This window comes from Gavia stellata, chromosome 3, assembly GCF_030936135.1.
Source record: "Gavia stellata isolate bGavSte3 chromosome 3, bGavSte3.hap2, whole genome shotgun sequence".
NCBI classification, from domain to species: domain Eukaryota; kingdom Metazoa; phylum Chordata; class Aves; order Gaviiformes; family Gaviidae; genus Gavia; species Gavia stellata.
In genome coordinates, this window is record NC_082596.1 from 99533399 (window position 1) to 99821756 (window position 288358).

The 288358-nt window shown below is 40.2% G+C and overlaps 2 protein-coding genes across 2 annotated transcripts; both read left to right on the forward strand.

Moving 5' to 3' along the window:
• Positions 1-1464: 1464 nt before the first annotated feature.
• Positions 1465-149214, forward strand: LOC104261486 (uncharacterized; the record flags this gene model as incomplete). Its single annotated transcript, XM_059815665.1, has 16 exons — positions 1465-1537; positions 1837-2013; positions 13917-14003; positions 17268-17351; positions 22978-23166; positions 39205-39356; positions 41496-41735; positions 54342-54605; positions 55927-56065; positions 68308-68393; positions 73072-73211; positions 104799-105017; positions 106857-107109; positions 111681-111844; positions 116990-117149; positions 148981-149214. Coding segments are annotated over 16 exons (2661 nt in total), but the record flags the coding sequence as incomplete, so codon positions are not given.
• Positions 149215-210498: 61284 nt separating this feature from the next.
• On the forward strand, positions 210499-211302 carry LOC132322052 (reticulon-4 receptor-like). Its single transcript, XM_059835947.1, has one exon. It carries the CDS (start codon positions 210499-210501, stop codon positions 211300-211302), a length of 804 nt encoding a protein of 267 aa, XP_059691930.1.
• Positions 211303-288358: the final 77056 nt, after the last annotated feature.

Sequence of the window (288358 nt, forward strand, 5' to 3'; positions counted from 1 at the left end):
CTGAACCTATTGAACTCCTGTTAAAATTATCTTTTACTTCAGTTGTGCTGCATATGGTTTGTAGGAATTTCTTCTGTTACAGTATTTACTTATTGTAGTTTCTAGAATGTGTCTAGTCATTTTTACACATATTTGCTTTTTAGTAGGGTAGTAGTCTTCATTTAGAGGAAGTCCACTGTTTTCAGTTTAACGTGTGTGTGCATATATATGTATGTACATGAAGATATTAATATCTATATTAATCTGTCAGTGCTATGGTTCAGTTATTTTTGACAGATTTATTGATTGTGTCTGCTGCAAGCGTTGTTTTTTTTACTGGAAATTGACACCCACAATCAAACGGGAAAGATGTATGCTGTAAAAATTGCAATTTTTCAATGATTCTTGTAATTAATCCTTTTGTATTGACAGTTTCCAGGAGCTATGTTGCCAGGAGTGGTCTTTATCACTGGACAATTAAGCAACTGGCTTGAAAAAATAATGCTGTTTTTGGAAACTGCCATGTGACGTTTGAAAATAAATGGGTCTGAACAGTTTTCTTACTTTGGTTTTGGCTTTGATTAATACTCCCAGATGTGCTTTGTTTTAGGTAATTTCTGCCTGTTTTGACTGTTAGCATCTATTATAGGGGTCTATAGCCACGCATAAGTCCACATGTGAGACTCTTGCTAGCGCCGCTCAAGGTATTATACAAAGACGGTGTTCAGCGCTTGGGCCTTCCTCATGGTAGTAATGTGACCACATTTTTTTTTTTTTCCTTTGAGCCTTGCTTCCCCACGGGAATTAATGTGGAACTTGTCAGAGTTTAGGTCCTCCAAGAGCTCCTGCTATTTGTTTTCATTGTAACTGTTGTTGGCATATCTCTAATATTAAAGGAACTTTTCATCGTCATAATGAGTCCTGCTTCCTCTCTCCCCTGACCGTGATCTCTCTTTTGTGACATCTCGTCATAAATTGCTTTGGAGTTCTTTTTATTGCCTCGTACGAAATGGTAGAGCTCATTCATTTTTAGCTGCTCTGTGACAAACAAATACACTGGTTATGTAAGTGGACCTGGAAAATAAGAGAATGGGGGACGTCAAGGAAGTCTGTCTATAAATATGCTGTATAACCAAACTTTTCTAAATGAAGCACTGCAGTTCTGCAAGTGAAATAAAGCAGTTGCTGCTGAATGCATACTGTAAAGATAACGTTCTTCATTTGTTGAGCTTTCTTTGCATTAATTAAAATTAGGAAAAAACAAAGTATTTTAATGTGACCTTCATTTGGCATTTGTTTTAACTTTTCCTCTCCTGTTTTATTTAATTCTTCCACTTCTGTTGTTCAATTAGTGTTTGACCCCTTTAGCAGAGATGTAAATTAAATGACATTTCAATGCCATCCCATATTTAAAATACTGTGTTAGTTGTGGATCATAAAGGATGATCTTCGTTCTTTAGCTAATTTATTCATTTAACAATTTCCCTCCAGAAGTTCCAGCAGAAGGCTCTGAAGCAAACTAAGCAGAAGAAATCCAAGTCGGCTGAATTTCTGATGGGTGAGCCTTGCTTGATGAGTTATTGCTCATAATTTGTGTAAGGATTAATTAACTAATTACAGACAAATGGCTGTGGGCGAAATTTTGCTCTTGCTTGTCAGGGTGCAATTTGTAATTATTTTAATCATTTATTCTTTTTTTTTTTTTTAGAGTTAATTTTAACCTAATTCTGTTTTGGCGACATTTGAGGACGATACACTTGAGTCTTTCAGCAAAGGAATTACTAGAAGGAATTTTCTGCTTGTCATTGAAATACACTTTGCTATAATGTGCTCTTCTGACCTCCTTGTTTTCTGTAGTAAAAGAAGAGAGAGCAGCAACAGAAGGCATTGAAAATCCAGCTTTTAACATCAGCAGCACAGATCTTTCAGCATATCAGCCTTCAGAAGAGAAAGTTATTAGACATGACAAGCCAGATAGCACCCTTGCAGCTCACCAACAAAAACTCGGGCTGCAAGCCCATGCCGAACCAAGAGGTGAGACATCAAACCCGATTAGCTTCAAACGCAGCAACAGTGGTTGTGGTCCCCATCCAACCTGCATTCTCCATGGCCTGTGCCGGGCGTTCCCATCCTGACCTGTCCAAACAGACGCCCCTGCACACCCTGGATGAGAAACCCAAAATACTGAAAATATTTAGAGACCCGGCCTCCGTCTCCATGCTCCCCGTAACGGGGGATGCGGGTTGCGCCGGTGCTGCCCGCCAGCGGAGGGGAGCGCAGGGAGCAGGGTCTCATGGCAGCACTTCCCCGTAATTTGTGTCGGCTTGGTTTTCGGAGGCACCGCAGCTGGTCCGAGCGCACAGATGCTGCTCCCTCGCTGGCTCCCAAGCATTGAGTAGTTTTAAACAGCTTACAGATCCATGATTGATTGTTGTCCTTAGGTCTCCCATATGCCCTCAGTCAATCAGCATCTTGCTTCTGCTTCATGTTTCATTATTTTTTTTCAGCCAGCGTTGCTCAGATACTTGGAGCAAAGTCCTGTTCGCTCAGCTTGTCCAGGAGGAGCAATCCTGGCTTTTAAGCTCAGCTTTGATGCAGCACCCAAAAGAGACACTGCCTCAGGACGCGATCTCTGTTTATTACTTAGGTTCATTCAAACAGACTATAAGGATCTTTACCGATGTCAGTTTTCCTTTTGCAGAGGTTTGGTATCTTTTAACCTATTGTTTGATTACTCCATTTTGAATTATTATTACTGCTGAATGTTACAATGAATGGTTATTTTTACTTAGTAATCCAGTGAGGAAGAAGGTGAGGAAAAGAATTTAAAGGCATCTTGTGAGCTATACGAGGAAAATCTTGGGCCAAGATTTAATGTAAAAGCAAAAATGCCTGAAGTCAGACTCAAAATCTTCCCTAAATACACATCAAAAAAAAAAAAAAAAAAAAATTACCTTATTGGATTGTGTGTAAACGTGCATCCAAGGCCGGAGACCTCCCAAGGTACCAAAGGAACCGGTATGACTTTGCAAAGTCCTGATCACCCAGCGTTTCCCGTTAACTCACAAGCCGCGATGCTGCTTGCTAAGTACCCTTGCATGCCAGCCCAGGCATTTAAATGGGTAAGTGCAGGCTGGTGAGCAGAACTTCAGGCATTTGCTTTTAAAACTCTGGACCTTGTTGTGTTAAGATTTTTATCCTTGCAGGACTGGAGAGCCCACGGCTCCTAACAGCCCCTTGCAAAATTAGGTTTGGCTTTCCATTTAGCCTTCATGTGACTCTGTGTAGTGCTGCACGGAGCAGGAATTCTTCGTCTTTCCTTTGCAGCCTGTCAGAACAGTGATTAAGCAGACAAAGGGATTGATTGTTTTTTAATGAAATAGTCTATCTGGCAAAAAATGAAGTCGGGCTCGCTGGAGACTATCCATGCTTTCAGTCGCCTCTTCAGAAATTCATGAATAGTTCCCTCAAGAAAACAACACATTTTTTTAAAAGCCTGAAATGCGTTTTTAAACATTTTGATTTTTCATCCTAAGTAGCATTTTGTTCAAAAAACCCTAACTGAATATAATCTTTGTGAAAGGAGTAGAAATTGTTACATTTCGCCTGGAATGCAATGCCTTGATACACTGCTAAGTGTTTCTGTAATGGGAGAGGAAAGCTTGCTGAGAGTTAGAAAATGTTGTTTCCCAACGCTGTGTCTCCCTCCTTGAACTTCTGTTCATCCAGTTAACCAAAAAATCAGTTATTCACATAGCTCTGCCTCTAAGTCACGCAGCTATTAAAAAAAAACCACATCCATTTATGCCATCATAAAAAAAAGTCTAGATTGGAAGAGACCTCTAGAGAATCATCTGGTCCAACCTTGCATTAAATTATTCTTAGTCTAACTTATGTCAGGACTTGTTTGGCAGTCACAGGGGCCATTTCAAATTTATCAAGGTCTGCTAATAAAACAACAGCTTCAAGCCTGTCCAGAAACCTGGGAAAAAAGTTGAACTAAACCTTCTGGTACCTTACAAGCTAATTTTCCCCATTCCCAAGTGTAACAATACTTCATTAAAGAGGGAAAGGGAAAAGCTAACTGCATAGGTAAGCGCAGTATCCCATGAATGTAGTAATGTATAAATGGTTGTATTTCACAGCCCTCAGTGAAGACTAGGTCTACAGGTAGCTTGCCCTTCTTGTGGCAATCTGTTGTGGTTTGGGACCGCCAGAGCCCACGGGATCGGTTCCTCAAGCCTGCCTTCCTTTGCTTTGCTCCATGTCCATAGCTCCTTTGCATAGCTGCTGTCATTTCAGCTCTTAGCAAAAACACGCGCGGTGTTGAAAACTACCACCATCCTATAGCATAGGGGAAACTCTTCCACAGCTTCTTCTCCTGCCCCTCAGCTCTCAGGAGCCACTGTGCAGTTCACAAGAGAGATTTTTAGCACAGAATTCTCCTTTTTTTTTCCCCTAGGAGGCAAGACTTGTGCCCCATGCCAGAAGCTGTTTCTCTAGGAGGGTGTGCCCACACACCTCGGCATGGCTTGTTGCCCCAAACTTTGCTATGCCAGTAAGATGACAGTCCTTTTGCCACTTCACGCCAGACTTCCTTACCTTAAGGGAAATGCCTGGCAAGTGCAACAGCACAGCCTGTGTAAAATAAACATGTTTTAGGCCCCTCCACTTCTCCCTTCCGCTTTTCTCCCCTTTTTTCCCCCAGGTGCCAATAAAATACTCTTCCTTTTGGGGTTTCCTCCCCTCCACAACCATTGGGTGCTCTTCCAGCTCTCAGCCCCCAGGCTTAGGTTCAGTTACTTACTCAATGGGGAATGGCGTTTGTCAATTCTAAAGCTCGGTGTTAAACTGTACAATTTAAAAACAGTTATAACCGTAAGCACAATTATTTAATTGCAGCATTTAGCAGATTACAGGTTGAAAACACTATATAAACATCAGGCTGGATTTTCAGGCTATGCACTTGAAGGCAGGGCATGGAGATGGCATTGCCTTTCCATTATCTTTCCACCCATTGCCCATGTCGTTAATGGCAGCAAATAATAGCTACAGGGGTTGCTATCATTTCCTCCATCTTGCAACAGTGTCACAGCATGTTCCTCTGTCAGCAATTGCTGGAGGGGAGTGTTCTCGAGAAAAACCTCCACCTACTTTTGAGATGCCTTCTCGCACACCTCCATGCTAAGGATACTGGGAAGGAGCGTGAATAGTCAACTGTGTGTTTAAGACAGCCTTAAAACCTGTTCCTGGAATTTGGCTATGTCTGCACAGGAGGCTGCTCTACAGAACACGTATCACTTGGGGATTAACTGGCCACTGCAGAGGTTCGTGATATTGCAATTTGCCTGCCTCTGCCCCCAAACAGCTTAATTCACAGGTATGTTTGTGCTATATTGACATTTCCATTCCCTTTCCTCAGGCAACAGAACATCTTCTGAAAAGGAGAGTTTGTGAACTGATTCCTGTTTTCATGAAATCTTTCCAGTATTTTTTTTCCAGAGGCTTTTTCACTTCGCAGACCAGATTGGTGGGGACTATTCTGGTGACTCAAATTGCAAGGTTCTTACGTGCTTTGCTTGTGGGGAAATTAAGGCAGAGCATGAGGCCTTATCTTCAGTCACCCTCCAGGCCTGTGATGGAAATAGAAATAAAATCTCTGTTGCCTAGTCCATTGCTCTGTTCGTTAGGCCATTCGGTGTCTCACACTGTCGTATTTCCCGTGATGGACAATATTCCAAATTTTATCATCTTCATCAGTAGACTGTTGTTCAGGAATAGGCCACTGAGTAACTCCTTCTGCTGTATGCTTCCCATCATTGCTCTTATATGGTGAAGACCTGGTACTACTGTTAAATGTTATAATGACCCAGAGGAAATGGCTGACTATTTACTCAGATTAATCTCCTGATTTCCAACCAGCTGATTGGTTGCAGCAGCTTCTACCCTATTTTCTCTTTGTGATTCTATGCTGACTTTTTGCTGATCGCTCTCACCACCTTCATTTCTTTCATACATCGCTTGTAAAATTAAGGTCGTCTAGCAGTGGCCTTGTCTTTGCCAAACTGTGCAATTTATTTGTTTCTGAAAGTACTCAGAGTTTCCTTGTGACTAAAGCTGACCAACTCTTCTGTCTTTTCTCCCCTCAGCAAATGCTGAATTTGCCAGAAATCTTCATGTTTGCCATTGCAATGGGAGGTCTAATAAACAAGTTTCTCTGGGAAAAATATTTGGGGTTAGATCACCCAAATCCAGAGTGACAGGAACATATGTCCACCTGTTTCTCAATTGCCAGGTGCCTGATCTCAAGGTGGGCCAATATTGGCTTTTCTCTTTTCTCGAGAGGTGTTTAAACCCAAGACACTTTGTAGAGTGCCCTAATGTTCAGGCTGGCTTGGTAAAGTCTCTGCCCAGGAAAGGGCTTCCAGCAAACTGTCGTGATGGAAGCGTCAAACCTCCAGGAATATGCCGTCTTTGGCTGATGACAGAGTATGAGGGCAGTTGCTCAACCTCAGATGGATGAAGTATGTCACAAGCAATCCCTTAACACAGGACTACTGTACTTACCATTTTATCATAGGCCTGTAAAGCAAATATTAATCTATTTTAGCATTCGATACATTTTGTCCTCAGGTGCTGTGATCAGAAAATGTGCAAGTGGCTTATACCAGTTTTGTACAGCTTAGCGTTCACCACAGCCACAGAGCTACGCAGATTTGGCCCAACTAATCCTGAGAAGAGCCCTGTGGGATGGCACTGTTCACATTTCTACAAGATAGGTAAAATTTCCAGCCCAAGCGTACAGAGGGAATATACGTCAGTAGAAATTAGACTGATCTGTCTGGGGTGCCGACCGTGCATGTGAGCTGCAGAATCCAGGCATGGGGCTTTTTGAGCGTCCTCCCTGCCTTGTGCCTGGTGGTTGCATAGACACCTTTGGAGACTGGGGTACTCTGGCTTTTGCATGGAAGATGAAAGAAAGGCTAATTGTGTTCTCCTGTATCCTGCACAATTGTACAAAGGCTAGAGACAGTCTGACCCTAAATGTTCATGATTCAAGTTAAAATTGTCTCCAGATGACAAGAAGCATTCATTTTTTTTCCCCTATCATCCCCAATACACAAATCTTTTTTTAAAACTAGATTATCTTCTGAAATCAAAAGCTCTAATTAATTCTACCATTTTATCTGCAACAGGCGCCATTAACATCTCATATCATGCTCCAATAAATTTGCCCACAGAGATTAACAACGTTTGAGGGGGGGATAAAAAAAAGAGGAAAAAAAAAAAAAAAGGAGGGAAAGAAAACTCTTTTGACTGAAGACCAGAAACTATTCTTCTAATTAGCCCGAGTACAACATGGCATTAACATGGCTATACTGCTTCTGGGAGCAAATTAGTGTCTCGATGTGGCATGCTGCTGCACCACCTCCTAGCTGGGGAGCTACGCTGGATGTACCTAACGCTGTGCTGCATGCATCCTATGGGAAAATCCCACTGTAAAATAGAGCAGTTCTGCTCCTTATCAAAAGCCAAACTAGAGAGAAGCCTTTGCTAAGGAACAGTTACTGCTGAAGGTAGTTCAATTGCGGCAGGGTAGTATCAGCCCTTTCTTGCTCAAGTGCGTGACTGGGCGAGGACCTTGACCCAGGAATATGCAGAAGGAACCATGGGGGATATCAATTTGATGATAAAAACATCAGCAAGTGCATCAAATTCAGTCTGCTTACAGAGAACTAGAGGCTGAAGCTTTTTCAACAGGATCTAATTTAATTCTAAAGATATGCTAGTTCCCCACTGGAGAGACAAGTGCAGATGAAAAAACCAGGCATCTGCTGGAAACTCACGTTTGTGCTGCATGTGAAGGAAATGGGAGCTTGCAACACTGGCTATTTGTGTTGGACAAAATGATTTGCATAAAAGATGGGACCAGAAGTATGAATCCTAACCATACCCTTTTTTTCTTAAACAACGGCAAAGTTTGTATCTAATAATTCAAGTTCTGTGTATGTGGTTCTATGCTTTCTGATTCCAACAGGGACTTGAAATAGAAATGCCAAACCCAGTATGCAGGGCATGATGGATCACCATGTATGCATAGGAATAAAAAGGGTTGTCATTGGAAGTAATTTTGCGTTGAATTACACAATGTGTAATCCAATTGAAATCAGCAGAACGGCACAAGGTGTAATGTAGTGTGCAAAACGTGATCCATTGCATGCAATTTCAACAACAAGGATACTGTACCACTCATCTAAGTAATGTGCTAAAATTGAATTTGTGAAAGGTAGGGGGAGAAGAATTGTGAAGAATGGATGCATTTTATAATTGGGAAATACTGTTTCAGAAGGTGACTGAATATATATTTTTAAGGCTAATTTATTACACTTGGAAATTGTTTGCTTCATAATAGTGCTGCCAGACCTTCGAAATTCAGCAAGTTCCCTCACTGCAATAGTGTGGGACCAGCCGAGCCTACCAGCCAGGGAGCTCTCGGTATCCATTTTCTCCATTGACATGTGTCACGTTATCTAATAGTGTTCCTAAATGAACTCCGTCATCATCAGTAAATCTTTTTCTCACGCCTTCGACCAACAGCGTTTCCCCAGGAAAAGCAGCAGGTCTCACACTGGCGTCCCTTGGCACAGTGCCCTCTGTTGCCTGCAGGGGGAAAAAAAAAAAAAAAAGAAAAAAAAAAATAATTCCCGTGCTGTACCTTTGCTTAAACAGCAGCAAATGTGGTAAGTCTTCGAGGAGCGGTGTAGGGGAAAAAAAAAAAGTGGGTGCCGTGAGTGCAGTGCGGTGTTTTTCAAGTGTCGGGGAAGGCGCAACACGGTCTGCACTGCTCAGGCTCATGGCCGGCCTCTTTGCCAGCGTCCTGTCAAAGCTGACAAGGGAGTTTATTCAAGGCTTGCAATATAAACATAAGACACAGTTATGTGGTTAACTCATTACCTATGGTTTCCACTGAGGATAAGGAAAATGACATGCGATACTTCTAAAAAATCAAGAAGTCACCCGGTGATGGTAGTATTTAACAAGATGTGTCTTCAAGATATAATCTGCTGTCCAGTCACTTGCTTAATGCTCTTCAGTTCGAGGATGCTGTTAATGTGTAATTTTTCACTGAATTCTGCTTGGTACTCATGAAAACTTGAAGCTCTATGTAAAACACTCTAGTCCCCACCCTCCCATGTATTTGGTGATAAACTGGAACAACTTTGTGCTTCCCAGGAATCTTATTTTAGATCTACGTCTAAAATAACATAGATAATATTTGTCTATACTTATAATACAGATGATAATGTTAGATGTAAATCTACAATAGTAATAATATGTCTTAATTAAGGCATTCAGATTCTATATGTAACCTAGATTGGCCTGTATAAATTTAATTAAAGGCATTTGTAATGGCCACGAGCTGAGGTAAACGTAACAGATATCATGGTTCGGTAATGACAATCAAAAATCCAAACTAAAAGTATAACTTCTGGTTAACTCATAATAGTTCCCTATTTTTTTTTCTTGCCAAAGTAAGAATGCAGAGTTAACATTGTTTTGTGGATTACATATCAATTCACTATGTTCTTCAAAACTAAAGTTTTATATTTAACATCTTCATTTAGATGTGAGTAAATCTAGCAACACAAAATTTTGGAATAAAAGGTCAAAATGTTTTCTTTTGAAAATTTTACACTTTCCTAAATTATTTTCCAGTTTAAAATCATTGTTTAAATCAACTAAGAACCTATAAGGTCACCGGAAATCCAGTCAGTTTTTCACTATCCAGGACCTCTCACTGTTAATGCAGTTTTGGTTGATGATTTTTTATTTTTCTTCACCTCTGCATTCTGTGAGATTTTTTTTTAAGGTTGCAGGTTTTCTTCTCCTCTCTTATGCTTTAATTGTTTTGAATTATTTTTTTATAATTCTTTATAGTTTTTTTCCAAAGTGCAGATTAGAAGCAAAGGCCTGTATCTACAAAGAAGCAATTTGCAGGTATCAAGCTTTGTCAATGTAGGTGCTGAATCATGAAAACAGGTGAGCGGAGTGCTAATCACAAGACCCGCCATGCCTTGGGGAAGGGCAAATAAGTGAAACAGTTGGGATCGGGAGGAAGGGGAGAAAAGGTTCCCACCTCCTGCGTTTCCAGATCTTAGCTGTTGTTGGCCAAGTTGAGGTGGGTACCTCTCTTAGAGGGGATTCAGGTCTGACCCCAGGATGCTGCTTTGGCTCATGTGGTCGCATACCCTTCTCATAAAGAAACCAAGAAATATGCTAGCACAGAACCTTATGTTTGGGCTGCCTAAAGGGCCCATATCTGTAAAGTAAAATTAAAAGTGTCCCTAGGGAAATAAGTTCAATTCTGTTGGATGGAGACAGTGAGTATTTACCATGATGTTCTCCAACAGGAACTGCTGCTGAAATCAATGCTTTAAGACAGCTGTGTGGAAAGCGGGACTACTCTTTTCCATTCCTGGCTGCATCACTGTGTTTCAAAAGCACTTTGGGTCAAATCGCTGTCTCAGACTGGAATTTCATCTCTCCAAGATGCTTCTGTCTTATTCTATCTTATGCAAAAGGCTTTTATGAGTTGCTGTAGTAATGTCCAGTGATGTCTTACCAAGTCATTGGTAGAGACACGTATTGACCACACTGCTGCCTGAAACGGGAGAGCTGTAACTTAATAAGGCGAGTTTGCTTAGACCATAAGCTGCATTCTGTCTTCTAATGAAAGCTGGCTCGTGCCAAAATTTTTGCTTTTATTCCTAAGGTCCGGCATCACTCTGAAAACAAGTACCAGTAAATCCTTATTCAAGCTCTTAGTAATCGGTCAGCTGGCTATTAATAATTCCTTCATTTTTACACTGGTCAGGAGGCACTTAACAAATCTAACAGTTTTGTTTATTCTTTCATTAAACTAAAAACCTAGATCAATAGTACAATATGAATGGAATAATTTCCTGTCATCCAAATTCCATGCTGTACCCTTGATGTGATATTGATATGCGCTACCTGATCTCTTTGAAGTGTAGAAGACATTGTAGAAATGCAGCTTAGTCATGCCATTTCTGTGGTATTCTCAGGACATAGACTGTATAATTGACTACAGATATCTTAGCTTAAAAGCCATCTTAGAGTTTCATCCAGTCCTAGTAATACGTGTGCAGTCCCATGGGCTGCATCCAAGGATTATGCTAATTTTATTAGCAACTCCTCTTGCTTTAATTAAACTGTATAAATTCCCACCTGGTCACTGTTGTGCCAACACCCTTCTTTCCATTTTTATATGAATTTATCGATAATCTGTGGTTTTGCACTTCAATTCTGATTTCCTGAATTATCCATTGTGTTTTCCACATGAAATAACAAAATTTTGAGGGGTGAATAGGGTTTCAAATTGAGTTAATGGGTTTGAGCAAACCTCTGGATCAAAGTAAAGAACTAAGTTCCTAAAGTTGGCCAAGTCTTTGAAGGAGCAGGTATTCAAAGTAACTTGCTATGTGGAAGCGCCAAGCTATACATTGCTGTTCAAAATACCTGCAAGCAAGCTCTGTATTAACATTTACTTTACTGTGTTTATACCGCAAAGCAGAGCGATGTGAATTCCTTAGCGGACTGTTAATTTACATGTTACACACTTTCAAATATTTCCAAAAGCCAATGTGAAATGATCAGTAATCTGTTCACATTCTCACAAAATATTATTAGCAAAATGCCTTGGGCAGTATGTTATGTTGACTAAAATTGATAATTTTATATTTTAAAACTAAAGCAACTCCCCCTGCCCCCAATAAATTTCAGGACCTGCCCAGAGCCCAGACATCCTGGTCACATGAGTTCTCAAGGTGTGTGTTGAGCTGATGGGGGAAAAAACCAAAAAAACCCACAACCCCCTACAAGAGCAGTGGTCTAAGGTTTGCAATGATTTCGATTCTTTAGCAAACCTCACTGGAAGTTTTCTGTGGAGTCTTGCAGTGTAAAATGGCTTTTATCTATAAAATCACCATAAGGAGGTGATTCTGGCATTTACCACTCATTCTACCTACGTAGGTTTTAAAGTGTGTACGTTGCTCTGGAGAAATCAAACCTGGTTCTTCTTTTTACTTCTGCATAACTTTCTGTCTCAAGCTGTGTGCGGTTCTGACAGAGTCAAAGCCCTGGATAAAGTATCTCATACTCCTCAAAGAAGGGTTGAGGTTGTTCTTTTTTTAGAGGACCAAAATGCAAGGTGTTTAAGGGTTATTTGTCAATGTATCTCTTTTTTGAATAATGGTTTCTGTGCCTTGCAGACTCAAATATAACATGACACTTCCTCCTAAATGCCAATTATTCTGTCCAGAAGAGTTGCCCAAAAGTCTGCTCCTCAGAGTTTCACACCAGACCCACAGGATGGGTATTAAATTCAATAAAAGCTGTTTTGATATTAAGACTGTGTAAAAAGCCCATACACTAGCTGAGTATTGCTTGTATGGTTGCAACATACTTTCCAGCAATTTACATTTACAGCTATGAAGTAATCGAATAAAGAAATGCATCATCATTTTCTTTTTTAGCACATGGGTGAATTATTTTACCAGCACGTGAAGGGGTGTTCATATAACATCACGGTGCTTTGTGCTAGAGAAAAACAATTACAGTGAATAAGGTAGAATGGCTCTGTTATTGCAGTACATAAGACTTTGATTACATACTGCCAAGATTCATACCAGCCTAGTAGTTGTTGACAGATAAAGTAACAAAAATGAAACTCATTTATTTTTTCTTTATTGAGACCTCAAGGTAAAGCAAATTTTCAGTTCTTGTACTTACTACATTGAAGGAACAGAGACTGACAGTCAAAATGTGCCAGTCCAGAAATATAAATTAAACCTAGTTTCATACCAAAGTTTCATTTAGTCTCTGAAAAGGAGCTGCTGCTTGGATTATTTTTGATCCTAAAACAAATACATTGTAGACTACTATAGTATATCTTGGATGAATTAACCCCCTCGTATATTTAGCTCTTCTGTATTTTCCAGGATATAGACCTATGTCTTTCCAAGCAATTTTAAAATTTGTTATGGACTTAATTATTTTACTTTCTCTCTGTTTAGTAATAATTTACTGTGTTTGCAAACCCAATGAACGTAAGCATGGTTTTAATAGAGTGTAGCACTTTTGCTGAAGGAAGGACGTATTTTGAGGAAAAAGCCCTCCCTCCCCCCTTGTGTAGAGCAAATTCTTCTGCCTTTTACGAGGAGTTCCTCCAGGCAGCTAGATGCTGCATTATTCCTTGATAAGTCTAACAAATGACTATTTTTTGTAAACTTGATTAGTTTCTAAAGGGCAGATAAAACTAGCTGTTGAAATGGAAAGTGCTAAAATGAGTGGTTTTATCCCATCAAAATCTTGGATTAGTTACCTAGCCCAACTGAATATAATTGCTGTTCAGATTAATGAGGCAGTATTCTAGTATCTCCTCTGTAATTAAACACTTCTCTGGTTGAATACAGTATTAAAGATGCACCAGACGTTGAAACCTCAGTGGTGAAATTTAAAACTGTTGAAATTGGAGGGGTCAGCTGTGAAAAAGAAATTCCTCTGCAGCATGGGTAATTCACTTGTAAAATGTGTTTCAAGAACAAATTGACTTGTGTTGGGGATGCTGGATTTTAAAAATTTTTCTTATCTTTCCATCATCTAAATTTGAGAATTTTTCTCATTAGTTCCTGAGCAAAAGTAACATAAAGTGCACTTGTTTTCAGAATTACCTTTTCTGACCTTTCACAAGACGATAATTGCAGTACTAGTAGGCTTAGAGGACTTGTTAAAAAAATTAAGCTTATAAAGAAGCAAAAAATGCCCCTTTGCTTGCTGGTGTCGATTTCAAAATTAACATTTTGGTTCATGTGCTTCTAATAATCGCTGACCCTTACTTCATGTGCTTTCCACAGGAAATGAATACAGCAGAAATTACTTTGACCCGTTGATGGATGAGGAAATAAACCCAAGGCAGTGTGGGATGGAGGTCAGTGAAGAAGGTGAGGTAGAATTAAGTATGTAATTTTGGTGTCAGAATATTCTTTTCCATTCATGAAAATGAGGTGACAAAGATCACATATGCAGTTCTATTTAAATATTGAGGTTTACAATTCAAATTATAAACCTTAACTGCTCTGAACACGATAGGCAGTATACATAGTCTTTGATCAAGGACAGTGAGTTAATGGATGGGTAAAAGTGAGGCTGTGCTGTATTCACTCCGCTGCCGCAGAATATTGTCTGCGCTATGTTCTCTCTAATTAATGAAATTAGTGCAGAACTGAGTACTAAGCTGTAGCTTTTTTGCAACCCTGCTCCCAAAGTCCTTCTTGGAGAGCAATTTTATTGCTGAGCTGAACGTGTGTTTGCCAAACAGAAGGAAATCCCAGAATCCATAAAAGTTCCCAGCACATGATGAGGCTTTTTTGGTTTTCTTCTTGCCAGTTTAGCCGAGGTGTTTAGCTTTGCTGTCTGTGGGTAATAGCAAGGAGTGGGAGGGTGTGATTCTGCAGATCTGGGAGAACAGAAGTTATGCATAGGTATGAGAGAGATTAACCAGAAGGTATTGTCTAGCGGAAGAAATTCTCCTTCGCTGTCATGGCTTTTAGATAAAAAAGGGTGGGAATGGGCCTGCCTGAATTTGCATGGACTTAAGTAAGAACATCATCATGGTAATGAAGTGCTTAGCTATGCGCTGGCCTCACTCCTGTTGTTAAGCACTAACAACCCGATAGCACGCAAGACCCAGTTCTCTTGTGTTACCTTCCTAGCCCTTCACATTTTTAAACCTTGTGGTTATTTGTGAGATTCTCTAGACACGCAGCTGTAGCCAAATCTAAAAAGATTTGTCTCCTATAAAGGGTCTCAAAATACACCACTTCTGAAATTCATGAGAAACTTTTACTTTGAGTAGATAGGGAGTTTTAAACTTTTAAGACAAAAACTTGTGTGACTGAGAAAAGCAGGCTCTAATGCATATCAATATCTTGAATTTCTGTGTAATGATGAAGAAAATCAAGGTTTATTAAGGGTGAATTACAGCTAACTCTTGTAATTTCCCCATCCATTTTATACGACAGCAATTTAATACCTTGGAAGTCAACTTCTGGCTCAGAGTTTTTTAAATGAAGTATTTTTTCTCTGTTGGTACTCCCTTGGTTCATCTTATGAATAGGCTTCATGAGTCATGACCTGCTTCATAACCAGAGAATGAAAAGTGGATTAGATTTCTGTACATATGTGCCTAGACGCATGTATGGTTGCAGTGATGACATAAGGGATACATGGAAGTACAGTTTTCGTTGGGATAAAACGTTCTTTTGCCTGTGTTGAAGAGGCTGAGTGATACATACTTAATCTTAAATGTGGATTTTTTTGTTTGTTAGTTTTTTTTAATTTGGAACAGATGAAAGCTCTGAGAAAGTCTATCCAGTTCTGGGGGTTGGAGTGGAGAGGTGGTTTTAGGCACTTGCATATCAGGCTAGACCTGAGATCCATGTGTGAACAGCTGTCCTTTGGCGTTCCTCCTTTTTCTCCCCAGCAAAAATGTCACTCAAAGGTTGGAGTAACACTTGTTTATTAAAGGTCTGTTAGCAACGGTGCTGGCCTCAGGTTGGTTGTGTTGACATCTGCAGAACAGTTATAATACTGTATTTACTAACACCTCTGCCAAGAGCAAGTCTTCCACCTTAGAGATACTGAAAAGCCAACTGGACATGGTCCTGGGCAACTTGGCTCTAGCTGGCCCTGTTTGAGCAGGTGGTCTGGACCAGATGACCTCCAGACGTCCCTTCCCACCTCAACCAGTCTGATTCGGTGATACTCACAAACCAGGCTCATTGTCTGGTTTCCTTTTCCTTGCAGAAGCGTTAAATAAGTGGAACTACATTTGTGTGTAGTGGACGGAGTTAAAAGGACAGTCAGAACCGAAGTCTGGCCTTGCACAGTCATCCCTCGATTGGAAACCATATTCGTTTACCACCTCGTTCGAACTAGCAGCTTGTCACTAACAAGAGACAAAAGCAGAACAAGATGAAGAAATCAGGGCACACTTTGAAGTTATACTCTTCTTATGACTTAAGCAAGTCAGGCCCAACGCCCAAAGAGAATAGCTGCTGAAAAGCAAATCTTCAGCCACTAACTCTATTATACAAAGTTAAATATCATTTTAATGTGTTCATCATATGGGATTCTTTAATGGGTTATTCTGTGAAAATGAAGATATTAGCAATTATCTTTTCTATATTTGATAAATTAAATTTGTTCTGGAAATTTGTCTGGGTTGATAATGCCCTGAGAACAAACAACACCCCACTATGGATTTGCTTCCCCCCCTCGCCAAGGGAACATTTCAATGTTATATGCTAAAAGAAATGTAAAAATTCTGTACTTGCAGAAGAGATTTGTAGAAACCTCCCTCTTTGAATGCTCAGTGTAACTGAAAAACTTGGCTCTGAAATTTCATGATAAACAAAATTTATTTTTTGAGATTCTATTGGGCACTTAAAAAAAGCCACCCAGTCGCTTGTAGCTGTACTTCAATTCACCTACCTTGTATGAATTTCTTTGACCTTCTACCTGCCTGTCTTCACTGACAACTTAGAGAAGCCAGGGTCTGGGAGATCTGGAGAGAAGACAGTCTCAACTGGTCGTTTCTCCCTTGAACATAGACACTTGAAGTGGTTGGGGTTTTTTTTTTGTCTCATGGAAAAAGGTGTGCGTGGGTGTGTGTCCCTTGCTCCTTTTTAAAATCTACAAATGTTACTGGGAGTTTGAATGACTGACTAGCCACAAAATAAAAATTTATCGTGTGCTGTAATGACTGCTCATACTAGATAACGTGTTAGTATTATGGACAGCAAGGTAAAATTTCTAATAAAGATCCAAAATCATGTTAGAAAAGAAATTGCATACTTCTATCTGACTCTTAATAAAAATCAAATTCATCTCACAATTTGAATACAAATAATAATTTCAACTAGTCTATTAGCAGAATTAGTAAACCAGTTTCAGCCCAGATCAAGATATAATATTACTAACAATTTAAAAGTATATGATTATGTTTTTTTATTTTAAACTGTCTTTCATAACTCAGAAGAAAATGACAGTCACCTCTGCTATGAAACTAGCACTGTGAAAACTATTTTAAATGTCAAATGGTTTCTTAACTTTTGTGTTTTTATAACTTTATTTATAGTTTAAAATAGTGTTTCCTGAAATACTGCTGGAAGAAACAATAGATGTTTCACCTTTGTTTTTTTAAGATCCTGTGAAATTTGATGAGCAAATCCTGTATGGTAAACTGATGAAGCTTCTAGATGAAGAAAACAAGATGCTGGACTTCCAAGGTAAATAACAAAATCATTTGCATAAAGAAAAATAAAACTTTTTTGAGTCTGGATGTGGGGAGGAGAGTGGGTAATCCATCCCCTTGAACTCGGAAGCAAAGGGGACATTGATTTTAACGCGAGCCTGTAAGATCTTTTTCCCCCAAATGTTTTTGTTTTGAGTCATGTTTATGTGGTTTTAAGTGTAACTTAAGCGGTGTGTTTTCTCTAGGCTGCTTCTTTACATGTTGAATTCCATCCTTATGAAAGAAGGCTGGAAGTATCTTTGCTTATGTGCTCAAAGCTAGAAATCTAAATCTTTATTTAAGCTCATAAATGGGTGGGCCATTTGTCAGATGCACGAGCCACGTCACATAGCGTTTGAGGTTATCTACGTAAGGATTCACACTAAGAGGTGAATAAGACAATGTTTTCTGTGGCTTTGTTAGAAAATACAAATTGATGTTCCATCTACAGTAAAAACAACGAAAAAAAGATTTCTTCGCCTCAAGCCAACAGCCTTACTTTGGCTTCACTTATTTTTACAGGCATTATTTAACACCCAGTTGATTCACAAGACCATTATCACCACAGCCTTTACACAAGGTGTATGTCTGCTGCTCTCCTCTGGCTCATCCTAGGAGAAGTGAGATATGAAAAAGTCCTGGCTCAGGGCTGCCCTCATATTTTTGGGTATCCCCCTCTCCTTTTTCAGCAGAGGTCTTTTGTGCAAAAGTATTTTCTGTTCTTTATATTTGTATGAGGTTTCCTGTTATATTTCAGTTATACACAGGACCTACTCCAAGAGACAGAGCAGGTGGTTGCCTACAGCACTGGCGCTCCAGGAGCTGTAACATGTTTTATGACTATTTAGTTTGGGAGCAACTTTGTTCTAAAAGAGGCAAACATTTTCATTTGCCTAGGGTTGCCATATCCCTTGAACTGGCACTGGTCATACCAGTAACATCTTTGAAACTCATTTTGTCTCATTTTAAATGCAAGGAAAAGAAAGTACAGCCATCACAGCTAAATTCATGCAGATAGTTTAAGCAAAAACTTTTAACAAATTATTAGCAAGCTCTCTATTGTTGCATGTTAATGTAGAGCTCCACATTGCTGAGAAAGATTATAGCAGTGTTGCTGGTTGATTATTGCTTTTATCCTGCAACAACACAAATTAAAATGAAACGTGTTTGGCTGTGAAGTCAACATTATTTCTATAGGAAAGATTGACATGGGGTGTCTATCTGTGCTGCTTATGTAGTCCCCATGTACCAATATTCACAGCATTTCATGTTCTTCAATAGCTTTATCATCAAAATAACCCTGTATGATTAAGGAAAGTGTCCTGATGTCATTTTACAGGCTGCCCCAGGGTAGGGTCTAGTACCCTTTCCATTAGCTTTATGAAAGTTAGCTTCTGGGGCTCCCTCAAAGTCGTGGGAGAGCAACAGAGAAGCACCTCTGGACAGTGGTTCAGCCCACCTCATGCAGGCAATACTTAGCTGATGAGACAAATTGCACCCTGGAAGCAGTTCTTCTCTTTCCTTTGGCTCTAGAAAGGTCTTGGACAGCTAACTTGGACTTGACCATTGCTTTTTGCATGGCTAAAGGTACGTGAGCCAAATTGCACTATGTGTATTTGTCCACTTTTAAGCAAGGGAAACAGGGAGTGAAGGGGAAGCCTTCCCCATCCATCAGTGGTTACTCTCTGCTTCAGCTAGGTGCCCTAAAACTTTACATTGTATTACAAAGAATATTGATGAGTATTGTTAAGGTGAACAGATGCTTTACAAAAGGTAATAGCGAATAGCATATTTAGAGAGAAATAAGGTTTCACTGATCTCCTCAAATGTTTCTAATTTAAACTCACCAGGTATGTTTGAACTAAAAATGCCTTTTTCTCCAACCAGTTTTATCAAACCACCATGAGAGGTAAAATGCTCTTACTACTGTTTGGCTACATGGGGTGTGAGACCTGTTCAAATCTCTCATCCATTCAAAGCCATTTGAACATATGCGGTGTGCTCTGCAGACGGTGATCTCGCGCTGAGGCTGCCGAGGTTGCTGAGCTGCCAGCTCACCGATTCAATTCAAGGGCAAGCAAATGCATTAACATGCGTGTCTCGCACTCCAGGTGCACGTCAGAGCCCCCGTGTAGGCATGAAGGCAGCGAGTTGGGGAGATACAGCACCCGCTACTGTCTTGTGTCTCGAGCGGTGCCTAGTGCTTTTATTTCTTAAAAGTGCCATAATAGGTATGGGAGCTAGTCCTGGGGGTGAATGTTGTGCCCTGTCCTAGCTGAATTTTTTACTTTTCTTGGCTTGGGTGAATAAAACCCAGAAAAGAGTGAGATTTTCCTGAGGAAGAGAGGCTTGTGCAGTCTCCTCCTCTGTGTGGGTTTATCAGGCTGTATTTATTTCTGGCTGTCCGTGTTCCTCCCTCACAATCTTTGAACCTGTTTTTCACTTCCAAACCCTTTTTTTTATCAGAGAGCAAGTCTCGCAGGTCTGACTTCCCTACCAGTTTTATGGAAGTGGGCAGCTGAGCAGAGCAGACAAGCATTATTAATGTCTCCACTGAGGGGAAAAGCTAATATGGGAGTTTGACCCTTATTAGACATCAGAAAATCCATAGAAAGCTAGGATTCATTTGATTCCATTCTTACAGAACTGCTTCTTTTCTTCATTTGACCACTGAGCTGAAAAATCACATAGTCATACAGTCATAATTAATAGATGATCCCCAAAGGAAAGGAAAGGAACATGGCTCAGAATTTATATAATTGTATATTTAAAACATTTTGTCGCTGGGTAACCTGTTGGTCGCTCCTGTGGTATGTGTTAGTTCAAATTGTAAGGCAACTTAAAAGGCGACATTGGTTGGTTGTTTTTTAGAGAAAGATATAGACTGTATGTTTTTTACCTAGGGAGAAAATCTCTCAAACAATGTACGATCATAATCCATGCACATTTAAAATGATGCTAGGTGAATACCATGAAAAATATTTTCTATTATGTTACTCTTTGGCAACAATCAAAAAATTGAAGTGCAATGTTCTGCAGCATTTTAGTTGTTTGAAACTGATGCATAAGCATTTGGTGATGCACTCTTTTAGCTACAATTTATATACAGAGTCTTCTAGAACCAGGCAGCCGAAATGAATTTTACATGTGGAGTTTATAGCTGCTTTATACATTCAAACCCATGCTGAGGGGTAGTCTGCTGGTGCACCTACCCTTTAAATTCTCATCTCGGTATATAAACCACTGCTATCCGATGGACGAATGTGGGAGTAAATGAAGTTACAAGCAGCCAAGCTAATACCAGAGAGATTGTTTTAATTGCAGCACAGCATCCGCAAATACAGCCTGTGCTAAGGAGAGGTGATTTAAGCTACGTGGAAAGTATGACCTGCAGTGCTAAGTACAGCCGAGGCAATGAAAAGTTTGACACAGATGCTAACAACCTGAAGCAGCCAGTTTTTAATTAGTTTATCAATCTATCAATGGACTTCCTCGTAAATTTTCAGCCACGACGCCCCATGTGTACGGCATAGTAACATTTTTAACACCGTGGCTGCTTCTGTACAGCAAGGAGGTGGAGGTTTTGTTTTGGTCAAGTGCTGCTCCAGGGCAGCAGCTCAAGCCTGTAACCTGTGGGTCAGTTCAGACAAGGAGCAACCTGATGGTGACCAATTTTCAGCGGTCTCTTTGGAAAGGCAGCGGGGAAGGACTAGACCAGCTGAAAAACCCTGTTCTCTCCCTGTCTCCAGCTCAGGCAAACGAACAGTTTTTCCAACTGTGCTTAAATGAGCATACGTATCTTTTCATCGAATATTTTTCAAATCCGAATCCGTAATTTATCTCTGTATTTTCAGCAATTATTTCTCTTGAAAAGGCTTTTGAAAATGTTCTCTCTCTTCTTTTGCTCTTTTTCCACAAAACGTGCTAATGAGCCCAGTGTCTTCCACCAAAACTGAGTTCACTTGGTACGATTCCTCACAAAAATAATGAACACAAAAAAGAAAAAGGATATTTTGATGAATCACTGCATGGTCGTCTTTGTGAACTGAATGTTTTTATTCCTTTTTTTGATATATAAGGACTATCTCTCTACACCCAGAGGATCCTGAGATAGGAATGTACAGTCTCCCCAGGATGTAAACTTGCGCTGTTCCTGTGGAAGCAGTAAAGCAGCTGATTTATACCAGCTGAGCATATGGCCCGTTGTGTACAACACAGCATCGAGGGGAAAAAGCGATGCTGCATCTTCTGCTGTTGGCAACGTTTCCTTTTCCAGCACTTCTTGGATTTTCTCTCTCTTAGCCAAACCCTTAATGTTACAGTAAATTTAAATGTAAATATTGTTTTGTTTTTGCCGTTAATAGTTGTAGGTCAAATCACTTTTCATTAGGCTTGTAAGATGCTACATGAAGAGATTGTGTACCCTAAGGTAATGGTTTGGGTTGTTTATATCTACTGTACACTTCCCCCAACATGATTTTGAATTGTATCCTGTTGTAATTAAATAAAAAAAACCCACCATACTTCCTGTGTGTTGGTGGCACCGAGGTGATTTAAGTTCTCGGGAGGCTAAACAATTAAAGTCATTAAACAATGAGTAGTGAGCGAAACTGAAAATTTTAATAGCCTTAGTTTTATCTTTCCTTTTCTGGTCTTCATTAGAGAATGAGAGACTTCAAAGGGGAGTGAGAAAAAAATAAAATCTTTTAACTGCTTTCATGTCAGAGGATGGACAAAGAGCAAAACAAATAACTAGATATGGCAGTTTCTTGCAGAGAAAGGCACAGAGAACTATAAAAACATGCACTTACACACAGAAATATGAGGCAAGAAAGTCAAAGTCAGATGTGGACAACCTGATATCTGTCATTTCTTAGTGATCCTAATGCAGAGAAATGAGCAAAAATAGTCGTCTTTATTTATGACCCAAACTAGTATTAGTACTGTAGCAGATATAAATGAGAAGATTTATTTTTTACATAGCATGATGAGTTAAACCGAAAAAAGGACACAGCTTCTCTTTAAGGTTGACTTTATGAATGGAATTTATTTTTATTTCTGTGCAGCATGTACTCTTTGGTTCTGCATACATCACCACAGTGAAATCAGGGGAATGATGTGGATGAGAGCAGAACTGGACCCAATTAATTAGGCAGGAGGTGCATGCACACACCTGGGGAGGAATCAGATCCTCTGGGGTGAGTGGGAGGAAGATGAAATGCTAGGTGTGGCTCCTTGTAAAACTTCCTTTCAATTGCAGTTATTTCTCCTCTTCCTCAGGAGTGAAAGCCAAAGTCGTTCCAAGTCCCTAACCCTTTAAGATTTACAGGGGAGCGAAGTGACTGTGAAAACGCAGAGCGCACCTTTTAAAAATTATTTAAGGAACAAGCTGCGTGTGCTAAATTTGTCCCTGTATGCAGATGTTACTCTTGAGCAGAGTTTTCCTGGTAATGGCACTTGGAACCCACCAGTTGTTCTGCTGTTGTTATTTATTACTGTTCATTTTATGGCTTGAATTGTTGTCTTAAAATGTTGGTGGGCCAAACATGTTAACTGAGAAGGTACTAACCGGTGAATGAACTCCCGTTTGCTAAGAGATAATCTGCCACTTTTGTTTCAAGCAGCCCGTGTCGCCAGTGAAGATTTTCCAGATTCCGTGATGCCTGTCAGCTCCAGTAAGGCACGTGACCTTCACAGGGAGCTTGAAGATGAAGTGATTCCTTCATATATCGAACAGTTTGAGAGAGATGTTCGGGATAACATAATTCTGCTTGGCAGCTTTTCACTGGAACAGGTCAGAGTTAAGAACTGTAAGACAATTTTATTGCTTGCTTCATAACATGATGCTGGCTTGTTAACCTTGTACACCCCAATTCTATTTCACTGCCCAGCAATACATATATTGAAAGGGGAAAAGAGGACCCATTTCATTGGCTTGCTTTATATGACTGGTACTTTGCTAAGCTAACAGCAGGACCTTTATCTTTGTCTCCATTTCAATGGAAATAAAAACAGATTGCCTTCGTTGCTTCTTTCCTTAAATAGTGGAGTGTCTCTGACTGCTCTGTAGTAAGTATTGCAATTGAGTTTCAATCAAAAGCCTAAACTTAGGACATCTCTCTCTGCCAAATTTAACAGAGGCTTATTCATCTATCAATGTGCGAGTTCAGATTGGAGCCCAGGAAGGATTTATGTAGCAATATTCATTGTACAGAGGATAAGATTAATCCCAAATTATAAATCTGTTGTGTTTTTCAGAGTAGCAAAATTTTCTGTGGTTTTCTTTTTGTCATTTCATAGTCTAAAGAGACAAGGTTGGGTTCATGTTGACAAAGGCACGAGTTCTCAGGGCTGAAATGATACTTGTGGGCGCCTAACTACCATTTGTCCCTTTGAAAAATCTTGTACCGAGACTAGGGGACAGGAAGAGAGATTAATTGATGAATCTATCATTTTTAATTAGCAACATGAGAACAGCACACTGGCTCTGATGGGCTTAAAATAGGTTATCCAGTGACTGATGGTGATCTAAGCTTTCTTTTATTTTCAGAGGAAGTTTTTAGAATTTTTTCGTTGTAGGACTAAACCTTATCATTGCCTTCTGCGTGTTGGTGAGGAGCCCAATTCCCTTCCTTGCTGCTTCCCTCTAAATCCTTGTGTAGCTGTATTTCCTTCCTGATGACTTTTTTGTGGCTGTATGCATCATGCATAGAAGATGGTTTGGGGAATATTGTTCAAAGAACATTAAATGGGAGGGAAACATGAGGGAAAAGGACTCAGATGGTACTACGACCATCTCCTACCTCAGGGGACTGATGGAGTAGGAACCTGGAAACAAGTGAACAGAGTGCACTGCACCTTTCCAGAGGACTTCATAATATGTTGAGACTTTACACTTAACTAAGTTTGGGATATTCAGATGCCCCCAAAGATTCATGAGGCTTTGTGACACCTTGAAGAAACACAATAAATTTGCCAATCCTTCGCCTACCTTCCCTCTAAACCATGGTCACTGGGAGACTGATTGTATTAGACGCTTTTTGGAGGCGTTCAGCAAAGCTTGTTTCCTAGCCAGGAGCAAGCTATCCGGTCATCCCAAAACAACATTCTGCTTTTTAACTGACAACTGCATGTGTGAATCCACTTGTAATACAATATAATATTGCATTTCTTCCTTATTTTCTTCCAAAAGAAAGAAAATCCGCAGTGATTGATTGAGCTGGTCTATCACGAACTTACAGACAGGGACTCAATACTTTATACTGCACAGAAGAGGTCTTGAATGCCTGTGTTTTATGTCCTTTCCTCCCACACATCTCTAACTTCAGTTGTCCATGCCCTGTTTAGGAATTCAATCATACTGACATGGTATCAGCTGTCACATCTGTATCCTGCAAAGCAGAAGGTAACAGGAGGATTACTGTAAAATCCATATTGGTTTCTAAATCAGGGACATGTATGTCCGCCCTTTCCTTGGAAGTACGTAGAAATGGCGCATTCAGCCACTTTGAACAGAAAATGGAAGGTGACATTGGAAGTAGGGGCTGCAAACGTGTACCTTTTACATCATGCTGGTATTCAAAGACATCTAACAATAATGCAAGCATGCTTATTCTTCTTTAATTGACCTTCTTTATTCTTTAATGGACTGTCTTTACTCTTTGATCCATGGATATACTCCTGCAGCACTGTAGTGTTGATGCCTTTCCGCAGCAGCTACAGGTTCAGTGTTAGACTTGCTGCCATGGTCTTCAGAATCTGTCTCTGCCATCTTTGGGATACTTCCAGCTTTTGTTGTTTGAGCGTATGTTTATTGATTTGGAAAAGTCTTTAATTTGCCACATGGCATTTACTACTTATTTAGAAGAAAAAAACCCCTTCCCTTCCTTCTGCAGGTTTAGTGAGTAGCAGATGTACTTTAGCCAGCATAATTTATGATTAGTTAATTTAATCTGCCATAATGATATAAAGTAAGCCTGAAACAAGCTTCTATCAATTTTGCCGTTAGAGGTAACATAATATTTTCAAATGTCTACCAAACTGAGTAATTAACCCTAGGGCTACGTGAAGGAGTCTAATAGACATCTCTCTCGCATTCCTTTGCTTTGACAAAATGAAAACAAAACATGGGAGCCCAAGGGTTAAAAATAGCAAGTGGGACTTTACAGTAGATGAGACTGGTATTATAAGTGAGGTTCAGAAACACACTTGAGTTGCTGCTCTTTCTTTTTAGGCTGCCAAAAATTCTGTCCAATGAGGCATCTGATTTGCACTAGAGCTTTGCAGGCAGTGCTGGCACGAAGAGGACAGCTACGTATTAACTATCTATCCCTTAGTTCATTGCTTTTCTTCTCTGCTTTGTAGCTTTACAGTAAATGGGTGGGTTTTGTTTAAACAGCAGCTCAGTGCATGAGATCACCATGATTAAAAGTTTTTGAAAGAGCAGATGCACTTTCCAAAATAATAATTAAAAAAAAAAGGTTTATGGAAGATTTTAGCTCTGGAACTTTAAGCTGCATCGTTACTTACTTCATGTTCTGTTTTGTAAATGTAAAAGCTGATAGTTGAGGTTGGCAAGAAATACGTAAGGGGAGATCTGGTAGATTCTTGTAAAGAAAGCATTAAGCAGATGTCAATGTTCTGTTAACAAACACATTAAAGAATATTAAATTTGGAAAGCAGTAGTGTTTCCTGTGGCCTGCCATGTAGGCCTGCAGATTTCAAAAGCCCCACTGACATTTGCTTTTAATAAGGAAAGATAAACTCTATTGAGAGAAAATCATAACTTAGGGACTGTGTTGTGGTAGAAGCTGAGCAGGTATAACCAAGGCAGGGTATGCAGAATGCCGCAGAAAACCATCTGTCATGAGACAATGCAGGGACACATGCTTATGGGCAGAACTTGATCTTACAGAGCAGAGACACGCGCAAGGAAAGACCTGACATAATGCTGGCTTTAACATGTTTGATTAAAGGCAAGATGCTTTCAAAACATGAGAGACTGTGCCAAGCATGAAGCAAACACTGGTGATTGGGGTGAGATTGCACTTGATCGGCCTTTGGCAACATAATCTTGCCAGTCGTTAATTCAAATGCCATGGAAAAGTACCAGCTCTAGGATTTTCAGCTGTTTCTGAACTGAGACAATAGAAGTAATTACTCAGCTTTATGTGGGTTCTTTCAGCAGAAATTAATAGTGGGGCAATTGTAAGGATCAATACTGCCCCAGAAGTCAAGAACATCTTTCCTGCTTGGCCATCTTCTTCCTGCAACTTGGTTGGTATTCTTAACTAGATGTAATTTGTTCACAACCTCCGTCTCTCTCTCTACAGGATTCAGCCCTCTGTGCTGGGTGTAACACCTTGCAGGACTTGGTCATTACAATTATAATAATCAGTTTTGATCTATGACCTCAATGTGAATTACTCAAGAGCCTCTGAAAGTAAAGTGCAAGTTTTGCTCTTCTGTACCAGCAGTTGAGTTATAGTAGTAAGAAATGAGCTATTTGTTGCAGGTGGATAGTAATAAAATGTTGCCTTTCATCAAGAGATTTACCTTTTGGTTAAACCAAAGGTTAATGCCTCTGGGCACTAGACCTGCTATTCTTACAGGGTCAATATCATCACTGCTTTGACTCCTTGTCAAGTCACAGAGAGATCAATTTATATGATGATGGAATGATCAGTTTTTCTTTGGTTAATGGTGGATAACACATGAGTAAAATTTGGTACTATGTAAGATGATGACAAATCTACCCTCCAACCAGGAATTTAATTAGTGGGATCAGGCCTTGGTCATACAAAACACCAATGTGCATTTGCTTGCATGTTCTATCCTGTTAGATAATACTATTGTTTATATCCTGATGGTACCTGCAGACCTCCCCTCGTCAAAGCTATAGCCTACTAAGCATTGTACAATCCTGTGTGATCATTCGTCATGAATATGATACTTGTGTGAATAGGTGCACCTAAAAGCAATGCAGAATTGAAGGTGACCTTTTCTCAGCCGAAATCTGGTTACTCCTTTTTGACATTTGCCAAGATTCGAAATGACTGTGATGTTCAAATGAGTAATTTTTTTGTTTTACTGAGAACTGCAGGTCAAGAATATAAAAGCTGGTTATGTTTCTTTTACACCATGTCTTAAAAGTAGGTGACTTCATTCTAGGTAAGCTACCTATATGCTATACTCATGATTTGAGTGTCAAAACATCTCTACAGTCTGTTAGTATAATGGTTTCCATTTAATTTATGTGATATAGTAGGAATTATGGGTATCTCCATTTTACAGAGGAAGAGCAAGGGCACAGGTAGGCTGAAATCTATACCAGTCAGAAGTGCTTAGCACCTAATTTCCTTTTGAAATCTGTCATTAGGCCAAGCTTATCGAATTCGTTATAGTCCTGCCAGGTAGACTGCTCCTGGACTGGTGAAAAAGCAGTTCACCCAAACCTATGTTTGAGGGGAAAAAACACAAGGTGAACTTCTCAAAGCCAGGGGTATTGGGCTTCTGGCCCTTGGACTTCTGATGTCCTGCCTAGCGAGTGTCCATGGTTCTCAGACGTGCATCAGCACCTACTCAGCAGACCTAAAGCCTGGCTGAGATGCCAGAATGTGTAGCTAGGGGACTTCTCTACCCTGTAGGCTGGCAACCTGAGATCTCTAAGTATCTTTGTTCTATCAGGCTTGCTCCTGCTTCCTCAGTGGGAAGCCTGGGAACCCTCCCAGTTTCTAAGGTTCCTCCTCATTTCTTCTGGACACTCAGATATACACACTTTATTTTTTTAGAGGTGGGAGGAATGGAAGGTGGAACATGGAAATAAATGTCAACATAAGCAGAACTGTGGAAAAGGTGTTTTATAAGTTTATAAAGGGCCTGTCACTGTGCTGTCACAATACTCTGAATGTTGATATAGCTGCTCTTTTTAATTGTAATTGTCTTTTAATTGCTTTGTTCAGGAGTTATGTGGATTTTAAGTGAAGTAAATATTTAGGTGGAAGTAATGAAAATCTTCCGTATTTCTTATATTTTTCACTAAAAAGGAGCTCACTTAGTTTTTACTGTGTTCTTTCATTCTTTAAGATCAGAAGGGCAATTAAACTACTAAAGCAATTCTTGATATTCTATTGAGCTGGAGCAATGAATTCTACAGCTACTGTAAATGATGATACTGCATTTGCTGCTGCTTAAGGTAATCTGACTGGTCAGCTCTCTGGCTCATTATCCTAATATAAACTCCAGTAAGGAAGTCTATTTCTATGGTTCAATAAACAGAGGCAATTGGAAAGATTCTTCAAAGAGAATCAGTGATTGCCAAGTCCTGTTGAAGTTTAAGTGACTTCATCAAGTACTGGCCACCTGTTAAAAGAAGCAGAACTCAGATGGGGATTGTAAGCAAAGAGTGAGCATTACTGATGTAAGGAGGCACAAACCTGCAAAAATAAATACAATGAAAACAAATGTTTAGTTGCTCATGTATTCTCCAGAATCACTTTTTTTTTCCAAGGGAATTTTTATTTGTATTTTTAATACAAATTACAAATACAAATTTGGAGCCAAACTGCAGTCACAGGTGTAGCTAAGTCTACTGTTGGTTAGCTTTTATGATAGGAGTTTCCTTAGCAACATTAACGGATTACACAGGTTTTGTAAGCGACGGATAAATGAATTGGTCTGAATGTTGTAACTTTTTTGCTTCTGCAGTCTTTACAGTAGAGCTGAATTTGTTGAGTGGAACCTATGCTGGATGGTACTTTTGACCTCTATTTCATAGAACAGATTAATTCAGGTGGGGAAGGACTGGACCTCTGGATGATGTCTAGTCCAACCTCCTGCTCAAAGCAGGGCTAACTTTGAGGTATATTGGGCTTTTCATGTGTAATCTGAGTTTTTAAGGGCCTTGGAGTTGTTCACACCAGCTTGTTAGTGTGAAACATAACCAGGTCATCTATAAGTTGAGAGATGTAGAAATACTGGGAAAAACAATCCGGTTGCATTACATGCATGCTTGCTTGCTTAGTACAAAGGTGGGAAATCGTCACTGTTGCTCAACCTCCTGGCAATCTGTTAGCACAGTTGGTTTCTCTCGCTACTATGCTAGACCCTCAGACAAGACGCAGCTTTCAGGACTAGGTGGTTACAATGAGAACGTATACTAAAGTGCATACGTTCGCTCAAAGATGTGTCAGCATAGTATGATGTTATAATACAATTGCTCATGTCAGTATTCAAATCAGAGAAGGAGGGCTTACATATCAGCTGAAAATGTGAAACGATTTCCACCTATAAGTTTCAGCAGAGAGATGGAGAAGGATGTAGTCTTGCAGGAGGAGATCTGTTCTCTACAGAGAAAAATCATTAGGCACAGCAACTTGTCATTTCCACTGTTGTATTTACGACAATCATAGAGTAAACTGTACTTAAAACGTTGTTTCCCTCTCTGTAGTTTTCATATACTAATTGTAAGTGAATGTCTCTTTTAATTATAAAGTGTTCAAGTGCATGTCTGCACACTTGAAACAGAAGATTATGTGAAAGCCACTACAAATAGAAGTTACTGGATAAAGCCAAAGCCTGTGCTTTTAGATTACAATTATGGAGACAAATTTGTGAAGCAATCCTTTATTGACAGTCAGCAAAAAAGAACGGGGACTCAAAGATGGGGATAGACTGTAATCTCAGACCTAAACAATCAGTTTTTATAGGACTGTAGCAAGCAAATTAGTTATTATGACTCAGTTTTCCCTATCAACAGAACAGACCTAAAATTAGATACCTGCTTTAGGGAAGAGTAAGAGGATTAAAAGAGTAAAGTTTCATGAGGAACTTTGAAAAGGCTACAGAAATAATAAAAACATTCTGTGCCGAAATTAACAAACATTTTTAAATTGAGGAAGAATGGGGAAAAAACCACAAAAAAAGTCTCAGTATTTCAGATCGGTATTTCCTTTCAGTTTCTCTTCAGTTGTTTGTGCCATGATTTGCTGTCAGTATCCAGAAAGTAGAAAAGACTGTAAAACCCTGAATTTCATTACACAGCTTATGAACATTTTGTCTTTTTAATTTTTAATGTAAACGATTAATTTTAGATCTATAGATTGGCATCGTTCACTTGGTTTCCACTGGCATTGCTCATGCTACACGAGTTTATACTGGAGGGAATGTGTTCCCTAATAAATGTGTGGGTAACATCTTCCATTATATCTTGTTATTTAGGCTTAAATTACCTGAAGCTTCTTAGTAGCTCGTGATTTCTGGGCTAATCTGGAGACATCTGAGCTTTGACAGGCTAGCACATTCCTGCTTAAAGGCTCTTCATCAATGGCAAATGCCATTTCAGCGTTGCGTATTTTCAGTGCTCGGCTATGGTTGTCAGACACTCTGATAAATGGCCTTGCATACAATTACAACAGCCTGTAGATTCTGATGAGGACATCGGAGTTTTATGACCTTGAAGCTACATCTTCTCAACTGTGAAATAAGAAACATTGGAAGGAGTACCTGGTAGTTCTGAAGAAACTACAGGTGGTCTTTCTGTGAACGGCAAGACAGAAACGAGAAGGGGGAGTCCTCTGTTTTGAGGCTGGAGAGGCAAAATCTTTGTTTTGCAGACGCTGGGTAGCTCTGCTACAGACACCCCTTCAGAGTTTCCTTAGGGCATCTTAAGAAAAGTGATTAAAGTTCTTTAATTTGTTAGTACTACCATCTTGGATCAAAATCCTGAAGGAAAACAGCTCTGAGTTTTTGGGGAAGTTCAGGTCCTCGTTTATCACACCTACTTTACAGCCAGGTCTAGTTTCCATAACTTTTCAAAATTAATGTCTTTAATATATATGCCTTATAAAAGTGTCTACCTTGGTAGCAGGATACTGCCTTCCCGGGTTGGTTGGTAGCTCAGTCTTCACTGCATCGTAGAGATAATGCAATGCTTTACAAATTTATCAAAATGATCAGCCTATAATGCCGTCACTAAGTGTATCTGTATTACTCAGTGTAATAAGGCTGTAGCATGACTAAAGTAAATCTCACTTTGTGTTCTGCAGTATCAATTTTAAGAGAGAATATGAGTTCTTTTTTTTTCCTAGCTGCTACAAATGGCTCAATTGTCGAAGTTTTTCCTTTTATGCTCATGAACAGTAAATTGGTTTAATTTTCTACTTGGAAGGAAAAGTCGCGGGGGGGGGTTGCTTTGTTGCTTTTTCTCTTTCCCTTTTAAAAACATGTCTGAGAGTTTGTGGCACATTTTGGGCAGAGCACACCGTGAATAATACTACCATGTGTCCAGGATTTTGACACAACTTTGCCTCCTGGTTTGCAGCCATCTCTGAGACAAGGTCGCCCAAATTCCAGAACGCGAAGGGCAGTGCAATTTTCAGAACAGGCATTATGGAGCTACCAGACTCTACTTTGAATGAAGGGCACTCATCCCACTTACCTCTCGATGCCTCATTTCCCTGTCATCTCTCTGTAGTTAACATGGAGAGGGTAAGCCTCTCAAAATCTCACTTTGCCTGAAAGGAATGTTAACTTTTCTTGCAATGTTTTATTTTTTTCTTCATCTCAAATGGTTCTTTATGTTAAAAATCACTGGGAGTGAATCTCTACGCAGCAGCCAGAGTGTGAAGGAGGTGGACTAGCTGACACCGGTGGGACTGGAGACATGGTTTGGTTTCTAGTCCTGCTGACACTTTGCTCGGTGAGCTCAGGCAGGTCACTTCTCACTGGCATCTCACTTTTGCCATCTGTAAAAATGAGGTGGACAGGATTTCCATCGCTAGAGAAAGTTTTGGGATGCAGAGAATGAAAATTCTAGGGTAAAAGCTTTTATTTAGGCATTTGTTTATGGCTGGAAAGACAGCACTACCTGCACTGTGATGTACCAATGTGGTTTCTCAAGGAGTGGAACAAAGGGAAGCACCAGGATCCTCTGCATGTGGGATCCCTGTGGGCAGTGGGAGGCTGCTGGAGCCCCCACCGGTGGGGTCTTCACACTGCTTCTGCTGTGCCCTGACCTGGTGAGAAGGGCTTGTTGGGAAGGTGGGATCCCCACAGCACTCCTCTCAGGGAGTACAGTTTCATCAGGGCCAGGGCTCAACGGGCTGTTTTAAATCGCAATGGGGCGACTACCTCACCAGAAGGTTGTAATACCAGTGCTAGGGCTGACCAAAAGGGGAAAGTAAATATTTTCCCTAAATGCTCCATTTTTACTAAATGATAAAAAAACAATCCTGTTTTGCTTCAAAGTTTTGCTGAATTTTATGGGCTTTCTCCTAAGAGGAAAGGATGTGTTTGGGCAGGGTTTTGTTTAATTTTTTCCAAATTGAAAATTGCTATAGGAATCAAGCCCTACTGTTTGTGAAGTAGTTTCACAGTGAAAATAGCCAGTCAGCACTGATTAATAGTATTGAGTCAGGTTCTTGTTTTTGCCTGCGGTAGAAACAATGCTTACCATCGTGTGTCTCTAGGCTGAGCCCAGACTGAAAGACCTTTTTCAAATACTGGTCTTGATCATGCTCTCTGAAATCAGTAGATGGGCCATTTGTGTAATTAGACCCCAAGACAGCCGATGAAGAAACTGAGAGAGACGTGTGAAGCAGTTGGTTCACAGCTAAGGCAGCACCCCGTATCAGGATGGGGAATAGGACAGACTGCTGCTGTGATAGAGCCCTTCTGCCTTAAAACAATGCCCTGCTTTCTCCAGTACATCCCAGGAGAGCTCTGAAGGATATCCAGTGGTTCCCACATTTTAGTCACTTTTTTTTCTGAAGGACTCAACGTCTGTATCGACTTGAAGCTAAACCCCATTTCATGCCTTCTTGTTGGGAACGCCCGTTGTCAACAATGGGTCATTCTTACAGTCTAGACAATGCTGGTGTCATGATGAGAAACAAGTGCTTAGCTATATGTGTGATGGTATATACCATTGAGTAAAAGCACTTGGGTTTATTCCAGTAAATCTATGATTCAAGGGATATTGCAGCAATGAGTATTCCACATTTAAAAAAAAATTATATGGGCTGCTCTGTTTTTGAAAACTTATACATTTTTTCCTCTGTTAAATTGCTTCCTGGTGATGGAAATGTCTGAGATATTTTTTTTTTTTTCCTACTACATCTACTTTCCTTTAGCTTGCACACCCCTGAGGTAATTAGTGTAGGTTAAAATTTACATAACTGACTTTGGGGTTTTGCAAATAGGAAAGATGGAAATTTATTCAAGGTGGTGAATAATTCATTTTAAAGCAAGTTTCCTGGTTTTTTTTTTTAATCATGTAGAAGATGTATTACAGACTCATAGAGGTTTTCTGAATAGGACCCTAAGCATTGAATTTTTGATATATTTTATTTCTTAGTGTAGGTAAAGAAATATTAACCATGACTCATTGCACTTTTCCTGTTCAATAAGATTTGAATAAACTTAACAAATTTATTAGGTAGATGATAGAGCTTTTAAAAAATTATCATGACACACTGTGACAAATATTTTATTAGGATCCAGAAGAAATAGTTTTAAATCATATTCCCATCACCACTTCAGAGGAAGAGAGATGGAAAACAGTGCAGTTCATACAGAGAACCCCGATTCATATTTTCTTTTGAATATTCATTATTTAATTAAGATGAGGAAGATAAACAAAGGGATTGGATAGCTATGGGAGTCTGGTAATATAATCAACTTCCTAAAAAAAAAAAAAAATTCTCTACTTCTGGCTCAGCGTAAGCCTGGACTGGTAATGTCTGAATGTTGTGATATTATGGCTACTTGAGATTTTACATAAAGTGAGCTTTCTATTTCACATTATTTCTTAATCTAAGTGCCCACCTCAGAAAAATTGCTATCCCAGGCATCACCAAGAGTTGGATCCAGGAGACAAATTATGAACCAAGCCTCTCTCCTGCCTTCTGAACTTTCGCTTTAACTGCTTCAGCCCAACTTTAAACCCTTTCCCACCTCCCACCAAACTCTGGAAATGTCTGATGTCTTTTTTGTCAGTAGTTTTTGTCATTAGACTTTTTGAGGAACTTCGAGCTCTGTTGCTGGGCACCCTCCCAGACCATGGGAGACTGGCTCCTGCGCCTCACAGGGGTGATGAATGTTGCTGCTTGGTCCTGGCTGCTGCTGGGACAGGTCCCCTACACCTGCCGAGAGCACGTCCCCGCGGGGCAGGGGAAGCGGTGGTGATTCACTGGGCTGGGGAAAGAAAATCAGTGCCAGCGTTTGTGGGAGCAGGAGAGAAATGAGTCCCGGTCTGTGCTCCAGGGACTCCTAGTGAACTTCAGCCCAAAGCTGTCCAGGAGCAGGAGGGTTGGATCCTATCAACCGAGGAGCAGTGGTGGAGGAGCCTTGCCCATGACACAGCTGCCACGTGGAGATCTGGATGGTCTTGCTTTGAGCTAGTTCGGTCACATCATCTTTGTAATCGTGTATGTGTGATGCTTGACCAGGGCCTGGAGGATTTACTGCATCATCTGAGGCTCCCTGCTGGGACTACCAACAAATCGTACTGTATTTTAAGGCAACCATGTTGTCTCTGTTTAAACCCTGTAAAATTAAAGCAAGTTATGTTAAAAGCTACTCATGCAGGCTTTTGTAATATGTTTTTGTAGTCTGTTTTTATACTCTGATAATTTTCATTTTGGAAATAAGCAGGATGTTTTGCAAATAATTTTCCCAATGTCTTAGTCTTCAACAGAGATTCCTAAGCTTCCTTGAAAACAGCCAAATATTTGCGAAAAAATTTAGAGATTTGGAAGAAAGGAGAGACTTTAACAGCCTCTGATATGGATATATCTGATATGGAGCCTCTGATGGGGAATTTTTCTCCTTTGGCTATTACATTGTTTCCCTACCAAAATGTTTTTTGGCTTTGAGGCTTGATGAGAGTGGAAGGGGAACATAATTTTACACTGTTTAGATGACAGTATATGGGTATACAGTAGGAAGCTTCCCTGTATATTGGTAGTGTTGCATGTATGTTTTATGATGATCTCGGGGACACCAGTCGGAAGCACGAGATATGCCCTTGAATATTCAGCGAGATCTCTGAACAGTGTAGGTCAGCGAGAAGAATTTTGTTTTCCTGAGTCTGCAACCTTCAGCAGGGTTATTGTTTCCAGGTTTTGCACAGAGAACACAGTCCAAAAAGATGTGGGTGCTGGCTTCTTGATGGACTGACTTATTCAGCTAGCTGTGCAAGAGTAAAATAACTTGAGACCCTCCCGCTTTATGATGGAGAGCTGCAGAACCGCGGGGGGAGAGGACTGCTCATGGGAGTTAGCCTCCTATGTGTTGCAACATCCAAAAATGCCAGTCCCTCTAACCAAACGTTTAAAAACAGCTGTGGTGATACAAGGCGTCGAGATCTGGAGCAGATTTAAAGCTGGGAAGTTGTGGGCTCTCTGGTAGTCTATGACTGTTTTGCATGCTATGTTTTGTTGTGTGTGTATAAACATACTTATATATGCCTATACATATGTATGCATATATATGACTGTGTTAGGTATAGTAAAAATAAGGACTGTAGGGCACCACCATGTGCAAATATACGTTGTAACAATCAAGCTTTTAAAACAAGATTAGAGCTCAGTTTTCCTCGGAAACAATAGAGTAAACATGGAAAAAAGCTATGGAAAAAATAATGGTGGCTGAAATTCCTAATTGCTTCTGAAAACCTTCGACCAGAAGACCTAGGACAAAGCTGTGGAAAATTGCACATTTATGACTTTTATTTTGATCTTTCTGTACATTGGGAAACAAAATGTAGGTGTTTTTCTTTTTTGTCCTTTTTTTTTTTTTTTTTTTTGGCATATGGGACTCAAAGGACCACAAGGAAGTCTCTCACCACAAGAAACAAAATTTGCGAGCCAGGATTCATGAACTCTTTCAAAGGTATGTCAGATAAGGGCTACTTTGTACTTCTATCTAACATGCTTTCCTTCCAAAGGTCTTTCAGTGCTTTACAGATATTAGTGAGTGGAACTTCTCCCAAACAAAGAACCTCAGGCTTAGAAAAATTAAGCCTGTGCTTCTGAAAGAGGCTTCTGTTTTGGATACCTCCATTTTAAGATACCTGGCTCAGGCTGTAATTTTTAAGTGCTACACACAGTGCACTTCAAAAGGTGACCAAATGGCTTCTCCCAGCACCCTTCATCCCTGCCTCTGAATTACCCTTAGAGAGTGAAGGAAATATGAATTGGAGCGATGTTTTTGTGATCAAGCTATAGGTGACCTTCAGATAAATACATGCATCAAATTACCTGTAAAGAAATGAATGGAGGAAATAAATAACCCTTGTGGATAAAGCCAAGGAAGCTATGTTCTGCTGTGACAGCTGATGAACATGCTGGTGAGAACAAAAGAAGCCTAACTTCACTGAATAAATTATTTTCTTGAATCTAATACCCAGCAAAAGGAGGGAAAGGAGAAAAATGATGCAACCTGAAAACAGATCAAATGTGGTTATTTAAATGTTTGATGTTCAGTAATGAAAACTGTTTACCTTCATAATTGTGTATTAGCAGCTAATAAAGGCAATAGATACAGTAGTTTAAAAGTAATAAAATCAACAACAAAGTGTATTTAATTTTAAATTGAATTGCAAGAAAATGAGTGTCCTAATGAACCCCTGTGTCAATGCAGCTCTAACCAAATTAAGTGAAATAATTTCCATCATGAGAAACTAAATAAGTACAAAGTTCCAAACAGACCATTCTTCTTGAAGGAGAGAAGTTAACGTCTCAGATGTTTCAGCTCTACAAATTAGCTAGAGACATTAAAGAAGCATCTTCTGTTACTTCCATTTAGGACAACTGGACCCAAGTTGACTTGACTGTAGCTCAAGGATAAAACCTCAAAGGTGGTTGACCCTGTGCTGCTTGTATTCAGTCCTTAGCACTAAAATTTTGTCCTTAGTCTCATCGGGCAAAATTCCCATGTATGTCTTTGGGATTAGCATCTACACAGACCTTCCAACTGATTCAGCTATTGCCTGGGTATTTACACGATGCAATTCTGCTGGTAGAGGAATCTGGAAAACAGCTTAGCTATGCACCAGTGGTAATTTTACTGCTGTAAATGTGTATATATGTTTCTTTAAAAAAAAAAGAAAAGTAAGTATAGGCAAGGTCTGAGTAGAAACTGAATTGTAGCAATGAGCCAGGAACTTGGAGACAGACTGGGATGTTTAGCGTGATTTGCAGAGTCTCTGTAAATAGTTTTCTTGATAAAGAACTATGTTAATTGTACAAATGTGGAGGCTTCTCACATTATCACCTAGAATGCAAAAGAGGAAAAAGGAATAAAGACACTGGAATTGAATTTTCCAAAAGCAAGTTAGAAAATACTTGAAGGAATTCTTCAGAAGTGCAGTCCAGGGAAATGTTGGTTTTTGGTTATTCTTTTTTTTTTTTGTTTTGTTTTGTTGTTGAATGAACGCCAAATTTTAGCATTTTCCTTTGTGACTAAAAACTTAACTGAATACATGGCTTGGCAACCTAAGAGAGCCTGTCCTCTGATTGCCGGTGTTGTAGATGCCCAAGCTAATCCTGAATTGCAACTGTACCTGATGCTGGTCCATATGACTCATCTCAGTACATTGCAGGCAGCTCCCTTGACCCCCAGGGTGGCGCATGGCTGGCCCTTGGCCATGACCAGCCTGCTCAGCCTCCAGCTCCTGAGAGCTGCCATGTCTTTCTCTGTGCTCTGCTACCTGCCCCAGCACCACTTGCAAGTGTGGCTGACCGACCCTCCCCAGCCTTTTTAGCGGATTGTGGAAGCAAGAGCTGAAGTGTTTTGAAGCCAGCAGAGCATCTACAGATGTTTTTACTTAGGGCCATTTCTGTTTAGATACTTGTGCCGAGTAGGGATAGAGGAATTGCTCACGGTTTTGTGTCTGTTGAAAGATGGGATGGGATTGCCAAAGCATACAGCTTTATAGTGCTTATTGTAAACGACTTAGTTTTGCGTTTGCTCCTGCTGTGCTCTAGAAACAAGACTTTCTCCATAGGGTACCGTGCCTTTTGTGTATCCTGTGCACTAAGCAGGGCACCGCTGGGGTATCTAGTGTAGGGCTGTTCTTATGCTATTTGCTGGAGTTCTGTGTTGCTACAGGGACCTCTCTTTAAAAAAAAAAAAAAAATCTTTGAGTTGATATAATTACCCCCGAAATTACTTAATTACACAAGTAGTTAACATGTGAATGCCAAGGAAGGTTTAATGGTTCACATGCAGCTGAAAATTTGTGTATGTGCATGTATGTGTGTATGTATATATATGCATATATGACTTATAGAATTTACAGATACAGTGTTTTGGTATATATAAAATAAGATCTTTTAGAAGATTTATAAATTATATAAGACTTATATATAAATTATATGATTTTTTGAAAGAAAATGGTAAGATTTATATCTATAATAAGATTTTTTTCAGTGGTTTTAAACCAACCCAATCCCCAAGGAACCAACGGTTTCCAAAAACCTGTCCCAGTTTATTGAAGCTGTCAATTGGTCCTGAAAGTATCGACAGAGGCAATGGCTTCCTACTTTAATATTCTTAACCTAGAACCTGAGCCCCAACACCAGACAGAGCCGATTGTACACGGGCAGTGAAACTTTAGGTTCCTTAGTGTCGATCTGTGGCACAGACTAACCAATATTGGTCATGTTACTGGGGCTGTGACTGTATTTTTCGTGTGCTGCTTTTTGAAGCCTCATCATTTCTCTGCTTAGTACACCTGTTTCTCCTGGGTGCTTTGCTTATGATATATTCAAGGAAAATATCAAACTGCAGTGTATTTCTAATGGCAAATGCTTTCCATATCTGTGTTGTAGTTAATTTCTTTTCAGTTCTTCCCTCTTCCCTTTCTAACTGCTGCAGAGTGGGACGTCAGCAGTTGAAAGCAGAGGAGAATGAATGTGAAGAAGAGATGGTAGCCAGCTTTGGTAACCTTGCAGGTGTGAATACTGGCTTAAATGGAGCAGCAGCACCTTGTGGGAAGGTGAGGTTCTCCGTGAATGCTCTTTTTGCTGATGTGAACTGCTAAATGACTAGATCAATTGCATTGCATTATTATTTTTTTTCTTTTCATAGTTTAAAAGGATAGAATTCAGTAGATTTCAAAATATGCTTTGCAGCAGAAGTAACCATACGCTTAAAGAGAATGTCTAAAGCTATTAATGATGAATCATTTGGGCATGGCAAGAGTTCTTCAAAACAGTTTGTCAGCGCTGGCCAAGCAAAGTCTTTCAGCGGGAGATGAGACAGCTATGCCACCATGCAAATGAGACAGGCTTGAAATATGATGAATCTTCTATCTCCTTTTCCTACTCAACTGACACTCGCTTTGAGGAAGGTTGTAAATGCAAGAGAGATTGTGGTATAATTCCTCAGACTGGCGTTTCTGCCCCCCAGTCACTATTCGATTATCTTCCAAATTGCTGTGTTTCAGAGAGATAAAGATTTTTTATGGCTTGCTGACTTGAAACAACCAGAAGAGCCAGAAAAGAGATGGCTAACCGGCCATGCATAGTAATTCCATTGGTAAATGACAAAATCTTTGTTTGTATGACATTTCCAAAATTACTACAGAAGATGAATCTAAAATACAAAATGTCACATTTGGCATGCAAAACTATCACAATATATTTCAGTATAAAATTCATAGAGGCGTTTAATTTAGAATGTGTTTAATAACGAAGTCTGCCTGCATCAGTAATCCTGCCTTGAGGTTTAAAAAGATTGTCTTATTTATTCACATAATGTTAATTTTTTTATATATGATTCAGAAACCAAAAATATTAAGGTTAAATCTTCATTGTTAATTAAGATTTTCTAATTAAGCTGAAAATAATTGTTATTCAGATTAGTTGTTAAGTATGGTTTGTGTTGAGAAACAAAAGAAGTTTAACAAATTCAACTGTTTATTTAACTGCTTAATTTAATTCCAGAAGCTTTCTATCTATATGGAAATATGCTATCTCTTCCAAAATAAATCCAAGACAGGATTAAAGAAGAGATTATTAGCTACTGTAGGCTTAAACTGTGAGACTACTAAACCTAGTAGTCAAGGTAGCCATTTGATTCTGAAGTGTGGCATGGGTTCTTGTATCAAATTGCATTAAAAGGAGACCTAGCACTAGTGTTTTCTCAAAATAATGGAAGAAACTGATTTCTTGGGGGGGTGAGGGGGGGTGGAAATCATTGCTGATTTGAAGCACTAAATAATTAGTTATTGCAGAAGCAATTTTATCCATTGAAGTCATCACTGGAGCCAAACAGGGACTCCCCCTTATGTGCCTGGCCCTGCAGGTTGCATTTGGGCGGCACTGAAGTATCCACTGGCATAGTGGGATGGACCCTACGCCTTTACTCAGGCAAGACTTGTAAGGATTGTACTGCTGTCTGTTCCCCTCTGTCAACCTCCGCGCTATAAGCTGAGCGTACAAGGAAAGCACCAGGAAGGCATTTCTGATACGCAGCACAGCATTTATTCCATACTAAACATTCTGTAACTCAGACAACATCTTGTCAACAGCAAGCAGCAGATGTTTCCTTTTGTCTGGACTTGGAATAAAGGTGCCTGTAGGGAGTTGTTATTAAACTCTACACGTGTTGCACTTTGATTACTATTTTTAAGAGAATCTGATTATATGATAATCAGAAGGTGAAAGGATAGTTTGCATATTACACAGCACTAATAGCTTTGGCAAGGCTAATAATTAGTATAAAAACATGGCCTGCCCTATCTTTTACTCTGTGCCTGCAGCCTGCTCATCACATCACGTATTGTGCCTGTCTTGCAAAGCATGCTATATTTTTGAAGGTGTTTTTTTCCAGTTAATTCTGCCTTATTATTGCAGACTAATGGCATCTGGTGTCATACTTCAACAGCTCCACCTTCCCCCCAAGGATGCCAAACATTTTATTAGCAGTATTTGTATTATTTTTTTATCTGTCATCTCTATGACTTTTGACCTCCCTAATTGCAGATCCTCGGTTAGCAATAGGTAATTGCAGGTTGAACAAGAAGCATGTTGTCTGCTTTTCGGTAGTTATTTTCTTGAAGAAATTTGTTCTTGCTAATTGTATGGTTAAAGTCAGCTCAACCCAGGTCAGTAACTCAGAGCCTTCTCCCTAGGTTGACTGCTCCAAGACACCGCAGCCAATAGAAATTCACATCAAATGCCTGAGAGGAGTCAAAGATAAGGTCCCTAAAGGCCACTACACCCTCAAAGTTTCTGTTCTCAGCCGCTTAGGTGGTAGCTTGCTGGAGCGGCCCAAACTGAAGGAGCAGCCTCCGGCCAGGACAACGCTGCCTGTTAGTCATGATGGAAACTTCTACAACACCGAAATCTACTTCGGACAAAGTATCCAGACAGTAAGCAACACTTCTTAAATATGCTGTCTTTGCTTTGAAAGTTGAAACACATCCGCTCTTTCTCCTTCAGGCTTATATATTTAAAGCATTCCATCATGTTCATAATTTATTTAATAATTTAAGGTGCAATTTAGGAAGGTGCGATTTTTTTTTTTTTTTTTTCCCCTGGGTTAACCCTCATCACTCACTCTAAAAGTGCCAAATATACACTACATCATATAGTGTTGTCAGCTAATTTTAAATTTTACTTTTATTCTCTCTTATCTATGCAGCTTGTCAGCTATGTAATTTGATTTCTGTAAAGTAGCTTTAGAATAATAAATGAATGAGTGGGTGTATATAAACACATGAATGCCCAAATCCTTCTGTGAGTTTTTAGCTCCATTGACCCCCATTTGCCAAAAAAGCAGCATTTGGATTATTTTGGAAGGAGCCCAAACACTTGAGGCTCTATTCTGTCTTTTGCAACTGAGGCACACATATTTTCCTGCCTAAGCATGCTGTGCGTGGCAGGATTGTTGTGTGTCAGTTGCTCACTGTTGTAGCTAATGCCTAGTGCTGGTTGAAACATTGGTCTCAGATAAAACTCTCTGGCACATGAAAGCTTCTTTACGGTTTGAAAAACAACCCCCATCTCTCTCAGTATGGTTTTTTGCATGTTATGAGGCATTGGTAGAATGAGAAGGAGAGTTTTTTCTGTTTTCAATTGTTTATTTTGTAGTATGACCTGAGCAGTAGATTTCCTCCTCCACCCCTTCTATTGTGCAGAGTGTTGTGTAGATACAGAACAGACAGTCCCTATCCCAAACAGCTTTCAGATAAAGCAACTTTTATGTATGGCACTGATGCTTTCGGTCACTTGAGGATAGGTCATTCCAGCTATTGGGTTTGTGATAGATAAAGTGCTGCTAAGTCACATTTTCTGCTTTTTAATTTTTTATCATCTGTAATGGATCATGAACAGTGTCTGTAAATACAACTGTTGGTATAAAAAGAATCATGCATATAGAGAGGGAAACTGTGAATGTGACTGTCACCTTACGTTAAAACAAATACATGTATCCATCAGAGAAATCACTGAGCTGGGATTCCTTCCTAGGCAGGATGCACGCATCCTGCTTCTGCCTCGAAGGCCAAGTGCTGTCTTCTCAGGCTTCACTGAAAGGAGAAGACTACGGGCAGTATGACTGAACAATTCTGGCATGCCCTGCCTCTTGCTTTCAGCATCGTGTTTCTCCTGGGTCTTGCCTGCTGCTTTTGCTCCTACCTGGGGAGTGTCCCTTGTTCAAAACTGCATATCTCTGTTCACAGTGCTAAGCAAGAGCTAGTTCAGATTGACCCGTCTCTCGTCCAGCTGTTCCTAAACACAAAGGAACTCCTGACGTGGATTTGTGAGGAGTATGTGCAAAGTCCACGTACTTATCTTTCTGTTAGTCTCTACTGGGTTGTGTGGATGCCTCAGTAACTGCTTAGAGGTGGCTATTATGCTTCATCCAAAGGTCTGAGAGAAATGCTTGGTAGTTTTACCATTTTTCCAGAATTTGCTTTGAAGTCCTTTTTGAGTCTCACAGAGGACATTTAATTAGCATCTTCACCAAGCTTCATTTTTAGTCTAGTGAACCAGGGTGCAGGTCTTGGGCAAGTCCACTTAAAATGCAGGACCAGGAGGAAAAGTTGGATTAAATGACCTTCTGATGATTCCCTGTCTTCATTACTGTATAATGGACAACAAAACTTAATGTCATAATTCTAGAGAACCTCCTCCACCAGCTCGTTTTGAAGATGTAGGTGTTGTACCCTGAACGATTCTAACTTTCTGTTCTTCCACCTTAGTATTGGCCCATAACCTTAAGGTCTGTTTCAAAAGAAACCCTTGAGATCTTTGCTGAGATGAGGCAAATTTTAGGCTTCAGATGGTTAACGTCTACTGCAAAACTTAGCGTAAGTAGTGAGGTCTTAGTGGTGAGCTCCAGATGAGCATCTGGGTTTAAACGTGATCTTATATACAGCACTACTGCCCTGGGATATATTTCAGGGGGGAAAATACAACGGTTACAAATGAAGAATAAGCTTTTGTTTTCATTGGCCAGAATAATGATAGGCGTGCAGTGTAAACATGGTGAAAACTAAGACGTGCATGCTTGATAGTGAAGGAAAGCTTAGTTTTAACTAATATATTAGAGAAATTGTTCCAGAACGCTACATCCTTCCAAAAATAATAACCCTGTCATACCGGCAAAGTTGGTGTCAGCATGGGTTACCTGCTGCGTACAGAAAGTGCTGGTCATGTAAGTTGGATCTGCCTCAGGGCTAGTCTGACTTGCACACCCGACATTTCAAAAATGTTTTTTGTTCATTAATCAATGTTCTTTGCTCCAGCTTGCCAGCTTCCCTTCTTTCCCCTCCTTCACTGTCCTCCTTTTTAGTTTGTCAACCTACCTCCCCCAATAACCTCTGTCTACACATTAGACAGTGGCTCCTAATAGCTCCAGTTGAATTATATTTGGCTTTCAGTCAGGCCAGACAGTCACATGAGTAATTTTTTTTCCTTAAATTATGCTGGACAAAACACATATTAAGGCTTTGTATTGGGATAGAATGCAACTGATGTTTCAAATGACTCTTCACAATTTTAGGAATAGCAACTAACAGCATGATCTGAAGGGGACTTGTTTTAGAGACAGCATTTCAAGGACGTTTGCATAGATTTAGTTTATGCAAGGGGACTTTAGACTTAAATGGCTAATGCTGTCTGGTTTAGGTGAAGCAAGAGCTATTTTGAAGCTTCACCTACGTTATAACACAAACTGAACGTGAACTCAAGCTGAGATTCAAAAAATGCAGTAGGTTAACTCTGGTGGTAAAGAAGCTTTGTTCTTAAACTTTCAATATACTCTTGTACTGCCTGATTTTTCTTGGGTCTGGAATGAAGGTTGAGTAAGGAGAAGATAGGAAAGGAGATGAGATGTTTACTGTGCATCTAGTAAGGCAGTTACTGCAATTAGACTTTCCTTGGCAGTGCCTGCACAGATGTGACCACATCATTTTTACACTAGACCAAGGGTTTTACTCGTACAATTTCCTTATTGCTGTCTCATGGTGGCTAAGATCCTACTACACATAAGACCTAAGCAGTCAGTAAAGATTTTTTGTTCACAGTGTATTTAAAGCCGTATCCTATTAATCGATGGGATCCATGTCCCAGTGTTAGCAATTCCGGATTACATTTTTCAGCTTAATGATGACTTGAAGAGCACAAATGAGTTGCGGTCTGCAAAAGTTTAACTTTGCTCAGAAAAAGAAAAAATGGGTGTTTTTTTATTTTTTAGTCAGTTTTTCTTAAGTTAGTTCAGTAAACGTTAAAATAGTTGTATGAAACAATTACAACAATAAGAACAAATCCTCACTTTTTAGAGTCAAAAGATTCACTGGCTTCAACAGAATAAAAATTGGCATGTGGCTAAAATACCTCTCTTCTTTTAAAAAAAAAAAATGTTTTCAGCTATAATTTCAATTATCAGGACAAAGATATTTTGTTGTACATCGCAAGTTTCGCATAACATAAATTATAAACATTTCTGGACCGCTTTTCCAGAAAAAATATTGCCTGTTAGGAAGCGAGTTTTTGTTCAGAAGGGAAAGTTCAGATAGGAAATTTTCAGCTATTGCGAAGAGCACTATATAAGCCAATGAGACTGCCCGCAAGTGACATTTAAAAAATGTTCATTAAGCCATCCAGTCACCTGGGATGTCAGTCCAGCACTGCTGAGGCAGAAGCAGGGACAACCAAGTCAGTGTTGGGCTCCCCAGGCTGCTTTCTAATCGCGGTCCCACTGCACCCGTTCGGCATCGGTCCTTATTCTGTGCCAGCCTTCCAAAACTGGCACTTCAGCAAAAAAAATGTGAGCTCCAGAAGTATGTGAGCACTGGCGCTACGCGTTTTCCCCAGCGTACCTGGAACTTGGGATAGCACTAAATCACTTCATATGCATATAAAGCCACAGTTACTGACAGAACAGTTCACAGATCTGTAGATTTTTAAAGAGTATATCAACTGCTTAATATTTATGTATCAGTGTGGCAAGGTACTAGCAATATTATAACAGTAGCTGGGTACCATTTTGTTTTACTTGAGGGAAATTCAATATGAATAAAACAGCAACTTTTCAAACATGACATTTAATCCACGCGTGTAAATCATACCAGGAGATCTATTATTCATTATTAAAAGGGCACCATATTTTTATTACACTGAAAATGAAACACAAATGCTGTGAAAAATTTAGTGCCTTTTCTTGAAGTTTCAGGACACTTATCATGCAGTCATCTAGCAGGGGCTGACACTCATTTTAAAATATAGCTACAAAATTAATAAATTTGAACTCTTTTGCTTGGAAAAAAAGGATGTTCTATTTCACTGAATGAGGTGGATTTATTTTTTATTTAAGGCTTCCTAAATACTTAAGATGGCAAAGTACTTCGGTAATGTTCACATTCAGAGTTAGATATATAACGAATAAAGTTCATATCTTTGTTGTTATTAGTCATTTCCAGCATTTTCTTCCCTGAAGTGCATTTTGAAAACTACATATATCAGAAACTGATTAACATGACCTAAGGTATTAATTCTTAAAATATGATGAAACAAACAGTTTCAAGGCCCTTATTTTCTGTATGTCAGCAGCTGTCTAAGGACTGTGACGCTTTTAGTAATTACAAAACAAGGTATCATTAGGAAAAGTAGAGCACAAACTTTTTCCCTACCCCCCTTATTTTATTCTTAAGTGAAACGCTGGCACAGATGAAGAACATTTAGCTCTAGGATACTTTATAGGACATAACATAAGAGTTTGATACACTATGAAAAAAGATAGGAAGTAATAAAGCTTGGCAGTGCCAGAGGACTTTCAAAATGAGAGCCACTTAAATTTTCCCTGGATGCAATTATTTGTAGTTGGGATGATAAGGTGCTACGTGACCCTTTTGGTAAATGCAAGAACTAAGCTTAGACAGACGCTTGCATTTATTTGAAGACTGCAGGTTTGAACACTTTCCCCCCCGCCCCCCCCCCAGCAGGAACACATACTTATTACTGCTTCTGTTTTGCTTATCTGAGTTTGTTTGGGGTTTCGGTCTTCGATTGCTGTTTGCTAAATGTCTTTTTGCAACAGCTCCTCAAAGCGCATGTTTTCAGAGCAGTTCTGTTCCGGCTGTGTCATACCCCTGAGCCATCCTGGGGACGGACCCCTGTGCCGTGCTGCGAGCAGCCCTTGGGCTGGGTGCTGCTTACACCATGGGGCCAAGGGCCCCACGCTGCTCTGCCTGGCTGCTAGGACCTTCAATAGTGCTCTTCTCCCCAAAGGGCCGGGAGTCTTTCTCCTTGCTGTGGGCTCAGCAGAAAGTGTCACGGGGACCACCTTTGGCCCAGTGTTGTGCTTTGCTCAGATCCTCTTCCAGCCACGAGCTGCAAGCTGGGTATTTTCTCTGGAGACCTTTGCTACCTGTGGATGGACTTTCCCAACACTGAAAGCTCCATTTCCAGCACTGTGTGAAGAATTGAAGGGATTCATGAAGTCTGGTGTGTTGACATTACAAAACCATTGCATGTTAGAATCTATTGCATCTGCTGTATTTAGTGTTATGCAATTGATTTACATATGCAAAAGGTTACTACTTATCCCAGGTTTTGTTTTTGGTAATTAATTGGAGTAACATTTCATATGTTGTCTAGTCAATGTGCTCTGGTGGTGGTGGAGTTCTTGAAAATGCTCGCTGGGCTGTACTGTGCGTCCTTAGACCAACATGTACTGCCCAAAGACCTCAGAAGTGTCGCTTACATTATAATGCATCATATCTAACTAGGGTAAAGTATGTGGTCTGCATTGGAAAATCTAGCAGACATGTTAAAAATTAGGAGTGTCTAGGGACAGGCTTTTATTTTGGACCACTCCATGGCCTATTCCCTACCTAATTATATCTGTAAGAGAGCTTGACATGAGCCATTGGATACAACAGTTGTACAACAGTCATATATTTTCTGGGCAGATCAGCAGGCAGGCAGAATGCGGCAGCCCCTGCCTGTATCCTTAGCTCCACGTAAACTCCAAACAACAGAGGATACTAAGGGCAAAGTAAATGCCTGCCTCAACAAAAAATGCTGTGAGTGATAAAATAGAGCAATTCCATGACCCACCAGAGCTGACAGCCTGGAACTGTGAAAAGGGGTTCGTATCTACAAGTCGTGGGAGCCAGAAGAATGTCCTCAGAAGACACTTTTTTCCCTTAAAATATCTGGGTTTGAAGCATTTAATGTCTTAAATAATTATTTGCGAACTCAGGATGAGCAGGTTAGTTGCAAAGCTGTACAACAGAAATGGCAAGAGTACTTCATGCCACAAAATTAAAAAAAGTGATCCTATTGAACCATGCAATTTTTAATCAGAGCACAGAAGGAAAAGGGGATTTGTTATCAGGAGCCAGTCTTCCTGTTTCTTTGCTGGAGGGGTGTTAGCTGAGCCCCTGGAAAGAGAGCAGAGCCTGACAAGGTCTGGACCATCTGGAAAATACTGCAGGAGTGTGAACTCCACATTGGCTCAGCTTTCCTGGTGAAGGGGAGCGTTGCTGTGTCCCAGGCTGGACCGAAGCTTAAGGAGGAAGGGGATGCTGTGCGCTACGTGAGGCATGACTGGGAATCTGGAACAGCATCAGGAAAGAGACCTGAGATGGAGCAGCTGGTGGAGCAAAAAGGAGGGGAAAGCTGCCTGCTCCTGCACCAGAGCCCAGGGCAGGCAGAGCGGTGCTGCTGTGTGACTCAGCCCTGCGTGCCGAACGAGTCACGTCTTCATGAGACTCCTTCGCTCCGAGTGGTTTCTGAGCAAAGTACGTGTCCTCTTGACACAAAAGAAATAAACTCTGCTGTTTTGTGTCGGTCGCCTACGTTATCCCGGGAAACTCATTCTCTGACCGTGCTGGAATCAATCTCAGGAATAAATAAGTGAGACGGGAGTGGCAGGAGAAGGAACTGGGGTTCCTGCCTTCCTCTTACAAGGACAATTTCTCCCCTTGCAAGATGAGGTCAGAATCTGCCTAGGCCAGCGGTCTATCACCAGAAATGCTTGGGGAGGCTAGTGCTGGCTGTACCATACATTACTACTCCCTGCTGGTCAAAGAACAGAAAAGAATTAGCAGCAGATGTGCTAGGACAATTAGCAACAGATGCAGAGGCTAAAGCTCACAGAATGCAAACATTATTCCCCCTGTATTTAGGAAGATAAAAGGCCAGATTCTGGTCCTCTGGTGTAAGGTAGCTGTGCTGCATGCAATGCTGCTGGAGTGAACTACGCCCCGAGTTATCTCTCCTAGAAGAAAGGGAGGCGGTGGGGAATTGTCGCTGCTCTGGTAGCATGGGAGAGAGGGCAGGAGGTGTTTCCATGGAGGCACTCAGTGTGGCTCTGGGAAGGCACAGGGGTGCTTTGGCACAGTGTGTCAGGAGAAATTCTGAGAACAGTGAATAAATTGCCTGCTTACAGATACCGCTGCCCTGCGCTCTGTGTGGCTCCTCCGCGATCCTGAGCTCGCGTGCTGCGCCGCAACCGATTCTGGTCCAGGCTCCCCCGCAATCGGGAAGGTTGGGATGCTGGGTCATAGGAAAGATGGTGGTACTGCATAAAAGTTTAAGAAGATCTGCAAGCTGTAGGGAGACGAGTCAGGGAGTTGTTTGACCTATGTCAGGCTTGAAAGGTCTGTTTTCTTTTTCAGAAAATAGAAAAAAAAATATATATATATGGGGAAATGAATGATAGTGCATTGCACGGTCCTCCTTTGATTTGTGTGTTATTTTGTATTCAGATACCTGTCCAAAGACAGGCAGTGATGGAAAGCTGGGGAAGTAGGTTTCCAGCTACTCCAGGACATTCTGATGATAGATAGGACTTTTGGAAAACCCTAATAACGTGATATTTTATTTTTACTTCTGTCTGTGTTTCTATTCCCTCCCCTCTGGCCTTTTATAAATTTCAGACTCACACAAACACTTCCCAAGAATGCCCTTCCCTTTGCCTGTTTGTTGGCCTTGCACGTAAATAGGGAGGGCTTGAAATCTGGTCATGAAAGCTCCACCTTATTTTGGCAATAACAGCCTCATCTCTAGCACTATTCATTTTACATAGTGAAGTAATTTTTTATTTGTTAATGAAATAGTTTGATGGGATCTGCTTCCTATTTAAAAGGTTTTCTACCTATGTTTTACACCAGTGAGGTTCATTTGCTGCAGTTAGAAATGATGAGCCTTTAATTTATATGGTGTTTTGCAAGATTCTTCCATATAATAGGTAAATATTGAATTGCCTTTGTATATTCCAATTCACTTTAATCTATTTGAGTTGTACATGTTTAGTGGTCAAATTTTTGTGTTATGTGAATTAAGTAATGTAATTTTGGTCCTTTTTCTTCTAAATTGAAAGCATTCGAAGGTGCAGAGGATAGAAACAAAGTTTATTTCTTCTCTGACAAGGTTAAAGCCCAAGAGTAAGTCAGACAAAAACCCCCAAATCCTCACACTGGATCTGTTTATTGAAATATTCAAATAGGATTCGTTCTCACTCTAGAGTAAATTATTTCTTTGCTGAAATTATGGTGGCATATGGGGAAGTAAGATATATTACAATAAAACTGATATAAAACAGTTGAATTCAGAAATAGTGGCAAGAGATAATTTTAGTTCACTATGATTTAATTCAATTAAATGCAACACTGTTAACTGCAGAGTAAGAATTACTTGTGCCTGCGCAGGCACACGCAAGCATTATTTATTCTCTGCTGCATCTCTCTTTGCAGAAGAAATTACACCGGTAAAAAGTGGGCACAGGATGCTTTCATAGCATTGTAAAAGGCTATATACCTCACCGACCTCAATGAAAATTTTACCTGAGCAAGGAGAAACAGTGAGCTAAGGCGTTAGAGAGTAGACCCATTAAAACCGAGGAAGCTGTATTTACATAGAATGCTCTCCTTGAACATCAGTAGTGTTGGTGCGGGCTGGTGGACTATCATCAAATAGTGCCTCAGAAGAGCTTGGTGCCAGCAGGGAAAATATAACTGCTGATTTTTTTTTTTTTCTTCAGAAGAAAATAGTCCATCAAAACAAACTGGTCAGTGTGAGCTGCCTGTGCCTTGCCCATCCCAGGCACTGCCCAGAGTCTCTTATGAGAGAGAGCAATTACTGATTTCCTTCCTTCTCTAAACACCTGAGCCGTTCCCTGCCCTGTACCTGCGCATGGCAGCCCAAACCCACAGTGGCATGCAGGCACTCAAGGAGTGCGGATTTCAATTGGAGCTACGTGCCTAAATGCCTTTGTGCATCTATGCCTAGGGGTTGTGCTGGCCGTGCCCCAAATCCCCGCTCTCAGGCTCGCTGCCTAGGAGGAGACTAATGAAGGGCAGGTGGCACAACACCGAGCTCCCTCCCAGGGCTGTCTGACCCTGCGGCTGTGGGACAGTGGGCTGTGACAGAGCTGCGCGTTCAGTGTGGTGATGGGAATGGTGTTAGCATGGGTTGTTGAGGGGACCTGCCTCCTTTTTGAAACTCTTCTGCTTCAGCCTGGCTGTCCCTTCCTAAACAGCAGTTCCCCTGTATAAATCACGATCCTGGAGGCTGTCAGGATGGAAATGAAAGCCCACAGGCACCTGCGTGAATGCTTGGTGCACTGGCATAGAATAACAGGCAGAGATTTGGCCAGGAGTTTTGTACGGATTCAACAGAAAGAAATTTCTTACTTGGTAGGTATGTTTTATTTGTCTATGTACGCTGAGATGTGTGACACTGTCCTACCTGGGTCAGACACCCAGTGTTCATGCATGAGGACTCCCAGAGTGAATCTTACAGCCTCAGCCTTCATAGCACACAGGTGTGTGAGAAAATCCTTATTTTTATTATTACATGTTTGTCATTATGTGTTTGGATCATGCCATGGCTTAAACATTCAGCTCCTGTAACTGTAAGCAAAAGGATGCTTCAAGTCCCACAGAGTGAGTTTGCAATCTAGGTCCAGGATGGGAGCTTAAAGCAAACGAAGAATAACTGAACAGGAAAAAAATGAATTGTTAATAGTTACAAATGCCCTTACACCAACTGCGTGACCACTGTCTATAAGCAGGCTGGCAGAAGATGCGTATTGTTGAGTTATTCTAAAGAAAAGAGTAAGTCTGGGAAACAAGGGAGAAACGGAAAGGGATGTTGTGATACGGCAGTGATTTCAGCTGCTTATGCTTTGGGATTGTTCAATAATGCAGGTAATTGTCTTTGATCATAGCCTTGTAACCACCACCTTTAATTTGTAGCACAGAGGTTACTATCTAGCACCCAGCTAGCCAAATGAAATGTATGGCTTGATTAAGGATCTCTTTTGTCAGTAATTTGTGCCTAATGTTTTTAGCTTTCCCACGGGCTGTTATAGAAAATGGTAAATCTGGTTTAAATAAAACCTGATACTGTTAATGGTTTAATAGCAGCTGCCACAGGGTTATGGCATTTTTCAACAGATGCTTCTGTTTCATTTTAAGCCTACACTAAGTCTTAGAATATATTTACATAATTAATATAAAGTACACCTACATAATAATGACAATATTTATAGTTTTAAGAGATTTCCTTAAATTATTTCCTCTCTCTTACTGTTATCTAATCACAATATATAACTTGAAACAGGAAGGCATATTATTAAAATAATAATTTATATTCACCTCTTCAAAAAAATTATAGAATGCAGCCCAACTATGAACATGTATCATCTCTTAACATAGCAGTTATAGGTATGGGTAAATCCCTTAGCTGCTTTAGAAAAAGAAAAAAAGCTTTGTTGTACCTGAGTTGTGCTTATTATCTTGCCTACTGTTTCAGTAGGAGTAGAAAAATGTGATGTTTGTATTCAAAAATATCAGTCGAGAAAGAGCTGCGTTAAGGTGTCTACTTATTTGCAGAAATATTTGAAGCAGTAAAGACTTGTAGCTGGTTATCAGCTGCAGAATGTTGTCTGGTTGAGGAAATCCCTGCTAATTTAAGAAGACTTTGGCATTTTAGGTTTTTAATGGTGGGTGATCAGTTTGGATGGATGTCTTCTATTTGGAGGTCTTATTCTGAGTTTCAAAAAGTATTGAGGGTATATCCTACAGGACACTTGGAGTCAGAGGATACCCTTGAATATTGCGGCTTTCTACAAGTACATGCTAATTCACAGGGAGGAGAGAAGGAAAAAAGGCTCCTCCTTATCTACCTTGGCTGGAAGGCAAGGTAAAGTTGAGCAGGAGTCTCTGCAAGGCAAATGTACCAAGGTATTTGCTGCTATGAACTTTGAGGACTGAAGTGGAAACAATAAAAGGTGGAAAACATTCAAACAACAGAACAATGTCCCTATTAGAGAAGAATGCAAGATAGTTTATTTAAGAGATGAGCCAGTCCCGGTTCTCTATAATCCAGGAGAATGTGTAGGAGCAGTTGTGAAGCACATGTTTGGCTGTGTGAGGGGTGTAGCTGATGTATTTGCTCCCCTTATCCCCAGGTGACTACCCTTCAGAGCTGTTAGCCCAGGGTATGATAGCAGTCACCTTCTATGTTCTAGCTTTTGTATGGTTTTTGTTTTATTTGCCCTTTTGAATGTATTAGAGCTGTTCAACAGGACCTGGGCCAACCCTCACATTAATTAAAGAAAACAGTTAAAATTGTGGCGTAGGACCAGATTTCTTTTTCTTTGTCTTTACCCTGCTTCTTTCTCTACCCTCTTCTTCATGACCTTGCATTGTTTCACACAGCAAACCTTACAGAGGGATTTACATAAATTCATTACTTCAGGGAGTTTCTTCACCCCTGATTTTCAAGTCTTTGCTATGGGAACACAATTGCTCCAGGGCCTTAAGGCATTGGTAACCCTCGTCCACACCTCCAAGCTGCTCAGAAGATGATCTCTCGCTATCTTATGAAAAGTATAAACAGTATTTGCCAGTCTTTGGTATGCTGAGAGTTTACCACCTCAAAATCCTTTCTGACCCTACCTTGAAGTTCATGTACTTTGCAAGAAAGGGTTTCCCTACTTTAATTTGAAGGAGGAAGGCTATTGTGTACCAATACCATTCCCAGAACTGGGTGGAGAAGAATTTATGACTCAGTGAGGAGCAAGCCTGCAAGTGCTCTCAATGGGTATTTGGATGAACTTTCCAAAGTTGTTGCAAGAAGAACCCAGTGGTGAATCTCAGTAAGCCCTCACAGGGACACCTCAGATTCCCAAGTTGGTTTGTTACTCTGTCTTAAAGTTTTCCAGTGGCAATATTTTTCCACCACTGGTAAATAAAGACAGAACATGAACACTTTCAGAAAGCCAAGGGAAAAAAAGAAATCACAAAATCAGCATGAAAAAAAAAGCGCAGCGTTTTCTGTTGGAGTGGAAAATTGTTCAAATACATGGTTTGGTGGAAAGAGAAGAGTTGTTAATTGCTTTAGCATGCAAAATTGGTTCAAAGGTATGAAGTTTTGTATAGCTTTATATGATAAAAGAAAGCTGGTTCCCTTGTGATGTTTTTATAACTAATAAATCTTCTCTTTTGCTCCTTTGCTAGGTTCTACCACCTAGAAAAGCTGTGAAGCCAGGCATGGTCCTCCTCTTTGAACTCTTCCTTCTTCGTGGGACCCGTACTTGGATTGATCGAGAAGTGGGATGGGGAGCTTTTCCCTTGTGTGACAACAATTTTAATGCTTTGGAGGGAAAATTTAAATGTCCCTTCCTCAGAGGCCATTACAACTCCAAAATTGACCGATTCAAGAAAATTGAAAATTTTATTTCTCAAGACTTGGATCATTGGTTATGCAATCTCTACTTTCAGGTTTGTATTTAAAAAAATTAGGCCTGTTGGTTTACTCACTGTTCCTCAGAACAGATTCCACTTTCCTTCTGTTAGCCTTAAAACTAATACCATCTTTCCAAAAAGCAGTTTATCAGCCTACCCAGTAGGCATATAAGGAAAATGAAAATCACATGCATCTCCAACTTTTATGTGAAATTAGTGGGTTTTTTACAGCCAAATTTTAGGATTATTTCAAATATCAAAATATTGTTTGGGGTGCTGAGTAATTGGATCAAAAATTGAAATTCTGAATTTGAGCCTGCTGCCAGTACATGTTAACTTCCTCCACAGTTTTAGTGAGTCTCAGAGGTGCTTTCACATGGTTACAAAATAAAATAATGTTGTTTATGATATTCCATTTGTATGTCTGGGATCCCCAGCTAGCGAGCAAAGCTTTGTTGTGGTAGGAACCTTACTTTTGAATAGTTTTTGGACATAATTCAGATGTGACACTTTTGTGTCAGATTTGGACATAATTCAGATGTGACATGTATCTCTTTGGTGAAAATAGGCCTGAGTTAAGAACTCTTCTTCAGTGAAAGCTTTGTTTCTGGACTGGCAAATTAAGGGTGTTACTGTAACTGAGATACTTTCCCTCATTCAGAATCTTAACAAGACCTCAACCTTATACCTCTTTTAATAGTCATATCTGGCTCAGGAAAAAACACTTACCAAAAGAGACAAATTCTGAAAGCACCTTAATTTTAACACGTGAGTTTACTTAATAGAAAATGTAGTTATTAATTTTCTTGTAGTGATGGCTTTCAGGCAATTTTCTTTCTTGCATCTACTAAGAGTAAAAAAAATTGTAGATAACTTCAGAATCGTGTAGAGATATAAGAATTTATAACAAAAATATACCTAAGATATGCTAAGAAAGAGAATGTCAGAAAACATTAGTAGAGCTATGGTAAAAAAATAACGGAAGAGTCAAAATTGGATGAAGTGGGGTGGGGAAGACTCCAAAACTGCAAAATTAGTCTTTCAACTCAACGTACAACGTGGGATGATTTAATGATCCGGGGAATATATATTTTCCCAGGTGATTCTGAATCTGGATTGTGAGTCACCCTCATTTACTGGGATGTCTGCTTTAGTCTGTCAGCATGGGGAAGACATACCTGGGAAACTGATAGGAGAGAAAACTGTCGTAAATGGAGTACAGAGGAACAAGAACTTCCTAAAAGCCTCATAGCAGCATCTTGGACTTCTAGGGTTCACAAATAGTGTACAAATAAGTGTGTTCTGGCTTTGTGGAATACTGAACTGCTAATGTGCATGTATTTTTTTTTCTTAATAGATAATTAAACTACCACAGGATTCAGATAAGCAAAATAAGTGTGATATGCACCTTCATCTCCCACCTGAACTTCTCATGTATTCAAGCGTTGCTGAAAAGAATGGTGTCTCAGAGAAGGTTGAACAGTCTGGACCACAAGGTGATGGATTCAAGCTTTCATGTTTATATTCAGGCTTTCGTTGGAGTAACCCCTATTTTCATTTCAATGTTGGCTAGTCATTATTGTTCTTGTTAAGCTAGATTTTCCTCATTCAGATATTGGTCCAACATGTGTTATAGCAGGAATACTGTGATTCTTTTTATTAATATTGCTTAACTTTGTTTTCAACTGTGAGCAATTTAAACCAGCCTCATTGCTGAGGATGAAATTTTCCATGCTGGCCTGTCCTTGAGGCTGAATAATGCTTGGAAAGTCGCAGCAATAACAGTTCAGCTGCTTATGACACCAAGCTTACAGGTAGAAATAAAAAAGAAAAGATACTTTTTTGTCTAGTTATTTCTGGAAGGACTCTAGCATGTCCCTAGGCTAGAACAGGGACTTCAAATTTGGCAGGGAGATAGTTCTGGCATCAAAGGCATGCCTTATGCTACTCCTATGAAATTCCATTAAGATTCAATCAAGTGGTAACGCACAGGAAAGACAAATTATCATTTGCTTATGCACAGCAGACCTCCCCAGAAGCTTTCTTAAAAAATTGCTGAATGTTGCTTTTAGACTGAGCATCCTCCCTGGCTTCTGTGAGTCTCCCGATGCAGCTACATTGAATGCATAATTGACCGTATTGCAATGGACTCAGAAATTGCTCCTCTTCTGTTAGAAATCCAGGAATGAGAGGAATGGTAGGATACTGTCCGTTGGATTTTCTTTTTCAGCATGTGGGATCTGACTGCCATGAACAAGAAGAATTCTTGTTTGGTATACAGACATTCCTATATTCACTCTTGTTTAACAAACTGGAGGATGCAGCCAACCCACAGGTTGTAGTGTCTGTGTGAATATTATGTGCAGATCTAAAACAGAGATTTAGTTCTTCAGGACTGAGGTTCCTTGAGCATTTGGGAATAGCAGCAGGGATGCACGGTGGAAGACGTGGGAGGAGAAAGAGGAGGATATTGGAAGGAAAGAAAGAGAGCAGATAAGCAATAATTATTTATCGTGGCAAATGGGCAGCTCAGGTTGGAAGTATAACATGAAAAGAGGCTAGTAGAAGTATTTTTCAGATAGTGGGTGATAGTTTAGGAGATAAAGAAAATGAGGTTTGCCCTGTGACACTTTTAGGCTAAGCAGCAACTGCACTGTGCTCAAAAGGCTTTTATATAACCACCCTGATACCAGAAGCATGGAGGTGTAAACATACATTGTACGGAGAAGTAAGGTCTTTTTTGTTGCCATATATCTTCTACATATCTGCTAAGGTGCTTCTAGATGCAGCACAAAACCATGAATAGCAGATCCAAAAGGTGGAGTTGCAGCCAATTTTTTTCAACAGTGAAGAGTTATGGACAAGCTCTTAATAAATCAAACTTGTCCTTACCTTTGTTTGGTCCTACCATCAGTCTTCACATGCACACCGACACATAGAGGCTGCAACTAAATAGGTCACACTTCTGGAAACACACAGGAAAACTTGTGATACTCAGTTCGAGAAGTCCAGAAAGATGTATTTATAAGAACTGAGAAAGAGCATTAGTGTATGTCCTATTTTGCGTGCAGACCTCTGAAATAGGCTGATAAGCTGATCATGGAAGATCTGCAATTTCCATGCCAAGCAGATTTGCACTAACAAAATTTCTGGGAGTAATTTTTGATATTGTTTATATTTATTTATTTTTCTTGGAGCCTTCTTTAAAGATATTATTAGCTGCTAATATCCCCCATGGGTTTGTTTTTTAATGTATCTATGCAGTGCTACAGTATGCTGTTTCTGCTGGTGATATGTTGCTAAGAGATTTAATAATGGGTAAACAAACACAACATGTGGTAATCCATTTCAAATTAAAAGTTTATTAAACACTAGCTTGATGACTTTCTGGCTATTTACAATTAAAGGAGCAAACCTTAGGGAACTGGAGATCACGTGGTGAAAATCACGATTTCAACATTTCCAACAGAAAAATGTGTTTATGATCTGTGGCAAGCTGTCGCACATTGATATGCTCTATAAATACTATATTATATCTGTTAAACCACCAAAAGCAGGGGGGAAAAAAAGGCTGTGTTAAAGTGACGTTAAGGTTGAGACACAAACCAGAGAAAGCAAGAACAGTCTAAATGAAGACTGGTGCTCTGTAACTCACTCTACTGCAGTAGTCTAAATAGTGAGTGATCTTACATATCAATACCATATGTGGTGCTGCAACATATAAGCAAAATAGAGCAGGTTAGGAGATGGTGTTTTAACCTTCGCTTCAAATTTGTCTTGGTTTTAGAAGTTTAAGACAGAACCTTCATATTATTTCCATTAACTCCAGGCTACACTATTCTTTTAAACCACAGCTCTGTGTTGGGCTGGGCTCTTCCCTGCTGCACAGGATCTCTTTTCCAGAGTACAATGCAGGGGATGCAACCTAATACCTCCCATTTTACTTCCTTTGTAGGTCACAGATGCACATTATCAGATCTAGTGTGTCTTTTAGTCCAAATCATATCTTCTTTCCATTCTTTTGAAGTGGTATTCCATAAGAGGTTCATGGAAGAAGAACCACAACCAGCATGCTTTGCTTTTTTTAAGAAAAGCCTCTGTTGTTGATCTGTTGCCCCATTAAGGGATGCACACTGCCTGTCAGTAAATAAATGACAATTTCTCCATGGAATTTATTAGCCATTGTTGTGTGGAAGGTGGTAACAACTCTAATAGAAGTAGTATAGGTAGGAAAATTTGATGCAACTACCAGAAACATTGCCTTGATAGGCTTGGATCTAAGTAACCCAGTGTTCTAAATGGATGAAAACTTCAGAAATATGAATCTCCATATAAAACACTAAATATATAAATTCTTGAAGAGAACACTCTTTCTCACTGTGAAATCCACAGCAAGATCCCCTTTGACTTTATAGAAGAAGGGATTCACATGTGCAAAATGTCAGTGTAACTCAGTCTTTCTTGAAAGTGGCAGCTCTTTCATCCTCAGAAAAGTAGCTGGACAGCACTTGTATATTTGTTCTCCAGTTCAAACACTTTTAGGTCAGACTCAGGCTCATTTGGGAAGTGTTACTCTGCACTTGTTGGGAACGTTCTTCCAAATGCTTTCTCTTCTGTCTGTGCTGTTCCTCTGACTTGACACCTATTTGTTCCCATTAGAAATGGTGATCAAATAAAATAGGCAAGTAGAAAACCCAGGGATGATTTTATCCTCCATAGTTTGTAGAACCAAAGGAAAACCTTTTTCATTCTAGTGACTTACTCACACCTCTTTAATATTGGCCAGTTTAAAGTCCTGAAGTTATGGTCAGCACTGTTGTAGCGTATAATGATGAGCACTCAAGACCTAAAAAGGGTGCTTACAAGAAAGAAGGTGGAAGAGTGGCTGAGGAGGATTAAGATACTGAAAGAGTCATTTTTTATTAGTGCCAAGTTGTGTGCAGTTTTTGGTCAAATTACAGCAGAAATCACTACCTGTACCTAAACAGTTACAGGCAACTGTACATTTTTTTAAGCAGAAGTTAGTCCAAGCACTACAGTGTGATATCAAGACAGGAGTTTTGCTTAGCCTGGCTGTGTTGGAGGAGAGGTGTTATCAGCCAGGATTTTCAAGGAAAGCGTTCGAAGGTAGCCAGGCTAGTTTGGTCCCAGCAGCAGGACGATTTTGCTATAGTAGAGCTGTGACACAGGTTATATTAGCCTGGGTATGGTGTTGTGTTAATGTGACTACACTGCTCCTTGTATGTGGGCTAGCAGAGATGTTTGTTGCCACTCCTTTGCTGGGGTAGATTTGTCACGTAGAAAGACTCCCACTACTTCAGCTGTCTTTGGGCTAAACATCTACATGCAGATTTTCTATGTGTCTGTAACATTTTCTTTCCGTAAAGTTTGCTTGTCCCTCATTCCCCCCTGCTCTACTATGGGAGTGTAAAGAAAAAAGCAACTCAGCTGTTTGAGTGTGGTTTTAAGGACGCTTATTTTCTTACAATGAACAAATAGCTCATTTATTTTCCTAAGCTTTATTCCGCTCCCAGGTTTGCTGTCTAACAGCAGCGCATGTGGTTCATGAGCCCCACGCATCAACCAGAAGAAAAGTTAGAGCAGCTGAAATTTTTTCAGTTCTAAAACTATGAGCTTACAATGGAAGTAAATATTATATAGAAGGAACATTATCAGGTATGCAATTTATCTGGTTACTGTAGAATTTAGGGCAATTTTTCGTCTGCCTGCGTGGCTGTTGGTTTGTGCCACTTGGCTTCATCTGTCCTTGAAACTCAGTGGAGTTGTAAAGCTTTAAACAGTTGTGCAGGTCTTTAATTGTAAATTAGTTTTGACAGGACTGCTAGGCAAAGGCCTGGCCCATCCCGTCGTGATGCTAGCCGACAACCCCTTACTGCTCCTGGAGCAAGGAAACATGTGGAAGGAATTGTTCTTTTACATTTCACAGCTTGTCATTTCCTCTGCAGGGCAACCTCTGACCTCCCCGAAAGATCCTGACACCCATAAGGGAAGTATTCCCACTGTTGTAAAGGAAGTGGAAAAGCAGTTTAATGCTGCAAAAGGAGGAGAAGCGTGTGTGTCAGAAGAAGTTGGGAGGAAAAGAGAAGAGCTTAAAATGCTTCCAGCAGGTTAGGACTTTTATTGCGTTATTTAATTTACTGAAAGTTTGCAAACAGATCTGCTTGGCATGTGTGTAAATACCCTCATCTCCCTTCCCCCTTGCCCTGTGATAGCATCTCATCATTATTTCACTAGGCAGAGGAAGCGATGGAAGAGTTTAAATCAATCGTGAGGGATCAAAAGCAGCTTAGGCGAAAAAAGTACAGAAGTGGTGGGCTTCTCTGCCTAAAAAGTATTAGCGGGCCAAATGTGTTAGTAATTACAAGGTGTGTGTGGAGTGCACTGACAACATTAGATTACGGCTGGTGTTTCCGTGACATTTTTACATCCTTTCATTTTATTTGGTCATTTATATCCATGGATCACAACATGTTGCTGTTAGGTGCTTGGGAAGTATTTTTTCTTCCTGAAGCATGTTAATAGCAATATCCTTTGTTAATTACGCCGAGCTAAATTACGTGAGAGTGCCTGTCTGTATTAACATCAGGTAGCATTTGCTTCTGTGATGTGAGGTTTCTTTTGAAGGCAAAGCCTTGCAATTTTCACTGTTTTGGTTTTGTTTTGGTTGTTTTTTTGGGGGTTTCTTTGGGGGTTTTTTGTGTTGTGTTTTGTTTTTAGAAAAAACCCAGGTAAAATGTACATGTCTGAGAACTGAGTAACACAACCCCGAGGTTCCATTCTAAACTCAGATACCACCATGATGGCCAGAGGCAGATTTACCACAGGACAGGGATCTCACGGTACCAAGGTTACAGACAACCATCTCCACTTAATAACCTGGGTAGTGATAAATAGGTAGATTGAGTAGCTGAGGTAGAGGAGAGGGCATCAGGAACTGACCTGAGACTCCCAGCACTCATGACTCTCCCACCCATCACAAACAAGGTGAGGGTCAGCTTTCATTTTAGGGAAAGGACGATTCTCATGCCCTTGGTGTGTAGAGAGAGCTGAAAGTGCAAGTGAAAATAAATTAATCCCTCCTTTTGAAGGGAAAGAGTACCTCCTCTGTACCAGGAGGTCATGTTTAGACATTGAATTGAAAAATATTGGGTTAGAGATAGGTAAGACCTACCTGAGGTCTGATAGCTACCACTTATCTGTGTAAACAGTAGTTTGTAGTCACCTTCAAGTCTGTGGGCTCCCTGAAATTATGCAGTAGAATTTTGGAAGCTGATTTGAAGCCAACTGACATGCCAGCTTTCCTTTTACAGCAACCCATGAAATGTAGTTCAAAAAACATTTATTCGGAGCTGTTCTTCTCTGTTGACTGCCCAGGAAGGCTGGGACTATGTATCTGCTATTATAGGTATATTGAATATCTCATGTTAAGCAGGCACAAATAGAGGTAGGAGCTAGTATGGCATTGCTTGGTAAGGATTCATAAACACTGAGTATCAATGTTGACCATCATAGATGCATAAGAAGTAGAATACGGAGCTGGTGTCAGTTTTTTTTAAATGGTGTTGGTGACAAAAGGTTAAGTATGTTAGAGAAAAAAGGTAATAAAAATTTCCAATGTTTGAAGGGTTCTCAATACACCTCCTCCTAATAAGACCAACACTTCATTAACATGTCTTTTCTAGATGTTGGTCCTTCCAAGAAGGTAATCACAGCCCCAGCTTAGAAATTTTTTTACAACTTATATGTTAGTGGAATCTACTTTGAAGTGCATTTAATTCGTTTGTCCAAAATTAGTTGTGCAAAGCAGCTTAGAATACTCACACTATTTAAAACATGATTAACCTGCATGAACAAAATTGTTTTAAATAAAGTTTAATGGTATTTGACATTTGCTTTTGGCTGCTTTTTAATTTTTTTGCTGATTTCTTTTCCTTGCCGACATTTGGATGTTTCCATCTTTAGAATATATGTCTCAAAACCCAGTTATTAGTTGTGCAGGTACACAGCGATTCCTTCTCCCCTCTTCCCTTTACCCCCATCAATAATGCTTATCTAGGTCTGAAAATACCATGTTGAATTTTTATTCAAATTAGTTATGTGGAGTTTGGCAGAGATCCAATGCCAAATAAAGCATTTTAGAATCCATATTTTCAATTCAAGAGGGTCTCTTACAAATACTCTGAAACAATACAGCTAGAGAAGTGGCCTGATTTTGAAAGGTACTGAATTACTACAACTTTTATCAAAGCACGGTTAGATTTAAAGGGCAGTGTTTTGCATCATCAGAGGATCTGACTCAGTATACTGTAAGAGATAATACTGTCATCTACTGAGGATTTTAGAAACAGAACTAGTATAACAGGGAGTCTACCTGAACTACAAGCAGATGTCGAAAAGCATTGATGGATTTGAATTAGGTGAAAAACATTTTTGCTTATCTTTATTCACAAGACAACAGAAGTTTGTCTTGATGAGCTCAATTTCTGGTACTTGCTAAATCTATTACATGTTAATTTAATGCAAAACTTTGGTTTCAAAAGGCCTGATATTAAAGCAGATTTTCTGTGATAGAACATTGTCAGTAATGTAACCACTAAACTTAATATCTGCACTCGCAATCAGAGAGGGGGAAAAAAGCTTCATTTTGAATTCCCCAGATAATTTCTGCAGAACCACCTATAAACTAGGATTTATACTGTAACTGATGTTTAATTTGGAGCTTCAGCAGTGCCTGCATTTTCCTCCCCACCAACGCTCATCCCAGCAGGCAGCTGTTCTCCAGCCTTCCTCTCATATGAAGCCTGATTTCTTTTTTTCAAAGCCCCCAGTTATGCATGCACTGCAGTAAAAACCCTGGAAACACATAAAATATTCTCATAAATATTGTTAGTCAGCCTGTTACAAGCAGCTTGCCTTCTGCCCATTTTGGGGGTTTGACACCACTTCTGTTGTTTCTTCAACCCTCTGCTCTATCACCTTTCTATGGCACACCCAGGACAAAATTTTAGCCCCTGATTGTCAAACCTGCCAGCTCAGAAGAATTCTTTCACTCAATGTCTGTCTTCTAGAATAAACTGAATATTGAAAATTGAATATTAAATATAGATCATATTAAAGATCTTAAATTCAAAACCCTCTCTGCATCTCTGGAAAAACATTGGGAGTGAATTGTGTCATTTTGTGACATCAAAAATAATTTCTGTCTGAAAAAAGTTTCAGAATAATACCTAAGCAAAGATGGCAGCAGGCTAACCGAGGAGATAGGGCACCAGCAGGTAACACTCAGAAATATATTCAGAACACATTAAGATGTCCCCTCCATATCAAAAAACCAAACACAGAGACAACTTCATCCTGAGTTTATCACTACCTTTGGAGACAAAGTTTTTCCTTTGTGTGGGTGAGAAATGGTTTTGTTGAGAGGATTGTATTTATGCTCACAGCCACTTCTGAAACAATTTCATGCAAACCAGTGAGCCTACCTTGCAATATCTCTTATTATACTGCAATGAGGTTCTTCTCCTTCTGACATGCTGTTTGCTTCTACATAACAGTCATATGCAAAAATAATTACCTAAACCAAAAATCCTAAAGCTGTTCTCATTGCTAGTTCCTCATTGGTGCCACTTTAAAGGGAACAAAGTGATGCTTTAAATTGAAGATTGCTTGCCCTTCATTTTTTCATTTTGCAGCCTCAGACGGCTGAACCTTCTCTTTCTCTGCGGGCCTTTTCCTCTTCCGAGTGGGACTGTGTAAATGACTGGGTTGATTCTTGCAGATAGGATCAAATTCAGCTCCCACTTACAGTTGTGCAATCCACGTAACCCAAACTCTTCTCTTTTCTGACTCTTACCACACTGTTTGATTTCCCACAGGCCACGGTATTACTAGGGAGGGAGTCCAGATAGGATTTTCATGTTATTTGCAGTTTTCCTGCTGTAATTTAACCAGGCTGGTGATTTCTTTGTCTGCTGCCCCACCTCTGGATGGCACAACTCTAAAATCCTTTCCTCCTGAAAGAGAGGTTGCAGCCATCAGAAGGGAGTTCACTTCATCCTTATCTACTTTGTCTCCATATAAGTCAGAAGTATTTCCCACCAAACCAATGTAATTTCCTAGCTGTCCTGTTACATTTTGTCCATATTTAAAAAAAAATTTTTAACATTTCTCTTCCTGCCCACCCATCAAAATTTCACGATATCAGCTCTATCTGCCGCCTCTGAAAGTTTCACATCGCAGAGAATCTGTTTCCCACCCCTCTCTAATTCCAGCTCACAAAGGGTATATCTACAGTAGCATTTAGGTTTTTAGGGCACTTTTGAAGTGAATGCTCTGCCCCAGTTGCTGCTCTCTGGTTTGCATTGCAGAGGGATCTCGGTAGGACAAGCACTGGACTCCTTTAGGGTGAAGCTAAGAAACAGGATGGCTTTAGGTGTGTGTATCAGGTATTAATGGGCCATCAATTCCCATGACCAGAGCTAGCCTGGCATAAACTCTTCAACACACAGTGGGGTCCCCAGTGTTCGGTGGTGGCCTCCAAATTGCTGGTTTCATTCTACAGATCCACTCCTGTTGCACCACAGTGCTTGTTACAGAAGACATAACTAAAGAGGATAACTTCCAGACTGAATGTAGAGGATAAAAAGGTTACCTTATACTCTACAAGGGTTAAGAAACAATAAGACACCCTCCATTATTAAAGGTCATGCTACTACTCTCAGCTGTTGCCCCAAGAAGGCTGATGGTGAGAAAGATAACGGAGTAGCACTAACATTTTTAGTTTCCAACCTTTTTCCACCCTGTTTTAAAAATGTAGGTCCCAGCTAAACTCAGGGACATGGTACAGGTAAATCTTTGTATCCCATATCAGGTGTGAGCTGTGTAGCATCTGAACTGTTTTGTTTGGACTTAATATCACCAAGAAATGAGACTGCTCTCAGCATTTTCAAGGGTGGAAACAAACTTCATCTCACTATACTTTCCCAAATCCAGGCATTACTGTTATCCTGCCCATTCCACAACAGTGGGAAAAAATGCCACCCATTTTTTCCTATTTGTCTTATACAAATGTACAGCACTAAAACTATTCTGCTGGACTTCTTATTAATACCTGATCACAGATTTATAGCATTGGATTAAGAATTTTGTTGTCTTTTCCAGGCCCTGGTGTAATCATATTTTCCTGCTCTTATGTATATGTTTGTTGACTTCCAAATAAACCTATTAAGAGAGAGTTTACCCCTTTATCATAGCTATGATACCTGTCTTCAATCATTCTTACTTGGTGCTATTTTTTCCTCCTCAAATTGTTCATTTTTATCATGGATGGTATTATGTTCCCCTGTCAGGGAACAAAATGTATTTTGCGTCAATTTGCTAAAATAGTCACTGCTAAGTGCTATATCTGGACGAAGTTGACACCTTTGACATTTTCTAAAATGGCAAAAATAACTGTATTTAAGGTATGATTTATAGGTACTGTATGTCAAAGGAATTTCTATGTTATTACAGTTTCTGATGCAGCTATCCCAACTCCTTCAATGAACAAATTGCTGATAGCACAGCTAATTAATTCTTTATTAGTTTTCTGTGGTCAATTATAACAAGTTATAAAAAAGTAAAATGTAATTTAATAATAAAGAACTGTGTGATTCTTGTTTCATTCTCAGAACTGCTTTGTTTTGTGCATGTGGAAGAAACAATTTCTACATAGCTCAATTTTATAAGACACGTTTCCCCCCACTAACTAAGAGCAACTCCTATGATTAAAAAGTAGACTGGAGTCTTTAAATGTCTTTCTGATTGCTGGCCTCTATTAAAAACTTCTTAAAATAATAGATAGGTTTAATTCCTCAAGCCAAAGAAAAATTATATCATCTTAAGTATTTTCCATATTTATTATATTGATGAGACTTGGCTGCAGAGAAAAAAAAGGAAGCAAAATCTCTTGTATTGCAAGTTTTAAATGTACCAGGCTAAGGTTTACTTAATTAGAACCTCCAGGCAATAAAGGAGCCCTTTTTTAAATTCTGTGAATCTTAATATGCTAAATAATGCAAAGCTTCAACTCTTCAAGCATGAGACGCACATCTGGCAGCTTAACATTTAAATTACAGAAAAAAAACCCACTTCAGTAGTAATTTTCATGAAGAAAAGAATGGGAAATGCATTACAACTAAATTTAATTTCTTTTTAGATTTTTCATCCTGTCTAATTGCAAGCATTTGCCATCTTTGCCTTTATTTATTTATTTTCATACAGATTTTTTTCTGTACTTTTTATTGATCTTTAATTTGAGCAGCTTCTTACTGTTACAGCCATTGAAGAATTACATTGTGTTTTTACTTAGCAAAAATTGTTCAGAGAAATCTATGAGGAATTAAAGTAATGAGCTCACTGGTATAGAAAGAAAAGAGCATTCAGAGCCTTACAAATAAAATATAAAAAGAGCATGTCATGACTAAATAACAAACTTGAGTTCCTTCTCCCTTCCATTTCTTAAATGTAGAATATTATTGTTCATTCTTTTTATTGTGCTGTTTTTTTTGGCCAAGGTAATTACTGTTTTATTCATCTCCAAAAACAATGTCCAAGTCTTCATTATTTCAGCAAAGCTATTTGGAAACCCATTTCAGTGAGCCAAAATTAAAAAAAAATTGAACAACAAAGAAAACCACAGTAACCATCTTTAGAGGTATGTTTTTATTTTAATATGTTTATGGGCTCATACATGTGTCACATATATGGAATATGTGGAGACAATTTGAACTGTTTATACTGCATGTGTGCACACACGTGACATACCCAGCAGTTGTATTTTATGCAGTTTCACTATGACGTAAATACCTGTAAATATCTCACCCACTACAAATGCTCAGCATATATACACCTATGCGTGTGTGTATATACAGAAAGTAAAAAATAGAACGATATCCCTAGGTATATACACAAACACACAGGCTGAAAGCTGTGACAGTGTATATGTGTATATTGTAGATCTACAACTATAACACCTAAGAGCAGATCCTGCCTGTACTGTGATTTTAAGTACATTTGACTGCCTTTTGCTGAGGGGAAGTGGAAGTAACTGAAAAAAAAAAAGTGCAATAATCATTAAGTGTATTTTTGGCTTATCCTCCATGTGTTGTACATTAAGAAGTGTGATACAGACCTTTATTTCCATCGCATCACTGCTTCCTATGATGCGGGAGTACGTTTTTGTTCACTCCACAGGTCACTGCTTTTTGAAGTCTGAGGGACACGCTACTTGAGTAAACACTGCTTAGAAAACATGAGTACTTTGGATCCCTGGGCCTCATTCTCAATCCACAACCATGCCCATGCAAGAAAACGAACTTCCTTGTCTTTTCCAATGAACATATCCTGGGGTGTTTAAAATACCTTTCACTGTCATTCTTCTTGTGTCCGTTATTTCTTTATTTCTACTTTTTTCCTCCCGCTTCGTATCTATACAATTTTTATTTCCAGCACCACAGTATCTGAAGTTTTATCTGCCTTTATTATCCTAACACTTCTGGAAGATAGGAGAGAATTAACCACCTATTTATAACTAGGATGGAGGGGAAAAAATGACCTGCCTGGAGTCATGCAGGATCCCAGTGGGAGCAGGAACAAAACCCAGCTCCTTCCCTTCCAGAGCTTTGACTTATGCACTGATATAAAAATACGTTTTGGTTTTGTTTTTTTTTTCTTACAGAGGATTTTTATCGAGACTGCTGTGGCACCACAGGTGAGCACTGTGGCTCGTTTCGGCCGAAGGAAAGCCAAGGAGGACATCACACGGTACTGGCCTTGGTCTGAACGTCACCATCTCCTTTAAAGCGCACGGTGAAGCCATTGGAGCTTCTACCTGTGCCATTTAGGAATGATTTGTGGGCTTGCTTCTTGTTGTTGTGTTTCCTTAATCTATCACCGTGAATTTTGTTATACTTAACCATAGGGCTTCACATGGCCAGGAGTATTGCTGTCTCCTGCATAGATCTATAGGGAGCTAATCTCTCCAGCAAAGGAATTTCAAAGGAGTAGGAAAGACCATCCAGTAATCAGACAACAGCAGCTTGATCAAGGCTGTGCTGCAGGATGATATTATTTCAGTAATGTTTAAACACAAGATAGATTTCCTATGCATCTATAACTGTTAAGCTCTCATGTCCTTGTGCAGAAGACCCCTACCATCAGATACTTTTAGTATCCTTATCTGCAGTATCTTGGTTAAGGACATAATTCATTTGTTCACAAATATTGTGTCATCAGTACAAGTTACCAAGTTACATCTGCATCATGACCACGCTTCCTAGGTGAGATACTACTTGAATTTTCCTATTTTATGTAAATCCTGAGAACTAAGACACAAAGAAGACTCTGTATTCCTGAGAATTGCTTCTACCTGCATTATCTGTTCTAAATTAGATGTTTTCCAATGAAGGATGCGATTTTTCTCTAAGTGTTGTTCCACTTCCCTCCTTAGATCAGCATGGCTGCAGTGAACTATAGCTGTGAACATGAATATTCAAATTAATCATTCTGGTGATTTGTCTCACCCTGTTCTAGACATACTCTGAAACATTTTTAATGCTTTTAATTGCCCATGGAAAAAAGTCATCACAGTACTCGGAGTACTCACAAACTTGTGTAGTATGTGTTTAGACCTGTATGCGTACTGTGGCTCAAATACTCAATAGCTGGGAATTATCGCAACTTTGACTTTAGTAGTGTGATGATCCACATGTAAATATCTATGAGCAAAACCAGATTGGCCAACTGGAAATTCCCTCCATTTTAAATGCCTAAGTTTTCAAGTGATTTATTTCTTTAGGGAGGTAAGGATAACTTGGAGAAACCAGAGCTATATATAAACGTAACTGCAGACTGATGTGTGCATGCATGTGTGTGGGTAGCCTGATATCTATAGGAAGACTTATTTAAGGACTGGTGGAATGGGTGTAATGGGCAAAGCAACCCAACCCATGGGAGTGGCAGAGTGAAATTAATTTCCTACAATCCCATAATAGCACATTGCCTTTGAAGAAAGTGCCACGCTCTTATAGGAACCTCAGTTGTGGGTGGCTCTCAAAGCCACATTAAAGTGACCTGGTTTCAGTAAGGTGCGTAAGCCCATGGGTAATTCAGCACTGTCTGGTCCCTTTGGACTCAGTGAAATGACTCACAAGCTTACAGTTATTGACATGTTTAAATAGATTTCTGAACTGAGCCTCTTATGAGAATACTTCTGCACAAAAGAAATGTGAGCATGTGAAATCTCCTTTCAAAGGTTGTAAGAGCCCCTCTTTTTTAATGGGAAGAGCGAACCCTAATGTTCAGAGAGATCCTTGTTTGAGCATGTTCAAGATTTAGATGCTTGGTCTGAATTATGTCATTTGGGCCTACTTGTATCTCTGGAAATGAAACCATCTTCTAAAATAAATTTATGCAACAATCATATATTGGAAACAATTACAAACTAATGTAAAAAATAGGCTTAAGGCAGAATATAGAAGTTCATGTAGTGGATTATTCTCCTCAGCTGTCCCTTTTCTTTTTGTAAATAGATTTTTTTTTTTTTTTTTTTTTTTTGTAGCAAAAGCAAACAGAAAGACTTTTGGGTCTGACCTCACCTTTTTGGGTAATATAGGATATATCAGAAAAAAACAACGATGTTATTTCTTTGCCCCCACTGCCCCCAAATTCATCTATGCTAAGGAGTTGCAAATAGTCTCCCACTGAGTATCTTTTGAGTGATGGGCATTAGTGACAACTTAGTTTTTGTTGCCATGAGTGTGCAATACTATTGCGTGTATTCAAGATATTGAATGGTGGCTATGAAGGACACAGTGCTCCCAGTCAGTGACTTGTGAGAGAAGTAAAATATATTCCGTGGCCGTAATCCCATCCTCATGCAGATGACTGAGCTTCTGCTTTCGTACTTCAGACAATATCAAACGCAGTCTCAGAGAAATTCACTCATCATACTCTTTAACACCTTTGGGATTTATGTCTTAAATAATGTTTTTATATCTACTTTGCACAGGGATAGTTTCATGGAGACAATGTCAGTGCAAGCAAGGTACTTTGCACACACTACCTACTCTGAAACTTTGACTTTTACTAGGGAATTAAGTTGGGCAGTCATGTGGCTATCTGAAATGCAATGCTATCTGTAGCTGCCTCGTCTTGGTATTTGAAAACAGCTTTGAGCATGCTACCCACTTCTACTCTGCCTTAGCTGTTCATGTTTACATAGAAACACTTTTTGACAATATATTCCGTTGCTTGTGGCAACTTTACCAATGACCGCTGAAAATACGATTGTTGTATCGTGTTTACTGATAACCATATTTAGCATTATGTAGGTATGGATATGAACCTCCATCTGCTATGTCCATAAGCCTTAAATTAAAATTCAAAATGTGGATGAGGTCTATGTAATTCAAGCTTCAGAATACAAATTTGCCTTTTAGAGCAAAATGGTTTACCGAGTTAAAAAAAAAAAAATTTTTTTTTTGTAGTTTTCATAATTAGCAAAGTATACAGTGATGTGACTACATCTAATGCCAATATTGTGTTCCTTGGAAACTCTGAGATTTTTCCGAGATCTACAGAATAATCTTGGATTTTTGTTCATTACAGCTTTCATAAATGCAAAAGTCAAAAAGGATCTTAAATCATTTATGTTACCTTCTAGTATAGGCTAGAAAACTTCAACTGCTTGCTTCGTAAAATTGACATCAAGGGATGGAGAACCAAAATTTCCCTTTGTGGTTACCTCTAAACAGTATACTTTCTATCTCCCCATCTAAAGTAATGGATAAAAAGGGAGTCCTGTCTCTAGTTTGAAGGGTAGATTTAGATTAGATATTAGGAAGAAATTCCTCACTGTGAGGGTTGTGAGGCACTGGCACAGGTTGCCCAGAGAAGTTGTGGATGTCCCAACCCTGGAAGTGTTCAAGGCCAGGTTGGATGGGGCTTGGAGCAACCTGGTCTAGGGGAAGGTGTCCCTGCCCATGGCAGGGGGGTTGGAACTAGATGATCTTTAAGGTCCCTTCCAACCCAAACCATTCTACGATGATAATTGGTTTTAACTTCCATCCCTTTGTTGTCTCTGGGCTTCTTCACTAAATGTTAACAAACCCTTTACAGAGTTTGGTATTGTGCCTAGGAAGGTATTAATAGATAGCTTCATGAAGTCACCTGTGGATGTTTGTTTGGCAAGTTATGACCTCATTGTGTCTCTTGGTGGAAGTGATGTTCGGTTCTCTGTCCAGGGGAGATAATGCTGAGGATGAGAGGAACCTGCCCGTCACTCCAGAGAGAGGTGATATCAGTGCCAAATCGGGCCCCGTGCATGCAAAAATGTTATTCCAGAGATGAGCACAGATTAGGATTCTGTACTTTGTAGCTCAAGGAGTAGTTTAAATCAGCATAAACTGACACCAGCACTGAAAGATGCAGTACTGTCCCCCTTCTCCCTTGTGCTGGCACCAGTGCAGGGTGGCCTGGATCAGAATGGATCCAGCTGAGAGCTAACCCAGTTAATAAAAGGAAAAGAAAAGAAAAAGGTCAAACAGCATTAATTCTCTTCCCAGATCAGTTCCCTCCATATGTTTTACTATGTGGATGTCCAAATTTTTGTGCTGACAGAGTGCAGCGTGCAACACAGGAAAAAGCGAGCAGGTAGAGGAAGGCTGGATGTCTTCTGATGTTAGCACAAGCTTACGCCTCCTTGAGAGGGTTTGTAAAACCACAGCATTATAGGAACATAAATCAATTCACTGAATAATACTCTGGTACCATTCTGGGTCTCGTGATTTAAGAAGGAGATGAAGGTCCTTGAATGCGTCCAGAGGAGGGCAACAAAGCTGATGACAGGGCTGGAAGGGATGTTCTCTAAGGAGCAGCTAAGGACACTGGGCTTCTCTAGCCTGGAGAGAAGGAGGCTGAGGGGCGACCTCACTGCTCTCGAGAGCTTCCTGAGGAGGGGAAGTGCGGAGGGAGGTGCTGGGCTCTTCTCCCTGGGATCCAGTGATAGAACGTGTGGGAATGGTTCAAAGCTGCACCAGGGGAGGTTTAGACTGGACATTAGGAAGCATTTCTTCACAGAGAGGGTGGCGAAACCCTGGAACAGGCTCCCTAGAGAGGCGGTCGATGCCCCAAGCCTGTCAGTGTTTAAGAGGCATTTGGACAACGCCCTTAACAATACGTTTTAACTTCTGGTCAGCCCTGAGTTGGTCAGGCAGTTGGACTAGATGATCGTTGCAGGTCCCTTCCAACTGAAATAGTCTATTATATTCCTACGGGTTTTTGAGCCAGCTTTGCCACTGCTGTTTTCCAGGTTTGTTTTCGAGTGAGGAGTAAAACAGAGCTAGAAGTTCAAAACAGGGTGAAACTGGCAGCTCTTACTTTGCTAGCTATGCCCAGCTAATTACCTTAGTTTTCTAACTTGTTTTTTACTTTTCATTTAAAGATTAACTGGAATAACCCACCTGACCAATGTTATCAAGAAAAATCAAGTCCTGGGAACAATGCGAGCCCAGAAGACGGGAAAACATCTGCAGAGAGCAATTTTTACTTGGAGGAGTTAGAGAAATACACTTTTTCTGTGTGGTAGGTAATCTCAGCATCAAATAGTTTCACAACCCAAAAGTATGCCTTGTTATTCTTGTACTATAGAGGTATCTACATTCAGGTGAATGTTATTAGGCTGCAAAATCCAACACGTAGGTTGACAATTATCTAAGTAACATCAGTTTGTCCCCTTTGTGTATGCATGTTATGGTTATGATATCATATGCTATTTTTCCACCAAGCTAATTTTTCTCTGTGTGTTCTATTTATTTGTGTAAATAGTAAGTATTTTATTTTCTGCTTTTTGGTCACGGTGGCCCCTGGCCTTATTTACAACATGCAGACCCTGCCCGGAACTGAGAATTACTGATTTCCTCGTACTTTCCTTCCCAATAGAACTTTACAAGTAAGAGTTACTTTTTCTTCGCAAAATCATTGTGAAGTAAGGAAGGGGTGTTATTTCACCTTCACAGATAGGGATATGAGGTAAGATATTTCTAGCACTTGTAAGTAACCAAAGACTTGGATTTTCTTTGATTCCTTAGTATTATTTATGATTGAAGTTGGTTAGAAAAAGTTTGGAAGCCTTTTTTGTCTGAGAATGCAATTTTGACTTTGCTGTGTTGCTTTGAGAAGGTGTGTCAGGGGAAGAAATGAAAGAGGATTTCTAGCAAAACCTTTTCAGCATTTTAGGAGCATTACACTACCTTTTTTGGATGTTACTTTAAATATTATTACTTTTCTCTGTTATAAAATACATATATGGAGAATGACTTAAAATGAAAAGATAAATTAAAATCAAATTAAAAAGACTGCATCAAAATGAAATCTTTTCATTTACTTATAATTATTTTTCCTGGGAGTTCATCTTCAAGGTAATTGCAAAAGTTGGACAGTTATTTGAAATCAGTAGAAAACAATGAAAATCCAATCCTTCACTAAATGAAACGATGTGATAGTCTTTCACATATCTCTGTATTGTGTTTTGAATGTTCAAAACCCATCTGTAATGTACATCTCTGGCACCTATGGTCTTCCGCAAATCAGCCCCTAGAATTTCAAATAAAGTATCCAGAAAATGAGCATCAGAATAGTGTGGATGTCTGTGAAAATTTAGTTTTAAATGACTTCCCAATCAAAATATGTGAAAGTAGTATTATCTAATCAGGCAAGCCAAGCACCCTTCAGCATCACTACTCCTGCAGTTCCATGCTCTCACTTGCCACATTTACTCGGTACCTTTAAAGTTTGGCAGAAAGTTAGGTAAAGACCCTACAGACATAAAGTGCATTTTCACCATAGAAATGCAGGTGGTCAGACCTGAGTATTGCAGGAGGCAGCAATCAAATCGAAAAATAACACACAATCATATAACTAGACAGACATAATTCTGCTGAATGAATCGTGGTTATTTTGGACAATTAAGGACTCCCCCATCCTGGCCATAATTTAAGAGTAGATTTTAGGGTAGCAGTGTTCATCCAAATATCCTTGCTGGCTCCCACTGTTTTATTTTACCTACCTCAATTTTCAAATTAAATTAACCAAATTATCATCAACCCTTTCTTTCTCAAGGTGCTTGTTTTCTGTGTCAGTGAACTTCACTGTCCCTCTTCCATGTCTTACAGAGTTACAGTGATACAATTAATGTTCGAAGTCAGCAGCATTGATCCTTTACTCTTTTCAGAGTTGTTCAGCTTGAAAGCGTTGGGAAAAGGGGCCCAAGTCCCTCCTTCCTTAGCACTGAAGCACTTCTGCAGCACGTACTGGTTTCTGGTCGCTGTCCCTGCAGCAGCCTGGCCCCAAGCTTTGAAGCCCACAGCTTCTGCAATGCACAAGGTGCCCAGAGGAGCAGAGGACACAGGCATTTGTCTAAGTTGGCATGCACCTCGCTGTCTGATTTGGGGACCAAGAAAAAATGATGGTTCTTTCTTCCTTTTCCTTTCTTTGTCCTTTCTTAGGACGCCCAATTAACTTTGGAGCTCCATGCTTGCAGGGATACTGGCTTCACTAGGGTTCCCTGGGGGGGGCAGAGGTATGTCTGAGCACAGTAAGTTATAGGGCATGAACTTTCCTGGTACAAAACAAAGGCTACAAGGCATGCTTCCTGGTGACTGTGCTGCCCGTCCTTCTGTGGAGACAGCTGAGGCTAGTATTTTATTATTTCAATATGCCATTCTATTTACTGTCTCTGTCATCGTGTTTGAAATAAGAACTAGTGCTTGCTTTATTTACTTATTTATTACATGAGAGTCCCATGAAGTTAGAACAAAACAGAATTTGGAGAGCATTTCTTTGCTTTCTGCTTTGCTTGTGGTAAAACATCATCTTTATCAGAAAGAAAAAAATAGGAAACCAAATTACTCCACTCTTGGTCAAGTAATATAGATATTACACTTAGCATGCCATGTAAAGAATGTGTCCTTAATAATACCTTTTTTTTAAACTTGGTGTTAATTCAGTTTCCCTGTGTGAATGAAGGAGTATCCAATACTTTGAGTTGTTAGTTCCATTTGTTACCATACCAGCATGATGTTTCAGTAGTTACTCACTTCTGTCTGTCTCCTCTTCTTTCCTCCTCTCCTACTTTCTCTATCAAAGGGCATCAACTCCATTTTGTCTGTTTCCAGACCTTCCTCTCTGCTAGGACTGCTACCTTTTAAAAAATGCAATGCAAGATAATTAGCTACTACAAAAATTTTTAATAGGACTGTAGATCTGGGGGCAGCTTAGATCTCTATAAACTTCAGAGTTTTAGATGCTCCAAGATGCAATCTGAGCAATTTCCTTGATCTTTTATTGCAGCTGGTAAATCATTTATTGGGCTAGCTTATTTTACAAAAAATCCTCTTTAAAAACAAAATCCCATAAAATGTATTTATCATAAAATACTGCATGACCAACAGTCTTCAAAGTTGTACATACCCTGTATTAATTAAAAGCTAGTGTTGTACTGTGACAAGTTAAAAGTATTCACTCTGTCTTAGTCTCTCCCTTTTTTCCCCTCTCTCTCTCCCTGCCTCTCCCTGTATTTTTTTCTCTCTTCTTTCCTCTCTCTCATCTTCTCTTTTCTTGTAGGGCTTGCCAAAGGGGAGATTGGCGAGTACGAGCGAAATATTCTTTTGTGATCTCAAATATTTTTCTGATAATTGTGATATTTTTTTGTTTCCATTGCTATAGCATGCTTGTCCTTTTCCATTCATATTAGTTTGACAGTGGTGTCTCACGTCCGTAGGCCATAGTCAAACCTCCTTACAGTGGGCATTATACACATATGTAATAAAAAGATCATTCTGGCTGCAGAAGCCCGCAGCCTTCAGCTTCGATCTCGCAGCCTACACGAGTGACTTTTCCCCTGTGCCCACATACTGCCCTGCTGAAAGCAGCAGGCTTTTGCTTAGGTCCAGCGAATTGGGGGTGAGGGGGATGAGTCCAAAACATAAGAGGAGAGAGAAGAGGTTAAGAGAACAGTGGTCACATGTTGCAGGGAGGTGCGTGCCGTTGATGTGGTCAGCCGCGGTCTCAGCCACCGAGCGCTCTGCAGACCATCCTGGAGAGCAGACCCCAGGACCTTGCCTCCCACCCCAGGACCTTGCCTTCCATCACAGCATCTCTGAACCTCCCTTCTCTCAGAAATTTGTGTTTCTGGAACTAAAAGCCTGTGTAACCTGCAGCAGAACGTGAATATTTTCAGTGGCTATTGTCTGAATAAGACAGGTAGAATCTATAACCTTGAGAGAGAAAGTGTTTGGAGGAATTTGGACCCTTGTAGCCCAAAATCTGCTGTCAAAAGCTTTCTAGCTCTCTTCTGTTCCCTCAAACAAGTAAAATTTGAGGAAAAAATGTTCTTCATGGCTATTTGTCACTATAAAGCCAGATTTCCTGAAAGTGCATAATAAATACAGATCTGAGAAATAATTTCAGTACTTCAGCACTTTAACACTGCTTTTCATGCACAGTTTTAGAAGAGATAGGAAAAAGATCCCAGATTTCAAAAACTTTTATCTGTCTTAATACAAAAAAAAAGACATAAACACTTTCTGTGACTCTAGAAATCTTCAAGCTTGAGTTTAAATATAAATAATGAACTAGCAGCTTCAATCGCCAACAACTTATCATCAAACACAGCTCTTAAGGGTTAATATTACACACTAATATAAAAGTAACGATCATCCTTTGTCTCCATGCAATTAGCTTTTTAACAACGTGCCTGTAGCTCGTACCCAGGCTAAATGCTGCTTTGAAATATTTTTTCCTGAACTCCAAATGTGTTAAGCTGACTCTGGCCAGCTTCTGTAAAAATAATTTATTGTAGGGCGCTGCCTTTTGTGGGGGAATACCCAGCGCCCCATGCAGCAATGCCAGGCGGTGCCCATGGGAGATTGGCTGCAGGCTGGTCGGTGCAGCATCAGTGCAGGATCAGGTGGCATCTTGAGATATCGAGATCAGTAAGAAATAAATCCTACCTAGATTTATACTCTCGCACCTCTGAACTCCAGGGGGGCTGGGCCAGGCTTTGGTTCTCACTTGCAGCCGTCGGGAGCAGATGCAGCCCCAGTCCAAGAGGAGTAGCAAGGGGAGGGTGGGGAAGAAACAGGCTCTTGGCAGCGTACGCCAGCCTGGGCAGGGCGGAGGGGGTTGAAGACCCCTTTGCCACCCTGCCTCTGCACCTGTAGCCTTTATAGTTTTACCTGCTGGGCTTTTTTTTTTTTTTGGCCAAATCGATGAGGACACTGAGGGGCAGGAAGAGTTAACTGTAAAAAGCACAGTGTAGTAAAGTTGTTTTTTAATAAAAACAATAAACTTTCCCTTTATAATGCACATGTGATTTGACATTGAAATAAATGCAGATGCTTCTTTGCTTGGTGTATTCCCTGTTGTGCTTTCTAAAACACCTTCACATATGGTTTGCCTCATTCCTGTGAAACTGCTTGTTGTTTATGTCATACAAACAGAACAGATTGAATTTACACCGAGTAAGGAGGGTGATGAATTATACGTCGGAGGAAAATTCTTCTCTGAGTGTTTAAAATTTTTTCAAAATTAGTGTTGCCTATTTAAAAAGATCCCTGGATTCTCCCTTGAGCTCTTCTAAAGATTTCATTAAAATAAAAAAAGAATTCTCTGGCTGCCTATAAATGCAACCTTTTATTCAAATATGTAACATTTACCTAAAATCAAAGGTCAAATTTTACCAGATTTTTATAGCTGTCCTAGTAGGATCTGCTTCATGCACTATATATAAAATATTGCTATTAGGGGTAGGCATTCAACTTTCTTTGTGAAAAGGAGACTAGCTCTTTATTGCTTGCTTTAAAAAGTGCTAATAATTTAAAAATTACTTCAAGAAACAGTTTCTCAGTAACTTCTGATAGTCCACCTAAACCCTGTTTCATTGTTTCTAATTCCATTTTGAAGTGGAATCTAGCTAATATTTTTCAGGATGGAGATTTAAAAGCAGGTCAAGCTTTACCTCTTAGGAGAAATCAGAAGTCCCACTGTTTTCTTTGAACGCCTTCAAATCTTTCACATGTCATTCCTAAAAATACTTAAGTTTCGTCTGTGTGAGCACAGAGCATCAGCAGGATTGGTCCCGATTCTGTACGCTTTGTGGGAGTTTTGTTCTGCAGGCAAGTCATAGCAGGACACAGGTCATGGATTTTTTTTTTTTCCTCCCATGTATTCTAATGTCAGATTGGTGTTTATGTTGGTGCATGTCCTCACATTTTGCAGATCAAATTCTTACTGCAGACCAGTACATATTTCTGTGGAGTTTTTGCTTTAGTCTTAGTTTTGTTGGGGATTTTTCTGTTGCAGTAGAAGTTTACTTTGTGGAAACTTATCCTACGGACAAATCATTAAATATAGCTATGGTATCTTTCCTGGACAAATCATTAAATATAGCTATGGTATCTTTCCTGTAATTTTTCTGAAGATGTCTGTTGCTTTTTTACGTAATGGAATTCATAAATGGGCAAAGTCCAATGAACTACATACATTTAGAGAGACTGTATTTCTTTACTGTCTTGTGCAATTGCAGTATTATATCTCTGTATCAGTGCATTGTGGTAAAATGGTGCAAGTGAAAGGTGAATGAGAAATCAGGTGTATCTCCTGCTGATGATTCAGATGTAGAGGTGAAGACAGAGGAGACCAAATCTGAAATCAAAAAAAAGGTGCAGACGTTTGGAGTGTGCTCCCTCTCTTTCCAAATTCAGGCTATGTAACTTAAGTGTCATAAGAACATAGATTTGGTTATTCAGAGTTAATAAGGAGTTTGTAAATCCCAGGAGGTCACTAGCAATCAAAGGCATGATTGCCTTCATGTCCTAGCAGTGCTAGAGAGAAAGCTGAGTGTCTGCATTTATAATCTATAAATTCTGTCTTTGGTTCTTATAGTAGCCTGCTTAAATATTGTTAGCTATGCTCACCTTCAGCAAGTTACGGACATTAGGGATCCATTCTAGCTACAGCCCACACAATTCCATGGATTATGCAATATTTAGTATTGCCTAAATTGCCTTCAGTTTTACCTCAATATTAGGATGTCTTAAATTATGTCAAAATTTATCTAAACTGCTGGAAAAATAGGAAATAAAAATATAAGGATTGAAAATACATGCTAAGGAAACATGAGTCTGTGTTCAGAACTGTCTTTTACAGGGGTCTTTTGCAAAGCCCTCCAATGTCTATGCACACATTTGATTTTGCTGGAATTTGATGTTGTTATGGTGACAGGGGAACATTTACTATTGGGAATACCTATGGACTTCAGTGCAATTATGCTCGACAATAATTTTATTTATATGTTCAAGATGATGAAAAGAGTTGGCAGCCGCTGCCCTTCTTCCTGCAGGTTCCAGACCTGCAGAACTCCACTAGCTGAGAGCTGGTCTTGAGCAATGGAGAGGAGAAATCAGTGATACAAATCACTCAGCTGAGAGTGTGAGTTGGGGTTTTTTTTCTGGTGTTTTGTGTGGTGTTTTTTTTTTTTTTCTTTCTACTGTCTTTAATGTTCTTGAGCGGAAAAGAGCAGTGAGATCAATTGTTGAGCAACTTGAGTATGAAAACCAAGTTTTCCTACAGATCCTGGCAAGAGACTTGTGTGGTTGCTATATGATTATGCGTGATGGAGCTGGAAGAGCAGGCAAATGGTCCCCGATGCTGGAGCGATTCACAGTTCAACCTAGCTCCTCTCCAGGAGAGCAGGTGTATAATTCCCTGCCAGAATGCTTTTTTCCCCACTCTCCTTCTCCCCCTTAGAGAATTCCTATTCAGTAAAAGTCAAAGAAGATGGTTCAAGTTTGGCAACAGGGGAAAGCTGGGTATGATGACAGAATATGGTTATCATGAAGGTTTTTGACAGAAATCACTAGTTTCTCTCTTTAAATACGGGGAATGTTGACTCTCCAGTCAACGAGCAGCCTGGGCTCCCAAAGTTGTTGGAGCCTTTGCCACGAGGGCAGTCAAAGTGCCTCTGAGAGAGTACTGCCAGCATTTCTCCCTCACAAGCATTTCACACCATGCAGCCTTGAATCCTGCTCAGCACAAAAGCACTTTTTGACATAGCTGAGTTGCTCTTTAGTTTATTCAGAGTCATAGGAAGGTAGAAGACCTGGCAAGCTGGCTGTGAAGCATCGGGTAGAGAGAGATGTGGTGGTTGTTTGTCATTTAATATACATTTTGTTTTCATGAGCTAGAAAAGATGACATTACTGATGACTAGTGGAGAAAAGCAAAGCTATAAGTGCGCCATACACGGTCATCTCTAATGAATAGAATGAATAAAAATAATAAGTGCATTACATAGCTAACTGTCACATCTTCAGGGCACTACAGTAAATAAGTGGGAGTTATACACGTGCATTAGTAGCAAAATGGGTAGCACACTTTGGATCCTATTGAGTACAATGTGGAGAGAAAAATATGATAGATTGCTGCTTTTTATCTGTCACTGCTGTGGTACAGAAGCATAGACCATATGTATGTAAAATGACTTTGTTATTTCAGTAAATTCTCTAACTCTTTCTGTTGTAGCCTGTAGCAAAATGAATAAGTAGCTGAAGAAAGATCCTGGTGGGATAGTTCTGAATCTATCAGAATAAGATACCTCTGCAGAGGCATAATTATTATTAAATATACAGTGATGTGTGACAAAACAGCCCGATAAATTAGGAGGGGTCTCTGCCCTTACAGGTTTACAGTATAAACTGATGCACTTTGCAAAGGGTGGGAACAAGAAGCTGAGATGGTAAGCTGAAAAGAGCAACAGCAGGAAAGTTTGGGCAAATATGGGCCTTTTAACCGGTGACTCTTTTTTTCTTATTTCAGAGGTGATGATAAAAGTGTGGATGACCATCAAAATCCTCCTCCTCAATCACCTGGAGGGACCAATATTTCACCCCACATATTTTGTCCTTGCTTTAGGTGGAATGCAGTATCTCCCTCCCTGGCAATATCAAATTGGGACAGGGCGGAGACCAGAAAGGTGAATAGGAAAGGACAGAGGGGATCTGCCATTTGTCTGGCCTTGGATCCAAAAATCCAACCCAACCCTCTAGGTTTGGGAGTCTGGTTACGAAATTCTGAATAAACGATGATCTTGTCTGCCTTTTGACTTAAGAGGAAGCCCAGCCAACGGGGAATTTGCAGTAGTCATGTTATGAAGCTATGAATCACTGTCTTGAGCTTAGTTTTGAACAGGCTAGGTAGTTCTCTGGTGTCCTTATAAGCTTCTCGGGCTGGTACCTGGGTCTATCCCAGTTTTTGTTTTAGGTCTCCGCTAGAGATAATGACTGAAAACATGCCAGATGGTTTGTTTTATGGGGGTTCACAGTGATGATGCTCCTGGTTCAGCCATTCTTGCAGCTGTACTGAACACTGCGTCTTTCTCACAATGTGCAGAGATGCCCTTTCTGATGTTAATGCTCCAGTCTAAACAATTGCAGAGGAAGAGAGCTGGGGATGGAAAAAAAAAATGCTGTTCCTTGATCAGTCCCATTACTCAGAAAGAGGACAAGCTATTTTACAGAGCTTTCAACTAACTACTGATGTAATTTGTTCTGCGTTGTTTGCCCATTAATCCAAAAATTACTATTCCCTTTGAAGATTGCTTTACATAGAGGAAACAATGCCACCCTTAACCATCATGTGTATCATTTTATGCAGGGTAACTGTCTGTTTGTATTTGCCTTGCATTTCAGTTAAATGTAGTACAGGGGCCTTCTAGCATCTTTGGTTGTTTGGTAAGTTATAGTATTTCAAAGTTGGAATCATTTCCATTTCAAAACATTGCATCATGATCCTCAGCTTCTAAAAGACACTCGGAAGTATTTTCATGCCACAAGTATTCAATTTAGCCTTAGACATGGCAGGAATTTTGAGGAAAGAAAAGATTCTCTCGTCTCCGAGTATCTGCCTTTCTCTCTCTGGCTTTAACATACGTACATCGTATTTAGAGTTTGAGCTACAGAATGGTAGGGTGAAAGATGCATATTGAGTCCAGTTCATCATGTGACAAAGCATTCACTATCCCACACAGTGTATGTGGAGAAATACTCCCCTGTCTGTATATGCGTTACATACCTAAGTATATGAACCATTTGAAACCAGTCCCCAGCTTTCCTGGAGACAGCTGTAAGAACCAGCATCTCCGCTGTAGTAGTGTCTCTCTTATTCCTCAGCTTTCAGGAAAAATATGATAAATGAAACGTTTGGCAACCATATGCCTATATTTTTTCCTCAAGTCTGAAACGGAACAAAAACTGGATTTCCAGATTTGAGGTCCCAAAAGAAGGTCAATATCTAGTCCTGGAAACAAACGATCTTTTAGTGGCTTTAGGTTGAAATATGCTTCCTTGACATTTTTAATCAGTCATTAATAAATGAGCAGCCCAGATGTTAAGATCATAGCAGGACCCTCCAAATGGTGGCCCAAGGAATGGCTCCATCCAGCATCTCAGTGGCTTCCAGCAATTCCTTGTGATTGCATATACCCAAAAGCTTAATGCCAGCTGTGTTGCAGTCACAGAGATGTGACTCTGTAGTGTGCTGCCACCGATCTGCAGAGTCATGGGAGATTAAAAATTCTACTCTAGTTCATTGGTAAATTGGCTATTATTTTTAGTTACTTCCCCAGGTGAACACATCCATGCTATGCTAATAATCAGTCTGAATTAATTCTGGGAGAGAGTTTTCAAAGCAGCGTACAGCAGGCTGGTGTCCCCATGGTGGGTTGTCTCCTGTGTATTAGTGTGGAAATGTATTACACTAAAAGCTCTGTTTGTTGGACTGTCCTGTTTCTCTAAAGCACTGAGTCCATTTAACATACTGTGCTCGTTATTTTCCTAAAGATTTCCAGTCCTGTACTTTTTAAAAAAAAAAAAAAAAAATAGTGGGAGAAAAGATGGGTGGATGGGAAATTCAGTAAAATCTGACCTGGGCAATATAGGAAATTCTCAATTAGGGAATCAAGTGACAAGAGAAATAATATTTTAGGCCTGGCCCATACAAAACTGCATCCACGTAGAATCTTCCCATTTGCCTCCACCGGGCTTTGGATCATTTGCCTTTGCTGGGCTTTGGATCAGGCCCTGGAGATACCAGCCATATTTCAAGGTTTTATGATTGTTGCTAACTTTGGAAACACTGCCAGGCTTCAGCATAGGGGCTGCATTCCACATGCACCAGGAGCAGCCTTTTCCCTAATTTGAGTAACGTTACAGGAAGAATAAAAAATTCTTCCTACTGGGAACGCGAAGCTCCGCGGGACTTAGATGGGACCTGACATTTATACAGTTCATTACTACTGTAGATCAAGGAACGCTACTTTTAGCAAAGAATGCATATTCATTCTTTTTTGTTAACCTTTGCTTCAGTGCATTCATGACAAGATTGTATGGGTATGTAGCTGTGTTTTAACAGTTTTTTAATTTCAGTTGTTGCTTGAAGCACTATGCTGGAAATTAGACACTTTTAGTAGTTCAATTATTGTTGATTTATTCATCCCTCTTGTAGATACAGTGAATATAGTTACTATAGTAAGGTTATCTAGTTCTGAATGCCAAATGCCAAGTTTCAGAGCTTATATCTTGGCAACTGCAAGACTTATTGGCTTGGAATTTGTCATGCCAGCAGTACTGCCTTGTAACATTTATTTCACAGATTTTCATTAAATGGGGGAAGACAAGAGAGAATAGTGCGACTAGTGACATCGTGCATCAAACTGTTTACTAACATTACAGGGAATTCAGCCTCAAATAATGTATTCCAGGCTTCATTCTGCCTTTTTCCTAGACTTCATGGGAAGAATGGCAGTACTGCACTAAATATAAAGATGTAAAAATGCTAATGGGGAAAAATGTTTTATTTAATATCACCCTTTTTGAAAAAAATGGGAAGCTTAGAGCAGCAAAATAAACTAAAAATTCTGTATAATGCTTGAACATTCATTAACTTTGTTCTAATTTCTCTTTTGGGGCAATGAGTCAGCAGAAACTTGCTGAAGTCCCACCAGCTTTAACATCTGCTCCGAGTATTTTGCTAAAGACAGTAAATGCTGCAATAATACAAAGAGCAGATCCTCAGCTGAGGTAAGTTGTTAAAGTGCCATTTCCAGTGGAGTGATGACAATTCACTCTGACTGAAGCATAAACTTTCATGCTAACCTACTGTAATACTTTCCATCACACTGTAGACTGTCTACACGTGAAATATAATGCACCTAATGGCATTTAAATTAGCTATCAGTGGAGGCATCTGTCATACTATAGTCTTTCCCAGTCATTTGTAAGATCCTCTACCACTTAGCCTCCCTCTACTTTTCAATAGCATGTCTTGTGGTGAAGTTACTCTACATCCAAAGTTATCAGCTCTCATCTCCCCTTGTCATTAATTCCACCTGCAGCTTTAACATATCCTTTTTACTTGGGGAGAACTCCTCATGATTTTTGTGAAGTCTTTCCTCTAATCCCATCCTCTGCAAAAAGACAACTACAAATCACTAACATCTAGCTCTGCTTAGAGTGATGATAACCTGAGACTGCCAAGACTAGCGTGATGTCGAATGAAAACACAGCCCCATACATGGCTTTCAACTTAGGTTTGTGTTTAACTCTCCATCGTGCAGTTTCAATGCCTACATTACAATCTCTCTGAAGCATGAACTGGCAATTTTATTAGTCCATCCAGTATCTTGGATGCTTCTAGAATGATAAAAAAGTAATGCTAATTAACCATTTGCATTTATCATTTAACAACTACAGAACTTCAGCTGAAGGTCAATGTCACTGCTGTCATTTCAATAGTTATACACATGTAAGAAGCTGATTTTAATAGTTTAGGCAAAAACTGTAGCAGTCATGTGAGAATAGCTGATCCACTCAGTGGAGTGATCCATAATCAGCTGATAAGTAACATGATGTACTTAATTCATGGCTCATAGCTCCTCTCCAAAATAACTAAAGTAAAAATTTCAACAGGAAAAAGAAGGAGCATAAACTTTTTTCTACTGTGATTATTTCTTCCTGGAGGTTGAGGACAGTATTCTACACTTTAAATGGAGAGTCTGCATTGAAGTTTTCTTTATCTGGTATTCACCAAAACGTGAAGATTTTGACTTCACAAAAATGATGCCTTTTGCACTGACACTGCTTTGTTCTCTGGATTTAAAAAAGCCAGCAATATTTTTAGAGAAACAGCGAACCTAAAAAGATATCGTAGTCTAATATTCTTTTGATCCGTATTTGCATTTCTCATTGTCTTTGAATCCTTGCTTCAGACCCACTGATTTATTAACTCTATCTTCTTTACTTGGCTAATTTGTGTACGTGAAATATTTCTGGTTTCATTGCTGTCCCCTTTTCCTCATTAGTGGTTCACAGGTTTTCTCAGGCAGTTGAAAAACACGCGCTGTTGCAGGATACTTTCTAATCCATGTTTGCCAGTAACTGAATTATACATGGGTGGCATAGCACATATTCAGTCTTTCATCCTTATCTGTTACCTCATCATTACTTTCAATCTGCAGTGAAAAATGTGACTAACATGTTGTGTGGTATAAATAGACACTGCAGGTTGAGATCATTTATGCATGGTTTGAATTTTGATGAAATTTTATACTGCCCTCTGGGCTAAACACTTAACCTAAGTGATTGTCCCAATAATTTTGTTGAATCAAACCTTCTCAGATGGAAGTTTTACCTTTCATTATCTTCTAAATTGTTTACTATAAAGCTTTCCAGGAGTGTTAGGAAGCAAATAAAAAGGACACAGTTGCTGTTTATCAGTGATTCTGTGAATCATTATCTTGTCATTATAAATGACTAGAAATAGGAATATAAAATACTTTCACTGAAAAGACTGTTTTTAAATTGTTGCAGGCCATCCTTAACATGTTTTTTCTTTTACACCCACAAGTTTGGGTGTCATACAAAATGTGAAAGTATAAATGTAGATCTATTTATTTACAGGTATTTGTGTATAAATATATTTGCATTTGGTACAGTTCAATATACCAATTAATGTAATTCTTAATTTTAATTTCTTAATTGCCACTGTTGTGTGATCTTCCCATATTTATTTATTTGCTATTAAAATGACTTCAGCAGTATTTCTGTTATTTTTAAAAATGATGCTTCGGGTCTGTATTTGGGATAATTTTTTTTTCAATGACAAACATTGTCTCCATGTAGCTTTATCAGTTTTGATGTTTAAAAGTCTAGAATTTATTATTATGAGCTGAAGGCAATCATTGAACACTGACATTTTAAGTACGACAATAATGCAAGTAATTGTCATTCACTCAGTTAAGATATTTCTATTTCTTGCAAGAACCAATTACAATATAGTGCTCCTGCCTTTTAACGGGAAAAGTGTCTCCTTCATTTTTCAGCTGAGTATTCTGTAGACATTTTCACTGTTCATAACCACGGTGAGTTGCTGTTCAAACATGACCCACTACTTTCCCTTAGCCATTCTTAAGTTAACAGCCCTAATTTGTTAATGAAATGTAGGTAAAGGATTTTTTTTTCCCCCTCCAGAAAACAACAGTTTTTTAACAAGGTTGAAACATCCAGTCCAGATGAATTAAGCATCTCAGTTCAGAAAGGTTGTCACTTGGTTGCATGCCTGCCGTGGCATAGGCAAGGCCCTGTGGTACCCTCCATGGTCCCTGTCTTCTGGTCCTCTTGATGGAGGTAGGTCATGGGATGGTCTCCGACCCTGCCTGTCCTCCTGGGTTTCTTTGATGGAAACCTGGGTACATGGGGTGAGGGTGGAGGGGATGGCACTTGGCTCTTGCTCAGTGAGAAGATGATCAGGGGGTGCATCTGGGGACCACGAGGTCAGCGTTTACCCCTGAAAGCATTTGCCTAGTAGATTGGCTGTGGCACTGTGTCTCATCTCCCTGTGTTCCTCCAAAGCCAAGGCTCCCCAGGCTGGCTGCACGCATGTCCCCAGTGCAGCGTGGTCTCTCAGCCTTTGCGTTGCACGTTGGGACGTTTGACTCTGGCATATCCAAGTGAGGTGATCTGGCAAGAGTGCCTCACACAGCACGTGGGCTGCGCAAATGAAGAGCTGGTTAGCGATTCTGATGAGAGGGTCTGCTGAAACAAAAGAGTTTTATTTTTTCAGCACCAAAATCTGAACATTTTATCGAGGAAAAAAGTTCCCACGGAAAGGCAGTTTTCTGGCAACCGCTGCTAGTCAGAAGTCTCAGTTCCCCTTCACATGACAGGCTCAATGGAAAATTTTATGGCTAGCCCTAGCACAGACTCTTTCAGAGGTGTTGAGCACCCACTGTGCCCATTAATTTAAATAAGCCCATAATGTGGTTTACATTTAATAAAGTTGCAGCCTCCACATGAACCAGGTTTACTGAGTGTTGCCTTCTTTCCTGCTGGGTCTGAGCCTGCTGGTCTGGACAGTGTAAGAGTCTTGGACTCAGAGCACGCCTTCACCTCTTGTGTTCATTAGAAATCTCCACGCAAAGACTACAGAGAGTGTGTTTGCACCCGGTAGAGATGACTTTTATTCAGGGATAAGCTTGCACACAAGTAAAGCGGAAAATGAATGGGTTTGTACTTGGAAAGAGCTCTTTTGTTGGTTGCCCTACTACCAACTTATCAGAATTGAACTCTGATAGTTCTGATATATAAAAGCAATGTATTGCTTTAGTGCTTCCACAGCACTAGAATGATAGCTTACTATTAATTTTAAAATCTCTAGATATAGTGGCAATATAAAAAACATCGGATGCATATTAAGAAAAGAAGCAAAATGAAAACAGATCAAATACTCCACCAGTGTGAATTAGCTTGCAAGTCTGGTGGCTTCAGCAGGGCAGTTATGTCAGCTGAAAAACTGAAGTTTAGTTGCACTTTTTACAAGAGGAAGTTTACAGAAAGGAAGTGTGAAAAGCAATGTATGTGTGATTGTGTGCTGATTTGTTTGTATTTACAGTGAGAGAGCCCAAGTAACTGTAGCTCACAGCAAACATTCCTCATCTTTGGCATTCTGAATTTAGACTGGTGGTGGATGCTTTGGTAACCAAGCCTAGTCTCGTAGGCTGGCTGCATATGTTTCTAACATTGTGTCATCCAACTCTGCTCGTAATAAATCTAACCAGTTTATTGTTCAAGACTCTGTACCAAGCCCTTGTCTACAATTGAGTCCCAGTTTATTTGTTACTAAGGAGGAAAAGAAGATTTGTGGGAAAAACATTTTTAAAGTCCAGTGCAGACAACTGTCCAGGGTTTTCAGTACTTTAACTGGTTAAACGGCTCCACAGTCACCTTTTAGCTGGTTGATTGGTTGTGGCGAAAACTTGGTTTTGCCTTTCAGTGGCATCCCAGGGGGTGACTTGCTCAGTACAGAGTTCTCCCCTTCTCTTTCTTTCTTTCCCAGAACTTGCCAAGCATTCCCCAGTCCTCCCACGCAGCCTCCGGCAGCCCTCTGGCCAAGTCAGAGCACAGTCTCTCAGCATAAGGACAGTCCCCAGATCGCTTGGATCACACAATAGAAGACACATTTTCAATTTGCACTCCTCCTTCTCACTATGAGTGCAATCTCAGCACTCTTCATGTCTGCCACAATGCTTGCCAGAGCAGTGCTGGGATGGGTGACAGACCAGTATTTTACAATCTGTCTCAAGCTACCCACTGAAATGAAGGAAGCATATGACCGCATCAGAATCAAGGATGTGTGGTATTACTGCTGTGGTTGAGGAGGTTTTTTTTTTTTTTGACAAAACACTTTTCACTGGAAAACAAAGATTAAAAAAAAAAAAGAAATTGTGGGAAAGAGCTAGTATTAATGCTTCTTCCAATTCAGGAAAAGATAATTGGAACAGAGTTTGGAGACTCTTGAAATATTCCATCTTGATATTTTGAAAAGAACATTTGTTTTGAAATTACTTTTTTTTTCACGTGTTTTAATGTATACAGAAGGGTTTGTTTTCTATGGAAAATGTCAAAATAATTTCAAAGCACTTTAAATGATTAAAACAGGTCCTTTCATTAACCATAAATATCAGTACACGAACATTTTTGTTTTCAACATTTTCATCCCAATTTGGGATCAGAATTGTCTTTTGAAAGTCTTCACATGAAGGGAAAGCTAATTCTCATCCATCTTTATACTGCAGTTAAAAACTTCTAAGACATCTTCATGTATCAGTTAAAGTGAGATCCCATGCAGCATGAAATAAGTAATACAGGTTCTCTTTGCCTGCGTTAGGAGTTACACAAGGTAATTACCACATTCCAGCAACACAGAATTAGATCCAGCATGAAAGAAGAACAAATGGACAGTATGGACAGTTCCCCAGCCTGCTACTGGCTTACTTTATCTTGGAGAATATTCTTGCTGTCTGTGCCTCAGCATCCTTATTGTGTTCTTATTTTGATATGTATCATGGAAAAATGTTAGAGACGCAGACCTTCACGCTCATTCTGCTTCCTGTGCATGGTTTTTACACGCCTTCGTTCTTGCTCACAAACTCCCTCTCTGCCATTTCTCTGCCCATTCTCTTATATTTTCCCTGCTTTCTTGTTTCACTTTCTGTCAAAATCAAGAGAGTTCAGGCCAATGATAGCTATGGTATTTGCTGATTTCTTTAGTACTGATTGGTTGGAGTGTTCAAAAAGTATCAGATAGTATAAAGGTATCCACAGAGAAATGTTACCGAAGTTTATGTTTCTTTCTCACCCAACTTCATAGAGCCTAGCTTTTCTCAGATTCTTTCTTTTGGGCCTGGGTGGAAGCTGAAGACTTTCCACATTTGTTCAAGATGTCTGGAGCTTTGACAGCCCATGTGGCAAATCCAGATGCATCCACTGGGCTGTACAGACTTGCTCTACAGCACATGAGAAAGGACTTCTCTGTGCTGAGACGTGTTAGATCTATTGTGTGTGGACTAATAGCCTTCAAATATGCAAGAAATTTGGTGCTCTCTAGGTGCCTTGGACTGCCTTGCACACATGTAGCTCTATGCACAGTACTTCTGTAGTACTTCCTTGACTCTTGGTCTGAGTGTGTTTATGCTTTGCAGTGCATGTGGATCTGTTTCTTATGGGAAAGCCCAGACATATAAGTACCCTTAAGTATAATAAAATGATAAATATCTTAATTTTTTTTTTTAACAAAATCATAGAGGTCTGACATACTGTTATGCAGTGATTTTAATTCTGCACAAAGAGCTGTATTTTCCAGTACGGCTCTGTATTAGGAGATTTATTACTATGATCTGTTAGGGGCTGATTTCCAAATCACACCACTTAATCTACATATGAAAAAACAGTCCCCAAAAAATCACATTGTAAGCAGGATTTCTTCAACTTCTGGAATTATGGCTTAAAGAATCTGCCAGTGTGAAGTTCTCAAATGCTGTTTAATGTTGGGAATCCCATGGACTTTTGTGCCAGCCTACAAACTGCAGTTGCAGTATGCAACCCATCTGCCTTCTCTGTGTTTCCTTTTCTTCCTAACTTCATGTAGGACAGAAATACCAACTGATGAAATATCAGGAGCAATTATAAAGAGACATTAAATAAGCTTAGATGAGCCTATATACACAGTATAACCATCCTGATCAAAGGATTTGCTGTCAGGCAAAGAGTTGACTAACAGGCAAATGATTGGAAACAGCTTTTTTCCAGCCTGGATTGGGTGATAATAATGTGAAAAGAATGGAAGCGCTAAGAGGAATGCTCTTTCACTGGCTATGTTGGAGAAAGCATGAAAGACTATCGCAGTGTGGAAGAGGCAGTCTCTTCCAGAGGAGAGATCATTGCAGGGAAAGAAGAGGCAGAGAAGATCCTGACGTGCTGAGAGGAACTCTGACCTCAGTCAAAGGAGTGCTCAAGAGCAATGCGGACATGCAGAAAGGATGACACAATTAGGCTTTTTTAAGCTTGTATTTTTACCACCACATGCCTCGGGAAAGGTGCATCATTAACACAGAGCAGTCACAAAGCTGGAGTACTGCAGTCTGGGAGGTTAGACCTGACCTGGAGAGAGGCTAAGGCATCTCATTTTTCTGGAGGTCTAATGCCCTTGCCCAGAAAGTATGCTGAGAGAGGCCAAGGAAAGAAATGTTATTTCTCTCTCCTAGCAAAGCGATGCAAGATCACCGAGAGAAAGAAAGAACGTCAGGGGTAATTTAAGAATTGACACATCAAGGCTTAGAGGCTATAGTAAGAGAACTATTAGACATGTCAATTAATTTTCCTTTGCCTCATTAATGAGCATCTTAGCTATGCATCTTCTGTTTGAAGCAGCAAGCAATCTTTTTTCCAGGTTCCTTCATGCTATGACAAGTCACAGCCCTCCCGAGACGTAAATGAGACAGGGTATAATATAGTATGATTATTGTTTCTAATTTCATGAATGACTCTTAACTTTCGAATTGAAGGGAAATTTAATACTTATTTTGAATGTTAAATGGCGTCTCTGAAAAAAAGAATCCTATGCAAGTCAACATTTTTCAAAGCACCAGCTTGTTCCATACTTTTAATTTGATTCTCTTGCAGTAACTGAGTTTATACACTAACTCCAGTCTCAGAGTCCAATCAAAGCCCCAAAAGAAGGAAGGGAAAAAAAAACCACCCATACCCCAAAACCAAAGCCAGAGCACACTCTTTCTTTTGCTATGGGAACTATGAAGTTGCTGATGACCTTCATTAAATGCCACAGCCAACTTCTGACATGCTCAGCAGTCAGTCTCATGACCCACAAACAGAAAGCCAATCTAAATCATGGAGTGTTTGTATTTGTCTTTTGTGTCTAGAAACACACTGCTGGAATTTGCTGAGTGCCTCTAAAAATGTAGCAGAAGGTTCACTGACAAAAGGCATTGTCTTTGTAAATTTTACCTTCAAACCTTGAGCCCAGCAAGAAAAAACTATTTAATAAGCAGAAAAAAAGAGAAAAACCCAAACCTAAACCACCAAAACCTTCTCTCTTTCTTTTTTGTAACGATTTGAAGTCTTTAAGCTGAAAGAATAACATCAAATACGACCTGTGAACCAATTTGCCTTCAGGTTAAAACAGAAGCAAAATAAAAAACAACACAGTGTGTTAACACAATTTTAAGGTTACACAACTAAAATATCACCAAGAGACTAGGAGATGTGAAAACTAACGTTTTAACGTAAGGGTAAGTTCTGATGCGTTGTGGATCAAGTAAGTTTTAGGTTGATCCGTAAGGAAATAAAGATTTTTAAAGCTACATATTAAGCAAGAAAAAGAGGCTACAAAATACTGAGAGAACATTATTGTCTGAACTGAGGCAGACTTTTTCAAAGTAGTCTGTATCCTGTAACCACAGTGCTCTTTCTAGTTGCATTTCAGCGGCTGAATTCTTTCAGTATCTTTGGAAACCTCACCCTGACTGCCCTGACTGACTTCTTGAGGTTTTTGCATCTGTACACTGCTACCAAATTTATGGGAACCCATAGCAGGCTACTTAACTAAATTGAATTAATACTGTGTAAGCGTATCTGATTATTAGGCTTTGCAATTAAACAAAAAGCTCTAGGAAGGAAGGGGCAATAAGGATTCTGCTGCGTCAGAGGCTGTTGGAGGGGAAAGGAGCACCAGACTCAGTAGTGCTGTTAGCCCATCACACTGAGTTTTGACAAGGGACAGTTTGACCAGCTAGGGAAGGTATGACTGCTCTGTAGGTGCTTCTGTGTGAATGAATTATCAGTTGTGTTGAGTCAAAGGAGCACAGTCTATGTAAGTCAGCGATATCTTGTCTGAATTCAGACCAGTAGTGAAAAACCCTATGGGTCTATGATAATGGGATTTTGTCCTCTAGGATTGTGTGGATGTCTTTATCGTAAATAGAAAATTAGTAAGTGTTAAGGCTGATTGGCAAACTGACACTCCCCCCCCCCCCCCCCCCATAATCCAGCCTTTCAGCAGAATAAGGGAACCCTAAATCTTAAATTTAGAACCACCTCTGTGGTGCCTCTTGAAGGTTATTTAAGTGTTTCTTACTTTTATTGTCTGGGTGAACCTGGCTCTTTGAAAGACTGCGATTGTGTCTGTCAGGTATTTGGAGTTCTTTGATGAAAAATCTAAAGCTTCCAAGAAAAAGCAGAATTGTACCTTTATAAAAAGTCAGTCAAAAAAATATTTTCTGAGAGTTTTTACAAAAATTTTTCAACAAATTGTATTGTTTATAAATACACTTGCAGACAAATATACCCAGGAGAAAAAACCCTCCCAAACAAACAGAGAAGTTATTTGCATGGTAAGTTCAATACCTGCCAACTACTGTTTATCAGAGATAGCAAAATAACAAGGCTTTTGTTCTGCCCAAATGCATTATTCGTCTGCTTTGGAAGCTTTACTCTAACGGCTCGTGAACATCGGGGTTTATATCTTAGCCAGGTTTTTTAGGAGGGCAAGGTGTATGCAGTAAGGCTGCCTGTCACACTACCTGTAGTAGCTTCTGAACCTGCTGGCCAATTTTAGCAAGAGGGGTAAAGTAGAGAGGAAGTACCTCTGTTACTGCCCCTGGGGAGAGAAATGCTGAGGTGCGACCTAATACAAAGTCAATTCCCCTGTTCCTGGAAACCTTTATTGTATGGGTGAAGTCTCACAATAGAGTCTCTTTTAGACAGTCACTTTTTTAGAAATTGTGTGTGTGGTGGGTAAGTAGTGTAATACTTTATATTTGAACCGAAGGAACAAGTTTACTGCCATGTTTAAAGAGTATTCATCTCTTTACTCTTGAGCAAAGCTTTCTTTTGGTTAAGGGTGCCAAGTGCAAAATATTCTACTGCTATTGAAACATTTGATTTTTTTTTTAACAAATATTTCTCTCTGTTCTTTTTTAATCTGATGAAATTACAGTTACCTAGGAGCCATACAAAAAGGTCTTTGAAACTGCAAAGATTCATATAGATGTTGATTAGCTATGTATTTTAAAAGTCAATTTTTATTTTTGAAGGAATGTGTCTTTTCTACATCCTCACTTTCTGCTCTCTTGGTAGGTAAAGCTTCCTGTGAGAGTGCTGATGCCTTAGGCCAGCATACTACATAGACAGGTGAGACAAGACAGGCAGTGTAGATACACAAATGAATGTGTTTTTTGCAGGGACTTGTTTGTAGGCAGAGTCGTCTTTTTGTACCCCCAAAATCCTTTTACCTACCTCTCTACTTCTCATTATTCTCTGATACTGGTGTTTCTCATGGTGACACTGTTTTGTGTTTTGGCTCATACTGGAGGTCATTTAGTCACACCTGGGATAGCAGTTTTGAATGTGTCTGAGAGGAAATGCCCCCAAAGAAAAACACAGACCCAGACCATGTTTTTATCTAGAGCACACAGAAAACATAAAATGAGTCTATTGTATTAGACTTTCAGTATTGCAAAGCAACATTTCTACCAGGAAAAGGATGGCCCCTGCCTCATTCGAGCATATTTTTTTACACTGTTAGAGCTATGTCTTACCATGGTGCTGTGCAGTAATTAGCAGGAAGTTTCAGGATTTCTTTGCATCAGGCAAAAGGTTTGCTTCTCATAGAAAATGTCCCCTTTGGGAAGGAAATTTCAGATGAAGAGCATTTCACTGGATCAATAGACGACACCAACAGAAAAGGAAGCCTGCATTTGTCTTGCTGTGTCTTACATGCAGCTATGGGCAATAGAGGAAAGTATGTTATCTAGAGATTGTCTCTGATAAGGGGATATCCCTCAAACTCCCAGTGCAGCTAGCAATCACACATTGATTTTTTGAGAAACAAGCTGTGGCAATTTTTTAATTTCTGTTTTACACTGTGGAACCAGAGGAATAAAGCCATATCTTCAAGTTGAAAGAAAATTTGTGAAATTTCATTCCAAAGGTAGTCAGGCAGCCTGTTCTGACACTACTTGAACACCTTAAACACAGCTAGTATCCGTTATGTCATATAGTATAACAAATGGAAAGGAAAGCACTGTACAAGAAATTACACAGGTTTCTTTTTTCTCGCTTTCTCTCTTTCTCTTTCTCTCTTTTTCTCTTTCTCTCTTTCTTCCTCTCTTTATTTTCTTTAAAGGCGGGAGACCTGATTTCTGTAAACAACCCCCTAAAGGTACTCCCCTACCAATTGCAGTCCACTGTAAAATGGATAAGGTTCTCATTATGTATCCTCCATGTCTTGATCATAATTTCTATCATGGTTGACATTCTGGTCCAGTTGTATCAGGTACATTCTGTCTAAGTCCTTTAGAAGACCGGGATAAAACCCTGCTGAATGCAGGATCATTTTGCCTTGGGGAGAGAGTTAGTCAAAGTGCACACAGTTCAAGGTGGATTTCTAGTCAGATTCTGCAGTACTGGGACATTCTAAAAGAAATATTTTTGAATCGAACATAGCTCAGAAGGAATTAAATTAGTTCTTTAATGCTTGGTTTTTCTGCAGAGCCATCAACACAAATTACTTTCTAAAATAGGCAACTAAATAAAATAATGCAGCATTAAACTGAAAAGAAAAAGTTAATACTGTTACTGTGCGATGCATTTTGTTTGACTAAATTGTATGGATAATTTCTACCATGATTTCAGTGATGTTTATAAAGATATTTTTAAAAGATTTCAGTTTAACATTTCCTATAGCTGTGTTTTTTCATAATGTGATTGATTTTAAGATATCTGTACAGTATCTAAGTTTTCTCATCTTGATAACTGCTTAATGATGTTTTAAGTAGAAGAGTTTCCTAGAGTATTCTGCATATGCACCTAACTTTTTTCCCTTCCCTTCCCTTCCCTTTTTTTCTTCCTAAGGATCTTAAAGGTTTAATTAAGCTGGCCTAACATAGACATCTTTTCTTTCAGAAAACAGGTTTTATTAAAGCAAAAATGTGTTTTAAAATGCAGTGTTACAATGTCAGTCATCTGCTCAAACTTGAGATTGTTGTCTTTCATCAAAATATTGAGGGAAGAGTTCTTCCAAAATAGTTTGTTATAGCTACATTTGGACAAAGTACGCCTTGTAAATGCTCTAAATATTGCAGGGAATTTTCTGTTTGCGGGATTTCTTTTTCGGTGTATTACGTTTTCATTGTAGTTTCATGAATTGCCTTATCTGGCCATGTTTAAATGTGCAAGGATTTACGTTTAACTGCGTTCTAATCGGTGTTACCTGGGTCACATCGTACTTCACTTTCTTCACAGATTGCTATTCCTGTGTCAAACTTTTCTGTGCATGGACATGTTGGTGCACAGAATAATATTAACTGAAAAAAGGTAATCGACATAGAGTAAAAAATTAATTCCTAATGTCAAAATTGCTCTAAATGCATGTCCCATTGTTCCCCCAGACTCCATCTCTTTTGCCTGCTTAGTTCTTCCCTGTAAAATTCGCTATGAAAGAGGAAAGATCATTTTTGTCAGGTCAGTACCGAAGCTTCTAGAGGTCTGACTGGAATAATGCTAATGGTCTTTTAGAAGCGTTTTTATGTGCAAGCTACAGCTGTAGATTCACTTTTTTCCTTTCATTTTCACACCCATCTATTCCAATGGTGCATGAGTATTTTAAAACCACCCATGAAGCGAACTGTGCATCCAGTTTAACAGTCGACATCCTAACTCCAGCACCTTCACACACGTACAGTTTAACTGTGGCAAGGGAAACAATGCAAGCGTGCAGGAATTCAATTTCTGTTTCAGCCTGTTGCTGTGAAAAACAGATATAACTGCAGAAGTCAAGGGGCTCTGACTTGCGGCTTGTCTGTGTTTGTGTATGACAAAGTTTTATCGCTGTTCGGCCAGCCAGAAAAAGGTCTTTCTGAAATGTAGGATCATCCTGTGCAACGCGTCTCCTGCCCACAGCCGCGAGTCGGTCGGCTCCCGCTGAAGGAAGGTGGCTGTTTGACTCCGGTTGTACGCTCCTAGTGTGATACAGTTGCTAATTAAGTCCAGGATGGAAAAGATCAAAGCTGTGCCTTTTTTTTTTTTTTCTTTTTTTCTTCTCCCCCCCCTCCCCTCCCCTACAAGGCTGTTTTTGAAGCTTCATTGCTCTCTGCTACGGCGTTCACTGGAGACCTCACCGGTTTGCTTGGTAGAGTTTCGGCTGGTGCTGGATTGCCATTTTAACTTGGCAACTTCAGAGTCTTGTTTCCCAGTGGCCTGCCAGCTAAATTGGTGTGTTACAGATGAATGCACAGCTCACAGATGGTGTTTGAGTGTTTAGTGGCTCTCAGAATTAGATATATATTTGGTCAGGAGGAGGATTACGTTTTTCCTCCAGACAGAGCAAATGTCCTTGGGGATGTTTTCTGTGTCAAGGTAGAAACGGTTCCACACATCAGGTACAGGGGACTCTCTTAGCTTAAGCAGGAGTACTACCTACATATATATATGTATTCCTTTTCTTCTGGGTAGGGTACACTGTTACTATTAACATGAATGTAAAGGTTTTTATCTTGATTCTCCTGAACTTCTATAGATCTTTTAGGCCTAACATCTCTCCTCCTTTAGTTTTTATTTTCTTTGTAACTGAGATGAGCTTGAAGGTGTATTTATTACTCTGGTTGCCCTGTAGGGTTCTTCTCCAGGCCCTAAACTCTTTGTTTTATTGCTCATGCACAAGGTTGAGCATTTGTGCTTGCTTACTGGTAGAACAGCTTTACAGATTGTGCTGTGTTTGTGAGATCGATACCTCTTGCATCCTCCCCGCTATGGGTTGTGTCTTTTCCTCATTCATTCATTGTCGTCTTATTTACTTAAAGCAGTCAGAGGGCAAGGAGTAGGGGAGGAGTTACATGCTTTCTTTTGCTTCTTGACTGGCCTAGTCATGTCATGAGGATGAATAACAGAGACTGTCTGCTGCCTTTTGTTCCTTTCTAGAATGAAATATAAACCAGAGCTTCTTAAAAGTTCTGAAAGCTACACTCGAATTTCCTCGTTTTATGTTTGTTCCAGTCCAGAGCTGGAACCAGACAGACTGGAATATTTTAACAAAGTCTGTTCTTGTAAGATTTCCAGACTCTTTTGCCAAGCCGATAGGCTCTTGAAAATGCAGTTAAGCATGAAATAGGCAAAGTTTTAGTTGCCTACCTAAACTGCAGCCGTGACGATAATAACTTGTTTTTTGTCATTTTTGCTTTGTCATTGTCAGATGCTGCTCAAAGCTGAAATGTGCAAAGCTCTGCCAGCTCTCTGCAAAGAACCTCACTGTCTTCCAGCACTATTGCCACTCTGCTTAAATTTTGTGATTCCTCCTTCCTCCTATGCTTCCTTCCCCAGCTTGGTAAGAAATCTCGTCTTGTGAATTTCTTGGTTAATTCCCTCAGGAAATTCTTAGCTAGATAAAGGCAGAAGGTAGGCTCGCCTGCCAGCCTTACACTGTTGGGTAAAGGGACTGATGAGGACAGGAATCTGCTGTTGTTTGCCACTTTTCTGTTGTCATAAACTCTCTTATAGTGAGAGCTGAGCGTCCACCATTTTGGGGCTAGCACAGATGTATCCAGAGGAATATCAAGCTGTCAGCATGTCCTTCCCTTCCTCTTTAACGAACGTCTCTTGGCCCACTGACCCACAGTGTCCATCCCCCAGTATGGAAGAACACAGCGGTCCCTCCAAGGCAATAGCTGTGCCAGTGTATATCCCCGTGAGCTTCTTGGCGTGAGTGGATTGTGGGAAAAGTTCAACTGATGTGTTTGTTCTGGCTCCTGGCTATGCACGTGATGCAAACGCACCTGGGCTGTTGCTGAGCCAGGGCTTGCTGCCTGCTGGCCATCTCCTTGTGAGCTGGCACAACCTGGACCTTGGGAGGAACTTGACCGCCATCGCCTTCCTCCTCCCCAGCTTGGTGAGGCAGCATGGGTGTTGCCAGGTGCACTCACATACCTGTGTCATGTTCTTTGCAGCAACCCAAAACAATTATTGCAGTTATTGGCTGACTATTTTTCCTGCTTTGCAAGGGTGTTTAATTCCTAAAGCCTTCCTTCAGAGTTTTTGGATTTTGCATGCCTCTGGCAGTTTCTTTTTTCCGCCACAGGTGCACCTGGAAAATAAACCTGTTGTGATTTCCAGCATTTCTTCTGTACCGTGATTTTGGATTTTTCAGCAAGCTGTAGAACAAATTCTCCTATGAGCATTTGTATCTTAAGGAATTGCCTAATGTCCCCTCAGGTCTTTTGCCACCACTCTTACAGCAGACAGCCCCTGGAACTCTTTGTGGTACCCGGTTTCTTGGTGCTTGCAAACTGAAGAATATGAAGCATATGTGTGTCCTAGAAAGAGATGAGAAAAAGCAGTGTCTTCATCCTTAGCAAATGTTCTCCGTGGTTATATTTATTTTGCATACAAATAAACAAAAAAGTAATATATTATTAGGAATCCAGTGGATAGAATAATGGACTGTAACTCAGCAGAGCTCAGTTCACAGCTCTGCCGTTGGCTTATTGGGCAAAGTCATTTATATCATCACCATACAGCCTGGGATAAAGACAATCTCTTTGCAATGCAATGTGAGTTCTATAAAGGAAAAATATTATGCAGAAGGAATAATAATAAAATCCTCCTAATGATAATAAAATTAAATGTTTTATATATATTTTTGTTGTGCACAGTGGAATGAATCAGATTCCATTCTGCCTCATGCTTCATCAGTGGTACTGTTAACTGGTTTCCATTTTAAGGGCTACATGTATTAGCGTATTATTTTTAGCTGTACCTTCAGATACAGGTGTGCTTTTCCACTGGAAGTGATAGCATTTCATTGTAGTAACACTGGGCAGCATTTCCTGCATCTTCGTTACTGTTGATAAGCCATAAAGGACTTTATGGCTAAGTTTAAATTTATGTTTATGGTGATGATGGAGAGGGGGTCTTGTTTATTTGTGAACTGAGTAAATACGTTGCACAGATTCTTGGGCTGTGAGGACTTTGATTCCCTGAAAGTAATTTGCATAAAGTCATTCATGTCTGCATTTGCTCTTTAAATCTTCTCTGGCTGTATGGGTAGCATAAAATATTTATTTTGCCTTGTTTTATGCAATGTAAATAATAGATACATTCAGGACTAGATCCTGAATACCTCAGCTAGTATACACCAGTGTAGCTCTGGAACAAGCAAGGTTGCATCGGCTGAGAATCTACCCAGCTACATCAGCTGTAAGTGCCAGTCTTGGAGTGCATTATACAAATGTTCGCCATAGTTTGTCAGCAGCAAAGCTGTCACCCAACAGTACACACTGCCTTCTATCAGCCATTACTTTTCTGTCATCATCATCAAGTGTAGCTTAAGAGAATCTGTGCATCGTTTCTTTCCTTCTGAACAATTTCCATTGAAATAATTGACCTGCTTTTATGGTAATTCAGTCTCTGCTATTTGTTACTGCAGCATTTTGCAAAGAAAAATGCAAAACTAATGCCCTAGAACAGAAACATTCAGCCAAATTACTTACCAGTAATCCAAGGAATCATGGATAAATCCATTGCTCAAGTGGCTTCTCATTTGGAGCTTTATATAGTTTTCACCCAAGGGTTGAGATTTGGGGGTTTTGTGGGTGGAGGGGTTGATTTGTTTTTGAAAGGTAATACTCATGCTCTCTGCCCTAGAGCAACTTTATATAAATCTCTTTTGAAAACTGTATCTGCCAGCACTGTCACTCCACCCACGAGCTTTCACTAGTAACACCAGTTAAAAATATTTAAAGGGGCTGTTTCCACTTGTTTGGTGCATTTCATTTCGTGTTTCTGCCTCCTCCCTTCTTCATTCTTCAAAAAAGTCAATAAGAGATATCATTTAAGCCCAGCGTTTTGAAGTGACAACCAGTAAACAGCCTTGTACCATGATTAATGAGTACTCAGGAACAGTTTGCTGTAACTTACAAGTAGTAAGTTGGGGCCCACTGAATTTCTTTTAAAGTAAATGAAGAGATTCCAGTTGTGGGTTGGGACCTTCACTGAGTCACTGGTTATGCTATATCTTCCATCAATTTCTACCACTGGTTGATGATGTTTGTGTCAAGGTGTTACACAATCACAGGGAAGTACAAGCTAGCACAGAAATGACACTCAGAATCTGGACTGTCTGACAAGTTAAACAGTAAGGAGGACTTTAATTTCCATTTAAAAGCTGGAAATGATGGTCAAAGGTGTGTGATGAAAATCACAAAGTCTTTTAAAGAAAAAAATGGTTCTTCAAAAGCTAAATTGAACATTGTTTGGTTTTACCTAATGGATATATTTATCTTGATTTCTTTGACTTCCAGCAAGGTTGGCTTTCTGTGGTGTTTCTGGGCTGCTATTGCTTTTTTCAGGGGAAAGGTGCACCAAAGTAAAGAGATCACAGACGTTGCCCTGCTGTTTTAAGTGGGGTCATTGCCAGTGGAAGGTGTCTAGGGTTTGATAATAGCAAACGTGCTCTGAATTTCTCTACTTTACTTTGTAAGTTTGTTGAGTAGGTGGATCCCCGTGGCTGAGAGAGCCAGCGTCTCAGCAGGGATGACAATGCACAGACCTCCGTTCCTCTCTTTTTCATCTTCACGTCCTAAAAATTGCGACTTTCTTGTTAGCTCACAGGTGGGGGCATTAGCTCTATTTTGACCTCCTGAAAGTGGGAGTAGACTGAGGAGCAATGAAGGCACAGGTTGAATATTTTCATTGCTGCATAAATCTTAGGGAAGTTCAATAGCCCCACTTTGTGCTCACTGTGCTTATGCAAGCAGCTTCCACACAATGAGTTACAGAGCTGGAGTAAGTGTATTCATGAAACTCCTGTGAAAGTGCTGATTACACCACCAGAATTCTGCCTCCGTAAGGAAGAAGCTACCTCACCTTCCCAACCCAGCGTTTTCGTCACTTATGTTTCTCAGTGTTTCTGGTGCTCCAGGACAGCTGTGAATGAAAGAGGACTCTGAGCTGTGCACCCTCCTTCTCAACCTGTGTGTTGGGTTGGAGGAAGGATTTATGTCTTGAAACATTTTACAGGTGGTATATTGAACATTTCACTGGAGTTTTTTGTTCGCAGGTAGCTTCATTTAGTAAACTGAGCCCAAATAATCTAGTAGTAAATGACTCTTACATGAAATGAGGACGTGATCTCAACCCAGATTTTTGTGAAAAATACACGGTTACTTATGCTCTTGGCACAGAGGCAAAGATTGACAGTGATCCCTATAGGATGTGGATTGCTGACACGGGTGAGGCTGGGTGGGATATCTATGTAATTCTGCTTGTTTGATGAAGGATGAGAAGAGTATTATGAGCCAAGATAGTATTTTTTCTTTTCTTTTTTTTTGTCTTTTTCCTTTTTTTGCACAAACAACAATTTGGTATAACCAAAATAACTGCGTGGCTAATCCTGCCCTATTAACTCTCCTCAAGGAGTGAATGCCTTAAGAGTAGGCTTTGATGGAAATTATTAAAGATGACAAAAATTTCTTTATATGAAAGGAAATGTAGTACAATCTAGCTTCAGAGTTCAGAACATCTAGAATGCCATGGTTTTTGTAGTATAATAGCACAGTCAATTATATTTCTTATTTTACATTTTTCTTTGTCTCTTTCTCACACAAGCCTAGACTATGATTTCATAATGTTAATGAAATGTGTTGTGATGTTCCTGTAGGCTGCTGTGGGTAAATAATTACAATATGAGGAAGGTGATTCATGATGTGGCCTTAAGTCTGTAAAGCAGGACTTTGTGACCAATTAGAATATAAGCAAAGTGGACTGCAGTATCTCAAAAAGCCCTTCAAAACCCCTGACAGATCAACCTATAGTCACTGCAAGGATCACCTGTCTCAGCCCAACAGATACTTCTGTGAGAAATTTTGGTGATTTGTACCTGAGGCCTTCTTAGTGACCCAAAAATCTATTTTTTGTGGTGTGTCCCTGACAACTTCTCCTGTTATTCAGCCAACCAGGTAACTAAAACTTGAGCCTTCTCATGCGAAGAGGGGCTGGCTGACAGCATGTGTTCTCCTACACGTGCATCCTGCTCAACACTGAAGGTCAGGAGTAATGTGGTGCCAAGACTGGTCCCAAAATCCAGACTTATGGCTGGCAAGTTTGGGATTTTTATTTCTCCTGCTCATTCAAATGTAGACCAAATGCAGAATCCTTTTAAGTTTCTCCATTGCTATTTGCAGTTCTCTTTGTGACTGCTGGAGAAAGAAATGTACACAGCTATTTAAGAAATCCATATGTGTAGGCAGGAAAATGCTTTAAAAGAGTATGAAATACAGTGCAACTATTGCTGTCACTTCTTCTCCGGTCATATGCTACACTTTAAAAAGCCAGCATGTTTTCTTCCACAAAAAGATCTTTATATTTCTGAACTTTCAGAAGCCTTAATCGATATAAATAACAGTTTGAGCATGATGACATCATATTTAGTCCTAGAGTTGTGCATCTCCGCTGCTTAGTCATTTAAATCAGTGGAAATAAGCATAGCACTTAGAAGTTTCAAAAGGTCAAAGAAGCTACTGTCTTTTCAGCTTTGAATCAGCTGAGAGACCCCAGTTTCTTGGAAACAGAATGCCAAGGCTGCATCTCTGCATCTCATTTCTTTTTTTTTTTCCCCCCTCCTTTGAAGCAGTATAGTAATTAGCTTAAAGGGCAAATCACACCACACTCGGTAGCAGAATACTGTACAGCACAAGTTCCTTTCTATTTTCTCTTTCTCTTGAAACTAGTTTAAAGAGAAGTTCTAGGCCACATTGTGTACTGAAATATTTGACTGAAGTTCTCTTACCCAAATGCCAAAAAGCTGTTCACGTTTTTCAATAAAATGAGTACTTTTTCAGTACAAATACGACAAGTTCTTTTACCATTTTCTCAGAAGGAAAATAAGTGATAAAGTGTTCCTCAGAGAGCAATTTGTGAGAAAATTAAAATCAAAATGAAAGGAAAAGACTTTTAAAAACTTTGTTTTAAATGTGATTTGTTGTTTTCTTTACAAAAATAGCAGCATGATTTCTGGGAGGAAGCCACCTATCATCCAGACTGTGATGGAAAAAACTGTTCCTTTTTTTCCTGTCAGATGCATCGGTCAATCAAAAGTTACGATCAGAGTGTGTGCCACATTTATCTGTATAGCAGGACTCTACAGTGTTTTAGGGGCTGCTATTTCTTGTATGTTTTTCCAAATGACTCTTTGTTTTATTTCCATATATTTCCAGCTGCTCTTCTGCTGCTGAAGTGAAACTGTCCAGGCGGGTTGTTGAGCGTTTCCATTTCGTGGTGTACGCAGCCTTCTCAGAGCTGGGAGCCGCACGCTGGCGCTCCGCGAACTTCTGGCTGCTCATGCTGCTGGTAGTTTTGCTTTGGTTCGTGAGACTTTACCTGCATTATTTAAGCCAATGGCTCTTCCTTCAGACCATCTCGGTTCCTGTTACAAAGTAAGTCCCGCTGCCTTCTTTCTCTGTTGGGAGTATTTCTACAAATATCTTGATTCAAAGCGGTTCCTTCGCGCTACAAACAGGACTGATGACCAAGACTCGTGCTAAGGGCTCTGCATGCAAGCCCTGATAGGGGCCTCTGCAGAGACTAGGAGAACAAGGACCACATCCAGACTCCAGATGATCTCATATGTAAATGTGACCCTAACAGACAGGTGAGGGTGTTAATAATGTAAATTTTCAACCCAGAACAGGATGTGTCCATTTGTGCATCTTGTGTCATGTCTACCCGTCCCCCTCTGAGATACCCAGCAGGTTATGTATCTTCCACAAGAATCGTTTATCATTTCGGATCGAGCGTTTCAAAATGCCTAAGAAGTGCACAAAACTGAAGAAGCATTTAAATCATTTTTGATGTTACCAAAGTGATCTATGAGTAAAATACTTTGAAGACTTTAACTTTGATATATAAATTTTACTGTGAGGACTACAATGGGTTGACATATTTTAACTATATGATACATTGACTTTAGCTCAGGAATCAGCGCTCTCTAGAGAGTTCCAGGAAAACCATTACTTGTCATTACTTGATGTGAAAAAAAACAAAGTATAGTGAACAAGTCCACAAGGTGATATTTACCTGTTTCTCCATATGTTGCTGTGGGGTAGAGAATGGCTTTACAGAGCAAAAAAGATCAGTCATGCTTAGGGAAGCGAAGATTTCTCCAATAGAAACTTTTTTTTTCTTTTCTTCACTTGAAAGCATCATGCAAACCTGAATCAGTCAGTAGGAGCCCATAACACGCAACACTGTGACCTTTGTCTGCTGTGATACTAGGATTATTGGCTAAAATTTGAACAGGGTGTCTGAGCAGACTCTGAACAGTGCTGGGTATTGTTAAGGTGGTCTTTTAGATCTTAATGCAAAGCCAGCCATCTCTTGCTTCTGGCCTTGCACAGACCAGGCTGGCTCAGCCAGCTGGCATTAAAACTTTTGGGAGGCCAAGCATCAAGAGTCTGTGAAAGCAAAGGAAACACAACAGAAGGAAGCAACGTGTGAGAGAGAGGTGGTCATGTTCGAAGCCACTAATCACAGCTGTCCCAGGCAGTCAGCTAGATAAAGGATAATGTTTGCAAGCCAAGACGCCCTGGATCAGCATCCAAATCTGTAGCTGTGTGCCTGCAGAAGGGACCGAGTTGAGCGCTCTCTAGTCCCACCAAATACAGGGGTAGCACTCATGAGTCGGGACCAAAGTGAGAATCAAACCACTTCACCTTTGCTCAGGAGCAAAATTTAAGCCGCTTTGATTGACTTGAAATTTTTACCTTAGATTTCAGCATCTCTATGTATCTCACAATACCACGCAGTTGCTGTCTCCTGCAGTGCCAGCAGATTTGCTCGTTGTGCGAGCTTTTCAAATCCCACCATCCCACGGTGGGAAGAGGGACTTTTTCAGTCACTTTAGGGATGTCTTCCTTGACACCTTTTCTGCTTTGTGCAGTGTCCAGAGGTGCTGCAGTATGCAGAGAGGGGTGAGCTCCTGGGGCCTGTGCTCGCTTTGGTGCTTCTGGGAGCTAACGTCTTCCTATAGCCCTGCCTGCACCGTCCAAGGGCTTGTTTGTCCATCCACTGAACTGAGAGTCAGAGGGGATCAAAGGACGTGGGGGCAGGAGAAAATTCTTATTTTTTTGAGTGGCTTCATACAGTTTTTGGTCAGAGGATTGTGAACAAAATAGGGATGCAACTTTACAACGCAACGTGCTGTATGCATTATTCTATGTTTTTTTAATGTTTTGCCTAGGAGCACAGACAAACTCTCTCCTTTTGCTTATTTACAGATTCCAGTTTTTCCCTCACACTGTTGAACTGTGCTACCAGAACTCCTTGCTGCAGACCGGTGAAGAGTTGGTCATGGTTGTGGTGGGACCCCTAACCTTGAATGCAGGGCTGCTTCTTATGGTCCTGATCAGATGGGGCTGTCAGCAGCTGTTTGACTCATTCCCTTCCTTCTTGTCAAAGTTTATCATAGCTCTGGGACTCTGGACAGTGCTAAACCCCTTGGCAGTGTTCGTAGTGGATTCAGTCCTGGGGGTAAGTCACTTAAAATAACTTGGACATGAGACCTTGATGTAGAAGTTTGTTTTATTCAGTGAATCACTGAAAGATATGAAATTCCACCCCTGGCGATGAAACATGAAAGTTAAAAAGAAATTAAATAATAATGTTATACATTACCTTTTTATTAACAAAATTCCCATCTAATGGAGTCACTGTGCTCTGTATAAAATTAAGAGCACTGTACAAGCTATATATGGAGATAAGAAAGTAAATCCACCACTGGAATGATTGCATCTGCTTTGAAAAGGATTACTGCAATTTTGGATGTTAATGGAGATGGGTTAATGAGCAGTCCTGATTATTAGCGCTTCAGATTTTTCTAAGCACTGAAACAGACAAACTGGAAAAATAGCAAAACCAAAGAGAGGTTAATGTGCACTTCTCTGACGTGCAACGTCGTTAATATAAGTTGCTGGCACACCTAAAAAGACTTGTGAGATTGAAAGACAGACATCTTTAAGGAAACAGCTTCACCACATGTAAAATTATGAGAGCAAATCTCCCAACTCTACCTGTGCCTACGCATGCGCTGCGTAGCCCATACGTACTTTGGTGGCCGGGGGCTTTTATCACATCCGAGGTAACGGCCAGTCTCCCAGAACACGCCTTTCAGATTTGGCTTTCACTGTGGAGGTGACACAGGGTCCTTTTGATGGGCACAGGGCGCTGCAAGCTTTTCTGGGGGTATGCTATTGCTGTTCTTCTGCCCTTGTCTGCCTTTCAAAGATATCTTTGTTTCTGTTGCTCGCTCCAGATCAAGCAGTAATCCACAGTCCTTGTTGTGGATCAGATTTTCACATCCATTAACCTGTGCTCTGCTTTTAAGAAGTCCTGTTAAAAACGTGATTTTCCACAGTTTACATGCTGTTTTCCATTGCAGTGGTTTTGAAATTAAAATTCAGCTGTTCAAGAAATTTAATTGGAGCTTGCTTGGGAGGTAATTGCAATATTTTAAGCATGTGGCAACACACTGTAGTTTTCACTTCAACAGCCTGCCTTTTTTTTTTTTTTTTTTTTAAATTTTGTGGTGTAAACCATGCACAGAATTGAATTTTAATTGTAATTATTCTGATGATTAATTTTTTCCTTAGGAGAAAAAGGGGTATTTCCCCAAAATCCAGGCTTCCCCCCCAATTCTGGTGTATGCATATCAACTGGAAGAAAGGCTGAAGTCTGCCTTGTCTTTTCCACGCTTGCATTGAGAAAATCATTGCCATTGACTTCAGTGGAATTGTGTTCAGTTCTAACTAGATTAATTATCAATTTCAAATAGGGCTTCTTTGCTTGGTCAGAGGGAAATGTGAGATATGAATAAAGTAACTAAGTTTTTCATTACAGCATTAAAAAAGCACACCTCTCTCTGTACTTCATACTGAAAATTTGGCAATTTTACTCGCCAAGATTATCGTTGGTAGAAACTCATTTGTTCAAATATTACACAATATACTGTGTGTATTCTTTCCAAAAAGGAACTATATCTCTTACATGTGTTTTCGTTATTGCATTTGTAATTTTTTTTTCTCCTGGCATTCTTTCAGCAGCTATTTCAGCTTTACTTGCCAATCTATTTTAGATCAAACATTTTAAAAAAATGTTGTATTGTGGTAATATGAGTTATTTTAGTGCTAGAATGTATTTTAGTATCCTAAATGGCCTTAAAACTTATGAAAGATGACATATAGCCCTGGAGACAAAGGCTTCTCTCTTTACTAACTAATTTTTTTTATTATTAAGGGAAGACTAGAGAGCCAGTTGCATGTTTGGGGGGTTTCAACTCATAGTTCAAGATATTCTGTCAAATGTGTGATTCCAGGCTTGATTTATTATCAGCTTGTAGAAGGATGTTCCAGGGGTAGGAAACTTTCCTATGACTAGGGAGAATGCAGTTCTAGTTCCAGTTCTGCCAGAGCTTTCCCGGGACCCACTCACTTGGTCTCTCTATAGCTTGTACAATGCAGAGAATAACACCTTTTTAGCCACATGGATACATGTCATCATAAAAAACATTGGAGACTGCAAAGTGCTCACATGACCATCTCTCTGTGGTGTGATAAGTACTTAAGACAGATATTGACAGATATTATTGAAACAATTTAAAATGAAGACACCTTTCTTGGATCATGTCTTTGAAGACCATAGAAGGATTGACACAATCTCTTCATTAGAAAAAATGGATAGAGAGAGACACTTCCCCCATGCCATTTTTGCCTTGCCAGAAAGAACTGCTTGGATAAGAGAGAAATTTATTCTTATTTGCCATTCAGATTTTTGCCTCTCTGGAGGGATGTCAGGACGTGACGGCTGTGCAGAGGATTTTCCTTCGTAGACAGCTTTTTTTTCTGCAAGAAGAGAGGCTAGAACAGGGAGGTAGAACAGAACCAGGAGATAATGTATTTTAACTTTTTTGTAAAGAATACGGGCAGATCTGAATTAGTGACTAGTCTTTATATGCCATTACCACTCTCCTGGGACTTGTAATTTCCATTACAGAAACCTGGCAGCGTTGCAAAGGGTGGAGAGAGAACAGAAATATACTCGAGAATCTCAGTCCTTGTACAGCTCATCATTGGACTTGTAATTGTCTTTATTACACATGTCAGTGCAAAGGTAGAAAAAAATGGGGAGACGTTTTTGACTCTTCTTAAGGATTAGTTCAGGCAAGTTGCTTAGGAAGGTGCAGGCTTCTTGAAGCCTAAAGGTCACAGACTCTCTCTCTCGATGATAAATACTGGATTTTTTGGTGGTGCAGTTTCATATCCTTGCAAAATGTGTTAACATGATTTAATATGGATATGGCTGTCATTGTGTCACTTTAAAAAGAAAAAAGTGAAGAGAGGAATTTATTTTATCTCTGAGCAGCAGAAGACCCATGATATATAGCTGAATTCTTCTAAAGCGATCCAGCAGAGGGCAATAATATGTCAATACAGTAGCTAGTTTTTAAGAACTAGATATGGGGAAAAAAGGAAAATAATAGATTTTTGGAAAATCTTTTTCCATGTTTTACTGAAAGTATAACGAAACATAGAGTGCTATGAAACCTTCAGGATTCTTTGTGAATCTTTGCAGAATACACAAACCACCTTATCCCCAATTAAATTGCTATTTTTGTTCTATGAATATTAATTCCTTACCAATATTTAGTATGAATTACTATTTTTGTTCTATGAATATTAATTCCTTACCAATATTTAGTATGCTAAAGATTTGTTTCATCTTCAGGAGAATGAAAATAGTTATGCATGTTTATTTGTTTATAGAGCAGTCGAACACAAACTATTAATAGCATATCTACGTAGGATATATGACAGTCATGTACCTTTGGAGAAGCAATTAATGATACAACTTACGACTGCTACTTTGTACAGTTAAGAAGTACCTTTAATTCCACCACGGCAGTGGAAGTACGGTACAGTCAGATCTATTCAGAGGTATTGGTCTCATTGTGTCTCTATTTCTTCTCAGGAAAGAAAGAAATTAAGTGAGATCTATATCATAAAATAATGCTGATGTTTTGTTGGTTATTCAGTGTTCCAGGCTGTTCTTTGTGGCTTCCCAAACTGGACTGACTGGACACTAGGAGTGGGGGGTGAAGGGAATATCTGATTTTCTGACTTAAAATGTTGCAGACAGACTTGATAATGTATGTACATAAATTAAAATACTGCTTCAGAAGGGGGAACTTGTCTCTTTTGCACTGAAAAAAGGTCAACCCCTTTGGGCAAAACTTAACAAAACCCTGCTGGTGTCCACTGTTGATCTACTTGTAGTTGCTTTCTCCATTTTTCTCACCTCATTGGGTCTCAGTGAAGCTTTGTAAATCCACTACCTTCTTTGACTGATGCGTTTGTTTGCAAGGCTAGTGGAAAAGCTATCCTAGGTGTCAGCTAGCAACACATGCATATGCCCTGATACTTCCATTTGGCATTTCAGATAACATGATGGTTACTTTTGTTTTCCAGTGGTAGCACCAAACACTGACTCAATCTGAAATCAGGAATTGATGTGTATACACCCTCTAAAGTGCACATCTTCAAAATAATGTAACTTGCTCAGTCTGGTAGGAACCAGCATCTTTCTTGTGACAAGGGCAAGTCATTTTTAGACTGGTCAGTTTGGAATTATGCACTGGCACAAGTGTCTTCTGCTCACTCAGCACTCCTAAAAACTGCAGCGTAAATCATTCAATATTATGCATCTCTGGTAATTTAAATAAAGTAAAATTTCAGCCTTCTTCCCCTTCCACTTCTCCTGAAATATGCTAACAGAGGTCACATTGAGTATTGTCAGTGTGACCTGGGTTTTGTTCAATAAGCCGCCTCTATAGGTTAGATTTTAATTGTACTAAAATAAGCCAGAAAATAGTTTGTTTCATATCTATCTCATGGTTAATTTCAAATTCTGTGTAGCAGACTTCTAAGTTTCAAGCTATGTGCCCCACAAATTACAGTTAAATCCTTCCTATAAAAAAATTCGGGTTCTATAGGTAAATAGTCTACTCAGGTCTGGCATTTTCTTATGTTGATTTTTCCCCCCCTTGACAGCGACTTGGGAACAGTGTCGATAAACCCATTGCTGATGCTGCAAAGCTCTACTGGGTCTTTCTAAGAGCAGAGGAGTCAGGGGTTCCTGGTGCCTTAATCACTGTGATGCTTTATACAATCCTGTTCATCACCTCATCGACAGTGTTGTACCTGTACTTTTTAAGGTATGTCTCTTTATCTTATTATTCCCTTAGGAGCTTAGGCTCAAGCCCCTTCTCCTGTAAGATAAAATAAGGTGACATCAGAAAAGACATTATCAATGTCACATATCCAGAGCCCAGAATCACAGACAATCGAGGAGGAGTTAGCTCCTGCTTAACTTTTAATGCACTGGTATTTTGTGGGCACAGCGAGTCAGAGAGGGAGCCACTTATTTCCTCAACAGGAACACAATTGATATGATTTTTCACAGAGTCTAGGACCCTCTATTCCTTTGGCTTCAGACAATGGTGTTTGCGTCAAGGGTTTAAGCTCTAAAGTGTGTGTACCTTTTATTTAGGTACTTTGGAAGATGCTCTCTTTAGTCTTCCAAGCAGGGGTTTTGTGAGAAATAGGGGAAAATTCAGAAAGCTGCATATGGTGCAAAGTCTCTCTGAGTCTGCAGTGGCCCTCAGAGTCTTACAGCCTTTTGATGATACAGGATTTTTTACTTGATGTGACTGAGGCTTTAACCCACTGCATGACATGACTTAATCCAAATAATTTTTCCATGACTTTAGCCCCACTATCAATATTCAGTTCATGATGAAATTTGACCAACTACCTTTCTTGCCACCTTTCTAGCAGGCACCATCAGCTGTATAGTCTATAGGGACATGTGAAAATGAATGAGATAAATTGTCTAATATGTTGAATGAAAAAGTGCATTTTCTTTTTTCTGAGTGACTCATCTGTAATGCAGTATGAATTTTGTGCTGGCCCTCGATTCACCCAGTGATGAACATTGAGTGCTGGCAAGCACCAATAAAAGCCGGTACACAAAGGCGAGATGCAGGCAGGGGTGATAACAGAAAAGCTCAGTATACACCCTCCATCTGACAGAATCATCCCTCTGTCTCCTTTCCACAAACTCTGTTGCAGCAGGCAGAAAAAGATAAATGGCAATCTAAACTTCTGCAAGGTATTTCAAAGCTCCCACATTCCTGGAAGCTGTACACAACTCCAATGTACTGGTAGTCTAGTTAATTAGTTTTTGAGAAGTTAATGCCTTCTTAATCATTGACTTAATAGTTTTGAATAGCTTCATAAGTTTTAGCTGCTGTCGTTTATTACTCAGGAAAATTAATTTAAATTAAAACATTTGTAAGGCAGGTTTTTATGAGAATATTACCAACATCTTCATTGTCTGGGGAACAGGTGCAAGATCATCAAAGGTTCCTTTCCTTCTGGATCAATTTTCCCATAATGTTTTCCAATAAAGGGGTGGGGGGAGAATGTTACTAGGGGAAAAAAGTTGTCTTAGTACGACACATTTTAAAAATGATTCATAGCAAAATACAAAAGCAAAGGGAAGATAACAAAATCTGTTACAGTGCATAAAGTCTTTGAAGTTCTTTGCTTGATAACAAGAAGAGTCATTTTGAATACTGGAGACTGTGCAGAGTAAAGTTATACTATGAGCTTCTGAAATTGGGTCAACTTTCTCTTCCTTGTATGTCCACAGCCCAACACAGTGGGAACCTTGGACCTGGCTAGGACTCTAGAGCAGCACACTGTCAGTCCACTAATGATAGTATTAAAACATTTTAAAATGCTTTTAAGGAAACCATCTTTGCAATTCACAACATTTGTTTCCTGAATATTGATATAACAGCATTTGTTTTCAAGAGAAAATAGTGTTATAACCAAGGCAATAGTATCCCTTTGTGTGAATATTTCTCAGGTGTTATATATCAAAGATACTCAAATGTAATGTTGCTTGGCTCAGAAAACATATTTTTTACACAGGCATCCATCATATCTTTCTCTTGTAAGGTAAACCAGTATAAATATTGAGGGATGTCTTCTGTGTCCTAAGACATCAGTCCACAGGGAAGACTTTGGCTGTTGGATGGTGGAGTTGGTGCCATTGGTTAGAATTACTCAGCAATTTGCCATTTAACAGAAGTGTTCAGCAGGGATAAAAAAAAAGGGATTAGAAGAGTGGACCCACCAGACCACCAAAGCAAGTAGGGGAAGTGTCTGTTTCTGTCACAGCTAGAAAGCTTCATGGCAGCACTGATGAACAACCAGGAAGCTAATGAAATCATGGGCAGGGGATAAACAGCAGTAGGCATCTATTTGTGTCTTTATAAACCAACATACCTCAATAAATCTGGCTCCCCTTAGGTGTCTTGGGAGACTGTAGTACAGCTAGCATGGAGAGATATTCTAATTACTTTTTGGAAAAATGAAGTGGTGCTGGTTGCAATTCCTTCATTTTAATTCCACTAGACATTAGAAACAGTCAGAAATTTGTTGGTGAAATGTTTTCTGCACTGTGAGAAAAAGCAGACCCGTCTTAACTAAAAGTGTCTGCTGGAAAGAGTCTAAATTTCCTGGTATTGAAATATTTTTTGGAGAAAAGCTTCAAAAATCTACATTTTTCAATGTTAACAGCAAAATTATTTTTATATTTTTTACAGTTGTTTTCCAAAAAAGGATGAGAGAGGCTCAAGCAAAGATGTAATAAATTGTTTTAAACCACTCTACCCTTCAATTTTTGTTTTGTATAAACTTTTGAGAAGTCTGGTTTTTGTTCTGACTCTGGATAGCAAATCATTTCAATGTTTTCTGTTCTTTCTGATAAATAAATGAACTTGTAAGGTATTACACTGGGTCTCATATCTCTAGAAAATAGCATCTGAGTTTTGTTTTGCTTTTCATTGCATTAGCAATAGAAATTATTACTGTTATAAGAAGCCATGTTAAGATACAAGAAGTGTTTTATTAGTTTTCATGCCAAAGAAAACAAATTAAAGCAGGTAAGAGGAGCGGGCTGAGTACTTTTGGGCAAAAGGAACAAAGCTGGAAGACAGGCTTCATGATTTTTAATTAATTCAAAGTTAATTATATTGTTTATAACCATGTGCTTAAAATCTTCATATAGAAAATGTTTATGGCAGCAAATAGACAGTAATTTAACTGCATTAAATTTTACTTCATTTGAAATAAGAATGTTACATTAAGTGAGCTTAAATAAACGGCTAGGTCTTTTTCTTGTTTAGCAAGATAAGTGGCAACTCAGTTAAATTGCTGACCTGGAATTTCGAAGACAAACACCATAGAATATTATTGTTTCAAGATGAGTGGAAGGCCAGAAAGCCCACCAGATTGATTGCTAGTTTTTTAATGAAGCATAAGATAATTCTAATTTATGAGTCAATGTCTGCAAAAATGTATCTATTGTGTCGAAAGAACATCTAATGTAGGTCCAAGGATTAAGAGACAAACTTTTGTGGAATTTGGAAAATTACTACATGAAGGGTATTCGTAATTTTTAAAATTTTTTCTCTTCTGTAGTGTGTTTTAAGATACTTTAGTATCCTGCTCTGCCTTAGCACTGATTTGCATTTCACATTTCAGAGGTTTTTCTATTATTTCCTGGTAGCCAGTTTGTTTATACCCCCAGGACTACCTACATCTCTATTAGGTTATCTTCCAGCTGCTCTCCTCTTTTGATAAGAGAATCCCAAAATGACATCTTGGAAACTACAGCAAATTTAGGGCTGCAGCTTCAAAAAGGAATGTTTCAAAAAAGAAGGGTGGGGAAAAAAGTACAGAGAGCGCCTTTGCAGCGAAGCAGGAGATATAAATCCCTAATCTGATGTTGAGCCAGGCTGCCAGTTTTTGGTAGCAGAATAGCTACTCCATCACAGAAAGTCCTGGATATAGAGCTTGACCCTAAGGTTCATACTCCCCTTTGAAGAGAGAGCTAAAGCTGCTCCTGAGATCAAGTTGAAAAACTGTCTGTTGGTGCATCTCCTTATTTCTGTTCCACACTAAATCTCAGTTGTGGGCAAAATTGAACTAAGCAGTTTATTGAGTGTGCTTCTCTGCAATTACTGCGTGGAGTCTAAGGTGGGAGGTAGAGCTAGTGTAAATGTGAACTTCATTCTGATTTACTTGAACAGTCCGCTGTCCTCCACCCGCACACACATTGGTTAGCACATACATGCCAATACAAGGCCCAAGAATAAGGATCAGCCACAAGAACTGCGTCTAGTGCTGCTGTACATAAGAAGGATGAGAGTTCAGAGGTTCAAAGGAGTTGTGCCTGTGCTGTCTCTCCCACCTGCCAAGAAATGAAGGACCTGTATAGCTCCACAGAAATCTGGGCTTTTTGCTGGTTGCAGTGCCACACAGCAATCCCCACGCTTCTCGTGACTACCCAGCCAGTCTCTGGGAAGGATGGAAAAGCTAAGGTTAGTGCCAAGCACAGCTGAATTGTAATAAAGTATTAGCTTGGAACAGGATACAAAAGGAAAGACCTCAATTCGATATCCAAGATTGAGATTCCAGATTTTCTGATCTTTATTTTCTGAACCCCTTGTTTTGGAATAAAAGTAGAATGAGAAAGAGATGAACTTGAAGAGGTTCCATTTGAATTAAACAGCAATGTTTTGAAGTTTTAAAGTTCATCTAAGGCTAAAAATGTGACACCAGGCTTTTCCAAAAGCCTCACAATATTTCTTGGTTTCACCTACATTAAGAAATACCACACAGCAAGCCTTTCTTGTGGTAGAGAATTTTACTGCGTAGTGCTTATTCAGTGCCCTACCACAGCACAGAAACGTCACAGAAAAACAAAGCCAACAAACAAAATGAACTTTTCTAACTTCAAGAGAAGTTTAGATTGTATAGACTTCAGGCTTGCGGTTGAAAAAAATGGTGAGTAGTTCCTTTCTATATGAAGTGGTTTGTCCATTATTGAACCCTGGCACAGAAGGACTTCCATTCATGCCTAACTGAAGTACTCCATGTAAGTGCTGGAACTAGTTACCCAGCCCAATGCTAAGGACAGACATTGGACATTTCTGAAGGAAAGGAAGATCAGGATCTTTTGGGGAAGTCAACATCTTGAAATAATTAAAAGAAATTGCTGCTTAAGTTTATGTGATTTGATTCAGGTATTGTAAAGTCACCAGAGGGTTGGGGAGGGTTGTGTTTTGGAGAACTTGTAGGAAAGAAGCTTCTTACTCATGGGTAGAGGATATAGTCATGAAGGGATAACCAAGCTTTAGAAGTCTATAAAAGGGTAAGACACCTTTTTCTTTTTTGCATGAAGAGTCCTTTCAAAGAAGAACGACATGTGGCATTTCTATTCTTAGGCTACATAGCGAAGGTTGGCTGTTGGATGTATTTCGACGCATTCATGGTGAGGAAGACGCATTCTTCGTTCCATTGGACTTGGAGATTTCCAGTCAGGAGCTGAGCTACATTATGAAGAGGGCTGAGCAGTGGAGAGGAACCAATGGTGAAAGACGGATGGTGAGTGGCGAACAGAGTCTCCAAAAGGAGTCTGTGACATACTGTTCCAAATTAATGCTTTGTAGTTCTGGGTATTACCTAAAAGGACCTAGATATACAAGAAAATTATTCTTAGGGTGCTTCTTTGAATGGAGAAGCTAAGAAGCATGTTCAGGAGAATTTTGTGAGAAGGTTGTATGTGCATTGCCTAAACATCTTGAGGGCTTACAATCTGCTTAGTACCCAAAGGCTTAGCGGCATCACTGATGTCAAAAATTGTCTATGCTGTCTGGTGATTCTTGACTGGGTCATAGAGACTTGTTACTTGTTTAAATGTCAGTACCATCCCAGATAATTTCTCAGTCAGCTCAGCAAAATGGGGAGCTCCATGGACAAGTCGAATTGGTTCCCTGCAAGAGCATGGATGGGGCTGCCCTGAGGAGGGGGTGTGAGTTTGGTGAGTCAGATGTGACAGCCATGCTCTCCTTCCTCACCCTTTCCTTCCAGGATTGCCCAGAGGAGTGATCTGAGTTGGAAATGTGCAGGGGGAGGTAGAAGAAGCCTGAAGGTGGTCTGCTTTGGCTATCAGAATAATTCCTCTTTCTTTTCCATTAAACTATTAGCCTCTAGTCCCACATACAGACTTGAAGCTGTGATGTGCAGGAGATATATCTGTGTTTGCAAAGTGTCCAGCATTGGGGATGCCATCCACAAATGAGGTTTCTGGTCATAATTGCTTTCACAGAATTGAAAATAACAGAAGTAACATGGTCAGTAGTCTGTGAGGGTCATTGTCTTCCTTCTGTGAGGGACATTTTCTTCCCTGCTTTCTAGCTTTGCATCAGCATTATTAATTCCCATAGGACTATCTTATAAAACAGCTCTTGGACAATTGTTAAAGTGCTCATCAATTGGATTTATACATCTATGAGTGCCTCTGTGCACAATGTAACAGTAATATGTTCAGTAATTCTCCTGCTTCAATGTAAAAATGAACAGATTCCAGATAGGAAGGAAATTAGTCCTCTTAAGTATGTGTGAGTTATTTGTTTTCTTTTCTTTTCTAACTCACTGGAACAAGTGATTTCAGATTAGGGTCTGCAGGTTTTTCAAGCCTCTATAGCTACCTCTGAAAGATCAGCAGTTTATATAAATATATAGCCTCAGTTGTCACTGCTATAAACATCTGGCACAGCTGTAATTATTTTCCACTTTTTTTTGTGATGACAGTTTGGACCCTGAAAGGGAAAATAAAAAGGTGAATGTGCCAATTGAATGAAAAAGCAGATACTCAGTAAGCTTAATTTTTGTGGGAAAGCGCAGAGCACCACATTGCATTTCAACAGAGGAGAGGGAAAAGGTATGAATGAGTGAACGTGCTACCACAGCCACCTGCCTCAGACATTCCCACTTTTTATACAGATAGCACTTATTTGCTTTACCCCAGAAAGTAAAATCATCCTTCTTTTGTACTTAAAAACTTTCTATAGTAAGTCAAAGCATAGCTGCTGATGATTGGTTTCTATTACCTTTGTTACATGTTAAATAAGGTCAAACAAAGAATATATATAGTGGCCTTCATTTTACATGCCAGGACTACCAATGCCATATGGAAAAAGTGGTGGACAAGGCAACTGCAAACAACTACTTTTCTGTTTCAAGTGCTGAATACATTTCTAATGATATTACCAGCATATCATTTCTTGCAGCAGTACAGAAAGGGCTGGATGAAGGGGGGGTGGGGGGAGAAGAGGATGTAGGGTAAAGAAAAATGGAAAAGAATGGGAAGAAAAATTACTTCTCTCTATACAAATAGTGTGTCCCTGCATGGAAGAAATCTGGATTCTCATAGAATAGTTTGGGTTGGAAGGGACATTTAAAGGTCATCTAGTCCAACACCCCTGCAGTGAGCAGGAACATCTTCAGCTAGATCAGGTTGCTCAGAGCCCCGTCCAACCTGACCTTGAATGTTTCCAGAGATGGGGCATCTATCACCTCTTTGGGTAACCTGTTCTGGTGTTTCACCACCCTCATTTTAAAAAATTTCTTCCTTATATCTAGTCTAAACCTACTGTCTTTTAGTTTAAAACCACTACCCTTTGTCCTATCGCAACAGGCCCTGCTAAAAAGTCTGTCCCCATCTTTCTTGTAAGTCCCAATATGCAGCTGGGCATGTATGAAATGCCATATTGAAATGCGAGTACCTGATCCTACTCTGAGATCGTTGAAAACTGACCCAGCCTCAGTGGGATCCAGCAGCGGGGAGGGTGCAGTGAGAGTACAGGGAGGACACCCCGATGCTGCCTAGGGAGCACTGCGCACTTCATTCCACTAAGCGGAGCGATGCACGCTTTTGCCTTTACCCGAAGCCCCCAAGTTTCTGATTCCTATTCTGTCTACATCTGCATGAATTTCATGCCTTTTCCTTTATATCAGCCCTAACCAAATGCCAGGCTGTGACAGTGTTAAACTTTCCTGTTTTCTATGGGACATACTGGTGCAGACCAGGCGGTATAAAGAGATTGGAATAATGCAGAAAGCGTGCAGAAATTTGCATCCATGGCATCAGTGAAAATGCAACTCATGCTCTTCAGAAACCTGACATCTTCCCCTTCTGCTCCAATTTCTTGTTTGTATTATTTTGATGGAAAAGAGAACCATCAAACCAAGTTTCGTTAGCTCTTTGGCAAATCTAGTTTTGTAAAAACAAAACTTGCTCCATTCCAGTAATACGTTCTTCACATGGAGCCATATCCCTGCGAGACTAGGAACTATGTTTTCAGGTCTTTTACGCTCCTAGGCATTGCAGATACTGAAAGACCCTTTTTTCTGCCATGAATTTGCATAAGGTATTTATCTTGTCCCTTTCTTTTTGTATGTCTAATTGTACAAAGTAATCAGTATGGAAGACACATCGCTAGGCCTTATTGCGTGCATTATTAATGTGTTAATTTTTAAATAAGATACCAAATGAACTGTGAGCAATTTTTATAAAGGGAAGCATGAGACTGCCATATCTTACATCACTCTATATAAAAAATATATTTTAAATGGAGGTCATTCAAGTAAATAGTCAGTCAAACCTTCTGGAAAAAATAGGTCTACGTTTTTGCAATATTTTCTTGCTATTAACTATGTGCTTCTCATTTTTATTCCCTGGATTAAAAATTGCCCCATAAATGGGTATTTTATAATATGCTTAATTTCCTTTTATTAAATTGATAAATGCAGCAGCAGAGGACACATTTACAGTATGATGAGAATTTAAGGTTATTGCATTTTATAATTTTTATATTGTTCAGAGAAGCGATTTGTCATTTGTGGAATGACATCCGTGCCATCATTTCAAAGTATTTTTAGTCATCCTTTTGATAGGAAAAAGGTCACGTTCTGTAGACCAGGAAGACATCACTCTATTAAACTAATTTGCCTACATGCAAATTTTGTCATTTTTACCTCATTAACTATTTATCATAGAGTAAAAAAATATATATATTCATGAAGGGGCAGCTAGCAGCCTGATGGAGCTGGAACTAATATTTTGCAACTCTAATGATTTTTTGCATCCTTAATTAGATAGCATAAGGTTGATATGATTAGGTCAGGATGTAGTGTTTTTCATTAAAATACATTTTAGAAGCTGTATTCATAATCTGCCCTTGCAATTAAATAATGAGCCTATGAGTTTAATATTATCGACCCAATTATTATCCCATGGAAAAGTATACCTTTAATAAATTTGTGCCGTAGGACCTTCATTAGCAACAAAACGAATTATATTTTCAGGTACACAGATTACACAGCCACAATCACATTTATGTAGCGGTTTGGAAGGCACTGTAGGGAGAGAGCCACCAAAGCCCCCTACCATACAGAAACGCACTTGATTATTTTGGAAGAAGTCATTTACAATGCTGTTAATGAGGAAAGCTGCGAAGAAGTAAAAATGCCACCTACAGAGGCAGACAGACATATTTGTAGAAACAAACATTTGGAGGAACAGTGTTGTGGGCACCCCTCTGCTAGGAGGAAGCCTGGACCCTCGTTCCTCAACCTGTTATAAATATGGAGGCAGAGCTGAATATTTACTGATCTTTTGTTGGCGATGGGCATATGTTAAACGTATGTCAAATTCCAGAATCAGGAATATCGGGACCAATGGCAGCCAGAAATACATTAACTTGCCATTGATAACAGCAGATCAGTGATGAGGTCAGGACTCTGGATTTTAGCCAACCCTGTGGGTTTTTTTGGTAGATGTGATAAAAGTGACAATGAGTTGCTGTCCTCACGAAGTAATCAGTTTCCCAAAGTTAAGTGACAGTTCAGATCCAAAGTATCAGGTGGGGTTTTCTTTTGCCCAAACAGATAAGAAGTTAAAAAAAAAGGAAAAAAAAAATAAAAAAGAGGAAAGTATTTCTAGTAAAACAGGTTCTGGTCAGGGATCATTTTCTGAATGGGGTCTGTTGTGGCTGGGTTGGTTGTTGAGGCGTGCAGTGCCCAGTGCATCACTTTGCTCATGTTTAAAGCCTCTGAACTATTTATCAGGTGAATTGCTGTCAGCAGGGGTAAAAAGGAAAAAAATCTGGTCCTCAGTGATTTTTACTGGATTTAGACCTCAAGGTACCACCCATTGCTTGCAGAGGGACTTTTTACATAATAATAGTAACGGTGAGAAAAGTTCTACGAGCAGTAAGCTGAAACAACACCATTAGTATACCAAGCACAGGCCCAAAAGGTTTGCACACTGAGAGGGTTTTTGAAAAAAATGCAAGCTCTATAGGCAAGAAGATAATGTGAAACTTACACTTGAAATAAAGCCTGATGCACTGCAAAATTATTTTAATGAGACTAGGGCTAATTTTCTAATTCTAAAATGATATTATAGCAAACCATAAAAAATTACCCGGCAGTAGTTTTTTGAAAGGAAAATATATTTGTAATTATCTTGAACACACAAGATTACTTCAGGGCCTATTATCGACACAATTTTTGGTACCATTTTACACTAATTTGCATTTATTACTCTCAGGCCAACTATTAATATGTTAATAAATAAGTCATTAATACTTGTTATTTAATTGCTATCTATTTATTCCTGTTCAATAATGCATTAATTACTTGCGACTAGTTGAGGGCAAAATCCTGCCCTTGCTAGTGGAATCAGCAGTGGCAAGAGAGGAAACTGATGTTGGACATGTCGGCGTTAGGAGAGCTGGCAGAGAGCAAGTAGTTTAACCCATTTAGCACGAGGAGGTTAACTTTTCATCTTCTCTTAGAGGAAGCTTCATGAGCCTCCAGGTAGTCTGTGCTGCCACAAAGCTGCTGGGCCACAGGAGGAGGCTGCTGAAGGCAGGTGGTACCACACCTGAGATCACTGTAATTTGTCTCTTCTTGTGGTCCTGGGCTTGCTCCCATGCTGGAGTTTGGACCCTGCTTGCAAAGACAGGTGGATGATGGATAGGCAGAAGCCAAGGGCAAAGGCTGAAGTCCTCCAAGAGCCGGTGCTACACCGAGGAAAACGCGGCACAGGAGGTGAGAAAATGGAAATAGGCACATCACTTTCTTGTAGTTGGATGTTGGGAACAGAAAAAGGAGTATCCCCTACCCCACCCCGATCCAAAATCCCAGATTCAAGCTCTTCAGTTCCCCTTGTGTAAGTAGACTGTAGTGTACATCAAAAAAGGCTAAAGAAAATACTGACAGTATAATTGGTGTATTTTCTGTTTGAAGGTTTAGCACTACTCTGAGTGCCATTTCTGACCTCTTTTTGGAGAAAGGTGCCATCTAGAAATGGGTGGTGAGACCAGGCCAAATCTTGAACAAGAACATCAGCCTGTCTCTGTGTATCTGATAGATCTGATCATCTTAAATTTGATTTCTCTGAAGTTGCAGGGTCATTTTTTCCCATGAACACAAATAAAAATTTTGCCATTGCCTTTCAGGAAGCTCGATTTCCAAAAGATAGGTGAAAAGTCGCAGGGATATTTTGGCTTAACAAAAAATAATTTAAAAAAAATATGATTGAGTGAGGAAATTAGCTGGAAGGGGGTAATACCTTCCAGAATTGTGGGGTCCTGAAGGAAAAGTCAGCAAAGAACAAGGTGGTCATAGAAGAAAAGAATGGAAAGTTGTTCAGGAATTTGTGCAGAAGACACAGCCATGCTAAAGAAATTGAAAGAAATGCCAGATGAGAGAAGCTGATGGGAAAAAATAGCTATGCAATCGTGTTACTTTTAGTTCCCCCCAAAAGAATTCTCCTGTTCTCAAACTGCTGATTTAGATATCAGTGGTCTGGAAATGGAGAAATGAAAACACGTTGAGAGAACAGAATAATAGAAAGTGTAAATTTCCTTTTTATCTGTCCACTCTTCTGTTTGCAAACTCTTTCTGACTATGAGTTATACCTTATATATGTAAGTTCTACCTCATGTACTCTGTATTATATCTTTAAAAAATAACAAATGGATGAGATCACTCAAGCTGCAGTAGAAGATATGGTCTTATAATTTTGATTTGTGGTTTCTTTCCCCTAAACTAGTTTCAGTGGTCTTTTAGAAGCCTAGCATTTTGTGAGTTCACTATCAGGTTTCTCTTTCCTAAACTTAACCCATGTTGTAAAAAATTTTGAAGCTCCTCACTGGAGCTCTCAGTACAGTGTCTCCAGCAATTTAGATTCTACGAAGAATCAAAATGAAGTTTGCTGTGAAAGTAGCATAGGAGACTAGAAAGCAGTAGCAAAACCAACTTTGAGCTTATCCAGAAAAAATAACGGTAATATAGAATTTAATTCCTTAGGTGCCAGTGTGAATAAATCACTATGTTGATCTGGGGTAATGCACAATTGTTTAAACCAGTACAAGTAAACCACCCTGCTAGTCCAGGACAATTCAACTCAGCATGTTGAGATGACAAGACTAGGCAATAAGAAATAATCACCTATCTGCTACAGAAATTGTAGGAGGGAAACCTTGACCCCTTTGCAGTCAACAGCGAAACTTGCACTGACTTCATTAGGGCCAGAATTTCCATCTGTCTGTGTAAGCAAAGGAGAAGGGAGGAAATAGGGCCGTGTCTCACTGAACTTCTATGTGATCTGTGTATATAAGGTCAGATTCTCATCTGGGATAAATTATTGAAGGCAGAGTCTGTATTTTTTTGAAGATTAAATAGAGATTGAAAGTCATGAGATGAGCAGAAGGAAGGCTTAGCCCAGTAATGGGATGTTAGAGAAAATAGAGCAAAATGTAAGGTCAGAAAAGAGTGTAGCATTCCGTTGCCTTTTAGATTTAAAGTAAAATGATTTCTATATGAAACGATGAGGCCTTGAACTGTGTAGGATCAAATTGGCCAGATGGTTCTGAAACACTTCGCTTGCTGTTCTTTTAGAGTATTTAGTCCACAGGGAGTGGTGGGTGAAAAGAAGAAAGGGGGGAAATGTGGATGGTTGGAAGCATCTGGAATAGCCAACTATGCTGACCATACCCAGGCATGGCATTAAACTTCACAACAGTTGATTAGTAATTCCTCACAAAGTGTGTATGTGCGAGCTGCGGAAAACAAGGTAATGCAGCCTAGGTAAAGGAAAAGCTTCTTTTGCCTGGGTGGATAGGTCTAACGAGTGGAACTGTTTAAACAAAAAGAAGCCTTGTAATAAGTTCTAGCGATGGAAGAATGGATAGAATCAACAAGTAAACTAATGAAAACGGTATTAGAAATTGAGCAGGTAGAGTAACACTGCACGGGACTTTCTTGATTCCATGTTGTATCCTATCTTAAAGAAGAAAAAAAAAAGATTAAAAATGGGTAAAACCCCCAAACAACTATGCAAGCTTCTCTGAATCTGAAAGTTGCATGGCAATAAGTTAACAGAATAAAAAAAAAACATAAAAAGAAAGGCAAACTACGCAGAGGCAAGTATTATGAGCTACTTACAGCATTTCTTTTTTAGTTGCCGTGTGATATCTCATATGATAAGACTATAAATTGAAACCAAAATGATTTAGTCAAACTCCATGGAATTTACTTAGGGAGGTTGTAAATACAATCTTGTTTTTAGAAAACATGTGTTTCGTTTCCCTTTTCAATGAGAACTGATTTATACAAGTCTCCTTTGTTATCCCCATTATATGCACCATATAGTATTTCCAGAGTGAATGGTAACAAATCATTTTAATCCTATAATCAATACATGAATTATATAAAGGTGTTAGTGCAGACGGACCAAATTAATTGTCTGCTGACATCCTTCTGATTACTATACTGGCAGAAAGGTGTTAATTTCTGTAATACTTCAACAGATATCCAAACTGTTTTGTCAGAGAGGTTGGACAGTGATGGAGGAGGAGTACACTTAACTGTAATTTTTGTAGTAATTCATGGGAAGCTTCATTGACATGTGCTAATGGCACTTGATTGCCCTCAAGATGTTTTCACAACAGAACTCTGCAAGTGCCACATCAAGGTTTGCTCAGTCAAGTAGTTTTTTTTTTCCTCCTTGCATCTAGATAATTTGTGACCACAGGCAAACTTTTGAAAATCCAAGGTGGTTTGCAACACTCCGTTGGGGTGAATCTGTCATCAGCCGGCTGGTACAGATCAGTGCACTAATGAAGAGCAAGCTCTTTGGGTTTTTTGTCATTTCTGTGCAAGCAATCCATTTCATTTCTCCTCAGTGGCAGGGCATGTTATACATCTCATCCCATATAATCTGACTTACATTATAATTTGATTCATACACAGCCTTTCCACAGAGATTAATTAGCAGCAGGTTTGAAGTTTGCAAGTGAAAATATGATAATTAGTTCTCTTGGAATGTTAACATTTCAACACTTCAGGTTCTCGCCATCTTTGTCTTCAATGAAGCTGCAGTAAACGAGCACTATTTCTCTTCTAAATCAGACTCTTGTGAGGTTTGAAATACAGACATTTTCATCAAGCTGGATAATTTCCATAGAAAATTTACTAGCTCATGAAATATTGCCGGAGTAATTCATACAATGACTCCCTCCTCCCCTTGGTAGGTTGAAGTATGATGTGAGCAGTTCTGAAAACCCTCAGGACAGTCACTTATTTAACAACGGTGATTCCTTTTCTTTGTAACAAAAATCAGCTGACTCTTCATTTTTGCACAAAACAGAATTAGCCAATAGGTCTCTCATATGGTTGTCGGGTAGTGCTGTAAACAAGGTTACATTAACACCTTTGACTCCCTGCACTCATTTGTTCTGTTGGAGTGTATAATACAGGTAACTCATTGGCACATACAACATATCTAAGTCCAATAATTTAGCAGGATTCTGAAAAGAATTAACAATTTATCTGAATAATGAGAACATACAAAGTTACAATAGTGAGTAAAAATGTTATATGAAATATCAGCCCTGATGATTTAAAGACATAATGTAATTGCTAACAGATGGGGCTTAAGGAGAAACTCACATTATGGAAAAGTTATTGTGTTGTTGTCCATTATGGGTGGGTGTAGCTGTTTAGAAGCTAATATTTGCTTAATTATTTGTGATTTATCCTTCTCTGTGTTGTACAGATTTTTTTTTTTTTCCTGTTATATGATTTTAAGAAAATATCTAAAAAATTCTCTAATTACTGGGCTCATCTCATCTTATTCTTACATCTTTGGCATCAGTCATCCTCTGAGCTTGGACAGGGTACTGTCGATGCTCATTGATCTAGTCAGGTAAGGGGTAATTGAAATGCTTCTACCAATGTAACATCTAAATCACCATGTGATTGTGAGCTTGCATATGCAGTTGCATGAAGTTCATGTGCCAATTATGTATGTAATTGCAAGCATGTTTTTGCAGATCAGGCTTTTAGTTTCTTCCTTTAGAAGAAATGGCTTACTACCATTGTGCGATTGTCACACAAAAGGCTGCTGACAAAGAGTGAATTACTTTAGGGGCAAGAACATTAGAGGATACTCGAGCAATGTTACAGAACTGAAGCCTCAGGTAGTTTGCTTTCTAGTAATGACCTTTAAATATTCTGGAATCAAATGATATTTTCTTCTTTAAATGTAAAATTTCCCACACTGACATCAGCGACTACCGAAGACACCTGCACGTAGCAGAGCAAAATCTCCTTGGCCATGGAATGGGGCTGGAGAGATCTAGCAAGCACTGAACAAGGTCTGGCTGGATGCAAGAACGGCTCTAGGAGACTCAATGGGAAGGCTTGAGGTCTTGCCACTCTGTGTCTGTCTACGTGGTGAGTTTAGCAAAGATGCACACTTGTTCTCAAGCCCAAACAGGTCTATCCTTTTTTCTGTCTTAACCTGAGCTCAGAAGGCGAAGTAAACTTTGTGCCTGAGCCTACAGGTGAGCTTTGGCTAAGCTAAAGCCAAGTGTGGGCAGAATGCACTTGTTCATAGGACTCAGCAAGGATGTTCGTCCTTCCTGCTGTAGATATGCCAAAGACTGTGGTCTCAGAGTGGGCTACAAGCCCCAGCTCTGGCACAAGATTTGAAATAGTTACCCTTTGAAGCTGTATAGATACGGGGGATGAGTTAGATTTCCTGTGCTGACGCCTGACAGCTCTGTCCAGAGCTTATTTGCTGGAGTTTTCTGAAGGGGTCACGATTTTCACCCTGACGTGTTTGTCAGGACAGAAATGCGCTCTCACTATGCTTCCCATCTACATAGTTTTTTCTATCTTAGTGATAATCAGGGCATCTAAAACAACAGTAATTTCCTGGTTCTGTCTGAAACCTGGCACGGGTGTCTCTGAGGCCAGCCAGTGAGACTTTGTTGTTGCACAGAGCCTTGTTTTCTCCTGATTGACAAAGGGGGAGAGGAAGCCATGCCCCAGGGAGGTGAGGTTGTAAGGAATTCCTGCCAACAACAAAAAAGAGAAGGAGGCAAATTGACTGTTTTATTAGGAACATGATCTGTAGTGTTTTTCATCTGGAGAGGGGATTGTTGCATGCTGATGAATATGGGTATCGCATCACAAGAGTGCTAAAATGCCCCTGAGCGAGTATGTTCCTTCAGCTCTCCTTCAGCAGCTCCTGTATCCCAGCCACTGACCTGTGAAATGTGGTCGCGTCCTCTGGATTTTTCCTCTATTTTGAAAGCTGTTCTTTTTGTCCTGCAAAATATTACCCTAAACAGTTAAATGAGAGTTGCATTTGCAAGGATTTGTGTATCAATATTCATGGAAAATCTGATGGGTTGGGTGGCCAGAGAGGGATAATCGTGCCATTCAGGTGACATGTAAGTACAGCAGGTTTTATGGATTTATTGTTTCAAAACTTACTCAGTTTTGTCCAAAACAGAATGGACTTTTTAAAATCAATATTTCTGAAATAAAATCCTGCCATTCTGGAGAGGACATGATCAATGATCAAGAGAAAAGGTGGACAGCTGCTGACTTTGGCATGCTCTGATGAAGATGGAGCCAAACTCTGAGCCTCACAACACCTTGATCCTAGTGGGCACTGTTCAGATAATCTACTTCTGACATGAATGCTAGGGCCTCCTCTCCTGCTGGCTTTGAGCACCTCTCGCTGTGCCTAACCTAAGGCTTTGGGATCACCTCCACAGATCTTCTGAGGTGTTTATCTCCCTCCACTGACTGAGTGCAGGGACTTAGTTACACATCAGGCTCCCTGATTATGGCCCTAAATGTGCATCGTTTATCCAGAGACACTGGCATCAGCATGTTGATGTAAAACTTTCAGTGCTACGCACTAGGACCAAATTCCGGTGTCCTCAAAATGAGCTGGGAGAAGGGAAAGCACAAAGCTAGGCAGCACCTTGGGGAGCTGGGCTCCTGCCAAGCCCTCTCCCGGCTGCAGCAGTGGGACCAGCCTGTCTGGTTTTGCAGGGCATTTGCCTGGCCAGAGTAACCATGAAGGGTTATTTAAAAATAGGAAAATTGCACCTGGTCATTTAAAACATCTCAGAAGGGTTTGTTGCACCTGTCAGATGAACGGCCATTGAAATTGGCACGTTGGCCGTGACATGAGTAATTCTTTGATGAACCAGTCTTTTTGCATAGAAAATTATCCCATCAGAAACACTCTGAGTAGTGCTAGCCTGCAGGCTTGAAGCTTAAGCTCAGTCACGGCATAAAAACCTACCCAGCCTTGTTTTCTTTTGCAGCTGAGATTAGCCATTTAGGACTTGCAGTTTAGACTTTTCTCAGATAAACCCCCTTTTGTATTAATGGGTCTTGCCTGAGAGAGCAAGCCTGCCAACTGGATCCTTACTTCTCTGATTCGCAAAGAAGGATGCTTATTTTAGCTTTATTGAACACATTTGGGCTTTGCATTTCCATTTAACAGGTGGGAAATAATGTAGTGAAGGTAGAAAGCTGGTTTCTGTCTCTTTCAAAGTCAATATAGGTAGAGAAAAAACCACACTTGACAGTGTCTTGTTAAGATTTTTTTAGGATTACTGTACTCTTTCCCTTGATTAGTTGCTCTTTGCTGAAGTCTGATGGCCTTCAAATAAACTGAAGGCTTGTGAACCTGGGAGCCTGAGCCCTCCTGCTGCTAAGGAAAGGTTTATAGACTAGTTCCTTTCATTATCGCTTTATAAATCGCATTGTTTGAAGCAGTGTGTACTGCAGCTTGAATAACAACTTGGAGGATGTTAATTAATTTGCTGTTGGAGAACTACTGTCTTTTCAAGTGGCTTTTGGGGGGTTCAGATAATTGTTAGTATTTGAGACAGATGGGAAATCTTTTGTTGACAAATGTTACCCCACCTCACGCTCAAGTCTGGGCAACGTCCATTGCATGTATGCAAGCCCTTCAGGGCTACAGATATGCAGTGAGTGCCTTGGGGTCTGTAGGTAGGTGTGACACTGGTATAACTTGTGGAGAGTCCTGCACAATTCTTCAGGTGCTTCCACAGGATGAGAGAGCCAGAACCTTCCCCAGCTGCAGCCTAGAGCATGCAGCAGACCTTTGTGGATTGCTTTTCCCTTCAAACAGCAGTGCCAGGATTGGAGCAGCATATTCATATACAGCCTGGTACAGCCTCAACACCTTCCTCTATGGGGTGGTCTTATGCTGCTTGGTATCGGCAGTGTCCCCTGTTTCCGAATATTTGAGTCTGTGGTGTCCGCAACACCCGATTGCTTGTTCTGGTGACAGAGAAAAAGATCTTTTGAAATGGGAAAAGGTCCAGGGTGCCTGACTTTAAAAGCGTCTTCTTAAAAGCACTGCAATTTCCACCATAGCCCCTTCCATTCTTGTTTTCTTCCAAACAAAATTTGATGCAGGTTCCTGCAGAATCTGTGCATTCTCTGGATTTGGGTCCCTTTTCTCAGTACCATGGCTTCCTTGTACTTGCTAGGCTGTTTCTGCAATCTCTTGCCCCCCAGCTACGTGACAAGTAGCTAGGGACCAGGGTAGCCTTTTTGTTCTGTACCTGAGCAAGTGCGTCCTGATCTCCATGGTGGTGCCAGCCCAGTGCGGGTGTGCAGAGGAGGGTGATTTTAGGATTTGAGAAGCATCCTTCAAAGAAAACAGACGTGCCATCAAATAGCTGAAGGAGGATGAGCACCCCCTGTGGCACAGGTGTATGGTAGTGCTCATCAGAAAAGCGCTGTGAGTATTGAAATGGCTTTAAACAGACCAGATATCCTGCCGGTAACCGAGAGGGTGCTTTAGGCTGCATGGGGAGAGCAGAAGTCTATTGCAAAGCTTCCTAGCAGGTTGAAATGGCCACTTCTTGTCATGTTGGTCCTTAGCTGTGCTGGGTCGGAGGCCAAGGTGCCCCCGCTCCCTGTGCGGCATGCTTCGTGGCCGGGGAGCCCCGTGCCATGGAGGCTCTTGCAAAGCAGCTTGAGGCACACAGTTGGATATTGCACAGAGTAACTAAAAGAAAAGGAGGCCCAGCAATAGCAAAGTATTCAAAATATTTTCTTGTTCAGTTTTTACAAGTAGAAGTATAAACACATGTGCATGAGTGAGAACGATATGACAGCAGATTATGACTGTTTTGGAGTCTTTACCCTCAATTTCCTCTTGCCACATTTACACTCTGAAATGCATGCATGTGGACCAGGATTCTTGTCACTCATGTATACATCCAGCCTGAGTAGCTATAATCAGCATTTAAATATTATAGGAGCAGTTTTTACGTTGATTGCAGTGTCTCATCGGTGCTAATTTATTTGTAGGTAATGTTAAATACTTGAAAACAACCCCTCGGGTAGCTTCCAAATGCGTATTTTGTGATGAAAACTGAAGGCAAAGGGAATGGGCTTTTGGGGGGACAGAGAGGGAGAGGGGAAAAAACAACAACAATGGCAAACAACAAACAAAAAGCCTCAAAACCAAATGACAGTAACAGCATCTTTGTGTAAATATAACATTCTTGTGCAGTGTTTACAGTCCAGACGCTGGGGCACTGAAGAGGGTAAGCAATCGGAAGTGAGGCAAAACCTCCTTCATTATTATTTGCTATAAATGCCTGTTAGTTTTTACTTTATTGACCAAGCTGAATGCAGAACACCATGAAAATAAGTCAAATTTATCAGAAAAAAAAATCCTTTGCTTTTGTACTGGTGATGGTGCAAGTAATTGTGTCTGTTTTAAATGTCTGGGGTCTGACTCTCATTTATGCTGTTCTGGCATCTTGACAAAGCTGTAGCATGGGTATAATGATGTGCCAGGGCTGTGTGAAAAGACCTGAGTGTAGAAAGAGAAAGGAATTCATGATTTTCGAACTTGACAGTGCCCTTTAAGCTAACCATGGAGGAACTCTGCTTGGTCTGCCATATATTGCTTCTTCTCTGGCCACTAAGGGTTACTATTGTCATTTGTTGAATGTGTAATAGGATTTAGAGATGGATTAAGCTAAATGTTTTGGATTTAAAAGTTTTTTTTGTTGTTTTGTTTTTCTTTATTTTCATGGAACAAGCCTCTTTTCTGCCTGCACAAAGAAGGTTGTACAGTTTAAACAAAACCTAATGGAAATTCTTCAATGAGGCAAAGATGTTCAAATACATTCATTCTGTTTTCGTGGTGATGTGGCATCATCATGACTAAAGTTTGTTGTTTCTTTTTCTGGTTGATGTGTAGCCAGGCAAAGATTCTGACTTAAAAGCTTAGGATTTAGACTCCCAGCCCAGGCTTTTTTGAGAATCATTATCACTGCAATTGGGCAAGGAGATGCTTTATGGAACAAACAAACCAACAAAAATAAACAGAGAGCTCACAGTATTTTTTCATGTTTCAATCCCATGACATTTTGTTTTTCATGTCTGTATTAAGCATGTGGGGTTGGAAGTTACCGTAGGTCATAGGCTTTCGATTATTTCCTGAAGGTCTCTAATACTGTATTTCCTTTTTTTCATAAGGGAGTAAAAGTTGTTTCAGACAGTGCACAAACAACCATTTTCATAAACTCCCTAAATTCAGAGTAATAACGATTCAGCCAACTAGAATATGTCTAAAATGGATTACTAAAGCATGTTTATCATCACATTAATCCTGCTCTAATGCAGTTCTTTCAACTGGAAGTTTTCTTCTCTAGTCTGGGCTGAATTTTGCTCATTTTAAAACTTCACTGTGTCTGGTGGAGAGAGAGAAGGGACACTTGTTGTTTCTAAAGGTCATGTACACGCACATAATTTCCTTGTGCCAGGAAGCTGAACCTTGTGCTCCAAGAGTTCCTGCTGCCTTGCCATTGCCCACAGTACCTTTTCTGATCCTTTCAGTGCAAGGTTATCAGGCGAGACCCTAGGCGGATATTTTTGTGGCTGGACTGGCACAGTGCTGTAGCCTGTCCCTGCCACGTGTTTTGTCAGATCAGACATGATTCCCGTATCTGTGCTGTTACCTCTGGAAGACATTTTCATCTCACACACAATCCAGGGAGTTGTTGCATTTCGACTGAAACAATCATAGAAAATACAAACCAGAACCATATCACTGCACTGCGTTATTCAAATGAGAGGTCAAATTACCCCCACTGATGTAAGCAGGGCTGCCAAGGTCTAAATGAAGACACAACTTGGCCAAAGGTCTGTTTCTAATGTGAGGTTTGAGGGCTGGTAGGTCTTGCATCTAATATCAAACAGCTGCAAGCCAGTACCAGCTCCATTGGAAAATACGCACGCATTTCTAAAGAAACCCTCCCCCCAAAAAACCATAAAACCCAACAACCCCAAATCTTAATATATTATTTAAACCTTGCCAGCATAAAACTGAAAGTATAATTGCTCATTGTTGCCTGCTATTTTAGTTTGAGTTCCCTGTATGAGATTATTTAGGTGCATTAATGCATGCTAAGATATTTCAGTATAATGCTCATGCTGCTTCTCCCCCCGCTCCCACACGCACCCCCAGACTCCTCAAGGGCCTTTACAAAAGTGCAAGCTCAATTCTTGTATCATTTGCACCCCTGTAGATCTGTGGCAGTTTCTCTTCATTTGCATTTGCTAACAGAAAGCAAGCTCAAGACGTGAATTTGGTGTACTGTTAGCATGAGCAAAAAGATAGCTCATTTATTAGTCCTTAGTTTCATTTTGCAGCGCAGCTTTTGGTGTCCTAAGATTACATGAGAAGACACTGTTATAACTATAATCACTCAGGAACTCAACTACAGACATACATAATAAGTATGAATACATTGCTCAGAAATTGTTAATGGCCAGCAAAGTACTCTTTTTCTGAATTACTGCCAAGTTTCAAAACTGCATGTGTCATCTTATCACGTACTATACATTAAGTGTTGGTCATGTAAGTCAGATCTTCCCTATGGGTATTTTAAATTGCAAACATAACTTTTTGGAAACACTATTGTAATGTTTTTTACTTGGCTTGATTGCTAAATCAACATAGTTTGTTCGTATCAGTTCAATTGCTTTTTCCTTATTATTTGCTGCTTCTAAATCTTTTATCTGAACAAGAAATGAAGATCAAGTAATTTGTTAGGTAGCTGAGCATCTAACACTGTCTAAAATCTCTATAAAATCTGTAGTAAATTTATGGTATGCCCTTTTTCTTTTTTTATATGTAACCAGGATAGAACTGGAACTTAATAAATCTTGCAAGTTAGCCATGAAAGAAACATAATCTCTTTTCCATCAGGTATTGGCAATAATAAACTTAAAAAATTTAAGATAATAATGAATCTCAAAACATTTGAGTTCATGCATCTTTCTTCTGCTGTACAGTGGTAGTTTTGTAGTTCAGCTGATACCCTCCTGCTATGTAACGTAGCTCTTAGTTCGGATGTAGTCCCTTGTACGACGTCTTTGAGGTTTCATCCCATTGCAAGTCTTCCCTGCTGCCTGAGACTGACTGACTGTGCTGCTCTCTGACAATGGGCAGTGCCTACTTCTGTTTCTTTTTTCTTCCCACATAGTGACTGACTCTATAAGCAGCCACTCTCTAAATTCCCAAATCACCAACAGGAATGTGAGGACATGAGACGGCGTGGTACACCAGAACCTAATTGGGTTGCTTCTTCCTAAGATGCTATCTGTTCAGGGACCTGTGAGAACATTTTGCTTATGTCATCTGTCTGAGTACTAGTAGCAGAAGATCTTGATGTGCCGATGAAAGCTTTGAATGCAAATACATAGAATTATCTCTGAAAGTTATGGGTAGATAAATGGATCAGTGAAGTATCATGTATTACATGAAAAATATATTCATGGAGGTACAAACAAGCTGTGAGGAAAACACAAGTACAGAAAAGTTGATTTTTTTAGAAAAGAGAACTGCAACATCTCAAAGCACAGAAGATGAAAGTAGTACTTCCAGCCATTCTGTTTCAATGAATTATTGTATATATAAATCCATTTGCGTTGGAAGTTGAGAGGCCATTTATTTCACAAATACTAGTATTATACCAGGAAATGGAAACAGGATTGTGAAAATGATTATTAAACATCACACTTTAGGTTTTAGGATAGCTCCAGTTCCAAGGGACCAAACGCGATCTAACTCTGGGAGGCAAATTAGCATTCTGTTAAAATGGCTTCTGCCAGACAGGACACTACAGCACTGGGCTGCTTTAAAATACATCCAGAATAATAATCCTTGTTGTCATCAGTCCATGTCTGCAGCATGTCAAAGTCAAGATTTCTTTGCCGCACAGGTAAAATGGGATGCTGCTGCCACGGGAACGGGGTGGTTTCTGCTGCTGCGTCGCAGTTAGGATGGAGACTCCCAAGTTACCTCTGTTCTTGCTGTCTCCGGAGGAGCAGCCCCGGTGCAGGGACCCTCCCTGGCTGCAGCAGCAGCCGCCAGCCTGGCTTGCTAGGGCACTGCTGCGGGCGAAGTAGAGAAGCAAAACTCATCTCCCCGGAACCTGCCTGCTTTGCTTATGCCTGGAGCCGGTCCTGCTTCAAGAAGGCAAATAGTCTGGGAAGACAGAGCTGTGCTTTTGATGGGTGATTGCTTACTAATGTAGCCTGATCTTTAATTTTTAATGTTAACTAAAAATGCAAGGTACAATCAGCTGGAAACAGATTAAATAAGAAGAGGAGCCAAGCAAGATTGCTGATCCTCTTGTAATGATGGGAAATGAATCCTTAATATGAAAGAAAAAGAATTCAAAATTATCACTTCCCCAGCTTAACACCCAGCAAGGATCCCAAAATACTTTTTCTCAACAATTTTTCTCAAAATATATTTTAATTTGAGCAAAAACTGGAGCATCCCCATTCTTTGTGTGTTAAGACTTTTGAAGTCAACAGTCTTTTGGCGGTATTTCCATAAAACCAAGCCATCAAAATGTGCTTGAAACTGGAGACATGCTGAGTGTTTTCTGTTCTTCTTTGAATGGGGTTCACCCATCCCCATAAGACATGTAATGAGAAAAGGAACCAGCAAAAAGCTGAGAAATGGTACAGAGCGTCCTGGTTGGAAACCCACACTTTTATATGTACCAAAAAACTGCGGCAGTTAGTTGAATCAATTTTAGGCAATCAGTATACAGAAACCAGCTTTTTTCTTGGTGCTTTTGATCCTTTAAAAGTATCACCTAAGCGTTTGGTAACTCTGCTGACTTAAGAGAAGGCATTACGCTATTCCTGGGTACACTTGCCTCTTTTCTTCTTGAATACTAAAACAATTTGGTTGATGTTTTTCTATGCTTCACATTCTGTTGACTGATACGGTGTTCTAGTAAGTTGAGGAAATGTTCTGGTTACAGTTAAATAACATAAAATGTATGGACAAGATTAATTCCTGTGCTGCTGTCACTTACTCTAATTTTACTTGATCAAAGAAGCTACACCAGCATAAAAGCGGCAAAGTTGCAGTGAATCAAGCACACATGCAAAGCAGAAAACTTAATAGTTTTTAATGAGAGATGAAATTACTTTAGTGTATTATCTAAATTCCTATAGAGTGCACATTTTTCATTGAAATTAAAGATTTATATAACGTGATACAAATCCCACTGTAAGAGGCATAAAATTCACTTAGAACAAATGGTGAAAAGACATTAGATTGATATTTTTAAAGCTGTTGTTGATTTTACTAATAATTTTCTCAAAGTTTGCCCTTTTGAAAGGAAACATCTCAGTTACCGATGCTATTTTTTGTATTCTCCCATGTAGTGTAAGTGGAAGCAACTTGTATTTACTCAGGCCAAAATAATTTTCAGCGTTCACCTTTTTTATATCTTTACTACATAACAAAAATCTAGTATAAAATAGCAATATCTCTCATTAGTTCTGTGACTTAAGAAGAAACTTGTCATCTACTAAGCTGTCAAAATTGAAGCAAAATCATTAGGGAGTAAACAATCATCTTCCTTTCCAGTAACCGCTGTCTGATGTGATGAGGATGGTGGACTGACATGCTGCTTACATTCCTTATATGACTTGTGGAAGGAGCCAGTATCCAAGCAGAGCAAAAACCAGACACTGGTATAAAACTTTGTTAAAATTTAGACTTCCAGTTTTGTTTGTTTTGCCAACCCAACATCCTGCAGTTGTGTGTCTTTGCTATTGTAGTCTTCTACATAGACTGAGCTACCTTTTAATAGATTAAATAACACTAAGCAAAGTAATTTTTCGGGGTTTCTTTCCCATACTTTACCATTCATAGCTCGTGATGTACTTCTTATGGTAAGATATGCGTGAAATATAAGATGCTTTCACATAAGGAAGAGATACTACCTCCCCCTGTTGTGGACTGAGGGCTCAAGTTGTGCTCTCCCAGACTGTGCCTTTCCCGGGATTCTCTTCTCTTGGCCCACATGTTACTGCTCGTCAGTGCTCCCAGGGGATTTCATCCAGCCTACAACCTCAATCCTGTAAGCTTGTGGATGACTCCCACAAGAGAGGGCTGTCATGGATAAATTGCCCCAGCAGCAGCAACCTTGTCTCAACTGCCCTCTTTTCAACTGCAGTTCTGGGCTGCTCAAAGTTATTCCTGCAAGCTGGTGCTGTGGGGAATACCTGTGCAATGCACTGTGTTGCAGATCTCGTATTGCTTGTTCTCAGGCTAACAGGGCAGATGGGTGCAGAAAACCCTCTGCTTCCTGGACTTGGACCTCCTCTTTTATGTTGGGTCAGAGGTTCAACCACATGCCCTGGGAGGGAAGACAGTGTACAGTCCTTCTCTGCAGGTGGAAGAAGTGGCATTGTCCTCCTACCAGAAAACATGGCCACCAAGTTAGAAGTAATGGGAGGAAAACAGGGCAGTGACTGTTTCTGAAGCTTATTAAGATGCTATGTTCAGGCAACATACATTTTATTATAACTGGATCTTACTATGAGTAATATTTCCTAATTAACCACAGGGATGCATGAGCTTTGCAGAATGAAAGACTGAGCGTAGGAAATGTCCCAGGTCTGTTTTTAATCAAATTTATGTTGTTGTGAATTGCTTGCTTTTGCAAAAAGTTTCAGGGGTAGCTAGTCTTAGGAATTACCCGGGGGCATGAAGGTACTCCCAGTTACATCCTTATAACATCTCTGGAGCTGTACCTGTGTTTCTTAGGAAAGAATTGTTTCTACAGAATTAGAACATGCTTCTGAGTGGACATGGGAATGGTGGATGATCTCATTACCTCTATCCTCCTTAGATCTATTCTGAGGCTTTTCATGTTCACCAGGGACTGTCTTTCCAGTCCGTGTAGACCCTGGTGGGCCATGAATCTGGAAAATGAACTTTTGCACGCAGATGAGGATGGATTTGTAATAATGAAAACCTTCAGCTCTTGAAAAAGTTTTTTTGAAATATTCCCTAATGGAAAATACTTCTTTTTCTTGTGTGGATCAGGCCAGACTTTGACTGTGTAGACACCCCCCCACCCTCCCACCTCAGTGAAGAACTGGGGATCTGTCAGCATATGCTCTGTGTTACAAATGTGGCAGGAATAGCTGTGTGGACAAGCACAGGGGGAAGCTGTGGGCTGGTACGGATGAAAATAGCAAGGAGGGAAGAAGAAGAAATTGGAGCGTGGCTACCAAATTTAATCTGGGTCAGACCAGTGCTATGTGTCAATGAACCTCATGGTCCAACACAGGACAAAAAAGGGCAGCATTTAGTAGAGCTAATGCACGAGTGGGTGTGACTGGAGTACACGTTTTAGCATCTTTCTTTTTCATGGCAAATCTATGTAAATAAATCTGTTACATCTAGGAGATGCATAATGTTTTTCTGGCTTGTGGCTATTCCACAACCAAGGATATGCTACTCATTTGTGAAAATTAGGGAGTGTCTACTTTAAATACAATTACAGTAATCAAAAGCTCTTAAAAGTTGTGCTGGATTTTTTCAGTGCTAAGAATAAAACCTGCTGCTGTCTGTATTAGTATACTTAATTACTAGTATAATAATTAGGATTTTTTTATATTAACAATAAGGTATGTGCATGTTTGTGTAGCTGTGAATACAACATCCACACAGAAAAAAACTATTCTAAAGAGACCAGCGAAATTGGTAACCTTGATCAAAAGTCAAGGTTTCCAAGACAAATCTGTCACTAAATTGGTGGGATATTGAAGTGTCTGGCAGGATCAGGTCTTGTTTGTACCTGAATTGTGGAGCAGAGCTGTCTTTTTGTTCGGTACATGAGTTCTCACGGCACCTCTCACACGACAGGTCTCAGCCCACAGCCAAGACATGGAAACACTGCTGCAGTATCCAGCGCAGGAGGCTCGCTGCTTGGGCCCGTGCAACTACCATTACTGTAGGAAGCTTTATGCTCTGAGAGGAAAGTAAAGCAGAGAACGCAGAAGTCTTGACTGGCAGAGACACCCTGCAAGGGCCCATGCTGCAACTTTGTGGGTTGTCATCTCCTTCCTCTCAAAAAAAGAAAAAAAAAATATGGTTTTTTTTTTGCTTGTTTATTTGTATTTGGGGGTGAACTAGTGATCCAAGCGCACTTTTGTGATCCTGTCTTGGAGTCACTGATTGCACCACAAGCCAAAATCTCTATGCTTATGCGGCTGTGCTGATGCACCAGTGTTGTGAGGAGCTTTGTGTAGTGGGCACCTGCTGAGCCAAAGATTTGAGATGAATAGCACCCATATTGATTTGCCTATAATGGAGTGGAAAAGAAAAATGTCCAGGTTTTGTTGCAGGTATTTTCATGGGGTATTAAATTGGTGGATTAGTTGCAAACAGCAGTACTGATAAAGTCTCCTGTCCATCTTGATGGTTGGGCCTTTCTATTAAAATGACACATAAATAACCTATTATGTCCCCCACCCATGGAAATTCAAATGCACCTGTCAACTTGATAAAGCACTTGCCTGGAGGGAAGCATTGTTTACATTTTCACTCCATTCTTCAGAAAAAGTGAGATTCTAATTATTTTTCCCACTGTAAATTAATGCTGACTATGATGGTTAGCATATATCTGTATTGTTATATCTATGCAAAAGTTAAATAATAGAACTGATCCATCATGTATTATGCAATGTGCATTTTTATGACAGGCTTCCCTCTGATCTTATTATGCCTTTCTTCATAAATACTTACTTTTTTTTCCCAGCAGCTGGGGGAATCTTTGTTGACTGCTGGTTCAGAAGTTGAAATCTGTCCTGTGTGAAAAGGAAAATGCAATTTACATGTTTATCGGATGCTGAAGTCTGGTATCTTCTGAGAGGGAAAAAATAAGGATATAAAAGTATACTCCATTAATAATAAGCTTCATTATAATAGACAATTGGTTACAGTACACTAAACCATTTTTCTACAAACCAAGCACATCAAATTCAATAATACAATGCAATTGTTTCTGGGTATCTTAGACAGTAACTTTTAATTCAGAAAAGGCAAATTAGTTAAGGTGAAATCAAATATGAACAAAATCTTCCTTCCATGCATAAAATCATGCCACACCTTTGCCCAAAACTTGAAGCTGAACCATAAACCATATGATATGTTAGGGTTCCTACCAGCCAGTTTTACTTTGTGAAATTTGTTTTTGGTGTGTGTCATGGTTCCTGCTTGAACTGAAGGCAGAACTGCTGAAATACCACAAAGGGGGCTGTTTTTGCAATACTGTGCTACAAGTGAGAAATATTATTGTCAGAAGAATTTTTGCTATCTGGTTTCTTAACTCAAGCAGGGGAGAAGGCATTGCTTAGAGGCTCTTGGTACGCTCAGAGAACCCCAGGAGGCAGCCTGATCTTGCAAGTTCTTTTGACAAGTTTTGCAGACCCAACTGGTTTGCATACCCTGTTGAAGGCTCATGCAAACTGCCCTGAACCTTTGAACCTTTGTCTACTTGCTGCAGTAGATTACTACTTCTAGATTGCTAGAGAAGCATCAGTGCCAGGCATGGTTAAAATACTTGCAAGAGCCAAAAATAAAACCCTAGTGCAGAAAAAGGAAGGAGTAAACTGACAGCAAGGCAATGCCATACTAATTGAGGCACTTTTGGATTAGGTTCTGTTGAGCTTGCAATTGGGGTGCTGGCCCTATGGACGCAGAAAAAAGATCCTTGGGCTGGCAGATGGGATGGGAAGGGGGAATGCCAATCTTGGCCACAAAGGAAGACCTGAACCTTTGTAGTATTAATTTTCTTTCTTCCCTTCTTTTCTACAATGAAACCAGCATTTGTTTTACTGCCATGGAACATCAAATATGTTAGGCCCTTCCACTACTGTCTATCCTGCCAGGCTGTGAAACTTTTTTACTTCAGTTGTCCCTCCACAGCCTACCTCTGCAGTGATGTCTGCAAGAAAGCAGCTAATTACTGGTGATTATTTGGAAAAACAGGTAAGATAATTTAGGGACAGTTAAATCCAAGAGCCACATGTATGTGCTAATACAGCTATTGGTTTGATCTCGCCATAGGTTGTTAACTTTTTGTTCTGCGGGCAGCCCATTTCTACCTGTCTGTACAGCAGCTGGAGCAATGGGGCCGCAGTGTGAGTGGGAGTCTCCAGCTGCCTCTGTTTGCTAATAATCAATATCCATGATGGAGTAGTTGGTATAGTCTTTAGGGTTACTGAAAGATCAGAGAAGAATTACAATATTTTTGAAGGGGGGCAACCAACCTTCACAGATTTTCATGTATGTTTTACCAAAAGTGTTGAAGTTTGCTTTCCTCTTTCACCTTCTTTCTCCTAGACCCCTTCCATCTGCTTGAAAAGAAAGCTGGATCTAAGCAGGCAAATTAGGAAAACTTTGATTCTTAGAAAAAACTGATAGTAATTTTGCTATTGTTTGAAGACTATTTAAAGAACAAAAAAAAAAAAAAAATCCAGGCTTCATCAGGTATCCAACAAAAGACACCCTCCACAAGAGCACAGTTGACACTATGCTCTACCTCACTGGCACAAAGATACACAATTCCTCTGCCTTCACAGGAGGAAATTTTCTGAAGCTGGAGAAGATGTAACTAGAAGCCACCAGTCCAATGTATTTAGGTTTTAAGTTCTTAGCTGATGTACTGCCCATGTAGTAATCCAGATTTAAAACTGTTATTTAACTGCCAGGAACAGATCTGTCCATCTGATGTAAGTCGCAGGTGAGTAAAAGTGTGTCTCATACCCAGGGATACATCTTGTATGTACATGGCCTTGGACGTGGTGAATGAAATCTGTGAACACAGACTTATTTCTATTAACTATCTTTTCTCTGCATTTAATCCGTTCCAAATGGTAAAAGTCTAAGATAAAATGTTCATTGCAAATAGGTTAATTGACAAACTTAGCTCCTTTGTTTTCTGTTTACAGATTCTTTTTGAACCACATTGTCTTTTTACAGATCTGTCAGGATTATTTTCACAAATTTTTGCAGAATGTCTTCTGTGGGCAAATTTTATCCCATAAGATGAACTGCTCTGTTGATCTATTTACTATTTGTTGTTTCTGGTGTGTGTTTGGTCACCAAAGTCATATAGTATTATTTCTGCTTTCTGACTGCATTACATTTGTAAACAGATGAGTAATGAATAACAAATGTTGATGAGCAGATAATGAATAGCAGACACTCTTATTTACACAGATATGCCCTTGTATGCATTAAAATCCTGACTTCCATAGGGAAAATAGCTTTTCCTAAACACTTTTGTATATAAAATCCTGTCTGTCTGAAGTTACTGAAGATGCTTTCTTAAGTAACTGATTCCAGCATCCCTTATAAATTCGGGAAATGAGGCGTGGAGAGAGATTTTTCTTACCCATCTGAACCAAACCCATTCTGGGCTTGGAATATAGCAGTATTCCCTGGAATAGGAAGGGAATGTATTTTATCTCCTTTCCTTAGGGCAAATCAATTGACAAAGGCACTGCTATGCACAAAGAAATGCAAGAAAGCTGTGGCCTTTAATTTTTACTCACTAAGGTTTTTGCTGAATTGAGTATCAGTTTTCCTTGACTTAGTATTTGAGATGACATTTTTTCCCAAATTTATTGTTGTTTGGAAGAGTCTATTTCTACATTTGTATATTATTTATGGACGACTCAAGTGTGGAGACTTAAAACCACATAAGATTTAGATCTGAAATGATGGTAAGCAGCAGACTACACTAGTAGCGGATGCACGGTGGCTAAGACATATGTGACTGCGCTTTGTAATATCTAAAAGCAGGAAGCCAAAATCATTCCCTAGAAAAGATCTGCATCGCTGTTCATTTGGGCATATCCATAAACATGATGCTATCGCAATTCAGAAACAAAAAGACCCTCCGCTGTTTCCTAGTGTTACGATGCCGAGCAGCTTGCCATAAATCTATTCTGGGATTTCTCCTCAGTCGTTTACAAAGAGGTTATTCTCTGTATATGGTTATTTTCATCATTCAGTCTGTCCATGTCAGTTTATTAAATAAATCAGGGAAGACTGTAACAACAATGCTTCAGGCATTCATAATTTGACTGAAATAAACAATTCCTGGATACTACTGGTCCATTATGTTGGTCCATTATGCTCATAAATAGGACAATTTAGAAACAAGTTATCTATCTGTAGAGTTACTACAGGCAGTTGTAGGTGGGGATATCGCACTGGTTAGAAGACATTCGCTGCCAATCCGGCTCCCTAGGTCAGAGTACGGCGTGCCTGGCGGAGGTCCTCTACCAACTGCAGACTAAAGGCCTTTGCTAACCTGAGACAATTACATGCTTCGTTATCGCCCCAGGCGTGAGAGTGCATGCTATCGCCCCACCAAAGTATGCTGTATATGTATAAGCATGTGTGCATGCTTATACTTACACATTTAAGGATTAAATATGAGGGGCACTGGTGTAACTGGTCATGACTTTCTCATGACGGTATGACTTTGGGCAGTCCTAATAGCTTCTCTTGTTCATGCCTTTGCTTTCCATTTCTCCAATCTCACAGTTTATTCAAACCGAGTTCATTTTCACTTCTTGTAAAGTACCCCATCCTTCCTACGGTGGCTTGAAAAATCTTCCCCGCTGTCACAGCTAGTTCTACATGAGGTTCGGTGGTAGCCTCACTCGGACCTAGATGCTGCCAAGGTGCCTTTGACACGGGCAGCAAGGGTGTTTTTAGGCATGTCCATGTAAATTCTTCTTTTGCTGGAGCTGCTGGCAAGGTTTTTAGCAACGGCGTGTCAGAGATGGGGTTTGCAATACTTAAGGGGTGCTGAGCTTCCCTTGGAGGTTAATACTAGCCAGCTTTTGTTTTTTAATTGTAGAGCTACATTGGTTTAACAAAGATTGCCTCCAGGACAGCAATTCCCATATTTACAACTCTTACCACAGAAAATGCAGTTAACCATGTTTATGAAAGTCACTTGAAGTAAATAGAGCGCCCTTGACTTTTGATGTCTTTTTTTCTATAATTTCAACAGTTTTGCCCTTCGCCTAAAGTTAACAGCTTGTAACTTTTGCTGATTATTTGTCATGACCAGCTTGCCGTTCCGCCCATTCTCATCTGGTTGGTTTGGTCCGTATTGCTCATTTTATGCATTTTCTTTGAATGCTGCTTTCCAACACTTTTTATACATTTCACAATACATGAAGTGGGAATTGATTCACATGACATTGCTAATAATAATGCTGCAAGCAGTTAAGAATCAGTACTACTCATAATCAAGTGTTTAGACGCACATGGATATATATATTTCTCAACTTTTTTTAAAGAATTTTTTTATGCTGATGTCTTTTTTTAAGACAATAAAAGTCAGTCTTCCTCTCATTCCCACTGTAGCTCAGAAAATTTGAGGAATTCTTTTTTCCTTTCTTCTTTTACAAAAACTGTCAAACAATAGAAAACCTCATAGTACCTTTACGCACTAGCATGGCATTTTCTGTACCCTTACCTTGGAAATATTAATATGAATTAGCTGTGTATCATGTGTGTAATATATTTATAAATATACATTTATTAATATATTTGTATTTAAAATGTTATCATGGTCTACTACAATAACATATTTTTATATGCTTGGTATGGCATGATAGAGTTATACAACAAAGTACATTTGTGTTTGTAGTTACAAATTTTATTTTGTTCTGGGTTACATGCTGTAATTTCCAAAGGGTGACATAATTTACCTGCTTTGTAAGAGAAACACGTTCCATTCCTTTAAAAGTTCATGTATTTTTACGTCACACTGTACGTAAAAAGAGCAGTGATTAAAATCATTGTTGTCAAGGAATAATGCATTAAAATTATTAATAAGTCTTAAATCCACATGAGACTTACTGAATCATCTGATCTGACCTAAATTTATGACCCTTCCTCCCAGTTCTTCCCTTTGCATACTTGCACAAAGACAGGAGGATTGAAAGGAGAAAAACCCAACACAATAAAGACCAGTAAAAACTGTATATTTGCATTAGGTCGAGGTAACATTTTGTGATTATAATAATATAAACAAATAAACTATAAGGGCATTCATATCAGACCTCATTTCAAGCTGAACTATTATAAAGCGATTAACAGCCTCACACTCCTGCTTTAATTAAGTTATGTTGTGAAATATTCAGCATTTGAACCTGTTTCTGGCCTGCCTCTTTTATCATTGCATTATCATCCTTAATGTGTTTTTCTGCTGAAAGATGAATTTCATTTAAGGATTACTGTACACTGCTCTGGCATTTTGTGGTTTCTTGTCAGCCCTTGTGAATCTAGATCATAGCTAACTTCAGTTCCTCTGACATGTCCTATATGCACAGTCTCTTGACTAGCCTGTCTCGGTGGATTTATTAACTCATATTGTATTCCTGTAGAAATGAATGGACATTTTTGATTAACTTAATGATAGAAATTTCAGATGACAGTAGAGTTTACTTTTGGAGCTTACTTCAGGTTATGTAGGCCACAGCAGCTATCTAGTGATCTATCCCTTCACAGAAACGCGCTTTGAAAATTCCAAGGCAGTGGACATCCATCTGCCAAATACTTTAAGATGGTGCTAGTAAGGAGGGAATTGAACGGTCCTTCAGATCTGGGGTGTCTAAATCCACAACCATCCCTAGAGCTGCTCTTTCCTTTCCTGGGGTTGGTTTTCAGCTATTATATCTCACCACATATTGCAGAGTCTACCTTCAGGCAAATTCATGCTGCCAGATGACTTTGAGGAAGGGTCAATGAGAGCGGTGCTCCAGCCAAGTGTCTTGTTTCCCTCCTTTCTACTTGTGCCTACCCCGGACCAAGGCGATGCAACTCAGCATGGGACTGTCAGTTTTGGCGGTGCTTTTTCACCCTCAGTTGCCCGATGATCAGGCTGTGCTTTTAGGGAGGGGAGGACATGCCGATCAATATTGTCACGTTCTCTTTGGCTAGTCACATAAATGTCCTTAGAGGGAGTTTGTCAGATCTTGAAATGTGATGACAGGTCAGGTGGGTTTGTCTACTCCCACTGCCCTGCAGATCTTTCTGCTCTCAGGGTGGGTGACAAGGCAGAGGCTCCTGATGCCATACCTGGTCCTGTATGGATGTGGTGCCATAGGGATGGCACTCAGAGCCGGGAACTCCCAAAGGAGGTCTTCGCCCTGGCAAGGTGAAGGTTTGCTCAAGCACAAAGGTTTGAGTGACGTGGCTTTGGCTTCCAGCACGGTAATTATATGCTGTAAATTGCACTCAGCTCTGGCACTGATTGAAAATATATGTGGTAATTTAATTGTGTGAAGGTAGTCTAAGGTCCATGCAGTCCTCTGTGCTGGACAAGCACAGCATGCATATTTTTGCCCCCAGAGCTCACAGCTCAAAGGGGCAAAACAGAGCTGCAGAGAGGAATGTGGTGTTCACAGTGAACGATCCATGGCTTGCAAAACACATGGTAAATAAAACCCCCGACTTACTGGTAGGGACAAACACAAAAGAAGGACAAGCAGATTTAATGAAAGGGGGCTAAGATGAAGGCCAGAGAAGAAGCAGGGGAACATGTGGGATTGATTCAGGAGGGAGGAAAACATGCTGAAGAAAGGAAGCATGCAGTACAGGGGAAAACACATCTAACATAAAAGGAGGATCACAGCAGAGATCATTCCGTTTGCTGTGTGGATCCCCTGCAGACTGAGTTTCTGAGCTGGCTCTCCCAGCCATTTCTATTCCCCAAAGTCATAGGTCGGGGGAAGGCACGAGGTCAGGAAGGGCCTGGTGCTCTTGATCGGACAAGTCAGAGCTCTCGGTTGTGAGACACTGGGATGAGAGAGGAAGGTAACCATGGTGGGGTCTTTCTTCCCATTTCACAAGCTGTGGTGTGGCACCTCTTGCAGCTGCTTGTCCCTGCTCTGGCCAACACTGTCCCAACAAAAGCTGCCTTTCTGCTTTCATGAGAGCATTGGCCACCTTAATTTTTACGGAGCAACTGCGTGTGATAGGCGTATAAGACGCGTTTGTGTTGTAGGTAGAAGAAAACGTAGGGTTTGTCCTATCCTCATAGCTGCTGTGTGTTCATAACAAGTTGTTCTGAATGAAAGTCTTTTAACCCCAGAGACTTCGGTGTGGGAAATTCAGACTGTGCTTTTTTTACCTTAAATTTCAGATGACCTTTCCTTGTTTTAAAAGGTATAAACTCCTTTAGGACTGATGCAAATGAAAGCTGGCACTGAAATAAAGCTTCCTATTGTTCTGTCATTCCTGGAAAAGAGTTCAGATAATCTTAGTGCGTGTTCTTGCTTTCTTAACTCACCTAAACCAAATCGTCTCCTAAGGCAGTTGCTCAGAATAGCAGTGTGCACGTCAGGATTGTGGCGTTGGCACACTGTGCTAGTTACAGGATACCTCGTAACGCATGAGAACAGCTGAGGAAATGTGAACTGGAACACAAGCAAACTGAGCTAAATCTAACTTTTCCCAAGTGGTGGGAAAGATTTGTATCTGGTGATTTTGGGATCTCTTGTAAGAACCTGAGTTCTTCGTTTCACCAAAAAGTAAAAGCAAAGCTATGTAAAAGAAGGTTTTGATGTACCTACCGTAAATTACATGTTTTCTATGGCTAGCTTCATGGGCGAGTTCCAATCACTTCAGCAAGTGTAATATATTTTCTTGAAAGAAAAGGCGTGTGCCAGACCAGCAAAAGAGTTATTTCCTCTGCATTAAGTAGAAGTGTTTGGGAAGAGCATGCTGGTGTATTGTAAGGATATAGCAATATTGCCAATCACTTCCTACCGTAAACAGGAGTAGCATCTCATGGGAGAAAATGAGTGACGCAAAGGTCTTTCAAAAGTGAAGGGTTAAAAAGCTTGCACTTCAGTGGGAGTATAAAAATAATGCTTCTCATCATCAGTTCTAGGTAAGGATAAGGGGTGCTTAAACTCTGTGCTATGATCCATCTGAAGTCTTGAATTCTGCTCAGCCTGTGAAAAGAATTAACATGAAAAAGGTTAAATGGAAATTCTGACTGACACAGGGAGGTACAAAAGCTACCCGAGCAAATGTGTTTAGAGCAAACCAGGAAACTAGGTAACTGTGTCAATAAACTGGCTTTATACAATGCACTAAAATACACCTTATTTAGTCTGCCTTGCCTACAATTCAGTCAGCAGCACAAGTTTATTTTAATACTATACAGAGATCAGAGACTAAAAAGTGCTTGTGGGTACAGGCGCAAAGGCTTCTCAAAGAGAGAGAAATGCAAATACTCGTTCACTAAATTCTCGGGAAGCTTTCTTTTTTTAATCAGCATTGCCATTTTATTGTTTAACCTACCCTGCTTGATCTCCCTACTTTTGGTTAATACGGGAGTCAATTACAGCTTCATCTGTGCAGAATTAACTTTATAGAATATACACTAGGGATTTGTCTATCTCCTCTATTTAGATCTATGTCATAAAAAAATACCTAGCAGAGAACTGTGCGTAAGCACTGCATATGGCTTTGCAGATTTATTGTAAGATCATTTTAAATCGGTTAAGCTCTTGCCAGAAGTTAATTAAATATGTTCTTTTGGTGGGGGGTGGGGGGACTCTGCGTGTGCGCGCGTGTGTGCGTACGTGTGTGCGCGTGTATGGGTGGGGCCTTCTGTCTCACTAGGTGGCAGTGTCTGATTACATCTGGAAGGACCACGCCAGCACGCCTGGTGTCTCCAGCTGTGGCCTCCAGCACCAGGACCAAAGCCCTGGCTCGGGAGGTAGCACCACCGTTCGCATCTCTGTCTACACTGTCCACCTCAGCGGCTTCCAGGAGCTCTACAGGCACTTCCTCAGGCTACCTGATGGGGCTATCGTTGAGGTAGGTCCAAGCGGACTCCACAGCTGCAGGTGTTGAAGGCGAAGGGGTGCACTCCAGAAGTGGGTCAGCGTCGAAACAGGAAAATAGATTGGCCTGACCCTGCACAAAATATACACTGAAATCTTCCACAGGAAGACCTCACTCCTAAACAGTAGTGTAAAATCAATGAGTTAATGCATTTGCAGTGCAAAGTAGCCATTTAGTATTGTTTATAGAGCCATTTGAAGGCAATTATGTAAGATATACATGGCAACTACACACATAGAGATTATTTATAAATATATATCGCTTAAAACCACATAAGGTCATTCTGTATAGGAATTATTATATATATAAATATACAATGTAAGTATTGTGCACATTTATTTTACAGCTAGTACTACAGGTATGGTCATTCACTTAGTTTTTTCTTAGATACACAGAGCTAAGGCACAGGCAGATTACTTATTGGCATCTTGCAAGTTTTAGATTGAACCCTGGATGTTGTCAGATTTTTAGCAGCTTGTGCACTGAAGTACAATACAGGATGGTATTAAAAAGAAGGATCACCCATTACCTGTTTCATAAGCTGCATTTTGTTCATTGCATTGTCAATTTGTTCTAAACGCTTAGAAGTGCATTTCCTTCTTGCTTTTGGTCTTGTGTTGAGAGAACTTTAAAAAAAAATTGGCATCTAAGAGAAAGTAGAGTGAAAGAATATTACTTTACCTGCTCAGATAAGAAGTGGGGGCATCATCACAGAGGTCTTTTTACCATAGAAAACTGGTACAAATGATGCTGAAGTACAAAGTTTTCAGCTGCTCGCTTCCTGAGGTGAAGGTTCAAGTATGTCTTTCCAGCATGAGGCAAATGTTGCTTCTGCTCCTTTGGTTAATGTTTCAAGGCTGTTTTCTTCATTAAAAGATTTTATTCTTAATGTCTTTGCCCTACTTGGCTTTTTAAAGAAAATTTAATTTAAAGGAAACTGTCCTCAAGGAATCCAAACATAATTTTCTGCCTTGGGAACTTGTGATTCACCAGAGTGAAGACACCAGAGTCTTAGAGCTGGCCAAAGAAAACAAGAGAAGGCGTGTGGCCTACATGAAGTAGAACTTAATTATTGAAACAAAGAAACCGGCAAATCCAGGTCCATGCCTAAGTCTGTTAAAGAAGCTCCTCATATAAATCATTGGCTAGATTTTTGCCAGAACACCTTTTCCCTGTTTGAGGTCAACAACGCAGCCCCATTCCTACTTTCCGCCTGTTACAAACAGTAGCTCTTTGCAGAATGGGTTTTCCCAATTAAGTTCTTCTCAGCTTTTTGATCACAAGGTTTTGTTCAGCTTCCACAAGGCTGTGGAAGGAGGGTCTTTGAACACCCGAGGCAATCTTAACCCAGTGCACTGCTTCAGTTCATTAATCCCTTCTGTATTTCTGAGAGAGGAGAAATGCATTCCCATACAATGTAATTTTGTCTTCCCAGAAGCTTCTGGCTTCTGAACTGATGCTGATCAGCATCCCCAATGTGAGCACTGCACAATGCGAATTGTTCAAGCCACGTCTATACAGTTTCCCACATCAGATCACAACATAGTCTATCCCTAAAATCTACGTGTCTGAGTCTTATGTCATCGTCTTGAAAGCTGCATGGCTAATTTAGGAGATCAGTGCATGCTTTACAGCATTTTTACTTGTCGATCTAAATACAATTACATATAAGAAATGTGCTTAACTAATAATTGCAGTAAAACTTATACAGATCTTACATGTAGCTCATAATGGCTGTAATTATACATTTGTGTATTTTATAGGTCAGGGCTTTATACTTCAGTTTCAAATTAGGAATATACTGTAAGTTAATGAATTTTAAAACTATACACTGACTAGTGAGAATTTTGCTGCCATGGGGCAAATACACCTGAGCTTCACCACTTGCTGCTGTTGCTGCCCCTCAGGAACAGCTTTTGTCCTCTGCTGCAGCTGGACAAGCAGTGGTACTTGTGTGGGGTTAGAAAATAATTTCGGAGCTGAAAGGTTGCATTGCAACCTTAAGCACAGCTTTTAAGGGTGTAGGAAATGAAGATGACGTGGGCTTCTTGGGATAATCTGTCTGGTCTGCTGCTTCTGTGGACAACTCATTGTGTATAAGCATTTTCAGTCTGAATATTCAGAGCTAGTCCTAAAGATTCAGGTAGTTTAGTTTACCTAAACCTAGTCTAGTTTAGGTATTTTGTCTCCAGCGATTCAATGGAAGGATTCTTCTGGGTCCTTACAGTCTACTTGGTCAGAAGTCTCCTCTTATTCTCCAGCCTCAATTCATTCGTTGTCAGTTTCCATGTGTTTATTTGGATCACCCGTTGGTGTAAATAAGACTTCTGTCTTCTAGAAGTTTACCTACATAATCTAATTTCATAATCTTATCCATTTTCTGCCAGAATAGGTACAACACTTCACCAGAAGAAACAAGACGGGCTCCCTTTTTGCTTTTTATTCCCTTCCTCACCCTACCAGCAGTGGTGAAGGAGGGAGGGCTCTTCTTCCACAGTGGTGAGGGCAGAGATTGTCACCTATTCTCTCCCTGTTGTAGGTACGACAGCTGTCTTTCCTCTTTCTTCATGATTGACAAGCCTCTTTCTCCCCATCAGAGATAAGATATTTGTACGAAATGCTGTCTTGGGACTGTAAGAACATGGTCTGTAGGAACAGGGGAGGTCTGTGGCAACTGTGACATGGCCTACCTTTGTATATTCATCTACCTTGTCTGCAGAGTCCACAGAACAAGAAAACAACTAATTTTCACATCTTTTTCTTCTCTTTTGGGTGGGCTGGTGCTATTGTACAATTGCAGAATACAAGGAGTAATTCAACAGCATCTAGGAACTGGGGGTTGCATGTACCTTCTTCCTGCAAAACAGTCATGCTTTTTATTACAGTAACCTACCAAGGGTGAAAATGTAATTATTTCAGTGTAACTTTTTGTGTATTTGTTCACTTTTATTAAGAAACTCTGAAGGCCTGTAACTCTGAAGACAGCAAAATGAAAAGGCTTTGACTTTTTAATTTCTGTGACTTTCAGGAATCATACCTGAAAGAGCTATATCACCTATTCCTAATTACTGCAGTGGGACCTCATTAATTCAAGCATTTGGGGACTAAGAGCTCTCCACTGGATGTGTAATGCTTTGTGCCATTACAGCATGATGGTTGCTGGTATTGGTAGGTGTTCTTCAGAAATAATATGTATGATAGAAGGAAATGAGCAATTTGGCAGAAAACACAGAAATTATAATAACTTTGAAAAGCATGTGCAAATACGGACACTGTTCAGAATGTACCACCAGCATGAGCAGTAGGTTCTTAGCATTCAACTAACTGAGGTGTGTGTGCAGGCTAGCGAGCTCTGGGTTATTGGTGTGGCAGTGTATCTCTTGTCAAACACACTGACATGAGAACAGTATTTAAATCACCGGGCCAAATTCTTCCTCAAATTCATGTGTTCAACTCCTTTAACCTCAGATATGTTTCTCTATCTTCAGATACTCTTCGGCAGGCATAAGAGGAATTTTACATAATCTTGCTTTAAAGTCCTTGGGTGCTCATGAGGGATTTACCTTACATTCACAACTTCATTCTACTCTTTTTTACTTCAGGATAGCAAGATTTTCTCATAGCCGTAATTCAGCAAAGCACTTAAGTGTGAACTTCATTTAAGCTAAGCAGCCAAAACAGTTACTTTAATAATGCTTTCCTTTTTTTTTTTTTTTTTTTTACAGTAAGTAAGGCCAGTTTGTAAGTGCTGCGTGCAGGAGTACACTAGCCAAGAATAAATGTGCAATAACTTCTTTAAAATACTTATTTCTTTAAGTATGGTATTCCCGTTAAAGGTCCAACTTTGCTGGTATAACTAGAAATTTCATGTCTGGTATGAAAAGTAGTTTTATAGATTTCATAAGCATGAGGCAAAAATAACTGTTTTAAAAGGAACATTAAGTACAAGGTGACATGTATAAATTGCCCTAGAAATGTTAAATAAAAAGATTTTTTCTTTTAAATGTGCAGCATAAAAATTATAGAGGTTAAACTTGTAAGTGCAGTCCTTTTATCATAAGCATTGTAAAACTCAAAGAATTCACTTGCAATAAAACCCATTTTGCTTTTTACCTGTAATATATTTCTCCTTTATAGTATTCAATTTAAGTGTTGGCTAACCAAGGAATGACCTTCCCAAAATAAATCACTTTTCATGCTTTCCGTTATTCATTAATCTTATGTTATTGTAATATACAGGAAATTATTGAGTTTTAACATTTTAAATGTATTTGAAATCCATGCACAGAAAAGTTAACGACAGTGGTGCGTGTTTGCTGTCTACATGGTGATAACACCAACTTGGTGATTTTTATCTCGACTTTTGCTGACTGGAGTTGATTTCTTATTAAAAGGGCACAGATAAGTCACTTTAACTCAGCAAAAAATCAGTTTCTTATTATAAGCCTAGTAAACCTCAGCGTTGTAGAGAAACTTTTTGTATAGTATGATTTTATCTATCAAATAAACCTACACAAATGTCAAGGATTCATCAAATTTAAACTTAGTGGATAAGAGAGATCTGTTTTCCCTAATTACCTGAGAAGTACCTGGTAGTAATAGGATAAGACAGCATAGGTGACTAGCCAATTACTTAGTTTAAGCTATTTACATCAATCCATATGCTATAAATTATGTTTAAACTCTCTTGTACTTCTGGAAAAGTGAATAAAATCATATAAGTTTATTTTGAATACAAGATCAGATATGGTATGCTGAGTGACACTTAAAAAGAATGAAACAGTAACTGTAGCTTATTTTCTGAAGCAATCTTGACACTAATGCTAAATTACAGCTTGGAAACATCTAGCATTTTTACCTTTATGAGAAAAGGCTTTTTACATATTTAACATAATTCCAGGGAAAATATACTGGAATTATGTATAAAGATATGTACACTGTAACCAAAGGGCATTTATATTCCCCAGTAGAATACTTACAACAATTTTATTGCCATTTGGTGTCATTTTCTAACAGATATAAAATACAGCCAGTAAACAAACTAGACTTTAGATTTAAGCTGACAGCTGTTCCTTCAGAAGCAATATTCAGATATTTAATCTTAAGAATACTGAATATTTTACAATTGTTTGAGCAAACTATACTTTTAGCTTGTGAAGGACTACATGCTTTTATATACAGTTCTTGGATCTGATAATGACAGTAAAAAACAACCTTAGAATAATCTACACATTTGTCACTCCCGTATATTCCCTGGGCAAATCAACAAATTGCCTCATGTTTTATTCTTAATTCCACAAATTCTTTTTATATACACAATGTTACTATGAATATTGGTCCCTATTTTTTTCCCGTATGTGCATAAGCCATACAGTTGACTCCAGTGCAGTTTATGTATGTATCTGAGTGCAGCTTTTTCTGGCTCTAACTTCATTAAGGGACTAAATTGGCCAAGTTCACCACAAAAGCCCTACATGGTGTTTTTACAAAGAGTCTCATGGCAGTGGTCACTAAAGATTTATGGAGAAGAGAAAGAGGGAGGATTGCTCCAGTTTAGTAACTGAGGTTGGTGCACTACCTAACGGCTTTCATCATCATGTGGCTTCATCATCTCACCAGACCCTGCAGAGGGAGCAGGAAAGCTCTGGCCTTTCCAAACCATAAGCTGGATCAGCCAAGGTGAGTGGGTGAGGATTTCTTGGCTGGGGAGAAGCTGGGCAAAGGTAATTATTTGGTGTAAATTGACCTGCATTAGCTGGCTTCAGCAGTATCATGCTAGGTCATCCACAAACATGGCCAGTTTATGATGAGTTGGTTTCCTAGAGATTCCTGTAAAAGTAGGAATTAACAGCAAAGGTTTGTCCCTTGCGAGAGTGATTCCACCCACATTAATGCATGTGTGTACATACTCCTGGGCTGAATAGGCTTCTCCACATGCTGCCCACCTAATTCTAAGATCTAATCTTGTCCCATTGAAGACAAGTAATATTTTGCAACTGTGTTCAGCGGGAGGATGATCCTTCTCAACATGCATTGAGATTCAGCTGGGAATCATACATGGCAAAAGTCAGCTAAGGGATACTCCCATGGACATAGGCAATCAAATCAGTACAGCCTGCAAGCCTTTTGTTGAGGGTCATGGCAGTATTGCTTAGTTCCTCTGCAAATAAGAAGTAAAACAGACTGTTTTAAGTTATCTTTACCAGTATAGGTTTCTCCTTTAATGCTATAATTCAATTAAAGATAATCAGTTTAAGAAATAAAGTAGTTGTCCAGGTGGCTCTTTCCACCCCTCTGAAAAGATGAGAACAAGAAAGAGAGTTTTCCTGGAGAGATCTTGAGTTTGTATGCTTTTCTCTTAAATTGATCCAGCTCATCTTACATGTGACAGGTGAATCTTGTCCTGAAATGGACCCAATCTGTTGCCCCTTGCCCTTGTGATGGCTAAGCCAACCCATTTGCTACAGATGAAGAGGACGCACACACCGCGTCTCAGCCGAGGTGAATTTACATCTCCATAACTTCTGTTTCAGACTGTTTATCCTTTCAAGCATAAGATTATGTCCTTACTTTTTTTCAGTAAATTGAGGTATAGTCTTAAATGGAAACTGTGCCTACTAATTAGTAATCTGTTAAGATTATTACCTATAGTCAAGGCTATGCTGCTGCATGCAACAGGATGGAAATACAGGAGGCAGCCTTGCAGCATGTGGCCACTTATCCCCTCTCTAGTTTTCTCCAAATCCCAGGTTCAATATACTCTCTGCCCCAGAACTCACAGAGCCATGGGGAAAAAGATGTATTTCCATCAAGACACCATGTCCTGCTTATCTGTGGTGGAGGCTGTTGTCTGATAGAAGGACCAGGAAAGTGATGAGACAGGTCCACCACTGACTCTTGGCAGGAGGCACAGGTTTTCAGATAACCAGAAAATGACTGAAATACCTACACTGCAGCACTATATCCTTGTTCCGTATAGGAATATGCAGTTTTAAATCATACTGTCGTCTTTATTACTGGCAGAGAACATGGGGTGAGGAGCAAGGGTTACATACCTAGCCAACACATACACAAATATTTTATGGGCGTGGATATTTACATTTATTTTTCTGTGGGGGCCTGAGGAGTTAGAGCTGTTTCCTTCGGATGCTCACAGAAGGGATGGGAGCAAGTTCAAGCACATCCATTCAGTCTGAGCCAACACTCATGGGAAAATGTTGTCATATCACTGTAGTTGTGCTGTATAACAAACATCAGTGCTGATAATTAAGAGGTACTTTGAAAGTGCTATGTTGTATTGAAACACTTCCCTTTCAGTTCCAACCCACTTTAAACACCCAGATTTGCTGTATTTTCAGTGATTTTCTGAATGACTTTATGCTGCAAGGGTAGAGCCACTGATTGCTGCAGAAGGTACTTTGTACTCTTAAACGTTTATAATCTTTATTCATCTATCGTGTCGTTTTACCTGAATCAGCAGTAAAATCTCTGAAGTCAAAGGATAATTGCCAAAACAGCTTTAACTTATTTTATCCAAATAAAAAAAATAACCTTTGAAAAAGTACCTTGCAGCTACACAGATTGACAAAATGCATCAATTATATATTTGCTCTTTATAATTACACTGCAGTAAGCACACAGTGAACTTTACTACACGGTTGATTAAGCATAAGGTTACTGCTATTAAGTCACTCTCAGAAACAACAACTTGGACTTTAATTTAAGAACAGAACTCTGCACAACATCTGATCAAATCTAAAAATATGACATATCCATACAAGCTTCAATTTAAAGTACACAAGTAAACGATAGCACCGTACGTGTAGCAAAGGGTTTCTTTTGCTTCGGTCAGGCATGCTGGGTATGTGAACTCTCAGATTTGAAAGGGCTTTTGGTATGTGTTAACCAACACCAATGGAAAGGCTTTCCAGTGAACTCTGAACATCCCCCGTATCCTCTTTTTTGCATAGAAACATGTCTTACGAGGAGTGGCTGAGGGAACTAGGGTTGTTCAGTCTGGAGCAAAGGAGGCTGAGGGGAGACCTTATCGCTCTCTACAACCACCTGAAAGGGTGGTTGTAGTGAGGTGGGTGTTGGTTTCTTCTCCCAAGTGACAAGTGATAGGATGAGAGGAAGTGGCCACAAGTTGCGCCAGGGGAAGTTTACACTGGATGTTAGGAAAAACTGCTTCATGGAGAGGGTTGTCAGACATTGGAACAGGCTGCCCAGGGAAGTGGTTGAGTCACCGTCCCTGAAGGTATTTAAAAGACATGTAGATGTGGCGCTTAAGGACATAGTTTAGTGGTGGACTTGGCAATGTTAGGTTTTAAGATGCTTCATCACACAGATTATAATAGTACACAAAAATACAATAGAAATTAGAGGTTATTCCCATACATAAACCAGTGTTTATATAATTTATTATAGCTGTGCTAAACCAGGTTGAGTCTAGCAAAATTCATTAAAACATTATGGTATTACTGGAGCAATCTGTTTTTTCCATGCTAGCATTTGAGTAACAGCAGCTAGACAGAGCTGAGGCTCTGTTACTTCTCAGCGTCTGAAATTTGATTTCTGTTCAAATTCATCTGAGCATAATTTCTCTTATATGGGCATTCCAGAAAGTGAAAACAATCAGAGCCAGGGCACTCTTGTGCAAAATGCCACCCACAGGACACAAGCTGAGGATCTGACATGCGATGTGGTAACTGGTAATGAACTGAGCTGGATCTGATGCAGTGTCTTGGCTTTATAACCAGTTTCCAGTCCTATAACACATCATCTCCTCCTCATGGCCATGATTTTCTTCTTTGAAGGTCTATTCTTTATTCACTCAAATCTTCTCCATGTGTCAAGAACATCATAAGAAGAAATTATTAAAAGCAACGGGCGTAAAAATCCCTATTCCACTGTTTTACTAAAGCGTTTAGAGTCTGAGAAAAATTAGACGAATCCACATTTCACATGTGTTTAAATTGCTAATCTCACTGCTCTATCTGTATTAGTGAATACATTTACAGTAACTTTTACTTTATAATATTTTGGCAGAACTGTTAGAAAAATTGTTATAAGCCTAGGAGTGGAACTGAACCATGAAAGCTAAACTGTAAGCTGCTGTAAAGCTGGGTTATTAGTATGACAGAATAAAATTTCACACACACAAAAGCTTCTAAGCCACAATATTTTGAAAGCAAGAAGAGAGGGGTGGGGAAGTGTAATCAAAGTCATCTATGTTCCCTCTGATATTTCACTGAATGCTGCCATAATAATTTGTTGGTTTTGCCTGTTCTGTTTTTCAGGCATTTGGTGATATTACTGGAGAAGGTCTTTTGTGTAATGAAATGAGCACAGCCCAGGAGCGCGTAAGCGAAATGGACGGCGTGCTGCATACATCTTCACGTATCAAGCTGAGGGAGAGGAAGAAGAGTACAGCAAGGTGGAAAGGTATTATTTTCAGTTTCTGTACCTAGCTGAAAAACAATGCCGGTACCTAAACATAAAACCATGGGAGGGATAGAAGAAAACAGATAATTGGAAAACACGGTTTCTCTCGGAAAGACTAGGGTGCGATCAGTTGGGGCTGAAATTTCACAGTTGTGTTTTCCAGTGTGTCTTCATCCTTGGGTAGTTTCACAGGTCTGTTGCAAGAGTCCTGAAGGCTGAAGAGCTGTCATTCACACAAATGCTGTCACACTTTCTGTTCAGAAACTCAGTACAGTAACGCAATCCAGAGCAATCTATGTGGAGCAAGGGCCAGTATTTAAAGCATGCTGAGGGCAGGCTTAAATCAGCTACTTCATATATGATTAGGTATTTGTCCACACATATTGGTCTGAGTGCGAAAGTCCCAGTCTCTGACTTGCATTGTGTTGTCCACTGTGTACTGAGAGCCACTGGAGCCCTCCCAGCACCTAGAGAAGTATATGCGGAGTGGAACATGCCCATGTACATCAAGTTGCTAAGTGAAGTTGCTGCTGATCAAAGGCAGCATCAGGGTGTTCAATGACGGAGAATTACGGAACACACTGGGTGTCCTTAGGTGTCACTGTTATTGCAAGATACCAATTTCCTCTCGTTCCTTACACAGGGTCTCAGTACCAGATCTGGCTCCACTGGATCCTTGCACTTAGCTGAGTCCTATCGGTGTCAGTTTTCTGATGCCCTCTGAGCAGTAAAGTTCAGTTAAAAGCACCTTGTGTTACTTTTAAATCCACAGTAATCTTGTCTGCTGACAGAGAAACCTTGGAAAGTTCACATGAGCGCACAAGACACAGTTTTTTGAAGGAAAACTGGTAAATTTAGTGTATGGGCTCTTGCTCCTATATCCCTCTTGTTGGGGGAGGGAAGTCAACAGTACACTGTCACCTGTGTATTTACACCATGTCTTTCTCTACATCTTTTTTTCTAATCTTCAGGAAATCACGTTGTCTCTGACAGGAGCTAATTCCTGCAGCAATGCGTAGTCCACAGAGTGGTTTACATCCTGATGCACATCCATGGTATGGTTATATCTGACAGGATTTACGGTTCTGATGTCCACACCTCTGTGCATACAGTGTTGTCCTGCAAATGCTCCATTCATAGCTCTTCTGTGGCTTCGACAAGCTTTTCCGTGTGGTGAGCTCACTGGATCAGATCACAGATCAGATCATGAAAATGTAGTTATTTCGTATGATTTTTTTTTTTTTTTCTTTCAAATAGTGGGACATTCCTAGATTTCTCAGGTTTGTCTGTTCCTGCTTTTTCAGGTTTGCTTGTACCTGCTAGGGGTGGTGGGGAAAATGTTGCTGATTTGTCTTTCACGTTTCACGACTAAAACATTGACAGTGTTTTCAGAAATTGTTCAAAGCACAACAGTATTGTAATTGCAAGGCTGCAAAGATGCCCAGAAGAGAAACAATGATGGCTTCATGCCACCAATTCTGTAGCCAAGTCCCAACAGGCTGCAAAATTTACAAGATCCCAGAGAAGATAATTTTGCTGGGGTCTTAACGTTGGTCAGACCTGCTTCCCTGGGAGCTACAGCAGCTTAAAGCAACCTGGAGGTTATCCTCACACTTTCTTAGTAGTATTGAAGTATTGCTCATTAGTTCAAACCAGTCAGTGCCTATTCTATTTGGCTTCATACAAATGCATAAGAAATGAAGTCCATGCCCCAAAGGCAAGGACTATGAGAGACAACAGAAGGAGAAGGTGGGAAGGGGAACAAAGACAAGAAAGGTGAAGTCATTTGTCCAAGGTCACCAAAGTCAGAGATAAATGCAGAAATAAAGGGCAGACTGCCAGCGCCCTGTCTCTTGGTCTTCCCAGTAGTAGGATCCTTTTTGTCCTGAAAATGCAGATGGAAAGGGAAGATTCTTACCTTCCTGCTATTTGAATCATTCATGTAGAACACTAATCAATTAACATAGTAATCAGTGACATTTTTCTAACACGTATGCTTGTGTGGTGTCCCTTTGTTCACACTGGTATGGTAAAACTTTGTCAGGTGAATTTACCTTTTTCAAGATCTTTCCCAATGTCTTGAACATCATTGATTAATTTTGATACTTAAATCTATGGGTCTCATCCATCTGAATAATCATTAAATGATATTAGGTAGTAACCTGGAGGTATAAATGTCACTGCTGAAAACGGTCTGTCTTTGGATTTGCAAGATAACAATTTGGTTTCCACTTTTTTTCTCTTTTTAATCGATTCGTGTGCATGTGCATACGTGTGTGTTTTTATGTGTTACACCCAGACAGAAATGGTGTTAAAAATCTTCTGATTATCTACAAGAAGTGATGTGATTTTTGTGGTTTCTATTGCATCAGATATTACTTGGATGACTTCTCTCTGTCATAACAGGAATAAAATTGCCTTTTTAATGCTTGCTTTGCCTGTTGACACTTTAAACTATTGTACATCATTTCAAAAAAGAAACTAGCTGAAGAGAAACCGTCCAGTCCCAGAAATTTTCTGTGGATTTTTTCTACCTAAGCAGAGTTGCGCTTTTCACCAATTACCCCAGACTCTGGGGTAATGCTGATTACGCCACAATGAGTGAATGACACAATGCAGTGGAGGCCACTAGGATTGCTTGTGTATGTGACTGTCCTCTGCTATGAGTTAAGGTGGTGATCTGTAACCCACTGCAGTTTCTGGGTGACAGTACCAAGAAGACAGCATGGTGTGGGCAGCATCATACCATGAGCATCTTCTTGGCCTCAGTTTTGTCTTTGAACGTGACTGAATGTGATGGTAAAAATCCCTTTGGGCAATGTTATACCCTAGGTTTCCCACCACTGAGTTAAGATATCCCAGTCTGGTTCTGTGAGATTTTGACTTCAGTGTTGATAATATGCTATTATTTAATCTGATGGCAAGACTGACTTTACGTGTGGAGCCACCACGCCTTCAGTTCTGATAGGACAATGCTGATTTTTTTAACAAATGTGGATCTGGTGCCGAGACTTTGTTCAGCATGAAGGACTTGACTGACCGCTTTTATTCCCTCAGTTATGTTGGCACGTCTCCACTGACTTTCATCTGATCTGGGATGTACAATTCTGCAATAGTACAGATTCTTGAAAGCTGAATTTAAAGTATGCTTAAATATTAAGTAAATTTACCTTACATTTTTGCTGAAAGTGTAGCATCCTACCTATTAATTTTGGTTACTTACACCCTATGAGTTCCCGTGGTTGTTGGTCAATATACACTGAGTGGCATTGGATTTAAAGTTGTTTTCTGGAGCGCTCTTACCAGCAACATCATCCGTAATGCTCAGTTATAGTTGGATAGTAACTGCCCGTCTATGCAGTGTTCCTTTACAACAATTTTCTCCCGTGTAGCTATATATATGTAGTCATTACTGAAAAGTGTAAATAAAGAATCCTTTTAGTGGTGTAGTTTCCCTAGGTACCTACTGTGCTCTTATTATCTAAAACATACTCCCCATCTGTAGTTCTGTTCTATTAAAGGATAAAGACATAAGTATGAATTAAAAATTAAAATGCTTGTTGTAGATTGGAGAGCAAGGTCTATTAGAATATATCTGGCGCTAGGCTCACAGTACAGTAGATAGATTACACTGAGCACCAGTTAAGCGAGGGGATGAAAAATGAGTGATTTTCATCATTCAGTTAAATATAGTGCTAAGTGGTATGTGCTAGCATTAAAAGCAAATTACTTAGCACTTCACCAATCACAGCATGAGAGCATTCCATTGGAAGCAGTATTTCCAGTGATGCTCAGTCCTCGGTTTTATTAAATAAATCAGCTGTTAATGCTTAAGGAAGCAGTTGAAGACATATTGCTATGATAATAAAAAGATTGAAAATGAAAAAATAAAGAGAAGTAGTACGTCATTTTAATTAAATGCCCTAAGAAAACTTCCCTCTCTCTTAACAACAAAACTGCAAAGTGCTGGTGGATCTGTAATATTTGCATCTCCCGTACCTTCTTTAGGTCTTCCTTTCTTGTTAATGAATATGACCTTTCCTTTTTTTTCTTCTTTATAATGACATCTTTTTTTCTCATAAATCTGCTGCCATGTCACTGAACATTTTGATGAGCTTTTCTGATTCTCTCTTATATCTCCTTGATAGGATATTATTATCCAGTAATCTAGAGATGGGGAGTCTGATCCTCAGCACAGGTACTTTTTGGCTGCTCAGTTACAGACGATGGAGATTGTGAGAACTTACCCCAGAAGAGGTTTTGATATTGAGGGCTACCTTTATATCACATAGCAACATTATTTCCTCTGCAGCAATGGGCATTGGGAGACACTCAAATCTTCTGTCTGAACAAGTGGAAGCTGTGAGAAGTCACAAACCTTTCCGAGTCTCAGACCATTCCTAAGCCACCTCCTCCTCCTAAACAGGAGTCACCTGGCAGAAGCCACAAAGCAAAAGTCCTGCGAATGACACATGCAGGAGATGGCCCAAGGTCTGAGCCATAGCTGCATCTTCACCAGCAAGATCAAACATTAGAAGGAGAGAAAATTACAGTTTGGGTATCAAAATTATAAGAAAGATTAGGAAGACTATGCATGAAGCTATCTTGAGTCCTTAATTTTTCCCCTAGTATCATTGTTTGGGGAATCCTGTTTTGAATTTTCTTTTATGACAAGGTTTGAAAGCTGTTTTCTTTATGAAGAGAAAAGGGTAAGAAGTGAGGGACAAACTAAAAAGATGAAAACCAAGAATCTCCTGTCAGCACATAATCGCAGGAGCTCATACATGGAGTAAAATACCACCTCTTCTGGGATTCATTGTAAAAATGACAATCAGTTTTTTTCTGTGGTCAGGGGAGGAAGGATAAGGGGCAATTAGCTTAAATTTCTTGCAAATACTATTTCTTTCTGGTTTTTGGAGACAGAGCAAACAACCATACCCAAGGGATAAGCTAGATATTGTTCATCTATTTTTAGTACAAAGGTTGGCTGAAATGTTTTGAGTTTTCTTCTGGCCCTGCATTTCTGGGGTTCTGTGAAAATTATGAGATCTGCCCAAAACAAGTACCTTTTCCATTTGTGCTTAACTTGTGCTTAACACTTTAGTGAAATCAGTGTAGTCCTATACAGCAGAAGTCTTTCCACTAATAGTGTAGGATAACAATGTTGGACCTGAAAGAAATATTTTGTAAAATCTCAACTTATTTCAAAATGTTTCCTTGTGAAAAAAAATGTCAGTCTCTTAAAATATATATTGTGAAACAAGGCGTTTAAGCAATGTTTCCTTCTCTTGGTGCAGCAGATTTTCATTCTCATTTCTCTATCTTCTTCTACTTAGACAGGCACTCAGGTTTGGGGTTTTTTTTTGTGTTTTACAAGATCTTTATTGAAAGTACTTCCTTAAACCTTAAAACAACACACATTCTTTTTGGTACCAATATACCTTTTCTTCTCAAAATATTTAAGTACACGATATTTAACCTAGTTTTCAAAACACAGAATTCCTTTTTTCATTTTCTTGGCTGACATGTAATGGTTCTGAAGCATCTTTTCTGGGTATGCCAATCCTGTCATATACACTAATATGAAATAATGACACAAGGTTGACTTAACTAGACATAATAGGGCATATTTCTAAAACATTCTGTATGAGAGGTATACGCAGAGATCTTGCTACTTGTTAATGAAATGGGAGAAGTTCCTCATCTGCACTACAACATATATTTATAATAGCCTCCTACTCCAAAGGCGCAGAGTCCTTACATAATAAAATAATAAAAATAAAAAAGAAAGGACTCCATACAACATTGTTTCAGATACATTTTAGAACTTCACCACGCAATGGAAAACATAACCACATTGAATTTGGAGCTATAGACAACTATCATTGCATCTAAAACCAGTGGATGAATGTGTGTGTATATGTGTGCTCATGTGTATAGAATGATAGTAGGACAGATTTCAGTGGCAAAGCTCTGTATTTCAAATGTTTTCAGAGTTTTGTCTGTTGCCCATGCTGTTTAAGTCTTTATTTTCTATTTTTGAATTAAAAGTCAGTGTTTGAATGCTTTCATCTTTTTCCACAAATATTATCTGTGACTATATTAGAGAGGTTCTAAACTGTCAGAGAATGTACGTTACTTTTTCATAGAATCTTTCAAATTAGACATAGAAAAGTCTAAAATTTTTAATGGTGTCATCACATGATGTTTTTTCTTTAACAAGTGGTGGACAGGAATTGGTTACAGCCTCCTATTTTATCTCTTTTTTTTTTTCATGTTTCTATTCGAATCGCTTACATTTTGGGTCCAAAAACTGCATTGGCGCTGGAAAGCTTACTACGTTACATTGACCTACTAACAACTCTTAAATGCTGGCTTTAACCAGTGAATCAATGGCCTTATGCACATGAATCCAGCTTATCAGGAATGCCACATTTTACTCAAGGGCGGGCTGTACTTGTAAGCTGAGGGCTTGTCTGTACTCCTCTGACAGCCGGAGGGATTTTACAAAGAATGTCGAAAGAGCTGGTACAGGCACAACTTGGTCCAAAAAGAAAATAGTGAGACCGGATTAAGAGCTGTTGCATTCAGGTTTCTAAATTTTAGCTTTCCACTTCTACCTTTGCTATTGTTGTGGACACAAGCTCTCCTTTGAGCGCAGCTGTGCCACCTGAAGAGAACATCTGCAGCTGCTTTTTCATGCAGGAGCAGCTCCCGTGGGAGCTCTCCCTCACCCATTTCAGGATGAGCAGCATAATACCTTCTCTTCCAGCTGTTTGAGCTTTGCAGGGCCATTTTACCCAAAACAGGTGGGAGAGCATTCGCACGAGCAACTCCACTAGCAGCTCTGAGTGCAGTCATCTTTGAGAGAAGGGTGGTGAGGACAGGTGGGGGTGATGCTGTTATTCCTTCATCCAGCACAGCTGCAACTGAAGTGGATTTCTGCTCTCTGTGTGTGTCTGTCTGTCTGGTTTAAAGGTTTATTTGGAAGTCCTGTGTTTCTTATTTGACTACAAATGTTGTGAGTGGCCAGACAGACCTTCAAGGTGAGAGTCGGCTAAGGGGTTGAGGATGACACATGGACTTTAGTGCTCGTTTTAGACCGAGACGAAAAAAACGCAAGAAGCGTATGTTGTGAGAATGCACGAGGAAGCAATGCTAAGAGACTACATCTATATTAGCAGTAGTACAGGACAGTAGGAACAGATCTGTAGAGGAAAATGGCTGGTGCTGAAAGTCTGGCATCCATGCCACACAGGTTGTGGGGGTTTACTTCAGGCTAGTTGTAATCTGGTCCTGTGGGCTTAATGCCCATTAGGCGCTGGAGTAAGATAGGTTTATTCCTGGAATACCACTAAAATAGGGGTTGCCAACCGGCTTCAGAATTAAGAACACTGAAGAAGGAATGGAAGCCTTTGCATCCTCCCTGAACACAATGGACATTACTCTAAAAAAGCAAATAGGCTATTGGTGGTGCCCTTGGCTTTCTCCAGTACACTTGCCAGCCGCTCTATGTGGCTGTGCCTGATTACATGCAGTGGATGGGGAGTCCCATTCACTCTGCAGGCTGCAGCCCTCTCTCGCCCACTCAGCTGGGGCATACACAGTCCTAGCTGTTATATTCCTGGGTAAGATGAAACAAAAAGATGCTGTGAATGATACTGCTTCAAGTGAAGGACCCATTTGGAGGACTTCTCAAGGCTTCTGATCAGATGGGACCTGAACGGGAGAGGAAAGGGGCCTCGTACAAGGTCAGAGCTTCGTCAGCGAAGGCTATAGTGTTTTTACTGGCTTTACAATGTTCCTGAAAGGGGACTGATTTGCCTGGGTAATTAGGTCAGGATTGTAACATTTTGGCTTCCTTTTATCCTTGTTATATGGATAACTCAGTTTTATTTTTTTTTCTCCGCAGACTCAGCAGTACAATTTCAAAATTGACATGGTGCTTATCAGAAGTTAGTAATTGGATAGTGCAACCCATTTGTTTGATAAAGCTGAACTGTTCATTTTTGGTTTCTAAAAGCTAATAGGCATTGTTCCTTCTTTGACATTTGATTTTAATGGCTGTAATGTTGCTCCTGTCTCAACAGCTATATGTCTGGGTATTTTCCTTGACTCCACGCTTTCTCTGCAGGCTGCAGGAGACTGTTTTTAACTCTTTAGCTTCTGGCATCTGTGGTAGTTTCCTCCCTCCTCCAAATGCTGCTGTATCCCATGGAGCTGTCAAAGGCAAAGTGCTGGGATTCAGCGGTGAATTAAAGCTGAAGGTAGAGATGCAGTTTTTCCCAGGTCTGCGTTGCTCTTGTTAGTTCAGAAATAGTGTAATCATAAAAAAATCTTCATTCTAGTTTTGTGCCAGTGTGATCCTATGAAAGTTGGTGAGGTGGGGCGAAACTTTGGTAAAAAAGGGATGTGTAAAACTCCTCTGACTGTATCATTTGCCGTTGATGGAGTTCTCTGAGGTACCACTTTTGTTACTATAGGACTGGCTTATTGCAGCTCCTTTTTCTTCGGCCTTCAAGCAAAATCAATTCATGAACTATGCAACACTGCTTTAAGGCTCTTTTTATGAGACTAGCCTAATCTACATATGGCATTGTCCCTACTTTACAGTCTTTTAATTGGCTACAAGCAGCTTACCATATTGATTGAAAAATTCTTCTTGTTACGTTAAAAGCTGTAGCTAATTATGATCTTTCTTCTCTCCTTGTCTTCTTGATTTGTAGTTCACATCTCTTTCTCAGGAGCTCCCTCCTTCCTCCTTCAGCCTGGAGTTTCCTCTGCTGGAACTCATTCCCACCCTGATTTCATAAAACCTCATGTCTAAGCCACTGCTGTTAGCAGGATACTGAGTAAGATGGACCACTGCTCTGGGGCTGGATGGCAAATTCTGCTGTCCAGATAAATACTGGGCAGCTCTTGATAGTATCATTATGATAGCTATGATTGGATATTTAGAGAATATTTCAGTAATGAAATAGAAAATATAAATTAAAAAAAAAAAAAGATCCACAGTATTTTGTGTAGTTTTATGGGGGCTAAAGAGAGGTTACATGGAAAAGTTCAGTCAGTAAATAAAATGCATATTTCCTTACAGTTAAGTACAGTAGAATCCTTACTGAAAGGGCTGTTAAAAACAACAGTTGTCACTCGTGATAACTGTAAATATGTAGCAAAGTTAATTCATTAACTTATTGTTATGGAAGGAATACCAGAAGAAAATGCTATGATGAAGTATTATTTTCTAGAAATCTGACTGTAGTAATTTCTCCTAGATTATGATCCAATGATCCATGAACTTCTAACTCCTGCAAAAAAAAGTGTTAAATATTGCAGAATATCCATCTTATTTTTTAAGACTGGTGTGTCAGATTGCTGTACAATCCTCACCACTGATGTAATCAATGGGAAATCTGTCTAAGCAAGAAAGATGTGAAATGGCATGCCACGCTGTGTCACGAGTAAAGTTGATTGAAAAAATTCTACGTGACACCCTGTGTCACAAACTGGGGGCAGAAATTTAGCATAATTCAGGAACTCAAAAGACAGTTATTTCAAGATCTGGAAAATGTTGTTATCAATCTCTTTGGAGTAAAATGGGTGAATTATTTTTATCGTTCCATGTCTTTAATATCCGTATTTCCTTCCTTTATGCCTTATTTTACGCATTTAATTCAAATGAGAGCAAATGTCTTTTGGCTGAATGTCATATATATTGTATATAATAGAACTATGATTAACTGTATGAATAATTACCAGTTGCAACTAAACAATTCAGATGGATAGTTTCATTAAGAAAACAACATGGGGTCATTATAAGGTTCTGGTCGCTGCCCCCAATCTTAGAAAAAAATATAGTTCTCTGAACCGCCAATCTGAGCTGGTGATAAAATATCTGAAGTAGGCTCACATTAAGCTGGATAATATGCAGGCTGCTTGATTTGTATTGAATATGTGTCTGGTGGCTGGAACCCACTGTAATGAACTAGCCCACAAATCACAGCTTAATGGGAATCTACTTATACATATTGCTTAATTAAAAGTTGTGAGCTTATTAACATGTGTCTTTGGCACTGAGCTTTGGGGATGTAATCTCTGTGCAAATAAGACTAGGTTGTAAAAGTTTTATAGATTGACAATGATATTAAATTCCATACCTTAATAACCCATCATTTTCTCAAAGCATGGTTCCTATTCTGTATTTATTCAAAGCTGTGACAAATTATTTGTTTGTAATGCTTTACAGTGTAGGACTTTGTGTACTTGTTTTATCTCAGACAGCTAATGCTGCTGATCTTTCATGTACTTCTGTCTATTTTTTTGGGTGTTGCTAGCTATTCTGGCTGGCATACAGGCTCAGAGACTCTTTTTTTTGCTACAGAGGCACCCCATGGCACAACACCATTAGTTAGGATTGTGCCAGTGTTTCCATTATAAACCTCTGTTTTCATGGGTTTCTAACTCTACTGTAAGAATTTGCTTCAGGCTCAAACTTGGACTAGAAGGTCTGAGAGTGGGAGAGAACATTTTTGAACAATCAGAAGAAAAATCTGCAGTATGTTGCTCTCTACTTGGTTACATGACTTTCTTCATTTCTGTATAGCTGGTTTCAGAAACACTTCTGTCCAATTTTTTTTTTCTTTTTTTTTTTTCTTTATGTGACATCCTAGTTGGGCTGTTTCTCCTTCATCTCAGCTAATATCACTTAATCTTCATTATTGCTTTCATTTTACTTTAAAAAAAAAAAAAACAGAATAAAGCAATCTCTTGTAAGGTTTTAAAGACATGACTTCTGAATAAGGTACCTCTTCTTTCTTTATGGAAATATATAAGTTATTTCACCTATTTGGCATCTCCCCTTAGAGACTTTGCAATAAGATGGTGCTACAGGGGAGAAGGAGGGAGAGAATTGGTAAAAGGAGATAGAGAGATGAGCTTTCAGAGGTTGTTGCAAGTCACGGATTCCAGTGGTTTTCATGAATTTTACATACACCATAGCTATCCTTTCAGAAAAGAATCACATGTTTTCACATTACACCATCTGAATCACAGATCTGTGAAAGAGCAAAGAAAACAAAGCTCTATTCTCAGTAGTTTTGATGGCTTCCTCTTCAAGAACTCTGCTTGAGGAAAGGACTATTAGCTGTGGGTATGACTCCTCCCCTTCATGCCTCATCCCCCATCCCCTCGTCCCAATGTCCCACCTGGGATCACACATGGCAAAGAGCTTTGGTTCTCCCCAGCTAACCTCTTTGCCAAAAAAGGGTTAGAAACCATTTCAATTGGATGTGCTATTTCACGCAACAAAGTTGTCTTCGTTGCCAGCATCAGATCACTCTGAGTAAGTGCAAATGAAAACAGCTCTCCTTAAAGGACTTGAATGTGAGAGGTGAGGACTTGGCTCTCCATGAAGGACTTCAACATGGGAGGAGAGATCAGTCTGAGGGGAACTGCAGTAATCCACATGATGTTTACTGGAGGTCTGCACAGTTCTTCTGCCCTTGAGGAGACAGGAGGATGAGTGCTATACCTTTGTCTCTGTGCTTTACTATCATGCTGTCCCTGAAAAACGTATCTGGGGACCAACAGGGATGGTTGTTGAAACAAACAGGGAGATGGGCAGGATTCTGGTATGACAGATCTGTCAGATCTGACAGAGACAGTCTGAGACCTGTGCAGCTGAGTCCAGCCTGAAGCTTCTCTGCAGCAGCATAAATACGGAGCAGCGCTGTGGTATCTCTTCGACGGTGTGCTGTCACCAAACTGGGATGGTTACCCATCTTTGGAGATCGATGCTGTGGCACAAAGCAGAGCCTCACATCTGAGGTGCTGTAACAGAAGGCATCTCCTCCACCTTGTAGCTTGTGGTCAGTCACTCTTGGTCATGAGACCCACATGCTGTTATGCCTCCTAAAGCTTTGGGCTGAAAGCTTTGGGTTAGATCATTACCAGGAGCCTACTGCTAAGAGAGGTTTTTGCTGAGGAAAAGGAGGAAAAGAAGGGTCTGTCTCTGGAGAGGGTTCCTGAATGGCCTGGATCTAGTTTCCACCCCAGTCCTTTGTATCATACTGGACGCTGCAATGGGATCCCATTGCAACAAACTGAGGTCCAGCAGCCAGCAGACCTGGACCAGGCTATGGTAATTCACAATCCTGATTTGTACAGAGCCTGACGCAACAGGTGGTGCCTGCGTGAGTTTTTACAGTGAGCATTTTCTGATAATGAAGTATTAATCACAAGTGACTAACAACTAGATATTTCTTCCTAGAATAGGATGCAGATGAATACGTTGGCGTTGAAGAAGTAAGTATTGTTTTCAATATATATACTAAAATAAACTGTATAACTACTCTGTATTCACAGCAGTTAACATAACTGCATATGACAATTGAAAAGCTAAGTTATAATTAATTTCTGTAGCCCACAAAATTTGAGTCCTGTACACAGACTGCTTTTATTCCAGTTGCTTCATTTTTGCATTCATCAGCAGCTCTGACAGTTCAAAAAGTAATTATTTCAGTTTGGCACAAAACTCAGTTATTTTGAACAATTGATTAGAAAAAGATCAAGTTAGATGTGGTTTTGACTTTAGACTTCACGACTGTATAGTCGTGAAAGGAATTTTGAAACAAATGTCTGTTCCAACCTGAATTGTCAAAATGTTTAATTAAAGAATGAAGGCACTGACAGAGCTGGATGTTCTTTAAGGAAATTATTTTGACAAGTTCAGCAACACTTCCATATTTTCATAAATCTATTTGATGGCACCTTTTAGGTGCCATCAAATTTTCCCTGCTTTAATCCCAAAGCCACACTCTTAGGACCTGACTCAAGAAAGCAGTTAAACACCAATGAAGTCTGTGGAACTTCAGAAAGCATTTGAAGTCTTGAACATGCTAAGTTCCTGGCCTGATTCCTTCTGAACCTCATTCTTTAGAAATCTACTCCCTCTTAATTAATTTGATTAAGTAGCGTTTTGTCTGAGACACCCTCCATTGTGAAGAAAAGGAAAGTAAGAAGAGCTAGTTGGCAGTTAGACTAATGAGAAAATGATAATTTCTCTAATACCCTGCCAGGGTCCAGTAAAATACTACTCGCATTAAAATAAAAGTTATATTTCCCTAATCTTTTAGAGATGTGTGATTCTTTCAAAATGATATTCAAATCAAAGACTTATTACTGTCCCAAGCCTCAGCCCATTTGTTCTAAGAGGTATGTTTAAATTCCAGGGAAGAAAAAGGAGAATTAATTGCAAATCTGTCTTACATGCTTTTGTATCGTATCCTTTCCACATTTTTTTTTTTTATAATAAAAATGAACTTATGCATGCCTTTTGAACATCCTCACTCATTAGGCAGCCAAGTATTGCATCGGAAGCAATGCTTGAGTGTTATTTTACCTGGGTAAGAAACCCAGAGACAATAACCCCAGCCCTCACTCTGTAATACAGACAGCTGCGCAATTAACCCGTGAGCATCCTCACTTAGTTGCGCTTCTCGTGTGCGTGTTGGTTGTGAGGAAGCCTCACAGAGCACATCCAGAGACACAGCCAAATCACTGCCAGGGTGCTAGGAGAGCGAGGGACAGCCAGCAATGGTGGTGCCGTACGGGAGGTGTCCGGGGAGCCTGGGGAGCAGCGGTGTGCCGCAGACTGCCCGGCCGCTCTCACAGGGGGAGAAGGCAGCGAGCGGTTCAGCTGCGATGGCGGTGGTGGAGGCTCCAGCAGTGACAATGCTGCAATGCCTCTCTTGTCCAGGGGGACCTCGACATGGAGCCAGGCATGTGCCTCTCCACTTCTGGGAGCCAGCAGACCCTCATCCTCCCATGCTGCCACGCTCAGTGTCTCACTGAGGCATTGAAGGAACATCTGCTGGTCCCACAAAGGGAGTATCCTAATTCTGCAGCACCTGGGGGTATAAGTAAGCACAAAATGGGCAAGACCTGAGAAAAATCAAGCTATCTGTGTGGCTGACTTAGGCAGGAGATTTTCTGCTGCTGCTGCTCCTTCTGTGCTTCATCAGCTGAGCACAAAGCGACATGCCAAGACCAGAGGAAAATCCAGACCTAAGCAGGGATCACAGACACTCCTTAGCCTTTACACAGGTCACACCTAGACAAATGAAGACAAGCTGAAGCCATGAACTCCACACTTTTCGGGTCCTCTGTGTATGTGACTCAGACTTCCCCCAATACAGCGTACGAGCGTACTTTCTCAAAGCTGTAACTGCTATTCAGACAGGACTTCCTTCATATTAATGGAATTCACAGTTAATCTTCAGGGGAAAAAAAATCAGCATTTTTATGTGAAATTAGGTGTATATTGCTTAATCAAGGCTTTTCTGAATTAATTTACTAACTATTTATGCTGGTTCTTTTTCAAAAGTCCCTTTGTTTCAATACAGCTAATAATTTTTACACAGTTACAGCTAATTATCAAAGAAAAACTAATGAGGCTGCTCATGACATAGTGCAAGAAGTATTTCTGTTAAGATATTATACTTTTTTTTTTAAATGCTTACAAATTTTTTAGTTTTTTTTTCCATAATGTAGGTATCCCAGGAACAAATTATGTTTTGTCTGCTGCCCCGGAATGCCACTGAACAGAATTCCATTTTCCACCGAAAAAAGCCTCCAAGTACCCCAACGCTTCACAGAAAGATGTGTCAAATCCTTCCTTCACCAGTACCGCATCAGCTTTCTGCCCAGGCGCTGGACCTGAAAGAAAGGATGCTGTGCATTCCCGACTACAGCACCAGCAACCGACGTAGAAGAGGAATAAGGCCAAGAGAGGTGAGACCTAGAGAGGCATGAGCAGGTGGGCAGTAGGGATGAAGGCCAAAGCTGGCTTTGACCAGGCTGAAGGTTGCGGAGCGCAAAGTATAGAAACAGTTATTTCAAACTACAGAGTACTGAATGCCCACAGTGCCTGACAACTAGATGTGAGTTTCACTGTACTCCCCTGGTTGCAACCCTGCTCCCTCCTAAGTCAGCGGGAGCGTTGCCCACCTACGCCGGGGAGCTGGCAATAATGCTACACCCAAAGCATCACACAGCGACCCAACAGAAGGGGTATGACAATACTGTAGGATGCGATCCCCTTCATGTCACTCAGGCAAATAATCAGTAATTACTCAGGCGACTAAGGCAGAGTTAAACTTTTTAGGTAATTAAGACAAACAAGATAGGGCTGCTGGTGTAATGCTCTGAGAAAAGCCACTTGTGCCAATAGCTCCTATGCAAAAAAAAGAGACAGAGGCTAATGATTCTCTGGATGTCTGAGTCCCTGGATAAAAATGGGATCCTGCCTGTGTTATCTAAACTTCTTGAGTTTACTGAGCAGGAACTGGAGGAGTAAGAGGTAAATTTTCATTTATTCAACCGCGGTCTTGGAGGAAGTCAGTGCAGTGAAGAGAGAAATGAAAATGTTCTTCAGTTGTTTAAAAACAATAAAAAATTTATTCTGAACTTAAACAGAATTATGAAAAAATTGGAGTATCTAGTTTTAAAGTAAATCCATGTACCCATCTGGGCATATCTAGAACACTTATTGAAGGATTTACATTATAATGCTGATGATTTCATTGTTCTTTCTGGCCTCTCATGAACATCACAGAATCACAGAATCATTAAGGTTGGAAAAGACCTGTAAGACCATCAAGCCCAACCATATCCAGAAATGAAAGGGCTCTCTACCTGCTATGCAAGTACAGCTGAAGTGTTGCTAGTGCAGGCTTTTCTGTCTTGTGCTACTGATCTGTGCACCCCTAAAGGTGGGATGATCATTCATTCTCTCTCTCCTAGAGCACTCTGAGCCATGATAGTAAGTGGAGGGGAGGACTGTGTGTCCTATGCCTGAGGAATGAGACAAAAATACCAGTATTTTGCATTGGCCACTACATAATCATCCAACAGTAAAAACACCTAGAGCCTGACTCAGTGTCCACAGAAAACAAAGGGAATATTTCAATTAGCTTCAGTTGGGTCCTTTGTGCTCTTGGGCTAGATTTTATCAGCTGAAAACTGGTAAAGAGATATCTGTGCTGCAATAGATTTGTCTCCTTTCTGAAGCAACTACCTAAAATTAACTATTCCATAAATATTTGAGTGACAAAACTGTAACTGAATCCTTATGTTACAGGGATAGTATTTGCTGTGTTCAAAGTCAATCTAAAATATACAGCATGCAAAGTATTGGTCCGTATTTGCAAACATGGCAGGTGGCTTCTGAGGCTGGCTTTTGGGACGCTCTGTTTAGAGTGCTAAAAGGTGCTGAAAATCTGAGGTAACCAGACTCATTGGCACCTTTTGAAAATGTAGTACTTGTTAGAAAACCCTTCCACATAGCCATAGCCAGGAGTGAACTGAAGCTGCCCCGCCCTGCGGAAGAGTTAGGTCTTGTTGCTTTCATTATTCTTAGCTCAAAGTCTATTTTAAATGGTGAAAGATTTCTTGCCAACTTGTTAGATTAAGGATTGCAAACAAAACCTTAGGAATACCTACAATTAAACCCTCTGAATTAACCTTTATAAAAGCAAATATGTATATTTGAGTCAGTACTTTGTTCTTTTCAAGCTTGGAAGTGCCAAAGTATAGGGGAAAAGATTTTTATTTTCTTTTATTTTCTTTTTTTTTAATATTTGAGCTCAGTTAAGAGATAGAAGTCTTGGTATTCTTACATCTGATTTTCACAGGCTTTCCTATCTAATAGTGCAGAATCAGGAGGCTTGAATAAGCATCCTAACATCTGAGATTTGCTAATTGTTGGCTATAATGAGCACCTGATGCCCTAAGACAACATGATCTTTTTCAGCCTTCCCTTGTGAGGGCATATTATGTTGTGTTTCTCCATGCTAAATAGAAGACAAAGAGTGACTACTGGTGCCAGAAGAAATAAAATCAAGATATCTCCCAATAACTTGAGAGCCAATATATGTCACTGCTCTAGCTCCCTCTGCTCTTGACATCATTTACAGAGTTCTGTGTGAACCCACCTGGGAACAACAGAGACAGACAGCAATCAAGGCAGTCCTTGAAGAAGCAACTGTAAATCTGACAGAGAATGAGTTTATTTACTCCTTTCCTTCTTCAGACCTTCACAAAGCCATTCGGGAATTACACCAGGATGGATATGTGAATACGGCCACTGTGAACTCTATTTACTGGAAGAAATTTCTTACATTTCTTATTGCCCACAATCAGTGAATGAAACTTCCTTGGAAACACGTGGTATCAGGGATTTTACCCCTAGTCATCTCGAAATGTAATAAAACCAACACTTTATGATAAGAAGGGACTTACATTTAGGCAATGAGTTCACTTAGCTCTGCTGACTCTGTGTTTCTAACTTGTGGGATCGGAAAGCAGCTGCTTTATGAGGAAGCAAAGCCTGCAGTGGATAAAGATTGCAAGTTCTTCCCCAGGCTGCTCTCTACCCCTCCTTAACTTGTGAGATCGGCTGTGCTTTAGAGAGAGAATCCCTCCTGCCTTCCCTGGGTCTGCATTCCTATTTGGTAACAGAGGCCTTGATTTAAGAATTACCAGCACAGGAATGAATCTCGTTGCTCTTTGTGAATGCTGGTAAGATTAATTACATGTCTTTCACTTGTTAACCTTTTCACATGTGATTGCATTCAGCAGCACTGAACATCATTGGATGTAACCCATGAAGTAAGTAACTTGTTATATTAGGCAATGACCAGCTGCAGATTCTGAGACTTGAAGCAACAGACTGAGATTTATACATGGGGCTGCAGGCAGAGCAAGCTCTCTTGCCTCTACACCAACCTGCAGGAGCAATCCAGCTCCAGTCTGGAAGCAGCAGAGCACTGCGCTATGTCCATGCTGAGGTGTCCTGCTTGGCATATATAAACACACTGTAGTGTTGACCCTGCTATCCTTTCTCCGTTCAGCACTGTATTCACGTGAGGACTGGTCTCACAGTAAGTCACTGCTCAGTCTAAGAATGGGTGGGATCATTTACTTGCACATGTTTAGCTCCAGGAGCATGGCTTATTTATGCCTTTGCCTACAGATATTTTGTTAACTCTTTTTTTTTTTTTTGTGAAGTTATTCTAACTTCTAGACTTCGTGCTGCTTAGCACACTGGTATTTACTGCCCCTTATTGAATCGGTGCGAGGACACATTTTCTGTTTGTAATGATTTTTGAACTGTATTTCCACTAACATTTTTAGTTTACAACACTGGGATGAAAAGCACTTAAAAATGTGGTATGGACATTACTGTGTGGTTTTTGTTTCTATATATTACTACATGAGCTGCTGAAACAGTTTCCAATTGCTCCTTGGGGTTTGGCCATTGACTTCTGTATGTCAAGCTTTCAACTCATATGCAAAGTGAAATTTATTACAAATTTATCGATATTGTTACAATTTTAAAATTTCAATTGAATCGCAATGGCTTTTAGCAAAAGCAGTGTGTTCAAGCAGCAGCAATGTTAATTTCTGGGAGAGAAGAAAGGATAAGCTCATGCGTTCAGTGCAATAGCTACTATAGATCTTAAAAACTTGATCTCAGTAAAAATCAAAATCCTTCCAACAAAGTAAAAAATCTGATTTCTTCCATTCCTAAAAAAGCATGCAAATCCCATGCTAAATATTTTTTTTCTCTCAGGTCAGTGCTTCCTCCCTTCTCTGGTTCTTCTCTTAACTCTCTCATCACTCTCTCAGTATCTTCCTCCCTTTCCGCAGGCTCTTGCCCTCGATGCTCCCTACGCTTATTTCTGAGTACTGTCAGCACAAGCACAAACTCTGCTCCTTTTGCTCTGCTACTGACTCCTGTCGCTTCCTTGCCTCTTTAGACCTGTTTCATCCCACCTCCCACCCTACAATACCAGCCTCTCTCCCTCTCTGCCGTCTCTGAAGTGTCTCGGATCCACTCTGAAGACCACACGGCTCGCACAGTGTCTTAATTTCCCCGGTACAACTTCTCCCTTCTCTGCCTCCCACCACCACTGCCCAGCCTCCAGGGTGGTGTGTCCCTCCATCCTCAGCCTCGCAGCTAAGTCGCATCCCTGCCTTTACAACTCTTCATCTCTTTGAGAACGTGCCAGTTTCTCAGAGCCCACCCAAAGCAATCTGACCGCCTTGGGAAGCCGCTGGAAGGCCAGCCCAAAGAGAAGTCTAGTTGTCCGTTGCTTTGACTCTGTTACTCCTCTCCAAGCATCTCTTCCAAGACCCCCTCAGTCTTCTGCATCAAGTGGTTGTGTTGGCTTCCACACACCACAATACTTTTTTTTGCAATGCTCAAAAGCGCTGCTGCTTTTCTCACAATTCCTTCACAACTCTGCCTCATGACTCTCCTTTAAATTCCTCCTTCAAGCTCCTCTCTTATTGTGCTGCAAAAAAACTGCTGGGGTCTGCAAAGTGCTCAGCAAGAGTCTGACGTGAATTTACTGTTATTCTGCAAAAAAAATGTTGCTTTATTACCTCTCTGAGCTACACCGTCTGTCTGCCTCTCTGACTTTACCTCTTGTGTCTAGCGGTTACATTCAGAGCCCACATACAAGTTTTCTGTGGCAGAGGTTGTACCATTTTTCTGTGGATACGTATCCTCCAGCAGAAGAGCCTGATCCTGGGAAATGCTGAGCCAGCAGCAGAAGGTGTTTGGCTAAAGGTCATTTCTCTTCTGTTATTTCTGGAGAATCTTTTGGTTTTGTTTCTTTCTTTTGCATTGTTTTCTTTTTGGTTTTACTTATTCATGTAGCTAAGAATGGCTTTGAACAGCATTGGTGGATTCTACTCTAGCTCTTGATATTTAGCTGTCTGTAGATATGTTAATGAAACAGAGGAAAGTAGAGTGCTACACAGCAGAGGTAATCCTAACGTTGACATCACCGAGTGCCTCTTAGTTGGCAGAATAAACCCTAACAAAGTAGCCAATATTGCCATGCAATATTTACATTTAAATGTAAATCGGGACATACATATGGAAAAACTATATATGATGACATTGCAGATTGCCTTTTTTTCAAATAGGTCCTTCAGGGTAGCAGCTGGATTGGTTTTAGGATAGGAGCATCTTAATCCAGGCAGATGTAGCTCTCATCAGAAGTTAATTTGCAGGGATATTCACATATGCAAATCATGTCACAATGCTGAAATGCAACCACGTAATGACTGGAAAATGTTATACCCATAAATCATACAACCACGATCATCAAAATTTCCACTCAGCCAGGACAAATTCAACAGCATTTATGTCTTTCCAGCTTTTAGCCCATAAAAATTCTGCGTTTTTGGAGAGTGTGTTACACTGGTGATCTTAAAACTCCCAAGTCTGGTATAATGAGTCCTCAAGTGCGTTATAACTTACCAGTAATTACATTTCAACATTTCTGCTTTCAGCAGTTAGTGTTTTATTCATAAACATTTAAACACTGAATTAGGCATAAAATAAGAACGTTGGCAACAACCCGGCTTAATTTCATTAACTATTAGGTAAACGTAGTATTGCTTCTTCAAATAATCCTTGGTTTGAATGCTAAAGATGTAATGAACTTCATGGTTCATAGCATCTGACATTGCTTAATTAATGGGTGCATTTATAGTACATAGGCCTCGGTAATTGATTTATATGCATGATTTGCACATACAGCTGTTAGTTCCTGTAGGAAAGTCATAATTCAAATGTGTGCATATTTTCTAGATATGGGGAAAGGGGGAAAAAAACACCTCACAAACTTGTCGAGTTCCCAAAAAACACGATAGCAAATAAATAACACAGGAAAAATAAATAGCACAGGAAAAAACCTACCAGAAGAAACATTAATGTTATAGCTTTGAGTTTCCACAGCTCACACATTTCAAATGGAAAACATGACAAAATGCTTCTCAGCATTTTTTTCCTCTTTATAGTAGATGTGGTTAAGTCTATATATGCCCACACACCTCTGTGAGTCTGTTCGTATTACAGCACATGCAGGGTGAATGGAGTCCACATTTTCCATGCCTGTTTGAGTTTCTCTCCCTCACTCACATACACATAAACACACACAAGGTATACATAATTTAGATTTAGGGGCAAGTACAATAAAGCTAAGAAAAGGTTACGCTTAATATTACACATGTTTAGTCTTGGGGCAAATCTTCTCCTAACCGAAGCCAAACATTGGAGACAAGGGAATTCAGCACAGGTTTCCTAGCCTGTCCAACAGATTACTTGTGAAAGCCAAAGTGGTGTGTTGAGAAGTCGATGCTGAAGAATAACTGAGCTCTGAGTGGAAAGAGGTCTCCTGTGGCAGTTTAAAAAAGGTTGAGGAAGAGAAACAGCTGTTTCTGGATTATCCATTACCTTGGAGCTAAGACTGCATCCTTCCTAGTCCTTTTCTTGCTGTTTGGTGTATCCCAAGCAACAGTCCCACGTGCCGAAGCAAACATCCCCATTCCAGCACGCGGATTTCCCATTCCCCCACCTTTCTCCCTTAAACTGACAACTACCCCACATAAGCGACAAACCTTATTTCAAGGGTTCTTGCAGGAAGCGCTTGCTATTTTAGGGTTTTCGGTTTCTGTTATGAAAGTGTTTAATTGTACGTTAAGGAATGCTGCGCGCAGGCAGCTTGATGGCTTTCACAAGCCTGGCTCCATTTCCTGCTGCTCTAAGGCAACACTTAGCTTCGCACTCTCCAGCCCCTTATATACTCTACATCTGCTATTCTAATGCCTGCATTCATCAGTAGACTGGCAATAATAAATTTTCTTCTTTCCTTTCTCTTTTCTTTCCAAAGGCCCTCCCTTGTGCACACGTTTGTCATTTCTTCGCTATTGACTGCTGACTGGCCAAACCTCCACGAACAGTAATTCCATTATAATGTAAGCCAGGGGCACGGCTGGCTTTATGATTTGACTGGAGGCAGGTGAAAGGGTGGAAAGGAGATTATTTTAAACTCTTAATCATCACTCATCTTTTTTCAATATTCATTGACAAGCTGTAGTGGAAACTATATTTTTTTCTTGTGAACCCGGGCACTCTTCCAGACTCCTATTCCTTGGTATTAGCCCAGTGTTTTCCTTCTGAGGGCGTTACTGCAGTCTTCTGCATGCAAATCTTTCCCACAGTGTTAGTGACTATGTCCACAGAGTCCGGCAACGCCTTGCGCTCAAACTGGTGGGCTAACGTGTCATAGATCAAAATGCCATTTACATCACCAAGACTTAAGAGGCATGAAGAACAACAGCTGAGGGCCTGAACCATGAGCCGAGTCCCCGCACAGTGCAGATGAGTTTATGCTATGTGGATGGAAACTCTAATACTTCAACTATCACTCGAGAAATGCTACTGAGAAATGCTGAGCGATTCCATTTGATTCAGAAGGTAGATAGGTTAGTCAAAAATAGAGATGGTGGTGTAAGGTAACATCTGCCTTTCTCCTTGTTGTTGATACACCTGTAGTGAAGTAGAGGCAGTTCATGAAGCTGTGGAGTGGTAAGGACCAGCTCAGCTCTTAACATCTCCAATGTAGCATTGATGGGCACAGTAGAGCTATCACAGAACAACTGAATCACAGAATAATTTAGCTGCAGGGATAAGGTGGACTTCATGAATGAGCTCAGAGGCAAACTATATGACTGTAGAACTATACCAATGTTCACTTTAATGGTATGTCCATTTTGTGGTATCTACATGAAATTGCACACACTCTTCCAGCTTTTCTGGAAATAGGTGGTAGTCAAGATTTAGTCTATGGAGGGAATTGCTCTAGTTGCTGTTATCTTTTATAGCGGAGGAAGCTGACAGGCAGAGGGTTAAGCTATGTTTAGAAGACATTCTATTGACACTGACTGATTTATATCATGTACATTAAAAAAGAAGTAATTTGAAATCCTAAATCTAAAGATGGCTAAAACTGGGAGAAGAAAACAGAATAAATGTATTGCAGTCACTGAGGTCAGATGATTAAATGGCTTCTCCTCTTGTCCTCTTCAGCATGCTTTTACTGATCTGAGACACTGTTTGCAAGTATTTTGATCATGGCTTTAGATTTTCAGGGGGTTTGGCCTCTGAAATTATCTTCAAATTGTTACGTATTTTTCAGAGCAACAGAATGAGTTTCTTGGAAGATATAGGCAGAAATGGTGATTATCTAAGATAACAAATACTCAGTAATATAAACATTTTCTGCTAAACCTTTCTCCTCTCCAGCACATAATCCAGTTCTCATTGATTTCAAAAGCAGTTGGGTTTCATCTGATCACTAGTTATTAAACAGCTTCTGAAGTTATAAAAAAACCCCAAAGCTTTGCTAGAAATAATCTTTGTTTCCTTGGCAGACTGTAACAATAATAACAATTATATATAAACATGCATATACACACATTTCCTTTCCATTTTTATATCTTCAATCATCTGGAGTTCTTCAAGCATTTTATGCAGGTGAGTAAAAAATAATTATCTTTGTTTTGCAGACACAAAGGGAAGGTATGGTTAAAGTTGGCAGAAAAAGGAATAATATTGTGAATTTTCCACTGAGATTAAAAACTCCACAATTATATGAAAACTGCTCTGGGTTTCTTTGACCAAAGCAGGCTATGTTCAGCATTTTTACCCTTTCCTTTATTTTTCCCAGCCTCCCAAGTCTTCTTGAGACAAGGTTTGAACTCTCACGGCATTCTGAGCAGCGTTCTTGATATTAAATTGGACAATTGGTAGAGCATATCTACCAAGCATGTGTTCAGATAGGACCATTTTTAGGTCTACCATTTCTATGAGTCAGATTCTGATCCCCTTGCTCCCATCCTGTGTGCTTTTTAATACTGCACCAGGTGCAGGTTGGGACTGCTAGCAGGGGCCGGTCCCTCGCTGCCCATGCCCAGGCTGTGCAGACAGGCAGCATTCCCGTGCAAGGGCAGGCAGAAGTGGAGGACTGCAGCATGTCATGCCCAGGAGCAACTCTGTTTGGCTCCAAGCAGTTCCCTGCCATTTGCCCACAGGGTGCATGTCCTTCTCATCATGCTGCTGGGCAGAGACAGCTCTTCCACAGCAATGTGGCCACAGTCCTTCCCCTCCCAAAATCTGTCCTTACCCATGCAGAACTAGTGGTATCTGCAGGGATGATGGTAGATGAGGAAACAGACAAGACTGAAGGCATCAGCTGGTTTATTAATGTGGCAGGATGCTGGTTAGTACGCATCAGATAGCACTGAAAACACCTGATTTTTCAGTCAGCATTGATGTTTCTTACTTGAGTGGTGAATCTTGCCGTGTGCCATGTCCTCCTGACTGGTTCTAGAACTTGTTCTTTCCCATGCAATGGTTGCCAAATTTGTGGCTGCTTGCACAGCAAGGAAATATGCTCAAAGCTGCTGTGGTCTCCTTTAGACTATATAAAAGTATATGGATGGGATCTTGTGACTAAAAATAAAGTTTCCTGTAAACAGGTTCCTGGGGAAGTATTCGGCTGCTCTGCAAAGGGATTACAGCTAATTCTAACTAAGGAACACTTTAAAACTATTAGGAGACAGTAATGTTAGCAGTTCGACAGATGATTAAAAAGTCATTTTCTAAAATATTCTCACTGGAGGGTTTTTTCTTAAAAGAAAACATTTAATTGCTCCAATCAACCATAACTACTTTCTGTTTATAATGTAATTTGTATACCCTGATCACAAGGTATATGGCTATCTTTCATATTTGCTTATGAATGTACTCCGTGCAGTTCCTATCAGTCACCTTTAATTGACTGTAACTTGCTGCCCATTAAAGAAGGAAGGACTGAAGTGAGATGAAAAGGGAAGCGCTCTGGTTTTGCAGTACCATGACCTGACACACTTTGTGTCTATCAGAGGAGCATTACAGCTTCTATTGTTCTTCCCCTCATATGACACCAGCAGCTGAAGTGCCACCTCACAGATCGGTGAGGCTGGCTTTGATTTAGCTCCAGAATTTGCTCTGGCATCACCCACCTGTGTACTACAAAACCAGTCTCTCTAACAAGCAGAAGAAAGCCTTGCCAGCAAATGCCACCAACATTTGTCAACACCTGAAAAGGTAAATAGCTCAGGTGATCAAAGAGTGGGACTCCTCTTCCCATCCTGGATGCTGAAGTTAGACAGCTCCTCCACCATGCGGCAAAGGCGGTTGTTTCCCACACACCACTCCTTGAGGATATGCCATGGTAAGTAACAATAGTGACCACAGATTTTAATGTGTTAACATCCTGTCCAGCCCTCGGTTTTTCCTGATAAATTATCTTCAGGTCTTGGCTGAATAGTGACACAGGTAAATCAGGTATCCAGCCAATGTACAACACATTGGCAGTCTTGCCTGCCTTTAAATCTCGCATGTGTAACAAATCCAGTAGAATGTATGATTTTTCAAAATCAGTGTTGTATATGGCTAAATGCTATTGATATTGCCTTGTGATTTAAGCAGCTGATGCAGCCTTTTTACTTTCCAGCACTCAGAAGCAGGCAAATTCAACAATTTCACCTGGCAGCTCAGATTTGGCAAGTGTTTTGACCATGGCATTTACTTTAGAGCAGTGTGCAAGGAAGGGCCGTTAGGCTGTCACCTTGCTGTAGCTTCCTCTTGGGATAAGCAGCTCCATTTCATTATGAAAACAAATCACAGCAAGCGAGTGCCACTATAGAGCTTTGAAGTTCATTCAGTATGAATGGTCTGCATTATCTCATGTCTCATCTGTGGGAGCCACAATTCAGCAGTGTCTTACCATCCATCACTTTATGCTCATTTTCTTGTAGATTTGTTTCCTCACTAGAGTAGATCCAGAAAACAAAATTTTTCATGCTAGCTTGAAAAATACTCAAAAAATACTCAAAAAAGTAGACCCCTTTGAAGAGGAAAGACCTGTCACACCAGGAGAGATGCTGGAGCTGAGTAAGGCAGCCCAGTCTGCTCCCCGTATAACAACCAGCGCAACTAAGAAAAGGTGATGGGTGATAGTAGTAGGCAACTCTCTTCCGAGAGGTACGGAGGAACCTATTTGCTGGCCTGACCCGCTCTCTAGAGAGGCGTGCTGCTTACCAGGGGGCTTGTATCAGGGATGTCACCAAGCGACTACCAAGCCTTGTACAGTCCACTGACTATTATCCACTGCTGCTGTTTCATGTGATACATGGCACCAGTGACACAGCCAGGAGCAGTCTGAGGAGTATCAAGAAGGATGACAGAGCTCTGGGAGCGGCCGTAAGGGACTCTGGAGCACAGGTAGTTTTTTCATCAATCCTCCCAGTCAAAGGGAAGTGGTTTGAAAGGGCCAGTCGAATCTGGTGAATCAACAAATGGTTACAGGACTGGTGCTACAGCCAGGGGTTTGGTTGCTTAGACCATGGGACTGGCTTTGAGAAACCTCGTCTACTAGGGGCTGATGGGGTCCTTTTACCAGAGAAGGGGAAGAGCATCTTTGGCCATAGGCTTGCCAAGCTGGTGAAGAGAGCTTTAAACTAAAGTTGCCAGGGGAGGGGAACCTCAATCCGTCCCACTCCTGCCAGTTTGATGCCAGTACCAGCAATAGATGCCCAGAACCTGGAGAAGGATCAGCAGGTCAGCAGGAGAGCACCTGAAGAGTGGCATAAAGGAATTCCAGCCACTCCAGCCAGTAAGTCAGCTTCATCAGGGGCCCAGCTTAAATGCCTCTATGCAAACACATGTAGCATGGGGAATAAACAAGAGAAGTTGGAGATGTGCACACTCCTGTAGGTCTATGATCTTATTGGCATCACAGAGATGTGGTGGGATGGCTCTTGTGACTGGAGTGTTGGAATGGAAGGATACAGGCTCTTTAGAAAGGACAGGCAGGGGAGACGAGGAGGGGGTGTCACCCTCTATGTCAATGACCAGTTGGAGTGCATGGAGCTCTGCCTGGGGATGGATGAGGAGCCAGCTGAGAGCTTATGGGTCAGGATTAAAGGGAGGGCAGGGACAGGTGACATTATAGTAGGGGTCTGCTACAGGCCACCCAACCAGGAGGACCGAGTGGATGAGGCCCTCTACAGACAGATAGGAGAAGGTACTCACGGTCACAAGCGCTGGTCCTCATGGGGAACTTCAACTACCCCAGTATCTGTTGGAGGGACAACACAGCCAGGGCATAAGCAATCCAGGAGGTTCCTGGAATGTGTTGATGATAACTTCCTCCTCCAAGTGATAGAGGAGCCGATGAGGAGAGGTGCTGTGCTGGACCTTGTTCTCACCAACAAGGAGGGGCTGGTGGGGAATGTGACGCTCAAGGGCAGCCTTGGCTGCAGTAACTATGAAACGGTGGAGTTCAAGATCCTTAGGGCAGCGAGGGGGGTGCACAGCAAGCTCACTGCCCTGGACTTCAGGAGAGCAGACTTTGGCCTCTTCAGGGATTTGCTTGGTAGAGTATCATGGGATAAAGCCCTGGAGGGAAGAGGGGCCCAGGAAAGCTGGTTAATATTCAAGGATCACCTCCTCCAAGTTCAGGAGCGATGCATCCTAACAAAGGAAGTCAGGCAAAAACGCCAGGAGGCCTGCATGGATGAACAAGGAGCTCCTGGACAAACTCAAACAGAAAAAAGGGAGCCTACAGAAGGTGGAAGGAAGGGCAGGTAGCCTGGGAGGAATACAGAGAATTTGTCTGTGCGGCCAGGGATCAGGTTAGGAAAGCTAAAGCCCTGATGGAATTAAATCTGGCCAGGCGTGTGAAGGGCAACAAGAAAAGCTTCTATAGGTACGTCGGTGATAAAAGGAAGACTAGGAAAAATGCAGGCCCTCTCCGGAAGGAAATGGGAGACCTAGTTACCTGGGATATGGAGAAGGCTGAGGTACTCAATGACTTTTTTGCCTCAGTCTTCACTGGCAAATGCTCAAGCCACACCGCCCAAGTTGCAGAAGGCAAAGGCAGGGACTGGGAAAATGAAGAACCACCCACTGTAGGAGAAGATAAGGTTCGAGACCATCTAAGGAATCTGAAGGTGCACATGTCCATGGGACCTGGTGAGATGAATCCATGGGTCCTGAGGGAACTGGCGGATGAAGTTGCTGAACCACTATCCATCATACTTGAGAAGTTGTGGCAGACTGGTGAAGTTCCCACTGACTGGAAAAGGAGAAACATAACACCCTTTTTTAAAAAGAGTGAAAAGGAAGACCCAGGGAACTACAGGCCACTCAGTCTCATCTTTGTGCCTGGCAAGATCATGGAGCAGACCCTCCTGGAAACTATGCTAAGGCACATGGAAAACAAGGAGGTGATTGGTGACAGCCAACATGGCTTCACTAAGGGCAAATTGTGCCTGACAAATTTGGTGGCCTTCTATGATGGGGTTACAGCATTGATGGATAAGGGAAGAGCAACTGAAGTCATCTACCTGGACTTGTGCAAAGCATTTGACACTGACCTCTAAATTGGAGAGACATGGATTTGATGGATGGACCACTTGGTGGATAAGGCATTGGCTGGATAGTCGCATCCAAAGAGTTGCGGTCAACAGCTCGATGTCCAAGTGGAGACCAGTGACAAGTGGTGTTCCTCAGGGGTCGGTATTGGGACCGGCACTGTTCACCATCTTTGTTGGTGACATGGACAGTGGGATTGAGTGCACCCTCAGCAAGTTTGCCAACGACACCAAGCTGTGTGGTGCGGTCGACACTTTGGAGGGAAGGGATGCCATCCAGAGGGACTTTGACAGGCTTGAGAGGTGGGCCTGTGTGAACATCAGGAAGTTCAACAAGGCCAAGTGCAAGGTTGTGCACATGGGTTGGGGCAATCCCAAGCACAAATACACACTGGGCAGAGAATGGAGTGAAAGCAGCCCTGAGGAGAAGGACTTGGGGGTGTTGGTTGATGAGGAGCTCAACATGAGCCAACAGTGCGCACTTGCAGTCCAGAAAGCCAACCATATCCTGGGCTGCATCAAAAGAAGCGTGACCAGCAGGTCGAAGGAGGTGATTCTACCCCTCTACTCCACTCTGGTAAGACCTTACCTGGAGTGCCGTGTTCAGCTCTGGGACCCCCAACATAAGAAGGACATGGACCTGTTCGAGTGAGTCCAGAGGAGGGCCACGAAGATGATCAGAGGGCTCGAACACCTCTGCTATGAAGACAGGCTGAAAGAGTTGTGGTTGTTCAGCCTGGAGAAGAAAAGGCTCCAGGGAGACCTTCTAGCAGCCTTCCAGTACCTGAAGGGGCCTACAGGAAAGATGGGGAGGAACCTTTTGCAAGGGCATGTAGTGAGAGGACAAGGGGTAACGGCTTTAAACTGAAAGAGGATAGATTTAGATTAGATGTTAAGAAGAAATTCCTCACCATGAGGGTGGTGAGGCGCTGGCACAGGTTGCCCAGAGAAGTTGTGGATGCCCCATCCCTGGAAGTGTTCAAGACCAGGTTGGATGGGGCTTGGAGCAACCTGGTCTAGTGGAAGGTGTCCCTGCCCATGGCAGGGGGGTTGGAACTAGATGATCTTTAGGGACTCTTCCAACCCACACCATTCTATGATTCTGTGAAAGCACCAGGCACATTTTCTGTGATATAACTCTGAAACATCTTCTCTTTTCTTGAGGGAATTGTTTTGCCCTAAGGACCATTGCAGCAACACTGAGCTTCTGTACACGGTGGAGCATCTCAGTAAACGAGCCTTTGGCATGGTACCTGGCATATCTGTTGCTGTGAGAAAATAGCTGCCAGTGGTTTAATCGCTAGGACCACTCTAAAATTACTTGTTTTCAGGGACTCAAAACCTAACTTTCTCTCAGCATTTTGAATTTTCAGACCTTGTGTGAGAGCCCGCTGAAAACCAAAACTTCAGTATGTTTTCCCCAACAGTTCTCACGGATGTTTTGAAAGCTGGAACATTTTTATTTGCTTTATAATAGTTCCCAGGAGCACCTGCCAAGGACTGGGTACCCTGGTGTCATAAAAAAATGAAACAACAGAGTGCCTGTAAGCGAAAAGCAGCTGCAGGGCAGAGCAGCAGAGCGCTGGCACTGACTCGTTGGGCTCTCCCTGCTCACGCTCGAGGTGCCCAGAATGACTTGGTTAGGCCTTTGAACTAGGGAAAAAAAAAAAAGCTGATGCTGCCCAGGCTTTTCCACAACATGCCTGGCCCTGCCAAGTTCAGCCCCTTCACTTGTAACCTTGGGCTGGAAGGGGTCACGGTGTTCATGCTGACGCCCCAACCTGCATGCACCTTCCCAGATTTCTTGAACGTGTTCCCTGCGTGCAGCAACCTGTCTAGTCTCCAGGTGGTTTGCTAAGAGAAGCGGTACCCACACCTGCATGGCTGTGACCATAGCTAAGCTTCTGCTGACACAAGCAACATCATCCTTTTGAGTCACCAAGAAAAATTGACCTCACCCAGGATGACTTGTACCTTTAACAGCTAGAGGACTCATTGCTAATGTGCGATTTGGCCTTTTTTTCACCTTCTGGCTCAGCACACCACAGTCTGATGGTCTACAGGAAAGGGAGGATAATCAGGACACCCTATTTTTAGTCCTTTGCCCACTCTTCATCTTTCTGTGCTCCAGGGCCACCCCCTTCCCATGACACAGTAGCTTTCAGGATGTTATAACAGAGAATACTACATCCAAAGAGAGAGCAAGGCTAAGGAAACCATTACAGTGCTGTGTAGCCCCTCCTTGTTGTATAATAATAAAACCTGATAATTTCTTGTAACAAATAAATAGTACATTTGTATAACTACTTAGTAGTTCCATTTTTCTCCCTGAAGGCCAAATAATTAATTCTGTGACCCCCTAATCCCTGTGTTTGGCTTGAACTGCTGAATCTACACCAATCCCCAAACTTTCATTAAGTCATGCTCCCTTTGCCATAACCCCTTTCCATCTGATCTCACCAAACAATTATGCCTTGTCCTTGCCCCTAGACATCTGCCTTTCCCCACATCAGTTAATTTTGGCCTCACATCAGCTGTGGACACATACCTGACTAATAGGACAAGAAAAATCTATGGAAAAGAAAGAGTAGAATTTAACAGAGTGATAGATAGTTGCCTCTAACACATGATGGAGTGAATTTCTGACTTTGCAGAAATTAGTTGCAAAACATAATGAAGGCAGGATTTCAGTTTACAGTGTTGAAAGAAGAATGCTATCCATTACACAGATTTCTTAACCCTTCCCCTGCACTTCTGTACCAGGCTTACAATTTGCTATTAAAGTTTACAGGATGCTTAAAAAAGCCAAACAAACTGTAGAAATAATAATTATTGATCCTTTATGTTAATAGATTTTCCATGAAATAATACTGGAGTTCTTTATTCATTATTTCACAGTGCCTTTCAAACACTGTATTTGAATAATGTTGACTGACGTCCAAAAAAAGCAAAGAAAAACTAAAATAAAGAAGTAAACTCTTATTTCCATCCCTATTAGAGAAGTCTGCATGTTGGCTAGGTGAATCTATTAAAAGGATAACATTCTTGAGTCAGTTCTATGTCTGAAATTCCAACTCCATTCAAACAACCACAAGCTTTGACATTTGTTTCAATGGAGAGAAGATTTCAGTGTATAGGTGTCTAGAGTCAGACGTGTAGAAATACATTGGTCTCATTGTGACCCACAGTCAGGGATTTGGGACCAGTGGCAGTTTTAGAATTGCCTAAAGTCCGCATCAGCCCAGAGTCTGGTCCAGCTCATGTAGATGCATCATGCTTTCTGCCTTCTATGAGGTCTTTAAGACAAAGGAATTAGCAAACTTCTACATTTAGCTAATCTCTGTACAAAACCAGCTGCAACGAGAATCATGGTCCTTCCTTCTCCGTTTTTGTGTGTCAGACCTCTTTAGTTTCAGTTTCATGAACAAACCTAAGTCCAGCTAAATAGCTCACAGTTCCAGCTTTCATAATGAATGATCCTCGAGCTCAAATACTAACCTCAGGCACAAATGGCAGAAAGTTAAAACTTCTTCACAAAGAGCGGCAGATCTTTGACCTGTACATTCAGAGCTCTCTATCTCTACCCATATACTATAGCACACAATGTTACCAGCTTCATGACCAGCATCCAAGATGGCAGTAGCACATTTGTGGTACTTATAAAATCCACAGTATCTGTATTTGCTAACAAGACTCGCCAAATCCTCTTTTTTTTGAATCAGACTGTGTACCAGAATAGGTATAACCGACCAAACTGTGCCCATCCGGTACCCACTCATCCCAGCCCGTCTGGCCAAAAGTCAAACAAAGACAACAAATAAAGCCTAAATTCTCAGTCTTTGCATCACCTGTTGGTGGCCAAAGCTGACTGAGTAAGCCTGAGGCAAAACTACCAGAATATGTATCTCTATGCTATCTGTGACCAAGGCTCTGCAAAGTTATCCTGAGACAGCAACTTTTCTGCCTGTTTTCTCGTCTCTGAAATCTCCTTTGCAGAGACTCCTTGAGTCTTTCAGCTGAGTAACCTTTCCTGAAAGCTCAGCATTATAGTAATTAACAACAGCATCTCTGTATCCTTCCGAGGTACGAAGGGCTGCCTGGCCCATGTGAAGTGAGTCCTGACGGAGCATTGCAGAGGGGTGAGGAGAACGGAGGGATGCCCCAGCCCCGTGTGCTGTGCTGAAACCCACCTGGCAGATGGCCATTGGTAGGTACAATGCAGAGCCTCCGCTGACAATTAGCACCTGCCTTCTAGATGGCGTCGTAAGTAAATAAGCAAGGACATACAAATGGATTTTGGTAGCTTGTCTCCCCTTTTTGCTCTTTCACACACATGTATGTAAGTGCTCTTGTGATTGCTGCCAAAAGGTGGCTAAGTGGGAGGGTGGGAAAAACCCCTCCAGAACAGAGGTCAGTATATGAGTGTAATTCATATAGTCATTTACAGAGAGGCCTCCAAAGACTGTTAGAAATGCACCAATTACTTTGCTATACAGGATTTTACAGTTACTGAAACATTTAGAGTAACTCTTGCAGCTAGGACACTCAGACTTTTGCTTTATCAGGAACATCAAGTAAATATTTCAAGAACATTTGCAGCTATCTGTTTTCTATATTGGTGAATCCAAACAACTCTTAAACTAACCTGGTAAAATCCATCCTGGGGAGATGTGCTAAACCAATCTTGTATTTAAAAAACAACACTTGATCTCAAAATGTTACATGTTATTTACACATATTGACTCATTTCTGTCCCAGGGATGGAGACAGAGATTTGTTTATTTATCTGAAAACCCAAATTTTGCAGAGCTGTGCCAAGCTATAAGCTTTTCAATTCTCTGATCCTAGCACTCAGCACCATGTCCAATGAAAGGCTCTGCGTAGCCAGAGACCGCTCTGACTTTGCAGTTGTTGCCTTCAGTTGTCTTTACAGTTGTTGATGTGAATGCAGACCTGGGAGTGGTGGCATTATGCCAGCCGGACCCTCTCCCTTCTCCAGAATGGCTGAGGGTTGATACAGCTTCTGATATTAAAATATCACAGATGATGCCATCACTGAGAAAACCCAGAAGGCAGCTGTGCCCTGGCAGTGCCCACCTTGCCAAACCCTAAAACACTGCTGGGGTCCTCTCTTGATGGAGAAAATGAATTGGAGTAGAAAGCTTTTGGCCATCTGGGGTTGTTCAGTCTGGAGAAGAGGAGGCTGAGGGGAGACCTCATTGCTCTCTACAACTACCTGAAAGGGGGTTGCAGAGAGGTGGGTGCTGGTCTCTTCTCCCAAGTGACTAGTGACAGGACCAGAGGCAATGGCCTCAAGTTGCACCAGGGGAGGTTCAGTCTGGATATTAGGAAAAAGTTCTTTACTGAGAGAGTAGTGAAACATTGGAATAGGCTGCCCAGGGAGGTGGTAGAGTCACCCTCTCTGGAGGTATTCAAGGAGCGTGTGGATGTGGCATTGTGGGATGTGGCTTGATGGGCATGGTGCTGTGTGGTGTGGGTGGGTTGTTTTGGTGTGGGTTGTGGTGTGTTTTGTGGTTTGTGGGTGGTTTTGGTTTTGTTTTTTTTTATGGTTGGACTTGATGGTCTTACAGGTCTTTTCCAACCTTAGTGATTCTGTGATTCTGTGATCTGGGAATGCCTATTCACACTAAGTCTTTCCTGGGAATAGAGGTGTGGCCCTCTGTGAATTTTTATTGTACTTTACTGAAAATATCAGGTTCAACTAAGAAACAAGCAGTGTTTTAGTAAGGGGGGGAAAAAAGGGAAGCGGGTAATGAAACAGCAATAAAATTGAAAGCAAATTCAGCTTAAAAAGTTTAAATGCTTCCACACATCTCAGCTTCACTGTGGAAACTTGACAGTCAAATATTAAACAGTACACCATCTCACTGAATTTTATGTCATTATAGTTACAATGTTATTAAACGTGATATGGTTTTATTTTTAATTTCAATGAAACATATTTCCTGATCTTTTCATAAAAATGACCTTTGGGAACCATAGCAATCTAGACATTTCTTTATTTATCCTGCTGCATCAGCTAATACTTCCAATCAGAAGCTATATTGGAAAGCATATGAAAGCCCTTACAGGGTACTGTAATGTTATGAGCTAGATGTTTTATTAGAACATTTTAAACGAACAAGCTGAAAGCTCTCTTTTATGAAATTACTTGATGTGTTACTGTGAACAAGATAGTGTCAGTGGATCTGCAATTTGCTTTTGCAAAGATTGCTCTATACTCTTGTCGTGGTTTAAGCCCAGGTGGCAACTAAGCACCACACAGCCGCTCACTCACTCCCCCCAGGTGGGGTGGGGGAGAGAACCAGAAGAGTAGAAGTGAGAAAACTCGTGGGCTGAGATAAAAACAGTTTAATAGGTAGAGCAAAAGAACACTGCGCGGAGAAGCAAAGCGAAAGAAGGAATTAATTCACCACTTCCCGTCGGCAGGCAGGTGTTCAGCTATCTGCAGGGAAGCAGGGCTCTATCACGCGTAGCGGTTGCTCGGGAAGACAAACGCCATTACTCCGAATGTCCCCACCTTTCTTCTTCCTCCCCCGGCTTTATATACTGAGCATGATGTCATATGGTATGGAATATCCCTTTGGTCAGTTGGGGTCAGCTGTCCCGGCTGTGTTCCCTCCCAACTTCCCGTGCACCCCCAGCCCACTCGCTGGTGGGGTGGGGTGAGGAGCAGAAAAGGCCTTGGTGCTGTGTGAGCCCTGCTCAGCAGTAACTAAAACATTCCTGCTTTATCAACATTGTTTCCAGCCCAAATCCAAAACACAGCCCCATACTAGCTGCTATGAAGAAAGTTAACCCCATCCCAGCCAAAACCAGCACAACTCTTTTCCTTCTTTTCTGGAATTTGATACCTATTTTTTCTGTCTTGCAAACTTTCTTTTTATAAGACATCCTTTTCACAAAGTAAAAAAAGACAAATATATATACACTATCTAAGCAAGCCATTCTTCGTCTTTAAAAAAAATAACATTTTAGATGGCTTTCCATTACCTGGACAGAATATTGCTAACAATTTCCACTGTTGGTTGAATTTCATAGATGGTTGTAGTTGCTGAGAACTGTCCAACAGACAAAAAGTTGTGCAAGAATCAGGAAAACTTGAAGCTTGGGCTTAACCTGGTGTTCCCCTTGACTTTCTCCACAGGACTGTGGAATTCCTTGAAGGCAAGAGTTTTTAAAAACAGAGTTTTCTAAAATACCTCAGTTTAGAGTTAATGAAAAGAATAAGTCTAAAGGACCTAAAGGACACTGAAAGCTTTGTTTGTGCTTCAACAGACTTTGTGAATGCTCTGAATATTTGAAAATCAAGCAGTTGTTTAAACTGGACCCACAAACTGCCAAGTCTCCAAAAATCACAGGCAACTTCTGAAAATATGGACTTTTAAATATAGGCCCTTAAATCCTTTTTAAATCATGTCTCAAAAGAGACCCACTCCAGTAGTCAGAAACTTGGGAAAATGGAAAATGATCAGAAATAACTTGTCCCATTTTTTAGCATTCACAAAGTGAGAAGAAAAACATTAGAAAACAGAAAAGAAATTATCCCATCCATACAGCTTTCAAAGCAGATGTAGGTCGGAAGTAAAAAGGGAATTGCATTCCACAAGAAGCATTGCAGTATGGATTGGAAACAGGAATAAATAAATAATGCCATAAATAGATGAAAAGGAAAATTTAATATTTTTTTGCAGAATTGCTCTATTAATTTAGAATAAACATGCACTACAGAAGTTGCTTTCTAACTTACCAAGTGACAGAACAACTAGGAAAGGTACTGACTAAAATTCTTTCTCTACTGCATTTTAGGATTTAGTGGAATTTAGTATCAAGCTAAATCTAACTCTAATTTCTGATAGGATCAAGGAAATAATTGACTTGTTGCTAGAATTTTTCTCCACAGTTGTGTTGAATTGTCTGGGTGATCACAAATGGAATTTACCCTATTGGAGATCTCACTAGAAAACTGAATTTCTTGAAAGAAGGTAGAATAGGACATTTTTTTCCTTCACTTATAATATAACATTTCCTAGAAGCCTGTTTCTGTGCTTTAAAACTCGGTGATGTCAATGTAATAAAAGGAAGAATGAGATCTATACTATTTTCCACAATATCTTTTGACGTCATTATATGGTTTTTGGCCTGGATCTTCATTAGCACAAAAAGCTGATTCATTTCACTGACCACATGACCAGCATCATGCTTTGATTAAATCTTATTTAACAGCAGGTCATTAGCTTATTGCCAACCTAAGACCGTTGTAACAGTCAGGTCAAGTGAGGAATTTGGAGATCTGAGATACATAAACAGTTATAAATACTGTTCTGCAGAAATGCATATGAAGATGTTAACCAAAACTAGTCTGAAACTCAATGTAATTTTCAGATAATACTACACACAAATCACTGTATGTCAGATCCATCCAAAAGTAAGTCCATGAATTGAACAGATTTGCACCTGCTTACCTTGGAATTAAGTTTAGTCCAGGACATCAATCAGAGTAGGAAGAGCTGATGTTCAGCTCTGCTAATGACAAATGAAATGCTGAGAATCAGCCCATTTTTTTAACAGAATGGGCCAAATGCTGCCCTCGGTTACATTCCCAGGCCTCAGATAACATGAGTATAATTGAAAGCAGTTTTCGTTCAATATTTCTTGTATTTTAGAAGCTATGGAGCAATCAAGCAATATGACCTTTAGTGGTCCACCAAAGAATCAAGTTGTTCTCTGTATGGGATCCAGACTAATCAATATCCCATTACGATCACAGACTGTTTTTTTTACAACTGAGACATACTGGGAATAGCCTGGACAAAACATTTCTCCCTGCAACAGCTGAGACTCAGCAGATTCACAAACTATTAGCTTGTTAAATCTATGCTTTTCAATAAAATGACATGGAAGTTTAAGCTGTATTGTACAATATGGTACAAACATGCCCAATCTTAAGTCACTCAAGCACTCCTTATTAAGCCAGATCTCCAAACAACATCCACAAAGACTTTCTGAGAGCTTAGAATGCTACATCAGTCCATATAAATAAATAAATAAATAAAAATAACAAGCTCAGATTAACTTGTCAGGTGTACTAGGGGTATAACAGTCAGAAGCATGGGATAAAGTCAATACTGATACAAGGTCTAATTTTTCTCTTGGACAATAGAAGACAGAATTCACCGAAGGAAATCCGAACCCCACAGGGAGCCAACGACTTTCCATGCGCCAGGATATCATCCGCTGGTTTCAAGCAGCAGGGGTGACTGATAGCATCCTTGACTTGAAGAAATATGGGGTGAAATCCTGCCATTGAAGTCAATGGCATCTCTCCAGCTCACTTCAGCACGGTCAGAATTTCGCTTGTGAGATCAGTGCAAAGCAAGGATGGCACTACATGTGTGCCTGAGCACACATGTTGACAAGTAGAGGGGAAAGAAGCACTGGGCCTGTTCCTATTTTCACAAGACCACCTCCAAGGAAGCAAAGCCAGCCCGTCTCCACGTGTGCTTAGCTGTATTTTAATTCAGGAATAAGGAGGAAAAAGCACAAACCCTACTCAGGGTACCTTTTTCCTTCTGAAAAAGCTTCTTTTCTTAAAACAAAATAGCCAACAGCCCTGTGTTTAAAATCAATAATGAACTAAACTCTTGTCATAGTTGTCCTTTTATTTTTAAGACACCCATTTTTAAGGTAAACGGTGCCTTTAACTAAATCACTGAAGAACAAATTTAGTGAACTTGTAGGTCAGGTGAACAAAACGGTTTCACTTGCTCACGCTCGTCTCCCAGCAAGGCTTGCGTGTACGCATTTTACCGTTTAAAAATACTACACTGGCTCTCATGGCAACAGTGGGATGAAAGCTAAAAATGCTATACCCCTCCAGTGCACGGGTTGTTTTGCAGTGAGGTGGGTGTGTGAGGTGGGGCTGGGGCGGGGGTGCTGCGATGCCGCACTCCTCTCACAGTGTGGTGCTCTTCAGAGAGTCCATCCCTCTTGGGTGTCTCTGCAGTGGCTACAGCAGGTCATAAAGAAAAAATGGTAGATGTAAAGACCTTTTACTTAACCTTCATACTGCACCATATTAGTGACTGGTGACAGGACAAGAGAAAACGGCCTCAAGTTGCGCCAGGGGAGGTTTAGGCCGGATATTAGGAAAAATTTCTTTACTGAGAGAGTGGTGAGACACTGGAACAGGCTGCCCAGGGAGGAGGTGGAGTCACCATCACTGGAGGTGTTCAAGGAACATGTGGACGAGGCATTGCGGGACATGGTTTAGTGGGCATGGTGGTGTTAGTTGATGGTTGGACTTGATGATCTTACAGGTCTTTTCCAACCTTAGTGATTCTGTGATTCTGTGATTTAATATGCCTTTCCCTGGATACTTGTTTGGGTTACAAGTAGCTGTAAGGGCAGTAAGGAAAGAAGGAAAGAAGATCCTCTGGAGTCTTTTGGACTCCTATTTGAACTTGGTAATGTGCTAAAGAATCTGTATGAAACTATTTTTATTTTTTTCTTAATGTATTCCCCCCCGCAGCAGGCTTAGGAAATCTGTAGTATATAACTCTGTGTTCTGCATCTACTTGATCACTCTTTGCTATGCTCATGAACAACTAATGATATTTGACTTGCCTGTTTGGGGGAGGCAGGAGTACTTCTGTAAGAGTGAGTGGAATTTTTCAAGAATGTTTTAAGTCCTATTGGAGTCAAAACCATGTGTCCCTGAGGCCATGGCTTGAGACCTTGTAAGCCATCAGCTAACACTGTATGCATCCTTAAAACTGAAATAATGGGAGGTCCATAACTGTTGTGGCATGGGCACATTGACTCTAAGTATCTGAATGAAGCTGACCTTTTACATAGTAATGTTCCATTGCTGCTAATAAAAAAAAGGCATTTTTTCAGAGATGGGAGTAGAAAGAAATATTACTAATACTTTAGTGAGATCTATGTATTCTAGCTGCAATGAAATGAGAAAGGTCAAATTTTCTCTCCTATCTTTTTCTTTTTTTTTTTGTATTCTCTAACTTCTCACCCATCTTTGTTGTACTAATGAAATTAAGATATCCTTCATGATATAACTGTGAGCTAGGGGGATCTAAATTACCTTCATCTGGCATCATTCCAGTATACTATAAATGAAGTAATTGTCCTTGACTATAAAATTTGCATTTTCAAGACTTAATTGCTATCATTACATCTTTTTGTAATTCTATTAATTTAACTGAATGGAGCATTTGGTTTTATGGTAAAAATTTGCATTAAAACATTGTACATCTAAATAGAATTTTAATATTTGCGTCAGAAGCTCAGTACAGTTGTCCCACAGGACCTAAATAATTTCACAAGAAGAGAATAGGAAGCAGGCGTGCTTTAGGTCAACAAACAGGTTTTCCTTTGGTGAATATTAATAGAACTTGCTGTAACAGGCATATGTGCTGAAAAATCACTCCTGCCTGAGCTCTGCAAAAGTCTTGCTAATCTATGAATTCCATACCATAATTGTTAACAGGAAATATATTTGCCCAGATACAGCGTAGTAGGATGTATGTTTGTTCTGTCTGGGAAGAATGTGCGGCAAAGAGCTCTGTCTTTTTAAGGAATCACTCCTTCCCCCTTTGAGTCCTTCTACCCTTGTTAGGCTATATGCTTTACTACTGCTTGAGAAAGCACTGAATATGCAAGCAACGCTTTACAAGTCTTACGTGTGCAAGTAGTCATCTGGCCAAGGTTCACCGTGCTATGAAATGAATTAATTGGTCAGTATGTGAGTATCTGTTTGGAAAATACTTGTCTTTGCACTGGGTGCCCTTTGGCCATTATATAGTTAATACTGCATAACCTTTTAGACCTTCTCTTTTTTATCTTTCTTCCTTTCTTCATTCTTTTCTGGCAACACAAGGTACTTTGGTCACACAAAGACTATGGACAAATGGTTAAAGCAGCGTGAGGACTCTGAACGGGCTGAATACATTGCAATTGCAACGATGCCATGTGCACTTTTTCATACAGTGGTAAGGTAAGATTGCATTGCCAAGTATACAAAATTTGAAATTGAGTCCATCTTTTTGCAGTGGATTTACATCGTACTTGCTGGAACGGGACCTCACGTCAGGTCTTTGTAGGTATTTAAGCTACTAGATCCCTTGGGAAGTAGGTCCCTTGTGGGTCTGGGGTCCAAGTCTTGGCCAGGGACTGCAGGTAACAGCTGACACATGGAGGAGCAGGCAGTATTCTACGTTGGTCAGAAAAGTATATGCTATTTTCCATGCCTTTTAATAAATATCATTAATTTGTGTAACATTACTTACGGAAGTAATCAAGCTGGATTTGTTTTATATTGAATATGTCTGTGTTTTTCTTTTGAAAACAATTTTTTTTTTTGGCAACATGTGAGTAATATTTCACAAGAGATAGAGTCTGCTTGTGACAGAAATCTCATTAACTACTCTTAATATATGTTGTATTTACTGGACTTCATAATCTTTGTGTAATTAAGCTTCACAACTGGCTTGTGAAGCAGAAAAGATGAAGGATGTCTCCATTAAAGAGATTTATGGGATGGTGAAATTAAAGACAGATTTCTGAAAGTGTGTAGGTACCACTTCTCATTGGTTTCAGTGCCTAAATACCTCTGAGGGCCTGAAGCTCTTGCAAAGCTGCATAGTGAGACACTGATGCCAGGCTAGACCCAAAACTGGGAGCACAGGGTGAAGCCTCTGTACAAGATCATGGCTTTTGGGCACGTGCCACAGTCATTTTGCTTTCTGCCCTTGTCTCTTGGATGTGAATCACACTTCCTCGCTTCGGGGACTGTGTGATCGTTCAGGGTAGGCTGGAAATGCAATAGAAACGTGACAAGAGCAGGTAACCCTTTCTGTTTTTTCTACAGCCACCCACATATGCAATGTTTCTATAGGGCTCTGGGCCTTCACTGGAAGAACTTTAGTGTCACAGACAGGGGGAAAGGGCTGTTAAGAGCCGTAGCTCAGTGCTGAGTCTCCCAGTCCTACAAGCATCAGCTCTACTACGCCAGTGGAGTCTGCTGTGTTGTTCTAGGCGTGTGCTCAGGGTAAGGAGGCTCACAGGGTATCTGCTCTATACAAAGACTGCGGTTTTTCCACTTCAGAGAGGACCCTGTGTATGTTCTCTCTTAACGGGTGAATTTCATTTGATGTGAACATTATGCTAAGCCTGAATTTCTAGGCAGTTTATATGATAGTGCATTAGAAGAAGAAAAAAAACTCCCAACAACAACAAAAAAACCCAAATCCAAACCAAAACGCATATTCTTTTGAAAAATCCAGATCTAGCTGTTAGCATCAATTATTTCAAACACCTACTGACTTTTCTGGCACGTCTATCTCATTGAATCTTGGGAGTGATTTTATGTGCTTTAAGCATTTGATCACATAATCAGCTTCTGCAAAGCAATGCAAAGGATCCTGAGCATTGTCCTGGCAGATAGTCACGTCAAACCTGACACAGAAACAAACGTAAGGGAACAATTGTTGTTAAAACACATTGCATCACTTTGCATGCTAAAGCATTTGCTCTGGTAATCCACCATGCTGACGTGTCCCTCTGCTGATGCCATCTGAGCAGGGACTGCATCCTTCAAGTTGACATGTGCATCACATTACAGCAGTGATTTTGTTATATATCATCGGCATAATGGATATTCAGAAGAGATTCATAATCTTGAAAGGTGGCTTGAATCCACAGATCTCATCCATGTTCTGGTGACTCAGAGCATTTTGGAAACTCATTTTATAACATCTCACGCTGGCTTGGGCAAAGGCAAAGTAAACAGTTGCCTAGGGCAGCAGACTTGGGAGAGAGGCAGTCCAGGTCTTGTTTCCTACGCGCTCTCTGCTGACGACGACAGGAATACAATCCTTTAACCTGCCTCTCCACTGTCCCTCCCCTTTCTCCAGTTTAATTCTTGTGGAAATCTAAAGACATCTTTTTTGCCTTCTCCTACTCTCTTTTTCTCATTCACCCTCCCTCTAAAACTCCTGCTCATTTCTCCTAGCTTTTCTCCTCTGGGGAGACTCCACTGCTTCCAACTTGGGCTTTTCCAGGAGTGAGGAGATTCCTTGTCCCCTCCCAGCCTCGCATCTCTTCCTGAAAATACCTATTTACTCCTCATTTTTTGCCACCTTTGCTGAATAGCCTCAGCCAGCCTTGGGTTTATGGTAGTATGAGCTATGTGAGAAGTACACGTTCCTGTGCACAAGTATACCAGGTCATTTGCCCGTTGATAGCCATTGCTTTAAAAGAGCTTTTTCATATTGGGAAAAAAGCAGACGGATGTAGAAATCTTTGTTGTATTGCTTATGATTCATGAGATTAAGTGAGACAAAAGTAAAATGGTGTCAGCATGTTACTGAATCCCTCAAAGGTGTGGCTTGCTCTGTTGGTAGTGCTATTCACGCAACGTAAAATTAGATTGCAGAATTCATTGCCATGGGATGTTATAGAAGCCAAAAGGCATAAGCGGCTTCAAAAGGGAATTAGGCAAATTGTTCCATCAATGACTGTTAAACACAGTTATCTAGATGCAGCATCAAGCTCAGGAAACCCCTAAAACAGTGGCTGCTGGAAGCTATTTGGCTATACCAGTGCAAGGATCACCCTCTCCACCGGCCAAGAGTTCCTGCTCTAACTATGTTAAGGCTGAGCTTTCAATCTCTCTCAGTAATACGTGCTTCATGTTTAAGGTGCACTATTGTGGACTTAGTCATCTGAAAGTTACCTCATTTGAAAGTGAAGTTAAAGGAAGCCTATTCCAAGTGCCAGTTTTCCTGTCTGTGTGAAAACACTTTAGGATGAGATGAATTACCAAGATTAGGTGCCCTGTACTTCTCTTATGACCTGTACTTTTCTCCAATGAGCTTGGTGGCTTTGTCTGTAAAAATGAGCAGAGTTCAGAAAGGATTTTGTTCTTCCAAGCAAGAAAGCAAGACTTCAGATAGTCTGTGTGGATGTTGTTCGTACATGTACTATGTGTCCTGCCGCACAGGATTTATTTTTCCCCCGTTTCAAAGCTTTGGATTGCCTTAACTTGCTCGGCTTGGCCAACTCCACCTCCTTCCAGCATACGTGATACGCACTTATTCCCTCAACTTATACTGAAAGAAGCTGCAGAGGTGTGCCACTCTTTTAGAATGACAAAACAGCAACCTTCCCTTGAGGTTGCTTGAGGAACTTGATGCAAGTTCCTGAAATCAGTAGGCTGGCAATTTGAATTACCGCTTACCCCAGCGATGACAGAAGTCTCTGGAAGGCTTCTTGCACTTTGGTGTATGTACAACTACCGTACGTAAGAGAGCAGCAGATCCTTCACTCATTTGACTCATTATTTTTGCCTAAGGAAGTGGAGTTCACATATGTAGGCATTTATTTATTTATTTATTTGCTGCACTCACTGTCTCAGATCCCTACCGGCAATGCTCGTTATCGAGACAATCTTGTGAAGGGAAGCAGGGAACTGTGAGTAATCTGCCAAGTGTGAGGTCAAATGCAATGTTTTTGCTTACTGCTCTCAAAATCTTAATTAGTGCAATACCTCCACGAAGCGTCAGGATCTCTTCAGCAGTCAATAAGGTGGTGCTGGTGGTGCCTTGGCGGAGGTTTTAGAAAGGATGCGGAGAAAACTTGCAAGAAGGCAAATAACACATTGATAGCTGGCAATGATCTTCCTCTGTGGTCTTTTAATGCTCTTCAGGGAGATATCAAGGAGGCTCTGTCAGCACGACCGAGGATAAAATTGTGGCCTGGTGTCAGTGGAGTTAATAACAGCTTGCTAGTGCCTTCTGGGTACAAGGAGGATTTGGGACTACACGTGCCAGTGGGGTTCTAGCAGGACTTTTGCCTGGGGCTCGGGGAGGTTCAACAGGGGTTCAAGGTTCGAGCAGGCAGAGCTGCAGGGAACTTAAATCGTACAAGGAACATTACCTAATTTTGTCATCCAGAACCTAACTACGCTCGCTGTTTCTGGGAAGGACGTGTTATTTATTCTGTTCAGCCTGAGACTTCAGTGGGATTGGTATCTCAGATTCTTCTTTCTTAGCCTGTCCTCTGTTCAATCAAGTAAAAATTGGACTCCATATCTCTTCTTCCTTTAAGAAATAAGTATCTGTAGATACACATCTCTAAAATAAACCTCCAAACATTTGGAGGCTTATCTTTCATTAATTGTATATGGCTATCTTTTCTCTGTTACTTTCTAATCTCTTAAAAAATTTTACTTATAGAAAAGTGATAGGGTTTTAGCTGATAATTCTGCAGGTAATGAATTGGACTTTGACAGACACTCAGCAAAGAGCCTCTGGATGCAAAAATGAAACTGCTGGTGTGAAAGAATTATCTGTACTCACCACAGGAAACAGGCTGCAAAAATCCAGGTTGCTGAGCAATGCCTACATTGCAAAGTAAGAACATGGTCAAGTACAACAAACCCTGTGGTCCATGTGCCTTCTCTCCCTATTGGGGTCTCTTAACTGCTGTAGCTGAGATTTAGAACAATTGCACTGCATACTGCCAAGAACGTGTTTTTGCCGACAGACAGGCTTGTATCTTACTCACTCTCATCCATCTCAGCCACGTTAGCAGCTTCAAAGGCATTAAGGAATGAGCAAGCCTGACCCTCTTTCTCAGCCCCAAGTGAACTTGGGGAAAGCTTGTGTCACTCTGTGTTTTTGTGTGGACAACACAGACGGCAGGTGAGCCTATGTAGACACTATGAATAAAGCTGGATTGCTTTGAGTGCTATGCAAGGGTTGATATGTAGGCGACACCACAGTGGGCTATGCACCAAGGCATACTGAACAAGAAAGTAGAATTTTTGAGAAGATGCTTGTAGATGCAGTCTTTTCAGTCCTTGATACTGGTCTGTAGAGTTAAGCTCCTCATGAGTCAATTTCAGATTCATGGAAATGGTTAGGCTCAAACAGTGTGAATGCATCCATTTTTTATGTTTTTTTATGGCACTTGATCTGAAACTTTGTCTTAACAAAAGGTTTTATATTAAATGTAGATTTCTTAATATTCTTCCCTCATACGATTCTGGTTTAACAGCTAAGGCAGAAAACGCACTCCCTTTTTAAAGCGTTTAATGTTGTTACTTTTTTAAAAAAAATGCATTTGGCTTCTGGAAAGGTCTGTAAGTTCATTTTAAGTTGTGGTGAAACACCAAACAATTACTTGTCTATCCATTTGTGGCTTAGCCCCACTTGTTGAAGTTTTCCTCCCATGTATGTTGGGTTTTTTTTTTCCTCCATCTCTCACAGTGCTCTGTTTATTTTTCTTACAGCTTAAAGTTTTCTTCTTTCCTAGCCATTGGTTTGTCAGTTATGATCAAGTGTCAAAACGAAAGCAAACATAAGCATCAATTATCAAAAATTACATAGTCTGTTTACATATTCCTTAGCAGAAAGGATTTTTCTCTCAGTGCATACCGGATGTGAATTGCAACTAGACACGTGAGTTGTCTATATACTCATTTTCGCATCTGAAATCTAACAGCTAGGTTGGGTTATCCACTATTTACCTTCTAGGCATGGCGTTCTTGCAATATATGAGCAATACTTTTAAATCTTTTAATACTGGAGGTTATTCAAATATATTTCAAGTACCATCTTTTTCTGCAGGAAGAATTTTTTTAGTCTTTTCATAGGAAGGCTGTAATAGCATCTCAGGTTACATGATCTTCCTACTTTAAATTCTTTTGCATTTTTTTTTTCTCTCCCCCTCCCGCACTTTATTTTTTACTGAACAAAATGATAGGCAACACTAAGATTTTAAAAAAAAAAAAAAAATGAGGCAGAAGCATCACACTGAAGAAGGCCACTTTTAATTTTGCTAACATAAAACAGTCTTTATTATGGGGAAAAAAAATCAAACCTTTGCTGATATTTTAGAATTTCCTTTGAATTTCCTTTACACTTAATATGTAAGGGAAGCTATTTTCTGCAATCCATTTTTTCAGTTTATAATCAGATTTTCCTTTTCAGTACAATTGTAATGAATTATAGATGAGTGTATTCTCTCCATTAGAAGAAGAAACAGTAAAAAATGGGGTAAACTGGCAGTTCTCAAGATTCATGGGTTTTTTTTGAAATCAATATAAATATTTCCATTTGCCCCCCCACTAGTTTGTAGAGCATATGCTGCAGACACCCTGATCATGCAAGTCTTTCTCCTTTATGTGTCCACTGGGAAGCATTATTAACCCACTCTAGAAATGCAAAGAGTTTGCTCCACATTGAAATGTGCCAGCCCATTTGATGCTCATTGGGTCTGTCCAATACAGATCAGTCTGCTCAGACAGGAGAAAAATCAAACAACAGCCCAGCTACACGTGCCCATGCGTTCTTCCTTTCCACCTTGGCCTCTGTGCCAATGTTGACTGCTTATTGCACGAGCTGAAGTAGATCCCTGAGTTCACAACAAGACTTCAGAAAGTTCTTTGTGACTGTATCAGCATAAAAATACAGCTCCGTGGATCGTATGGCAGGAATGTGGACTTAGACTATAAACCGGTTTAGGCAACGATGCCGTTATTCTTTTACTCGGTTAAAGGCGATTCAAATCATACGCTAATGCTTTCCACATAGATGGTAGGGAGAACAGCTGCTGCCTTGAGGAAAATGAAAACATTCCACTTTTAAAATATCTTTATAAAGCCATATAAATATATTTTTCATTTTGTGTCCCTGGGAATACTTAAGCCCAAGCAGGGTTGGGAGTAGAGTTGCTGAAATATTGCAGTGAGAGCTGTCATCAAGCCCTTCCTCGTGTTTGGGTCACGTTGGCACCTGCAGTCTTGAGATTCTGAAGCTTGCAAACTCTACTCAACCTTAGTCTGAATGCAGTCGGAGCTACTCCTTCAGAGATTTGCACCTCTGACAGGCAGTCTGTTGAGACTGGCAGCAAGCCTGCTAATTTTTGCCAGTCATGACAGATTGTTTCAATGTTTTTGACTCTTAATATAAAGATGGTCTACTGGAATCCCTGGATTTTCATGTTTGAAGCCATTGAACCTTTCCCCACTGGTAAAATCATAAAGGCACTCTGCTTTTTCTTACAAGCTCCCAGGTTATCGGCACACATGATTGTGCTGCAGTTCTGTACGGATACCTGATTTCTTTCTGTCTGAAAGCCATTGAGATGTCCCGTTGTGCTTTTCCCTGCCACTGAAATACCTAGAGCACTTCTTGATGTCATCAGTGGGCTGCACATGGAGCTGGGCTCTGTTTATTATTTCTCTGCTGGTGTGAAAGGATTGCAGAAACACCTAGGTGTAGACGAGGGGGAGAGCAGAACGATGGCAATCCCTGGCTGGCCAGTGGCCCCTCAGGGTACCGTTACCATGCAGCGTAATGCAGAGCAGCCTGTAATAACTCGTGTCTGTTTTGGGTATGGAGGCAGAAGAAAGGGAACATACGACTTTCTTCTATGACTTACTGCCCTGTAAAAGGATTTTAAAGAATCTTTGGGGAAAAATTTAGGCCTCAGATGCACACATGTGGATCTCATTGATTTCATAGGAAGCCATGTGAGTGTGTACATTAACAGACAGAATATGGCTTTTGATCTTTAAGAGCAATTAATATAAAATATGGAATTACACTACTGTGTAATAGGATATTTTTTACTACTTTATTAAAAGTACTCCCCAAACTCAAATACAAAACAACATAGCTTCCCAAGCCACAGTCTTATAATGGCATATCTTCGCCAATGCTTATCACCTTCTGATGCTGTTTGTAAATGTGTTTGGCTGTTACGCTTTGAACTTCAGTAAAACATTTGTACTTAATAAAAAAACAAGACCAAGCACCTTCCCATCCTTACAGCTGTCCATGCTCGGGAATGGCAGAGAAAGGAGAAATAACTGTCATGACTATCTGCAGGGACTCTCCCATGACCATTTCTTCCCTGCTGCTACACGAGACACAACCGTGATGGCTAAGCCCTTGTTCCGTAAGCATGCAAGCACAGAGCATTTCAGCACGTGCTTACAGATGGGAGCCTGTAGGTTGCCAAGTACCTCTCACAGCTAATATCTGAAGGAGTGCGATGGATTAAAAACCTCTGCTGGCATAGACCTTTCAGGGGTGTGCGAGACTGACAGGCTTGAAGGTGGCTCCCCAGGGTTTACGCCTTGAAACTGCTGTAGTCACATCTACCAGCGAGTGGATGGTAATAAAATACAATGAACCTCAACTGGAAGCATCTTTGCTTTCATTTTACCTACCTGAAATTCTCAGTGTCTTAGACTGATAGATGTATTCACCGTGAAATCTGAAGCAGCTTCTGCCTGGAAAGCTTCCCACAAATACTGCCTAGGAAAACAAGTCCAGGAGTGAGCAAGAGGCATTGAGCAAAGTCCACCTGCGACGGGCTCTCAGTGGGAACAGCAAACTCTTCTCAAAGTGTTTCTTCACCAGTGAAATGGCACAATGTGCCTCTTGCAGAAGCAGCTAATGTAAGGTCTTTCCAGGTCTCTTTATTAAGCTGTTGAATTGAGAATAAAAGGGAGCTAAACTGTAGGAGTCACTTTGTCAAGGTAACAGTCTCGGGGGGAAAAGAAGGATTGTTTTATCATCTCAGAACAAGAATTTACAGGTTTCTGTTTGAAATGAGCTGTGGTCTTGTTCCCTGTTCCCCAGCCTCTCTGTTACACAAGAGGCCTTTCTCCTGAAAGGTTTCTGTAAGTCTCCTCAGCCATAAGACTTTTTTTGTTCCTGCTTTCGTACTTCAGTGTCTCAATCTTTTTGGCTGAAGCGTTCAGTATATATTTGCCTTCAGTATATATTCGCCTTCAGGCAGAAACTGAATCTAGAAAATTTCCATCTGATGCTCTAGGTGAGATTTTAGGAAGTTGTGAACACTGGGAGGCACGTTAATAACAGAAACATGCATGCAGCCCTAGCCATAAATGGCACTTGCGTTTTAGCAATAATAAATATATATCTTTTATGGTATTTCTATTGTGCTGAATCTCTACGTCCAACGGACTGAATATTTTTTGTTATTAGGCTTCATAGATTACAGCTGAAGTCATAATATTCTATGAAAAGCCATCTAGCTTAATGAGTTTTGATTGTCTGTAGTTTTATTGTTTAGTTGATTTTATCAGATGCTATTTATTCTATCCAGAACCACACCTATAAACCATTTAGTATTATTTTTGATGAAACTAACTTGGTGTACAAAATTACTTTTTCGTCCCCCTCCCCATCCCTTCAAAAAACAACATTGCCTGTAAAAATTTTGCTGAAAAAAATTAAAGCTGCAGAGAGCTTTTAAAAAAATAAAAAATAATCAAATCTCTGGTCTATCATGCCCTGTCAGACTATTAGAAAATAGTTATTTTGCAGCAAATTGCTACAAAGGTAGAAGTGCAGAACAGAATACTATTGCTGATAGAAAAGTATTGACACACCTGGAGATAATGTACTATGTAGCACGCATCTGCTGTCCTCTTTGTAGTGGGAAGATATGCCTGCAGTGCTTTGGAGAGGAGAGCAGACAAAACAAAAAGACTGTGTACATAATGCTGTATTATAATGAACCTTTTCTGTGTGTAATACAGTAAAATCCCTGTTATCTGAATTCTGTATTCTTCAATTACCATAACTTGTGATTCGTAAATGGGAATCAGCAAGATACAAACTTGCAGAGTTTATTAACTCACTGGATAGTAATCTCTTCCTAGTATTACTTATATAATCTGCAGCATGATCTGGCACATAAACACAGCAGGTTTAGTTTATTTTACCAATTCAGTGTAAAATATCTCTTGCACCAAAAAACGCATTCAAGGTGGACCTCAGGGTACAAATCTGAATTTATGTTAACTGGACTTCATATGTTTAAGGTTGGAAGTACATCCTAACAGATTCATCAGAAAGAAGGATAGTCAGTACAGATGAAAAATAAGACATTATTTTCTGTATTGCAGCATATGTAGAAGTGGAGATAGGATCTACCTTCATTCTTTTCCAGCTCCAGGAAGATTCTAGATAGTATTTTGGATTGATTCTTTCTTTTATTTATATTAGCCAAGTGGAGTAGAGAAAGTCTTGGGGCAACTGAAGCCCTGTGGTAATTTGACTGAAGTAGATGCAGATAGATGATCTGTGAATTTTGTATCTGTGAATTTTGTTGCTGGCATTACAAGCAAGAGAGGATGCTGAAGGTAGCTTTTCTGAACATCAAAGGTGCAGATAAAGTTTATTGTTCTGTGGGATACTTTAGTTGGATGTAGAGCTGCTTCTTAAAGATTAGGCCAGCCTAATTAAACATGGGAGTACATTAGACACTTAAATCTGCAGCTTCAGCCTGCCTTTATGCTTAGCATTCGGTTTGTGCTGAATGCTTGGTTCATTTTTGTTTAGTGTGTTCCTGCAGCTAAAGTTTATCTAAGCTTATTTTCTCTGCAGGAAAATAGGTGTATGCTGGAGCCCCGAATGCCTCACCCGCTTTTGGGTGCTGCCTTAGTTACCTCCTTGCTGGCTAGCAGGGGCAGGAAGGGCCATAGATGTCCCCCTATAGAATGAGTGAATCGAGTATGTTTGTTTTTGAGGTGGGAAAAGAAGCGTCATCCAACCCTGGTTTTCATTTTGGTGCTCAAAGATGACATCAAAGCTGGATGCCAGGGAGGAATATCCATTGGGGGGGAAGAAGCCAGCCCTGCACTTCCCTGTGATTGGGACTGACTGTGTTGTTGCTGGGTGGAACAGCGTAATGCTGTTGCTGCTCCTGCTCTGGCACCGTGATGTTTCAGTTCCAGATAGTGCTGACTCACATTCGAGAAAACATGATACACAGACACAATGCACTGTAACTCTTTTCCTTTCCCCCAGTAACCTCGGTAAGTGTTTGGTTTCTTTTTGCTGTCTATGGCTAGTGTGGTGCTAATACAGCTTTTCTGCTAGAATTAATAGGAGGGGGAAAGGCAACCTTGTAAACAAACTGGTGGCAGACAGATTAATCTTGGAGAGGGCATTTAAATGCAACCTGCTGTTTGTGGTACATCCACCTCCCTTTAAAGCTGATCAATCCTGATAACTCGCCCGTCTCTACAAACTACACTTGTTAGAGCTGTGTTCTTAAATGGGAGAAGTGCTTACAATGCCCATTTACAACCGTATTCTGTTTAATTAGTCAGCACAGCCAGTGCTGCAGGGATAGATCGCTTGCCTTTAAAGATTTGAGAATGTTAATAGTACAGTATATCATTTTAATTATTATTGGATTAATGTTGTGTCTCGAAGAACATCTAATGCAAATCACAAGAAATGGCCTGAAGTGACCCAAGGGTTGTGCTTTATTAGAAAAGTAATAGGTCCATTGCTTAAATATAAAGAGAGGTTCTTTCTTCAAATGTCACTCTGCGCTGGGCTTCTCTTGTGTGTGTATGTGGAAATTAAATCCTCTTGCTTCCACTTTGTCCACAGAAACTTTCTGTAGCTCATGCGATAAATGGCTGAGACAGTAGGTGTAACGCCAAGAGATGAAGAGGAGACCCAAACTAACGGTAGTGATGAAGACCCATTTCCGAATTGTGATGCTTTAATGGCATCCCTTGGTTGCTCTGCCAGTCCTTCGTTAGCCAGCCTTAATGAAGACAAGGGAAGCTCTGCAGTGCCAGAAAGACTGTCCGTCCTCTCCAGCAAGGCCATGGCCCAGGCAAAAGCCCTTGCTGGCCCAGAGATCGTTAGTGGTGGCCAGGCACAGAGGACAGCCTCTGGGTTGGCTGAGCATCATCCGACAGCTGGAAATGCATCGTTAGGTGGCTCGTCGTACCCTGCGGCGGTCGGGAACCTGCAGCCTGTGAACATTGCCTCCCCGCGCTCCAAAAGCCCCTGCTGCGATGGCGACCTGAGTTCGGAGGTGCCGCAGGTCCCCAGGGTGCCCAGGGGGGCTGGCGAGCCCCCGCAGGCTGTCACTGCCCTGCCCAGGACCCACCCCGGGGGCTGCCACGTGCAGCAGGCGGGGAGCGGTGCCAAGGGCGATACGGCCCCTTGTATTCTGGGCCAGGTGATTTGGACGAAGACCACAAAAGTAATGGAGACCTTAGAAAATCAGAAAAAGGAAGAAAAGGAGAAGTACCGGCTCCAGCTAGCTATGTACCGACGGCTGCTGCTGTTGCGCTCAATCAGGAGCTTGCATAAGCAGCTGGAGCAGCAGCAGGCCAGATTGCAGGAATGCTACGGCACAGTAATAAATACCAAGAAAGAAGTGTTGAAACACATTCGCTCAACCTCGCCCTCACCTTCACCGTAATCGTGTTGCTGCATGCAGAAATGAGCTTCGTAATGCCACCGGAGCCGTCAGTAAGCTTGCATGCCATAGGGGTGGTGTCCTCATACTCAAGAATATATGCCCACATGCGCCGAGAGCAGAGAGGAAACAGCAGCAGGAGCAGCAGAGCAAGAAGAAAGGAGAAGGTAAAGTGTTGGCCCCTGAACTTACCTGGAGGAAACTGGAGCAAGATTGTACCTGTGCAAGAAGCTGCCTCCTGATGCGCACTCAAAGCCTCAAGCTGAAATATGATTTAGGTTTACAAAAAGGAAAAAAACCCACAATTGGGAATCTAGTCCGACACCAGATCTGTAAAGGTGGTCACATGCAAGAGTTGCTGCCTGCTGAATATGTGACAATGGTGCATTTCCCCTTCTACTTTCAGCGCTAACCAAAGTTGAGCAGAATTAGGGTTCGTTTGTCCGCAAGTATACCTGAATTTGGAAAGCCAGGGTGTTTGAAACACTTAAGCTCAGGCTTGATTATATCTACCTAGCTGCCTGTTTTTCATGAAACTGCTAACGCCATTGTACGTTTGTGACCTCTACCCTCCTATAAAATGTATTCAGATTGACCAGAAATTATTGTGGGAAGGTAGGACGGTCAAACACATGCACAGGGAGACAGTGCAACTGCCTAAGCCTTATTTCCTTAGGAAAGCAAGCTGAAAACAAAGGCCTTGTCATCTGGCGTTACATTGGAAACCCAGACTGGCAGTGCCAGGGGAATGTTCGAGGTCTGCACAATTATTAATCTGCTGCTAACTCCCAGTGGCACTAGCGTCTGCAAATCAAGCATATTTTGTGCCTTACTGCTCTCATTTAATGGAAGTTGGTGACAATTAGCACTTTTTATCCAGGTGTATTAGACACGTGGAAAACCCTAGAGCACTGTTTTTGCAATTGCAAGGTTAGGATGCCTGCAGGGAGTTTGATGTCAGTATGCAACAAACACACAGGGAAAGTGAAAGCAAAAAGATGCAACTTTTTTGTACGCATTTAAAAGACAATGTGAGTCCCTATTATTGAACAGCAAATTCAATAGTTGAATGCGCTGTTTTAGGATCTGAAGCAAAAAATGATTCAAGAAGAAAAGATACTGAAAAGCTTCCTTTTCTAGGATTTAAAATGATATGGAAAAATCTCATTTTCTTCAGATATTTATTTCTCATAGTGCCACCCTTCCTTTTCCCCTGTTGTTTTTTGGTTGTAAATGTTTAGGTAGGCGAACAATCAAACAGGTTTTTGGTGTTTTTTTTCCACATGAAAAGGTGAGTCTGTTATTAGAAGTCATATCTTTCTGAGAATAATGAGCTATATATAGGAAACTTCTTATCCTCAGCTTTTTTTGTGTGTGTATACTGAGAGGGTGTGTGTTTGTGTATGCATGCACACACACATCCCTCTTGTATAGAGGTTATGAAAGGCTGGTGCTTCTTTTTCTGTAGCAGAAGCAGGAATAATATCTCAAAATAATCTCTGCTGTCTGCGAGGAGTTTGGTTGATTAGATTCACATGCACACATCTGTGAGCAAGGTATTGAAGTAATTCAACAACTGAAGTGCAGCACAACATTGTCATTATTCCGTCTTTGTATTTCTGCGCACCCAAAATTATGGAAGCCCCCTGGGTATGCACAACCTTAGATAGGTTCATTCGTCTCCTTGGGCCCTGGTGTAGCCTCTCACGCAGCATAAGCCTGTAACGTTGAATGCAGAATTACCATAGAAACATCCTTGGCATCAAGGAGATATTTGAAGAAGCATCCTCTACTGCCTCATTTTGGGGGTTCGGGTTGCCAGGGGCCTTTAGTGGGCTGCAGAAGAGAGCTGGGGATCGCATGTGAGTGGGAGACATTACTCCTGAGCTCTGATCCCAGCCAGCTCTCTGCTCAGCCTTGGGAAAGCTGTTCTCCGTTATAATGCAGGTTTCCCAAAGAACACTTAAATACTAAACTCACCTCAAAGGTAACCTGTTCTGTCTTTATATGCCTCCCAAGAAGGAAGGTTGCTCATGGCCAATAGGGCTATGCAAAGATTTGATTTTTTTTTTTCTTATTTTTTGTACTTCATGAACTAGAAAAGCCTTTTTGTCATTTGTTAAGAGTGACAGTAAGTGTTCTGTTAAACCAAATGCAAGCAAACGACTATTTTGTCGTCTCTCTTGGAGAAAGAAGTGTTGGAGAAGGGACACATCTCTCAAAAATATTACTGAGTTTTGAAATCAAATGTCAAATTGTTCCCATTAGGAAGACAGTCAAAATGTATACTTTAGTTAATTTTGGCCAACATTTTTTGTTTGAAAAAGAATTATCTTCTAAATTAAATTCAGCTTGACTAATACTATCATGTCATTCAGTTTTCCACTGAAATAAAATATACGCACAAAAATATAAAAAAACTTGTCAAGACAAAGTAGCTATTTTGCCTCGGTAGCTGCTGAAGTAGAGTATTGTCCTGCATTTGTTGCAAGAAGTGGAATGCCCTCCGTTACTGCATAGAGCTTCCTGTAGTGTCATATTTGCATTTAAGGGTGACTAGAATAACGTTAAAAAATACTTCTCACATAATACACAGCTCAACAATAGTTGAGTTGTCAGCCTGTCCAACTGTAAGTGCTTTGTGGCAGAACTGTGACAATCTTTTTGTACAACACCTCTCATAATATTTCTTGATCCTAACTGGGATCAGTAGATGCTTCTGCACTATGAATATTAAATACCAAAAGATTTGTGCATGAGCAATGCTGTCTGATAGCTGGCAAGAAAATGAAGCCAAGACGTGTTCTGTGTGTGCACACTCTTTCTGTGTAGCGCTTTTATGGATACGTGCAAAATAAATGTTAACTGAGGAACTAACATCGGTCTTTGCAACAATTTGCTGTTTAACTGGTGGTTCTAGTGTGGCTACTGATAACTGGAGTTGGGCAAACCAATTAAAACCTACATGATTTTTAAAATGAGCTTATTTTACAAGCTTGTATGTTTTAGGAGTTGAAGGCCAGTGGGAAAGGGCCAGAATGCCATGGGTAACCCATGGAGGTGTTTTCAGGCATACCAGACAGAGCAACAATCTTGGGTTTAATAAAAGTGTGTCCTCTCAAATTTTTTGATATCCTCATGTGGTTAAGAGCTTTGGTAGTTTGGATGAGGTTCAACTATATTTCTTAAAATCTGTATTTTTATCTGAACTCAAACTGCATGGGTTTAGTGCTAGCGAGAGGTACAAGCTTGAATTACTGAAATTTCATATACGTATGTAAGAACTCACAGGTCTTGGGTAATGATGACAAAATGAGTAGTTCTGGTAGGGCCTCTCTCCCCATTATCTTACTGCCTGCCAGAGCCTGTCGAGCCAACGAACTCCAGGAGAAATCTTCTCTGTGACCCGACAGCTTATGTTACCTACTTTTACAGCAAAGGTTGAAGTTAAATGATGCCACCTGAGCCTTGAGGTCCTGCTGCTCACCTAATTGCCTAGCCAGCCTGAAATGGCAGAAAATAATCATGGGTTTACCACGGAAGAGTGGGATGTTTAAGAGGTGCCAGCTCCTTTGGAGTCATTGCTGTCACTCAAAAAGGTGTAGCTTGTGCCTTCCTAAACCCAGAAATCTGTAAGAACAGGATGGCATTATAAACAATTAAGTGACAAAATGCATTACTGAAATGTTCTCTAATGCAAGGGCTTTTCTTCTGCACCTCCAGCATTTCAGTTAGCTAAACTGCTGCCCTGGAGACAGGTCAGAGCTGTGTTTTATCTCTTTCTGTTGTTGGGGGCTGTGAGTCCATGGCTATGGCCAAGATAAACAGCCTAGCTTAATATGTTCTCTTGTTACTTCTTGTGATGGAGCCACATGTTATGTGGGGGATTCATTCACTCCCTCCTTCCTGAGATTTTCTTGTGCCTCTATCACATTCCTTAATTAGGACAGTGATGATTTTACCAATTTATAGTAAATTTATGATATTGTGGTAAACTTGCGAGCCATGCACTACTAAATGCAGATCATGCTGCGTTGTTCTCAGAGCTATGAAAATTATGGATTCTGGGCATGACACAAGCATGCAAAAGATAGATTCAAAGATGAGGTTGTTTAGAGCTCCCCTGGCTCATGAGTAGACTTAGAGAAACCCTATAGAATCCTTGTTACAGTTTATTTCTATAAATATTATGAATCTACAATATAAATGCATTGGATTGCACCGTTTGCTTATGACTGTTGAAAGCAGCGCAGTAATGCAAGAGTGGGTTTGGAATATGCTTGAATGGGACCCTACTCTGAATGCACTGGGCAAGGAGTAAATGTTCCTCAGTCTTAAAGCTCAGACATTCAGATGAGCGTGATAGCCAAAAGCCTAGATGGTGGATGGAGAGTGGGAGTGAATGGTACTACAAGGAATGGTGTTTCAGGGTTTGATTTTTAATGCAGCGTGGAGAATGGCACATGGGACAGGGTTTTTTTGGTTTTGGGGTTGTTTGGTTTTTTTTTTTCTCAGTTAAAGATTACCTTTTTCTTTTTCTCATTTCCTAAACAAGTCTCTTGGATCATTGGGCTAGATGCATGCCAAGGGGGGGTTGTGTAACTGCAGTACATGGGAGTTAATACCCATCTCTGAAGCTGAGTGACAGAAGTTATTGTTGCCAAAATTTGTACATACTACTTACTCCCCTAGGCCTGGCTTTTACCTAAACTGAAAAATGTTGAAGTCGAGTGTTCTCCTGACTTTTAATGACATTTGAATCTAGACCAGGACTATGAGGTGGTGCACCTTGTTCAAGTCCCTTCTCAAGTTTGATACATTTCTATCTCCCTGTGTCTTCAAGCAGTTACAAATGTCTTGGATGGTACGAATCTTTGTCTTTCTGGCAAAACATTTGGATGATTTGGGAGAAGAGGAAAAAGGCCTTCCTATTGGTCTCTTGTGCTATTGAAGAAAGGGGGAGGTAGTTGTTTGTTTTTAATGAAAACTTCTAGCAGGGAAGATGGCCCTATGAAAACATTTCTGGAGGGTTTACTTAAACGTCTTGAAAATAACAGCAGTTCCTACAGGAATAAAACTATAGCTGTAAACAAGTTTCCTTAATTGTATTGATCATCTTCTCACACAATGTTAGCCAAGTCTCCAAAACAAACAAAAAAGTTGCCTCCATCTCTGACAAATAAAGTCTCTAAGTCCACAGCCCAAAGTGACTTCTGTGTGCATGAGAGGCAAGGAATTCTTGAGAATCTCAATAAAAGTTACATTTTCCCTTTGATGGGTGGGGGTTGGAAAGGAAAGGGAATGTGTGACCATTCATCACAGCTCCAGGCTCATTAGTACCCAGGAACTTTCTACTCTAAATGACAAAGAGTTTCACTGTCGCCAAAGAGAAATTGCTGCTGACCTTAGACCTCTTTTTGGAAAGTAAAATAATGGAGCTCAGGAGCAGAGTTTGATATTTGACCGAATTCTACACAATTATCATGCATGTGTGTATAATAAAATTAATTCTGTGTCTCTGCATTGTAGCCTCCGGCAAGCAGCGTACAATCAGTTTTGTATGTATAATAGATCACAGAGTTGTTCATGAATAATACAAATGCATTGAGCAGATACTAGTGAGTGAGGATGTTTGTCTTTGCATGGAATCGAAGTGAACATGTAATATTGTGATAATATATATTTGATGAATTCAGGTCTGACTTGCTTTTGCCATAGCCTGCTAATTCCCCGACAAGGGTTGCCACAATAATTGAGTTTCCAATAACATTATGATTATTTCCACATGATAATTTAATTGTAGGTATTTTTTTAATATTGTAATAATGTAGATTTGTGATTATTATGCATTTGCATGCAGATTTTCATGGTGACTCGGAGCACATCCCTACATTTATAACTTAATTTCCTATATTATTGCATATATATTTTGGGTGAACTCATTAATGCAAACTAAAAAAAAGTAGGTCTTTTAAGTCATTTTACTTTATTATAAATGGCTGAAAGCTTTGCTCATTTTTGTAGACCAGTCTAAACAAGTGAATAAACAAAAGACAACTGTAATTCATGGATGGATTAATTTAAAATAACAATGTAATTACGAATCATGGCAGATTTGTCTGAGGTAATTGGGATGCAGACTGGTACAAATTTTGCTTTGCTGAAACAAAACTTGTTTAGATGAATCACCAAGTTTAGTAGGGGCTGTTTTCCGTTCTTCCAATTCCCCTACATAAGGTGTTGGCAAAGTAACATTGGCTCAAAATTAATGGGTGCCTGTACAAATGGGTATAACAACAGGGAAGCCTGAGCATCTGGACCTAACTAAATACTATTTTGCCAAGCAGTACGCCCAGTAAGAGTAGAATTGGGTATACAGAGTCATGACACTGGCAGAGCTTTTAATCAGTTAATTTGTCCACTCTGGAAAGAGGCTGGTTGCTTGCCTGATAACAACCTTCAAACTGCATTAGAAAACCTCGCCTGAAACTCAGCGGGGCAAAGGGAGGTAGACCTTTTCCCAGAAATAAACTCTGTTCCCAGAAATAAACTCTGTTGCCATTAATTGGAGCAGAATTTGTATGATCCGGCGAGCATCCTGCTTCAAATAGAGCTCTCTTCCAGGCATATCTGAAATTTGAAGAGGAGGAAATGTTTTCAGCTAAATACTTCTGTTTTGAAAAGAAACTTTCCAGAGAAAGTCACGTGGGGTTTGTGTGTTGTTCGTTTTTCTGGTTTGTCTCAAGTACGTGCGGTTTAAGGAATGTCTCCTCCATTTTTCATCTGTAAGGTCTCAGCTCCTCAAATCAGTTTGGGGTCACAACAGAGGCAGAGTTCTTGGTCTCCTCCAGGTTATCCCTAGCTGGCAGGTTGGATTTCCATTGCCCCCATGGCAGGCACGTGCCATAGGAGCTAGGACAACAGGCCTGGTCCAGGTCTTCAGACATGCAAGTCTAAAACTAGGGACTGGAATATATGATTTACTGCTATCCTTTCGCATCGTTCTTTAGTGCACACGGATTCTGTTGCTTCCACTGTATTTAGGTGCCTGCTGCTACTTTCAAATGTATTCCTCTAAACTAACAGCGTGCAAAACACAATGAGATTAAGTCCCTTCTCTTTCCTCTTTCCTCACTCTGTGGACCTAAAAGTTGAACGGAAAAATGAAAGCTTGATTTAGACAGTAAAGAGAGCAGCCATGATTCTGCTGTGTAGGATGATCTCTCTGACTACTTGTATAGGTAAATCAGATTCTGTCCTGAAACCCACCAAAGCCATTTTGATCCAAGTCTTATGTAAATCCAGTCTCCAGCTAAGAAGGACTTTGGCATTTGACTCCACTAGGAGCAGTAGAAGTATCAAAACATGAAGGTGGTTCCATCGGCAGGACAAGTTCACAAATCTGCACCCGTGCTTTGCTGAGAGCAAGTGATAGCTCAGCACAGGGGACCTGGAAGATCGGTTTAGCTGTTATTTTGTTTTATAATGGGCCACCAGCATAAAATTAAGGATGTCTTTTACACTGTGGCATTAGGTCTTAAATGATCTCGGATGTTATTTTGTGCACAGCAAGCGCCATAGAATATAAAAGTATCATTATGTCAGTAAGTCCTGGATGCAACACGTAATTTCTGCTTGTTGTGAAGATACCTAAGGTTGTTTCAGATACCAGATGATTTATTATCAGATGATTGTTTTCATTACTATATGTTCCTGATGTTACTTATACATATATGATAAATGGTTGTACATAAAATTAGAAGCAAGCCTGCTGAAAAGCACTGATTTGTGTTACATTCATGAGTAACACATGCTCATGAGTAATTTTCTCTGATGAAAGAAATTGAGACTAAACTTTTGTAATGCAGGGGATGAAGCTGCCCTGGCCTCTCAACTTTTCCAGCATCACAGAAGTTAGGACTCGGAAGAGCTCGGTTCCTTTCCTACCTTTACCTGATGAGTTTTGAACTTAAGTCATCTATTTGCCCAGGGAATGTCAGAATTGCTATAATATTTTTAATTGGGGAAAGTGGTGTGGAGTGCCTCAGCCTCTCCTATTAGTACTGCTTCTCATTCTATAAAAAAAGCTGAATTTGGCCCAGTGATAAGGCAGGATTCCAGCTGGGTGGCTACTGTGCTCTCCATGGCAATACGTGGCAGTGCTTCCACGGGAGAAATTAAGAACTTTCTTCCTTCCCCGAGCTCATACACAGAGACAGAGATACGCAATTGCCCGGTGGCCAGGATCCTTTCCTGAGGAGGGCAGGGGGAATTTGTTTCAGCTTTATTCAGGAGGAAGATAGGTTTGCATCCAGGTGCCAGTCAGCAGGGTGAGGGGTAAAAATGCCTCTCCCAGCTCCTGTGTCGGCACTTCAGTGCATCGTGTCCTTTGCTTTGCTCGCAGTACGTGGGAAAGAAGTGTTTAATTTCAGGTCACTTGGAAGTCTTCTTTTGGCACAAAATCGTTTGTTGTTGCTGCTTTATTCCTTCAGTTGAAGGGGGAAAAAAAAATCACCTTTGGTTTTCTTGCAATTGTTTTTTCCATTTGTAGTTGTCTGTGAAGTAGTGGGACCATGTCATTTCTGCGTGAGGCAGGGGTATGTTCTCTTGTGCACGGACCAACATTTCCCAGCCTATTCTTAAGGAAAGCATTCCTCAAATTTAAGTAAGGAGGTATTTATGTATTGCCCATCTTCTCTAGTGCTTGAAAATGCATGATTCATGGCCACTAGTTGTTATTGTCATAGTGGGGAAGGTTTATTGCCCATAATCCTGGAAGTCCCCCGTGTGTCAAATGATCACTGATTGTATTGGAAAAGGATGCTTCAGTGACAGCAGGCAGCCCCTGGGTGGAAAGAGGTGTCCCTTGTCCCTGAGCAATAACCTGTACAGATGATTGAGACTTGTTGATAGACCTCCATGGAAGTCTTACCTAGTAGTGAGGGCTTAGCAGCGTCTAAGTCAGTGAAGGACCCTTCAGTACAGGATGCTTGAACTTGATTTGTTACTCTCATCAAGGAGGGCATAAAGGTAGGCAAACCTGAACATGCCTTGAGGCCCAGGCAGATGCAGTTTTACCACAACCTCTGTGCTATGGGGGCGAAAGAAAAAAAAGGCTGCTAGAATTTACAAAATATAACTACTGACTAATTTCTTCACGAGCAAGACCTGTAAGAAAACAGTGATGTCTCTCCTGAGAGATCAGTGGTGTCACCTCACATGTCCTCGGGGTGCCAAATGGTATAAACCGCTCACTTTGAAAGTACTGCACTGTGATAAGCTTCAACTCCCAAGGGATGCATTGTGTGTACATTTTGTTATATGTAATGACACACTGAAAGGGCAATGAAGCTGTAAAGGAAACGCCGCATGTCTAAAAAGAACTTATTTTTCTTTCAACCAATAAAATAAAGAAAGAGTCTTTCAGAAAAGCAGTTAAAATAATATCATTTAAATGTAACAAGTGATAAAATACTAGAGAGAATTCACCTGTCAGATGAAGAAATTTAAAACATGCGGTCTTCTGTGTAACATAGATATTTCAAATTGGACCATTTTCCTGGTAAAGCAATAGACCTCTTCAAAAAGCTTTTAAAACGGTTGATGTATATACACAACATTTTAAGGCTGACACAACCAGCATAATGGAAACAATTATTTAAAACAGTGTATTTGAAGAATAAAGCATAAAATGTAGTCATTTCTTGTAGTCATTCTAGGCAATGTATGAGATGATGTGAGATTTAGCAAGACCAAAGTTGGATGTGAGACTCTGGGAATTTTTCAGCAAAGGTGATTTTGTAGTAAAACAGTTCAGTGCATATAAAAATACCCCTAGAGATGTCTACAATGCTAACAACAATATTTTGAAATTAAGCTAAGACAGACTCACGCTCCCTTCAACAAAATTCCATGTGGACGTATTCAAAAGTTCTGTATGGCCTTAGTGCGCCAGGGCCCATTTTCCAGTAGAAATACTTCTACCTACAAAACATATGGAAACGTATGTGAGTGTTTTGTGGTATTTCTAATGCAGAAGTAGTTGCCTTCCCTAAACTTGACACCGAATGAAATTTGAGGATATGAAACCCCAGCTAGCACAGTGACAGAACAGTTGGGCAAATGTATTTCAGATGAACTTTAAATACAAAATTCAAATTGGACAAATAATTCATTTGATGTTATTCAGAAATAAACAAGGACTCATAAAAAAATAGAAAAGTGAATTGGATAGAATGGTGCAGTTGTATCTTCTATTACCTCAGTACTGGCCATCAATCACTGTCAGTTAATTATCATTAAGATTGCACAAAAAAAGGCTCCTGTGGGAGCTGGATAGTCTGTGAGCTTCGTTCTTTCATTAAAAACAAGATAAACAATACAAGCCTTCTTTGGTTTTGGTTTCTTTTTCATTTGTGTTTTTTTTGTATACAAGGAAATTATGTGGGAAGGTGAATCTTGAAATTAGTAACTGTGCTGAGAGTTACCATATAGATTGCAGAGAGAAGGTAATAGAACAAGGGATTCAAAATTAAAGTTGTTATTTGTCAGGAAGAGTTTAAAGATTTTTCTCCCCCCCCCCCCCCCCCCCCCAAAAACCCCAAACAGTAGGATTGCCCTTTCTCAGGTGCAAAACTTGTGGGATTTTTAAAATAAATTCTCGCTTCTTAATTAACTGTGCTATTTTTAAGCTTCTAGGGTTTATACTTTTCTGTGCAACATCCAGTTTGGAAACTTTCTTTTAAAAAAAAGGATAAAAGCTAAAGTCACATGACTCCAAAAGGTGATTCTCCAACAGAACACGAGCCAGCATGGAATTCGGTGCGAGTTGCAAATACAGAAAGTTTCAGAGCTCATGAGCTGATCTGAGGAGCCCACGAGCACTTAGCTAATGGGGGAAACGGGAGTGCAGTAGTGGACAAAAGCAGCTACTGTTCTTTCCAGGGTGCTTCCCGGCACTGCTGAGTAGCAGTTCACACTCTTAAAAGTGCCGAGGTATATTGATAGTGCTCATCAGCATCACAAACGGGCTGGTACCTGAGCTCTGCGCAATTCCTGCCGTGGATGTAAAAATGGTTCTGAGTCAGCTCGTGCTTGCTCAGCCTGAGGACCAGAAGGCTCTCCTGGCCAAGCTCTCTCTCTGCAGAAGGCAGCTACAGAGATTAGAGTAAGCCCTTATGAATTTTTCACATCTCTGAATAATTATTTATCAGGGGAAAATGTATGGGTTACAGACAGAATTTTTTGTTTGTTTGTTCGGATTTGGCTTCCTTGTTAACTTTTTTCTCCTCAAAGGACAGAAGTGTCTTATGAACAAGAACAACTTAAAGGCCAAAGCCTTCAGGGCCAAAGGCCTCTCTGTTCAGTATAATAATAGTATTTAAAAAAAAAACCCCTTGCACTTTGAATTAACCACGTTTTGGCCAATTGCCCAAATAAACCTCAGAGCTGGAGTCATGTAAATGCAAGTGTTCCCACCCAGATGTCAAACAAGCAAACAAGCAAATGACATAACCTCAAACCAAAATTAAGTCTTTAGCATTGGTGAGCAATGGTTTCTAATGAGGAGGAGTGAATGACTTAAACTAGAGCAGAGCTGCCCCATTTAGGGCTCTTCCGGCTGAATACAGCCCATCAGGACAATTCATCTGCTCCTTGTCAACCTCCTTCTCCTGGGAAAGCCTCTTTGCCTGCACGTACCCAGACTGCAGGCAGCACTTAGCATGTGATGGGCATCCAGGTGCTCTCAAGGTAGAGACCTGTGTACAGATCAGGTCAGGTAACTCCCACTGTCCCTGCATCACGTTTTTCTTTACTGGATGTTTTCTGATGTGTCAGGAAAGACTATACTTTGGATAAAACCTCATCAAGTAAGCTAATTTCTGCTCTTGTATCTTTGCTCTCTCATTAATGTGTTGAGTTTCTTCATTCCTATTTGGCTATTTCAGAAAGAAGACCCTCCAGTGCCGATTTTATTTTGCAAGGGTTGGGTCAATGTTAGGATGTCTGTAAACTTGTAGAAGGGAGAATTAGGCCATAGCAGAAAGGGACAGTGCATCTTGAAAGAAAACTAAGACGGAAACCCTAACCTTTTCTAATTTACATATGGTGACATTTTGCAGAAATATTGTAACATTAGCAGTGGCATAATGAAATTCTGCCTATCAGCCGTGGAAGGAATAATGTTACTGTAAAGGTAACCTGTCCATAGTTTGTTATCAAGAAAATATTCATGGCAAGAAACATACATTTACCAATGAGTGTTAAGAACAGTGTTTTTTCCTTATATTTTTTCCCTGTGAGCTATCCATCTTCCCCTCCAGATTTACTGCATGATCACTCCCTTTACATGCTAATTACGTGCAGCTCTGGTGAATTTGTTAGTAGTGACACTTCGGGCACCCAGTGGGACTGCAACTCATTATGTGGCAATGTCCAGATATATCAGATATTATTAGCTGTCATTAATCTGCTGTGGAAACACTGAGTGCACAGCCAGGAGAGAGACCAGGAAATAGAGTAAAAATGAAGTCTGCAGCCGCCCTGGCCCCCAGAAGGTCGGAGGGCAAATCAGCAGGGGAGAAGAATACACCTTAAAGTGGCCAGTGCTTAGCAGCAGACTTTTAACCCGTTATAAACCAGCATTTCCAAGAATAGGAAAGACAAAAAGAAATTATACTGTTTTAATGTCCATACAACTACGTTTTACTGGAGGAAAAGGGGATACAGTCTCTCAAATTACTGCTTTCTAATGCAATTTTGTAGAACTGCCAGTGATAAAAGCGTGTGAAGAGGAGGAAGAGTGAGCGACACGCAGTATCCGGCTCAATGTGGGTAGCGCCAAAGCATAAAGCTTTGAAATTAGGCACGCGTAACTCAGAATAGGATTTGCCACCCCCCCCACCGCCTCTATTTGAAGGTCTCATTTTACAGAACCGGACCCGGCAGTAGAGAAAATCCTGCAGGAATGAAGAGCTTGCTCTTGCTGTTCATCCAGACCTGTAATTTGCCTGTATAAGCACAGAAGTTTGCCTCTAGACTGCGGACAAGGCTGATCAGCCTCTGCTATGCGCCTTAGAAAATGAATCACAATAGGTCACATTTTTGGCATCAATTCTGAAAAATAGTCACTTGTAAGAGTTATGCATATCTGTGCTTGTGCAGCATTAATTACATGGCTTGGAGTGCAAAAATAAAAACAAAAGAAAGATTCTTCCCAGAAAGCTCCACAGTCTTTCGGATCTCCAAACTGACTTGCAGAGTTAGTGCCCAGGATTGTAGGAAGTCCTATCTTCTTTCTTTACATCAGCTAGTAAGGCTGGAAGAAACCAGGCAGGCTTTAAGGCAGGCGGGGTCTTCTCCGGTCTGAAACAGAAACAGAAAACACCAAAGCAGAGGCTAGGAATTTCTGTGTTTAGCGGTGTTGTATTAACTAGACAATTTTCAGAGCGGGGGAAAGGTAATGGCTTGGTTAGTCTGCGCGTGTTGGTAACTCATGGGTGAATTTTGCTACTGTCAAGGGGCAACCTGAAAATTCAGTGACCTTAAAATAAAAGTAAATAATGAGATAGGGGGATTAAAGATAGGAAAAACTACATTTTATCAAAGAAAGTAAAAAATAATCTTTTGTTTCCAAGATAGCAAGGACCTATACTCTATCGAGAAGTTACAGTGCTTTAATTAAGAGGTTTATACAAAACCTAAAGGAAGGAAATCACTCTAAAATTCAACAGATGACAGCTTATACTCATTCAGGGAAGCTGGAGTGCAGTTCTTTAGCCACTTCCTTGGAAATTTCCAAGTGAGCCACGCATCTGAGTTTCCTGAAGGAATTTGGGAAGTACTGGGTTTATTCCCATTAAAGAGGTCTAGTCTAATGCTTCACAATTTTTCACATACTATGACCTTTGTGTGATCTAATCTTATCCTAATGAGGATAATAACAGGAAAAAAAAAAGGCCTGAGGTTTTATTTATGGACCTGTCTTCAATTAGACAGACTCTGATAAACCCATGCAAAAACAAGAACTGTGGGCTCAGTTTTAGGTTGTCTTAAATTCTGCACAATCCCACGAAAGAGAAAACAATGTTAGTACTTGGTCAAATGGCTCCCATTAATACTTCCTAAACTAACAGCCATTCATGAACTCAGGTTTTAGGAAAAGATTTAGACGTCGTTTTGGTGGCATTGTGGGGTTTGCAGAAATACCCAGAAGTGTTATGGAGTACAGTGTTAGCCATGGGGCAAGTGGCAAGTACCCAGGGAAATAAAGAAGAAGCAGTTTTATCATTGGTCTTGGACCTTTGCAATTTTGGTGTTACAGGAGGGTTTGTTTATTTTTATGTGAGAGCAATGCAATATCAAAGAAGAGTTACAGTCTAATGGCGTTATTGTGGGCAAAAAAATCAGGAAAGCCATTCTTAATGCCATATGAATACATTCAATAGGGCAGTCACAATTTTTTTTATAGTCTTTTTCTAGTGTTTATGAAATTTTACAAATATGGCATGCCTTGCCCTTTTTCCAGGAGAGGGGAATAAAAATTCATTCCAGTTCCTTTTTCCTTTAAGTGCTTCGAAGGAAGGACTGAATATGAGGTGAATACTGTTTTAGTGGTAGGTTAATGAGTTACAGGTCAGACTTACAGTGGAAAAATTGCAGTCAGCCTCCATGGTGCTGTGTTTGCCAAATTTGCATTGATGAAGCTATTATGGCAGGCTCGCCTTTTTTTCCCCTTTTTTTTTTTTGTTTTTTCATGGAGGAACATGGTTTTTATTTGCCCATCGAGATTATGCTGTCTTTTCAGTGCCTGTGTTGCTCCTTATGATCCTGCAGGCACTTATTTTCACATTTAACGTGATACGCATGAGTAGCCTTCTCTCAACTGGTGGAACTAGTCAGGTGTAAAACTCAGATGTATGTACTCTGTAGGGCTGGGTCCTGAGCAAATTCTATAGAACACAAAAGTGTGTTACGTTTTACAGAAGTCTGCATCGTTTCTTATTCCATTGTTCGTAGCAAGTTGAATAGTTAGGTCTGATCCAGATAAACATGTATCAGCAATGCTACCAAGGATGTCTGCACAGCTGCCTGGGATCTTTATTGTACCAAAAATGGGGTGTTAAATATTGTCAAGTTTGCTCTTTTAAAAGATGCCTCTTCAATATATATACTCAGAATTGTTTTTAAAGCAAATTCCTAGGGACAGGTTTACAATGATTGTAACATAACGGCACGAGAAGGCCATCACCTTGGATTTGGAGTGTGGAGAGAACCAATAAACAGAAAGTGCTGGATTGTTTTTTTTCTTGTGACTCAGAAAATTAGGAAGTATAGTGTAAAAGCCCTAACAGCATATTTGCCTTCCTGGAGAAGCATGAATACCTTTAGGAATATCCTAATACATTTGGCTTTTTTTTTCATGATCTGCTTTGTAAAAGCTAATCATAGTTTTAGATTTATAGTGTATGAAATGTGCAAAGTTGTAATTAAGACTATATTCAGCTTTCTGAAAGTTAAGAAGTGATGCCAGCTCTGAAGTGATGTGTTTGGCCAGGAGTTGCTTTGGTGCGTGAGCTATTAGATCAGCTGCAGTATTCTCAGAGGCTGGGGGAGGGCCTTGCCTCCCAAGTTTTAGGGTCATGACATCAGGATCTGATTCTGCAATTCCTCTGCAAATGATGGCAAGTGGCAGGGCTCTATCACAGCTCTGCTCTCCTTACTTCATGCAGCACTTCATAGCATGCAACATTGCCAGCACAGTAAGTGGTAAGCGCCATAAATTACCCTACCTGATGTAAAGGGTAATCAATAGTGAGGGTGATTCACTATTTTTGTGATGTTTACTGGGAAAAAATGGAAGGAGAGATGAGTTAAGGTTTAGAGTCATTGCAGCTTTCCTGATGTTCCTGGTCATTTATTCATTATCATCATCACTCATTTAGGTGACTTAGACTCTTGCAGAAGGAGGTACTAGTTAGCATGAGTGAAGAGGGAAGGATCCAACCTGAAATTACGTAGCTGTGAGTTGTCGTTAATGTTTTATTTGAAAGGATTCTGGTGCAACTGAAACAGGAACAAGAAAATGCAACCAGAACAGTAACACCACCAAAACTCAGGGCAGTGTTTCAAAATGATTTCTTGAAAAATCCAAGAATTTTACTAAATTTTCCGAAGTCACAAGTGTTGATATTTTTTATAATTACTAGTATTTTTATTTCATTAGCACTAGAAGAATGGAAATCAGAGTCCTTTTGCAGTTGTTCTAGCTAGAAAAAAAGTAGGAGTTTTCGGAACCCCAGAAAAATATAGTTTAAATGGATAAAACAGGTTAAAGAGAGGCTGTTTGAAGTGCGTGGAATGATGAACATTTGAGAATTCATGTTTCACTGCTACAAACGGCTGCAGAAATTGGGTTGCACATGTCTATCCATGTGTCTGTGTGTTTATATGTGCTGAAAGTGCATATTGTTGGATCAAGGGTCAGTAACAGCTCCACAAGTCTCCACTAGGCAGTTGTAACTGTTCATTTCAGATGCAAACAAATCATTTCAGAACAAAATACAGATAAACAAACCTTAAATTCACTTTAATTTCTTTTAATGAGGAGTTACACTATCCAATACCAAAAAATAATAATTTCCTAGATTTATTGTAATCCGTTTCTAAACACATCAGGTGTTTACTGAGGTCTTGTTTCCTTAAAAGCATTGTGGCTGTGCATTCAACTTTTGAACCTTGTTCTGCAGGGAAAAAAAAGCAGAAACCCCCCCAAAACAACAACAACAACCACAACCAACCAAACAAAAAAACCCCCAAAACACCGCTGAAGTTTTTTCAGGGGAAAAAATTTAGAGGTTCATGGGGAATTTTGCTATTCCCCTTAACAAACCCAAGGCTCTGCTCTGGTGGCCTGGACCTGGATCTACCAAAACGCTGCATTAGGTGGATGCCTCTTCTGTATGTGTTAAAGATGCTAGTGATCTCTCCCACTTTCTCCCCCCTCTGTGTGCCTGAATCTACCCTTGACAGTGAATTTTGACAGCGTCCCTTTTGAACAGCTTTATATGATTGCTTCCATCCACAGGTTACTTTATTCAAGCGGATTTGCCAGAGAACACTTGCCCATTAGCAATCTCTTCTGCAGTCCGCTTTAAAATCTGCTTATGGTTATGGCCAGATAAAAGCATGTGAGGTCAGTTTGGTAGAGCGGAGACAAATACTTTAACATAAGGTTTTCTATTCTGTGCAAGCAGCTAATAAAAGTGCCCGCAGGTGTTGAGAATTATCCTTCTCTTGGAGATTTCTTTACAATCTGAACCTAATCTTGGCAAAAGCTTTGGCAAGGATATCTGGCACATTAATTAAATGACTTTCCCTCCCCCACAGGTCTTATGCTGTAATTTTGATTAACCACTTCTGTGCCCAGGAAACGAACTGCTGGATAGGCATTATCAGTTTTGCAGGTGTATGGATGTTAGAGATAACATGGGATTCCTCCTTTATCTGGATGGATGCTCCTTACTGTTTCAACACTACACAGCTTTTCCCCTAGCTCCAGCTACAGGGATCCTGCAGGCATGTTATGAGATTTTAGTATGAGGACCTTTTTATTCAATATGTATCTCTAGATGGCCTCTCTTGAGCAGTTTCAGATCCTTCGGGGGAAATGCCTCACTCCTCCAGAGCTCCCCCTCTATTTAAATGGCTTTTCCTTGCCGCAGTATCACAGCTGTGACACATCAAAGCCAGTAGCTGGTGTGGCAGGACATGCATTCCCAAATCAGCCGCAGTGACGAAAGGCACAAACACAGGTGATTTGCAGTGACAGGTTTCATATCTTACGGTGTCATTTTCATGAATGACTTGGCTAATTAAATTTAATGTGGAACAAGAGCTTGCTTACATTCTGCCAGGCTTAAGATGTTCTTACTCACACCTTACTTAAGGAACAATTCCTACTGTTGAATAAGGGCTCCAGGATTTAGCCCTCTGTTAGCAGTCTTCCATAAACCCTTTGTTTTCCTAACATGTTAAAAACCAAGGCTTAATGGGTTCATGATGACATCAGTTATCAAGATTTGTGTGGTGTTGGCAGATGTTGAATTTTCAGTGGAAAACCATTAAACAGATTTGAGTCAAGGCAAGTTTCACAACATGCACGTATTATACCGGTGGTTACATGTGTTGACTTCAGCTTTATTTATTACAAAGGAAAACAGGCCTGTACTTATACAACAACAGCAATGAGAAATTAATCTTCCCAATAGGAAAATCAGTCTTGTCTTGTTAAAGGTACTCAAAGTTACATATTGAGCATGCTGAGCTTGCAAAAACTTTGTCTGCAACTTTCAGGTTTAATAAATCTAAAATTAAATATTTTTAAAAAAATAATTTTGGGGTACCTTTATTTTTGGATATCCAGTATAAAGAAGGCAAAGTTTCAGAAAGTGTTGAATGTCCATTCTTTGACAACGGTTCTTTCCGAAATGTCTCAAATTGAGGACGTTTATTTTCATACCGGGTTACATTTGCCACTTCTGAATGCTGATTGCTCCTCAGCTCAGAACACATAAATTCTGTACTAGTTCTAATATTTTTCAACATTAAAAAGTTTCTTTTTGTCAAATGACTGCAATGTTTGCCCAGTGGTATTGTCTAGACAAATGATGGTGTCCAGGCCTACATGTGATGTGATATGTGCATAAGAAACATATGCCAAGCATTGAAACTAAATACATGGGGAGAAATGATTTTTGAAATAAAAGCAAGATCCAATATAGCAAAAAACCCCAAACCCACAACAAACCAAAACAATAACAACAACAAAAATCAAAGGAGAACAGTTCCGTTTTGTGTATATGTGTGTATATATAGTAACTTGAAATGAAATGGTTTTAGTTGCTGTAATGTTTGGTTCATACATTAATTAGGACTTCAGTCTGGAGACATACTCATGCAGTGCACCGAAACAAAAATGTATTGCGTCTCACTTTCTGTTTAACTGTGAAGTGTTGGAGACTTTGTATTTTGTTGGAAACTAAACTTAACTCAGTTAAGAATTACTTCAGGTTCTGCTTATGCATCAGGAGGCATCTAATCTTGGTCCTTCTTGTTAGAAACTACTGGTAAAGTTGTTGTTATAACATACCTTTCCCCTCCTGAAGTTTGTTCCGAATCTTTGATTGTCAGTGCTGCTGCCAAGCCATGAAGTTTTCTGAATGCCAAATTCATTCTGACAGTGACTATAAGGTTTCAAGGGGTAAATCAATTCTTTTTAGTCACATGGTGCACTACGTAGAGAATCATTAGAACAAGTGGGGATATTGCAATTCTGTGTGTTTAAAAGGAAATAATTAAAAAAGAAAGGAAAAAATAACATTCTAATTTTCTTATGAAGAAGCACTTAATTTTCTGTTGATTTAAGATGGTTTAAGACACTTTGAGGAACCTTTTCTTTTGAAATACGCAGTTTTATAAAAATTGAAATGCTTTGCAATATCTCTTTTATTCAGAAAATCTTAAAATAATTTCATATTGAAATATTGCATTGATATTTTGGGAGTCAAACAGATTTTTAAAGCCTTTCACTTTACTTTTTTCCATTTGTCGTATTTAACATTATAGCTGCACAAAATAAGATCAATGTGTTTTGAACAAGTAATGGAATTTTCCTTCAGAGGCAACTCCACTATTTTGGGTTTTGCTCCGGTTTGGAACAGGGACAATTTTTCCTGTCTTACAATCCTGTATAAAACAAAACTTTGACTTCAGTGGAGCTCTATTTTTCATCAGGCAAACAAACAAAAAAAATTCCTTTACTGGGTGCATGCAAAACCATTGTTTCTTCACCAACAGCAACTTTTCCAGTACATGAAACCAATCACCTGATAAAAAGGATAGGGCAGATGATAAGCTTTGCATTAGGACCACAGTTTTCACCAGCTAAAGAACAAATGATCATCCACAGATGTGAGTGTGCAAAAGAAAAACATTCCCTCCCAAACTTTTCAAGTAAAAAACAAATGATGAAATGTTGGATAATTATGAGTTCATGAGTTACGTGATCTCCTAATTATTATGAATGGGTAAATAGAAAGACTCTGATTATTTACACTGCTGACCTGCCCCAGTTTTATGCCATTCATTATAGTCACTAATGTTTATAGCAAAATTTTTCCTAACAATAACATTTATAATATTTTAATGTGTGTATGGAGGGAAATAGCACATGAAAGAATTTCGGTGCAAATAAACCTCGACCGTTTTACATTTGGAACTCCGCTGTATTATTTTAGGACCCCAGTCCTCAAAACAGTTACAGTTAACTTTATTCACACAATTCCAATGGGACAACTCATATGTATAAAGCTAAGTCTTTTCTTAAGGGTTTTCTTGTACCCTTTCCCATCCCACCCTTCACTTCCCGATGTGCACGTGCACAGGGTGGGGTAGATATGTCCAAGCAGATTCCTGAACACAGTGAACTCTCTCTTCATTCTCTGGAGCACGTCATTTTAATGATATAACTATACAGGGTTTTGTGTATGGATGAATATACAGATGTTTGCACAAGTATTAATTAATTTATTCCGTGGGCACCAAGTAATTAACTATTTTGCTGCAAGGGCAATTTGCTGCCATACTAAGCAGAAGGCATGCTTCTACGAAAGAAAACAAGCAAAGCAGCATTTTCAGCCATGTGCTCAAATGTGTGATCAGTATTAAAATGTGTTAAGCATGGCATCATTATTCTAATACCAGCCACAGAGATATAAAATGCACTGTGATATTGCAAACTGAGCACAGTTTGATTGTAGGACACCCGGGTAGGGGGGTTTTGTATTAGAATATACATTGCATCTATAATGCCTTCTTCTCTAAAATGTAATTAGGTTTTTTTATGAACTGGTAAAATACAGTACATAAAGGACTCAGGGGATTTCCATATAGCCACATTTATTCCCACACGTCTTTCCAAATCATAAATGGTTGTCTTCCTTAGAAATGGATTAGGACAAATTGCATTAGGACACGATTGTGAATCTGATTAAGGTGGAACCATGATCAGGTTTTTTCTTTTGGGCAACCATGTTTTCTTATAACAACCAGAAGACAAAAAAGCCTTTGGCAAGATGTTTCAAAGGCCTTTCTCATATGCACATAAAAGCAGTTTTCATGCTAATTCAGAAATTGGTCCACACCTATAATTTCTTTATGTAGCCAAGACAAAGCTTTGGGCAAAATTTTGCAGTAGTATATATTTCAGATACAGACTTGTGGTTTCAGTAAAAGCTCGTAAAAAGGAATTTCCATGCATAATTTCCTTAAGGAGAAGACTCTGAAGGCAAACTGCAAGAGAGGCACAAGTTCAGGCATTGATTCCAAATCGGTTCAGTGAAAGGAACGCTGAGAACGAAACCATCCCCAGTGGAAAACTGATTTAATATACTCAATTAATACCATTTCAAATGAACGTGGTCTTAGAAAGGCCCCAGCCCCTCCTCTTTTTGTGTTAGCGTCTGACCCAAACCGAGCACATGCCATGACATTATTTGACACGGCAGGAAACTAGCACAGATAAGTCTGTCGATGGGCAGAACTGCAAATATTTGGAAAAAACAAAACTTGGCAAAAACTGCTGTTACTTTCTTCCCCACTCCCCCCCTATTTTTTTTTAAACAGTATTCTCAGCCCCACAAAGCTAAAGGGAACTTAATTGTAGTGTTGTTATTTCTGTGTTGTTGTCAAATCTGTTGGTGCTCTGTGGCTACTCAGCTGAAAACCAGAGTGGAAGAGGCTGGGAACCCCATCTCCGTTTGCCTCCTTACGCCTCCACTGCGTATAAGTGTTTTGATTTCTTGAACTAACACGTAGGATTCAGCTAAGAAGCAGGACTCCACTGCGTCAGGAACTGCACGTCTGTACAAGGAAAGAAGGTCCCTGTCTCCAAGGGCTAGTGTTTGGCGCATGAAAGTAAAGACAACAGGTGGGTCTAACAAATAAATTCTGGAAGCCCGAGGAACTCCATAACCTTTGTGCATTGTATAGTAAGTATCAGTGATACTGTACCACCTGGGTAACTGCAGCCATCTACTTCATTGCTAGCCTTGCTGGTTTTTACAGATTTTTCCAGGTTAGGCCAAGATTCAGAGTTGTTTATTTTAAATTGTTCATGTTCGATTACCTGATATTAGCTTTGTTTTGGCAAATATAAGTAAGAATCTGAATTATTCATGTGTCTCACGCAGGCAGAGAGCAGATAAAATAGGAACATATCCGAACTGTAGTCCAAATTTCAGGGTGTACCCATCTGAACTAGATTTTTCCTGAGGCTGGAAAACATCTAGCTATCTCTTGTCTGTTGCTGTTGGCAACTCACTCTGGTTTCATCCAGAAGCTGAGGGCCTGACACGAATGTGGTTGGAAGCTTGAGCTAGTGACCTAGCAAGTGAATCCTCACCAGATTTCCAGGCTGACAACCGTTGGGTGACCCTCCAGACTTTGCACGTTTGTATAAACTGAGTGTCTGAAAGTGTTGTGAATCAGTAACGTTAGTTTATAGCCCAGTTTCCACAAGTAACAATGACCAAACAAATGCAAAAATTTTTTTTGCCTTTTTCATCCCCTGGCATTTCCAAATGGATTTGCTCAACCTGGGACTGTGAACACATCTAGAGGAAGATCCCATTCAGAGGGACTGAAAATCAGCAGTGGTGGGGCACATTTCTCGATTTCTTGGCCAAGTTGGGTCTCAGTTCTGAAATGTAAGTACGCATGTTCTTCCTTGGACACTTCAAAGTAGATGTTCAGCTATATTTCACAACAGTAATTTTTAGCCGAAACATGGAAAGTGCAAAAAACCCTACCCTCGTGTTCCCCAAACCTTCTCTTTTATACTACCCTTTACAAGAGAACATCCTGGCCCATACCAGTACAGTCATGGTTGTTGTAGAGTTCAGGTCTTACTAAAATTGTTAGAAAGCACAAGTCAAAAATAATTACAGTGAATTGGGAAATAATTGTGTTAATCAGAAATAAAACAAGCTAAAAGGGAAGAAAGAAAAGGTTAGCCAAAATTGTCACACGAAGTTTTCTTATCTAGTGGAGTTTGTCTCAGGTTTGTTCCTCCAGTTTATATATATAAAAAGAGAGTGAGCGAGTGAAAGACATGTACACACACTATGTATATAAAGAAGAAAATGTTAAGATCAGAAATCCAAAAGCTAAAATTAAATTACTGCAGGCTGTAAGAGACAGAATCTCTTTGGTAAATTCATAAGCTGGATAATCTGCCTGTAATAGCAGCTTATTATTATTTTCAGAAAATTTAGTCCTCTCTTCTCAGTAATAATTAGTATTTTCAGTGCAAATTTTATTACTTTTTAGACACTTAAACATTTCTGTGAAAAGTAGAGGTGGCTGAGAAGTCAGGTGTTGAAAAATTTACACATTTATATGTGTTTAAAAGTATATCCAGAGGTTTTCAGAATATTCCCAGCTAAAAAGCTAACTGAGCTATGTACTAAAATGGGGAAAAATTTTACTTTGTGTTTGTTTTGTTTATTTTTCATGACCATTTTAGCTTTTATTTTAAATTGACAATGAACTGTTTCAATAGAATCAGGCTTTTTTTTTTTCAAAATAGAATTTTTGTCTAAAATATCAAATGAAAAAATTTCAATTACGTGTAATGTAAACAATGTTCATATTTGATTTTCCCACAGATTCTCTGCTTGGAATGTTCCTTTGAGAATTGAATAGTTCATACAATCAGAGTGGTTATTGTGCAGTTTTCTTATTTTCTCTGATTGGGTAAGGTTTTATAAACTGCTTTCACTTCTGCCTGAAGTAAGGCCTGTTTGTTTCACAAAACCATTTTCATTTCATTTCATGAATTAATCTGCACTCCAGACATAAAAGTTCACTCTCTTGACACTGTGCTTACATTAATATTTGTGAGAAGTAACAAAGAGGAAGCAAAAGTCAATGTTTCTTAAAAGTGTCCTGTTTGAGTATTTTCGCTGTTCATTCACTGGTACCTTGCAGCTTGGCCATCACTGCAAATCTGTTCTTTAATTTCTCTACAAAAAGTGGAAAATTAGTCACCAGAAGGCCCTGCAATTCAAAGTATGTAAAGAGAGTGATTGGAAAACCTGACTCCTGGTTGTAATTAATCACATGATTTACCTGCAGTCATGTCACTTTTATGGCACTTAAAGATATGCTATATCTATTTATTCAGCTAATTGTCCCAATCAATTTCTGTGACAAATGTACTTAAATCCAGTAGGGTTGCGTGCTAGATTCTTAGCTAGCTTAAAGCTTTATGGAGTTATGTTAGATGGGAAATCTGGCCAAGGACAGGGTAGAAATGGAACAGACCAGGATGATCCTTGGGACCTTTTCTCACTTTATATTATTCTGGTTATATTCCAAATAATTTCTAGTGAAGAAAAGTACCAGAAAGACTAACAAGAGTCATAGAATAATTCAGGCTGGAAGGAACTTGAGGTTGTCCAGTCCAACTCCCACATATAGCTCCAGTCCTCAGCCCATCCAAATGGTCTTCAGCAAGACCCTCTCCAGTTTGTCCCTGTCTTTCTTGTACTGAAGGGCCAAAAAGTAGACATGATAAGAGATCTGCTTTTTCAAGGTCTTTAGTCGCTATCTCTGTCAACTACAGTAACATACAGATATTTGATTAGGTTTCTTTCATAGTACTGACTTCAGACCATCTGAACTTTTTGCCATTCGAAAAATTTTCTAAGTTTTCTCTGATTTCTAGCTAAACATCAGTAATTCGTAACATTGGAGGGCTCTTTCTCTCTAGATAGATATTTGTATAAAAATATATAGTTGCCATATCCCTCCTAGATACTCCATACATGCACAACCCCACCTATTTGAGTTAGAGAGATCATAGGTGTCACCGAGGAAGATAACTCCGTTAAAGGAGGCTGCAAAAAATGTCTTGGAATGAGGTAATTAGGGTAGCAGTTTCCCTCCTGCTCCAAACGAGTGATGGGTATGGCCTGGCTGACCAGATATACAAGCCAATGCCTAAGTTCATGAATGCACCACCCACCATTCCCTTTTGCTGCCAGGTCAGCCTCACCACTAAAGAATTCTTGTACTGTCCTCTGAGCACCTCAGGCTCTAAATTAATTCTGTGGCAATGTCTGATACGAGTATCTGCACAATGATGGATCTAGTACATTCATTTAAATTGGGAATAGACCGAGAGAAAACATCTCGGAAAGAAAACTGAGGTCCTGAAATAAAAGCCTCAGATAGTTGACTTCGAATACTGTGTTTAGTTTTGGGCCCCTCTCTACAAGAAGGACATTGAGGTGCTGGAGCGTGTCCAGAGAAGGGCGACGAAGCTGGTGGGGGGGTCTGGAGCACAAGTCTGATGAGGAGCGGCTGAGGGAGCTGGGGTTGTTCAGTCTGGAGAAGAGGAGGCTGAGGGGAGACCTTATCGCTCTCTACAGTTACCTGAAATGGGGTTGCAGAGAGGTGGGTGCTGGTCTCTTCTCCCAAGTGACAAGTGATAGGACAAGAGGAAATGGCCTCAAGTTGTGCCAGGGGAGGTTTAGACTGGATATTAGGAAAAAGTTCTTTACTGAGAGAGTGGTGAGACACTGGAATAAGCTGCCCAGGGAGGTGGTAGAGTCACCATCACTGGAGGTGTTCAAGGAGCGTGTGGACGAGGCATTGTGGGACATGGTTTAATGAGCATGGTGGTGTTTGTTGGTTGATGGTTGGACTTGATGATCTTACAGGTCTTTTCCAACCTTAGTGATTCTGTGATTCTGTGATTATGTGAAAGTGACTGAGATGAAATCATTCTGCTGAATGACTGAGTCGAAGGCCAATCACAAGTATGTATTAAATATGAATGTGAATGTATACGTGTATATGCATATATGTACATGCATACATAAAATTTTATTTTTTCTTCAGTATTTCAGCAGTTTGTTTCAAAAAACACAGAAATTTAGATTATCAAGTACACTTTATTTAATCATCTTGCAATTACAAAGTTATATATCTTAAAACTTAAAAGCTAAGTCACTAATGTGGGCCAGGCTGATAATATGATTAAGTACAAAAATTTAACTGAAGTGGTTCACATACTGTCTTACAGCTATAAATGGTTAAAAGCAGTGGAGTTTTCTGACAACGCTGTTGTGGAATAATTATGGGATTAAAAAGCTGGAATAAGGTTATTTCAAAACCAGTGTAAGGTAATGTGAGCCAGAACTCTCAAAGTCCCTTAATAGGTGTTCTTAACTCAGTGTTAATACTTTATTTAACATAACGTGCTGTGCACTCTTTAAATTGTTAGCTTGGAACAGATGATTTATGTTGCTCTTGCATCCAAAAAAGAATTAATGTCCTTGTCCTATTTGACTGGAATTGTTAAGCACTTTTGTTCTCAGCCTTGTATCAGGATGATAACAAAAACATAAAATCAGCAAGCTTTTTAATGAACATGGGGTTAATTTGAAATGCCCTGATTTACAGATATTAGAGTAATGCTCCCTTTCAAGTATTTACTGAGGTGTTAGAAAGTTTGTGTTCCCATTCAGCTCAAACAGTGTACTGCAGTTTCTTTGTTTCCAAAATATTAGAAAGTGGCAGTTAAGACAGCTATTGGAGCCAAGTCCCCCCCCTTTTTTTTTTACAAACAATGATATCTTTCATTACGTTTTGAGGGAATCTGAAGTGAATGCCACAGCTAATTCGTCTGATCCTATTCAGATCCTGGTTTTGCAGGTTTCTGTTGTTTTCCAGGTGTTGCCTTTTCTTTTTTTTCCCCTAATAGTTTAGCTAACTTTTATGTATTTCATACCTGCATCACTGTTTACTCATCTGCTTTTAATACTTTTATTGGCTAATCTTGGTACAACTGGATTTTGCTAGTGTAAAAGGCAGTCAGTGCAAGCACAGTGACTGACACAGTTGCTTGTCAATATTTCACTAACAGGTATGCAATATTATGTTCACCTGTACAGAAGACTTTCAGTCCACTTCATTTTGGTTTAACTACTGGAACAAATGTAAGCACTTCCCTTTCTTTTCTGGTTATTGTCCCTGTGTAGGTTTTGCTGGTAAGAGCAGCAGACACCATTGTCCCCTGTCCTGCTGCTGGCAGTTGTATCTGTTCAAAGGAACTAAAGAATAGGTTCATCAGAAGTTTGTTACTATTTTCAATTTTTATAAGCAAACCTCATGTCCAGAATTTTAAGAAAAGCTAAGCTGTTTTTATGATCTGGCATGTAAAGCAAGGGATATTTTCACCCCAGCATAGTTTTGACTTAATGGAACGTCTATTAAGAGCTATGTGGAGCATTTAAGTCATGACACGCTTACATATATTCTTAAAAAAGAAAGAAGAGGAGAAGAAATGTTACTTAGTGAAAGCTTCATGTGCACACCACTGAAAGGAGGAAAGTGGAAATGAAAGTTCAAGCTGTGGCAATGAGGAATGACATTTCCTATGGGCACAGTAAAAAGTAGAGCACATACATGGAAAAAAATCAGTGAGAACCATAAGATGGCATCACTGAAATTGTCCCGTGATAAAAATTAGAGAGTATCTAAGGCTGGTAGGATGAACAACAACAGAGAGGTCGATGTTTTTCCAAGCCCTATTAGAATACTTTGGCTTCCCGTGCTCTGCCAGACTTGCCTGATAAGTCAGCAGAATGTGATTTCTGATGATTTTGGAGGTTGATAGCCCACCCCAGTCTGAACTCAAGCAGTAGAGAGACTGGTGAAGATAAAGAGGAAGTATGCAGCGTATCTGAATCTCCACCAATAGTTCATTTGACAGATTAGCAAGGCTTTGGTCTGTTCATATTTATAGTCAGGTGTAGTCCTTCCTTGCTGGATTGATTCTTTCAGTCATAAACTATGTACTATTTATTTAACACTGCAGCAGAGTAAGACTGCAATTACTAATTTAACCTGAATATCTGGATTTGAGAGGATGTTTCTTATAAATAAATGCAAGTTGCTAGCAAAAGTACGAAGCACTTTATATATAAAAGCATATGTATAAAGCATATTACTTCAGTCCCCCTAAGTATGAAGGTCTTGTCAGTGGTTGTCTCCTTACTTCTTCTGCCTCACACCATTCCTGAATAGCTAACCCCACCATTTGAGAGGCAAGAAATAAGGGACAGATTAAACACCCACTTTTCAGTTTTGTGTCCTTCGGTTGTTAAATGCATCATTTAATGTGCATGGGAAGAAGTTCATTTAGAAAAAGATCTGATATTTCAAAATCACTGCATCTCCCACTGACTTCATCTGGATGACTTAGCTGTCTCAAACTGGGCTTTCAAAACTCTGGCAGTCCATAAACACTTTCTATAAAACCCAAAGTTTTGTGGGGAGGTCCTGGAACAAGCTAACAAATCATGCCATAGATATGTTACATCAAACAGCTCTGAAGCCCTGAAAGGGTCAAGATCCAGAGATTCCATAAAGTCCATTCAGACATTTACTTTTGCTATAGTTTGCACATGCAAAAGAGTCAGATACTTGGGAGATGAGAAGTAGAATGAAAGCCTGAGGAAATAGCATCCATTTCTGAAAACATTGCAATAAGTGACTTTGCCAAGGTCGCGCAGGAAATGGGAGTCAGACTGTATAAATCCAAAGCTTTTAGTCATGCTAGCCCTCCAAAAGCAGCCTTTTCTTTTCTCTCAGCTGGCATTGCCACAATCCACATTTGTATTCTAGATGTTGTCCAAAAGAAAGGAGAAATGAATTTTCAAATTTTCTTTCTGTTGCATTGTCTTTTTATTACACACAGTGTTGCACATAATGCCAGGATGTAAAATGATTCAGGGGCTAATGACTTCACTCATAACGTGGGAAAACAGAGAAGGAGTTGGAGAGTAATTTCTCACACCATTCTGCCATGGCAGTTCTTTCTGCTATGATTTAAGAAACTACAGGCAGTGGAAAAGGTTCCCTTTGAAAGTGTTTTAAATGTCAAATATAAGATTCATTTCTATACTGCTTTAATCCAAATGCCAGAGTTCTGAGCTAAGCTATCAATCTGACCAGAACTTCATGAGCTTTGCCTATCCAAACAGCTATCTCTTCAACTGGAAGTCCCACTAACACCAATGCGTCACATCAGCGTATTTTTTAGGAAAAGATGACCTTCGTTTCTTTGTGATCATGTGTTGTGGCATCCTTAGGCTAGTTTACTAGGGCTGTTTGTGAGGGGGCCTTGGGTGCAGGGTAGCTGCATCGTGCCTGGGTGTTACATGTCAGAGCAATGGGCTAGGAAGCCAAGGCTGTGGGAGGGAAGAAACTCTGGAATTATTCAGATGGTGGGAGAAAATCAGTAGGGTCAGGGATACTTCCTATAGAGATGCTATATCTAGAACTGATCGCTGCCGTCATCAGATATGGCCTTTGCCACAGGGACCCTGGAGCTGACTCTGGTGCCTTATCATCTGCAGATGCTGTGCTTGAAAATAGTAAGTCTCTGAGAAAACCATTCAGCTCTGCCTGTGAGGATGGATCTGTTATTGAACAGTCCCTGTTTAGTCATTGCAAAAGAATATGTACCCCCTTCTGTGCTGAAAAATATATGCCCTCCTTCAGCTCAAAGTATGACTATTCCCAGCTTTTAGCCAGGAGGTCCTAGTTTCCCTTCTGATACTAGATCTTTTCCTCCAGGAAAAATTTACAGTCTTGTCCCATTTTTTGTCATTTTTTTAGTCCTTTAATTTTGTGATTCGTCTCTTAAAATTTTCAGATGATCTACCCTATCCTTTAAGTACAGACATCAAAGTATATTTCAGTAGCAGTTTTCTCATTACCAGATGTAGAGGTAATACGACCTATTTGCTTTTCCAGGATATTGTCCTGTCTGTGCCATCGAGTTAGTGCAGTTAGCCACTGCAGTACACTAAGATCCCCCTCCCCAAGCTGTTCAACATCCTTTCTTCTGAGCTACTGTTTTCCATCTCACGTAAGGGGTACCTTCTTTGACAGGAATTTCCTGAAAGCTGTTCTGGTGAATTTTTGGACTTACTCAGAACTATTTTTTGCAAGATAGGTGATCTTGTGCTTCTTAGATTTCAATGGAGTGGGAACTTTGACAAGAGGATAATACCCTTCTGATCTTTGAGTAGTCCTGGAGCAAACAGCTCAGCAGCATGATGTGGCTTGATGGCAGAAATTGCTGTCTGACACTTACTTCTACTAAAACTTAAAGGCTGTCCAACAGGAGAGTCCGTGTTTTCTAATGTAAAATGGAAAGATCTCAAATCACTGGAAAGGTTGTCCAGACAAGCAGGGATCATTTACCTGATGGGTTTTTTTTTAAAACCAAAAATCTACCTGACCTTATGATTTAGGTAAATCATAGTGAGTAGATTATGGTTAGTCAGCCAGTTGCCTTCCAGGAAGGGCTGCTCACTAGTGTTCTGTTGCAGGAAGGCAATTATATTCTGTGGGAACCAAATTTTGAATCATCAGAGTGGCAATGGTAAGGAAACATGTTCAGCCACATCTTACTGCACCAGTTCATCTCAATGCCTTCACAGTGTCTGCTGTTTCTTAAGTACCCATCTTCTAACATGAATGTCCAGGTATGATTGTTTCCAGAAATACTGCCAGATAACGGTTATTTCCTAAGGCTACGTTGGTTAAAGCAGACCCTGTAAAGCAAGCATAGACATTTGTTTCAGAAGTGACCTCAATATGCTCTCTTGCTCCCATTTACTTCCCAGATATGTTCTGTCTCCGCTCAGTCTGGGCCCACAAAGGTATTGCATGCATCTCCCCACCTCCAGCTACAACTGCTGGTGCCAGTACTTGGGTTACCAGCTCTAACTGTCTTGCCCATCAACCCAACACCTCTCGTAGTCGGTATGGGTATTATTTCCACACAGGCCAATTTGTTTCAGGTAAGCCAAGCTGTTTAAGTACTGCTTAATCAAAACTGAGGTGAGTCACTCAGACTGAAATTACATTGACCACACATGGGCCTTGCCTTACTTAAATTAAAATATTTTAAAACCCAAACTAGTGAAGTTAAAGTAGCTATATTTTAAAATACAGTCTACAGAGACTTCCACCCAAATACTGAGCGAGATCTCTTTTTGCAGAAGACAGTGGGATCAGAAGACCAAACAACACTCTAGGCAGGAGCAGATGTGCTTTGTATTAACCTTGTGGAGGTAAAGTGAAAGAACCTTTGTTTTTCTTGAACAGGACTATGCACGTGCAACTATCTATAAAAAGCAGTCATACTCTTGGACGACTAATACAACAGGTATTTGCTCTTTTTCTCTGGTGAAATCACATAAAAAAATAATTAAAGGTTCCCATCATCTTCAAGCTTTTTTTAATAAGCAAACAAAATGCCTGTGCAAAAGTTCTACGTAGGCATGGTTAAAAGAGGAAGGGAGGGATCAGATTATTGCACAAGCTGTTTGAAGTTTTCTTTTGACCGCAGTGAAACTCAAAGAGCCAATCACTGAATTTTATGAAGCAGCTTTTCTTCATGGGAAATGTGTCATCCTTGAAAATTAGGATGTGAAATACTGATCCTGTAAAATAACGCTGAACACTTCAGATGACTCCAGGAAGGTCAAATATTCATCCTGAGCAGCTAGGTTCATATTATAATGTTTCCAGTGCACAATTCAAGATTAGGCATTTGTTAAAGTTCTTAATTTTTGCTGATTTAGGTTTAGCACTTGGTTTTGGAAGGGAGTGTAACCCAAAGACAGATTTTTATGTGGGTTTTGAAGTAGGAACAGGAGATCTACGAGTTGTTTTCTTTTTGTTGTCCCTGTTATTTTTGAATCAATGTTGATAAAAGTGAACAGACAGCTTACAGAGATCTACATTCATATTATCTTGCTGCTAAGCATGATCCCTTATAGATATGTTTAACCTGGTATGAAACAAAACTGCCAGCAATGCAAAGACTGTCACTGTTGCGCAAGTACGATAGTACATTTATGCTGCGCTAAGATTTTTCTACTATCCTAGCTATCTAGTTTGAAAAGGTTTTTTTCTTTTTTTTTCCTTTTCTTTTTTCCCCCCTCTTCAAGCAGGGAGTTCTGTAAAACTAAGTGTACTTCTTCACTGCTGGCAGATGTGCCCTGTTTGACTCAACGTTCAATTCTTGTGGTCAACAGCAATTAACGCTTGAAGCATATGAACTCTGGCAAGACACACAAGTTTAATTTTTTTTTGTTGATTTTTCTTAATGTGTAGTTTAAATGCAATGTGATATTTGGAGAGCACATCCTGTGGGAAATCCGTTCAAATAGCAAGCAGAGCCATGTCTAAAACAGGATTTTTGGAAAAAAAGGTGATCCTATTCATGCCTTTGGGAAGGAAAAGAAACAATCAGAAATATTTGATTTTTTTAACAGAGAAATTCTCCTATCAGTCAAAAGCTAAACAAAATGTAATGGGAGGGTTAAAGGGCCCTACCTTGTTGATTTTACTCACATAAATAGTTCCATTGAGTTGATTGAATATACTGTGTCTAAATGGGCTCATTGCAGGGGGGTGGGAGGGGAAGTTGTTAGATGGTCCTATTAGAAAGCAGTGTAATCTTTGGCAATGGCAGAAGGAGTCCAAATTTCCTTTCTAACAGCCAGACTAATCAGTAGCAATTAAGAGGCAAAGTAGCAGACTAATAAAGTACACTTGTCACCAGTTGTCATCTTAGTGATCAATTCACACCTCCACGACAATAACATCGACCCTTCAAGTGCTCTAATGACCCTGAATCTCCAAAGTGACAGGAGGATTAGGGCAAAGATAATGTGCTGGGAAGGTGCTAATGAAGTGGTGGGATTACAAGATGAGCTTCATCCTTGATAGGCAGCAAAAGGGAGTGTTCAGTCCCACTCCCCCAATGAGGTTCACATGGGTAAAGTCTCATTGAATTCCACATCCAGTCAGGATCAGGTCCTTGATTTAATTAATTAGGGCTTTTCATTTCTTAGTTAAATCCAAAACATGCAACAGTGGCAACTCTGTGTTTCCTGAAAGTAGCAGACATTTCTTAGGTAATTAAGTTTACTCTCCTATGTTGTTTTTTATCCTCTCTCTGCAAGTTGTATTTTGAGACGTTGATTGCATGTGTCATTTTAACTTTGTGCAATTAGTTTTAGAGAGATTTAGTCTTTTGAGTAGAATAACTGCTTTCTCATGCACTGATTGTTTTAAGAAATGAGAAATTGAGTATATAATTATAACATAATGTCCTATGATCAGTAACGAAATGGTGTCATCTTCTTGCTCAGCATTACAAGTGTGTATATATTTATTTCTAGATAGATAGTGTATGGCAGTAGCATTTTGAGGTGCTAATACAGAAATGGTGTTCTTGTAGGTGTTGTTGAATATACATATTTTAAAATGTCCAATGTGTTTACCATATAAACAAAACAATGCTGTTCACTAAGTGCCTTCTATCTTTTGTTAAATTACACTTGAACTGTATCTGTAACCTATTTCAAAAGAATATGTCAATATTAAAGAGGGGGGAAAGGGTACAGCAGGCCACTTCTGGTATTTTAAGCCCCAGTCTTCATTAGATGTTACTCTGCTGCTTCATTGTAGCTAATTAACTTGTATATTGAAAACCCTTTAGAATGATTTGATACAGGGAGATACGGGAATACATCGTGCTGGGATTAGCACATCTATATTGCTGTAGCTGCGTCCCTGCTGTTTGGGTGCTGGGGGAGGTAACCATTTACAAATTTAGCTGTATTAGGATCATTTTCAAGTGGTATAAATTCTACTGATAGCAATTTCAACAAAATCTGCTTTACTTCAGTGGGAGATGTACAGATAGATAATGTGCTGCTGCGCACAAGAGTGCCAAAGTCTGCCCTGAAAGATTAGTCTTGAGAAGCTTTTTTTGGTTTTGTTATTCTGTGATTTTGAGAAGTAAAAAGAAAAAAGTAGAGACTTCAAAATACTGACATTAAAAAGTTGGATTTTGAAACAAGATATTGTAAGTTCTTTGATCATCAAAATGAAACTTTAAATACATCTGTGTTGTGCCCTCTGCTCCTCTCAAGATTTTGAATTTCCTGGTTTCTAGCTTTACAGTTAAGCACTCAAATAGCTAGGTGAGCATGCTGTACAGATTTTTCCTTTTGCATACTTTATACAGTACTATTTACAAGTCTGTAAAATACTGCACGTGTGCTAATTAACTAACTCTTCATAGAAGGCTTAGATTTCTGTGGAAAATTGGCTCTCAAGACTGAGGCTCAAAACTTTTTTTTTTCCAATTTTAGGAGTAAAAATGAAAATTGATTGTAATACATAGCACAGGTGTGAACTTCCAAATGCCAAATTCAAGCCAAAGAACACGGCTCAGGCATTTCTAAAAAAGTCACGAGTGACGTGTTTCAGCACCAGTAGTATGTCCATGGAGTAGAATGAACTTGAACCAGGTATGAATGACATTCTCTAGCTTGTTATTAAGGACATCTTTTTAATTACCTGAATTACATTATAATGCATTTAGGGTTATTTTTAAAAATAAAAAAGGCATTTCTGTTCCAGACCTTAACCTTAGCTTGTAATATTAATTTTGAGGGAGTTGCTGTGATGTGTCATTTCTTTACACCTCAGGAGAGAAATGGAGCCACAAGACCTGTTTTGTACAAGCTACAAAAGGGTTTTCGGAGAGAATTGACTTTTTGTCATTGCCAGCCAGGGTTGGAAGAGAGCTGATGGTCTAGTCTAGCAAATGGAGGCAACACCTCTGTGCCAGTTCTGATCCACAGATCAACGCACCTTATGAGGGGTAATTCCTGAACTGCAAGTGTTTACTGTGGGCTTTTTGCCTCTGGTTTGTACAAAGATGAGATCAGATCCTATCACTTCTGTAAGGCTGTTGCATTTGGTACATCTGAATGTGAGAGGGGCAGCAAGTAAAGGTGAATAGGTAATAGCAGTCTTTATTGCAGGAATGTGGTCTGAATTTAATATTCAATATCATACCTGTGAACCCTGTAATTTTCTGCTACAGACCAGGTTTTGATCTTTCTTTATGGTTGCAGTACATTGGGGTAGAAGCACTCCTATTTCACTTTGCGTGGCGAGCCGTTTTTGAAACAATGCGGGCAGTCAGTCTTTTATTTATTACTTCCTTTTGTGCTCAACAGATTGCCCATTCAAAATGGAAGAGCACGAACACTGTTGCCTCCTCGGTCACCTTGCTGTGAAGTTGTAATGTAGCAAATGGCTAATGTATGCATACATGCGGGGACTGTTTTAACCCACATTTCACACCGCCGTAATCGATTCATTGGTTTCGAAGAACAAAACAAAAACAACAGCCCTTGTCCAGCTGCAGCAGGCAAGACTAGGACATATGCCGGTGTGAAAGAGGGGGTAGGGCAGGAGACCCCTGCCCAAAACATCAGAACAAAGGGAGCGCAATCGCCTTGGCAAGGCATGGGATGACTTAAATACCCTATTGTATGAAATATGAATGGGTCGGCATTGTGGATCGCGGCGTGGGGTGCTCCACCGCGTCGCTGATTAGCCACATGATTACCCAGATTACACGGGGAAATGGCTAAGGTAAATAAGGCCAGCCTTCTGCCACCTCCTCGCCGGGCCGGGAGCGGGCTGCCCGGACCCCTTCCCTGCTACCAGGAGCTGAAAGGGAAGGGGTGGAGGGGAAGGGGAGCGAAGCCATAAGCCCTGTGGTTTACAAAAGCAAGGATTTCAAGAGCAACAGCGTGAAAACGTCTTTCTGGTCAAGTGATGTATGGGTATTGTTCCCTGTTACCACACAATGTGGAAGTAAACTGCTTGGCCAAAAAAAAAAAGTCTCGTATCCTCTCCTTTTTCTCTCTGTCCTCCCAGGTTAAGGGAGGCCCACCCGGTGATGATCACAAAGAGTGTGGTAGGCGCAGTCTGTGCCCTGCGCTCTTCTCTCCCCTCTGTAATCTTGCGCAGGGATTAGTTGTCCCCTCCCTCCCCACCATGCAGCTCCTACAGCCATGGGGTAACACTATGAAAACTCTGTTTATCCAGCCTAGGGCAGCCCAACAGAGTAAGGAGAGATTATTTCCCTATGCTGGAGTCTGAAGGCACATGAATCAGCTGTGATCCAAAATAAATGCATGTCTATATTATGGAAGGTCAAGCTGGAGAGATCGCACTGTCAGCTGCCTCAGAGTTTTCAGTCTTAAAAATGTCTCTGTTTGCTGTGCCTAGAAAATCAGCGGTAAACTGAACCGCAGTGCTGACACTGCCAAAGTCTCAGCTTCTGTGGGATGGTCTCAAAAGAAGCTGTATCAGAAGTGATCAGCAATGCATGTGTGCATGTTCACAGTATGAAATGTATAATGCAAAATACATGTGTTATATGTATAGACTTCAGCTGTCTCAAAAGTGAAGACGTTTTTGTCTCAAGCTATATCTTATTCTAGCTTTTCCGTTGAAAAGGCTTCTAGTGTTTGCATGTCTTATAGCATCTTTTACAATCCTGAGCTCCAGCTCTTTTATCCCGCAGAGAGTTAAATCGGAGGTACTGTGCAATGTCCCACCTCATTGCAACGGTACTGTCAGTACCTAAACTAGGGTGCAGCATCCTTGCAGGGAGGAGCCCTTGCACTGGGAGCTCTTTGACGCAAGTGATGTGCCCAGTTACAAGGCACTCAAAACCAGCTGGGCTCCCAAAGGAGACTACAGCTCCCCAGGTGTTTTTAGGGAGGTTTTGGTGCTTAAAGTTGCAGTTGCTCAGAAAGTATTTAAGTGGGTTAAACTGAGACCTGGTTCTTCCTGGAACAGAAAAGAATCCGTTTGAGACAGTAACTGGAAACATGGTTTTGAAATGAGGGGAAAGGGGCAGTCTGACTTTTGTCAATTTCTTTCTTTTTAGTTTCAGGTGACCTACTAACAAAATTCAGCACAAGTTTATGAATAGTTTGGCTTGGCCCAAATTTGTATTCTTCCCTAAATAAAACACTCAGCCAAAACTTTTTGCCCAAGACTAACTTGGACTACTACGTTGAGATTATCTGCTAAAGGCAAAGCAGATTAAGAAACAGACTGGCAAATGAGAATGGTAAACTCATTAGTATTCCATGGATTATTATTCCTAAATAAACAGTGCTCTGGTTATGAAAATATTCCCAGATCTTAAGAGATTACAGAGAAAAAGGTGTAGCATTCACTTTTGGTTCGATAAACAGTTGGAAGTAAAAAATATACTCCATGTTCAGTCTCATTGCTACAGAGAGCAATCAATTGAAATGGGGAAAAAAAACCCCAAACCCAAAGTAAAAAGACACTCAGCGGAATATTTGAAAAAATTAAGTGAAGACCCATTGCTTTTAGTAGTTCATCTTTCAGGTCTTTACACTTCTAAATGGTGGATAAACCCCCAAAAATATAATCTCACAAAATTTATTTCCTAATCACCAGATGGAGTGCTTATTGTAGTTTGCTTAAAGTTTCTGGTGGAAGTCAGCTCCTTGCCCTTTCTTTGCTGTGAGTACTGGTATCAGTGTCCTAACCAATTTGGCTAATTATATTATACAATACAAATTTCTCAGATTTTTCACTTTGTGCCCTAATCTGCTGAGCATTGCCACTTTGTCTAGTTATACGGTAATTGTATTTCACCCAGGGTTGGATGCCTGCCCATGCTGAAGGAGTCTCTGGGTTTGTGTCTGCATATGTGTTTTGTATACAAGGTGCAACCTCTTGGATAAGATTATGCTGTTTTAATGCCATATTTCATTACACTTTAGATTTGCAAAGACATGTTGAATGTACTGAACTTTATTGATGGCTTCTGGTGAAGTCAAATGAAAAGTCCCTGGTTTCCAGTCATTCTTTATTTGAATACAATTTTTTTCTTTCTGCATAGCTGTCTCCATTTTCAATCTAAGGGTGTCTAGAGCTTTGTGTATGAGTACTTCTTGTTATCTTTATCAAACTAAATCAGAGTAGTTCAGTGGAACAGAATGCTTTGTACAATCTGTATATTGTCTAAAAATGGTGCAGTCTGTCATTGCATCCTCAACTTTCCGTTTGTTTTTATATAGTGAAATTTTGCATGCACTTCTGGTTGAACATATAATTCCACTAGTTATCCAAACAGCTGCAATGTTAGTGGAAATAAAAGCTCAGTTCAGATCTTTCTGTTGCCTTAAAATCTGTTTCTCTACAGTATTGTTTCGAGCGGCTGCCACACTTGCGTGCTCGGGAAGTGCCTGGCGAGGCACCTGTACGTACATAGTACGCCAAATAAAAGGAGAGAAGCTTCCCAGGCAGGTTTCTTTCCACTGACCTGCTTGTTATTAAACAGATGCAGAGGAGGAGTATATCGATTGAGCAGCGAGGAGGAAGGATGAATTGATCTGATAGTGAAGTGATGCATTTTTTTGCTGAGAAGGGGACTTTTCTGATGGGGAAGGAACAAATTGACTTATTGGTTAATTGAAGGAGAGAATTGACTGGGAGAGGCAGTGAGAATTTGATGAGTGTTAACTGCAGGAAAGAAGGGTTTTTCAAATGTATGTGCAAATATTTATTTCTTTGCTCATTTATCTGCCTTTTACTTAATGTGTAATGGAAATGGGTGGCTTCATTTTGACTCTTTGGCACATTGCTCGTTCCTTGGACTTCTGCAAGATGGGTAGGCCTGGGTTTGTGTGAAACTTTTTCTCTTTTTAAATATGACTGGAAAAGTTCCCGCATTAAAGTCTGCAAAAGTTTGTCACTGCTTTTTTTTTTTTTTCCTAAAGCTGTGGTTTGCGCTTCAGTTTACTGAGTCTGCCAGTAAATATTCTTTGTCACTAGCTGCGATTGCCTAATCCAGGCCTGGATTTTAATATATGTTAGGCACCTAACTCCCACTGAAATCAATATGAATTAACACTTTTTTCGTTTATATAATCTTCCAGATTTCCCTAGGCAACTCTTTGTATTGGTAGGACCAGAACTGCTTCCATAAGTATGGTCATCGCTCCTTAACCCTTTGGAGAAGGGACCTCGATTTGTTCTGTTTGGCTGGTGCAACAGCAGTTTCTTCTGTGGCGGGGGCTTCTAAGTTCCACAGTGATAAAAAAACATTTAGAACAGTAAAAGTAACACCAACAACAGTAATACTAGCAGTAATAAATAGTTACATATTGGTGCCACATAAATATTAATTACTCCAATGCTTAATTTAATTTCTAATTAATTTCCTAATTTCTGTCTGGATGAGGTTGCCATAATCTTCATGTGGCACCTTTAGGAGACCAGAGGTGTTTTCATTGCCATTTTACAGAAATGGCATAGAAGGGCTCAAAATACTGTCTTCTGAGGACTCTAACTCTTAGACTGACCTCAAGGAAGTTTCTGTCCTCTCCTTGGGAAAACTGTGTTTTTAATGGGGTTAGGGAAGGAGCCTATTCAGGGAATTTTCCATGTTGTGGGATGGCAAAGGACAAAGTCCCCAGGGGTCAGCGTGGTTATTGGAGCTTGGTGTTGTAACATTACAATAATTTCCCCCTTGCAACAGCATTACCCTAGGGACTCCGGGGAAACAGAATGCTTTGACTTGTGAAGAAGCTGTGTCTGTCCCTTCCTCTTCTTGTACCCTTCCACTCTACTCAGATGTGCCATGGCCTTATTTTTGTCACTGTTAGATCACATTCAGCTGCATTTGCAGCAGGGATATTGTAGGAGTGAGCTCTGTGAAGAAATAATGTTAAACTTTTTAAACTCCCAAGGAGAGGAGGAAGGACCTTTGATTAGCAAATAATAGGCTTAGCCCGTAAACTGCCCATTAAAAAAAAAAAAAAGAAAATAGAAAAAATCACCATGTATCAGGAAGGAAGTGGATAAGGAAAAAGTCTTCAAATAATTTACACAGAAGAAAGAATTCTTGGGTGCGGATGGGGGGGTTGCATTGTTTTGAAATGCATTTTGTATTTTAAAAACATAGGAACAGCTTTGCTCAAAGTCATTCGTCCGAGGCAATCACACTTACGCCCGTATGTTGTTGAAGCAATACCAGAGGGATGCAAGTGGTGGAAAGGTATTTAGGGAAGTTTGTGCAGCTGGAAAAGATCTTTAAATTTGAATTCTTAATGGGAAACTTACGAACACACCAGAGCTGAACAAATATTTCAGTGTGAATAATTTATATGACAATACTGCTAATAATAGCAGGCTGCTGCAATTCACGATACGGCTAGCACAGTTTGGCTCACAGAGGAGGAGAGGTGTCACGGTTGTACGATAGCCCTTGCTCTGTCTCGCACTGCCTGGGATTTCACCTTGGACTGAGCCAATCCATCATTCTGCTAAAGGAAAAAAAAAAACTAGCTGGGTTTCTCCATAAAACAAAAGTGTGTGACTGAAGTATGTTTTGCTCCATTTTTCTCCCTAATAATTTACAAGTTTTCCCTTGTAGGAAGTGGAACCTTAGAAAGTTCCTTCCCAAATCAAAAGCGTGCTCACAGATTGACTGTTAAATGTGCACTGTGCGTTTGTCAGGGATGCTCTAAGTGGTACTGAAGCTGACAGAATACAAGCAGAAGCTGACAGCTTCACTCCAGTTACAGCTGATTAAAGGCTGCAGGGGCCTGGGGGCCCCGTCTCGAAAGGAGGACCACTGCAAATTCACCAGAGCACTTCCAGTCGGCATGTTTTACATCTGCTGGCACGGAGCTCTCTAGGTATCGCACTCGGTAATCAACTTCTGCCTCCAATTTTGGAGTGTTTGATAACAGATACAGACAAGAAGTTAAAAATGCAAATGAGAATTACTTTACATTATGTATGACAAACGGCAGTGTAAAATGTAAGCATTGCATATGTTAAACCTCAGTGTACATTTTAGAGCCATTTGCGGCTCTAAAGCATGACTCAAAGTTTGAGTTTGGGTCCTCTCCCAGCCTTCTCCCCATTTCTATACCAAGTGCGTACATTGAGTCCTTGTAGGCTGAGCACGCTGGCTGTTCAGCTTGGGAGCTCTTCCCTAGGTCATGTAGCCAAGGCGTTCAAGCATAGCTAGGGATCCAGCATGACCTAACCAGAACCATTAAAAAAAAAAATCTCAGTATCAAAAAGTGCTTGGCACTGTCTGGAAACAAGACAGAGAGCACATCCCCTGCTTTTCTGAACGTTCTCATTTATAACTTCCAACTGTTAGCAATTATGTGGTGCTTGTGTTTGCTGTATATACCTTGTGCCTTAGCCTACGCTGACTGAACATCTAATTGGGGAAATCTTTTCCTCTCTGTTTTGTCTCAGGTCAATTTTACATGGCGGGTATTTTTTCATTCCTTCACTAATGCGAAGAGAACATCCCAAACAAATAACCCCTCCCAAACATGGATAGTAAAATATCACTTTTTTTTTAAGTTTTACTAAAATCATTAGAGAATTTTGCTTGCATTATTTCTACCAGGAGCTTTCTATTAAGCAAAACAACCACATTTCCCCCTTCTGCCCTAAATTTCAGTCTTGCTTTATTAGCACCAGAGGCCAGATTCCCAAAACCGCTGATTAAAAAAATCCATGCAATCTTTAGAGCACTTTGGCAAGGTACTTTTTTAAAACACTTGAAAACAAATCGCAGCTTGTGGCTTAAAAAACAGAACTGCAGGCACAAAATATAGTAAGTCAAGTAAAAGACATTTGTTAGCATTTTTTTTACATTAATCCATTAATATATTTTTAGAATTGCTAAATATTTAAAGCTCCAGACTGAGAGCTATTCTTAGGGTGATGTCTTTGCTTAAGTTGAGCTCAGGTAGTGCTTTTAATCTCCATTTTCATTCACATAACTGGAAATTAGTTTTTCAAAGGTGGATATCGGTTGAGAGGAAGACCCACAAGATGTCCCCCCAAATAAAAGGAATGCAAAAAGCATATCTGTCCTGATTCCTTAGTGATGGGAAGTTGTTTATAATTAATTTAGACAAACTGTTGAACAGTGTACCAGTACATCAACAGAACCTTTTCATAGTCTGAGTCCTCTTGTGTTGATTTTTAAAAGGCAACTGGTAAGACTGGGGGGCTTTTAAACTGCAGAACTCAAGGAATTTGCTGATTTCCTCCTACTGAGCAACAAGAACCCTATATAGGCATATTTCAGTAGGTAGGTATGTATGTGTCTGCATGTATAATTTTGTATATGTACACTTATTTAAGTATATATATGCACATATATATGTGCACACATATATCCAGCTCTGCTGGACCCATTAAATTCTTCCTCTGATGGTATTTCAGACTTATTTTAAATTAAAGATAATAGAAAAAATAATAGCAATAACAGGTGACTATAAATGCCATTACTGGATTACTTGATCTTTTTTTTCTTTTTAACACAAAATGAGAGATATAAATGAGAATCTACAGATTAAAAATGTGCTCACTCCAGAAGGGACACATTGATGCTTTGACTAGGATTTGGCTTGCCAAAATAAGTGAGTGAGTGAAGTGTGTGCACGTGAGGGAGAGTGGAAAAGAGGGAGCTTAGGAAAAGCGAATGTGCTCTGCAGAAGTAGTTCAGTTTGCATAATTCATTTTAAATATGGATCTTCTCTGGTGAGGGAGTGCTCCCTCTCTCAATCCCCCCCCCCTCCTTTCTTTTAAAAATAGGAATTTCTGTGCTGCTTGCATTCCAATGTTCCACTTCAAGCAGGGTGCCTGGCAGTAGCTCAGCACCTGTGTACTTGACTACTTACTGCTGACGAGCCTTGCTTGCCGGTAATCTAGATTTATGGTAAGTCTACCCTTTCCCTTCATCTACAAGGTCCGGGGACATTCGGGTAGCCAATCTGCCCTTAAATATGTCTCTGAGGAAATGGTGCTAATTAGTATTGGAATTTACAGCCTTCCATTTTATTGACTTGTCCTACTTTCTTCGATAATTAACTAATGAGTAAAGTAATGAGCTATGTTAGTCAGTCATGATGTTCAATTAAACAGCAAATCAATTATTGAAAATAGTTTCGGACAGCTCTTGTGTCGTCACAGGGAGCGTGCGTGCATGTGTGGGTGTACATGCATGTTTCAAATGTGTGCCCTAGATCTGGCAGCATCCCTCCCCGGAGGGTACCTGGCTGCGGGGGGGCTGTGTGATCACAGCCAAACCTGGCCAGCGGTCCCTCTTGCCCGCGTCGCCCACCCTCTGTGCAGCTCCCCTAAATAGCGCCCTGACACTATGCCTTCCTGAGCTGAGCTTCTGTGCAGGGGGTCCCCAAAGCCTGAGAAAGGTGAGATGGCTGTAAAATAGAGAGCACTTTTCGTGATGGGAGGTCGGCAGAGGGATGTTACAAGGCAGGCGTGCCGTTCACTGCTGTGACCCGACTGGCTCTTTTCTTGGCGCACGAAACCTTTCTCGCCGAGGAGCAGGGCGACACGTCCCGGAGCTCAGCCTTGTGGCACCAGGGGCTAATACACAAATATTGCCTCTCTTCTGGCCACAGCAATACCCAGGAGTGACAGAGGGGATGACAGGGAGTTAAGGATTTTTCCCCAAAGGGCTTTTCGTACCAGCCTGAGCAGCAGTTGTCCATGGGAAGTGGCTTCCAGGACCATTGTGTCACAAGTCCCCTGCACCGTGCACACATGGCGAGGTGGCACCAAACTTGGGGGGGCACCACACATGTGCTCCTGTGCAGCCGGTCAGGTCGCAGTTCACCGGGGCAAAGCAGTGACTCTGGGCCTGGCCTCAGTCCTTGCAGCACAGGTGGCTGCATTTGGCACGGGCCGAGCAAAGATGATCTTCATCAGGATGAGAAATAGACATTTATTATCTCCCTGATGTTGTGAGTGCAATTTTGCCTAGGAAATGTAAAGGGCAGTTCCAGCAAAGAAAACCGTAGCTGACATCATCATTCAGTAACTTGCCAGCTCTTCAGGTTTAATTATTCTTTCATTTGAACTTTTTACCCTTCCTGTTTCCTTCAGGTCTTCTGCTTCACCCTGTCTGCTGCGCTAGCTGATAGCACAGCACAGCCGATAGCGCTGCCTGCTACAAGGGACTTTGCATGATTTCAAGCTCACCCTCCTGGTGACACCCAGCTTCTTGCATTTGCTGTTACTTTTAGTTCTGATTCTGGTGTTAGAGCATGCTGCAGCATTATTCCCACATACAGTAAGCAAACCTGTCCTGAAAATTCAGCAGTCTGGGAACAACTTTTCCTGCCCTACGCTTTACTCATACAAATAAGAAGTTTTGACTTGCCTTGTCAAAAGACCACTTTGCTGTGGGCAGCAGCAGTTTTCAGAGATGACAGTAATATTGCACTAAGCAGTTTGATGGGTTTAAAATTTGGGTTGGGCTTGAAATTTTAACCTAACATTATCAGACATGCTGAACCAGAAATAACACTCCTGTATTGTTGCTGTGCTCTCTTGCGGTTCTGTTTGAGTAGTGAAGTGGCACAAACAGTGCCGTGCCATGCTCATAGGGTCTGTAGTCATACAAATGCGCCCCATCATTATTTGTTATTAATAATAGTCATCATATGATGATTTTTTTTTCAACAGTAGTGAGCATGCAGAAAGCTTCCCCCCCTGCCTTCCAATTTCAGAAGGAAAAACAGGCCAGTGAGCAAGGTGCCTAAATACGGAGAGAGGAGACTGAATATGTTGGCCTTAGCCATCCAATTGAATTGTGATTCGTTAGAGAAACAAGCCAAAACAATTCAAAGACAGTTCAAAAAAGGCAACATAAAGTTTTCATTTCCAAACAGTTTTAATTCACTGCTTCATTTCCAAACAGTTTTAATTCACTGTTTGTGCTCTTTACTGAGAATATGCAAGGAACACAAACATTCCCATATGAATTAAATTACAATTTACATATGAATTACATTAGAAATATGAGCTACACTAAAGAGATAATTAGTGCTGTCCTGGGTTATGTGAGCGCAAACAAAATTAAATAAGAACAATTTCAAAGCCAAGTTTTGCTTTGCCTTTTCAACTAAGCTGGTTTAATCAGTGATAATGACTGAAATAAATCCACTACATATAGAACAACGCACAACATATCATACTGTGTGAAATGCCATTACTAAGTTCTGTGCCTTGGTAAATCACGCAGTCAAGCAGGAGTACGATGTCACCGATACGATGCTACAGAAAATTTGCCACTGCTGGGTGCCCAGCGCTGAAGGTGGTGGTCCCTGAGGCTTGCAAGGAAGCAGGACCCCTGACAGGCCAGCGTCGCTGGGCTGCTCCAGAGAGAGTAACGGGGCAGGGGGGGCTGTGAGGGTATGTGTTGGGGATTTTCTAAACCGTACACATGAATGAGAAAGACCTGCCACAGGAAAAAACGCCAGTGCTAGCAGAGAGCAATGAGAGGGAGGGGAGCTGGAGAAGCCTGGGGAGGGGAGGGGGGGCGGGAGGAAGAGGAGAAAGTGAGAAGGCTAAAAATACCAAGCAGAAGCAGACTACCTGTGCATCAGTGCTTCAGCCCCTAAATAGAGCTATGGTTTATGACTACCTTGCCTAATGAGCTAAACTCTGGTGACCATAAAACTGAAATATAATTATGACATTAAAGATGCCTATATTTGAACTTAATTATTAATTAATTTAATGAGAGAATAGGAGGTTGTAAAATTGCTAATTAAACGGCTCTGTAAAACTGCAGACGGCAGAGGATTTACCAAATGATGAATCCCACAACAGTATTTGGGCTATATCAATATTCTATTAATATACAGTATGCCAGAGGTACTGGCTAGTACGCTACTCACAGTTAAGCCGATGTGACAGGCATACAGAGTGAAAGAAAATGAAGGACATAAAATTCCAGATGACAGCAACCTTGAAGACGATCTCTGCCCCCACCGCTGTGGCAGTTTCTGAAATCAGTTAAATAAACTCAGAAATGCAGGATAAAAATCAATCTTACCATTGCAAATGTGAATAAATTGGCTTGAAGCAAATGACCCACCTATGGTCTTAGGCACTGTGGTGGTGTGTCGCTCTCCACTTGCGTGCAGGAATGGTCAGAGCTAATCTGGACTTAAGTGCAACAGAACGGGAGGGATGCAGCGTGTGTGTGTGCATGTGCCCGCCCGCATGTGAAAGAAGCTGAGCGAGAGCAAAAAATAACTGTCCCCGTGTGATTAGTGAAATTAAACTCCAGTGAACCTTCAGGGGCTGAATTTGAACCTATGGGGGACAATTTTAGAGAATCCCACGCTGCACTATCAGCAAGTGAAGAATTTCACTGTAACGATTGAATGGCAATGCCATTTGGATGACATTCATTTAAAAATATACAGGAGGAGTGCAGGAAAATGTTTTCTTTTAGCATTGAGCCTAATTCAAGGAACGTCAAAAGAAAATGCATGGGGGTGTCTCAACCTGCATGTCTCTAAATGTCAGTCATGACTTAATTACTGGGATAAAAGCAAAAGGAAAAACTTAAGTATCCTTTGTAGTTTTGTAGGAGACAATGAAATACCACTGGGCATTGTAACAGAAAAACACCAGCAACACCAGCTTAAATGTATGAAGTATGTTCTAATATTTGCAGGAAAGCTTAGAACTGTTGCTTTTTATACCTGCCATGTGGCATAGTTTTTCCTTTACACATTTTGTTTTATAAATGCCCTGTTGACAGTCACAAGAAGCAATTTGACAAGAAAGATCAAAGGTACAATATCAAGAAAATCGGGTGGGAGGAGACTTACCCCCACTCTAAGGAAAACAATACAGTCATTACAGTAACATCTCCCATTTCTGGAAAATGGATGGAGGATCTTGAGGCTAAGGACAGGAGCTGAATTCCCAAGTCCTTTGTGACTTTTGAAAAAATTACATAAAGTTTTTGTACCTGAGTTTCTGCTTTCTAAGCTATGAATAAGAGCAGTTTCTTGCCACTTACGATTCATGTTTCAGATCACTAAATGGAAGCTTGCAAATAATTTCTGGGGAAGTGATTTCTAGAAGTCGCTTTTTATTCACTGGTTTGGGACAAGACTTTAGAAAGTGTCACTTCTTGCTTTGTTTTGGTTTTTAATGTCCATCTTGGGACATACAAACAAGGTAATTTTAAGAAGCTGTGCCCTTCACGTGATGCTCTTGCTTGCCTTATCTCAAATACTAATACAGTTTGCAGTGTCTTGATACTCGGAAACCTCAGTGGTGGCTTTCGTATGAGAATGTGCAGCTAAAAGAACTGCTGCTTTAAAAAATCTTGATCCCAATTTAGAAAACTACTCTGGCTGGTTTCTATCTTATAATATGTGCAATTAATAAATATGAAAGCTTCTATGCATTTATTATCATTGTATCATGCCCTGCAGTTTTATAGATCCAATTTCTCAAAACGTGACTTTTACCAGAAATAAAACCAGACAGATTTCTTCTATTGTGCGACCAGCTATCAAGCCTGCCTCTTGACTGGAGGCTTTTGTGAGATCTGAACTGTGTTTCACCGGGGTTCAACCCCAGCAGGACAGACAGTGAGTTAAGAGCTGAAGAGGTGGGTTTCTAGCAGAAAGGAAATGCCGAAAGACTCATCATCACTGTGTTGCAGGTTACATGTTTAGAGCATCAAAGAAATGGCCTCTTTATCTCCCCCAGAGCTACGACATGGTGAACTTTATGGCTGGCTAGCGAAATTCAACCTGCAGCATAGTGGCTGGCTTGAAACAGAAGAAGAAGAGGGGCAGGAAATCTGGGGATGCTCTTATCTCCAAACTTACCTTGATGCAGCCATTGCAGGCAGCTTCCTATGAGAAAGAAATATTTGAGAAAGGGTAAATACTGGTGAGAGTTATTGTCAAGCCAAAAGCCTATTGGTTGTTTCCTGTGATACTTAGTGCCATCCAGTTATGAGGAGATCCTGAGCAGGGATGGGCAGGGACCTCCTCGTTGCAAGGAGCATGAGAAGTCCAGCCGACAGCTCTGAAACTGAAGTTCATGGTCGTCTTCACAAGACTGGTCACTGCAGACCCTGGGAGAAAATGATTTTACCAGCTTGCTCTGCTCTGAGGAGGCTGCTCACTGTCACCTGACGGTGATTGTAGGGGTGACCCAGGTGTCTCTCTGGGTACCAGCAGCCATGGTAGCAGTGCTGCTCCCAGCCTTGTGTCACATATCACCCCAAAGTGGTTCACAAACTACTAGTAGCAACTTGGTTAGCATTTATGTATGTCACAGTTTGCAAACCTCTGGGGTTGCATGTTCCTTAAACATTATGGGTAAAATCCAGCTGTGGCCCAGAGCTAAACCATACAGTTGACAGGAGTACCTGCCAAGCTTGATCATCAGGAGAGAGCTCCAAAGTAAGAACATGATTAACTACTATTGGTATTTTTTGCAGGTGGGTGCCAGGGTCTCACTGCTATACCTGTGAAAAGTGTGTACAAACCCAAAGCTTTCACTGATTTTATTTAATTCCCAAGCATTTAAATTGTTTGGTTTAATTGTTATTTAAATCACCAAGGAGGTTAACTTGGTTTAAGTTATCTGTTACTCTTGTTTGCATTTGTCCTTTTTTTCCCCCCTTTAGAAAGCTGTCCTTTTTTCTGTTCGTTTTTAAGCTGTAAAATATGTGCTAAATACAACCTTCAAAGTAAGCTCCATAAAGTTAATGTATTTGTCGCTGATCAGAAGGATACATTATATCTTTGTGCATTTAATTAGCCAGATTTTTAGTTTAACATAATTTAACTTATCATCTTCTTCATTTTTTACTTTTACATGATGTTAGAATATGGTGAGTGCTGTATCTCTGCTTCATTAGGTGAATACTATTTTTTCTTTGGTATTTGTGTTAAACCCTATTTATATAGAACTCACACCTTTACAACTGCAGGAAAAAAAACACTTTAAAATAGTTCTCACTAAGTAAATAAATCTATCTTAAACTTGATGGATGTGCAGAAGGGAAAATATATTTACTTGAACAGATTTTTTTCATTTAAAACAAGTATATTAAAGAAGTGGTGTAATGGCATAGTTAAACCAACTGTTTCTGTTCATAATGTCCATCAATGGACGTTATGACCTTCAATGGACATAATGGCCTTCAAAATGGTAGAGCTTAACCTTTTAAGTCTACTATATACATCATAACTGAAAGACAAAAACAATACCTTTACTTTTTTTTAACTTGCAATTAGTTTCTAATGTTGATTGAATTACACATTGATTGGAACTAACTGAATAGGTGTACTCCCAGGTATATGCATTATCAATATGGCAAAAGTTTGAATTGGAATTAAATTAACTCTGTTGTTCCACAAGGTGAAAATAATCAAGCTAGTTCCACAAACTAACTGGACTAGGTTAGCAGTGGTGAAATACATAAATATTTTTGAACACACAGGTACCAAATAGATCTGTGCAGCACTGAGATGCTATTTTTGACAGATGGCTTATGATTACGGGATATTGGGAGAAGGAAAGAGCTCTGTTTATTTTTTTGTTAGTTTTTCATGAGATCACAAATTCTTCTGGAAGAAGGATAAAGGAGACAACTTTGGGGTCTGTAGTCTAGAGTAAGCTCATGCTTAGTTTTTATTTTGCCACTAGATCACACCTTTGTTTTAATTTCTTCCCTTGCTGTTTATTTATGAATAGCGTGTGAACTTTTCCATACTCCAAATTAGATAACTATCATAAATCCTCCTCCAAATGCAAGTGTGTAGAGGACAGCAAACGGATTTCAGCTGTTGAAGCAAGCTGCCGTGACCTCTGTGGATATTTTGCTGCAGGGAATTATACAGCCTTTCAGATGATGTCACGAGGAAGGTTGAAGCCTGGCAACCCTTCATGCGTGGCATGTGCCTGAAAAATCTAGCTGGATGCTTTTCTTTTGTTCCAAATGACAAGCCAGGCAAGCATCATAAACAAGAATGAGTCAGTCTTTCTGCTCCCAAACTCCAAATGTGTTAATCTTTTCCTTACTCTGTCAGTTTTGATTTAATTCTGGAGGAAAAGGAAGGTAGGAAAGCAGCCTGACTGAGATTGACTGCACTCTCCTGCAAACCTAAAGAACCAAGGTCCAACCTTCCCCTCTGTTTTCTAGCACTTTGGGTCTTGTCCACGCAGGAAGTGTTCAGAAATGGTTGTCCCGCAAACCCTGGGTGCCCAGAAAGCTGCTCCATAGCATGTTTCTTCTGCGTTAGCGTGCTTTGACTACTGTTTGTCCAACTGAGGGAAGGCAACAGGAATAAAATCACTCTACAGGCAATCCAGGATAACTCTTTAGCCTACTTTTTTTTTTTTCTTCCCGTGGTTGTTAATTGTGTTATGCTTGAACACAAAACTTGTTACAACCCCAGTTGGTCAGAAGAGTGTTTAAAAACTGTTCTAAATACAGTTCCCTGTCCTAGATTTCAGCGGGAATATTCATATAGTTACAACTACGTGCCTGTTTAAGTGCTAGGCTGCATTTATAGGCAAATTTTAGCCTTTAACTCCACCTGAATCTTTTGAGTTTTTTTCCTTTTGTTTTGTGAAATTAGATCATTCTTATTTGTGGTATAAAGAGCTCCCCTTATATATTAAAGGCTTACAGAGAAAGCCACAGCCATGCATGATAAATATGTTAAAAAAACCCTAATAAAAAGAAAAAGCAGTATAAAAACAATATGGAAAGATGTAAATCCTATCTATAAAAAATTTAAATAATCTAAATATAGCAAAGGTACCTTACCTACATGTATGTACAGTTTGAGGCAATGTTTTCTTCTGAAAGAGATATCTGAATGTAGACTATATGACATAATTTAAGTAAATATTGCCTGGAAAAATTACAACTGTCTGTTTTCAGCAGATCCATTTGAGAAACTAATGGTAAAAAGAAAAAGGTTAGCAAAGCATCTCGGAAGTGCAGGTGTGACAGCATAAAAAAAAAAATCTGTGAAGAATCATAATGCCACCTTTTTTCTTATGTGTAGAGATGGCTTGAATGAGGAGAGGAAGGTAAAGGCACTCATGTCTTCTGTGAAAGACTTCTAATGCCTGGGATATGATTGATTCATCTGTGGCTTCAGCTTTGTGGGTGTGACAGAAGTCATAAGAACTGGGAGATAAGTCACTCTGCTTTCTGGGATGAGGGGGGGAAACCCCAAAATTCTTGAGTTCCTACCATTAGCAACAGAAGAGATGCCTGGCATAGTAAATCAATTTGGAATGATTAAATAACAATTTGGTCTTTGCATTATGAAAAGTAAGATCCCATCTGGTATGAGTTTGCTTCTTGTTTACAAATGCCTTAGTTTGAATGAAGAATAGAAAAAAGAGTTATTGCTCATTCCCTCAAGCAAATGGGAAACCCAGCTGATGATGGTCCTCCATCATAAGCAGGTCAGCAGGATGTCATTTATAGATGGCCATGATGTCTCCTCAGATAGCTCCATGTACATACATGCATTCGACCATGCCTAGGCTTTTCTGGTGACATGAACTCCCTTCAAACATATCTCATTCCCTTTTGATGCATCCTGTCACAGTAACATGGTCTATCACTGCATCACCAAATTATATTAGGACACATGACAAGAGCCACCCAGCTGGATGACCTCACTCTCGCCCTACTTTGATCTAGTTCAATCATTTCTCGTGACTCAGGTGTAAAAAACAATTCCCAGGAGATGGCTGAAAAAAACTGCTGATCACATGGGTTGCATATGCATTTGGGAATACCAACTGCAGTGAACAACTGGGCAGCACAAGTTGAAGTTACACAAAGGATTTAAGTCATACATCAGAAAATATATTTCCTAAGACCGTACCAACTCTAACCACAAGTTTAAAGGTTTATTTTTTTCCATGCTGTCTTCCTAAGGGGTCAAATTCGAAAATGCAACCCACAAACAAAACATTAAAGATAATAATGGGTCAATCTAACATCCTCCTTGTTGTAACCAAGGAGAAGGAAAGCTACATGTGTAGACATGATGAACAAACATAAACACTGTAATCACAGCAATGCTAACACAGATTCTCCTGCTTCATCTATGTACCTGTGATGTCAATACATTTACACACATGTTTATACTCATATAAATGAGAGCAAAATTTATTCTGTTAAGACAAAGGAGATAATGAAAGAATAATATCAGTTTCACATTTGGGTCTCTATTATTTAACTACTACCTTCGGGAGTAGTTTAAGAACAGAGGGTCTGATTCTTATTTACACTAATAGCATAGCAATGTAAAATAAACTTAAACAAGGGTGTAAATTACATTTAATCTGCCCAGCCTGATACAAAAGGGACAGTAGTATAAATGAGAAACTGTCCCAGAAGCTCTCCCCCTGCAAATTGATTAATATATCAATGTTAGCTGCAATCTAGCTAGCCTCTAAACAAAAAAGACCTAGTGTTGTAATAAAATGGAAGTTTCTTTTAAACTGCTTGACTTGAATACAAGGAAAACCAGTACATCTGTATTTCCTCTTCTCTGTTTTTTTCTACTTACATCAGTTGGTCTAATGAGAGGCATTGCTTTTCTCAACATGCCTTCCTTCTCTTCTGTCTCTTTACACCAGCATGGCAACAAGAACATTACTACCATAGAAGTCTGTGTTACATTTCAAAAATGCAGCAGGAGAGAAAATTTTAAAATTCATTTTTCCTTCCCCTCTCTCCTTGTGCTCTTCACGCTCTTTTGTATTGCCACTTTTTCCTGCCCTGCTTATAGTGAGGTTTATTTCTGCTCCAGCAATGTATTTTAGAGGCAGGTGGATCACAGTTGTGTGTTAAATCATGAACAAAACCAATCTCTCTCCCTCTCCCTCTCTCCCCCTTTCTTGTTGTCTGTCCTTTTTGCTTATACATAGCTTCTAGGTTAATGAGTCATTCTTCTAAAAGGCTGCTGTGCCTACCAGATTATACTGTAAAATCTGTCATTCTGTTTATGTTTAAAACACAAGATTAAAGCAGTGGTCATGCTGAGGGAAATGGTTCTCACACACAACAAGAAAAGGATCAATCCACGTCTGCTGAATCCAGGCTGTTTTAGCAGAGGCTGCCGTTTTGGTGTGCTGCCAGACCCCAAAGAAATACGTGTGAGCTTTGAAACTTGGTAGCCTTTCTGGCACTGAGCACAGCAAGGACCTAAAATAGGGCTTATCACACACTAATGTACCTTTGAAAGCTACAGCAGCCTAGCTGTCTGTAAATTGCAGGGAGAGCACTTGAGAAATAAATTATTCAGTCCTAATGGGAAGTGAAAAGGTGAAAAATTTTATTACGAAGTAGCCTGTATGGTACCTTTAAAAGTATTTGGGGCTAGGAATTTGCAACTGGTAGTGTGGAATTGATAGCCAGGTCATATATAGACAAATTATCAGTGGCGCCAATGCTTTGTTTTTATAGTGTCGTTTATTAGCATAAAGGCAAATCAGAGCCAATGTTAGTATATTCTTTTTGTTACTACAGTGTGACTTACTCACCAGATCAAATAGGTTGATCCATAAAAAATAGTTGGGTATGTAATGCCAGCCAGATATTAGATTTGAGACTTGTATACACTTGAAAATTTACAAAAATAGCTCATTTGAAGTAATTGCTCTGGAACAGCTATTTGGGCAGAAAGCTGTAGGGATATTTCTCAACCATTTTAGATTAGTTATCTCAGTAAATTTCTAAGTATAGACAGGCCCTCGTGATGTGTCCTGCCAAATGAAGATTGTTCTATTCAATTAGCTCTCATTAAGGAAGGCAGAGAGGGGTAAAAGTAGATTCTCATTAAGTATAAATTTTCATATTTATTAAGCAGAAGTGAGAATACACAAATTCAATTCCACATGTATTTTTTACTCATTGAGTGAAGCAGGCCTTCTAAAGAAGCCATGAGGCTACTCACTGGAGCTTAAACGTGTCTGAAAAAGGTTGTTTGGTGTTTGAGGAACCCGGGCTGATGGGAACACTGCTGTTCTAGGGGAGGGTCAGAATTGTGGTTATGAATCACAATTATGAATTACGATTATTTCAAGGAAAGGTCATTGTGGAAACATCTTAAGTTCATTTTTTTTCTCCCCAAAATGTCTAGCTCGATTTTTAAGCAGGACAGGAAGTAGTTTTAAATAAAAGGCCATAATTTCAGGGTCAGGGAGTGAAAATGCTGTATGTCAGATGTCAGCTTCTCCATAAAAGTCAGAGTTGCCCGTAAAAAGCTGACATCTTTTCTAACTGCAGTGTTTCAAGCAGTAGTGCATTTAAGCGCTGAGGAAGCAGAGTTTGAGTAGGAAATCCAGACTTTCACCCATTATATCTATGAGTAGAAAATGCCAATATTTGGTACTCAGCGCAGCCCTCAGGAGTGCTGTGTTGAAGCTGCTCTCTGTGCTGGCACTGCTGCCCGTGACCTTCCCCTGTTCCAGAATACTGTGTCTTAGAGAAAAAACTTTGTAATTCTTTCTAAAACCCCATGACTAAAGAAATTGCGACATGCATACAGATCAAAAGCTAGATGTTTCTTATACATATTTAGATCCTAATTGGACATAGATTACTATCCAGGCCAGACTAAACACTTTTAATTTACCAAACCAGTGCTGGCTATAAAGAGAGGCTGAAATAAATGTTTAATATATCCTATATCATCTTTCCCAAAATGGTTTCTATTTATCATCCAAGTACCTAATCAATGCAACTACATATAAAATCCACAGATTTTATAGTCTAGTAATAAGTACATGCAAATTATGTTGTCATATAAGCACACTGGCTCAAAAAGATGTATAATACCTATCAGACTAGTTAGCCATTATCTTAATTATGAAAGGATTATCCCTGTAAAAGCAAGGCCAAATATAATAGGAGTTCTGAAATATGAACAATCTCTAGCTATGTTTACTATTAATTCAGACTGCACTTATATTCCCATTTCCCCTTTTCTACTGTTTATTTTTGTTAATGTTTATGTGTCCCTTTGTAAGCAGCAATATGGTACAGCATCCCATCAAATGCACTATAAAAGCTCCAAAGAGCCATCCTAAGTATATTAATCCTCCATAAAAATAAATAAGCTATATGAGAGAGAGCATTTCTATAAGGCTTGAGTGTTAGTAGTGGCAGCTGGAGCATGAGGTGGTGAGAATGTGTGTGCCAACTTTGAGATTCATGCATGAAAAAGCTCTTTGTAGTATTTTTTTCTGAGCTGGGTGTTGTTAGTGGAATTTTTTTTTTCTCTTAGTAAAGATTTTTTTTGTAATAAAGACACTGTCTTTATCCCTCTTTCTGTGGAAGTCAAAAATGCCTTCTGAAGGGTGGGCAAGAGACAGGGGAGTCTGAAAGAGATCGGGTCATACAAGAAAGATATTTCACAGTTGGGACTTTGCAAATACAATATAGAAAAAAACAACAAATATAAGAAGTAAAACCCCATCTCTTCCTAACATTACATTTGCTGTGATGTATTTTCTGAAAGCCGCCCAAGTATAACTATTTATTTTAACTAAAGTAATCAAGATTAATGTCAGCAGTTATGACACACGCTGTTTGCTAAAGAACACATAGAACAATTGCTCAAGGCAAGCTTCATTAAGAAATCAGATAAAATTAGTAAAACTGATTATATTTCAAAACTCAGCAGCGGCAGCAGCTCAAATTGCCATTCAGGAGTCTCCAATTAACACAATTGGTCTTGTTCACAATCAGCTTTGTAATCTCATTAGCCTATTATATTTTAATCATTGGGATAACTGCACAACAAAACTTACTTTATTTTTGCACTGACTGCTGATGGCATAAGTGAACGTGCAACATACTTCTTCTTTCTCTTTTTCTTTCTTTTCCTTTTTTTTTTTTTCTCCCCCTTTCCAGAGAACAATGCAGAGTCCTTAGAGCATTATCCTGGTTACAGATTATTACCATACACTCCGTCAGTGCTAGGGAACGCTGACAGCAGGCATCTAATTTGGCATTAATTGGCAGGGGACTAATTGCATAACTGACATTGCTAGTGAAACTTCGTGAGTGTAAGGTAGGGACAGTACAAAGTATCAGAAGAGAGAGAGAGGGGAGAAAGAGCAAACAAATGCCTGCAGACAGCTCTGTGGACACATGCATATAACTCGTTTGCCTCCTTGGTGTGCTGCCTTGTTTCATAAATGTGTTTCAGAGATATTGGCCCTTGTAAAAACACAAAGTCTTTCTGTCCTTTAGGTACTGGCAGTCTGCAAATACCTACAATACCAGTGTTTCATTGATATTGAGTATTGCCTGCTGCAATGAGATTATGTTCTATTGATGGGAACTGGGGTGTAACATAGCCATCTACAGAAAGCAATAGGTTGCCCTATTTTCAAGCTGAAAATGCTATGTATTTTATGAACTGCCTCTATCTTGCACACCAGGGATGTCTCTGTGGCTAAAGCCATAATAGGATTTTCCTAAATGATACAGAAATACAAATATTCTGACTGAGCACTTTTCTGGGCTCGTCTTATTTACCAGCAAGCTTTGATACAGTATTTTGCTTCCATCTTTTAAAGGACATTTTCAATTTCCCATTTCCCTTATGAGTGCTTCCTGTAAAGGTGTCAATACCACTAATTGCGTTCTGCTTGGCCAGTCTGCAAATCAAAACAGCAGAGGCAGCAAGCCAATATGCATTCAAATCCCGTTACTTGGCTGCCTCATTCTCAACTGGAAAGATACGAGAAGGCAAATATTCATACAGTGGTATGCCGGGAAATTCAGAGTTGCTCCTGTGATCTCCAAAGATACCTATGCGGCTGCTGTTAATTCCCAGACTTTTATTTTAAGAGGGTCACTGCTGAGGGTATTTCAATGATGTTGTTTCTTTTATCTTGAGTCCAGGAAATGGCGTGTCTTAGATCAGAGCAAATGTAAAAGGAAATAGCTCTGCAATAAGAGCAGAGGGTATGCAATAATTAAATTAGGAGCTTGCTTCCACAGTGACGGAACATGGTGATTTTACTGTATTGGTGGCCTAAGCAAGTGATGGGTGGGATTTAGCTGTGCTGAATATCATACAGTGAAAGAAGTCATTGATTTGATTAATTTTGCTCCTGTTTCATGACTTATATGTCAGCAGAGTGTTGATTTTCTTAAATCGATTGGTCATGCCAAAGTGTTAGCTGCCTAATTTCTGCTTGTAATATTCAGCCTGGAGTTTGGTTGAGAGCAGTTTGTTATCAGCATTTGCTACTGCGGTTTAAACTGCTTTGATTTCACACTGTCACAAGGGCCATCTTCCTTTTCTGTTCCTATAGGAACAAGCTTTCCAGGGTGGTTGTCCACCAACAGAGGTTCCAGAAACACTTTCCACAGATGTTTTTCCAGTTTCACTTAAAATCTTCAGCTTGGGCAGATGTTTCCGAAAGAGAAATTCACATACAGAGAAAACCCTTACAGGAAGGACCTGCCAAGGTGCCAAGAAAGCCAGCTCAAATTGACTGAAAATGCCAAGTGCCTGCATGCAGGACAATACATTTCCAAGACCATGTGGTTATGTTCTGACATGGAGGGGGAGCAGAGGTGGCATCCCTGATGTCTCTCCCCACCACAGCCCGTTTCACACTTAGCTTGGCTACTGGGGGCCACAGGTCTTGTATTTCTGGTGACTGTAGGGATGACCCTTCCTGATGATGCTGGAGGACTGCCGAGTCACAGGCATTTTCTCTTGTGCCCATGGATCCAAAAGCAGCAATTTGTCTCTCTTCCACAAAGCATGTGAGCAGGTGCATAGTCAGGTGCAGGAAGAAAAATTAGCATTGAAAGAAAGCATGGGAGGATGGGAGATCTTTCCTTTCATCTGCTAACTAGCATATCCGACCACATGTATAATAATCAGATGTTTAGAAAAGATGAAAAGGTTACTCCATCACCTTTTTTGCGGCAATAGTTTGAATAGATGGTGGATTTTGTTATCATTTTGCCTAAATAACTTCCAGTTAGTTGCTTTTAGTTTAGTAATCAATTTATCACCTTCTACCCTATTCTGCTACTTTTCTCTGAAAGACATAAAATACACTTAAAGATTGGACCAGCAAGTGATATGATGCTTGTTCTCCAACTGAATATTGTAAGGAGGGGAGCATTAAGGTATCAACGTAAGCTCTTGCTTACCACTTCTGGAAATCACAGATGTGATACAGTCGTACAAGTAGCTAAAGGTGAGGCAAATCTGGCACAACTTTGTTGTTGTGAGATATTCAGTGATGTTTCTTTTGTTGTCATCCCAGATTTAAGAGTTGTTGGCTCCTTTCTTCACACTGTGTTTTGCCTAGCTCTTTGAATGAAAGCAGGCTCAGAAGGGCACTCATCTCTAGACTGATGTGCCTAAACACATCGATGTACCCGCTGCCAGGTCCCCTCCCCATACCCTGGGTGTTCCACATTATCACTTCATTGCACAAGTCGGTTGGTAAGGATTTCTATTTTCCTGTAAAGGTTTGCTGGGATGGGCGCTGAGGCCAGCTCATTCTTAGTATCAAGTGATGCTGCGCTACGTAGATATTGCAGAGTGTCAGCCAAACCAAACTGATGCTGTTTAATGCTATAAGTCATGGTTTCTGACAGCTGCTGGCTTATTGGTGTATTTTGTTCACGAAGCATATTTTGCATGAGTTGCAAAGGTGATGCTATCAGTGGAAGTAAGTGGAATCAAAATGGCAGGCAGAAATGCACAGGCAGCAGCAGAGCACCGGGGCAGCAGAAAGGGTTGGGGGGGGGGGGGGAAGTTGTTGTGGTGTTTAAATGGAGTTAAATTCTGATTCAGAATCTGTGATTGAGCATTTCTGACCTGTAAAGGAGAGCTTCTGCTGCTGTCACTTACACTGACCATACCCTTATCTTTTCCTTTCCTCCTGAGGCTTAACCCTGTTGCCTTCAGTGCACATTGGAGCAAGCTGCTTGCCAGCAGCTGCAGTCAGAGACTGTCTGAATATGCTCCCCCACTGCATCTGCAGGGTGTATTGGAAGGAAAGTCGATGAGGTTAAGCTGCCACCTCCTACAGCCACCCATGAGACAAGCAAGCTACTCCCAGGCAGTAGACTAAAGTATTCGAAGCCATGGTAGTGCCTCCATACAAACACACACACACCTGGCCAGCTGGGAGACTATTATATCATCTTGACGTGAAACACCCCTATGATGTCATGTCACCAGTCACTGTGGGTTTAAGAGTTGAAGTGCATTCACTAGGTATCTTCTTAAGAAAATATTTGTGGCAGTTACGAAAGGTTAGTGTAGCTTTTTAAATACTCTTTAAAACAATCATTTATGACCCTATAGAAAGAAGTGGTTTTTTCCTTCACGATCAAGACTAACCTATTTATTAATTTATTTCTTTGCCCTCTACCAAGGTGGTTCACATTTTCTTTATATCAGGTTCTTTGCAGCACCAGCCAGCCATTTTAAGCCTGGGAACACAATTAGTACATTGCATATGGCCAAGCCTGCTTTTAAAAGGTTGCCCACGCCTTGGTAGAACCATCAGGTTTCTCCCTTACAGAGCAGCTTCTCCCTTCAGACCTGGGCTGGTGGGGTATGGTGTGCCCTGCAGGCACAAACAGCCGTGCGTGTAGTCTACCATGCATGCTTGGTTCTCCCACTGCTGTTGAGCAGCGCGTGCTATTCTTTGTTTCTGCCATTTTCCAGCCTCTCCCTACCAGTCCAGGCACACAATGACTCCAGAAGACCATAAGCAAAGCAAATTAAAATGATGTGCCTTGGATTTTGCACCAGCGAGCCTCAGTTCAGCTTCAGAAGTTCATTGTTAGTCTTTCGGTGTGATATCGGCTCCCTCAGCAGCTCAGACAGCAGCAGCAGATGGGCCTAAGAGTTATGTTTCTGAGTGCGTCTGCCCCTCCTTGCTCTTCCTGTCTGTCTGTGCGCTCACATTTTGTGTTGTAAAATCACACAGCATGTATCCCAACGCCACCCCCAGCAGCAACAACAGAAAAACCCTGGGACTAGCAGAAAATGTATCTGTGGGACTGAAAGATACCTCAGGATCCCAGGATCCTGCTTTCTGCAGTCCCAGGTTGCATTCCCTAGTTAAGCACCATCAATATCAATACTTAATGGTATTCTCTAAGCTCAGGCAGTGAAGAAAATAGGGTTGTTATCTATCAAAGCACATTTTAGTTTTTGACAAGTAAAAAGCAGCATGGGGAATGCAGTAAGTCTGAAATGAAAGCCTAAAAGAAAACTCATATAACATCTGGTGTCATTTATCCCCTGTTGGCCTTTCATAGTGTGATATGATGAGCTTGTTCTGATTTAAGATCAGATGATTTGGTTTGAAAGAGGGGAGTGGGGATGCAGCCAGTCTGGCAGCAAATTGGGATACAAAATCTGCTCAAATAATTGGAAACACGACAGATTTTCCTTAACTGATGCCAGTGGCATCTTAGTTTATCCATCTCTCTCAGCTGAATTTGTTAAGTGCATTATCTTATTGGTTTTAAAGTTTTCATCTCACTTATTTGCAGGGGAAAATGTGAGCAAATCAGTCATGATGGATTGCCTAATTTTCTGGGCTGAATAAACCGGTTTTATAAGACTGTTGATTCCTGGGTTATTAGTTAATAGAAACATTTATCAATTTCTTTATAGAGAAGGGGAAAAAAACTTTAACCGATGATTGCATTTTAAAACTTTCATTAATGTTTCCACATAATGCTTAGTGTTGGACATGAATATGGTAATCACAGATTTAGGGTTGGCTTGAAGCACATTTTTTTTTTTGTCCTTCCTCCCTTCTCTTTTTTCTGTAGAAGTTTAAAAAAAGCCAAAGCAAAAGAATGTCATTGGTTTGGTAATTATATTGAGTGTTCTTTGATCAAGAAAAGGGGCAGAGGAAGAGAAAGATTATTTCCTAGCTAGCAAACGTGATGCCTGTTTCTATTACCAATTTTCTTTACACAAACAGGGACCGATTCTGTGAGCTCGAACCCTAATGACTTAGCAGTCTCTGTCTTCTCTGTATACTCAAGTGCCAGCTGGATGTCAACTCCGACATTTGTGTGACTTAAGCACATCATTAAAGATACCTACTATTCCATGAATCCCTTGAGGTTCTTTGGTCCTAAATAAATACACAGCTTTTTGTGTGGTTCACAGTGGAACCTCTGAGAATGTTGGTTTGTTGATAGAGATCCAAGTGATATAATCTATGAAGTGACCCTATTTAAAAAAAACCACAAAAGTTTCACTTCTTAAAGAGAAGGATTCTCTTTTCAGTTTTACAAAGTGTCAGTCTGAGTCTCATCAGAATTCATTTTTAAATGCAGTGTCTCTGAGCAGATGAAGACTCAGTGTAAACAGGGGGGTGATGTAGCCAGTTGACTGCATGAGATGTGGCACTACACACTGCCCCAGCTGATGCGCACCAGGAACAAAAAAGGTCCTCTTGCTCTCATCCAGGGTGTAGTTTGCCCTCACCCAGGATGTAGCTGTGCCCGTTATCTACACATTATAAAGCCCTTTGCATAAAGGGCCTTAATATAACTAAGAATCTTTGCACATTGATCAAACCGAAGTATCATTTAAAAAGACATCAAGTTCAGAGCAAGAATACATCATGTGTGGACTGGTGAATAATGAATTCATGTTCTAAATGAGATGCAGTATGTCCATTAAATTTTTTTAACACCTCTATTTCCATCTCCATCTCCTTTTTAACATCTCAGATACCTGTCTTGAGCCTTGGTTCCAGAAGTGCAAAAGACACTTCCTTCAGAATAAGAATGAAGGGAGTTAAAAAACTTTTATGCAAGTAGACTTTGCTGTGAAATGTTATCTTTTGTTAGTTCAAAGGTTTCTGAAGATATAAATTCTTCACAACTGCCCTGAGGTACTGAGAATGTAAATTGAATACTTTACAATTTGTAGACTGTTCCTGCAGTAATGTGTATCTCCTCTGTGAGTGAGTGTTTAGGGATTTTTCAATTACTGTAGTCTGAAAACTCTCTGAGATTCTTTAGGGCAGAAAAAGGCTTCCTTCTCAAAGTTGAGTCACTGATGTTCAAATTAGCTGCCAAAAGCATTCTAATGATCTGTGTTCCAGATTTTGCTAAACAGGGAAAAAAACTGGCCCATTTCACCAGGGGAAAGAAAAAAAAAAAACCAAGCATTTTCTCCCCCACCATAAGTATTCAAGGGTTAGGCGTTTTGCCAGGGTCAAGAGTGAGATGAATTGTTGACAATAAGTACACCTTGTTTGATAGGTCAAGGTCATTATTAAGGGATTAAAATGAACTTCTTTACATTTCCAGGGCTGTAGCATATGTGTGGCCTCCAGGCTCACAGTGTTGTTTAATAGATTTTGCGAAGCCGTAAGTTAAATGATAAATTGGTTGAATATGTCTTTAAACTCAGTACATTTCAAAATAGTATACAGTACTTTCACATTTTTATATACTCTGATCAAATGCATTTTACAGAGCATAGTGCAAATGGCCAGAAATACCCACATTATGCCAGCTGATTATGATTTAGCAGTGTTTACTGTAGACTACTCTTGCTACAGTTTATTGCTGCTAAGGTCAATAACTAATACAATTTAACAGCTATTGCATTTCTAATAAGTAAAAGATCCTAGCGTATTTCCAAACACAACGTGCACTGAAAATAGTGTAGTTAAAAGCACCCAGATACTGCGGGTGATGAAACTCCATAATATCAAGTAACTCCTTAGGACATCAGGAAGACCTTCTGTGACATGCCAGTGGAGGTGACCATCTTGACCCATCTGATTGTCCAGGGTTCAGCTGCTTCCTGACTTGAGAGCAGGTGGGTGGACTACTGCACCAGGCTGGCTCATCTGCCGGATCTCTCCTAAACCTGTGCATTGGTCATCTGTCTTCAGATGCAGCACTGACGTAATTACTCCCCAGACAAGATGATGCAATTCGCTTGCCAGGATTTGCGTTGCTTTGCTCATGTGTTTTCTGCACCACAATTGGTCATTTGGAGCCATTTCTGACTGAAAAGTGGGGAATGTTCTCTGAAATTAAAAGGCAGCAGATTAAAGTGTGACAAGAGGAAGTATTTCTTGCTTAGCACGAGAGGTGACTGGTGGAATTCATTGCCATGAGGTGACATGTTCTGAGAGCTGGAAAGTTAGAAATGAGAGAGAAACTCAGTGGTATTGGAAAACTGTTTCATTCTGGTAGCCTGGGTACATTCAGCCTTCGTCTGCTACCCTGACTTTGTTCGAAACATTTAGTGAGTATTTTGAGTCTCCTTTCAAGTCTTTTTCCTGCCCCTGCGCCAGCTGCTCTCTGGCTAGCATTCTCCATTACCAAACCTTGTTTTCATTCAGATCCCCCCTGTTACAATCCTCGTAGTCCTTGGAAGAGATCTACCAAAGATTCACCGTTTCCTGTTCCATTACTCCCTATCCACCAGTGTTAGTTTGCTCCACCGCTTGCTTTACCATTTAGCTTTGTGTGACTTTCTAGTCGTACCAGAGACTTTGTAGCCATTTAAATTATGCAAAATGTGTATGCTTTTAAAAAAAAAAAGTACACAGCCTCCCCTTTCCAGTCAGTTTGTGAAATGGTGTTATTGTAAATGAGACCCACATCTTTACAGTGGGTAAATTCAGTTCACAGTTACTGGTGAACTTCTCTTCCCCGCCTCCAGCTCTGCCAAGAGCCCCTTTCTGCACGCCCAGTGGGCTGGCGTGTTTTTGGCCACGCCGAACATGACACCTACCCTTCTCTGCAGATCTGGCAAGGGTCAAAAGTCCTGCAGCATGCTCTTTGTAGACCATCTGCACTATGCCTGGCTTTCAAGTGTGTGATCCGGCAGGGAGGAGATCTGTCTGCATAGGAATCCTTCATGTGATGCAATGAATGCATAATTAAAGAGGATTTTAATGCAAGGAATTATCAGAAACATAACTTTGACCATCATATTAGGGCTCAGGCATACCAGAAGCCTTTCCGTGACTTTGAAGAAGAAAAAGTCACAACTGATGAGCCTTCCTTAGCTGATCACTTCTTAAACAAACTCCTGCGATAATTATCCATCGATAACGTGGCTTTAAAACAGGGAAATAAGGACACTGACAATTAGGTTATATGCCACAGTTAAATCCCGTGAGACCCAGGAAGCAAAGAGTCAAGAGCGGTTTGGTGAACACACAGCAGGCAAGAGAGTCTCTCTGCAGTCCAACTTTTTAGTCCTGGGTCTTTGACGTTTCCCTAGCACTATTTAGTTGCACAAATTATCCAGGACAAACTGAGTAACTGGGCCAGATTATGCAGTTTGATGTGTTTATTTCTGGGTGAGCAATTTCTGGGATCTGTTAATGTTGCCCGGTTGGATTACGGAAGCGCCGACTTTCCCCCTCTCCTGAATGTGTCGGTGTTTTTCCCTGCTGGTCCCTCACCGGCAAGGATGACATAAGCCGCCGTCGGGCCTGTTCCCTGGCAACCGTCCCATTTCTTGCCTCTTTCAGCTCCAGCTGAAAGCCAGTCCAAGTCACCCTGCACATTTCCAGTGTATCAAACAGACATAGGCTCAAGTTAATCTTGTTAGCACAATGAGGCAGTTTTCAAACATTGCAGCAAATCAAATCATCCCTAAGGACCGGGAGGGAGGGAGGAGAGGGCAGAGGGAAGGCGGGGGAGAAGGAGGTGAAGGTTACCCATCAAAGGTGGAATTAGTGTGGAGGGAGCCCGGCTGCTACCTGGCTGCCGTCAGCGAGCTCCTTCGGGAAGGCACCGCTGGGTCCTGCTCTTCCCAGTGCCACCTCCCTTCCCGCCGGTCCCTGCATCTGCGCCATGCTCAGAGCAAAGGCAGCAAGGGGCAGCGACAGCGAGGGAGCTCATCTATCTGCGAGGAAAGAAGCAGCTTTGATGGTTCCCCAGTGGATGTAATTGTGCTCATTACTGCCCATTTACATTTCATCACTCGATTATCGCAAATGCCTCATTACTGTTGATAAGGGTTTGCTGTTGAACTACTTGCTAACTATTCATTCCTGAGCTTTGCTGTCATCAGGCGGACCCGTGTGAGACAGGAGGGGACTGGGGGGGGGGTGGGGGATAGGGGGGAGCATGGAGAAGGCATGTGGGAGGGGAGGAGAGACAGGAGGTGAGAAAGGTCTTCTATCAGATTTGATTAAAGGCTGTGATTTAAATCGATATTTAATAAAGTGGCTGCTGCCACATAACGCGTGCAATTCCCCATGCAGGCAGAATCATGAATCCGAGGGCCTTGCTGCCTGCTACATAACTCAATTGGGTTTTGTGCACTGGTCTGGCACCTGTGTCCCTGAGCACAGCGCCTCCGAGGTAATGGGTTTATGAGCCGATGAACAGAGTTGATAGGTTCTAAATGGATTAACTAGGTGTCTGCAGCCTAGTGATGAATACATCAGGAAAAAAAAAAAAGGAGAGAGAAAGGAAAAGGAAAAAAAAATAGTCTGCATAAGCAGAGAGTGATAGAATGTGTTGACAGACACTGTGGCTGTCACGAGCCCCACAGGGTGAAACACTGCTCAGCTCCTGTCAGTCAAGCGCTCTCCAAATAACGACTTCACAAGCCTGCAGGTGCCAGGTAGCATCACCCTGCTGCTGCTCCAAGGACTGCTGCAAAAGGCTGAAGTGGGGGATGACTCATCTCACAGCTATGGCCGGATTTCGAGTTCCTCGAAGGTGCTGCATATGCCTCTTCTGCTTCCACAATGGCTTAAGTGCATGTTCAAGCCAACCTGCATGTGTATTTATATCGCTGGAAATAGGTTATTGTTGCTATTATTGTGGTCTCGCAGTGGTTCCTCAAGCAGGGTTGGATTTCTGCAGTGCTGAGCCCTGCACACAGACATCCGCTGTAGGGCAGTTCCTGCCCTTAAGTGCTTTTTAAGTGAATAAACCACAAAAGTGACGAAAGAAGTATTATCGTCTTCCCAGTTGGGGGATAGGAACTGACAGATTAAATAATTTAACCAAGATTCCATAGGAGAGCTGGAAATTGAACCCAAATCTCTTAAACTCAAGCCTAACGCTCTAACTATGAAGTCATCCTTCCTCCTGTGGAAGGGGCCATGGAGTCTCATAGTCCATGATTGATGTACGGAATATGTGGTAAGTGGAAAATGAAATCAGATAGACTTTAATGCTGACCTCCGTTTACTACTATTAAGCTACCAACAGTACGGTAGTAGGTTGGAGAATTTAGTGGAGTTTTATGTCTTTCCTACCACGTTTCATATCAGCTAACAAGATACATGTTTTGTAAGTGCCATAATCTGCCACAGCACTGCAGAAAAAAAATACAAGTCACGTTAGTATATGCAGACATTACATAGATAAATGAGCCAATGTCTGCATCTACTGTCACAGTTACACAGGAGTTAACCAGACTGGATTGAAGCAGGCAGCAGTTCTTTAGAATATGTTGCCTTTTCACCAAAAACTGAAAACTGAACATTTTTATTTGAAAAATACTTCCACAGTGCTCATGGGAATTTCATTTTGGATCTTTATCCCACCATTGTTCTTGCTGTGTGATTCTCCCTAAACAGATTAAATTGCATATAGTTTTCACCTCTTGCTGAGTTGCTGCAATGAATTATGGAATCCATTGGTTTCCCGTGGGAAATGAAGTCTGAAATATCAGTACCCCAGATATTTCCAAATAGACATCTCTAGTTTAAAAAAAAAAAAAAAAATTAAAAAGGGAACCTTTTGCAAGAAATAGCAGATTTTCATTTTTATTGAAAAATGGAGTAATTTTTAGTCTTAAATATGTGTAACATAGAACAGGGTAGGCACACCAGATAGCTGTTTACTGTGTTGTTGCACAAAACCCACAATTTAAAACCATTGTCTGATCATGTTAAGCCATAATTTTCAAAAGTCTGCCCAGCCAGGATGCCTTCAGGAAAGCAGATTCTCTGAGGATGCTGAACACCACCTCTTTATTTGAGGTATTGCTGTGCACCCATGTTTACTCGTTGCTTTTGAAATTCTTGTCCCAATTTTTACTAAGTTTATTTCTGAAAGAAAAAGAAAATCAGTGGTATGAGTTACATTTTTTTTCTACAAAACAACATCTACAACAAAATTGTATGCAATTAGAGTGGCTGGAATCATTCAGTATTATTCAGACCATCTGGGTGAACTATATAGTGCCATCCTGGCTATAGCAAACTGCAGTCAAAAGTACTGGAGAAGAAGCAAGTTTTTCTGTAAGGATGCATTTTGGAAAAGGAAAAGAAAGTTATGGACATGAAGGCAAAAATATCCACCAGTGGATGATCAGAAAACAGTTGGCTCTGTGCAAAATAATGCAAACAAGCTCCTTCTCTCCAATCATAATACTTGTCTGACACATTGAATTTGTGAGGAATTACCTTCTCATTTCAAGTTCACTTTGCGTAATTCAGTCAGTAGATCTCAGCCACACAGGCAGCTGAAGACCATGGACACAAATGTTCTGAGTTCTGAAGTCTCTAAGTGATGTCTATGACTATTAACGACACAATAGATGCCCTGTTTATACTTAATCTCATAGAAGTCTACATTACATGAACAGCCCATTAGTAACAATTAAAATGCATCTCATTATGTCTATATCTGCAAAGAGTTTCTTCCTGTTGGTTAGTTCATTGTTATGAAAACAGATTAAATTATAGCATTTCCAGTTACCGCTTTGGCATTTCCCCCCTGAAAGCTGAGAGAGTAAAAAAAGATTAACTATCCACTGGAAAAAAAAGTTTGACCCATCAAAATGAAAAAGTACTTCAATTTGGAAATACCAGTGTGACAAACGTGCAATGCACCACGGTGGACTCACCATGGAGGGATGTGCTATGTCGCGGCACATAGTCTGGCTGGGAGCAAAGTCAGCAGGCAAGCATGAAAGGCTGAGGTTAACCTACCATTTACAGTTCTCATCAGGGAAAGAGGTGATTCTGAAACAAAGAGTGACTGAGGCTGGCCACAAAGCTGCCTTTTATTTTGACTTTCCTGAGCGAAAATGTCATGAAAATGGATAATTTTTTAATGCAAATTTTCAATTCTGGTCAAATTCTGTTTGTTTTGCTCAAAATTCTACCTTCCTATTTGCTGTTACTCTCCTTCTTACTAATGAAGTTTCCTGCTTAATAATTATTCTCTTGAGATGTGATTTAATCCTGTAGATAGGTCTCTTGTACCTTAAAAATATGACTGTTGCCAACACTCTTGACATCCGTTCCTCCATGCGAACTCCAGTGCAGATAGAGTTGGAAAGATGTACACGCTCAGGTCAGCGTACTCAGCACAGGAAGGAAGGAAATGTAGCTGCTTCTACTTGGCTAATCAGAAGATACCGAAGTAAAAACTTATACAGAAACAAAAAATGTATCTTTTTATTTCCTGGTGCAATGTGGAAAACGTACAAAAATGCATTCTTAATATTTTAATATCAGAATGATTCATTTAATTAAAAATATGAAATGAAATATTCCTGCCTTCTCCCCCGCCCTTGCCTCCAGAATAAAAAGACTGTTACAGAGGAAGAGTAGTTGTCTCCTGGCATCAAAACATGGGCTTTGTGCACCCGCCTGTTCAATGGAAATGATAGACCCTTGAGTCACACTAAATGGTGACTCAGAATTAGAGTGAGATGACCTTGAGAAGCTCTCTGACAAGCCAACTCCGATGCTTTTGTCATGGTTTGTGATCCCTGATCGCACTTTGCCTTGCCTCCTGAAGGGCCTAATATTTGTCCTCTGGAAAATGCAGATGCAGTCAGAAATAATTGCTTTGGGCTCACCGGGAGCTAACATGCCATAGGGTGCCCTTTGATTCTCCTTACTAAAGGTTCCCCTCCTTCTTGTTGCTGCCCTCTGTGCAGAGGGGAGAGTACTTGGTCACCTTACAACCATGATCTGTCCAGCTCAGGCGTACAAAGTCCTCTCAGATGCTTTGCTCATCCATTCTTGCAAGGGGCATTAAATCATGTCCCTTCTGGCCTCACCCCACGAATGACTGTGGGTACATGTATGTGTATATATATGTGCGTTGGGGAGCGGTCCATAAGCAATTTCTTCCGTAGAGGAATTTTGCAGCACTGAGGTATGCAAAACCGCCTCTAAAATGGTTTAGGGTGCTGAGCACTCACAACTCTTACTGCGGGAAGAGCAGTGCGGGTGTTCAGCTCCTCTGGTCCTTGGCCACAGGGTCAAATCATGGAAGGATTTACTTATACCTCAGCTGAGAAACATTTTGCAGATGCAGCTCAATGAAGGCATCTGGACCAAGGAAGATAATTAAACCAGGACAGAAACAAAGACAAACTCCTTTCATAACCTAAAGAAGATTTGACCAATTGAGTCCCTTTGTTTGCATCAGCTAAACATTCATGCACAGAAATCCAATGGTTAGAATAAATATTTGGTGCCTACTTGGTAATATTCATGAAATGCATTTACTTGTTTAGATTTTTCCAAATCTGCATACCTAAACTTTAAGCATATGTGCAATCAGCTTCAAATTTTCCAAACAAAAATAGATCAAGAAAGGGGGGAAAAATAGCATCTGCTCCTCAGCTAATCAAACCACCCAGGGAGATTGTCCGTAAACACCGCAACGACCAGGTCCTCATGCTGCTCCTTATTCCTTACATGTCACATTGCATGATGGCCGTTAACTGAAAGCAGATCACTGGAGATTGCTAAAAAGTGGTTTTCAACCCCGGTACAGCAATTCCAGGTTTTGCTGTAGAGTGTCAGCTTAGTCTTCCAATTAAGACAACTTGGACGGCAGCTGAAGTCCATGTGAATGAGTTTAGCCCCTTGGAAATCGGTGAAGTCATGGCCCGTTGCTGCAGGTGAGGTGAGAACGGCGCTCGTTCACACCAGCTGAGCGCCTGGCTCAGAAGTACCGGTCACCTCCCCTCCCCAAAACCCCACCGTGTCTGCCCAGAGGCAAGCACCTTACAGTCTCCCTGTTTGACTGCCTCTAGATTTCGTTGCTACAGCCATGAGAGACGGGGTGCGGGTGTCCATGAGCTGCAGGGTGGCCGCTGTGAGGGGAGGCCGGGGCTGCCCTGCGCTGGACACAGCCGGTTCCAGCCGGTTCCAGCCGGCTCCACCACAGAGCACAGCTGAGCCCCTCGGCCGGGTGGGGCACCTCTGGGGAAGCCTATTTAAGAAAGGGCAAAACATTGCTGGGGGGAAATAAAAAGAAAAAAAAAAAAAAATAGAAGCAGCTCTGTGAGTATTGAGGTGAGAGATAGAGAAGAAAGAGGGGGAAGTAGGTGCTGTGGGCATGAGGGCAGAGTCCTCTGCAGTGCCTGGAGAGACCTTGGTGGGGCAGGTGGAGCTGGGAACAAAGCAGTGAAGGTAAGAAGGGGGTAGGAGGGTGAAGGTGTTTTACTTTTCTTGGGTCTTTGTTTCTCACCATCCGATTCTATTTTAGTTGACAATAAATAAAATTAAATTTCCCCAAGTCAAGTCTGTTTTGCCCATGAGGGTAATGGGTGAGTGATCTCCCCGTCTTTGCCTTGACCCATGAGCTTTTCCATCTTATTTTCTCCCCTCTGTCCTGTTGAGGAGGGGGGGGGGTGAGAAAGCAGCTGGGGGGGTTTCTGGCCAAGGCCAACCCGCCACAGAAGGAAAGTCATGATAGCAGGAAATATGAGGATTCTCTTGACAAGCACAAGTATAACACTTTTGAATATCAGGAAGCAATCTACGGCTATATGTTATAGTTTATAATAAAATAACTGGAAGAAACCATCCAGTGTGTGTGCAAGCTATTGCCTTGTGCTTAACAAAATGCCAGCTCTTCCTGGCATGCCTACATATCCCTTGATAAGAGTTACCTGCCATCTTGTTTAATGAGCCCTTGTGCATGTTGAAAAAGAAAAGGTGATTTCTATCTGTGCTGTTAGCCTGACATTTTGAGGCACTTCAGTTGATAGAGTGTTGATACTTTGAAATGAAAAATATTATAGTATAGTATTTGCTTAATGTTACACGCTACTTAGAACTGTATCTCATATGGGACTAATGGGAAAATGAGATCAAGAAACATGCCAATAGAGGGAAAGGTGAAGAAAAAGGGTGATATGAGGGCTAGCTGTTTTATTCATTATAATTTCATACTAACAACAGTCATTATGCTCACTGTTGATTTTTGGTGGTTTGCTCCTTATTTTTACTCAAGATGGGGCTTTTTTTTCTCATGGTCTCATACAATGCATAACAGTCTGTCAGCTGCATGTTATGTTTTCCCCTTGAGTGGTCTTTCTGGCAGAGATGTTGTCGTGTTAAAACTGGTAGTGGGAAAGGAATAGTCCTATCTTACACTGGAAAGACTCAATGTGAGCAGGACGGAAAATGGTTGGGGTAGGGCTAGTGCGTATTTCCCCGGTATAATTGACACTGGATCTGCTAGTCAGAAGAAAGCCTGTGCCAGTAAGGAAACAGTGACAGAAAGAGCCAAAGAACCGCTGCCTGGGGAGATGAGGAGTTGCTTTCATTTCTTGTACGCAGGGTACATGGTTCCAACCGTGTTGCAAGAGCTCTGAATCTGAGTATGCGACCACTGCCAAGGGCACGGGAGTACCACTATGTTCCTTCACAATCCCATTTCCACCAGATCAGGATGTGCCATTCTGCGCTTTTTAATATGTGGGCTGCAAGGGGAGTTTGTGCATAAACAAGGTGTTCCGGAGTCAAACCGTCAAGTCGGTCTTTCCTTGAGTTGCAATATGCTGTAACACACTGAGGAGGCTGCTATAAGATTCTGCTGTTAATGCTATGCCACCTCCTGACTGTAAGCAGAGCTTAAAGCAGTAGCCAAGATGGATAGAGAAATTACTTCAGATTTATTTACAGAGACGCATTTGTGTTGTACTAGCAGTTTTCTATTGTGTCAGCAATTCTCTATTGTATTTATTTGTTACTGTGACATTAGGCAGGAGTACAATCCTATTAAACCTGTACATTACATTTCACAGAATTGTAAGCCTTTTCTATTTCACAGAATGAGAAGAAATATGAATTCTTACTGCTGAAAATTCCTGATACAGCAGTCAAGAATAATAATACAGTCACTGTCAGAGTAGGAGTTTGATATTTTTTTCTTTCCTTTTTTTTTAACCTGTGTGCTTTATAACTCTATTCCTAAAATAAAAATTACTGGTTTGTTCCATTCATCTGGATGAAAATGAAGACACTGAGACTACTATTGGTGAAGAATTGGAGAGGAAAGTTACCACTCTGTTCTCTCCAGCTGGTATCATATTTAGCAAGGAGTTTATTTGTTTTGAGTTTACTCTCTGTTTTGCAGTTAGACCATTGGTATAAGGTTTTAAAAATCATCTGTTAAAAACCTGAGTTTAAAGTCGCAATTCTTTCTAAACACATGACATACAACCATCTACTCGCTCAGAGGGTCTTGCAGAAGGATGATTTCCCACATGTTCTCAGGGCTAGCTGGATGGCTCGCTCTCATTGATCCTGCAAAAACCCTGACCAGGGGGATTTCTCAGAGCATCCGCAGGTAGCAAAAAGGCACCCAGAAGTGGTTTTTTTTTCTTCACGGATGGCTAACATTTTGCAGCAGCAGTGCAGACCCCTTGAAAATTCAGTGCAAGAATTCATAGCACAGACTAACTACTTTCCCTTACTTTTTGTGGATATCTTAGGCATAAGCAACAGATCATGAGTTGAAAACCAGTGTTTGGTGAAACAGGTATTTAGTCTTGTCACACTTTACCTCATTAAGAGTATAAATGGAGGAAAACCAGTAGTAGTTGTGCAAATTCCTTCCAAAAAAGGGAGGGGTTGTGGAACTGGCTACGAAAGTCTCTACCACTGTGGTGAGAGTGCGTGAGATCAGGGCCTAGATATGCAGCTTTTGCTCTGCTAGCTCTATTAATTATCTTAATTAATATGATGGATTCACTGGAAATTATAACGAAATGAGAACTTGACTTTCACTGGAGACAGAGGGCTGTGGTCCTGTTCCAGACTCAGGGTGGGAACCCAACTATTTCTAGTTCATTTCACAGCCTTTGGTGTAACTTTGTACAAATCCCTGCCTGTACATCTGTTTTATTTCCCATAAAAAGAAGATAATACCTCTTTCCCTCAGACATGTTTTGTAAGGGTGTGGTTTGTGAGGCACTTCAATATTAATGTGATTGATGCCATTTAATTTCTGGGGACAAAAAGCCTATTTGCCAAAGATTATAAGGCCTGTTCAAATACTTCTTTACTATTTTATCTGCTACGAGATGAAAGTTGTTAATAATTTCACTCTACCAACAATTTTTTAGCCTATCTGTAATACATACCAGTGCAAAGTTAAGTTATGATGAATTTTGGTTTTAAAAAAGTGACTGTTCTAAATTTTTACTTCTGAATGTGAGATTGTCTGCAGCAATATGAATTTTCTGAGGCAGATTCTCAGCTGTCATAGAACTACATACTTCTATGAGACTGCACTGACTTACACCAGCTGAAGATCTGTCCTGTTGTGTCTATGTTAATAATAATTTTACCTGAAGTTACATTAACTTTAAATATTAACAGCAAGGTTAGTTGTTTTCTGCCATGCACTTATACCTAGCAATGCCTGAATATTTACGTCTTTGTCACAAGGGGTTTATTGTGACAAAATAATATTTTGTACAGAACTGTTGACTCAATTTGGTTATCATTTTTTTATGGGTGAATCATTATGCAAACTGAAATGACTAAACATGTGTTTTCCCTATTATTAATTTTAATCCTTTTCAAATGCTTAGACAGTTTTGAATTTTAAATCCCATACAGAATAAATAGTTATATCATCATATAGGTTATTTGCAAAAATATATGCTGTGAATTGTATCTGCTAACATGATAATTGTTTCCATATATTTGAATGGTTGAGATATTAGATGACCTTTGAAATCTTACCTGGTGACAAAGCTGGAGGAATGGGGAGTTCTGTAAGAGCTAAGCAAGGCTTATCAGAGCTCAATGTGAAAGACTAAGAGGACCTGTATTTATTTTTTGGTACTTCCTTAGGTAGTTGGTATTTTTTTATTTGGCCAACTATTTGCATAAAAACATACTTGTTTTTCTGCTTCTAAGGGAAGATTTTTATCCATCTTAACTCTTTCATGCAGTGTAAAAAGGTCTGGGGTAATACCAGACTCTGGTGGATTGACTTGGATAAAAGTTCCCTGTTGAAGCAGGAATGTAGAGGCACCAGAAAGGAGGGCTGTGGAGAGAAGTGCGGTCCTCAGGGCAGGCCCACCAGCAGCAGGGGTGCCAACAACCCAGGCAGTTTTGTGGCAGCCTGGTGAGGCTTCCACAACTGAGACAGGATGAAGAGAATTGTCTAGGGCACAGGCAGGATTTTTCAAGCTCTTAAGCAATCCAGTATCACCGAGCTCAGAAGGCAAATTTTTGACTGGTTTCTCCAGGGTGAGTGAAGAAAGACGAGGCAGGGTTCCTTGCTAGTACTCCAGAGTTCAGGCTGAGGTTGGAAAATGCTTCCCATCCCAGCTTGTTTTTAAAAAGTGAGTCACGGTCGCACGTGCACAGCATGAGACACCTGAAAGATGCCAGATTCACCAAGACTCTGAGTGTTTGATCTTTTCAGCTTCAGTCGTCTCAAGCTGGACAAGAAACTTGGAGCTGGGAAAGTACTCAGAGTTTCTACTCATGTTTGAAAGGGTAAAATTCATAATCTACACGGTCTGGTTTTCCAATCCATGATATGCATATAACGGTATTCCCAATTCCTTGCATAATAAGCCTATTTTTAATGCACAGGAATGTCATATGTTGAAGGAGGATATATTTAATGGTAGGCACCATTGTAGGTTTCTTGTTTAGAAATGTTTTTAAGACTACTTTCTGTCATTCGCTTTCTTTGATTTAAAGTATATGTTTACCTATTTTGCATTGCAGTATTTTACCACAGATGTCCTGGGTATTAATGCAAGTTACTTTAACTATATTTGTGTGTTTGTGTGTGAATGCAAATAAGACTATTGATCTATGTTTAAAAATGCGAGGCTATATCACAGCAGTGTATTTTCTCTTCAGAGTAGTAGCTTACATGAATATCTCTAACAGTATTGGACACCGTCTGTAGATGGCAGCTCACAAGAATGAGACACCCTACTATGGCCCTTAGTGAAATGGATCTTTAATCTTTTTTTTTTTTTATGATTTAGCATCATTAAGCACTTTCATTAGGACATGCATAGGGCAGGTTCATTGAATTCTGCTGATGGTGAATCAGGAAGATATGGTGAAAGTTACATCTAGCATAAATCTATCAATGTTTAGTCTTTTATAATGTTTTAAATCACAAGCTTATATCCAGAGTTAGAGACCAGATAAAAATTAGTGTTTGCCTAATTTGTCATCTACCTCTCCCCACCAAATATTGGGTTTAACATTTTGATTCTGAGCTGTTTTGAAGGGGTGGGGTCTTTTTGGTAATTTTTGTAAATTAAATGCTAAACAAGATTCATCGTAACTGGAAAAATACCTGAAAAACTGTGTGTTACTTTTCAAGGAAAACCTTGTGTTTTCTAGAAAGTCAAATCCATTAGCTAAATGCTGATGAATAGAGAAATATAATGCAATGTGTAGGGGGCCTTTGGGAGATGGAGATGGCTGCACTCTCAGCTTTAAATACAATAACCAATGTAACATTTTTTTAAAAAGTTTTGCAGAATTTCTTAGCTGCAAGATAAAGAATCCAGGGCTCACGGAAGACAGAAAATATCTTGTGGTACAGAAGTGTAATAAAGCCAATTAATATATGTGAATGTTAAAAAGTTCTGTTAACAAGTATTTTGTTTCCACTGCTTAAAAAGGAATAGCAGATGAGTTTGCTGAGATTTATAAAATAAAAATGCATCCTCTTAGTTTTTTAGTACAAAATCATCTGTTTAGGAGAAAAGCTAGCATTAAAAAAAGTCAGAAACTTTTATCTGATCATTAGTACATATTGGTCATCTGTGAAAGATCAGCTTTTGCTAATATTTTTTACACAATAGCACTTGAGATCCAGCAATAATGCTACAGTTCAGAAACCACTTTGTGGTGACAGCTGGCTAACACCTTCTTTCTTAGTGTCAGTCCCAGTGATATCCTTGAAACATATGCTGGAAGATGAAACAAATACTGTGTGGACAGCTCAGAAAACTCCCAGTTTGTAATTTATTTTTCAAGATGAATGCAATTTGTTTGCTACATCAAAAAATCACCAAAAAGAATAGCATGAAACACAAAAGAAGTGGGCAACAATTGCAGTTTGGAAACAGTGTAATTCCCCTGTGTATTGCTCTGAAAATTGTTCTTTTAAGAATAACAAGTGTTGTATCAGCAGTCACCTAAGACATCACTGTAAAGTTTCTGTGATGAATGATTCTAAGTGACCATAGCTCAAAAGAGAGAATGAACTAGGTTAATGTAATGATGAGGTGGCATCAAAAAGGCCCAGAAGACTGCAAAGGTTAAAATGATCTGTTGTACAATCACAGATCAACTCACCCTAAACTGACATGTAATGTCAGCATTCTCCTTTTTTTTTTTTTCCTTTACAGCTTACTAGCATTCTCATTCTTCTAAAAAGCCGGGTGGAAAATTTGTAAACATTGACACGTACTAGAGTTTTCCAAAATTATTCCTGTTACGTAACTATTATGTCACAAGGAAGGTATATAGCTGGTAATTGGAATAGTTTCTGTGCCACAGATAGCACATCTCTCACTCACATGTCCTGTTGTCCTGCACCAAGGACATCAGAAAATTTCCGATGCTTACCACCTTTGTCCAGAGATATTTCTTTTTAAGGCACTTTGGCCTGTCTTTCAAGATCTGCATTAACTGATGTGTGATTCTAAGATGTATTCTCCCTCCTTTATTTATTTTAATCCAAAATACATACATGCATATATATGTATGTGTGTGTATAACAAAATTAAATATTATTAATTATAAAATAATCTTTGTAGATGTGTTTCAAAGTTTAGAATTCCCAAATAAAACAATATTCCCAACAGCATTTTCCTAGTTTAAAATTATTCATATGCATTCCCCAGAGTACTAGGAAAGCAGATAGCAGAGGCTTTTTATA

Bases quoted from the DNA above. Each gene is read 5' to 3' on its own strand.
- LOC132322052 (XM_059835947.1), top strand. From the start codon at position 210,499: ATGGCTGAGACAGTAGGTGTAACGCCAAGAGATGAAGAGGAGACCCAA.